This window comes from Cynocephalus volans, chromosome 9, assembly GCF_027409185.1.
Source record: "Cynocephalus volans isolate mCynVol1 chromosome 9, mCynVol1.pri, whole genome shotgun sequence".
NCBI classification, from domain to species: domain Eukaryota; kingdom Metazoa; phylum Chordata; class Mammalia; order Dermoptera; family Cynocephalidae; genus Cynocephalus; species Cynocephalus volans.
The window spans coordinates 113,734,264-114,022,621 of NC_084468.1; the positions used below are offsets into that span (position 1 = coordinate 113,734,264).

At 36.7% G+C, this 288,358-nt stretch overlaps 1 pseudogene; it reads left to right on the forward strand.

Annotated features, from left to right (window-relative positions):
• Nucleotides 1-105,370: 105,370 nt before the first annotated feature.
• On the forward strand, nt 105,371-106,214 carry LOC134386598 (large ribosomal subunit protein eL6-like; annotated as a pseudogene).
• The last annotated feature ends 182,144 nt before the right edge of the window (nt 106,215-288,358 follow it).

Below are 288,358 nucleotides of genomic sequence, written 5' to 3' on the forward strand. Positions count from 1 at the left end.
TCAGATCTTTTCCAATTTTTGGGGAAAGCTGTCCAGCAACTTGACAGTGTTCTTACTTAGCTAGCTATTGCTTTCTGGCCAGTATATGTGCAGCGTGATATCAACCTCTCCACAACAGATGGCTTTATATGTTCATAGAAGTGTCAAAGCTGTAACTTAGTGGATGTTGGTGGGTTGATGATAGCTGGTGATCTCAGAAATCTCTCTTTAGCATCACTTAGATTCATCCCTTTTAAACTTTTCTGAAGGCTTCTTAAGTATTCCCCCTTGTTAATTTCCTTCAATGATACTTTAGTTCAAATGCCAATGAAACAAATTTCAAGGGCAGAACTGTCACCAGGGCAGAGGGCATCAAAATTTAGAGGAACCTCAAACTTAAAACAATGTGTGAGAAAAGATGGCTACATTTACATGTTTACAGCACATGCACTCCTTTAGTTTACAGGAACAACCAAGCTTAATACCTACTTATCAGGAATGCTTAGTTAAAACAGGAGGCTACCAGCTGGCTCAGCATTGTTAATAACACCCTTGTAAGAGCTGCATCACGAATTACAAAGTTGAGGGCAAAATTTAAGGCTTCAGGTGACAAAATTAAAACAAGACATTTAAAAATTTTTAACTTTTTTTAAAAAAGAAAAAAATTAGTACAAAATTACAAAATGGAAATGCTCTTTTTTGTTATAGGCTGATTGTTACTAAGTTGTACAGAATTTACTGTAACTTGACTTGCCATAAATAAACCCAAGTTGTCTAAAAATGTTGTGCCCCTTGGGGCCCACCCAGGGACCCAGGGTATGGAGTCAGGGACTGGACCACCCTCCCACAACCAGGCACAACATGCCAGCACCTCGGAGCCCACCCAGGGACATGGGACATGGAGAAGGGGACTGGACCTCTCCCCTACAACCAGGCACACCAAGCCAGTGCCTCGGGGCCTGTCCACGGTCCTGGGGCATAGAGAAGGGGACCTGACCACCTTCCCACAACCAGGCACACCATGCCAGCACCTTGGGGCCTGCCAAGGGACCCGAGGCAAGGAGAACGGGAATGGACCTCTCTCCCACAACCAGGCATACTGAGCCAGTGCTTCAGGTATGTGAGGCATGGAGAAGGGGACTGGCCCTCTCTCCCACAACCAGGCACACCGTGCCAGCATCTTGGGCCCTGCCCAGGAATCCAGGGCATGGAGAAGGGGACCGGACTACCCTCCCACAACCAGGCACACCGCGCCAGCGCCTTAGGGCCCACCCAGGGACCTGGGGTATGGAGTCGGGGACCAGACCACCCTCCCACAACCAGGCACACTGAGCCAGCGCCTTGGGGCCCACCCAAGGACCTGAGGCAAGAAGAAGGGGACTGGACCTCTGTCCCACAACCAGGGACACCGTGCCAGAACCTCAGGGCCTGTCCGGCCCAGAGGCATGTAGAAGGGTTTGGACCCTCCTCCCATACCAGGCACAAAACGCCAGCACCTTGGGGCCCACTTGGGTACCTGAGGCATGGAGAAGGGGACTGGACCCTCCTCCCACAACCAGGCACACTGTGCCAGTACCTTGGGGCCCGCCCAGGGACCCGGGACATGGAGAAGGAGACTGGACCCCTCTCCCACAACCAGGCACATGGCGCCAGCACCTTGGGGCCTGTCCAGGGACCAGAGGCATGGAGAAGGGGATCAAACACACCCCACAACCAGGCATACTGCCAGTGCCAAGGAGCATGCCCAAAACAGCACCTCCACGTGGGTGGCCCACCACAGCCACCACAGTAACCATGGCTGCTGCAAAAATGGCTAGATGCCACAACCACCCTGCAGATGGTCCGCCAACCACTGGAGTGCATTCACACAAGAAGAGTCACCAGCAGAGACAAAGAAAAGAAGAGGATGTCTCTTTCCACAAAACCCATTTCAGAGTGACAGAAAAAGCATCTGTTCTATGATAATATTCGGGGACCTGAGCACATCTCTCAGCATTGGACAGATCATCTAGGCAACAGGCTAACAGAGTAACCATTATTCTTTCAGAAGGAGAGAAGAAATCTAGGGCAATTAGAGAGGGGAGGGGGAGGCCATGGGGGAAGGGGAGAGATTGGACAAGGGGCCTAAAGAATAATTACGATTTGTAACAATATACATGCTAGTAATATTGATTTAATCAACATATCTCAACGTTCAACCCCCAAAATATGTACAATCAATTTTGATTCAATAAATAAAATAAATAAAAAATAAAAATAAAAATGTTGTGCCATGGGGTCTTGGAAGTTTTTTCTTTTTCTTCTTCTGGGTGCTATGATGATCTGTTTTGACCCAAATTGTACGCCGATGATACTAGCCTGTCTCTAGGGTTAGCATCTTGGGTTTGTGGGGTTTTTTTCTTTTTTTTGATGGCCTCAGGTAACCATTTTCATACCACAGAAAGGGAGAAAGGGTGGTGTCTATTTTCACTTCAAAGTGATTCTCCAATTTTGATTTTCGTAGATTTCAATCTGAGAAGATTGCAGAGTTTTCGAAGTACTCCCCTGACCCTCAGGAAATCTGGGGAGCCTGCATGAACTGGGTCTTTTTAGACCACTCCTTGGAATTATTAGAAGAAATCCCACTATCTTTTCTCTTTAGGAGTTGACTAGACCAGGAGAAAATAAATAGATTTTTCCAGTTCACTTTGGACACCAGGTTTATCGAATTGATTTAAGTTCATTGTCATGTTCCTTAAAATGATTCTCAGCTTGCCTCATGGGTATGTACAAAACATCGCCTGGCCAAAGCAGCCTGTGGGTTTTAATTTACATGTGGACCCCAGTCACCTTCTCTGAGCCCCTGCCCATCCCATGTAAGTAGAACTTGCCCTCTCAACGTTTTCCAGGCTATTTCAGAGATTCCCTAAATGGGTGCTTCACACATGTGCACAAACACATCCGATATGCTCCTCTATTTCCAGGTCATGAGGCCTCTGATGGCTAAGAGTACTCACTTTCTGTGTCAAGGGTGCTGTCTTTGGATGGTGCCAGAGTGGTCCCAGAGCTCCAGTCCTCACAGGTGCAGAGGTGAGGAGAGTTTTGTTCTTTCCAGCTCTATGCTATATTTGGTCACCTAAGTCCTAAGGCAGCTCTATTTGTGCCAAAATTTAGATGTTATTTAGACCTTTTGAGTGCTTTTTACATATTATTTTTTGGTTTCACAAAAGCTTTCACAAATGCTACATCAGCATGAGTCCCCCAGCCCCTCACCAAGCCTCTCATGCAATTCATCTGTAAGTCATGGACCTCACCTTACAGATGAGGGAGAATTTTCAACACCATCTGTATCTTCTAAGACAACCTCATCTTTCCTTAAGTGATCCATCTTATCCCACAAACAAACCTATTTTTAAAAAATTCTCTTCCATGCTAATCCCAGTTAATATTTTCTCTGTGGAATCATAGTAACTTATATATCTCAAGTCCTGAATAGGTGCTTTGCTTTATATTTTGCATGATTAAAAGGCTTTGTAAGGTGACTAGTTTTTCTAAGAATTTCTTGCTTGAAAGGTGAATTCAAACTTCTTGCAAAACAGAGAACTGCTTGAACCTTTGGTTTGCAGTTTTACTGGGTTCAACCTTCCCTATCAGAGACACAAAGACCTTAGAGGCTGCATTTAAGTCACAGCTTGAGCTCTCAGAAATCTGTGCTTTCCCATTTTCAGCAGTTTCTGTAGGAAAGTTGCATCTCCGAAGCCTGTAACCAAGGAATGGGATCTCAGTTTAGTAAGCCAGGTATTTTTTATCTTTCTCTCTCTCTCTCTGTGTGTCTATTTTTTCCAGGTAAGTCAGGGACAGTGTAAGCTCTAGGGCAAGTTCTAATGATTGTATATTTAAGTAGCACAAAAAGAGAATAGGCTATACATACTGGTTACTCACATTATACAAACAGACTCAGAATCCAAATCTACACTCCTGGGGTATTTTGTTTCACCTTTGAAACCCAGGTGCAGTGTGTGGCCTTGGATGGCACTGGTTCCTTTCATTCATTCATTCAGTTGCTGAACACATTTATTGTACTATATACCAGGCACTTGAGGGTACAGCAAAGAGCAAAATAGACAAAAATCCCTGTCTTAGTGGAGTTAGCAGAGACAGAGAATAAGCAGGATAAGTCAGTGCACTCACTGTATATAGCATGTTATGTAATGGCAAGGGTTAAGAAGAAAAATAAAGCAGAGATGGAATTTGTAGTGCTGTGGTGGGGGTGGGTTACAATTTTAAATGGGTAATCAAAGAGGGTGGTACCTGAGCAAAGATCTGAAAAAGGTGAATCATGAAACCATGTGAGAGAAGAAGCATCCAGAAAGAGGCACAGCAAGGTGAAGGCTCTGAAGTAGGTTTGTAGGAGAGGTCAGTGTGTCCTGTGTTGGATGAGTATGTGGTACGTCAGTGGGATAGGAGAGCAGGGAGTTGACTATGGGGTGAGGTGTGGAAGGCTTCCTCTGGGACTCCAGCGTTTACTGTGAGTGAGGTGGAAAGCAACTGGAAGAATGGACTTGCATTTCCTGAGATAGGGGAGACTTCAGGAAAAGCAGATGTGGGCTGGGGGGTGGTGAGCACGAACTTGGATTTGATTAAGTTTGAGGTGCTTCTTAGACCTCCAAGCAGAGCTGCCAAATAGGAAGTTACATACACAAGACTGGAGTTTAGAGCAGAGACCTGGGCTAGAGACATGAGTGGGAGTTGTGGGTGCAAATGGTCTTCATAGTCATGAGGTTTGATCAGACTCACAGGTGAAGCAAAAAAAGCCCACCGGGAGTTGGTATTGATGAATTTCAGTGAGACCAGCAGCATGGTTGGGTTTCACTCTCCAGCCCTATTCACCAGCTGATATATGGCCCAGAGTAGAGTTGGAGTTTTCCAGGACAGTATGACAAAACAAGAGGGGGAAAGTTAGTAGAGAGTGTGCAAGGAAGAAACTGTAATGAGGGATCATGGAATTTATCTGGTACGAAGGGTAAGGTGTATATAAAGGGATGAGTTCAAGGAAGATTGGTAGGATCAATGGATTATATGTCTTGGTGGGGTAGAAGAATTGTAGGAGTTCAGGTTCTCAAAGGAATGCACTTAAAATATAGGAGGGAGAGATAGTTATCAGGGTGCTTCAAGAGAAACTATGAAAGAGTTGGAGTTATTTGTAATGATGGAGTTTATGTCTACTCTTTGATGATGGGCTTTGACCCATTTCAACTGTTACAAAATCAAGTTTAGTGGGTCAAGGTCAGCATTATAAAAATGAAATAGGATGGAATGGAAAATATTAGAACGTATTTCAAGTAATAAGGACAAGTATTGCTTTTTAAATCTGTTTCAATTATATATATTCATATAAACCATGTATATACCGAAGCATATTTGTACTGGGTCATAACATAAAGTACATTTCTTAATTTAGAACAAGGCCAAAGAGTTTGAAAAACACTGTAGGGTTTGTTCCCGGGAGTGACTTGCTGAGGATCAGATTATTGGGGGAGTGTTTGTGTGTCTTGAGTAGTCTAGAAAAAAGCCCAGCCAATTCCTGAGCCATCATAGCCTCTCGTGTGAAGTGAAATTAATACCCCAGCATCCCCAAGTCACATAATGACACATGTATGAGGAACTTTGTTACATTTGCAGGTCTTCATCAAAACTAAAACTAAATACCTTTAAAGCTTTTGTGTTCTTTCTCTGCCCTTTAAAAATTAAATAAAAAGCTACAATTTTTATTGACCTTTATGTATCCAATGAATATACATATAGTTGGTTTTAACTGATTTCCTTCAGGCCAAAGCAAAATTTACCCAATTGTGTTTTTATTTTTATGGCCAAGGTAGCATTATTTATAAAACATATGAGCTTTTATGGGTTATCAATAAAGTATTCACAGACACCTCAACTACATGTCAAAATTTAATGATGTATTAAAAACAATATACCTCCCCTAAATGGGTAGCTCTTACTTAAATAGATTATGGTCCAAAAATCCAGTTTCATAAAAATTATTTTACATTTAAAACTGTGTCTCTATTAAGAGTGTTGTAATTTGATGGTTGGCTTTTAAAGCAAGTGTATGGAATCTAGCGCACATGAACTCTGAGTAAAATGTACATTGCCCGGATCCCCAAGCCCTCGTGATTACTTCTGAGTCCCTTTGGCCCCCGGGAAGTGGGGAGTGGTTGTTGCTGGGGTTGAGTTTAGGACAGGCGAAGCCCCTGATTGGTGGGTAGGCGTATTGATTTCCTAGGGCTGCCTTAGCACAGAACTACAAAGTATGATGATTTAAAACAATAGAAATTTATTCTCTCACAGTTCTGGAAACTAGAAGTCCAAAATCAAAGTGTCAGCAGGGCCATGCTTCCTCTGAGACTCTGGGTAGAATCCTTCCTTGTCTCTTCCTAGCTTCTGGTGGTGGCTGTCAATCCTTGGCATTCCTTGGCTTGCAGCTGCTTCGCTCTCATTTCTGCCTCTGTCATCACATGGATTTATTCCCAATGTGCCTCTGTCTTATAAGTACACTAGTCATATTGGATTAAGGGCTATTTTACTACAGTACAATCTAATCTTAACTAATTACATCTGCAATGTCTCTATTCCTAAATAAGGTCACATTATGAGGTACTGAGGGTTAGGACCTCAACATATCTTTTTGGGGAACACAGTTCAACACATAACAGTAAACATCTAGAAGGCTGCAGAAGGGCTCCAGCTGGCAGAAACCTGTTGGAGGATTGGAGGCTGCAGTGGCTGGTGTGTTATCAGCAGGACCTAAAGAGGCACTAAGCAGTTTGGATGTGGGGATAGGGATAGCTTATAAGTTAACTAAGTCATGGATGCTTCTATTTTACATGTCACAGTTACACTGGGTGGACAAGTAACATAATTTTATATTTAAAGGAATCATCTTTATAATCTATGAAATTTTTATTTGAACTGTGTCCTAAAAGCTTTCGTTCCTCCTCTGAGGGCCTAACAATATTCACTATCTGAGTGAATTGCAACGTTAGGAAAAGAAGAGGACAGCTTCAGCGAAGAATTAGGCAAAAATTAAGGTGTATTATGTAACAAGCAGGGGACTATCAAATGAAGTGAGTCAAATTCAGCTCTCAGCACATTTTTTTTTTTTCCATTGGACTAGAAGATATGAGTGGCTGAGAACAGGGGTGAGCTTCAAAACTAATCGCTTTTTCTATAAATGCTCTTTTCTTCCCAAGCTCACTTCAATGCAGATGTGCCTACTTCATAAGTGAATTTTAAGGACCAATTTATAATTTGTGTCCATTCTGTGGCTGTTATGCTAGTATTAGTCAACAGCAAGTTTTGGGACCAGAAGGTATCACAGTTTATATGGTTCAGACAGAGAAGTGTGAGGATTAACATTAAGGCAGCTTTTATTCTTCATAGATTTTTTAGAGAAATATTCTTTAATTTCTCTAAATAAAAGAACCCCTGATATCCCAGTTTATTTCTATCTCACCCTTTAACAGGTGCAATATTAAATAGAATTAAAATCAGGAGTAATATCACATGTTTACATCACATTGCAAGTTTTTAACAAGCTTTTAAGAAAAGTCAAACATGCTCAGGGAAAAAATTAAAACAGTAAAAAAGATATAAACAGAAAAGTCCATCTCCTTCTCACTCCAGCAGCACATATTCTTGTTTTATCTTCATAAGAAATATGGAAAGCTGTTTTTTTTCTAAGTGTAGCCTTCATTTATGAAGCTGCCCCTCCTGGTTCCTAGTCAGTATGACTGCTGTGATGAATAGCCTTCCCGGGAGAAGAAAATGGTTTGCTGATCCCTTTGGTGGCAAGATCAAGAGTCTAAAAGATGGTGGTCAGGGTGAGGAGTGGGATCTAAGGGCCTGGGAGAAACCACCAAGCCATGACCTCATCACCTGGGTCATCTGCATGTTGTACCCAGACACTCAGGAGGAACCACATTTACAAAAATACACAGAAATTGAATCAGAATAGGAAAATTATCTAGGACAGGAGATTTATTTCATAATTAGAACAAAAGGAAGAATGGGCCCAAAAGATTGTCTTGGTTTGGATGAGAATTTAAATAGCCTGTGATACAGACAGACCTTATGAAATACCACCTGTGCGCGTCAGTCTTCCTGAGAAAGCTACCAACACCAAGGAAGGGTCAAACCTGCTTAAGAAATCCTAAATGATACAAATTTTTCCTATACACCCCCCATAATCCAGTTTCTGCTTTAAAACCCTGAAACCTGCTAGGAATTTTTTTGCTCTTGCAGTGTGGACCCCAATGAAAAGGTGTTATAAAGGGTTATTGCAACCAGGTCTATGAAAGTCCTGTAGATTGAGAGGGAAGAAAATGCAAGTAGACATTATAAAAGATTACTTTCTGTGCTGCTAATGATCACTTTTGGTTTCAGTTTTCCTGAATGTTCAGAAAGAAAGAGAGCTCACAGGAAAGGAATTTATTGCAAAAGAATAATTGCCCAGTACATTACACAGCACAGTAGGGTTATAATGAGCATGAGAAAGTGCAATATCTAACCGACCCTTAGAGTTACAGCAATAGTTTGATTCAACTTCCTTACACAGAATGCTGAGCTACCAGATAGTTTTGCCCAAAGGATTAGACTGCAATTGTTTTGAAAGTTTCTTGGGGGAAATGCAATTAATGACAAGATTAAAGCCAAAACAACTGAAATGTGATGAGATGAGCCCCTATTCTCTTGTTCTTTCTACATAATGTAAGAAAGTAGCAAGAAAACGATCACATTATAAATAAATGAATTAAATAAAGCTCCAAAACATAAGTTAGAATTTAACTATGCCATTAAAAACTAATTTGCAAGCCATCATTACTAGATAATAAAGACCCATTGCAAAATGTACAGCAATATCTGTGAACATGTGAAAAGAGAAAGTAATAAATCTCATTGAGCAGATGCATTTCTGTTACATTAGCAGATAAAGATGCTGAATGGATGTTTCAGTATATAATGAAAACTAGCAAGTAATGGAACAATTGGTCTGCTTATTTATTTATTTATTTTATCATAAATGGTTTTATAGTTCAAGGAAGGCCCCGGAGAAAGTTAGAGAATCACACATGGTATATGGATTTGGTGCAATAAAACCTGCTCTCAAAGCAAGACAAAGAAAAAGCATTTAAATATTTTGTTTTTCAATGTATGAAATATACTGTAATCTGCTTCATTCAAGTGCAAACAATATCTACTTTTAACTAATTGAAACTCTGATGGCAAATGAAGTCTTTTCCCTACAGTACATCTTATTAAATTGTGCTAGAAATAGCTAGGTATACATAAAGAATTCAAGAGATGTGAATAAAAGATTTGTTTAGTTCTGGGGTGACTATTTTAAAACTTACTAAGAAAATACCATTAACATTTCCTTATCTGATTAGAATAAGACACAAATGAGTTTCAGGGAACTCATTTTATTGAAAACGAGTTTCAAATGTATGCTGTCTAATAAAAGAGCTAATGATAAGCATTTTTTTCCTTACCTGTACTGTTACTGCTGGTAGAGCAGAGTCTGAGCTGCAGGTAGGTACAGTACCCTCTTAACTGACAGCCATCATTAAGTGCTGCCAGCAGATGGCAGTATAACCCCACTTTTCTAGTGTGGCTTATGCCAAGATATAAAATTATTATAACAATTTTTATGGCATTACAGCATTAATATAAGATAGAGATGAAAACTTATGCATTCCCCCTGGTTGTGTCATTCCCTTGGTGGCCGTGCAGTGCCTCTGTATAGTGATCCGACTTTGGCATATCCACGTAATAATGTTCCTGTATAGATTTTCACAAAAGGTCACATGCTACATTATTGTAGGAATGGCTTTATTAAATTGCCTGGTGATTTGATGGAGTTGGACATGCTCATTCATGTTTTACATTCCGTCATGAAATCTTAATGTTAAAAAGGGTTAACACTTAGCGTAAATGCCATCTCATCTACGCAGCATTCTCTAAATTACTCCACTGGGCTAAATTCTATTCAGTGCTGCTTTTCCCCCTTTACACATCTAGAGACCAGTACTTACTGCTTTACTTTGAGATTTCCTGTTTTTAGATCTGCTGTCTCACTAGACTATAAGCTTCTCAAGGGCAGTTGTTACATTTCAGTTCTTGAATCCTTGGCACTCCTCCCAGTGTCACTTTGCAGGCACTCAAAAGGACTTGTTGAACTAACTTAAGTCCTGTCTGAAGGCTCACAGAAAATATGTTTTTATATATTGTTCCATTTTACAGAGCAGCTAAGTGTTGTATTTAAGAACAAGCCAGGAATTCTTGCCTTACAGAATGAAGCCAAAGACTCCTGACTTTAATTTTGCTGAGCATACAAACAAGAAACTTTACTGACTGTAGCAATTAATAGAAAATGATATATTGAGTTGCATTGCCCAACTCTGAGATGGAACCACTTTCTAACACAGCAACTTTCTTACAGTTCATTACCAAGAATGAAAAATTTTAAATCTAATAAAATGGCAGGGGAGACAGAATGTCAATACTAAGGTGAAATGAACCTTTAAATGCAGAATTATCAATAAATGTATTATTGATTTTGGGAGAGTAGTCATAGATACAGTCATTTATTTGTGAAACCACTTACTTTTTGTAAACGATTTATAGCAAAAGAAGTGAGGAAAGACTATATTTCATTTCAAAATTCTGGATACAAAGAGATGGAATAATTATCCAAATGACCCTTATGTGGACTATATTTCCTTTATTTATATCCCTTTTAACACTGTAGCATTCTTTATTATATTATGTAGTAAATGACACTTTAAAATTTCTAAGTTAAAAGATGCCATCCAGAAGCTATTATTAATATGAAAGCATTTACTGAGCCCCTGGGACTTCAGGTGGAGAACATTTCTTCCACAACTCAAGTGTACTTGTCTTTACAGCTAGATTTACAGGGTTCACATGGCAAAGAGGAATGTCAGTGCTGTGTTTCTCTCATTTCTCATTGCAATAGCATCTTGCTAGTACCACTTCCAAGACCCTGCTGTCTTCAAACAAAATGGATTCTTCCTGGCAGAGGATTTTCCTGTCAGCACAACGCTAGGGAACACAGTGTGGATTACAGGGCTCTGGGTACCCTGTGCCCTGGTGGTGGTTGAGATCAGTTATTACTTAGGCAGTGCATTCATTCGCACACTCCTAGGTTTTAGCCTTGGCAGGTCTTCTTCTTTTGCTGTAATTCATTTAAATGTAATTCATAATAGGATAGGAGAGAGGCTGCTGAATATGAAACACAGACCATCCTTCTGCACTTGAAAAGTGCTGTGCAATTTATTCTTAGTGATTTGGATTAACACAGACCCAATGAACAGTTAAAGCTTTGCAAAACTCCATTTTACAGAGAGGAAAATGGAGGTACCAAAGGGGTTTTATATGCCAGTGATCTGCTTTTGGTAGAAATGAGGAAGATGATTACCTATCTCTCTTTGTTTGTTTCCTAAGGATCAAATGAAAAATGAAAATAAAAAAGTATTTGAATATGAACATGAGTGTTTATAATTGTTATTATCAATTGTGAGTACAGGCTTTGGGAGCATATAAGGCAAATTCCATGTCATAGGTTTCATGATTTGAGGAACAGCGATTCTGGTCAGTTGCAACTCATGTCATTATGACACCGGTGGGACGGTATTCTCTGATTCCTCTCCCTTTTACAGAAAAAAAAAAAAAAAACTAGATCATACCTCAATAAAAACCAAAGAGATAGGACAGTATTCACAGGTCCTCTTCCACTGCAGCCGATCATCTGTGTTCAGATGATAGTGGGTGGCCTGAGGGGAGGGGTTAGGTATACTATGTTGGAAATAATTTTCTCTTGTTCTGGTGTTCTTAGTGGCAAAGGCCACCATCAGCAGGGAGTGAATGTTAATCCAGAGGCTCCTGCTTATTTTTTTTGCCACATTAATTTACACTAAAGAAGCCAACTTGGCATTCATTTATTTCTAATAGGGGCATTCTGCATTCAGGTGGTGGTATTTAGCAGCAGGTTCGGCTATTTCTTCATCCTGGTGGTACATTGGTATTGCTCCTCACAGAGTTAAATTGTAGTAGGGAAACACGAAAAGAAAGCTCAAAGATGCTGTCTTGTATGGAACATAATGCACAGTTATAACAAACAGAGCTTGATAAAATACCAGCAGCAGGGAGCACAGTTATTTATTGCTTCAAGGGAAAATCAAGCAAAATAGCTACAAATTGTCTAAAGTACATTTCCCCCATCTTTCTTGAGATTCAGTCTCCTTGGCTATGAAACAGAAAAGACCTTTGTTATTTCCTAAGCCAAGATTAGCCTTCCTTGGTGTGCAGTGCTGCCTTGGCTTCATGTGAAGGAACGAGCTTACCAGAGAGCAAGTACTTTAGGGCCATTACAAAACACGTGCAAAAAGCCACGTGTGCACCTCCTGGTGGGTATATGTTAGGGAGCTGTGGCTCAAGAACAAGCTCATAACAGTGTCATCTCACTTCTTGCTTTCCACTGTGCCTTGGGGCCTCAGCCAGCATGCCTGGGATGCCCTCTCTTATTTCATAGACAATATTAAAGAGTTAGATGAGTTGAGCATCAATTTAAAAGGAAAAACCTTTGGGAGAAATGCCAAAGGAGAACCTGTGTGTCCTCAAACCCTGCACTGGACTTCCGCCACTTCTGATCCACACTGTATCATTATATCATTATACAAGACAGGGAAAGTCTTGCAGTCAGGGACAAACACCTGGTAGAGAGCTATAAACTCCACAGGTCTTCTAAAAACACTCACTGCCTCACCGACACGTCAGACTTCAAAGGTCTCTAGTACCTAAAAGGTCTCTAGTACTTCTGTTATGCTGTAGGTGTGGCCATGTTGTCATGAGAGTATTTGGAGATGGTTGCATTCAATGACTGCAGCACATGACCATGGCTTGTCATTGAAATATGTTTGGTACTGTGTTCTACAATCTTTCCTCTGTTCTTCTCAAAAGAGTAAAAGGTCAATTAGAGTATAATTATCAAAAACAGAAAATAAAGGGAAACCCATTTAATGATAGGAACTGGCAATACATGGAGATGAGCAAAATAATTGAATCTAAAATCTATATGTCTACAGGCTGCTGGGGATAATATTAGTAAACATAGTATACTGTTAATATTCCACGTTTGCAATTAATCCTCAAATAAATGTTAAGAGGGAAAAAAGCAAAGAGCCAGAAGTACTACTCCAAGTCCAATTTAGAGATCAGCTGCTGTAAGATATACCGGGTTAGAACCATCAGACCTGGGCAAGAAGTGTGGACAGATCATTGAAGAGCATATACTGTGATTTAACAAAGCCGGTTATGCAAAATACTGGTTTGTTTAGCTTTCTTAAATGGAGACAGGATAACATATTTTGCAGAAATGAATGAGTAAGAATGTAGTGATAATCCTTATCAAAACACTGAGAATGACTGCCTAAAATAACACAGCTAGTAATTGACAGAGGAGTTAAGGCAAATGCAGAAATTGGGTATTACTCAGCTAAAACAAGTTTTGATGTTTCTGAACAAAATTGTTTCACACGAATTAACTGGTTGGATATCTTATCAATCCGGATAACTTCCATGCTTTGATATCAGTTAGTAATACCGTATCTTTTTATGGTATTGTTATCTTTTGATTCTAGATTATTGATGTGCACTTGGTTAATAGAATCCATTCAGTTATTACATAAACCACTCACAGACTATTATTTCATTAATTCCATGAAGATTTGAACATATTTTGGGGCTGCTAGCATTACAAAAATGTTTAGGACTTGCTCTCTGTTCTCAAAGAGTTTACAGCCTAGTAGAGATACACAAAAGAAACTTATAAATAACGATTACTTCAAAGTGATGCGTACCTAGTGCAGAAAGTTAGATCTAGTAGTCTGAGCAGTTCCATTAAGAACTGGAAACCATAGACTGTATCTTCAGACATATACCAGTGGTTTATTTTGGCAGGTTGCGTACCTTTTCTGAGGCAAATTTCTTATTTTTAAATGTATTTTACAATATTTTAGTGAGTATCAAGTGACATACAGAAAAAAGCTTTGTAATGCACTTTGTTAAATTCTGAACTACAATTAGGATACAGATGTGGGTGATATTGCACCTGGCTGAGAGACTTCACCAAGGGAAGAGGTAATATTTAATCAGAAATCTTGACTAGATAGTTGACTTTCCAAAGCTCAAGGTAGGGTGGGGACATTTCAGCCTAAAGGAGCAAAGATACCCAAAGTAGGAACAAATGAGATTTCTTTTTAAATTGTAGTTAAATATAAATAACATAAAATTTACCATTTTAACTATTTTAAGTGTACAGTTCAGTGGCATTAAAACATTCAATTTGTTTTGTGACCGACCATTACCACTATACATCTGCAGAACTTTTTTCATCTTGCAAACTGAAATGCTGTATCCATTAAACAAGAGCTCCCTCTTTCCTCTCCTCCCAGGCCTGGCAACCACTGTTCTACTTTCTGTCTCTATGAATTTGACTCTTCTAGGTACCTCCTATAAGTAGAATCATACATCATCTTTTCTTTTGTGACTGACTTATTTCACTTAGCATAATGTTTTCGAGATTCATCCATGTGTAGCATGTCAGAGTTTCTTTCCTTTTTAAGGTAGAATGATATTCCATCTGTTTATTCATTCATCTGGCAATGGATACTTGATTCCAACTTTTGGATATTACAAATAATGCTACTATGATCATGGATGTACAAATATCTGTTCACATCCCTGATTTAAATTCTTTAGGATATATACCCAAAAGTGGAATTGCTGGATCATATTTTTAAATTTTTGAGGAGCTGCCATATTGTTCCCATAGCAGCTGCACCATTTTACACCTCCACCAGCAGTGTAAAAGGGTTCCCATTACTCTACATCTTCCCCTACACTTGTTATTTTCTGTTTTTAGTTTTGATAATATTCATCCTAATGGGTGTGAAGTAATATCTCATTGTGGTTTTGATTTGCATTTCCCTATTGATTAGTTGTGCTGAGCGTATTTTCATGTGCTTAGTAGGCATTTGTATTTCTTCTTTGGAGTAATTTTTATTCAAGTTCTTTGCCTATTTTTTAATTGGGTTTTTTATTGTTGTTGTTGTTTTGTAGGAGTTCTTTATATAGTCTGGATAATAGTCCCTTATTAGATATATGATTTGCAAATATTTTTGCCCATTTTGTGGGTTGTCTTTTCACTATGTTATTAGTGTCCTTTGATGCACAAAAGTTTTTAATTTTGATGTAGTCCAATTTATCCATTTTTTCTTTTGTTGCATGTGTTTTTGGTGTCATACCTAAAAAATCATTGCCACATCCATTGTCATAATGCTTTTCCTCTATGTTTTCTTCTAAGAGTTTTATAGTTTTAGCTCTTAGATTTGATCCATTTCTGAGTTATTTTTTGTGTATGTTATAAAGTAATGGTACAACTTGATTCTTTTGCGTGTGGATATCCAGTTTTCCAAATGCCATTTGTTGAAAAGACTGTTCATTCCCTAACAAATGAGAAAATGTTTGAAGAATGGAACACGCATAGAGTAATTATGGACCTAGGCAGACAGCAAGCTGACAAGTTCATGTGCGGTCATACCCTGGGCTAAATGTTGGGCTCAGGAGTTTGGACTTAATTTAGGAGAGACCAAAGTATTATTGATTAGTAGGGAGAGAGTACAAAGTGTAAGTGAGTCTGGAAGCAAGAGAGAATATACTAGAGATGTTTTCTTTTATCTTTATTAACTACTATCATATCTAGTACAGAAACTCTTAAAAATATTTTTTGCTGATAGATACTTTCACATTTTTATGATCTATAAAATACTGTTAATGAATTTTATACTTTGGATTATTTTTCTCATCAAAAATGTGATTGCTCATAATTTAGAACTTGGAAATACAGAGTGATATGAAGAAAAAAAAAACCCAATCATCATTTATTCCACAATCCAGATGTTACTGCTGCTAATATTGGCTGCCTGTAAGTCTGATTTTATAAACATGTGTTTTACAAAACTAGGAATAATATTGAATGTGAAGTTTTCCTCCCTTAATTTTCTTCACTTGACATTCTGTGAGCACATTTCCTTGTCATTTTAAACAGTATTAAAGTGTGTTTAGGTAATAGGTATTGCAAAGGGTGACAGGAGAACTGGTTTTAATTTTGGCGACAGCACAAACTTGCTCTATAACCTTTATCAAAATGCTCAGCCAATCACGACCTAACTTTCAGTGCCTACGAATTGGATAATACTTGCTACCTATTCCCTGGGGGTGTGATGAAGAACAAGGAGGTAATGCCTGGAAATTGCTTTGCCTTCCCTATAAGAAAGATGCTGTGCACGTACAGGTTATTACATCATGCTGGGCCCCTGCCGAGCCAACAGAAGAGCCAGGCCAGAACCACCTTCTTGCCTCCCCACCATCAGCCCCTGCATCCTCTCTCTGTGGGCTTGTTGGTCTGCTTTCTATGCAGAGGGCTTATCACATAAGCACACAGCTGCATTGTGCTTCTGTAGCTACAAAAAAATATTTATGGCTTAGAAATCAGTAGTTCTCCATGATTTGATTAGTGTGTTATGAACACACAGACAATGTCACAATCATCCAGTAGCATCTCAGTGTTCCAACTTTATCAGTTCCTCCAGTTATATTTATCATTGTTCTTTAAATCAGAAGAGGCTGCTGCTGCTGCTCCTGCTGACAGTGTTTCTATCGGTGCCAATAAGTGTGACTTTGTGACTTACTGTCCTTGTTAGGCTCCCTAACTGTGTCATTTGTCTGCTCATTTACAGGGCCAGAATCTGTTTGCATATCTTCCTTTTGCTGCAAAATGAAATGGACAAGATGATCATTATATCCCTTTCTTCTGACTACAGAGTTCCAGAATTATCTGTTACATTTGCCTAACAAACTATGCTTATAATAATATCCCTCTTAAGTATTTATATAGTGGATCTCTTTGGGGAAGTTGACTACATTATTCTTTTTCTTTTTTTGCTGGCTGCTACAGGACTACATTATTCATTTTGTGAGATCAGGGTTTTCATCTTTTTTCCACTCTGAATCCATCGTTTTCCAAAAATGGTAACTGAATGGTTTCTCTGTAGTCTTTGTGAAAATAGAATGCAGTAGAAAGAACAATTCTCTTCCAGTAGCCTCTTACATTGAGTGCTTGCAGTTTACAGTGTCTTTACAATAATTTTTGTCATTCTTAAAACAGCCTGTGGTGTGGCAATCACATATGTGTATTTTAAAGATGGGCTGCATAGGCTTTGAAGTACCTAAGACCTGCCTATGAAAATCGCTAGAAGTTAACCCAGGTCTCCTAACCCAAACCCAGTTCTCTATCCACTGCAGAGAGAGAGAGAAGAGGAAAATGATTTTCCAAGGAGAGCAATAAGAAATACAAAATCAAAATAAGAATTTAGGATTGCTGTATTTTAAACCAGCACTCTGTCTTTCCTCTAGTTTCTGTGATGTTAGTCTGTAGAGACTCAACTTTTTTGGTTTATGTATTGTACAGCCTCTGAAACAGCACTCTGGGCAGTTACTAAAGGTTTGAGGTCTTATTTTGTTCTGCAGATCAAACAGTGAATTGTTTGTTTTTGCCACAGAGACCTTTGAAAATCTTATACTTGTGGACAAAGCCTTGAGCATCTAGAGAAATATACCCAAGTATCAAGAATATTTGAAAGAGCATTTCTAAATTGCAGTCTTTATTCTATTATGCTTCATCTGTGAATTCTGAAAAATGCATTCCCGGCCTGGTTTTATTAATCCTACCAGCTCTACTGCGAGGAAAGGAGCACACGGTTTGTCTCCATTTTACAGAAGTACAGACTGAGGGATGGGCTTTGTTGAGAGAAGCTTTTAGGCTTTCAGACTGACAGTATCTGATAATGAGAGCATGGTGCTCTTGTGTCCTTCTGCTCAGTGTTGTTTTCAATTCACTTTCTCATTTGGAGAGGGCATTTTCATCCTTAACAACAGTTTCAAGTTTCATTTGCACCACCGGACCTGTAAATTCTTTTGTTCTGTAGAAAGCCTGGTCAGGGTGACATCTGTCTCTTTTTTGGGGGAGAATAATCTAATAGATAAGAAGACCTGCACAAAAATGAATCATTTTCTCTGCTTTTAACTCTACTTAGTTTGTCAGAGGCTGAACTCTTAGATTTAGATTTTAAAGGACTGGCAATAATATCTATGATCATGCCATTTAAAATTGTAATACAATACTCAATTTATTTTTATCTCCTAGTGCTGCCCATAAACACATAAATATAGATAAACTAATCTTAGAAAATTAATTGGAAAACAGAAAATATATTTACTGAGTTTTTTTTAAGCTATGCCCAAGGAAACTAAGAATGACTCTCCATTCTCCATGTGTGAAGCTGCAGGTATTTAGCATTACAAACTTGTTTTTGCTGACCATTGTGCTATGGAATGTGTTTTTTTTGTCTTTTTTTTTTTTTTTTAATAAAGGTGCAGGGCAGCTTAATAGGAGCTGTGATGTGTTTGATGACTCAGCTGGCAGAGAGGTCCTATGTGACAGTTCTGTGCCTTGTTCAATACATGCATTGCAAATGGATGAAGGAATGAATGAATGAGCGTGTACGTAAACTGAGTTTCACAAAGAAAGCTAATAGAAAGAAACTGAACGTTAGAGGGTAATTCATGCAATGCATGTTAGGAGATCAACAGAGACGGCCACCAAGAGTATGTTAACTGACCTAAAGAAAGTCAGGTGGGAAAAGCTACAAACTTGGAGGTGATGTTTAAAAATAAATTTTCAGTGAAGAAAAATAATCTAGAGAAATGGAAAAGGGATTGAGCTTAGCAGTCTAGGCACAACTCTTGTAGAGTCATTTATTAAATGAACAAATATGTATTGATTGTCTATTCTGTGCCAGGCACAGTGCTAGGGATTGGGGCCACAAAGGTCACTTTAGTCATGACCTCTGTCCTTAAGCTCAATTCAAATGGGACACACGGACTTAAAACCAAATTATACCAATGTAATATGATTACTGAGATAGTAGAAGTATCTATAAGATTTATCAAAATACATAGAAACAGAGTGACTGATCTTGCTTGGCAGAGTCAGAGAAGGTTTTACAGAGAAAGGAACAGTAAAGTTTTTTGTGTTTTTTTTTTTTTTTTTTACCCTAACAACTCTGCTATTCCCACTTATGAACAAGACAGTTGAAGCCCCCAGGAGCCAAATAAGGTGTCCAAGATTACCCAGCTAATGATTGCATCAAACCCAGTTCTGTTTGGCTCCAATATGTCACACAGAGTCTCAAGGGATCAGGAGGGACTCATCAGGCAGATAAGGAGCAGAAAGAGGAAAATCTAGGCATTGGAAACAGCACCTCCACCTGAGGGAGGCATTCAAGAGCATGGTATATTGAGAGACTAACGAGCAGCTTCTTGTATTAGAAGGCAGGGGCTCTATCGTGTACATGATTGTCTGAAAACACTGTAGTCAGTAAAAGGATTTTAAAGTTACTTCCAGCCTTGAAGTTTTATAATAGTTAAGAAATTATCATTGGCCTTGGGGGCTTGTTAAATCCTTCATTAACTTGCCAAATATTATTGAACACCTACTATTTGCCAGGAAATATTTTAGGTGCTGGTGATACAGCAGTAAGCAACATAGATAAAAATCCCTGCCCGTATAAAGCTCACATATAGAGGGAAATTAGATGCCAAACCAACCAACCAACTAAGCATCTAACCAAGCAGACAAGAAACAATATTAGACAGTGATAATTACCATGAAGCCAAAAAGCAGAGTAAGAGTATTAAAAAGGATAATGTGGATTACATGTGAAAATCAAGTAAGACCTCTAAAATAAGTTGGTGTTTGACCAACATTATTTAGTAGAGGAGCTCAGACATGTGTATAAACAACCTCAGAATGAGACAGCATATGATAAATACTGCGAAAAGACCACAATAAAATTTAAAGAAAGAAGTGAGTCTTTGAGTACTGCTCACATGCTAGGCAATGCTCACAATATTCCTAAAAGGTATTATATGTTCCAACTTTACAGATTAAAAAACTGTGAATTAAAGAGTTTGAGTAAGTTTCCCAATGGCAGACAACCTGGATTCAAATTCAGATTTGTCTGAATCCGTAGTCTGTGCTCTGCCCATTTGAAGAACTGTCAAAGCCATCTTTTCCTGATGGGAAAGCAGGAAACTTAAAGGAAGATTTTTTTGATAGAGGGTGTGGAATTGGGTTTCAAAGGATGGGTGGGATTTTGATATGGAACAAAGAGAAAAATGAATAAAAATGTAACACTCAAAGTGAAAGTAAGCAGAAGGAAAAAACTCAGGGTTTGCTAAGAGCAATTTGGTTGAAGTCCAGGCTGAGAGTGGGTCTACAGGAAGAGAGAAGGCTAGAAATGGGAACAGACTGTGCAGGATCTGGAGAGCTCTGCAGAGCCGTCTGTCCTTCCTTTAGTAGGTAATGCGGAGCCACAGAAGGTGTTTCCCAAGGGAGAGCTGCTCATTTGTAGGATGGAGGAAACCCTTTGGTGAGCTCTTAGAGTTCTCTACTTCTGTGATTATTTTACCAGATTCAACAGACTGAGTAGTTTATTGTCAGTGAGCATTATCCACACTTGCTCACTTCAAGATGACGTCTAGCATTAACCTGATGCACTGTTACATCTGGGAAAGGTACTCGGACATAGCATTGCATGAAAAACTTCAGATGTGCCAATTCTCAATTGATTCCTTCAGAAAATGGCATTGTCCCAGATGCCACATCGCTAGATGAATGTAGAGCTTTGGATGAACTCCATCTGGCTGAACCAACCCTCAACCAATTGACAAGATGCTGACAGGATGAGGAGGTGGAGGCTAGAAGTGTTGGCATTACAGCAAGCAGTCAGGGAGATGTTATTCAGGAGAGAAGAAAGAGCACAACTAAATTCACCTTTGCTCTCAGTTGGAGAGCAGATTACATTCTTTACAGCAAAGTGATGACTCAAGCCACCTGCCGTGGAGGGAAAATAGACTGGGGCCGGCTCTTTAAGAAAGAGCTCCATGGTGTCATGAGAAAGGATACATGCCAACGTGGTGCCATTCAGGGTCAGACTCCTAGAGTGTCCTTCAGGCAGCATTTTGGTGGCCTATTGTGTAAGCTTCCCTTTTTGTGCTTTCTGTCTATATGTTTCCCCCTGTGTATTGTCCGTCCCAATCCCTGTGTATCAAGCTGCTATATGCCAAAGGCTACAGTCAAAATGTGTTTGAAAATCATCTTTCTGTTGTATTTTTCATTCAGAGACATGGTTTTAAAATAAATTGAAATGCAAGAGTCCAGTGTATGAATAGGCTTTGGAGAGAGGTCTGTCAAGTCTTAAAACTGTTTGCAAATTTTCATATTTATATGCATTTTCAAGGGAGTAGTCACGAAAATTCAAAGGTTTCTGTTACCTAGCCAGGGTCAAACCTCTTTACTTCTTTTGAAATTGGTCTCGCTCCCTCCCTCCCTTCCATCCTTCCTCTCCTCTTCCCAGCAAAAGCAGAAAGATATGAAACATCTAAGTAATGATATAGGACTCCTGAAAGGCTGAAGACCCAATGTTTGCTTTCCCTCTAATTAGAATAAAATGTTTCTCCTGACACTGGAAAGGAAGAGTGGAACTGCGCCTCCCTTTTTTCCTCTGATGTGTGTTATTTTTTTATCTAGTAGGTTGTTCACTTATTAAACACTTCACACTTGAGTCCCCTTAGCAAAGCCCCTATACACACGTTAAAAGAAGCTTTAGATAACAGTTTCTGTTAGAACTGCTTCAATCATACTTTTCTTAAAGGGCTATTGTCTATTAAACAGAATAAAGTGTTTTCAACAAAAATGTAAATAAAATTTTTTGAATAGAAGTTTTCACTTTTTAATTGATAAAGAATATGTGTGGTTTTAGATACCTAAGTACTTGAAGAATTACTACTGCAAGGTGACTTTTATAATGGAACAGTTCTGAAGAAACAGCTCTTCAAACAAGAGTGACTTCAAGAGGCATGTGCATCTGCCTGTCAGTCAATCTCTAGACATCAGTATCAGAGGTTGTGTGGCATAAAATCATCCATCCTTTTCCTCCTGCTCCTGTTAATTTAATATTTCTTTCAACACCTTTAACCATTCTTTAATTATTAAAATTACACTCAGTGGAAATAAGAACATTCAAGGCCATCTACTTCTCATTTGAGATATTTTGATCCTGTTTTCAGCCTTTGTTTATAAATACAAATTTGATAAAGGTTGAAATCATCTTCTCTATTACGCTTTCTGTCAGTGGAAATACTTTCCAAGGCACTGCATGTTAAATGAATCCATGGTAGCAATTTTGTCATTCTGAAGAGTTAATCTTCTAGCTTGCCTGACTCAATACCCAAACTTTTTTACAGTTTATTTTATTCCTGTCAGGAATGGATGCATAATATCCCCCAATACTACCAATATCTTCTCTCATTTGGCCTTTCACACGAAATTATATTGCATGTTACAAGAGTTCCATTCCCAAATATTTGAAAAAGTAAAAGATAGCTTCATTATGAACTTCTGGGGAAAACAATTTGATAACTAAGGCCCATAGAAGGTTTATTATTCTTATGTATTTAACTTTAGATTAATTTATTTAGACCTTTTCAAAACTAAATGGTGCAAGGCACTTATCAGTCCATAATTCTAACCTGTCCAAATCATTGTTAGTTTTATTGTTTTCCTACCTTGTATCGACTGAATTCCTCCACTTTGTACCATCAGTACATTTCATCACCTTACTGTATTTCCTTCTTTTAGGTCAGCAAAGTAACCAAAATCAATACTAATGCTGATCCTTATGGCATGTCACAAGTCACTTTCCTCCATTTGGCACTGCTGCTGCTCAACAAATACCTTTGGCTTCAGTATCCCATCCAGGTCATTATCCACTTCAGCAACTTGTTCCTTATAATTCACAGTGTGCCTTCCCATGCTGTACTTCTCTTTAAGGAGAGCAGGCTTCCTATTACAGAGACAAGACTCATGTCAAGAATCAGAGATCCTTTTCAAACTGGATGTAAGTAACTTGGAGAAAGCACTGGTCATAGCATGTTACTTCTCAAGGAAAAAAGAGAGAGAGAGAGGAAAAAAAAAAAAGAAACAAAAAAACCCCCAAACCTCAATTGTGCTTAAATGGGAGGGTCAATAACTATTGGATAAAATTCAGGAATGGTAGACAGATGACTTAGATACTAGACTAGTCCCAGATTTACCTTGGCTGCTGGGTGATCTATGGAAGACAATTAAGCATTTTATTTGTTTGACTTTGTCTTTAAACTGGAATCCTCATTACTACTAGTGAATGCATTAGAGTGCTGTACAGTATCAACACAATAATATTGTGTTGAGAACATCAGCTGTAAAGAGAGGAATTTAATGCATACCATCAGAAAGTGAGAAAGAAGAGCTGCATTCCTGTCTTCGAAAAGGGATTTCACAGATTTTTATCATAAAATATTACCAGATCTAAGATCCTGGAAAAGCCTGACCATCTAATTTAGATGCAGAAAGATCAAAATAACAATTCTGAAGATAAATCAAGAGCTCAATCAATTCTCTTGAAGGTCATAATTAATGAACAGAAATTTTAAAGAAGTTATATTATATTACTTAGGGTAAAAATCTAAGAGTTTCTTACATGTCACTGTTAATATTGTGGATTTTCAACATGAGGAATATACTCTGTTCTCTAGATTTTATGATTTTTAAATTTAGTTTAGTTTCTTGTGATTTTTTGAGTGTGGTTTATAATATTACAATCTGGCACACTTGATTTACTATAATGAACAATGTCCATAGTGCTGAATTATATAATGTCTATAAACCACCACTTTGCTCTGAATTCATCAAAATCAAATGGTTGAATGACTAATTACTTCTGTATTTAGAAAAATCACAGTGGCTGCTTCAAATTCAGCCTGAAATAATTTAGCTGGTAGATAATTTTGCAGCATGTGTACACTATTGGCTGAGTCAAATTCTTAGGTTAATTCTGATGGGAAAAAGGGGGCCTCAGATGAATCCCGAAGGCAGTGAATTAGAAACACAAGCGAAACAAATGACTGAGGGATCAGAGGAGAGTAAAGAAGGAAGAAAGGTAATATTTATGCAACTTGTAGGCATATTGCTCTGTGTTTCTTCCCTTTGATTAGATGGGCCAGAATAGGGTCTGTCTACCTATAATCATTTTAGCTGTTGTTTTAATGAATGTCAAATTACTACAGTCTCCTAAGATTTCAGTTAGGAAGACCTTCTGATGAGTCTTTTACTTGTTTCCTTTCAATGAAGCAGGAATTATAATAAAGAAATTAAATCATTCTTCGTAGACATCAGGAATAGAGTCCCAAAAGCTTTTATGACTTGGCAACAGTGTTAACTGAGTTTCAGATGTGTGTTTAATATTTTGAGAGATTGTTTTTTCAATATAAAAATAAGATTATGAAATAACTATGTTCTTAGAGTGTACATGAATCCTCAAATCTTTGTATTACTCAATAGTTTAAGACACACTCCTATAGAAATACCCAGGTGCAATAATACTTTTGTTTACAATTAAGAAAGATACGTCATTTTCATATAAAAAATATTTGTTGAGTGTCGATTATGTGCCAGAGATTGTGGTCAGTGCCAAGTATGTAATTACATAGGGCAGATATACTTGCTTTTATAAAGCCTGTATTATAATGGGAGATACAGAAATATAAACAGACAATTACATAACAGTATGACAAAAGCTGTGATAAGGGAATTAGGTATAAGGGTCAATGGGTGTACCAGTTAATAGCTGCAGACTCCATATCTCCTAAATTCCAAATAAGTAATCATTCTAGATGACTATTTTTGGATTGGTACTATCCCTTTTTAGTCTGACAAAGAGAAAGACCATACTTTAAATTATAACACAGATAAGACTCACATGACAGTTAAAATGTTCTTTCCTGAAACATTGTTGGTAAAACTTAAGTAAAATTGAAGTCTTTTAAAACAGAAATTTCAAGGACACAGTGGGTGAAAATGTTGCCTTTTTGCTCAGTCACAAATTGCATTTTAATTAACTACTAAATAATAATATTAAATGTGTGATTTACTATTATAATTCACAGGGACTCCTTTCCCCAAGACTGCTGAGAACAGAAAGAAGGTACTTTCCCTTGCAAGATGGAAAATGCTTTTATTTTATTTTATTTATTTATTTATTTTAATTTATTTTTTCTTTTATCAATATCAATATAGATAATTTTTGTGTCCCTTTACTGAGTCCTCCCTCCCCCCTCTCTCTCTTCCCTCTCACCCATCAACATCATATGTGTTCGCTTGTCTTAACAAGTTAAGGAATTGTGATCATTGTGTCTTCTTTCCAGCCCCCCATTTGTTTGTGTATTTATTTATTTATCTTTAACTCCCACAAATAAGTAAGAACATGTGGTATTTCTCTTTCTGTGCCTGACATATTTCACTTAATATAATTTTTTCTAAGTCTATCCATGTTGCTGTGAATGGTAGTATTTTCTTCTTTTTTATAGCAGAATAGTATTTGATTCTGTAAATATACCACACTTTCCATATCCATTCATCTGATGATGGACATTTGGGCTGGTTCCAACTCTTGGCTATTGTAAATAGTGCTGCAATAAACATTGGAGAACCGGTATCCCTTCGACATGATGATTTCCATTCCTCTGGGTATATTCCCAGCAGTGGGATAGCTGGGTCATATGGTAGATCTATGTGTAATTATTTAAGGAACCTCCAAACCATTTTCCATAGAGGCTGCACCATTTTGCAGTCCCACCAATAGTGTAGGAGGGTTCTTTTTTCTCCACAACCTTGCCAGCATTTATTATTCTCAGTCTTTTGAACATTAGCCATCCTAACTGGAGTGAGATGGTATCTCAGTGTGGTTTTGATTTGCATTTTGTGAATGCTGAGTGATGTCGAGCATTTTTTTCATATGTCTGTTGGCCATTTGTATAACTTCCTTTGAGAAATGCCTATTCAGCTCCTTTGTCCATTTTTTAATTGGGTTACTTTTATTTTTGCTGTAAAGTCGTTTCAGTTTCTTGTATATTCTGGGTATTAATCATTTTTCAGATGTATATTTCGCAAATATTTTCTCCCACTATGTTGGTTTTCTTTTCACTCTGTTAATTGTTTCTTTTTCTGTGCAGAAGCTTTTTAGTTTGATATAATCCCATTTGTTTATTTTTCCTTTGGTTGCCTGTGCTTTTGGGGTCATATTCATGAAGTCTGTACCCACTCCTTCTTCCTGGAGTGTTTCCCCTATGTTTTGCTTAAGGAGTTTTATTGTTTCAGGGTGTATATTTAATTCTTTAATCCATTTTGAGTTGATTTTCGTACATGGTGAGAGGTATGGCTCTAGTTTCATTCTTCTGCATATGGATATCCAGTTTTCCCAGCACCATTTGCTGAAGAGGCAGTCTCTTTCCCATTGTGCAGACTTGGTGCCTTTGTCAAAGATCAGATGGCTGTAGATGTATGGGTTGATTTCTGGGTTCTCTCTTCTATTCCATTGATCCATGTGTCTTTTTTTTGTGTGTGCCAGTACCATGCTGTTTTGGTTATTATAGCTTTGTAGTATAGTTTAAAGTCAGGTAGTATTTTGCCTCCAGCTTTATTATTATTTATTTATTTTTGCTCATAATTGCTTTTGCTATTCATGGTCTTTTGTTATTCCATATAAATATTGTGATAGTTTTTCCATTTCAGAGGAAAATGTTATTGGAATTTTGATGGGGATTGCATTGAATTTGTAGATAACTTTGGGTAATATGGACATTTTCACAATGTTAATTCTTCCAATCCAAGAGCATGGGATATCTTTCCATCTTCTTGTGTTCTCTTTAATTTCTCTCAACAGTTGTTTGTAGTTCTCATTGTAGAGATTTTTCACATCTTGGTTAACTTATTCCTAAGCATTTTATTTTTTGGTAGCTATTGTAAATGGGCAAGCTTTCTTGATTTCTTTTTCTGCATGTTCACTGTTGGAGTATAGAAATGCTACTGATTTTTGTGTGTTGATTTTGTATACTGCAACTTTGCTGAAATCATTTATCAACTGAAAAAGGTTTTTTAGTAGAGGCTTTAGGCTGTTCAATAGATAGGATTGTATCATCTACAAACAGGGACAGTTTGACTTCATCTTTTCCAATCTGGATGCCCTTTATTTCCTTCTCTTCTCTGATTGCTCTGGCTAGTACTTCCAACACTATGTTGAATAGGAGTGGTGAAAGTGGGCATCCTTTTCTTGTTCCTGTTCTTACGGGAAAAGCTTTTAGCTTTTCCCCTTTTGGGATGATATTGGCAGTGGGCTTATCATATATGGCTTTAATTACATTGAGATACTTTCCATCTATACCTAAGTTGTAGAGTCTTTATCATGAATGAACGTTGAATTTTGTCAAATGCTTTCTCAGCATCTATAGAGATGATCATATGGTTTTTGTCTTGCTTTTATTGATGTGGTGTGTCACATTTTTTGATTTGTGTATGTTGAACCAACCTTGCATCCCTGGGATGAATCCCACTTGATCATGGAGTATAATTTTGTGTATGTGTTGCTGTATTCTGTTAGCTAGTATTTTATTGAGGATTTTTGCATCTATATTCATAAAGGATATTGGCCTGTAGTTTTCTTTCTTTTTTTTTTTTTTTTTTGTATCTTTGTCTGGTTTTGGTATCAGGGTGATGTTTGCTTCATAGAATAAGTTCAGGAGAATGGCCTCTGTTTCAATCTTTTGGAATAGTTTGTAGAGAATTGGAATCAATCCCTCTTTGAAGGTTTGATAGAATTTTGCAGTGAATCCATCTGGCCCTGGGCTTTTCTTTGTTGGAAGCCTTCTGATAACAGCTTCAATCTCTTTTATTGTGTAAAACGCTTTTAAAAGGCACAGTTTTTTTCTATGTGGACTACATTCTATTTCTAAATTACATCTATATTCTACATTAAACAATTGTATGTTCAATGCAATTAATTACATATCATAATAATTTCTGTCGTCTTCTTGTACCTGGCCTAAATATTAATAGAAACATGAACTCCCTTATTTTCTTAGCATCTTACCTTGTATAAGCTCTGTAAGGATAATAATCCTCCTAATTTTTTAAAAAATAGCTCTAGTTATAATTTTCAGAAATTTCTAGGGTGTTTTAATTTAGTATATATTAAACATCTTCACAGGTTCACTTAGGTGAATGCCAAAAATTTTTTTAAAAAGGAATTACTTTATGCTATAAGACAAATCATTCTGTAAGGGGGAGATGTTGTAAAGTTCCAGAAGGGAAATAGGTACAATGGTTCTCCATCCAGATGTCAAAAGAAAACTCTCATGTAATCTCGTGAGTGTCAAAGTAATTTTGCATAATTACACAGGTACTCATACCAACTCTTGTGTACCTGTCAGCAGCTCAGAAGCATTTTGCTAGCAGAGAACTACTTTTTATGGGTTCCCTCACACACTTGTCCAAACCAAGTCCATACTTTTGTTAGAAGAAAGAGTGAGTGAAGGTGAACTCCATGCATCAAATGAATAAGTAAATTAGTGGCAATGCAGTATGATAATTAGAATCATTTCCCTGTGTGTTTAGTCAAGCTGATGGTGGCTACTATGACATATGCCTCTAGATGGCAGCGGCACTCTTTCATTCTGAGACTGTTTCCTTTTTTTTTTTTAACCCTTCTTCATTTTCTTAAATCTTCTCTCACTCTCCTGGATAGTTCTCAGCTCTGCTGTGCAATGATTTAAACAACACTTTGATGCTGTAGGATGTTGGTGTTCACAAATCAGGTCTATCCTTTTCTTTTTTCTAAAAAGATAATATACTGCTTTTTCAAAGTCAATTAACACTTAGGGCAAATGAAATGAGGAAAGCAAAAGGTCACTTTCTAAAGGGTTGCCTTGAAACCTTTTTGTATTATTCAGGTGTCATCCAGGAATTGCAAATCACTGGGAAAAGAAAGGAAATAATAATTAGTTCATTTTGTTTCTTGATAATTCCCCAATAACATGACTTAATCTTGCTTTTCTGCTGTATTTCCTAGCTATGCCCATGGTGTGCTCAGAGTGCTGGTTGGCAATTTCTATGTCTTGTAGTCATGAAGGCAATTTGGATGTTTTGGGGACAATTTATGCATTAGGAGAATACTGATGGAGAGAATCACTGAACTTTCTGGACTGCGATAAGGTTGAAAATGCTTTATAAAAGAATTGTTTGGACAGTGGCATAAGATAGGGAGGAGCAAGGAACTTCCTTTGGAAGGTGATAGAAAGAATAATAAAAATTATAGAACTGTTATAGAACTATCTTTTACAAAATAATCAGCATCAATTCCAATTCCAAAACAATGCTAAGTGAACTGAAGTTCATGAGTTAATAAAATAAGGACGCATAAGAATGGAGCTGCTCCATGTTTTGACTTCATATGCACTTTGAAATCATTGCTTGAGTATTTAGCTAGTTTGCCAGATGAATGTCTCAGGATAGAACAGCACAAGGTTTTAATAACTTACTTGAATTCCATTTAGAAAACAAACCTGGATACTAAAACCAAAAACAAAACAAACACAAAAAACAATAAGCAGGTCTTAAAAAAAATAGCCAAACACTTTGCAAATGAGATTATTAACAAATTGCCTTTTGAATTTACTGCTGGCTGTGTGCCGGTTTGGACAGGCTGAGTCAAAGCCGTGCATGCTCATGCCTCTTGCATCGTGCCTCACGGTTAAGATTGCTGTCACAGTTCTTTTCTATCTTTTTATTTTAATACAGAAAGACCTTCACTCGGTTTAATAACCTTTTCCTTCTTGAATAAGGAGTTTCTGTTTGCAATCACATGAATAGAAAAAGACCTGCTCCAGAAACTCTGGGAGATTATTGCATGCCTAGCTACAAAAATAAGGTTTTGAAAGCGCAGAAGGGATGGAATAACTACATAATGAGCAAATTCTTGTGCGGTAAATTATTATTGGAGAGTTTTGAACTGGTCTTTGAAAAAAAGAAATAATAATAATTACAATCCTGCAAATACTGTTGCCTGGTGGGAGACAACAGTGGCTTTGCTGGAAATACTGCTGAGAGCCTGTACTTTGTTGTCTTCCCACGTTGCAGCCTGAAACAGTATGAACCCGGGAAAAGACCCACACTCACGCAGTGGACAATGTCTCCTTGCTTTGATTCTGCGTACATTTCCCACCATAAAGGGATGGACATAATAGCATGTTCCTTTTCACCTATATGGGTCAGAGTAAGGTTTGAGGCTTCAGGTAAATTATGAACTGGCAGAAGGGATGATTCAAACTATGATGTTTCATGATTAGAAGCGTGTCTGTTGAAGCGTGGGTGTCATCCAGACCTCTACAGGTCAGAACTGTCGTTTGAATAATTGAAATTAATGAAGGAGCAAAGGAGAGGTGAGTTCAAGCCTGTATTCACAGGTTGGAGTCCTGCATTCTGGCTCTAATAGTCCCCGTAGATTCTTTTGCTTCACTAAGCCTTGGACTTTGACCTTCTCCACCACTTCTTTTCCTATTTAATAGGACCATCTTTGCCAGTTCTCTAAACCATAATAATGATCCATATCTCCCTTTGTGTTCAGCTGAAGATTTTAATGGCATTTTGGAGAGAATTTTGCAAGTCAGGTCTGGTAAGAGCAGTTAGGAAGGTCTGGTGGATGGGGAGCAGTGGTAGTAGGGGGGGAACGATTTTTCTACCATCACCTGAAACTCTCGGCCATGGAAGTAGTGGCTGCTCTGAGGGCAGCAGCTGACTGTGCTTTTGACCTGTCCCAGGTCTGACCACTCTGTCTCTCTCTCTCTCTTTGCTGTCATGAAGAAATTCTGTGTCTGTCTTTCACTCAGCTCCCACGTCAGAACATTCACTACATGTGACACAAGATTGTCACCAGAATCAGCCTGGGCCTCCCCTTGTCAAAAGGACCATCAGCACCTGACCGCCCTCTTCCCGAGCGACTCAGGCTCTCTGGCAGGTGTTACAAGCTCAAATTGAGTTTTGTGGCAGATGCTCCCGGAACCTCACAGACAGTGCTGCACGCCTGGATCGAAGGGAACAATGAGACTGCCCGTCACGGTCCTGTGCCACGGCCCCTCCTCCCGAGGGAGAACGTGGCTGCAGGTAAAGAAAAGTTGTTTTATCTAACATGAGAAAATATATTTTCTTCTTGCTTGTTTACCCAGTGTTCACCATTTAAAAGTAATACAGCATCTTCATTAAGGGGTAAACTTACAAGAATTACTCCTACTTGCGTTTTTCTCTAGGTGCCAACACACCTCAGCAAGCTTTCAGACAGTAGTCACCTAGCAACAATATTTTCATACATTAAATGATTTCAAATGCTCACATTTCTGTCCGTGAGAGCTGTGTGTTTCACCTTTCCTCTCCCTCTTATAGCTCAAGGAAAGAGCAAACAAGAAAGATAAAATACAATCAGTTTAATCACAAAATATCAGTTTTAAACTATGGCTTTTAAATGTATAAATGTTTTCTATAGTAGTTTTCTAATCCATTGGCAGCTTGTTATTTCAGTGGCCATGCATTACTTGGGATTAGGTTCCATTGCAAGTGATAGAAACACACACAAAATACAGTGTATTTAATGAAAAGGCAGTCCTGAGCTGGTATGGCAGCCAGGCTCAATGGGGATCCTGGGTCATCCATCCCCACCCACCTGCCATCCTCAACATGCAGTGTCTATTTCTTTGTCTGAGACGGCTGTAAGAGGTCCAGATTTTGTGTCCTCATTTCACGTATCAGGAAGAAGAAAAGAGAAGTAAAAAGACATGCTCCCTAACTTTAAGGTGACTTCCCAGGAGTCTCACTAATTGTTTCCACCTATATTCTCATCAGCCAGAACTTAGTCATAGGGCCACATTTAAGATCGGTGCAGTCTTCATTTTGTGCCTTCGTGTGGCCAACTAATATTCAGGGTTTGCATCACTGAGGGGGAAGAGGAGGAAGGATATTGGAGATTACCTAACAGTCTCTGATACAGTTCAAATATTAAAATTTAGATAAGCTACATAGTTTATATTTCATCACTCACTCTTTTTCTTCCAGAAGAAGAAATGCTTTCTTTTCTTCTTTTGAGAGCAACAGATGACATAGAGATGAAAATGTAAGCATGATCTGAGTTGCAATTGTTAGCAGGTTTTGAAAACATCTTAGAGGATTATACAGAGCCTTAAAGCACATAAACAGTATTGGAAGATGATTGTGCTATTTGTCTCCTGAGGAATTTGGAGTAAGGCCCATCTTGGTGCCCATCCAAAGGCATTTTTATTAAATGGTATAATAAAAGAATTTCCTGTGAGCTGTGTCTCACAGCACGGAAGAAAGGCCGAGGAGTACTAGTCATTAAAAGAGAACGTGTCTGAACTGAGAAATGTCTGCTAAAAAACATTTGGTATTTATGTAAATGTTGGTGACTTTTGATAATACACTTGAGCTTAAAGATAATGAGGATTTGAAGCTTACCTACAGAATGCAGCTTTCAGGCCTTTATCAGCTGCCTGTTTCCTGAGTCAGCATGATCACCCCCTAATTGATTGAATACTTTTTGTTGGTTAGATCAACACAATTAAAACATATGTAGTATACACATGCCTGTTCCTCACCTCAGACATGCTGATTTATTGAGCTGGGGTGGGTCCAGACAGAGATGTTTTTTAGAAGTTCCACAGAAAATTCTAGTGCTCAGCAAGGCTTGGGAATGAGTGGCTTAGATGCTTCCGAATCAGACTCGATGAGTCATGCAACAGTCTCTTAGGGAGACTCATCAAACTAAATATTAATGCCATGAATATCTTTCTAATGTTTCAAAGATGGCTCAGTCCATACATTAAATAATTTATCATTTTATATTTTTGAAGACTCAGTACTAGTTAAAAGCAAAGGCTTGGAGCCCCATCTGGGTGTCCAAAACTCAGTTCTACCTATTAATAGATGTGTGATTGGGACCAGTCACTTAACCTTTATATGGTTTTTGTCTCCTTACCTGAAAAATGAGAGCAAAGCAATATCTGTCTTCAGTGTTTATGTGATGATTAAATGAATTATTTACATAAAATGCTTGGTAAACTGACTGACATAACCCCAGAGCTCATAAAAATAATTTTTTATTATTCCACAATTATATTTTTATAGTATGTCTTTAAGATTGACAAGATAGAAATCATTAGCGTACCTTCATAAATGAAATGATTATAGGTAAGCTGAAGACCTTACTCTGGGTAATTTGATTAATCGTATTTGTTGAGTCTGTCCTGTGTGAAAAGCTTAATTCCTTAAGCCCCAGAGAGAACATAAAATGTGTATGTACTATCCAGTGCAGTTAGGATGGCAGGTCGTGTGTAGAGAAGAGACAAAATAGAAATATCAGGCAGTATATTTGTAGCAAGGATTGCATACTGACCACCAAATCTATTTTCTCTCTGTTTCATTATGGAGTATAATGGTATATTTCTAAATTTCTCTTGCAGTTATTGTGGTTAGATGACTTAATTCTTGCAACTGAGAGGTGAATAGAAATGACATGTGTCACTTGTGGGTCTGGAACTTAATTAGGTATACCATCCCATTTCTACTGGAGGTAACCTGCATGTGACAGAGTCCCAACTTTGACCATGTAGAAAATAATCTCCTAAGAAATGGTGGAGCAAAAAAACGGGAGAATTCTGTATCTGAATGACAGTCCTGATGTGAGGTGTCTTAGGTGGTTGTGCAAGAGATAGAACTTTGTTCTTTAAGTTGCCAAATTGTTGAGTTTCTTTGGTATGAATGCATAGCTTCGCCCCAGTGGATACTATTTACTGAGCCCCCAATTAGTAGCATATTCTACAGACAATGATTCTGTAGAATGGTGGTGCTCAAAGCGAGGTTCCTAGAGCAGTAACATCAGCAGCATCTGTGAGTTTGATATAAATGCAAAACTCAGGACCCACCCAAGACCTTCTGAATTAGAAACTTGAAGGTGGGACTCAATAGTTAATGTTTTAAGAAACTCTCCAAGTTATTCTGAAGCAGACAAAATTTGAAAACCACTGTTATGAGGGTTGGGGAGGTTAGGAGGCTTAGGAGAGTTAATGGAAGAGGCTGGTAGTGCTTTAAGAGAATGGACCCTGGAAATAGAACGTCTGGGTTTGTATACTGGCTCTACTTACTTACTCACTTACTTTCTAGATGACCTTGGGGAAATAAGCTTCTCTATTCCTCAGCTTCTTTATCTGTAGAATGGGGATAATAATTATACAACAATCATAGTCATGAGGATTAAATGAGTCAATATACATAGTGCATTCAAAACAGTGCCTGGCATATATTGTGTTAACTATAATCACTATTTAAGTGATAAAGTTGTGTTGAAGAGTGAGAAATTGATTTGCACAAATGTAGGTGTAGAGGTGGGTCACATAACTTATATGTGGTAATAATGTGTCTAACACTTATTAAATAATGAACACGTATTTATTGAGCATTAGCTCTATGCAAGGCACTATGGTAGGTGCTGAGGTAAGTAAAGAGGAAAACAATATTGATCAGCTATGAAGTGCTTTAAACATGGGTTTTTTTTTTACCCCTAACTTCAGCCTAGACTTCACTGTATTGAAATGATCTACTATCCATAATTCTAGGCAATTTCTAGTCGATTTCAAAATGTAGTTCTCAATTATTCCCATATTCATCAAAAGACACACCAGGGGGCTAGAGTTACAAAGCACAAAGGCATTTAACTGCTTGTCTATCTGATTTTTAATATTCTACAAAAGCTATTTTTTTATCAGAAAATCTTGGCTTTTACATCAAGTGACGATTTGACATTAATGCATATACCTCTCCAGAAGTAATCAAAGAACTGAGGTTTCCTATCAAAGCACCTGATTGCACTTCAAACTTTATTTTTCTTTGGTATGGCATGAACTGAGAATACTTCCTATGATTTAGGAACGATTATGCACTTCTATATTCCACCCTACTCTATATATAGTAAGTTGTAAGTCAGGCTTACAAGCATGGTAAATTAATCACAGAAGAGAAATTCCAAGGTTTGGTGTGAAGCACTGTTCATCACTGCAGCTGGGAGGACATATATTTCAACAGTAAGAAGGCCTTGCTAGTTTATTTTAGACTGAAGCATTAGCAAATGAATATAGAAAAGACCATAGGATTTCATTTCCTAGGCAAAATTTAGTTAAATATTAGAAACTTTGCTCTGTTCTGATATTGCCTTCAGAACCAGGAGATACTGTTTTCCTATGGGATTCATGCTTTTTCTTATTAGAGCTCAACATCTGTTCCTCTGTGGTTGAAAGAAAATGTGGCTAATGAATTTAAAAAAAAGAAAAAAGAAAACTCAAATCAACAACAACTTCAAAACCTCAGCAATTTGAATGTAGGCCTCTGTGACTTGACATCCTTAGAATGTATATTATGAAATAGGATAAGAGGAAAAAAAGGTCTAGGTTGACTATCAGAAAAGAAAAATCAGAAGAGCAACAAATATTGGAAGAAAATAAAAATTTCCTGTGTAGTAGAGGACACATTTTGAATCAGACTAAACAGAACATAGAAGAATATACTGCCAAGCAATACCCTTGACTACTAGAAAAACGAATATGTGTACTATGACCGAAAAAGACTTTTTTCATTTTTAATATGTGGATTTCTAATTCTTTAGAACTAAAAATCTATCTAGTTTGAGATGCATATAACTAGTTTGAGAAAAATTTTGGTACTTACTATAAGAATTTACTGTTTCTGTTTTCTTCTTTATGTGATTGAAAATTATACTCAAAAAATCAGATGTATTTTTTAATCCTTTTCTTTTTCTTCTTCTCTAAGCGTACTTGAACCACGATGCATATAGTACTTTGTTATTTGTAAAACAGAATATGAAATGACGACTAAATGTTTGTCTTTGTGGAGAAGAGACTTCTCTCAACCTGATAATGTTATGGCGTCTTCCTAGAAAAAAACATTATTATAAAGGATGACAAAAGCATCAATTAATTATCTAACTACATGTGGGGATACACGAGACACCGAGCAGACAGATTGACACAGTTACAGCTAATCTGTCCTCTTGGCAAACGTAGGTAACTGAAAGCTTATCCTTTTTTTTATTTTCTGAGGGATAAAATACTCAGGTAAAATTTACTAAAGTTTGGTAGGAAGCACATTTGCCTCTGTGCTGATTTGTTCTGATTTATAGCTTTGAGGAATAATAGTGCAACCTCCTGAGTTTGGTTAACACTGGCTTTGCTTTTCAATTAATTTAGGATTTCAGGCACAGTGTCATTCTAGTGTAACAACACAGTGTTACCAATCAAAACAATCTCATCCTGATCCCTGTTAGTTTGTGAAGTTGAGAACACAGAGGATTGTGATTTACATCTTTGTACATTCTCAGCAAGACTTGAAGATCCATCAGATGTTGCCTGTGCTAACCAGCTCAGGTTGGTGACCTTCTGTTTACTGCTGCTCATAGCTCAGTTCTCACCAAAATGGGGGGATTCACTCAGGGATCCTGTGCTCAGTCTGGTTTCTGCTTCTTGAATGGCTTTCTTTGTTGCCTGTTGAAATTCTAACCCTCTCTCAAGTCTGTACCAAAAGCCACCTTCTCCACGAAGCCTTTCTTGGTCCAAGCTTCTGCCTTCTCTCATTGTTTACATCCTTCTTATTGTCCTTGTCATAGTCTGCTTTTTGTATTTACTTGAGGCTTCCTATTCTCCCCAGCAGATTTTACTTGAGGTAGAGACTGGGTCTTACTCATATATCCTGTGGCATCCAGAACAGTGCTGTACATGGAGTGTGTGTCTGACGTTAAACCCGTCTTTAAATTACAGTGAGTACAAGCTTTATTTCAGGCACTGGGTGGGCATAATGAGAGACTATAAATTACTACCCTCAAAAAATTATCAGTTTGGGTAGTTAAGACTTGTGTAAAGACAACTATTCTATGAAGGAGAATTTAAGAGAATTCAAATGAGAGATAATATACACCATAGGTATCCACAGAATAGAAAAATTATTGTTTGTGGTGGGGTAAGTTGTGGGGTAGATAATGAGTGTCAAAGAAAACTTTAAGGAGACCACGAAGCTAGATCATGAAGGATGCTAGGGACAAAGATAGGAATTGATAGGGATGCCAAAATTCCATATAGAAAATATCCAAGTAGCAAAAGATCAAGCCGGATGACCATGTGTATCCCAAAGCTCCTACAGGATCGGGGATAAGCTTATAAAGGCCCTTAATGCCAGTCAGAAATTGTTGCAAAATAGCATTTCAGGAAGAGTGATGTAGTTTTTCTTTGTAGGAGGGAGGTGAGGGGGGCTGGTGAGGTAAGAGAGGTGATGCTGGTTATGCTAACATGCCACCTGTGTGGTGCAGTCCTTCTAACACCATACAGGGCAGTTCTCCATGTGAGGAATAGCAATTATTTGCCTTTATGCAGTAGGATTGTTCACAAAGGAGTCATTGCTGTATAAAAAGCTTAAACACAAAAATTCCTTTAAAAAGAGTGAGCACTTCTGGCGAGTACAAAATTATCTCTCTAACTTTTACAAAATTCTTTCAGAAGCAAAACTAGAGAGTAATGCAAGGCAAATCTGTATCCAGTTATGGTACAGCACCAACATGTTTCTGGTTTATAAGGAGGAGTATTCTGAACAGAAGCTCTTGTACTATTTCATTTAGATTTTAAGTCTTCCTCAGAGTCCTAACCTTTGATCATCTCAAAAGTGAATATTCTAAGCTGCATGGAGATAGACAGGATAAAGTGTATAAACTCAAAGGAAAAAAAAAACTTAGTTTTTTTTTTAAAGCTACAATGACTTCTTAACTTCCTTGAGATATATGCTATTCACAAAGCCCACTCAGCCATCTGTTTTGCTTGATTTCAAACCATTTTCATCTTTTTCAGAGATACAGATGCAAATAATGTACTTGTATGTGTATATATGTGTGTATGTGTGCTTGAGGGAGGGTGCATGCATGTGCACACACAGACACACACACAGACACACACACACACACACACACACACAGTTTAGGTTGTATTATCCGTATCAAGTTTTGGAAACTTCTTTACTTGGGGCTGTTAGGGGCTGTAGTAGCCAGCTATTTAGCAGTAATATTTGCTTTAAAGTTATTACTATTTTTGAAACACAGAAACTTTTTCAAATCTTTTCTTCTTTTTTAACAGCAAAAAGTAGCTTCAGTGATTAAAAAAACTTTCACATTCAGTGCCACTTAATTGTCCCTTTCATGGTAGCAGGATTATTTAGTTTTAATTTTCGTATGGTATTTGGGAGTTTTCAGGAGATACTATTCTAAGATTTCTTGTTAAGAATTATGATATTTGTGCCCAAATATGTATTAAGAGAGTGTTATGGTTTGAATTGTATCCCCCCAAAAGACACATTGAAGTTCTAATTCCTCTAGCACTTAAAATGTGACCCCGCTTGGAAACAGCATCTTTGTAGATGTAATCAAGGTAAGATGTGATCATTAAAGTAGGCAGTAATACATTATGACTGGTGGGTTATAAGAAGAGAGGAGACACAGATAGAGACACACAGGGAAAAGACAGTCATGTGAACACACAGGGAGAATGCTGTGTGAAATCAGAGGCAGAGATTGGAGTGATGTCTCTGCAATTCAAAGACCATTAAGGACTGCCAGTGGACACTAGAAGAACAGATTCTTCCCTAGATCCTTCAGAGAGATCATGGCTTTGCTGACACCTCAATTGTGAACTTTTTTCTCCAGAATTGAGAAAATAGACTTTTGTTGTTTTAGAGTACCACGTTTGTAGTACTTTGTTTATGGCAGCCCTAGGAACTTATTACAGAGAGTGATGCACTTCAGCTATGAAAGTTGGTGAATCCAAGAATGCCACAGTGCATAGTGATTTTACATACAACAACTGAGAAGAGTATAAATAACCCTTCTCCTCTAGGGACCATTATACTACTGATTCTTTTTGCCATGGTCTAAAGTCTAAAGGAGAATTCTCAAACAAATAACAATACTAGCTAACGTTTATTAAGCACTTAGTAAGTGACGGGTCCTGTTCTAAACCCTTTGTACAAGGGGACTTCAAACAGTTCATGTAAAAATGGAATTAAAAGATAAAAACGAAAAAACATAAACTTTATTTCTCACCATAAGGTCCATCAAGTTCAAGACATTTTTGTAAGCAATAAAATCAGCCATTGAATCCATCCCTAAAGAACTGAGAGTCCTGGGAATGTAACCATGTCAGTAAAGTCTTTTTTGCATTATTAACTGAAGAAAACTGGTGTCCTTTAAAGACTTTTTAAGATTAGGAAACAAAAAGAAGTTAGAGGAGCCAAACCAGGACTGTAAGGTGGATGCCTGATGTTTTTCCATCAAAATTCTCACAAGATTGCCCTTGTTAGATGAGAGGAATGAGCAGGAGCATTGTCGTGGTAGAGAAGAACTCTCTGGTGACGCTTTCCCAGGAGTTTTAATGCTAAAGCTTTGGCTAACTTTCTCCAAATACTCTCATAATAAACAGGTGTTGTTATTCTTTGGTCCTCCAGAAAGTCAACAAGAAAAATGGCTTGAGCACCCAAGAAACTGTTGCCATGACGTTTGCTCTTGACCAGTCTGCTTTTGCTTTGACTTGACCACTTCCACCTCCTGGTATCTATGCTTTGATTGTGCCATGTTTCATCTCCTGTTACAGTTCTTCAAAGAAATGCTTCAGGATCTTGATCTCGCTTGTTAAAAATTTCCATTGAGAGCCTGCTCTTGTCTGCAGCTGATCTGGGTACAACATTAAGCAGAGAGTTTGCTCAACTTTAATTTTTCATTCAGAGTTGTGTTCCGATTGAGAAATCAATGGTATTGGCTATTGTTCTGCTGTTAATTGTCGGTCCTCTTCAGTTAGGACATGAGCAAGATGAATTTTTTCCTAGAAAATTGATGTGGATGGTTTGCCACTGCTAGCTTCATTTTCAACATCATTTTGTTCTTCTTTAAAACAAGTGATCCATTTGCAAACTGCTTTGTTCTTTTTTTAAAACAAGTGATCCATTTGATTTCTTTGGGACATTGTCCTCATAAACTTTTTGTAAAGCACCAGTAATTTCACAGTTCTTCCACCCAAGCTTCACCATAAATTTTATGTTTGTTCTTGCTTCAGTTTTAGCAGAATTCATGTTAGGGGCTCTTTTCAAACTGATGTATTATCCTTGTTAGTGCCTCAAACTAGATCCTGTTGAGACATGTTATAACAAATTAGTATGAGTTTATTTTGGTGCAAAAACTTTGAAATCCATGCATAGTTTTTTTCATAATATGCATTTCCCATGAACTTTTTGAAGACCTCTCATATATATCATCTGGTTTAATCCTAAAACTACCTGTGTGAGGAAGATACTATCATTATGCCCTTTTGCAGGTGAGGAAATTGAAGCACAGAGAAGTTAAATAACTTGCCTGAAGTTATAGATCTGGGAGAACTGTGGTTTGAGCTCATACAGTTTGGCTCCAGAGCCTGTCCTCCTAACAATTGTTTGCTTCCTTTTTACTCCTTCAAGAATTCCATTTTATTATGCTTTTTTGGAGGAGTAGAAATAAATGAATGTGGATAGAGTCTCATCGTAACTGAATTGCGTGCTCATATATGCTATCTGCAGTGGATTTAATACTGGAGAAGAGGGTCTGGGGAGGCCGGATAGCTGGCTTCAACACACCCTGTCCTCTAGCAGGTTCCTGACTCCACCACAGGAAAGAAGTCAAGAGCAGAGTCACAGTAGTAAGTGAAAGCACATTTAATGTAGCAAAGTAAGGAACACAGACTTCAGAGAGGAAAGTGTGTCCTAGCTTCAGAGACTGAGCAGGGCCTCCACCAAGTTTAGTGCAAAAGTAAGAAATACATACTTAGAATTCAGTACAAAGTATAGGCTGGCTCAAAAGAGTGAGAAGCTGCCCGTTACAAGTAAGTTTAACACAAACGTAAAGTATACACAACTCGTCAGTGAAGTGCAGGTTGGCTGAGGAAAAATGGGCAACAACCCTGCCTCCTGCTGGGATTCTACTTCTATAGTTCCTCTGTCTAATACATATTCATGCCATCTAATGAATATTCAACTAAGGGAGTGGTCCCCAGTTATGTAACATAGTCTTGCACATACTCAGTTGGTCTCATTTTAGGGTATGTGCATTGGCCAAATTCTATCACATGCACTGAACATATTCAAGAATATTCTGTGCTTTTTGGCACCTCCGGTGGAAGGTCACTCAAAGGATCAACTCCTTTCTACTGAGCATGCTCAGTCACTGAGACCATACAGGCCTGTATAAATTCCTTTTACTGAGCATGCTCAGCTACTAGAGTTCTATAACTCCTTTCTACCGAGCATATGCAGCCACTGGATTTGCATTAAGTCCTCCCCTTCTGGTCTCAGTCCCCCTGTGTTGGTACTGAAAATAAGCAACAGTAACTCCTCCTCTAGGAGACAGCCCAGAGGAGGGGCCTGAGACCTTGGAGAGTGGCTTAAAACCCAGAGGTGTGCCCTGAAACCCAAACTCAGGGAAACTGAGCACCTTATATTTCAGATTGAATGACCCCCAAAGTCCTTTAGGCTTAATCCCACTGTAACTGTTGAGGGTGAGAAATCCTATTATGGAAATTGAAAGGTGGGACCTTGAAGAGGTGATTAGATTATGAGGAACCTGCCATAGCAAATTGTTTCATGGTGGTCTTGGGCATGGTTCTAAAGGCTTTAAAAGGAGAGCACATGAAGAGCTATCTCTCTCTCTCTTTGCTCCACCATTTTGGCCATGGGAGACTCCTGGGTCACTGTTGCCAAAACCAAGGCCTTCACCAGATATGTTCCCTGGACTTTAGACCTCTCAGCCCCCAAAACTGTAAGCAACAAATTTCATTTTCTTTATAAATCACCCAGTTTCAGATATTTATGTTATAAACAACAGAAATAGACTAGTACACTATCCTATTTTATTACTTAATTCTCATAACAACTTTCAACTTTTCAGGTAGATATTATTCGTGTAGCTTACAGACAAAGAAACTGAAGCCAAGTAGACAAAGAATCTTGCCCTGCAGTTTATTAAGCAGTGCCAGGATGTGGACATGAAACTAATAAATGGCATTTGTTCAATGCTTAGTATATTCTAGGTGCTTTATATACATTTTCTCTTTGATCTTTACAATGATCTTGTAGGCTAGGTGTCTTCGAGAGTCATAAAAGTGAGGTAACAGAAATGAAAAGAAAATCTTGAGTGGGTTTTATCCTATGGAATGCAGGCTAGCTCTGGATTAACACCTGCCTGTGGGATGAGTAGAATATAGATGTACCCACCACGCTGATCTTGCCTTAGTTAAGAGAGAGAGTGAAAAATAGGACACTGATTTAGAGTCAGGCTGTCTGCATGTATGGGTGGGAAGCTGGCTGAAGGCAAGAAAAATGCTTCACTGGGAAGGAAACATCACATATGAGGTTGAAATATTTTCTGGCTGTGGAGAAGATGGTTCCCATTGACACATCTGGAGCTGAATGTTTGATATTGAGGTAGAGGCCATTGGTTTTTGTGTGAGTCCCTTCACAGTCTAGGTCAGATTGTGCATTGTTTGAGCCAGGTGGGACCTGCACATGCACAGCTCCTGTGAAGTCTAGTCAACATCTGTGACTATAGAATTTCCTAAGAGTCTGAGTCAGATTGGCTTCTGCCTGTTTCAGTTATCTTAGGACTCCTAAGTGTATGGCTGTTGAAAGAGGTTCCTGTTGTAAAGACAGGTACAACTCAGATTTTCCAGATGCTGATCTGAAATTTAGAGAGGTTCAGTGTCTTGTCCAAGGTTAAATAGTAAATAAATGTCAGAGGTAGGATTTGAAGTTAGGTGTACTGACTATTAAAACATATATATCAGAGTATAGTGTAGCAACATGCTCTTTTGCTTGTAGAATTTTTCACCTTTCTTGTTTGTACAGTTTTTATTTTGGTAGTTCCTTCTGTTATTCAAACCTTATATGAAGCTATTCCATTGATCTTGTGTAATGAAAAACAGCATCAAATGTTGGCCAGTCTGTATTTAGGAACTACCTTCGGTAATCTTAGCTCTTGATCTGACATTAAAAGTCAAAGATTTCCCCCTTCTACTCTTATGCCAATTGCTCCTTAAATTACTGCAGAATTTTTGTAAACATTCTCCAGACCTCAGCTTTCTTTTCTTCACATAAAATTATCAGGAAAAAAAATATTAAAACAGAGATCAGATCACAAAAGCCTGTAGTAGCTCACATTGTTGATAGCAAGTGTTCCTGGCTTTGGTGCCATGAACATCAGACTCAGATTTGGAGGATTTTAAACATCCAGGTACTCATGTTTTGCCGTGGATAGATAGATAAAATCTCCTTCCCCACAAAAAATCCCAGCATCAAAGGGTATATTTGAAAATCAAAATCTATATCCCGGCATCAAATTCATTCCCAGGCCTCAGGAACAACTTTTAAATGGTGCATCTTTTGTTCCATTTTAGGCTGGATCTGTAATGCTGGATAATGGCTTTCACAAGAAAAAGTTCATGGGTGAATCTGACTCACACCACAGGTTACCAATCACTGATTAGAGAATGAAGAGCAAACTCATTGGGCTGACATTCAAGGTTCTTCATAATCTTATTCTTTAACAACATTTTTCTGTGGATCTGATATTCCAGGGTTAGGCATTTTCAAGATCCCAGTGTCTTTTCTCACATTGTTATCTCAGACAGGTATGTCCTAACCCCCTTTCTCTGCCTATTATTATTACTCATGTACTCACTTCAAATGCAATTCCTCTATGCAAGTGTCATCTAATCTATTTCCTATTGGTTTTTCTTTGTCAATTTTCCTTGATACTTCTACAGCACCAATTTTATTCTACTTGGAACTATTCAATGGCATTACACGCCATGCTCATTTAAACTTACTAGAATCCAACTGCAGATCTTCAGAAGAGAGAAAAAGAGAAAAAGCAAGAGACGGTAAGTAGAAATCAGTTGTTTCTGCAGTTGGAAACATTTCTCCTGGAAACATACTCAATTTTCACATTACTTGCTGACTTTAAACCTCACTTTCTCAGCAAGATACTAGTCTCAGTTAAACAGTTGTTTGCATGTATAAGTGCAATCTTCTTCTTTGACTCATATTTGACTACTTGCACATAATATACCACAATGCTTTCTAAGCTTAGCTGTACCATGTCTTTGGGTAGAATGATACATATTCTGGTTATCCTAGTACAGCCCCTTTTTATACCTACTGTCCTAGCATCCTGTTCAGTTAGTGCCTCCTTTCACTCTCAAAAGTGTCCTGGTTTAGATGACATGCTATATGATCCCCCTCCTCTGGGGTGACTTTCTTAATCTCTTTACACTTCAGGTTTTTTACCTGTAAAATGTGAAAAATTATATCTACTTAGAAGCTGTTTCTAAAGCATGAAAAGAAGAATTTTGCACATAGTAAATGTCTAGTAAGTGTTAGCCTTTTTATTTTTTGTCACATGGTGGAGTGTGTGTCTAGAACCTCTGTACCAATATTCAGGGCTGTGGCAGTCAGTACTCCTTCCTCATAGTATTTACTTTTAACTCTCAGAAAATTGTTGTGATATACTAATTTTGTTAGAATAAGACATTGATTGCTACATGTCAAAAATTGTCATTATATACTCACATATATAGAGAGACATACATACATGTCTCTGTCTCTCTTTAATCTATCTACAGATGCATAGACATACTTACAAGCATAAATTTATAAGGTATTGGTGTGAATGCCCCCTGCCCACTTATATAAGGTGCTCTCATGTACTACAAAACATGTGTAATGTTCAAATAACCCAAAGAATAGGGATAATGAGGTGTATTAGTCAGGGCTCCCCAGAGAGATAGAATCAATAGGATATGTTATAAATATATGAGAGGGATTTATTAGGGGAATTAGCTCACGTGATTTTGAAGAAAAGTCCCATGATAGGCCGTCTGTAAACTGGATGCTGGTAGCGTGGCTCAGTCTAAGTCCAAAGGCCTCAAAACCAGGGAAGCTGATGGTGTGCTTGGTGTAAGTCCTGGGACCCAAAAGCTGAAGAGTCTTGAGCTCTGATGTCCATGGACAGGAGAGAAGAGTGTAGCTCAGCTCCAGTGAATAGAGAGAGTCACTTTTTTCCTCTGTCTTTTGTTCTCTCCGGACCCCTAGCAGATTGGATGGTTGTCACCCACATTGAGGGTGGGTTTTTCCCACCCAGTCCACTCAGACTCTCATACTAATCTCTGATGGAAACACCCTCATGGACACATCCAAAAAGGTAGATTTACCAGGTTTCTCAGCATTCCTTCATCTAACCAAGTTGACACCTAGAATTAACCTTCCCAAGTCCACCCCTTGTCAACTTGGTGTCCATACTATCTCCTTAAGTCACACTTAATTTTCAAATGGTACAATAACATAATAGTTTTGCCTAACATGATACACTATCTTGAGTACAACCGGAAATGCATTAATCCCTTTCCAAGAAGAAAAGGTAAAGTCGTTAGATGATGATATTTACCCTTCTCCCAATATCCCATAACTTAAAATTGCAAATACTATGAGGTAAGGTTAACAATATTTAAATGTTGGTATAAAGTCAGTAAGTCTCATGTTACCTGATAAAGAATGAGAGGAACAAAAACAAAGATAATCGTGTAATATGTGTGCAGTATACATACATAGGGACATATTCTCAACAGGGAGAACAATTGGAATCCTTGTTTCTGTAACTGGTATTTATAACTGACTTCTTCCACTGCCCATTCTGTATTCCCTTTGCCTTCAGTGAGCACCGCAGCTGGTCATGGTTCTTTACCTGGTAGAGTGACCCAAACCTTCACCCCTGAAGAGTCTGGGTCATTTGTACTCTTACCTGGATTGGGTTGCTGTAATTTTTCCATTGACCTTAATCATAGGGCATGTTAGTACTAAGAGAAGTCCTAAGGGATCTCCTGTATTCCAGATATAATCTTCCTCACCTCCATTGTGAAGCAGTAGTCACACTTCCCCTCGGTAGTCTGGGTCAGTCACCCCAGCCAACATTGTAACTCCTTTCTTAGCCTGCTGATTCAGAGGCATGAGGAGCCCAAAGTGGCCAAGTGACAGCCTTAACTTCCAGTTTAATGGGATCGTTTTTGTGTTTCTTGATGGAAGCATTCCTTCCTCTGGGACCAAGGCCTCTAGACCAGCAGAGCATAAAGTTGTGGAAGCAAAAATTTTGCTAATGGGTCCCTAGGAGTAATGGTGAGTGGTGCCACTTCCATTTCCACCCCTTGATTCCTGGACCCATGAATCCTGGCTATGGGAGAAACAGTACCATATATTGGACACTGATTTAGAGCATATATAGCCTTCTGGAGAACTTTGCCTCAGCCTTGCAAAGTATTGTCACCTAGCTGTCACTGTAACTGTGACTTCAAAAGGCCATTCCACCATTCTATCAGACCAGCTGCTTAAGGATGATAGGGAAAATCATAACACCAGTGAATTCCATGAGCATGAGCCCATTGCCGCACTTCTTTAGCTGTGAAGTGAGTTCCTTGGTCAGAAGCAATGCTGTGTATAATGCCATGATGGTGCATAAGGCATTCTGTGAGTCCACGGATGGTAGTTTTGGCAGAACCATTTTGTGCTGGGAAGGCAAATCTATATCCAGAGTAAGTGTCTATTCCTGTAAGGACAAAACACTGCCCCTTCCATGATGGAAGCAGTCCAGTGTAATCAACCTCCCACCAGGTGGCTGGCTGATCACCCCGGGGTATGGTGCCATATCAGGGGCTAAGTGTTGGTATCTGCTACTGGCAGATTGAGCACTCAGTGGCTGCCATAGCCAGATTGGCCTTGGTGAATGGAAGTCCATGTTGCTGAGCCCATGTGTAACCTCCATCCCTGTCACCACAGACACTTTGCTCACGAACCTACTGGGCGATGACAAGGGTGGCTGGAGACAGAGGCTGACTAGTATCCACAGAACCGGTCATCCTGTCCACCTGATTATTAAAGCCCTCCTATGCTGAGGTCACCTTTTGATGGGCATTCACATGGGAAACAAATACCTTCATGTCCTTTGCCCACTCAGAGAGATCTGTCCACATACCTCTTCCCCAATTTCTTTCTCACCAATTTTCCAATCATGTTCCTTCCATGTCCCTGACCATTTGGCCAAACCATTAGATACAACCCATGAACTGGCATATAATCACACATCTAGCCATTTCTTCTTCCAAGCAAAGTGCATAACCAGGTGCACTGCCCAAACCTCAGCCCATTGAGAAGACTTCCCCTTACTACTGTCCTTCAGGGATGTCCCAGAAAAAGGGTGTAATGCCACAGCTGTCCATTTTTGGGTGGTGCCTGCATATCATGCAGAATCATCTGTAAACTAGGCTCTAGCCTTGTTTTCCTCTGTCACCTGATCATAGGGAGCTCCCCATGATGCCACAGGTGCAGGCTGGGGAAGAGAAGGCAGTTTAGCAGAAGTAGGAACCATGGGCATTTGGGCCACTTCTTCATGTAACTTACTTGTGCCTTCAGGATCTGCTCGGGTCTGATCACATAGGATTAACCTTCATATGAGGTATAATCAATCTTTTATGCCTTTATGAGCTCAGCTTTTGTATTAGTCCATTTTATGTTGCTATAGCAGAATACCTGAGACTGGGTAATTTATAAAGAACAGAGGTTTATTTGGCTTACAATTCTGGGACAGCTGTATCTGGTGCAGCCATCAGGCTGCTTCTACTCATGGCGGAAAATGGCAGCCAGCAGCAGGTACTAGCAGATCACATGGCGAGAGGAAGCAAGAGAGAGAGAGAGGAGGTGCTAGGGTCTTTTAAACAACCAGCTCTTGGGGGAACTAATAGAGTGAGATCTCACTAGACCTCTCTCCCACAGGGAGAGTATTAATCCATTCATGAGGGATCTGCCCCCATAACGCAAACAGCTCCCAACATGGCAACATTGGGGATCAGATTTCCATGTGAGTTTTGGTGGGAAAACACATCCAAACTCTGTAAGCTTTCAAAAGTTTTTAAAAATTTAAAGAATTGAAGAAATCAGAAATTGAAATTACTTATACCTAATGAAATACTAACTAGTTCTTGGGCTTAATAAGATTGCAGTTGCAAAGCACATTTTAGGAATATCTTGTAAATAACACAAGGCAGATAAAAAGGCAATGATTAGTTAGGTAAAAAATACATTAACGTAAAAGTTCATATGAAATATATAGATTTCTAAGTGGTTGAGAATCTCATCTGTAAGAAATGATACTCACTTAAATAAATAACCACCAAGATCGGTACAACAGCCTTTGCTATATAAACCTTGCTCGACATACCTTCAGAGTTGAGGTAGAAACCATCTAGAATGCAGTCTCATTCCTAAGCCTCTAAGAAGCATGTCATTACTCTTTCCGCTTTGAGAGAGGAGTCTGTCAATCAAGCAGGCTTATTTTGCAGGTCCTGGAGGGGAGGAATAACACATTAAGTTTTACTCTCTTATTCTTGGTAACACTTTCTCTCAAGTGCCCATTAACCAGCACACTCAGTAACTCGGGCTGAATTATGATGAAAGCTCTTGTAGAAGTCCATGCAACTGTGTCAACCAGTCACTGCCATGTGTTTTCAAGAATGACAATCTGATCAGAGCCCAACATAAGTGAAGAGCTGCCAGTGCCCCTGTCCGGGAACCAGAAGGATCCTAGTGAAGGATGAGAGGACATTCCTTTGTTCTCTGGTTCTCTCACATCACATCAACTGTTCTACCTTAAGAAGTCAGTGGGTTACACCTTATTTCTTCTTTTTATAGTGACATATGTGACACTTCATCCTCGGATTCGGATCTTAATTTTTCAATTCCTTTTTTCTTGTCATGATAAAAAATTCTGAGAAATATATAGTGTTAGCTTCCTTTCCGATTCATCATTTCAATATTTTCATCTGCTGCAACTGTTTAATTAGGAGAGGCTCCTTTTGGTAGGCTCCTTTTGTATAACTTTAATGAAACTGAAGAGCATGAAATGTGGTTTCCCTGCTTTTAAATGAAGCTACTTTTATAGAAAGAAGATGAGAAATGGAGAAATTGTTGAAGTCACAGTGCATGAAATTAAGGGAGCCCAAACTGTATTGCAATAGTGCTTTTTTTTCTTCTTAAGTTGATGTTTTTGGAGCACCAGGGTTGTGGTTGCTAACAAACAGGGCTGATGCTGTTTTCCCTTTTATTTATTTTTTTAAGTTTATAGCCTCTGACAGACATACTCTTGAGGATTAAATTTGTTGCTGTTTAGGAAAGTTGTATGAAACAAACTATGTGTGATGGGGGCTATTTTCAAAGAACACAGAAGCAAATTAACAATGGCATCTAGTTATGAGATAAAACCTGAAATTGTGCTGAATGTTATGTAAAGCAGAATTCAATGTGTAGAACTGAAACAATATAATTATAGAAAATTTCAAGGGACTTATGCTATAATCATAAGCCATATACTAGGATGCTCCACCAAACCAATAAGGTGTTAGTTGTGTGGTTATCATCAAATTTTCTATCATACTATTCTTCCTCTTTGACTATAAAGAGAAGAGATGAAGCAGCAATTTTCTCTTACATTTCATCACTGCAGCAACCACGTTGGAAATTCAAGTATCACATTCAGGTGGTCTACATTGCCTCTCTATACAATTTAGAATAACTTGACAGTCGGCACAATTGTTTTTTTTTTTTTTTTTTGCCAGTCTTGGAACAGGCTTTAAGTGCCAGTTAAAAATTATGAAAATATTGAGTGAGATTTTTCTGCTTAGAATAGGTGATTAGCACTCTAAGTTTAGAACAAAGAGTCGTTAAGTACCCCCAAATTTAAGAAGAGAACTTCCAAGAGCCAACAACAATTGGGGCCAGAAAACTCCACCAGGGATTGTTAGCTCATGAACCCCAACTTTTACTCCGACACCCTCCCACTCCCCATCCCAGACTATATGAAGGAGAACTGAGGAGGCAAGGAGAGAAGGAGATGCCTCATGGGCTTGTGTGTCATGCTGCAAATTTTCCCTCCTCTCCTCATGGGAGGCTGGGAACTTGTCAGCTTCTACCTCATCCATCTTGTACTATAGGGGAGCCAAGAGCTGAGGAGTTTGGGGTTTGTGGAGCCAGATGTAGCTTCCTTTTTTTCAGAGAACTGAGACGTGGGAAGACTCCCCAGGGCCTCCTGATAAACTCTGAAAAGCAATGCCAGGAAGAGTCAGCACTTGGACTTCTGGCATTCACAGGCATAGAGGGCCATTCTAGGTTAGCCAGGAAAGCTTTGGTACCTACAAGGAGGAGGCTACAGTCACAAACAGTTAGTCAAGAGAACTTTGCCTCTCCTTTCTCTCTTGCCTCCCTTGTACTCCACCCCAAAGAAGTTAAGTCTTGAAAAGGGACAGGGATGAATGAGTTTCCTGCTCCCCCTCTACGTAAAGATTCTGAGTAAGAGTGAGAGAGCCGACCCTGCCTTGCTGTCCACACCCAAACCTCTGCAGTCACAGACCTGGCTTGGCTGGGAGGGGGCTGAGGCAAAGATGAGATTTGCACGGGATATAAGAGCAATTTTAAACTGGAGAGTGTTCTAATGATTGAGAGTAAACTGCAATGCAAGAGACATGCTAAAATCTTGGATAAAACAAAGTTGAGAACAGTGATTGGAGGAAAAAGTAGTCTACATAAAAAAGTTAGTTAAATCAGTTTCTATTTGGTTCTTTGGATCATGTTTGATCTTTTTTTGTAATTTTCTTTTGAATTTAGGATAAAACCACTGAGGCAATTCCTCTTGGAATTACTAAAATTAAGCAAATAAAAACAAATGCTGACTTTTTGTCATAACCCAAAACCTCTGGCATTTCTTATATTTAATGACTTTAAAAATATATTCCAAGACAAGCAATTTTTGGAAAAAGGAAACAGCAACAACAACATAAGCTTCCACAAAATCCAACAACATTGTTCTACCTTCTCTGTTTTTATATATCATTTCAAACAGTGCAAAACCAAGTCGTGTTATAGTTATCCTTCTAGAATGATTAATTTTCTGTTTTAATCTCTGGCTGATGAATTTTCTATCCTTATGCCTCTGTCCCAGGTTGGGATTTTCAAGAAACAGACACTGAGGTTTTTTGGAGAGGGTTCGCTGGATCGACACTTGGGAGGCAGTGGAGGAAATAGGATTGAGTACATGGAGAAGTCGAACTGTGATGCAGTCATAGCAAAAACTGGAGTGGTGCTTTAAAGTTGTCTTGAATGGGAGCCAGGGGGCTGGGCCTTTGTTACTCTTCACATACACTGATCTCAGATGCAGGATGGCCTTCGGAAAGGGGCACAAACTGACTCAGCTGAGAGCTTTAGGGATCAATACGCCTAATACATTGGTGTGCTGGTAAACCAGGGTGGGGGTGGGGGGCAAAAAAAACCTCAACAAACCTCACTTGTAGTGTTTGCTGATTTCTGTGGTGTAAATAGTCCCGTCATGGCCCATTTCAAATTACTCTCATGATGTCACTGAACAATAGTTACGACGAGTTGCTAACAACTGACTCTCGCAAGGTCGCAAGAGTTGGCCCCAACATGTCACTGATCCAGTTCTGGGGTGGGGGTCTTATGCACCAGGGCGTCCACCACACTGACGTCTTTTTATACAAAGAAATACATTTAAAACTTAAAAATTGTTCAGCTACATTGGACGTATAATAAATAGTTGCAAGTTTTAATTTAGTGAAATTAAATCACCCAGAGTGAGAAAGTCATTTATATTCTGTGATATCCCAACAGCCTATTCTGATTTGGCAGCCTCAGGCTCTGAACCAACAACAACATCTGCTGACAATTTATTCTCTATTATCTTCTACCTACTACTTAACCTACTGGCTCAAACAATTCTATGTTCAGTGATCCCTATCCACCTGTAAGTTGCAGTGTTCACTTGTAAAAATTTAAATGTAGCTTTAGAAATTTTTTCATACTCTGATTGGAATATCTTTATAAAGTTTTCAAATGTATAATAATATCATTTACTCCAAACCACCCCTGCCTTCAGTCAATTTATTTCCCTATGATTTCAGCCTCATTGGCTTTCTGAAGGCTTAGAAAAGACAAACAATATAAAAGACTCTTGAAAACAAAATGGAGAAGTGCTAAAAAATGGTGTAAGCTATTGATTGTTTGCTTTTATGCAACTGATAGAGATTGCTGATCTCAGGTAACATTCACTTTTCTCACCAATTTGCCAGGGTTGGCCTATCTTCTCTTTGAGACTTCCTTGTCCACTGTAGAACTGAATGTAGTAGTACAACTTCTCCCATTCTTGTCTCTAATCTAAGAAAAGACTATGTGCTTGGAATGTAGGAGATGCACATTCAATAAACACATATTGTTTTGTTAAATGAGATTTCATTACTGTAGCAACAAAGGAAGGCAGTCAGAGCCCAGAAATAAGGCACAAAAGGAATTTTCAAAACAATAAGGCATTTTTGTACTCTTTATAAGAATAGTTATCTATAGTCATTATTTTGTGTAAAATAGATCTCGGTTTGATTTTTTACCATTTAATTTCTTAGTTTGTCTTCTGTGAATTGGTTTCCTTTAGTTCTGGGAATGGCTCCCTGGAATTGTCCTACCTTAGACAAGAAAGTACTGTAGTCCCTAAGCAGCAAAGGAAATGTGAATGATATATTAGTTATGGCAAAGGTAAGCTGTTGTAACAAAGTGAACCAGAAATAAAATGCTTTGAATAAGATAGAGTTGACTCTTAATGTAACACTTCAGCCAGTCCAAGCTGGTGATAGGGGGCTGCTATGCTTCATAAAGGACTGTCTTGAGGGACCCATATTCTATCTTGTTCCACTATATTCTCCATCCTCTAGAGTGCTGTCCCAATTGATGAGGCTGAAGCTGGGACCTGGGATGCTGAGATGGCTGTATTTCAGTCCACGAGAAAGAGAGAGGTCCAGAGCAAGAGACTTCTTTTTAACAAATGGAGTTGCAAATGCAAACTTTACTTCTATTCACATTCCACCGGAAGCTGGAAAATGGTTTTTTTTTTCCTACCTGGATGGCCATAAAAGTATGTAAGGGCAGATTCTGGGGCAACTAGAGGTCTGCCACTCTGGCCTCCTAAATATCACGTTCTTGCATGCCAAGAAAGACACGGAAGACAAGGCCCCATCTGCAACTGCGTCAGATGAAGCTTAGGAATTCTTCAACAGGTCTAGATGAAGTTCTTCATGATCTGGTGACTATAAAACAACAGACTATAACACTAAAATAGAACTGTGACTAAAAACTCCCATTCATAAAGGGAAAGAATTGGAAACACACAGTCCTTAGTTACTGCCAAGACTTCCTGCTCTAGTGGTGGAGCACGCTCTGTGGTTAGCCCATTTGACCACCCCTGTTTCTGCTTTCTGGGGTAGTTTCCTTGTGCATTTACCTCCGTGGACCGCAGCTTTATCCATTGTAAGACCCCCACTTCTCAGTTTTTCTCTATTGGAAGTGGTTGAAAAGTACAGTTTCTGTAGTCTGCTTCTGGCCGAAGCAGGCCCGAGGCCTAGAGTGTTGTCAGATTTGTGATTTTTAGGTAATGGAAGTACAATTTCCTGAAAAAACTTAAGCCTTCAATCTATTTGCTTCTGGTCATTCCTATTGATATGATAGATAACTTCACATAAAGATTTTTTTTCTAGACATAGTCCTATACCTGCTGATCCACTTTATTTAATTGGCGTGTCAGCCCAGTCCATCCCCCATTTCCTTAGTTATGTACTGCTATTCTTGGGTATAGAACCAATTGTATTTCCCATCCTGTGAGGCTCCAAATTTCTGGATTCTCAGGTGATTTAGATTTCTGACTGTAGGCAAGGAGTGTCTTATTTAGCAGATTCATAGCTCTTTCTACATCTGCTATCAAACTGGTAAATTCTTGCCTGAGTTGATCTCTTTCTTATGTATCTTATTAAAAGTGGTAAGGAACAATAATCCCTAAATTTCTGGTTGTCTTCCACCACTTCCTCTAGAGCTGTAGGCTTCCTGGGCATGCAGTCTGTTTTCTGAGTCTCAAAGGTGAGAGTTTTACCGAATGCTTTAGCACAGCATAGCAAGGGGTACAGAAGTTCAGCACTATCTATTTCTTTATGGCCTACCACCTCATTTTTAAACCAATTTAGAAACATATTTTAGGTTTTGTTACATATTATCTTGCTTCCAGGTACTCATTTCTGTATTATTATTATTATAATGTATTAATATTATTATAATGTATTATTATTATTATTACTCTGTATTATTGCTAATTTCTTGGTTAAACCAAGGTAGAGGTTATATTGCTATAACAAAGGGATCCCAAAGTACAGTAACTCATAATAAGTACTAGTCTGGCTGGTCCCTGCTCTGGGGCCAGTTTTGATATACAAGGTCATCGACGGACCTAGATCTCTTCCATTTTGTCGTTTCATCAACCTCTACAAATGCCTGTGATTATGGAAATGAGGGAGAATGGATTTGGGGAAACCAACTAGTAGTCTATCACAAATCATTAGCAAGTAGAACCAAAACGTTTCAAATAAGGTTAATATCTTAGAAATCATTACATTATGCCATCAATCTCATTGTCTTCCTGTGTCACAAATAATAAGTATCTTAAGCCATTCTCCACAAATGCTTCTTTGGGAATCATGAAATCAACCATTATTTCTCAAGTAGAGTCTGTCTAGCCCTTGTAGGGAACATTTAGACATGTGTGGAAATGTTTTTGGTGTTTGAATTGTCTACTTTCATGGTCCAAATGTTTGTGTCCCCCAAAATCTATATGTTGAAACCCAACCACCAATGTAGTGGTGTTAGGAGGTGGGGCCTGTGGGAGGTGATTAGGTCACAAGTGGGGACCTCTCATGGATGGAATTAGTGCCCTTATAAAAGAGGCCCCCGAGAGCTGCTTTCCTCCTTTCACCATGTGAAGACACAGTGAAAATGTGTCTCTGTGAAACAGAAAGAGGCCCCTCACCAGACACCAAATATGCTGGGACCTTGACCTTAGACTTCCCAGCCTCCTGAACTGTGAGAAATAAGTTTCTGTTGTTTATAAACTACCCAATTTATGGTATTTAGTTATAGCAGCCCCAACAGACTAAGACATCTCAGGGGATACTACTAGCATTAAATACCCAAGAGGCCTCAATTTAAGGTGAAGGAAATTTCCTCACAGTTAAGCACTGTCCCACCCAAAATATGCGAAAAACTAAATTTCTTAATCCATGTTTCTAATTTTCAGGTTGTTAGTGTCAGATGTGAGACTAGAATGCAGATTTTCTGACTGTCTCTTGAGCTCACTTTCTAAAGTCCAATCCCCAAAGGACAATCTTAATGGTAATTATACTTTTCTTTTTTTTAAAACCGTGCTCTTGGTTCCCACCTGTTTTATAGCAGTGGCATTTACCTGCATAATTCTGTCTTTCCCTACCATATTTGAAAAGTGAAAAATCTGTTAAAAATAGAATGACAGTTGTAGGGGAAGGAAATAAAAATCCAAATACAGTATCTCTACATGTATATATAAATAGGGATACAAACGGATAAATATAGACTATGACTATAAAGCACTAAGACTTTATTTTGGTTGCAAGGTTTGTGGAGTCAATCTTACGGCTTTATACATGCTCGTGTATATGTGGGTGCTGTGTTCTCCCTATTCAAATGAAAAATGTTCAGGAGTGAAGTGTGGAGGCGTTGGATAGGAGCGACTGAGCCCACAGTCAGTGTCGGAGCCTGTGGACTGAATGTCACAACAGAGGCATGGGAGGCTGGCTGGTTAGCTCAGTTGGTTAGAGAATGGTGCTGGTAACACCGAGATCCAGGGTTCAATCCCTGTATACTGGCCAGTCACCCAAAAAACCAAAACCAAAACAAAACGAAACAAGAATAGAGTCTTGATGTCTAGGGGACTGGGGCCAAGAAACCAAAGGAAGGAGAAGAAAGGAAGAGACCCCAAGTTAGGAAGCCCAGAGGTACCAATGCAGAACCAAACCAGCAACAGGTTTTCATCGAGATAGGTGGTGAGGGAACAAACTGGGATTTGACATCGTAACATTGTTATCAGAATGTTACAGGGAACTCAGAAGAGCTCCAGAACCTGACAGTTGTAGACTCTAAAAAGAGCAAGCAAGCTGTCCTGTTACACTGAGAGGCACCAGAAAAGGAGGTCTCAACACTGAGTAACAGTGCAGCCTGGGCGTAACTTATCTGTTTCCTGCTGTAAGCCAAATACTAGCAATGAGAAAACAACGTAGAAACAAAACATAGCAATGTCAGTAGCAATAACAAATACCAAGAACAGGATTCCCATGAGACCTGGAAGGGTGAATGAAATAAGGCAATGGTAAATATGTTGTCTTGACTGGAAGCACAAAAGTTAGATACAAGAGCAAATTGTGACATATTTATGCTAACCTGTTGAGTATGCAAAAGAATATATTGTGATTACAAGCCCAACAATACCACTGAGGGGGGACCATGTACCATTTGGCTTAGTATTTATGTATCCTTCCCTTTCATGTATTGTTTAAACAGTGAAAAAGAAAAAAAAAAAACCTGTTAAAAATAGGGGTGGCAGTTTTTGGAGAAGCAAATATAAAACTAAGTACATTATGTACATATGCATAAATAGGAGTATAAACACAGAAATATCGAAGAAGACAGTAAGAAGACTGTGTACTGAAGGCAGGATCTGCACTGGGAGTGGATACGAAGATGCACCCTTTTCTGTAGGTCCCTGAGCTGTTTATTTTTACATGGGCTTTGTGCAGAGGGTTGAGAATGTGTGAACTTAGTGTAACAGGACAGCTTGCTTGCTCTTTTTAGAGTCTATAACTGTCAGGTTCTGGAGCTCCTCTGAATTCCCTATAATGTTCTGATTTCAAATGGCTTAGTATATAATTAAAAGAAGTGTAACTTACTATTTGCTCCTTAAAAACCTATCCCATCTTTAATGCTGTACATTGCTTCTTACTGGCATTTTCAAATCTGGTACCAGGAAAGGTCACCTGTACAAACTTTGCCTATTCCTTTTCTCAAAACTCTAGCATGATTAGACTATTTCTAACTTCTGTCTTTTCTCTGTGTATGATCTTTTTTATCCCCAGGCACACAGAATTTTACTTTATTGTGTAAGGACTGCTTCAGTTTAACAACTACTTAGTGGGTGTATTTGAAAGATGAGCTGGCCAGCTGCTCACCAGCCCACATACCAAACTTCTCTTCAGTTTGTATTGTCTAGTTCAGAGTTCAAGTGTTTAGAACAGGATGAGGTGGGAGATAGATAATGGATATTGCAAGATCATGATTCTTCCTTCCTCCTGTTTCTGAAATTTCTTTTTACTACAAACTACAGAGCCACCATAGGCTCATGGCAGCCAGAGTGGCAGTGGTATGTCACTAAATTCATAACTGACATCATTCTTGAGTGTTCTATGACACAACTGCTTAGGTCATCCAGGTCTTTCTCTACCTTCCTCTGGAGGGATTCCAGCCTTCACTGTGGCAAGTGATACCTGGGGCTGCTGAGAATCAAGAGCGAGAATCTTGGAAAGTTAGGGCTTTAAAGGACCTTAGGGACGACCTCAGTCTGCTTCACCTCCCCTTCTGCAGAGTGGGAGATGGAATCTTGTGAAACACTAGCTAGGTAAGATAATGGAGGTAGAGTTAGTCCTGGAACCTAGGACTCCTTCTGGTCTATTTCCAATAGGCCATGCGTATTTCCTTGCCATTGGCAGGAGACTGCACAGGGTATACAAGTCTTTGTTCTATAAAAAGACACTTCTCAAGGTGCTTTATTCTTCATGTTCTATGTAATAACAATGTCGCTGGCAGCAATTTCTGCCACCACATGGTTAGCAAACAGAAGAATGAAGAATCCCCAATTCTTCCTTTTCCTTTTTGTTTCATGACTTTTCTCCAAGGAAGACCTGAATAGAATCTAAGAAGAGGAGGGATGTTTGACGCCCCCTTTTTGCCCTGCGTAATTTTTATATTAGGAAAAAAAAATTGTATCCTTGTTCCAATTTTCTAAGCACATAGTGTATTCCTCTGCCCTGATTGGAATTCTCCTTTTCTTGTCTTAGTATTCTCTCCGATCTAATCTTGAAGTGCAAAGTGCTGTGTGACTGCCTTGGCTAACACCTGGAGGAGCTACATGCCACTGTCACCGTAGTCGTGGAAATCATTCCTCACAGATGGCTGTGTCCTCTTCTCTTTGTGACAGTGTCTCAGCTAAGGTGTTTACACGTGTGTATTTCCTGGTGGGTGCTTGGGCCTGTGACTGCCATATGAGGTAAACAGCAGCATCTGCATTGACATCTTCTGGTTGATAAGCACCTGAATGGCATTTGTTAGGGATTTGTGGGGAACGCAGAGGTCCGGGTATGCAGCCACGGTATGACATGCTCTTTACTAGTCCATTTGTTTGTGCTTCTTTTTTTCATTCAATGGATATTTAGTGAATTCCTACTTTGTGCTCGGTGCTGGGGTTACTGAACCGAATGAGGTGCAATCCCTGCTCTCCAGGGGCAGGTTGTCTGATGTGGGTGTGGTTGGGGTTGGGGAACACAGTGAAGTGCCTGTGGTACATGTAAGTCAATCTGAGGTTTGTAGCTCAGCAGAGATATTAGACTAGATATTAGAGATACAGACTTGTTAGTCATCAGCACATTTTTTTTTAGTAGCTGAAATTGTGCAAATAGGTGTAGTATCCAGGAAGAGAGGCAAAAAGTAAATAAATAAATAATTGGCATAAATTAGTTTCCCGGAGTCAAATGCCAGCTCTACCACTCATGTAACTCTGTTAAAGTTCTCTCACCTTTCCAGGCTTGGTTTCCTTATCTATAAAATGGGAATATTCATAGTAACTACCTTATGAAGGGTGTAAAGTCCTTAATCAAGTGCTTGGCACATTGTAAATACCAATCAATATTGGATATTATTAATATTATTAAATTGACAGTCTAAAGTGGGAGCTGAAAAGAGGATTGCAGATGAGGGATATTTAGCATTTCAGAGAGAAGCAGAGGGAGAGGATGGTAGGAAGGTTGGGGTAAACCACGAGCAAGAGGCAACTTAGAACTGGGGAAGGGAATGCATTTCAGAAGTTAGTGGTCAACAATGTCAAATACTACCATGAGCCCAAGAAACAGTAGGTTTGACAAACAGTCTAATGCTTTCAAAGAGCAAATACATTGGATTGTGGAAATAGATAGCAGACCCTAGTGAATTTAAAAGCAAATGGAAGATGAGATGATACAGACATGGAGTGCAGAATACAGTTTTAATAAAGTTGACTATAAAAATAGAGCCTCAGTATCTAGAGGAGGTTTTGAAGAAGAGAGAGCACTTTTGTAAAGATGGGAGGAAAATGACATGTTTATAAACTAAAAGGAAAGAAAAAAATATGCAGGATGCTGAGATCCAGACTAAAACTCAGTGTTGATCTCTTTCCCATGGCAGACAACGTGTGTTTAGTCCTGAGAGTCAAGGTCATAGGAGAAAAGAGGAAGAGAACTATAGCTGGTTCCTATGCATTGTGCAAAATGCTTTCCCTTCAGTTGTTTATTGAATCTTCATGAAGACCTGGCAAGAAAGTTGCCCATTAATAATTCGTATTATCCATCCCAAGAAACTAAGACTGAAAGGGAGTAGATAATTCAGCTACAGTCACAAATAAAAGTTGGGCTTTAACCAAGCTCCTCTGCTTTCGAAGCTTATATTGTATCTGCTGAGCTACTCAGTGGTTTCATTTACATGAAAGACTTTTCGAGAGTGTGTATTTATGATGATGGATGGTTGTAGAGGACAGTATCAGCACTCTGCCTGCATGCCCTTGGGTTCTGTCACCATTTTTTCTGCACACTGGATCTCATTGCTTTCTTTCCCTACAGCAGTACCTTTACCTCTTGATTGGAAGGCTGCATTCAGACTGCAAGAGGCTTTCTTGTCCATAGGGAGAGTGGGAAATGCCTGGAGAATTAGGTTCTCTACTGCAGCTCCATACTCCTAGCCCTCAACTGATGCTCGATGGATGATGCAGTATGATACCCAACTCTCTGGTTCATGATATAAAAACTCTGAGTTGTGTCTTATACTGTCATCAGATTTCCTCCAAGGAATTGAGCATTTTGCTTGATATCACATCTTTGCTTGGCTTCTGTATTGGTTTTCTATTGTTGCTGCAACAAATTATCACAATATTAGTGTATTAGCCCATTTCTGTTGCTTATAACAGAATACCTGAAACTGAGTAATTTATAGAGAAATGAAATTTATTTCTTACAGTTTCAGTGGCTGAGAAGCCCAAAGTCTGGGAATCACATCTGGAGAGGGTTTTCTTCTAGGTGGGATCTCCCTACAGGGTCCCATGGTGAACAGGACATCACATGGCAAGAGCAAGGCTGGAGTAAGAGAGCTAAACATCTCACTTACTCTCCTAATAAAGCCATCAGAACCACACTCATTACTCCATGAATGGATCAGTCTATTCACAAGGGCACAGTCCTCACAATCTAATCACCTCTCAAAGGCCCCACATTGCAAATACCGTAATTGGATTTCCCACCTTGTAACACTGTTATGTTGGAGATCAAGTTTCCAATACATGAACCTTTGTGGGACACATTTGATGCATGGCAGTTAGTGACTTTAAAGTAACAAAAATTTATATTATTTATTATTTTGTAGTTTTGCAGTTCAGAAACCTTGTATGGTCTAGCTGGCTAAAAGGCAATAGCAAGGATATGTTCCTTTATGTAGGCTCAAGGGGAAAACCTTTCTCCTCACTTGTTCGGGTGCTGGCAGAATTCAGTTCCCCATGGTTGAGGTCCTATTTCCTTGCTGGCTGTCATCTGGGCCTCACCGTTAGCTACTAGAGGCCTCTCTCTAGTCCTTCCACATAACATCTGATCTCTAAGAGCCAGCACAGATCGTCAGAACTTTCTCATGCTGCTGTCTCTCCAACTTACTCTTCTGTTTTCCTCTTTCTCATTTAAGGACTTGTGATAAAACTGGGCCTATCAGTATAAACCAGGATAATTATTCTATCTTATGGTCACCTGATTGGCAGCCATAATTCCATCTGCAATCTTAATTCCTTTTTGCCAGGTAAGGCAACATATTCATAGGCTCTGGGTATTAGAGGTGGACATACATGCTTCTGTCACCTCTCCATTTTGGGAAGGGGGACATTATTCTGCCAACCAAAGCCTCCTCTCCTTGTGGTCCCACTTCCTCTACTGGGATTTCTTGGAAACACTTCCTAATAAATCACTTTCATAAGGATCTTTGTCTCAGGGTCTGTTTTGGGGGAATTCAACCTAAGACAATGATGAATGCTCTGAATTAAAGAATTGTTTTGGTTAGTGAATTGGGAATGGCTGGTGGGTAACTTAGGCCAACATATCAAGTACAGTCAGACAACAACCACTACTGTGCCTGAGTACATATTTCCTGGGCTCATCGGCCTTTTGACAACCAAACAAGAAGAATGGGAGAGGTCTTGCTAATGAGATTCTCTCGGCTCACCTGAAATCCTCTGCACATCACCAGCATCGCACCCTTGGCCACCTTGCCTACCAGCGTGTCTCTGTGTGCAGCATTTCTAAACGCAAGCATGCGATTCTGTACAACTGTCAGGGGTGGCTGTTTGCTAGTGCTGCACAGATACCAGCCACGGCTGGGCTAGCCCTGCTGCTTTGTGGTGAGGCATAAAAAATGAGAATACCACCCACTTCAGGGTCAATATGCAAAATAGGAAAGAGAAAAATGGGAGCTTGACAGCTTGTCATGATGATTATTAGCTATTTCCCAGAGTCCTGTGGGCTCTGATCATCATGTATACCTTTAGCCAGTCAGAGTTCTGTAACAGCTCTTCTCACACTCCTCATGCTATGCAAAGCTTGGTCTGTGTCTTCCTGCACTAGATTCCTTGTTCTCTAGGTACACAGATGCTCCGGTTATACACACTGCAGCAGGGTCCCCAGTAATGGAGGTACATATATTTAAGCCTAGGACATTGTCTGATGTGTTAGCCAGGTAGATCGCAGGCTCTGCCAGGAGATAAAGATGGGACGGGGCTCAAATAGAGCATGCCCTGATAAGCAGAGCTGACATCTGGTCCTTGAAATCCCACTTCAGAAACCATTAGTTGGAAGGCTGCGACCAAAGGAGGCCTCTCTGTTAATGGTCTTGCTACATGCCCCAAGCTTACTCTTTCTTTGCCTTCACTCCCTGTCTTTGACCAAACCAAAAGCTCCAATTTATACTTCCACTTGGCTTTACAACATAATCCTCACTACCTGAAATGTACACCTACATTCCAGACTCCCCATGACAGCTAAGTTCATAATGCCACCCATGAAAAGGCTTTTATGATCTTGAATTTTATACTTCTCAACATTTTTTACCACTACTTTCAAAATATACATTCTTAATATCCCAACAAAGGGAAGCAGATTAAAAAGAGAAATACCGTAAAATAATTTGGCAAAGACCTAATAAAAGATGCAGTCAATCAAGTGAGTGACAGTAGCAGTTTCTTTTAACATCAAATCTAATGGTTTCTTTTTCTAGTATGAAAGTGCTCCATTAACAGTGTGAGTCTTTTATTTAGGTAATTCACACGAGTGGTTGCCAGATGTAGTTTATTTTCAGGAGGGCACACTTATAGTAGCAGCACACTGAGCCCGAGACAGAGTTATCTCCATCTGATGTACTCTCTAATGACCTTTCAGAGTGAAAATAGCAGTGAAATCCTAAAACCGAAATCCTCAAAATCAGATCCAAGCAGCACTTCACATTTAAAATGATGGTTGGATGTCAGGGCCGGTCTACAAAGAAGTGTGGAGTGATTCTCTGCTGCACGATCTCTCCTCAACAGGCAGCCTGGCCTTGCCAGGGCCTCCCCTGCATGGCTGCAGCTACCACTCCATCAGCCAGGCCTGCCTCAGACTTCACATTGGTTCTGACTTTCTCACTTCAGTCAAAACTCACCTGTTCTCAGCCATCTTTTCCTCAAATGCTTCTTTTCTCCTAGGTACTCCAATCAACTCATGTTCACTAATATATTCACTGTGTACAATGATTGATACATTTGCACTCTGAGGATCCATGAAGTAATGGACACCTTCTGAAAGGGATGCCTTTAATGCAGAGCAGTGGCTAAAGTAGTGTCAAGTTGAGAGGGAAATACATGGGCTTGTTCTCAAAGAGGCTTGGGCTATGATTTAGACTTATTACGCATTAACTAGTGACTTTGAATACGTTATCTATTGCCTAGGACACTCGTGTCCCATTTTGATGAAAGTGTAGATAATAATGCTTAAATTATATTTCTTCATTCAAAAACATATATTGAAAAAATGCTATTTTTAATGATAAAGTGAGAAGAGTAGATTAAAATACCTAATACAATGTCTGTCTGAAAGTAATTTTCCTAAAAAGTTATTAAAAAATAGTGAAAATTTCTAGGAAGATAGTTTTTTTTACTATGTGTAACTTTTGTTCTCCTTCAATTCATATCTTAATCTAGCTGCTTATTCTATTGACCAAAGTGGAGCTAGCTTTGGTTGACATATATCTAAAGTGCTTCAGAAGATTTGAAGACATTGAGATCGGATTTTAGTGAAATGCAATAAGCAATCCTATCTCAAGAAAAGTCTACCTGTTCTTGAGAAGATAGACAAGTGTCTTAAATTAAAAATGACTTCTTATGAATAGATATATTGATGGCTTCTTAGGTTAATAACCTAGGGTATACAATGATTTCAGGAGAGAAACTCTGTCTTAAGATTAAGGCAAGTAGTGTTTAAGTCTTGGGTGTGTTATTTAATAGTTACATGCTCTAAGAAAAATCATTTAAGCTTTCCATCTTAATTTTTGTGTTTATAAAGTGTTTGTATGTAGCAGGTTTTCTCTAAGATTGTTTTCAGGTAAAGAATTCTTGCAAACTGTGTTCTGATAATGTCTTATTGTAGGAGCTGCCATTGCATGAGCCAGATTTGGGTCAAGGCTGGATAACCCTCAAAAGCACTTCAGCTTCCTTCCACATTTTATTTGGCCGACATTTCTCACTTTTTTTCTTCTCTCACCTTCTTTTACTCTCTATTAGCTCTCTTGTGTTGGACAGGTCAGGCTATTAAATAGAATTTACTTAATACAGGGCTTGCTGTAGAATTGCATCCTTAAAGGATTCAATAAACTGTTTTGTTAGTATAATGACAAAGAGAGAACTAATTCAGACAAATGAGTGGGAAGCACTACAAAAATGAATATAGAAGGGTTTCTAAAATAATTAACAATTCTTGTGTGAGGACAAAATATTACTGTGCTGAAGGGAAGAAGGAAGAAAAGCAGAGCATAACCTTGGTGCTTGTCTAATGGAGCATGAAAAGAGTAGGGGCTACTATTTACTGGGTTTCCACCATGTAGAAGGTATTTTGTTAAGTGCCTTGCTAAATAACCTTAAGAAGATACTTTTGCTAACCTGATACAGATGAGCAAACTGAGGACCATAACATTGAATTTTACTATACCGAATTACAGCACTAGGAATTGGCAGAGTCAGCATATGGATTCAAGACTTTAGCTCCAAAGCCAGCTGTTTCCCACTTAATTCATTCTAATGGATTTCAATGACTTGAAAATATGAATTTGGACAAAAATGAAGTACGAAGCCTACATGGTAGTCTCTTGAATATGACAGACAGGCATTGAACGTATCAAAGGGAAGTGAAGTTGAGTTACACTGTGAAGGACGTTTTTTTCTATTATTATTCGTGTCTTTTTTTCTTTTTTGTTTTTGATTGGGAGGGGGAGCTTGCTTTATTTGCTGCTTAGATTAAAGTATTGGGAAACATGCAATATTTTACCCTAGCAATCATAGACTTGCTGAGGTTAGGTAGCCATGGAAAGCATGGAAAAACATAAAGTTAAAAAGCATTTTAAAGTGGGAAAAAATGTGTGTGTGCTTGTGTATGTGTTCAAGTGTTACTTGGATGACTCACTGAGGAGATAGGTTAATGCATTCACTGAATTTTTTAGTTGTTTAAAGAATAATCTACTCTCTTGCCTTATGCCAGACTAAAAGGGCTTCTCAAACAGTCATATAAAAAATAAACTACGATATACCAAACTGTGTTGTCCTTGAACCTCTCTTCATACACTTGTTTAAAATTAATATATTTGACTAGAATAACCCACCTATCTGTGTTACCCAGTGGCTTAGAGCTATATGTAATACATATTAATAAACTGGGAGAATGTGGTTCCTGCCACACTCATTTTGTTTTCGTCCTTCTGATGGTGTTCCTGCTGTCAGAGGCTTCTTCTCAGATAATGAAAGGCAGCACAGGACATGCACACTCATTCCTTCCTCCCTTCAATTCTCTGTCCTGTCATCTCTGAGCAACAGAACGTTCCATTAGTGTTCATTTTAATAAGCCAATTTCTTTGGGTTTATAAGTGACAACTTTTAAATTAGTGGGGATCCATGCCAGTTTTTCAAAGAGGGGCCATCAACATGTTACTTGAGAGAGTAACTCTCACAATTAGGTTTTAATTAGTAAGTTCATGACTAATTTTAAGAGAATGCAGCAGGGCACTTTCTCTCACTCTCCCTATTTTGGTAATATCTGGTTATAATAAAAAAATATGTTTTATCAAAATGCTCCTAGATAATGCCAATAATGTCAACAAGACAGTAAGACAGAGATAATCTCTTTAGTACTTAAACATAGATTTCCTCTCTCATTATAATTCCACCTCATGTGTATGTCCTGCTTCTGTGACTCAATAGATACTTATCCAGAAGACTTTGCAAAGCTATTTATAAATTTATTTTTTCCTACTCCAGTTTAATAGTTTAGAATTGTTCAGAAAGACAAATAAAGCTTGATACTAAGTTTGGGCAAAAGTTGCAGGGGCGGGTAACTCAGAAGGTTCATTGAATGAAGAATTTCCATTTATAACTGGGGACTCAATAAGAGGATAAGTCATATGAAGGCTGTTTGCTGGGTTCCTGCTTACCGTCTAAGTTCTTCCTGGAGATTCGAGGGTGAGAAGTGGGAGTGCTGAGGTTTGCTTTTGTTCTCTCCAGTCCATGTAGCATTTTGGCCTCCCAGCTGCTTGTGAAGCCTCTGACTGTCAACTTCGTTTCTATCGTTCCATGCTATTGCTAGTGGACTCTCCAGATCTCATTGTCCATAGCCCCACATCATGTTCAGAATGCTTTGGAATGAGATTCTCAGATTAAGCTGTGGGGATGGTGTATATCAATTACAATCCTCCTTTTGAAAGCTCAAATACAACTGGTGAGGGCAGGCCAGCTGCTGTAACAAATAGAGCAAGAATCTAAAAGTTCAAAACAAGTTTATTTCTCTCACATGTAACAGTCCAGGAAGATGTTCTCAATTGCATGCTTCTTTCAGAATCATCCCGTAACACCAACTTTAATGTATAACTGAGTTATGAGAGATAAGCTATGCTAAAAGAAAAACAACCAAAAAACCCCTTTTCCAGTTTAATGCCATACATATGAGGGTACTTCAGAAAGTTTGTGGAAAAATGGAATGGAAAGATAGTGTGAATCTTTCCATGAACTTTTTGAAGACCTCTTGCACCCTCTTTTTGAAAAAGTCCACAGAGCACTTTGATGTAAGATGTTTACAGAAATTTGAAGTGAATTGTTGTGTTGTGTATTTAGAAAAAAATTGAAGCCTTGATTTGACTTGTAGCCTGTTATTATGAGCTGCTATGAAACAATAGTAGAAGACGGTAGAGCCTGGTATCAGCTCTCAGAATGGGAACTTTAGAATTGGAAGGGGCTAGGTTATCAGTCTGTTTCTGTTGCTTATAACAAAATACCTGGAACTGGGTAATTTATAAGAAACAAAATTTATTGCTTATGGTTTCTGAGGCTAGGAAGTTCAAAGTCCAGGGAACACATCTGGTGAGGGTCTTGGTGGTGGCGACAGTGACATGGGTCTCACATGGCAGAAATGGTGGAGCAGAGATAAACTAACATCTCATGTTCTCTTCTTCTAAAACCCTCAGAATCACACCCCTGACCACCATTATCAGCCCATTCATTAGGACATGGTCCTTAGAATCTAATCACCTCTTCAAGGCCCCACCTTTCAACTACCATAATAGGTTTTCCCACCCTCTTAGCAGTCACAGCAGGGATCAAGCTTCTAACACATAATACTTGGGGGACACAATTCAATCCGTATCAGACTCTGTGGATCTTCTAGTTTTGGAGGAGATGACCATGAAGTGAGTGCAACTGAAATCCATGTTTGTGGCTGATATTAAAGAATCATTCTTACATGAGGCTGTGGTTAAATTTACTATTGGTTTTTAATTCCCACTTTCTTGCTTGATGTATAATCACTGTTACTGAAACTTTTGAAAATGAGTGAAAAAGCACATGTGTATTGGGATTTAGCCAGATGAGTGATGTTCTTACGCCTCTGTGTCACGGAGATGGCCAGCTGTTGAAGAGCTTTTGTCAATGAAATTATTTCCTGTTGAGACGTCAGTCTTCTGGGATCTGCTGTGGCCCTTCCTGGATGTGTAACTTAGAGAGAGTAGAAAGGTGATATACAGTGTCAGAAAAGAAAGCCAGAACAGGATTTCAACTCCATACAAACAACCTCTTCATTTGACAGAGCCGGTCAGTCTTCACTGCAAACTCTCTAAGTCAAACTCTACTGAAATCTGCCTTGCATTATTTGCAGCTTGCTTATGGTTAATTATTTTGCTTTCCAGACCTATGTTGTTGAAATATCAAATGCATATTTGTAAGTAATGCTATCAATTGTTTTTTCTCTCACAACTGCCAATATTCTCTCCCATGATGAGAAGCCACATCTTGTTATTCTTAAGGAAGGCTATCATTTTCTCCAAAGAGAAACTGAGTGTTATTGCAGAACCTAACTAAAAACATTGGCAGGAAAAATGTAAAGTAAAAAACACCACATCTCCTATCCTGGGCTTTCACATGGCTCTCACAGAGCTACTGAATTCCTGCTGGAACTGATCTATTTTATCGGTAAAATAGGTGAAAAATGTATCCGAGCAAGATAAACTCTGAACTTTTCCTGGGTTAAAAAAGCAATAAGCAGATACAAGTAAGACTTTTATTTGAAGGGACAGAGACACATGAGATAATATCCAGTGACAAAGCTGGAGATGTACTTCACTTCCAATGAGGGTTGAATGCCAATGTCAGACCTGTCGTGAAAACACTTAATACTGTCATCTATATAAAGAGAGTTTATGTTTACAAGGCAGTTTGGCAAACTGAATCTTTTCCCTCTATAGCTCTATTATACCCAAGATCTCTGTGGCAGTAGATAATTCTATTCAACAAATATTTATTGAACAACTATTATGAGCAAATCAGTATATAAGATTCTCCAGGGTTTAAAAAAACAAAGAAGATATAAATCATGGTATCAAGTAATTATAAACTTGATAAGAATAAGACAGGTAAGCAAATAATAATATAATAAGTCAGAATATGATATGTCACTAGACTGGATACAAACATATACTGATGGACATTGAAAGGGATTAGTAAACATATTTTACGTAGTTGAATTAAAGGCTATATTTTATGTTCTTTATAACACTAAATATTCAGCATAGACAATATATTTTGTAAGCTTTTAAGTCACTGAAGTTGTATCCCTTGGATGTTCATTAACAACAGTTACACCAAGAAATCACTGGAAAACAAAAGCATCTCATGGAAGCAGTTGAATTTTCCCTGGTAAAGAATGCCTTGGCCATTTATTTCCCACACATAGTGGATCCTTGGATAAATTCCTTAAGAAGATTACAGTGGACTGAATTCCACATGCAAATCTGGAGTCAAATTAGAATTCTCAAGTCCTTTGAAACAGTGATATCCTCAGGACTTGGTGGGTCTTGAAGTGGCAAGAGTTGGGTGAGGGCATTTGCACTTCAGCACTAGCCTGACTGGTGTGTGACGATCCTAAAATAGTCTTTGCTGTGCTTTTGGAGGCATGGATACTTGGGTTACTTCCATTTTTCCAATTGTTCTAGCAGCTTCTCTCCATGTAATTTGTATTGTTCATTCTTCTGAATGAATCCCTAAAGTTCTATTGGAAATACATATCTTGGTGGTGTGGGGGGTGAGGTAGAATTGGGGGCTGGGCTTATGAGATACCTGTAAGAGATCAGTGAAAACTCTCATGCTTTAGCTTTAAGGCTGTATTTTATTTGAGTGCAAGGACTGGACTTTATATCATACTGACATTTCCAACAGCATAACTCAATAGATATTAATGTTGACTCAAAATATTAAAGGTAGGAGTACTTCTGCTCTGGGTATCCAGTCTGAGGAATGTCCACACTTTGTTCCAGTTTTTAATCTAACTTTTTATTTATATTTTATCTTATATATTTTTTCTGCCCAAACAGAGAGCAGATGTTATGCCTTAGAAGGAATCTCTGTATTTCATTGGACAAACTTTGGAATACACGTAAGTCTATTTTCCTCACACACTAAGTCTTACCAAGCTAGTGAGAGATGGAGGCAGCACAATGGTATAGCATGGCCTTGAGTTCAAATTACAGAACCCAAACCTTAAAATATTAAAATACATTTGAGGCTGAATCAGGCTGTGCTTATAACTTGCTAATAAATCAAATTTTCTACTCACTGCTCTGATTTTAAGAACTAGCATTTGGAAACTAGAGGCACAAAAGAATGGGCTTGGAATGAATTTTAAGGACTGATCTAGTTCATTTCTCTGCCATTGGCAGATTTTGTCTAAACTCTTCTTTAGTGGGGAGACTCTCTCCTTTAAAATACTTGCTGGAAAGGGAATTCTAGCATCCCCTATAATGTTATTATGATCCATGGAAACAACTTGTTTCTTTCAAAAATAAATAGTTTTCTCAGCTATTTTGTTTCTGGCAATGCCCATTGCAGGAATAATAAATTCCAGTGTAAGTGCCACTTTTTTTTTTTAAGGTTTTAGTATAATATATTAGATGGAGAAAAATATGTATTCAATGGTAGAGAAAAAAGTTTTTTCTTCCAGATCAAGGCTAATTCTAATAATGAAATAGAAAGTCCATTACTAATTCCTGTGCATTAAAGCTCACTTCCTCTCGAGTGAACCTGAAGGATGTTCTTGCATATCAATGTTGTACCAAAGGCTTTCATTATCTCAGTGGTTTTGTTTATTCCAATATTTTCCCCACATGTAATTTCTTCATGTATAAACTAAATAGATGCAAATACATGTCTTTTAAGTCTATAAATCTTTCTTTAATGAAGGTGCCCTTCAGTGCAATGGGATTAGGGATGGGTTTGCTTTCATTAATGTTTTTTATTTCACTTTTGATCAGAGTTGGCAAAGCACAGATCAAATAGAAACCAAATTTCTCCTTTTTGATATTATTCAAGATTCTTTTTCTTCCTTGTGCTCCTGATAACTGAGTGTTCTCAGCACAGCAAGACTTAGTCCTCTATGGGGAAAAGGTTAGAATCATCCCGTGTTGGTGACCCCTGGAAAACTACCTGAGTTAAAGAAAAGAATTGTTATTTGGTTAGTTGGTTGTATACTTTAAGCCATTAACCACATGAGTATGGCAATGTCCTATGACTGAAATAACTCACCCTTGTCAAAAAAATGTAGCTTTTTTTTCTAGCCGTGAAATTAACTGTCGATTCATACACAGTCCCAGATCAAAACTGGTGGTGCACCAGATGCACTGGTGCATGAGAATGGAAGTAATTGTTTGTGGTTTTCATGAGAAGATTGCCAGTTTGCAGCATTTAAATGGCACACAAACTGCTTTTTACATCTCTAATTGTAGCTCTGTTGTTTTCAGGGAGGGTTGAATTGACATTGACAAACATAGACTTAGAAAGAATACAAAGACATGAAAACAGCACTAAATTTGCCCCCAAAATGATTCAGTGAATAATGCTGCAATGTTCTATTTATTCCTTGATATGCCAAAATTTCCTTTTTTCCCATAAGAAGTGATGCTGACTTTGGTAAGTTAGTGAGAAATAGTAACTGCAGAGAGGTTAAGTAAATCAAGCACATGACTTGTGTGAATTACTGTATGCCTACTTTTATTTCTTTTTTTTTTTTTAGAAACACTTGAATTTAATGTAATCTTTTGCCCATTTTTTCTTCTTTAACTTACAATTTTCCATTTACCTTCAGCATTTAATTGACCTGTACCAGCTTTTTCTCATTCAAATCTTGCTATGATAACATGCTAGCTTTGGGGAAAAGTAGAAACAGGATCCTATTAATAATATTTTACTCATCACTTTTTGCTTTAATCTTTGACTCCTCTGTGAAATAAGGCCACTAACCTCTCAGTCCTAAAGCACGAACAACTAGCTTATCAGAGAAAACAATAGAACAAAGAGGTAATTCAGATTTTGAGTTTGTAAAGCCAACTGAATATGCAGTATTAATTCTAGTGTACAAACAACTGCAGAAAAAAAAAATTGCCAAATCCACAATTCAGTATTGGTCCCTTTTGAAAAATACTTTTGATTCTTAAAGAGTCATACTGAGTTGAAAATACAGTTATAAAGGTAAACAATAGCTTGGCAAGAGGGAATTCAAGGTTCATATGTTAGGGAAAAGAGCTGTGTTAAAAGCAGAAAACAAATGAAAAAAAAAAAAAGAAAGAAATCCCTTCTACATTTAGGCAATGTTGTAAGGAAAACTGCCCACATTTTGCTTGGCACAGCATTTTGAAGGTTCACACAGTGAGAATAATTAGCACAAGCCATTTGTGTCTACGCTTCCAGAAGAGCAGGGCCCCATGCACACTTGCAGAGAACTGTTCTGGGGGAAGAGTCGTCGTTTCCCTTTGAAACGCTAAGGAAAGCCAGGAGCCCTTTGTCTCACTGTTCACAAGCTCTGGAAGATGTAGCGATGTAGAACGCAGACACAGCAAGCTAATGTGATGCTTCTCTGAGGTGTGCTACTTACTGCTTTTCTTTTCTTTGTACCTTGATCTGGAGTGTGGCCTGCAGGACCCCAGCCCACCGATAGATTGACTTCTTTGCCCAGCTTCATTCCTGCTTTTCATTTCTTTGTTGCTCTTACTTAACCACAGTCTTCAAATAATTAAAGGGATGTCATGTGAAATACAGAGTAGGCTTAATTTGTATAGGACCAAAGAATGGAAATAGTAGGACAGCAAGCTTGAGCTTAATACAAGAGAAACCTTTCTTATGCTTGAACAATTTAGAATTGGAATATGCTGCCTTGGGAAATGTGAGCCTTCCAACGATACAGGTGCATAAACTGGTGGGCAGGCCAAATGTCAGATGGGTTTTACAGGAAGTTGAGTGGGAGAGCAGACTACATGACCTATTGTGTTTCTAGACCTTCCTATACTTACTTTCCTTTGTTTTATTTTAATGTCTCTTCTCAGCTTTTGCTTCCTTGGCTTTGGGTCAGCTACCATTCCTGGCTCTCTAAGAGCTGTGGGGTGCTGCTGGGCTGTCTGCTGGTGGAGGTGGCAACTTAGAATTTCCCCACAAGTTGCATCCTCTTTGTCATCACCATCCCTCTTTTTCATGTGTGATGCCAGCAGACTGGCCACCAAGGATTTGGTAATGCATCTGAAGAAATTTATACCAATATCCCCAGAAACCAAGATTTTCTTTTACTTTTTGGAAACACATCTACTTGACTGCCAGCCCCACATACGGTTTAGATTAAATTAGAAGGAACTGTAAATTACAGCATTTTAATTTAATCTGGAGATGGATCCTCTAATCCATTATTATAACTTACCTAAAAACTTACTCTCCCTATCCCCAACAGCAGGGTTTTTCAAGGCAGATTGTTTCTCAAACACAGCGATAATTCTGTTAACCCCTGACTGATAGGTAAGTGACCTCAATTTATTTTCTAGTAGATTTTCCCGTAGCCTGTGTGCTTTCTTGTTATTATTTGGCTTCTATTTTTATGTGAAAGATTTGGGTTGAGTCACCTGAACTTTCTTGTTCTGGTCTTCTTGTGGCTATTGGCATGTGTGACAAGAGAATATTTTTTAATATTAATATGTGTGTTTTTCTTTCTCCCCTTTTCCTTTCAAGACCTTTCCTCCAGTCAATTACAGATATCTACTTTGCCTCTGGGGAGATGTAGGATTGTTTTATGGGACTGGAAATAGTAAGAGGCGATCAGTGTTCTTCTTCTTCTTCTTTTTTTTTTTTTTTTTTAAGCTTCCCAAACAGGCTTTTGAGAATCAAAGGGAGAAAGCCTGAAGGTAGCAGGGCAAAAAGTTTATATCATAGCAATAGAATTGGAGCAATAGAAAGAACCATTCTATCTTACTTCTGCTCCTAGGGTGACCTAGAAGAATAGGTATGTAGGGGACAGGAGGAGGGATTATTGGGTATGACCTGAGAGGAATTCTGCAGTGGGCGATGAAAGGATCTTGGAAGCTTTTTGGAGAGGAGCAGGACAGCTCAGAAGACTGTCTAGTGTCACTGGTGGGCATCCTGCAAGGTATGGGGAAGCTGAGGCAATGCCTGCTGGTCAGCTACTGCCTGGTAAGAGAAAATTATGTACTTTGCAGGTGGAGCAGTCAGGTTAGTTATAAGTACCATTGTCTATAGACTTTCCATCAGTAGCTGCATGTCCCTGATGGTTTAGCCAACAAAAGCATATTCACCTAGGCCCAAGACATTACTGAATCCCATGTAAATTGTCTCATGTGGACACTCATCCTCTCTATAGTCTGAGACACTTGTGTGCCCCCACTTACCAAATCGGAAGTGAAATGTCTTAATATCCAGATTAGAGATGGCTTGATGGAGAGGAAGCCCTAGCACAAGTACCTGATGAGACTGTGGTGCTGTAAAAACCGTGTTCATTGCACATTTATTTATAGAATGTTTAGATGAGATTAGTATTTACATCTTTGGCTACTGATTGTAAATCTGGGAGAAGGATCACTGAATTTAGCCACATTAGTACTGTAGTATCAACAATTAAGTTAGTCAGCTGTAGACAGAGAACCATGGCATCTTTGCCATTGTGTCTGTTCTTTCAAAAATGTATGCTATTATATACAGTTTTACTTTGCTATTCATGTGTATTAACCACATCATTTTCAGAGTAACCAATTTCTATATAATGACAAGTGCCTAATATAAGTAAACAAAATAATACTTGATATTTTAAGGAAAACAGATACTAACTTATTCTGGGGAAGAAATAATAAAGTGAAGTATAGATATTTTCATTGGAATGGTTTTATCCAACAAATAGAGAATTTTAACCATAGTGACTGTATTGGTTATCTATTATTACATAACAAATTACCAAAAACTTAGTGGCTTAAAACAATAATTAATCACTTATTATCTCTCACAGTTTTTGTGGGACAGGAATTCAAATAGTGTTTAACAGGCATGGCTTGTCTCTGCTCCATGATATCTAGGGCCTCTGGTGGAAGACTCAAAAGTTGGAGGTTAAATTTTATTAGGGATATTTGCTAAGAGAGCAGATTTTAGGTGCTATTACCCCATACACACAAAGGGAAACCATTTGAAATGATGGGTCTGTTAATTTGCTTGACTATGATAATCATTTCACTATGTGTAAGTGCATCAAAACAACATGTGGCATACCTTAAATTTATGCAATTAAAGAAAAGTTGGGGTTGGAATTACCCTAAGGTGAATTTACCCTCCTGTCTGGTGGTAGATGCTGACTATTGCAGGGGGCCTAAATGCAGCTGTTGGCTGGAACACCCATGTGTGACTTCCCCAGTGGCCTGGGCTTCCTCACAACATGGCAGTTGGCTTACAAGGGCTAGCACCCTCATATAGAGAAAATGACTGATATATAAAGGCAGAAGTCATATTGACTTTTATGAACTAGCCTTTGAAATCAAGCAGCGTCACTTCTGCTGAATTCTACTAGTTAAAGCAGTTTAAAAGATTCACTCAGATTCAAGGGAAAGGCACATAGATCCCATCTCAAGATGGAGCAATGTCAGTGTTACATTGTTAAGGCATATGGAATGGGATATATATTGGTACAAATTTCTGTGAAAAATATTATCTGCCACAGTGGACTGGTATATTCAGAGCACAATAGGTCAAAAGAGGACATGGTGACTTCTAACAGGGCACAATTTCCAAAGACAGACAACCAAGAACTAAAAACTGTTCAATGTTTTATAATAAACTTCTTGGCAATTTTGGGTAAAGTATCATACTCCTGAAATAGAGAGACTTTCATCAAAATTGACTTTTAATTTCATAGATATGTAATTAGTTTGTCTTGGAATGTAATAGAAATATTGTACATTGTCATGATTTATATCTACCAATTTTATCTCAACATCCTTTGTCCTATTTTTCTACTTTTCCTACTTTTCTTATTTAAAATAATACTTTTTGATATCTGAGATGTGAGGATATAGTCAAACTTTTGAATAAAATTTTTAGGCTATAAAGTGAAATTCATATTTTATATATTTCATTTTAATGTCTATATGATGAATGCATACATTATTAAGCAGTAATATATTGAAATTTTCTAAATAGAAGAAAAGTAACTATTCCCATTTTGCTTTTTTTTTTTCTGTATTAGTTTGCTTTAGGCTGTGACTCCCCATAATGGTTTAGCCAGTGTGGATACCTATTATCTCACTAACAAGAATTCAAGTAACAGGACGTCTTGGGCATAAATAAATAGGTCAGGGATCTGGCTCTTCTTCTCTGAGAATCTCTTAGCTCTGCTTCCCCAGTGTGCTGGCTTAAGCTCAGTCCAGTAGCAGGATGGCTGCAGCAGTTCTACGTGTCACATCTACAGACAACAATTAGAAGAGCCAAGAGATGATTTCTTCTGCTGTTTCCTTCTTAGGAATGAGAAAACTTTTTCTGAGAGATTTCTCTCCCTCATATCTCTTTGTTTAGAATTGGTTCAAATGCCCACCTCAAACAACTACTGGCAAAAGAAGAGGACCATCTTGATAAGTTCTATACATGAAGATTGAATTCTGGGTGCTGGGATAGGGTTAAGTTTTCTAAATCAGGAGTCTGTAAGCTATAGCCTTTGGATCAAATCCCCCTGTACCTGTTTTCATAAAAAAGTTTTATTGGGTCACAGCCGTACCCATTCATTTATATATTGTCCATGGTCCCTTTTGCATTGCAGAGTTGAGTAGTTGCAACAGAGATCATCTCTCCTGCAAAGCTGAAATATTTACTACTTTACCTTTAAACTTCCTACTTAATTTTCCAAAAAGTACCTTAGGCCAATTTCCACAAACCACCCAGATATTATTGCATTTCTGTGTTGACATTTATGCTGTTATTTATATTAGTCATTCTGTAAGTTATTAAGGTTATGTAGCTGTATATGATTTTAGAGCTTTGCTCTGGATCCTGGGATATAACCTGTCATCACAGATTAAGATTGTACCTTTTCCCTTTACTTTGTGGAGTAACCACCTACTGACTTATTCTGTTAGTAACCAAATGCTGGACATAGACATATTCCCCCTCCCCTAGGAAACTACCCCTGGCCAAGGTAGTTACCCAAGGAAAGGCATGAATCTTTTAAGACAAATGGAAGACTGGAGGAAGCAGAGACCTTTAGTAGATTAGCATGCTGGTGTTAAAGCACTCTGGCGCCAGGAGAGTAGTGAGTAGATTGACTTATCTATTTAGACAGACCTCCTGTGTGCTCTGAGGGTCTATGCGTAAACATGCAAAAGATGTACACCACTACTTTGATCTGCTCACCATATAACTATTGTATGTACCTTGTGGCCATGCGGATATCCAGCTAGACAGCCACCGTCAGCAACTCCCATAAGTCTAATAAACCGATGTTCCTACCTATTGAACTGGGTGAGTTCTTTGGAATAGGCAAACACTATGTGAGTGCCCTCTCAGATTTAGTGCTGCCGTGATACAAACCACATCATATTTTCTACTCAGTATCTACTTGGCTAAAAATTACAGAATGAATTAACTGGAAAAAAAAAAAACTTTATGGAGAACCCATTCTATTTAAATATTAATGTGGTTCTTATTTCTGTCTGCAGGTCAATTTCAGCCTAAGCAGAGACCCATGCAGATGAGTAATAACTATTTCCCATGAAAGTCCAGGGTGGCTGAGGACACCCAGAGTCCACTATTGAGGTGAATAGGTGGAGGGGCATCAGTTCAGGCATGCGTTCCAATTCAGAGTTTTTAGAACAGAGGGCATGAAACCTACTTCTACTCAGTATGAACTGGTTATAAGCAACCTAGACGATCTGCTTCTTAGGTAATATTGCCTTTAACACATTGATCTAAAAAAAGTTTAACTATGAGAAAAATATTAGCTGAAGGCTGTTGGAAGATATGCAGTCTACCTATATATACATTTCCCTAGAATCTAGATATTTAACATTGCAACTTTCACTGAAACTTAATTATCTGAGAACTATATGCTTGGAACATATTATTTTGACTCAGAGTTGTTGTTATCAAAAAATTCTTTGGTGTTATGCCATCATTTTGTACTGAGGAATACTGTAAAAAATAGCCATGTGCAAATCCCCATTGCACAAATTGTAGAGATGTTGTCCAAGATAATGTCAGCTCTGCCACTCTGGGAACTGTGTGAGTTTCAGTGGCAAGAAAGCTGTACCTCTCCTGAGTACCTGGGTTGTTTTTAACTTATGGTTGATGAGAATATTTTCAGTATCAGATTTTCAAATATAATTTTATGTGGACTTCAAGTAAAACATATCAGAGCATCAGAAAACCTCTGGGTGAAACGGGTAGCAGCTGGAGGTAAACACTACACCTGTCCTCGGAGCTCTGAGACATTTTTGGGGGAAAGCTCAGCCTCTGCTGAGCTAGACTGGAATCCAGCCACAAACCTCTTGCATTCCCACGTGGCTCCACTCACCAAGAAGCCCAGAGTCAAATTTGCAGTCCCGCTTTAAATCGTTTAACTTACTTTGCTTGACCTAATGATTCGGCTCTCACTTTACTTTTCTCTGAATTCTTTATCTTTAACAACCAGATTAACCAAGTTCTATGTGTAAAAACAAAATTTTTATTTTTATAAAGTGCTTTAAATTCTTTTTTAGAAAGAGTGAGGTATCACTTGATAATTATGAACATTTCTAGGATTGTGACGAAGAGTTTCTAGAATTGTGACCAAGGATCTATAATAAGCTCATTATATAATTGTTTTATGCTGCAAAATAAGCCCTCTGTCATATTCTTCCTGTGGTGTTCTAACCACAGTAAACACACAGATTAGCACCTATATTTTAAAAGCGTTGGCCTCGCTATCACCTGAAGGCACAGATGATAAAAAGTGAGAATTGTAGGTTGAGGCTTCACCTTACAAAAGTTGCTCCTATTTCTTGCATGGGATTATTTTTTTCTCTTGAGATTCAAAAATTGTATTCAATCAAGCTTCCTTCGTGCTCCCAAAGCTAGCTGAAATCCTTAGCTGGTAACGTGTTCCTTTTTTGCCTCTGTTGGCTTTTATCACAGCAGAGTGGCAGTCCTTTCAAGGGGCTTTCTCGCAAACTCTCTGGGATTTTGCTCCTGCTCTTATAAAGACTCTCGACTTTTGTGAAAGCATTCAGAACCTGTACCATGCAAACCACCAGGCGCACAGTCTTTGACACTCTTCTATGTGGCATTTCTATAATGCTTATGTCTGTGAAAACACAGGTCTCTTTGGAATCAGCTTGAAAATATGAAATACTTTAAAAGTCTTTTTTTTTAGAAAAGTGGTATGCAGATATCTTAGCAAATGCAGCTGTCTCTGTGTAGTCAGTCATGGAAGTTTAGATAAGGTGCCCTCAAGTGACAGTTGGAGTGGAAATAGGATGTGTGTGGGGGCGGGTGCTACCTCACTGGTGTCCTTTCCTCCTATGAGACTTTCTCCTCTCTGTGTATAACCAGGCATTCCAGTGGGTCCAGGAATAGTTTCCATGTTCTGCTAACATTACGTCCCCTTCTGCTTTTAGTTTCAGTGGCTTAGACATTTCTGAATGTGTAAATGAAATAATGAAAATAGGCTTTTCATTCTTAGATCTGATATTTTCTCTAATTGAACAGCTGTATTCAAAGAGTGATGGTTAATAGATAGATTGAACCTGGGCAGACAGATAATATGAAGGATAATAGAATCCTGGTCACTTTCATTTCAACACACTCCCAGAATAGCAACACTAACTGAATAAAAAATAGTGCTTTGGCAGGGACAGTGATAAGCCAGGAAGTGTCGAAAGGACAAGGACCAGGATGGGGAAAATATTAGAGAAAAATGCCATATGAGAAAAAGGTGAAGGAACTAACCACTTTTACCCAGAGAAGAGAAAAACAGGTATATGTGGGGTATGTGGTGTGTGTCTGTACATGTGTGTGTATGGGTATGCAGAGGCAATGGAGAGAGAAATTCGAGGACAATCATTTGGGAGAAGAAGAAAAGACATTAAATGCAAACTATTTGTGGCTTAAAGCCTTCAATATATAAAAGAAATTTTCTTTAGCAATTAGTTGATAGCAAATAGAACATTCTTACTGAGAAAGGCATAATTTTCCGTCACCGAATTTGCAGTCACTGATGGTTTTCCAATAATCGTTAGACACTTCTTAGGGGTGCTATGAAGGCATCTCCCTACAGGTTGGTTTAGAGAACTTGAACTAAAAGTCTCTCTAACTCTGAGCTATCATAATTCTCTAATTTTAGTTCAGACTGACATTTTTGTTCCTGATTTCATCTGTCTACAGTTATGTAGGTTCCAAAATAGGCATGACTGTGATACTGTCTTCCTAGTGTGTTCTTAGATGTTGCTATGGAATTATGACTGTTCTTCGACTTCTTGGTGATCAGAGGGTTTTGAGGCAGCTGGAAGTTTCTTTCTTTCAGCAAAGAAAAGCTGAGCATTGCCTGCTGTGGCACCTTTTTCAAGATGGTGGGTTATAGTGTTCTTCCTGTGCCTAATTCTTGCATGAGCCAATTTCTTCTCACTAAGAATGTTCTGGCAGCTTCTTTGGTGTTCTATAGAGGAGTCACTGCTTCCCTAAGCATCTAAGGTACATCTACTGGAATGGTTTAGAAAGTAGAGAGAATAGGATCCAATAAATTCTAAATGTGAATATTATTTTCAATTGCTTAAAAGGTTGGAAATTTTCTTCTCTTTTACTTTATCAAGACACACATTGCTGCCACTTTCCATGTTTCTTAAGAAATACATGCTTAAAGATATGCTCCAGGCAAATGTATGCTCTTTATTATGTAAGACATGCAACCCCATGTATCAGTTAAGATCCAAGATGACCCACTCAAATTAGGATCGTTCAAGGAAGGGTTGATAAAGATACTGTCTGCAGATATGGGAGGGTGTAAGGAAAGTACGAGGGGTAGTGTGGCACGCAGGGACTGGCACAGTGGACCTCTCACCATCTCTAGGCCTGACGGAAGGAGGGAGAACTAGCACCGGGATCACGTCCAGAAAGGTGTCGTGTTTTGACTCTAGGTTGTAGCTTAGAGCCAGTCTGGGGCAACCCAGCAGAGAACCAGGAGGGCAAATACTCTGACTCCATGATGCGATCTGATCTCTCTCTCTCTTCCCTCCTGCCAGGCTCTCCATTTCATATATTGTAGCTTCTGAAGCCACAAGTGGAGTTTGCACCTAACGATAGCTTTTCCGCTTCTTTCATAGGATAGTGCTCAACAGTCTCCCTTGGACATAGTCCCTATGCTCAGGCTCCTAGAGAAGAGGAGACCCTGGAGAAGGGTAAAGCGTGGATCTGAAGGGACGACTGGCAGATTTCTGGCACCCAATATACCTACTTTGGCAATGGGTGGAATTTTGGAGAGACCTCGAGTGCACCTTTTATTCTACCCTCTGAATGCCTCGAGGACACTATTTTGGACCTCTTTCTTCCTGGGTCCTTTGCTTTAAATGCCATCCAAGATAGTATCACATGACTAACAGGAAGGGAAAAAACTGGGAGGAAGAAAACAATTTTGTTCCTTATCTATCTGTCACCGAAAAGTCCTCTCTCCAGCATAGTGGCCCTGAGCACCTTTTACTTCCTTCCTGGCCTGAGATGTGCCAGTGTCACTTTTCATGAGGTAAAGTAGAAGGCTTCCCCTGAGTTCTTCCCTTGAATTGGGAATGAAGAATGGCAGGGGGCAGACCCACAGGCATCCTGAAATTCTCAGGGAAACTTACTATCCTGAAATTGCACTTAGAAAATAGGCCTGAAAACCTTACGAGAGCGTGTACACCTACTTCTGCTGATTTTAAGGTTACATCGCCTCTTGTGGAAGTGGAAGGTTAGCCCATTAGATCTTTTCTTCCTGTTGTATTCTCATTAGGGCATAAACATTTTAACGAGGTGTTGGCTAACATCGCTACCTCTGGTTGACATCATAGCCTGTGTTTGACATTTGCTTCTTTCTTACCTATTGCTGAGTGAGAAATCAGAATGTTCAATTGTGTAAACTCGGGGCAAGAATTTGGTCTGTAATGTCACATAAAATGCCATGCTGAAAGTCGTATCAGGATTTCCAAATAGATGTCCTTAGCGTATTTTGTGTAGGTGAGAGAAACCATGACTGATTTGAAAAGCTTGATGAGAGTTGTTTAGTAAACAAAAATAAAGGTAGTAGGCTGGAAAAGGTATTGGATAAAAGCACAGAACAGATGGCATGGAGCATGAAAGCACCGCTCTCTTCTCATTTTCTGTTAACCTTACTCAGTACAAGGAGAAAAGTAATGCTCTATGGCTGGCACTGATATTCTCTTGGTCTTCTTAGAATTAGATGAGGTAGTAATAATTCGTGTGCATTAATGTGTATATTATTAGTACAAAATTGGAAGTTGAGAGATATTGTAGGTTGCAACATGATACAGAAAATATAATCATGCTTGATTTAATATTTTTAAAAAGATTTAAATAGTTCTCTGACAAATTATTTTTCTGCTTGTTAACCTAGATCTGGGGTTAGCAAACTTTTCATATAAAGGGCCAGAAAATAAATATTTTAGGCTTTGCAGGGCAGATGGTCTGTCACAACTACTCAACTCTGTCATTGTAGTCTAAAAGTTGCCATACACAGCAAATAAAGGAATGGGCACGATTGTGTTCCATTTAAGCTTTATTTACAAAGCCAGGCATGTGCTGGACTCAGCTTGCATGCTGTAATTTCTGAACCCTTGACCTAGACCTAAACATTTTTTTGTTTGCTATTTCTGAAATTGTATATACTAATGACCTTGGCAAAATTGGGCAATATACAGAAATTGAAACAGTCTTCACTCAGTTTTAGAGGTAATCAATATGTTGGGTATTAAAAAAAATTTGGATTCTCACTGGGTCATTTTAAACTCTTAGGTACAACATGGTTTTACATATTTTATTAAATTAGAGTTGTGAGGAATTTAACAAGAATTTAGAAGTATTAGGAGATCATCACACCCCTAGCAGTGACCAGCAGGAGAGAAGGACACCCAGATGGGTACTGCCACATTTGACAGATATCCTGGGACATCTGATGTTTCAAAGAAAAATATGCTCTCTCTGAGTAATGCATCAGCCATTCCATACAGAGAGGCATGCATATTGAAATGGATCCATCAAAGGACCAAGAAGCTGTACTAAATATGAGTAAGGAGATAATTTCCCTCTGATCTGAGAAGTTTAGATGTAGTCAATCATGAATTGAAAACCAGCTGTGATTTTTCTTCAGTTAGTGAATCTTTTTTTTCCTTTGTCAATGCCATTCAACTAAAGACCACTGGGAATACACTTATATTTGAACAAGTTTTGTTTACTAATTGTAGTGGGAAAGACCACACATCATGGAGACTGATCAAGAAACAACCTTAAAACTCTCCTTAGTTTGATTAAACTTAAGGCAGATTTCTGGCATCCAGTCAAGGTGGCAGAATAGATGGTCCCCACTGTCACTCTCTCCCACAAGTCAATCAATTTACAACTATTAAAAAGCAACGACAGCCAAGTTGGGGCCACTAGAGCTAAGGGGAAAAGGAGGAGAGACCTATGGAGTTAATGAAAGTGGGAGAAGCCACGATGAGAGATAGAAAGAACTACTCCAACTGTTTTGAGCCCTGGGCCACTTCAAGGCTGGAGTTGGTGAGCACACAGAGCAGGAGCTGGCAAAAGGTGCAGCTGTGCCCTTCGGATGAAGTTGCTTGGAGGCGGCAGGGGAGAAGAGGGCCCCAGGCCAGCAAGACCACTAATAGGGTTCCTGTGGACCCACATAGCAGCAAGGAGCCACAACAACTGAAAAAAAGGAACCACTCAGAGGCCAGTGAGTCATCACAATGGACCAGTGCACAGCCCACCCCATGGGAAACGTCTGGAGTAAGGGCGGTGGGGGAGACGGGCCCACCATGAGAACACTGGGGCACAGCATGGACAGCTGATCTGTCCCCCAATCAGCACAGGACCACTCAGAAGAGACTGGTTAGGAATGTAAAACTACAGGGGGTACAGTTTGCTGAAAAGACTCAGGCCCAGACCAGAGTTTCTACATAACCCAGGTGTATCAGATCTCATGATATCCGAAGTACCTATAAAGTCAACCATTAAAACCTGAGCTGCACAAAAAGCCTTCCCCAGGAAATCAGCAGCAAAGCAGCAATTTAGCTCAACCACAGAGCTCAAGTGCTGGTTCCCACAGGAAGTTCCCCTGTTTTAGAAGTAAGCAAAGGACAACAAATTAGTTCCAGTGCAGAATTTAAGTGCTGGGAACAGCAAATAATCCCACAAAGAACTGGAAGAAAAAACAAAGTACTCTTAACCAGAGACAAAGTTTGATATTATCTTGTAAAGGTCTCACAACACCAAAGGACACCTATAAGACCTAGAAGGACTGGAAGTCCCCTGGGCTACCAAGCCAGGGAGGAAGAAGGGCTGGGGGCATTAGCCATGCCCCCTGACACCTGCAACCAGCACAGCAATGACCCACTGAGCTGCCACAGGAAGTGCCTGGACTCTTCTGAGCCAGGGTGGTGGGGGGCAAAGGGCCATGGCCATGCCCCCCTGACACTTGCAACCAGTGCAGGAAGTGCCACAGGCTCTCCTGAGTTGGGGCAGTGGGGGCCAATGGCCTCAGCCATGGCCCCCCACCCGCAACCAGCCCAGCGATGACCACTAAGCCACCACAGGGAGCACCCCAGGCTCCCAAGCTGGAGTGGTGGGGGTGCGAGGGCTTTGGCCACAGCCCCCTTACATCTGTACCCAGCCCAACATTGACCAAGACACCACTGGAAGCCCCCTGGTCACCCCTGCAGGAATGAGGCGGGTACCACAGGCCTCAATCCTGCCCTCTTCTCCTTCCTCCTTCTCCCACCGTATTTCCTTCCACCCCACCCCTTCCCCCCAACTGCTCCACAACATCATAAAATGGAAAAAAATAATGTTATTAAATAAATAAACTTAAAAAAAGAGACAGATTTCTTCCTTACTCTAGGATGAATTACAAAGGATTTTAAAGAATTATAAATTCTTTCTCTATCCCTTTGAGAAGTAAATCTCTCAGCATCTTGCCAGCTTTACTATCTAGAAATGTTTTTCAAGAACCTGGGAGACATCCCTTTGAATTGTATTCATTAGGAAAGAGAGAACCCCTTATTTCCTAGAGTCTGTGGGAGGTAGAAGTCTAAATTGAATAAGTGCCAACTGGAAAATACAGATGTCCTAATCACATTGACCAACCTCCTCCAATGTCCTTTAGTTCTTCTCCACTAGCTCAGGCTAGCACTTAAAAACTCTCCTGACTTTTGTTTCAGCAGATTGAGCTCAATCTCTCTTTGATGTGCAATGTTTTGCATAAAGTCTTCCTTGCCTGTTTTATTCCATCTGGTACAATTTTTCTTTGACAGGAATTATGGGTCATCTCATTAATAGGGAGTTAGGACTTACAGGATTTGAGCTTCTGTTGGGTAATTTTAAGGAAGGTCTAAGGAAGTTGAAGCTTATTCTGTCCAAAATCAGGGAAATTCTATGACTCTCTCAGTAAATCTTATTTATAGGGAGGGCAGACTAGGGTGAGGACAAAGCTGTAACTGGTAAATAAGTAGAAGTTGTTCACTTAATGAGAGAGGGGATGTTTTGTGTTTTGTAGGTTGCACAGAGAAGTTTTTATTTCACTTTGTCATGGTCTTAGAGTGATCTTGTCTGATGTTGATGTTCTGTGAAACCATTTATGTCCAACAGGAGAAGAACATGGCCTGACTGTGAATATCAGACCAGCTTGTAATAACATTGAGGCCTGGCTGTGAGGTCAGACCAGCTCCCAGGTGTCAGGGGCTGCTTTTTTTCTTCTCACTTTGTTACACAAGAATGAAACTATTGATGCTGCAAATATAAGCTTTTTAAGGCTTAGGACAAAATAATGGCCTGAGTATTCATATTTTCAGAACATCAGAAGGGTCCATTCAAACATATATATATACAGATACGTACAAGGATATTTTAAAAAGTTTGTGAAAGGATATAATTGAATGATAATACAAATCGTTTTATGAACTTTTTGAAGATCCCTCATATATTCTGTCTCTCTCATTCTCATAATAACAGTAGTGTGTGATTAACTATGATCTTGATGAACTAGGAACAAGCTTTATCTTAGGTAGTGGTATGAATAAAAGGCTCAAGAAATTCCAGGATCAGGGCTATTTTATGTATGCTCACCTCATATACTCATGATCAATCAGTGTTCTTTGAGGTTATCTAGGAAGTTAAGGATTCATTTTATCTTATAATGAAGGTCCTATAATAAATAAATATTCCATAATTGCATTGATTTTGCTGAGTTGAACAATCACTCTTATGAACAGGGTCACTGCTGGACATGAGATGAAGCTCTCCCTGGTTGAATAATATGGCAGAAACTGAGACTGTCAGCTGGCCACATTGAACCTGCAAGGCCTGTTCTTGGTTGGTTGAAGTGAGAATTCATCTGGCTGATTTCTGCAGGCTCACTTTGATCTTGGTAGAATATTGTTCTTAGTCCACTGGATCTTCAGTCCATTGTGCAAAAAACAGTATATTCATTTATTCATTCACTTTTGCATCCAAAAAATTACTGAATACCTCGTGTAGAGCAGAAACTGTCCTAGACACTGGATAAACATTAGATAATAAAACAGACTCTCATGGGTTTTAGCATTCATGGAGAGACAGACAATAAACAAACAAATCAATGAATAATGCAACAAGTACTGTGAATGAAAACAACAGAGTTATATTGAAAACAATTACAGGAAAAGAGGCGTATAGACTCAGTCCTCTCTGAGGAACTAAATTTAAACTGAGACCTTAAAGTTAAGAAAGAATTAGTCATGCAAAGATTGAAATGAGAAACAAATTCCTTTCTTTCACTTTCCTTCATAGTTGACCCATCAGCATAGATTTAATTAATAGCTTTATACCATTGTTTGGCGTTATTTATACAACGTTTGCTTGCTTGGCCTGGTCTTCAGTCCTCATTAAGTTTTGTTCTTTTATGTTACATTTACGCTTACATTTTTATTAACATAGTTACTGTTTCAGCTTGACTCATTATGTGTCACAAATAGATGTTACCTTTAAGTGGTAGAGGCAAGATACTTAAGCTATCTTATTTTTGGAATTCAGATTTTCTATTGTGTAAAGGATGGTTTTCTTTTTATCAGAGTTTCTGACAGTGAGAAATACTAGCTTGTATATGTAGGTTAGAAATATAGGTTAAGATCCAACAGTTTATCACATTTTTATATACGTCAATACAGCCCGGAAAAGCATGAAACCATGGTTCTTGGTCAGTTTAAATCTGTTATTTCCAACATCCTGTTGACAAGTTTAGGAGCTATCTATTGAAAGAGGAGAGAGAATCTTCCTTTCCCTTCCTCATTACTTCCTCTGAGTCCTTTTCTCTTCGGTATTACAGTCTCTGTAACCATGACCAACTTTCATTTCCCTCTGATTCTAAATCTTGATATCAGTTAGGATTCTCCATCTCCTTCACTTTGCACATCCAAAGAGGCACAGAATTTGTTCACTCGATCTGTTTTTGCTCTCTTCTTGCTAGGTTGATGTTTTTCTGTCTTGAGTACCTATTGTTCTAGGTCGGTGCTGTCCAATATGATAGTCATTAGCCACGTGTGGCTATTTAAATTTAAATTCAATAAAATTCAATAAAATGAGAAATTCAGTTCCTTGGTGGCACTTAGCTACATTTTAAGCATGTAAAAGCAACATGCAGCTGGTGGCTACCATATTGGGCACAGCAGATACAGAACGTTTCTTTCATCACAGAAAGTTCAGCTGGACTGTGCTGCCCCGGACTGTGGCAACATTCTCCCTGCCTCTGAAACTGTGCAGATTCTCAAGCAAAGCCAATGCCATCTTATCCTATTTCTTGTTGCCAAAATTAATCTTTTCAAAGGGCTGGTCTAGTTGATCAAAAATCTACAATGGGTTTCTCATTAACTTTAGACTTAAATTTAAACTGCTGGACCTGATATTCATAATGCTCTAAGATCTAATCCTGTTTTCCACTCATCCATTTAACAAATTTTTTTTTAAATGATGAGACTCAGTTCTGGCAAAGGGAACAGTGAGACTGTCTCTCTCCCATGCTGCTGATAAGTTGGCATCTTTCTAGAAATAAATATGGCAAATATAGCAAGATACTTAAAATGACACTTCACTAATTTCACTAATTTTACATTTACTTCAGTAATTTCATTTCTGGTAATCTCATCTTTAAAAACTAGCTAGAGATGTGGGCAAAGATAAGGACTAAAAAGTATTAAATCACAGCTTAATAATTGGGAAAAATTGGAAACATGTAAACGCTGAACGTTAGGGGAATGCCTAAGTCTGTATCTATATCAGTGAGCCTCAGCTTCGTGATATTGATACCACAAAAAATTTATTGCCTTATTTTCTACCAATCTACTTGTTTTTCCATTACTTCTTACTCCAGACACATAGAACACTTTACACTGATGCTCATGTTTTTGTATAAGCTATTTTGTCTGAGAAATTTTTTCTCATTCTGGACCACCAAATGTTTACTGATGCCTTAAAACCAGCTCAGATTTCGTCTCCTTCATGAATTCTTCTTGGACTTTCCCCACCAGCATTGATATTCTTTATACCCCAATGGCACTGGTACTCCTATAGCACATATTATATTATATTTGAAATTCTTGCTTATGTATTTATGTCTCCTACCCACAAAATATAAATTCTCAAAGAGGGGAATAATGTTTTTTTTTCTTAATTATTGTTTTGGCTTTAGTATTTGACACAGTACCTGGCCCATTTTTAATGCTAGATAATATTCTTGAGTAAATGAACACAAGAAGAAAACAAATGCAACTGTCATCATTAATGTCTGGCATGTTCAATGAGCACCATAAGTTTTTAATTTATTTTTTTAAAATAATAGAGCTGGGGAAATCAATTTGGGAAAAGGGGAGATAACCATAGAAATGAACTGGAGGAATGTCAAAGGTTTAATTTTGTATTATTGTTAATGTTAATCCTCTTCAGGCTGTGCAAACTTTGTTCAGTTAAGCAAATACTTCAGAAGACAAAGATTTTATATTTCCTGGGAAATTCACAGTTGCAAGTGCCTGTGGGTTTTCAGTGTCCTTAGGAACCTTAGCAAATAACTAACAGATTTGCATTTTCCTTCCACCTAGAGCGAAAGGTCTCTAGGTCCCTTATTGAACAATGACATTAAATAAATACTTATAAAACAGGCACAGAGTTGGTAGAAGGGATTTGGGTTGATCTTTGATTTTGGAATAGACTATTCACAGATACTGTAGCCTAGTAAAGAGAATAGAATGAAAATTACATTTATAATTATATTTGTACTCACTCTGTATGCACTGTTAACATAAGGTTTTAAAAATCACGACTTTTATGTGTCAGGCAGGTTAGGTCATTTTGAAACAAATATTCAGCTCAAAGTGGAGCAAACATATATAGTGAGGAGAAAAAAAGGATCCTGATATGTTACCAATGGTACCTTAAAAAAATCACATTAAAAATATTCATGCACAGTATTTTACCACCAAATCACCCAATTTTATAGCATATGTTTAGGGGACAGGAACACTGAATTCATCAAATTTATCTAATTTTGGATGCTCTATAAATAAATAATGAAAGAAAGTTGACAAATCCAAATCTCTTCTCCACATATTTATTTATATAAACTTGTATTTTCAATCATTTACAAAATAATTTATATGGAGAAATGCTCTGCAGGGATTTTTGTCATCAATCCTTGTCAGAGCAGTTTGACTTTAGCCGAATTCATGAATTTTGTTTTACATATAGTAAAAACGGAGATGAGAATATGGTGATTTCCTAAAAGTGACAAAGATGCTGAGAAGTATAGTGGAAAACAAATTCTCGATTTCCACTTGAAAAGAGGAGATTTGAATATCAGTGTTATTGGAAGCCAGGAGGAGTATCAATGAGAAGTGTGCAGAGAAGGGAGCTGGTATGGTCTGTGGTCCTGGGATGATGTGGAAATATGAGCAGAGTTGAACGAAAGGCTGTTCTGACTTGTTTTCTGGTCTTGACTCCATGGAACAGATATTTACTTACCAATTTCTCATTTTTAATGTCATTAATTATTAATAATTTTAAGTGTATATTTTTTGTGATAAAATGTAAGTGGGCAATTTCTTATTTATTTTATTCCTTAAAATAGGTTACTCAGTCTTGGAGTGTCAAAGCCATTCTGTTTCTTTTCCCAAATAACTGGCAACTACTCACACACGGTGGCAGCAAAATCTGATGGATGAAGTAAAACTTTTGACTGGATTCTTAAAAGGCCGGTTAAGAAGAAGCTCCAGACTCTAAAAGGAGGGAGTAAGAATGTCACAGCAGGTCACAACAGAGCCCTTGTCCCAATTACACAAGAAGTGGAAGAGCAGGAAGCCTTTGAGATTCCCTCCAAATGGGAGCGAGCTGGCCCAGTGGGTCGTTCCACTAGAGAATGCATCCACAAGGCTGCAAAAAACTGCTCCAGAGTTTGCCCTGAATAAATTCAATAATTGTACTCACGGGAGCGTGTTTTCTCCCATAAGCATAGTGATTCTCTGAGGGAGACCATTGGGCTCTTTGAAGAGTTCTTAGAGCATTTTAAAATTTTCTAGTGAATTTCTGTTGTGTAGTCTTGGCCCACTTTAGAAAATAATACAATACATTTTTGCCCCTAAATTCATTTGATTTTCATTACATTTTCTTGGCCTGGATACCTGGCACTAGGTGACAATTTACCTCAGCAAGAGTCCTCTATTTCCTTTTCTGCCTCGCTTCTTTGGAAAGGGGTAAAATCACTTTGCTGACAAAGTAATTTCCAAAACTTGTCTAAACTGCTTTCACTGATGCAACTAGGTTATTCTCTTTTCTAAAAATACCCCCCAATTCTGCTGTTAGTATTAAATTCTTTCTTTTCTCTGTAATCCTCATCTAGTCTGCATAGTTTCTATTATCTGCATTATCTCCTGACGATCTGTTTGTTTTCTTTCATCCTGAAACAGACCTCTTCTTTTTTGGTCCCTTTATCTGGTCTTTTAAACTTAAACAAATGTCCTTGCTATTTATATGAGGCGGCTTCAGAAAGTTCAAGGACAGATACATATTATCTTTTAATTGTATTTTTCCACAAACTTTTTGAAGTACCTTCATATATCTAAAATGAGTGATTTTTTCAGTCTTTATAGCTAGAAACCAACTCCCCCCAAATCTAGCTTCATTAAAGCAGATGAAGGCCTTCATTCAATCAACTGTGCCTCACCACCCTGATCAATTTCTCTATATGACTCTACTTAGCTCCAGGAAACATTTTCACTCAGGTTTGTTCAACTTCTTTTTTTTCTTTTTCTTTTTGTTTTCTTTCTTTCTTTTTCTTTTTTTTTTTAATTTGGAAAGAAAAATAAGGTAAGAAGTTTTCAGTTTTGAATATAAGCTTAGTACCATACCTATAATAGTGGAAGAGAAGGGCAGGACATTATTACATGTTCTTATGCTGCCAGGTTGTGCACACACTGGGAATTCAGACAAATGATCCTTTAATTCAGCGTTAACCAGGGTAGGGGAAGCAGGGTCTATGTAGGAGCTCTGGAATGACTCCTCCATTTTTTAAAATACCCCCCAGTTCCTTAGAGTATAAGAGCTCTTCAATCTCAGCTCTGAGGGCTTCCCACATGGCTTTTCAGAGTGGGTTGGAAACATTTTACCTACTATAACTTTTTTTCTGTTTTTTTCTTCTTTCTTTATGGGCATTTAGTTATTTTAATCACTGTTCTATTTTCTGGTCTTCTGTGGAACCAGTTGTCCTTGACTCCAATGTAGCTTATTCCTCTATAGATGAGCCCAGGGGCATGGGAAACCAAGCTTGGACCATACTGATGGGTCCTCTCAAAGGCAAACAAAACATTCACACTGTGATGCTGACTGCTTCCCAGGAGAATGCCATGCATGAATTAAACAAGGGCTCTGTCTCTTTCTTGTCATTACTAATTGACCAGTTTTGCCACCTTAGCTCTGCTTTTGATATGTGCTGAGCTTCATAAAGGGAGATGAAAGGAAAAAAAAAAAAAAGAAACCCATTGATAACCTTTTTCTCCTGTAGAGATACCTTTTGAGCCCTTGAATGTGGGATATAGCTGTTTTCCTGTTAAAGAGTAGAGAAGCCTGCTGAATTAATTGGGTTGTTACGGATAAATTTAAGGAGTATATGATGTCACTTCCCTTTTCAAAACCCTCTGTTGGCTTCCTGTCACACAGATAATGAAATTCAGTCTTCACCACAATTATAAGACCAAATGCAGTCGTGTCCCTGACTTCCTCGCCAGTGTCGTTTCTAATCGCATGTCCTTGAACCCTCTTCTCTGGCTCTATTAGCCCAACTGCTATTCCTTGAATATATTAAATGTGATCCTGTCATGAGTCTTTGTACTTGCTGTTCACTCTGCTTGGAACACTTTTCTCCCACATGTTGACTTCACATCTTTAGTCAGCTGTCACCTCCAAAGACAGGCATTCCTGACCACTCTGTTTAAGATAACACTCCCATACAGCTTTTCTTTTTTTCATAGAACTTATCATTAGTGAGATTATATTACATAATCTACTGGAGCAGGGTCTCTGTTCGATTCACACTGCTATGTTCCCAAACACCTAGAGCAATGCCTGCCTCATAGAAATCCTTTAATAAATATTAATTAATTTAGTTTTTATTAATGGGTCACTGTATTGGCTACTACTGTGTTCCATAAATGGGCTGTGGTTGTAGTTGGTATTGCTTCAGAAGCACTGCCCTTGGTCCTGACAGTGATGATGAAATGATGAATTGAATACCTACTTAGGATGTTAAGAGCAGATTTTACTAGAGCATGGTTCTTATGGCCCAAGATAGTGGGGGCTATTAAGGCAAAATAAGACACATCGCTTAATTCATTCAGGAAATACTGTCAAGCTGACATCTTCAGTCTGTTATGACCTGTGATCCATTGAAATTAGTTTGCATTGATATTTTGTCTTTAATAACAAGTTTATCTGAAACATGGGCAACATATTGTAATGACAGATTTTTTTTCCTCTTCCAGTCAGGAATGAGTAATTCCTGAAATGAATAATTCTCTATGTAGTGTCACAGGAAAAAAAAAAAAAAATGTTTGTTTTTGGTTTGGGGGCTCCCTTGACCTAGAGACAGATTTAAGAGTCAGTTACCATAAAAAGTGTTCTAATTATTGAGGATCAAAAAGTTTAAGAAAAACCACTGCATATCATATTCAATAGATACATAACCAGAAAAATTTCGTAAAGTTTATTTAAAAATTGACAGAAATGTCTCTTAGAAAACAACCTAGTAAAGCTGATACATGGGTTTCCTAGTCCATGCACACGACTTCCCTTTTCATCATGTTTAGGAGAGAGGTCTAGATGCCCATTAACATCTACTTTGTGGCAAAGAAAAAAGAAGGCAGGCAGGGATGGCTGCTAAAAACAACATTCCCAAATAGAAAAAGTTCTCACATTCAGTGTTAGTGCTAGGAACTGCAGACTGAAGATTTCTTTCACAAGACTGACCTCCTTTTGGTATATTTCCTCTGCATTATTATGCTGAGTCCCTGCCTGCCCTTTTCTTTTTTTCTTGACCTGAGTTGCAGTACCACAGGTGCTTCCTGGCACCACAGCCATGCTCTTGCAAGAGTAGTGAGTAGAAAGAAAAGGCCATCTTACTCCACAAAATTTCCTGTGAATTTAACCATATCAAAACTTCTTTTGGAATTTTGATCCAAAGTTTCTTTAGTTAAACACAAATTACAATACTATAACCAACTTGAAAGGAAACATTGTAACTCATATACCTTTCCTTTGTAAGACATTTCTTCTTTGACCATGAACTTCATCTCAATAACAGTATTAAACTGCCACATGTAGGTTTCAATTAGATCTCAATTTTGACTAATAAGTATGGCTTTTTATGTATTTAGTAAAAAAAAAAAAAATCCCTCTTTCTGTCAATTACAATCCTCTCTGAATCCCAGCAGGTCTAACATTGTTTTGGTCTTTTCCCCTTCCACTGCAACTGTAATCCATATTCTTAAGGTTAGGAACACAAAAGCCTGCAACCAGCTTATTAGTGGATTTGGTCATTAAGCTCAAATTATACATTAATTTTACCTTAATTACTTGAGCTAAATTAAAAAAAAAAAAAGCCTGCCTCTACTTCTGCTGCCTTAAAGGTTATTGAATTCAATCATATTGAGATAATAGTTTTAAATTAACATTTATGTTGAACTTTGCAGATATGCAGTTTTTAAATTATTGAAACTAGTTATTCAAATCATATAAATGGCACCCCAACCAGATCTTCTTGCCTTCAGCTTTCCTTTTCTGTCATTCATTCATTATGTTGTCACCAAAGTTGTTTCTCTAAGTCACAGTTAGGGTGATGTGTCTTCCTGCTTGGAAACTGGTTATGACTCCGTCTAACCTACAGAATTAATTTGAAGCCCCCTTGCTTGGTGTTCAAGGCTATTTTTAATCTGAAATCAATCTGCCTTTCTAATGTCATCGTGGACATACACTCAGCTGCTCCCACACCTACCTTTCACACACTGACCTTAACAAACAAGCTGTAATTTTCTAGTCATGCACATCCTTTATGTTTCTACACTTGAGCTCATGCTTTTTGCTCTGTCTGATATGAGCTTCTTCCCCTTCCTCGTTTGGTTGCATCCAACTTAAGCAATATGTTACCTTCTCTCTGCAGCCTATTCTGACCCTCCACTCCTCTCCTTACCACAGGAAAAAATTGTCATTGTCTCCTCCAGTATTCAGTGTACATAAAGAGAAGAGTGCTACTAGAAAGTAAAAGTAAATTTCTTCCCCCTGTACTGACTACCAGTTAAGTCACTGATGCATATTATTCTAGGATATCCTATTTATTTTAAAGACAAACCTTCATCAAATGATTTTGCATAAAATCTGTTCTCTGTTATGTTTTAGACCACGTAAGAATAAGCATGGTTCCTGTTGGCTGGGCTATTAGTCCAGTAAATCAGTCAGTCTTACACAGAGACCAGGATGCCTACTGATTCCAAAAGAGGAAAGTCACACAGAATACTTGGGGCCCATTGCTAGATTGGGTCTGGCTGTCCTGAGTTCCTTGGAAAAGGACCCTCGCACTAGCCCTCATCTCACAGATGCATTCTCATAAGCCCATCTGCCAGTGTGATGTGTGCTATGATAGAGAAAACATCAAGATTCAGTGGGATGGTTTTAGAGGCTTAGGGAAAGCTTCCAGAAGGATCATTACCTCGGGACTTAAAGTAAGAGTAAACATTAGGAGTTAGACAGTGAAAATGTTTGGCAAAAGGAGGGAGAAAGTCTCAGTGAGATGAGGAGGCCTATAGAGAGACCTGGAGGTAAAAGACACCAGAGAAGCAAAGTAATCCATGTGACTGGAGCACTGGGTATGTCAGTGGGTGTGCACACGCATATGGGTGCTGTACCTGTGTAGTGGTGGTTTCCTGTGGGGAGAGAACACCAGAAAAGCAGAGGCCAAATGTTCTATGGACGTTTAATTCAATAGTCAAGTACTTTTTATAAAAATAGGTTTTAAAACATTCATGTTTTTCTTAGTGGCTTGTTTTTAGAGTTTTATCAAGCAATGAACATTTAATGGGTGCCTACTATGTGCAAAGTACATTTTTAAGTGCTGTGGGAAACAAAAAGAGTTTTAAGATCTTAGTATGAGAGAGATAATTCCTGCATACAAATAACTATAATACAAGGTAGAAAGTGATAAGTGCCATATGAAAGATAAAAATAAAATGCTAGGAAGCTCAGAGAAGGGAGAATTCACACATTTATGTGTGGCTGACCTATTTTTACTAACACTATGATAATCTTAGCTATGCATCTCATCTCAAACATGGTGATGTTAATTTTGCAACTACTTTGACCTTCTATAGGGGACAGTCCTTAGAAAAACATCCTATTTATAATACAAACTCCGTCCAACTGCTCAGCATCTGCAGGCTGACTGCTAGAATGGAATTAAGCCTGCGTGTTTCAGTGGGTTTAATTGTAATGAGTGGGGGGTGATAGAAATGGAGGCTTACCATTAATCAAACTTGAAAACTGTGCCGTTAAATGTGAGCCATTTAATTGCTGGGAATGGGCAAGGGGAAACAAGAGAAAATCAGAAGGTATTATTAATGTGCAGACAGAAGGCTTCTAATCTGAGTACAGTTGCTAATGCTCTGCCCATGAAGGAAAAAGTTTAATTTGTGAAAAGACATCCTTTTTTCACTATAAGACACCTTCTAAGCACCCTTTCTGAGCAGATACCACCAAACTAGAGGGACTTGACCCCATCAATAGATGAAGCACGCAGCCAGTGGTGATCAGTCTGTGCTTTCCCAGGCACCTGCAGGCTCTGCTCCACTAGCTGGTGAGCCTAAATTCTCCAGGCCTGGTAATTAAATGTCCTAATGCATCAGATGAAGAGATTAGCATTAGTTCTTCTGTTCTGAGTCCAGCTTTGTGTTCATTGAGCTGTGATCATTTTTTTCTAAACCCTGTTGATCTCTCCTGGCCTCTAAAGACTGAAGTTCACATCCTTCCATCTTTGAACAGATAGTGCTATCCTGTCAGCAGAAATAATTATTATTTTCCATCCCCCTGAAATAATAATGGTCAGAGCGAACATCCTGTACTTAATCTGATCCCTTGAGCAAATATTTCTGAAAGGCAAATATAGGAAATGCAACATAGCGGAAAAGCTCCAGTCTCAGGGTGGGACTCGCGATTCATTTGCTTAGTAATTATGTCACTAGGGCAGATTGGCATTCCTCTTTGAGTCTCCGTTTAATCATCTGTGAAATGGATTGTTGTGGGATTAAATGTGAAATATAAACATAAGGCTTAAAATGCTGTACAAGATAAGGTATTATTTGTTGAAGACAAACAGCTCTCTGGCATTGAGAAATGCTTTTGTATTTTTTCCAATCTTACACATATGGGCATTTATCATAGTCATTTAATTTACAGATCAAAGTGAAGGTTCTATTCTTCTGGACATGCAGTTAGAGATAATTCCATAGAGTGGAGATGGGTGTTATTTTATCTACCTTTTTAGGGGTATATATGTGTATATATATATATATATATATATATATATATATATATATATATATATATATATATATGCAAGGTCACTAAAACAGTGATCATCTTGGTAAATTCAGTCAGATGAAAATTAACCTTATATTTCTTTTATAAATGGTATATTATTTCACCAACTTCAGTTTCATACATTTTTGAAGAACATGAGCATTCAAGTGAAAGAACATTTCAGAAAAAAGAAGAAGGCACAGATAGCAATTGCAACCAAACTTTCCTTGTGCTGACAGCAGCCAACTCATTTATTAAGTCAATGTAGTCAAGTAACACAGCAACATCACACTTGATTGAAATCTTGGCCAAGTCTGACAGATGTTCCCTACTCATTGTCAATCTCAAGTATATTTTAATGAGTTTCAAGTGGCTGGAGCTCCCCTCTGCAGATGCTACTGTTGCAGAGATTATAAAGAGATTCTTCAGGGCAATGGGTTTTATATTTAATAAGTGGTGCATGGTAGGTAACGCGTAGAAACCGTCACTGGAAATGCAATCACAGCTCTGGAAACAGCCGCTCTCAGTCTGTAGTTGACGAGCCTCCTTCAAATCAGTTAAATTCAGAATAATGCCCCAAAGCTAGTCTGTGTGTATAACATCTCCAATCTTAAAAGTTGATACGAGTATTTCAAGAGCTTAATCTTTTTGGAGATTTAAGAAGATTTCCACTTTAGGAGAGTCATTAGAAACATTTTCAAAATTGCTTTGGTATTTTTTACTATTGTTCCTTAATAAATAAATAAAATTGCAATATCTAAGGATGAGAGAGAGAGAGAGAGAGAGAAGCTTACAAAGTAATTCCTGTTTGTATGTAGTTCAAGTAAAGTTTAGTATAAGGTTTTACATTTTTTTTTTAAAACAGTTTTCAGAAAGATAGTTTGACATTTCTACTGGTTTATAGATCTGCTTTTTACTTTAAAAATTATTACTTGTGTAGAGAAAAACCATGAGGATAATATTTCCTTTGGTCAATTTCTACCTCAAAACAAATAGTTTATATATTTTGTATACTATGCCATAAAAATGAATATTGCTTAGCTGCTGTAGTGTGTTAGTTTTTTTCCACACCAGGATAAGTCTACTTCTTATTACTAGCTTATCTCTCCAGTTTAAATATAATAGTTTGTTTCTTTGTTTTTTCTTTATATATCAGATATAAATCTTTTAATGATCTAAAGTATTTTTACATAGTGGTCTGAGTTGAATGACAATTTCTAAAAACTTGTTTTGGTCTTATGATGCAGAAATTATCTAAGAGCAGAGAAGTTTCTGAGAAAGGAGACAAACCACAATATAAATCAGAAGTTCTGATTTCATTTATCTGACACTTTGTCTAAAGTAAATGAAACTTGCAAAAATTAGAGTGCTTTGTCAGACTTTGGATATTTACAGCTTTTCATACTTCATGCTTGATTTAAAAACCAAAGCCTGTCAGAAAGCCATATGGCAAGTAAGGACATCTCGGTTACATTAATATTTAGCTACTGTGAGGTAGACAAAGTTTACCTGCTTCTGAGGAGGGGTGAGGTGGAGTAGAAAACACATGCCCTGAATGTCTAGTGGGGAGGGATGAAGGTGAGAGTTTCTGTGCTAAGATTATTTCTCTAACAATTATTGATTTGTTATTATCTGTTAGGTCTCCATAGCTCTATGCTTTTCAAGTCTCCAGAGCCTGGCTGCTTTCATGCAGCAATTAGTTTGTGCCAGAGAGAAAATGAGTAGTGAGAGAAATCTCTGGTTTGAAATGTGTGTGACCAACAGTGCAATCTGAAAGAGCTGCTTGTTAGTTAGAAATTAGTTATGGGTTAGCCCCGGGGTAGATGAGTGGTAACTTTAGATTATTCATTCTTCTCTTTCTTTGGGTGGCTTTGCCCTTCTCTTAGCCATGGCATGCCTTCTGGGAATTGTTAATGGCATTGCCAAAAGTACACAACATTTAAATGGAACACCAACAGAGAGAAATGAATTATTTGTAGCTTGAAAAGGCAATCAATAAGGTGGGTATGGAGGCTGGGAGGGGGTCTTCCTTCTCTCCCGAAGAGAAGGGCAGTAAGGGGTGAGGTTGCTCATTGTAGGTTGATGACAGAGTGCAAAGATGGTGGGTTGATTGAAGGTGTGTAAATAGACCACAGAATCTATTAATCTAGGAGAGCATATTTGTGTGTGTTCATTCTGATGTAAAGCTGAAAGGTGGCTTAGATCAACTGCAATATTTAAAGTTATTGTTTACAAAAGCAGCATTCCAGTGTCCTTGGCATTCTTATGAATTGTGGGCAGGATACATGGGCTAAAAAAATTCAATCTCTGAAAAAATGCAGGTTTGAAACTGTAAAAAGCCACTAACTGCCTTCGCTGATTACATAGCAGGCTCTTTAGACCGCCAGTCTCTCGGCAGGCATCCCCGCCTCACGTTTTCCATTTATTTTTGCTGAAATTCTACCATGGATTTTAACCTGAAAGAAAAAATAAACATACAGGCATTTGTTTAAGAAGAATCTGGGACCTCTCTGATACTCCGTGTGAGCTGAGGAACACCGGTGTGGCAGTTTATTGTCTGCCACCAGCTGTAAGCACTTCAGCTGGAGAGCACTTTATATTCTTTAAAGCAGTAATTGGTAACTATATTTTCTGTCTGTAATCAATAGCTTTTATATTCAACGTAATATTTCTTTTTGTTTAGAAATATTACGTTGAATATAAAAGCTATTGATTGCAGAGAGCAAACATCTTTTCCACGTGCCACTCCACATGACTGAATAATACCAAAATTCTATAGAGCTACTGATGGAACAAATGCTTCTGTCATTAATTGGTTTTCCAACCTTTGAGGGCCAAGAAAAAAAGAAAATTTCTTTACCCAGATCTCCAATGAAACCATGACTTATGTATAAAAATAATGCCGTGTGATATAAACCAGAAAATATGATTTGAGGCTTTTTTCCTAGTAGTGATTAGTTTTACATAGATGTGTGTGTGTGTGTATGTATATACACACACACATATGTAACACATACACATATGTAACACATACACATATGTACTGATCCATATTGTCTTCCCTGATATTCCCCATGGCTGATATGTATGTGTGTGTGTGTGTGTGTATATATATAATGTGTGTGTATGTGTGTGTGTGTATATATGCGTGTGTGTGTATGCATATGTATGTATGTATATATATACATGTAAGTATACACACATGTGCATATTGGTCTTCACTGAACCACACCCTTCCCTGGTCTTCTCCACGACTGAGATGTATTGAACTTCCTTGTTTTATTTATATCTATACCTGCATATCATCTCATCTTGTTGTATATGTATATATAAAGCACACACACACACGTATATGTACATGTATACATACATTTGTGCCGATTTATAATTCCTCATCACCTGGTGTCTCACATAACTAATGGTAAGTGTTTCCAAAGTAGCTGATTCTGGTCGGCAACATGGCCTCTGAGCTGAGTTCAAATTTTTCTCTATAATAGCAAACTTGTTTACATTATGGTGTTTATTTTTTAGTTTAGTATCACTGGCCTATAAATACAGTTCTGCAAGTTGTGCCCTGCATAGGGCACCTCGATGTGTTAGTAAGGCTTCCTTCCTCCTTGAGGAAAGAACACTCTCTTAAAATCTATGTGAAGATGCCATCTACTGCCCAATCCCTGATGGAGATATGACAGCCTTTTTCCAATTTGCACAACATTGTTGTATGAGCCAGCCATGACCTTGTTTGCACCATGCATGACCTATGAATTTAGCTGGTGGTTTAGGTATGAATTAGCATTGTTATAATTAATATAAGAAAAGGTAATCTGTGGGCAATCAAAAATAAGACAAAATGTATGTGTTCAAACTGAGAAGAATACTGCAAAGATATGAAACTTTGTAAAATGTAGCAAAATCAGAATGTGTAATTCAAGCCTTACCAAGGAGAAATTGAGTAATGAAGAATCTTTGAATTAGAAATTTAAGATATAATGCAGACAGTCTTACATCAGAGACCTCATCAAAATAATTACCAGCTTATAAATAATAAAAGAAATCATTATAGAAACTTGCTCCTTCAGATTTACTACTTTGGAAGGATATTCTGAAACACCAATATGTGGGAGTCGGGTAGATTATAATGGCAATTTCCCCTTCTACAAGTAGGTCATAGCTAGGTTAACAGCACATTCTTTTAAATGGCTCTATAGCAACAATATTTTAATCTCTGGTATTTAGTCTTAATATACAAAATGGTATTAATATAAATCTGTATATAATATTACATTTGTATATAATTAATATACAACACTTAAATAGATAACCTCAATTTTGTACTGTGCTTTACATATATAGTATGGAACTAAATGAAGGTCCTCATAAATTGCTAATAGTAGGTGATAAACCAACAATCTTGAAAATTTCCCTATAAATAGGATATTCATTTCAGTACCCACAGTCTCAGAGGCAGGTTCAGTGGAGTCACTAGGGACCAGACAAGAAGAGACATCAAATAGTGTCCCAGCACTGAAAGCAGCTCCCTCTATCAAGGGCTACAGAGAAGAGAAGACAGCTCTCTGAATTTACTTGGCACAGGAATAGAAGAATTCAAGCTCCAAAAGAGACCACCTGCTACCCTTTATAGGTGCTAAGAAATACCAAAATTAAAGTACAAGAAAGATGATACTCTAAATAGGAAAGGAAAAAGAATGGTAATGAACTTTCAGAAGAGACAAGTAGACTGCACTGGTTGCTATTAAAAATATACATCCCCAGGCAGAGAAACATTTGCCTACATTGTACAGGGATGCTATAATGCTCTAGGGTAAAGCTTTTAACTTATAATGAGGCATTGTGAAAAATACTCATTTTTGTGCATGTGTCTGTGGATCTGTGGATTCACTCATAAAGCAAGCACTGCTTTTTGGGGTGTGTGTGTGTATTGGGGAGAAATTCATTTCTTTCATAGTCTTTCCTTCCCTAGGAGAAGGCATAAGGAGAGTTATTTGTTGTCTGAACGACTGGTTTATACAGTATTAAATCCAGGAGTTCATTATTTTGGGGACAGACTCACATTTCCAGGCAAGACCAGTATTCACCTTAGTGTATTCTGTCCTTTTCCTGGCAGAATCATCCTGTAGAGATCTCCAAATAGCAATTCCCTCAAGTCATAGTACCAGGGAGTATCTTATTCACAGTAGAGAGGAACTGTTTTTTATAAGCCATGCTCTGAGCTATAAGATTCAAATGTAAATCTCAACTTTCCTAGCACTCAGGGACAGTACTGAGAAGTTTGTTGATGTTAAGTGGAAGCACCAGGCAGAAAGTTTGTATTAAAATTTTTTTTTCAAATGTTACATTTGAAAAAGGTTTGTTTTACATAGTTTAAGACACATCTATTCATGGATCCAAGACAAATACATATATATAATAAACCATAAATTACCCTACTTCAATGTAATAACCCTAAGAATATTATTTGGGACTGCAAAACAGAAAAAAATTAATAAGCAAATTAATTAATAAACCAGTTGAAACCATGACAATTTATAATTCCTGGTGCAGACATAATTTGGCATGGATGTTTTGATCACAGAAAACTTATCACAACATTATTACAAATAATACCACACATACAAATACATGTACATATAGACATGGTGTCTTTTACATTTCTGGAATTTTTAGGTTTTATACTTCTTAATTTAATCCAAAAGATATTGTTGTTGATTAGAATATGCAAAAAGCTTTTTAAGGGCTTTAGAGGCTTAATTTAATCCATATGGCCAGTGTTAGGTAAAAGGAGAATAGGATGCTTCAAAAGCAAATGCCACTTTGACTTGGATAAATATATTCCTTCTAGGGCTTAAACCTGAAAGCTTTCTTAGTTGCAATACACTATGTATAATAACCTGGATTGTTACATCTGAGGATGAAACATACTTAACATATTAGGTGTGCCTCAAATGAAGACTCCACTCTTTCTTTTCTGCTCTGGAGAAAATAATGCTCTAAGTAACCAGGCTAAATAATTTCACATGCTATAGACTGACTTATAATGTTTCTCATACCATGACTCTTGTCTAAAGCTAGTGACCTGCTTTACATCTGAATATATGTAGTCAACTTAAATGTAGTGATGTTAGAAATGAGGATTAATGGTTTTTACAAGCACAGTTGAGGGAACATTCCATCTAAATGCTGAAAACTCTTGTTTAATATATGAAAATGAAACAGCCCAAAAATATTTTTTATGTGTTCTAGACTTCATCCTGCAGCCTTTCATAAAAAAGGTGCGATGACAGACAGCAGATGGATTTATCTTTTTACTTAGCTGCAAAACTACAAATCAGTTTTGTATAAACAGATCTCTCAGCCAAATATAGCTTGACAGTAATTCTATAAGATTCATCAAGTCAAGGAAAGTGATTATGTCTGATGACACGAAATAATGTAAAAGCAGGATACATCACATGATTTCAATATATTAAGCTAGATAATCCATTAAATGTAACCTTTTTAAAATAAAAATACTTTTGCTATTACCAGTGATTTTAATATTAATTTACTTTTTAGAATGATAAATACTTCTTACACCTTTCACATTTTTACCCAGAATAATCTGAGAGAATTACTGAAACAATTTTCAGGTTGCAAATGAAAATGCATGTTTTAAAATTTTTAGAAACATCAGAGGTCAGGGTAAGACTTTAAAAATATTTTTATTTCACTTATTAGACTAACATGCATACATTGAAACTGCATACAGGATTTAAGTAATTACATTTTTCATAAGATAAACAAGATGTGATGTGCATAAAACACTCAGTCAATTATAGTTTAAACCTTCTTTTATTTCTCTGCAATATTTGGAGGCAGACTCAAACCAACTCCAGAACAGTGATGGAAGAGATTCTGTACATTAAGGAAAGGCTCTCAGGCTGCACTTAATTCTAATATAATAACATCTGGCCAACTTTCTAAGATGAAATTTTCAATAAATACTGGCAACTAACACAATTCATTCTAGTTTCTCCTGATAAAGAATGTGGGCAAAAATGTCTCTGGCTCTAAAAAAGCTTTCACTTCATTATGAGACTGGATCAATCACCATCAGCAGAAGATACTCGTTGGGCTACTTCTTTTGCAGCCTTTAAGCACTTTGTTATCAGGGCCTGTTGAGACACTAAAAAATTGTTTTTATTAGGCAGGCATTATTGCTAGACTCCTCTAAGCCAAATGCATTTTTAAGTGTACTTCTTTAGTAAAGGGATGGAACAATCAGTCTGAACTGAGACTGGTGTGAGATCATCTGCTTATCCCTGTAAAAGCAATGCCATTTAGATGGCATTTTATTTGTACTTCTGCACAAAAAGAAATGATAACATATATTTTTCCAAAGCGGAAAAAGGGAAGTCAAGTTACTGAATGATCAGTATACATTTGAGACAAGTAGGGAAGTTAACTCTCATGTCCAGAGCCTCTCTCCTTAACCTCCTTTCTTGCAAGGAAAATTTAAATGCTGCTATAAGCTGAGGTTGTAGTATAAAGCTAAAATTCAAAGTTGTATTTACCTGCTTCATTGCTTCATGTGTCTTCATTGATTTTGTGCCTGCATTTTTGAGACAAGAACATAATTTGATAAAATGAAAACCTTCCTGAAGTAAAGCTTTTGTGATATTGAAATGAGTTTTAATAACTATCTCACCAAAGACAATCTGATGCATAAGCATTATTTTGCATTTTACACTTGTGGTTTCTGAATATTCTACAATATATTGTAGCAGATTCTTCTGGACAAGCTGTGTTAAAATTTTTACGGCTTTCCTCTCTTCTGAGTCTTCTAAAAAAAAAAAAATGCAGAATCTCATGTTACCCAAAGTGTTAACTAATCCTTCAGTCAGATTCCCTTTATTTTCAAAGAAAAATTCAAAAGATTGCTTTCCATTTCATAGGTAGTTTATCTGAATATGCCTAAAGAAAGCATATAAATTAGGATATATGAGTGTGTACAAGGGTTCTCCTATGTTAAAGAAGTGTGAATTATTACAAATGAAAGGTTATTTGAGAACAAATAAGCATGTTGCAGTGATTGAGAATGACAATTAAGGAATTCCAAAGTAGAACTTGTGAACCACTCCAAATATCCAAGGTGGAATTTTGTTCTACCACATCTCTGCCAGCAAAATAAGAGAGGCGATTTATCATTAATTGTCAAGTTACTTAGTATTTCACATCTGCTAAGGCATAAAAGCATTATTGGATAGGCTTATCATTTTAAACCTTCTTTAAACTGCTTGGCTAGAAAATAAGGTTGGAAAACTTCTTGAAAATAGACAATTCTTGAGTTATTTTTCCCATCCTGCAACATGGCAGGTAAAAAAGCTGAGAAGCCAGATACTAAGTAGAAAAATTCTGAAACTCAGGGGGCTAATGCTGTGGCAAGGTTAAAAAGGCTGACCTCAAGGCTAAAGAGCCCAAGAAGCCGAAGCCCTTCTGCAGCTGAAACCCTGTCCTTGTCAGAGGAATTGGCAGATATTCTCCATATGCTAAGTATTCCAGAAAAACGAAAAACAAGAGGAAATAGTGACTAAATCCAAGATGGAAAAGAAAAAGGAGAGGTTCTTGCTACTGTCACAAAACCAGTTGGTGGTGACAAGAATGGTGGTTCTGGGTGGTTAAAATTTGCAAAATGCCTGGATATTATCCCAATAAAGATGGTCTTGAAAGCTGTTGAGCCATGGTGAAAAATCCTTCTTGTGAGAAGACTGCAAGCTAGCAGTGCTCCCAGACCATTTTGATCCTCCCCACTGGGTGCTACAGAAGCAAGAGGGTGGTTTTCTTGAAGCAGCTGAGCAGTGGCTTGCTACTTGTAACTGACCACTGGTCCTAAATTGATTCCTTTGCACAGAACACACCAGAAATTTGTCACTGCCACTTCCACCAAAATTAACAGCAGCAATACAAAAATCCCAAAATATCTGACTTATGCTGACTGTAAGAAGCAGCAGCTGTGGGAGTCCAGACACCAGAAACGTGAGATCTTAGCCATAGAGAGAGAGAAATATGAGATTACAGAGAAGTGAAAACGTTGATCAGAAAGCTGTGGACTCACAAATTTTACCCAAAATCAAAGCTATTCCTCAGCTCTAGGTCTACCTGAGAATGTTTGCTCTGATGAATGGAATTTATCCTCACAAATTGGTGTTCTAAATTTCTTACTAAGAAATAACTGATATATATATAAAGTAATCCTTAACTCTCCCAATCTACTATATTAATGTTGTATAGGAATTCTATCAGAAAATACATTTTGATGAATTTATGAGCTTTTCCTAAAAGGAAAAGAATTTTGTTTCCATGTTTGATATGAATAAATACCAATTTTGTTGTCATCTCTATCAGTTCCTGTGCAAAATTAATTGACATAACTAATGAAACACTTCTGAAGTTTTGTTAAATGGCTAAAGAGGAGAAAAATGTAGGTCAGGGAACTTACATATGAGGATACTTCAAAAGTTCATGGAAAAGTGGAATTAAAAGATAAAACAAAATTTCCCATGAACTTTTTAAAGACCCCTTGTATTTGTATTAGTTAAGGTAATATCAGTTGCTATAAAGTGTGAACACTAAAGTGTCTTAATGGCTCGAAAATTTAGGAGTAGTTCCAGGTTGAAGTGCTTTGCTCCCCACAGCCATTCACTAATCCAGCTGACAGGCTCTGCCATCTTCAGCTTGGAGATTTGAAGGTTGCCCTGGGTATTAACACCCAGCACACAGAAGGGAAAAGACCGTGGATGGTGTTAATGGTCCAGGCCCAGAAGTGGTGCATTTTACTTCCACTCATATTTTGTTGACTAGAACATAGTCACATGGCCACAGCCAGTTGTAAGTGAGGAAATGTAGTCTAGATGTGTATCCAGAAAGAAGAGGTGAACAGCCATCTAGTCTCAGCAACAGTACTGCACAGTATTCATAAGAAAGTGGGAAAACAAAATAAAACTTTATTCATTTGCATGTTACAGAAATTGTCACAAAACTAGGTCATGAGATGGAATTATCTCAGGATAAAATTTCTGGAATTGAGATAAGAAGGCGAAATTTGGTGTCAATTAAAATTTGATTAAGCAAATCTGAATTTAGTGATTGGCCACAAGCTCTCTTCGCCTCTTTCTCCTGTCTTTTTATTTCTCCATTCTGCATCTCTGGAAAATTGTAAATTATATCACAAGCGATAAACACTTTCTACTGTGATTCAGCCAGTATTTAGGTATCTTCAGCAATGGTATTAAAACATTTATTTATACTTACATATTAATATAAAGAGCCTTATTGAAATTGAAATATTATGCAGAATCTTAGTTTGTAAGGCATGTGAAATTGGGCCTGTTTTGGTTGAAGTTGTCATAGGGACCCAGGGTCTCATCCATTCAGCCTGCTCTAATCCCATCTTCCACCCCATGTCAGACATTAGAACTTCTCTAAGAGACTGAGTGAGAATGGCTCTTTTATTTTAATATCACTAAGGGTCATATGTTAACAGCCAGTTTTTGTGTGCTTTCTTCAGATTTTAGCTGTGTCTCAAAGTTCTCCAGCCTATTTGGGTCATTCTTTTGCGTAATGTTTAAATAAATATGATTCAATCCTTTATCCACCTCAACTTCATCTATGATTTCTTAGTTAATATTTCTAAAGAATCTCAGACAGAATCCATTTCTTACAATCATCTCTTATTCCGATTTGTTCAATCTGATAATTTCTCCACTGATTTTTTTCATTTATAGTCTTTTCCATTTCTCTCTCTCTGTTTTCAGTTGATGCAAAGGAGCAATATAGCTCCTATGCCATAATTTTCATCTGGAAATTCACAAAAGACAATTGTGTGACTAGGCTGTCACTGAAGGTGAGGGTTCATTCTGGAAGGGGGTTGCATATTTCATCAGAGCACAACAGAGAGACAGTTTATTCTGAACATTAGCTCTCCCTATCCTTAAATCCTTAAATGTGGCCAAACCACCTCCAGGAACTTGTGACTGCTGGTTTTGTCCTCACATCACAGCCTCCTGCCACTTTGCTGGGCCTTCTCCCATACTCCACGTATCCCCTCTGCTTTTCCAAGTTCCAAGGACAGATATCAACCTCTCATGATAGAGCACTTGTAGAAACTCAAGTGTTTTCTTTATTTTACAGTTTTCTTTGTCACAGTCTGTTCTGGTCATGCCAAAGAAACTAACTGTACATGTATAAAATAGCCTATCAAGGCTATCATTCATTAAAGAACACATTTCCTTACTTAAAGGATTTTTCCACCTGCTTTTAACGTAACACTCTTCTCCCCTCTCTCTCACCTCCCTCCTCCCAACCTGAGGCTTGCACAAAAACAAGCTTATAGATGTGGGTTCTTCCATTTTAGGACTCATGATTAAAGAAAGATACCTTGGAGTGAACACACAGTGGGAACTGTATACAGAGACAAAGAAATTATACAGAGAAATTAAGACGATAATGTCCATATCTGGATCTCAATAGAGACAATAATTATGTATGGGTATTATCCTCTACACCATGATACCTCCTGTCTCTACTTTCTATTCTGTATATTATCTCTTAGGTTCCTCACTTTTTTTGCATTATTGTGCTGTTTGAATAAATAGTGCGTTGTGGTAAACAGAAGGGTGGCAGCTCCTCAAATATGTTAAGAAGGAAACTTGACCAGACTGTTTTTTTAAAAAAAATACTTCCTGATATATAACACTTAGGATTTTTATGATCTCACCACATTCACATTTCTTACTCTGTTATCACTCTCTGGGCTCTCCATCTGATTTCCATAATGTATGTTCGTATTTCACATGTTTGTTACAACAGATTGCTAAGTTAACTTATCATGACTTTTCTGCATTTATATTTTCTCTCTACTTAAAATTTTAAGAGACGCCAAGGCAAATTTGACAGTTACCTAATAAAGCTGAAATTCTGTCTACAATTGAAGTACCCTGGGACCCTGATTGCCTTTGGCTTTATGAATGCACACTGTATGCTGGTGTTGCATTGATCAGAATGAGTCTGCCTGCAGTGAGCCCTGGACATGCTCTGGGCCATGAAACTTAAGGGGAGAGAGGGATGGTGTAATCATTGTGAGAGCAGCTTAGATACTATCGATCGATGCTTATGACACCAACAATGAACCTCTCTCTAGAGGGACATACTGCACTTGTGAAGTCAAGCAAGTATAAGTGTGATGGGGTGGAACTTCAATTTTTCTCCAAGTAAAGAAACTAGTCCAGAGGTCACAGCTGAAGAATGATGAACTGCTCCATTCTGTGGAGTGTCTGTAAAGACAGACTAATATTTGTAAAACCTACTGATAATTTCAATCCCCTTTCATTCTAAATATACACCTTTTCTTTGGGCTATTAGTAAAAGGAAACTAATTAAAAAGAAATCTGCTTGCTACAATCATATATTGGGAACAATTGCACTCAAAAATCCTTCTTAAAAGTGGAATACTGATGGCTGATGGATTTGGGGTAGAAGGAACCTTTAGAGGTTACCGGTGCAGGCTTGCCCATAGTGTTTGAATGAGTGCTAGTGGTCATTTCAATCCATGCATGGGACAACTCAGTGAGGAGGAACTTACCTTCTTGTAGGACAGCTACATTTTCATTTACTTGGAAATTGTGCTGGACTGAAATTTGTCTTCCTATTACTTTTAGTTTTAGTCTTAGTGGTGACATTGGGAGCTACCCTGCAGTACATTCTAATCTTTCTTCTGAAGTCTTTCAAATATTTGAACACAGCTTTTATGTTCCTCTTATGCCTTCACTTTTCCAGTCCTTGTTAATTCTAATATTTCTCAAATTATATAATTTGTAGACCCTTTGTTATTTTTCTTGATATCCTCTGGACAACTCCAGCATGTCAATATTTTTTTAAAAATGTGGAGCCCAGGACAACAAAATGCAGTGTTCCGGGCTTGGAGGTAAAAACTTACAATACAGTAGGAGTATTACTTATCCTTTTATTGATATTGGTATTTATCTACAACCCAAGGTAATATGAGCTATTTTAGAAGCTACATTTCATTGTTATCTTATTATGGACATTTTTTTTTAAAAGGCCACTTTTATGTTAGGTCTCTCCCACTCTGAAATCATACAGCTGATTTTTAACCATTATTCAGTTTTATATTTATCCCCATTAAGTTACACATTATTAGCTAAAATCCACTCTTCTAACCTAACAAGAGTTTTTTTTCAACTATTGTCAATAAATGGATCTATATTTTAAATTAGAGTCACTTATACATTTACTAAAAATGTCTATCCATTTAGTAAAAATGCCTTATGAGACAATTAGATCACTGATAAAAATTAGAACAGGGGAGGGTGGAAATCTCAACTAGCCTTCTACCATGAGGCTGGTATCAATATATTAATTTACTACTTAGCTATAGTTCAAACAGCTATGAATCCTCTGAATTCTGCTATCTTTCAGCCTCTAAATCTCCTAAGGAATCATGAGAAAATGGACCATATTTCTTTCTGAAATTCATATTTATTCTGTTTAGGTTATTCTTCTTCATTAATGTAGGAAGTCTATTGCAAAGGAAATGAAATTGGCATTGTTTGCTCTCAGTGGAGCCATTGTAACTGCTAGTAGTTGCCGTTTCATCTGAAACAATGCCCAAAAAACATGCATTAAAAATTTATTCTCAAATTTTGCCAGAGATGAATATAAAGTTATGAGAACATTTGGAGAAGGTTGGATGTACATAAAGAAGTACACGAGAAGTTGGATGTACATAAAGGACTCAATTGTGATTCTCGCTGGTAGGAGTAAATTAACGTGTATTTTATTTCAGTAAGCTTGGTTCTGGAAGGAGGCCTGACCCTGGTGGATTCATTGGTGGGTTCACCTATGAGGGGTAGGAGTATAACAAAAGGCAGAGCAGGAGATGGAGGCAAAGGCTGATAGAGCATAGCATGCTGCAATTTCCAGGATCCACTTTCTCTGAAGATTGGGGAGATTTTTGACTATTTTCAATTTTTCTGAGCCTTAACCTATTGTCTTGGTATCTATCAATGGCCATTCCCAATGGCACATGGATGTTCTTTTATTACTCTTCCATGCATTTCATCCGTGCTTGGAGACTTAAAGGTAATTTAAAGAAATTTGGTTTAGTCTTATCATTTACTTGCTTCCTTTGTTCTCCAGTCCCTTTGTAACCAAGTCTGTTCTATCATTTGCAATATGAAGATCAGTCTCTTTATTAAAGAAGTGAAAGTAAAAGAGAAATAGAAAAGCTTTGCTTTTTCTCTGTCTCCTATCCTATAACTCAAACTCTGAGCCTGTGCCTTTCTTTTTCCCAAGCACTTAAATTAAGTGAATGTTCATTGTATGCTAATTCTGTGCCAGGTATGGAGCTAAGTGTTTTATTTACATTATTTCATTCAATCCTCAAAAAGCCAGTGGAGAAGTACTGTTACCCTCCTTTTGTAAATGCACAAACAATAAATCAGAGAAATTAGGTAAATTTTCCAAGGCCCACAGCTGAAGAAGCAGCAAAGCCAAGCTTAGGATCACGTGTGTCTGTTGTGAGATTGTATTTTCCTAAGCAATGTACTTTGTAAAGCCAGTTTAGAATCTTTAGCACTTTACTTCAAAGCCTCAGCACAGGGCTTTTGCTACCCTAATTATATTCTTCCCCCCACTCCCCACAGGTTTGTGATGATAATGTGTTTTGTCTGTTTTTGGCTATAAGATTTTCCTTTCATTTTTTATACAGACCCTTAAAAAATCCAAGTTCATTGTGTTTATCTACAACAAATACAGCTACATTGGTTTCTTTTAAAAATTCTGTGTTCCTTCATTTAGTTTGTATTTTCAGGATTTTTTTTTTTTTAAACAGCTCATTCTACTTGAGCCACATAGCTAAACTTTATAAATTGGTATCATTTACGAATGGGTTTAGGTCACCAAAGTAAATCTGTACCCAGCTGGAGCAAGTCCCCATCGGTCTTCTGTACTGCTTTCATCAAACGAATGTGGCATGGGAGTAGAGGCCACGCGAAAGGCATCAAGTAACCAATGTAGGGCCTGTGACCAATTGCCCCGAAGATTACAGACTGCATTTATTGTAATCACATAAAAAATGACACACATCTACATACACTTGTTACTCAGGATCAGCTATTTCAATGTATTGTTAAGGTAGTGTCTGCAGGGGTGAGGCTAGTGTAGTGAAATGATAATTATCTGGCTAATTGTGACCCCTGATAGTATCAGTTAGGAGAGAATAATTGACGTGTGATGGATTGTACTTTATTTTAGATTAAAGTTTTGTTTTGGTCATCGCCAGATTATGGCTTAAGACCTCATTTTCTAGCTTTCTAGTCACTTTGTCTAGGCAGAATTTAGGTTCCCTAAGAATCTAACCATTTGAAAAAAATTAAATTTTGTAAACTAAAAAAATCACATTTGCCATTTTTTAAAAGATACCATGACTCTCAAAATTAAAATGTCTTCATTTTTATGTAAATTTCCTAATGGGAGAACACAGCTTTGCAGATGTAATCAATAAATACATTAACTTGCTACTCTAATTTCTCTGTATTTAAAGGTAAAATTTTGATGCCTCCCCTTTTTAAATGGACTCAGTAGTTAGTTATTAGATGTCAATGTATAATTTCCCAATTTTTCTATGATCTTGGGAAGCCCATATATCTAGAGGTAACTTCTCAAGCACTGAAACATGTCTAACATTTTAATTCCTTCATATTCAAGTGTCCGCTATATATATAAGATATAATTTAAGACACAGAAACAGGACTGCAAGTGAAGCTCCTGCTTAGGATAGGCACGTAACCATCTGGCTCTAAGCTGTGAAACAGGGATAGTAATACTACTTAAGTCACATAGTTGTGGTGAGGAGTAAATGAGAACTTCTCTACAGATGGTAAAATTATAAAGACATTAGTTATCTAAAATTTGGCCTTGGACTCTGGGCACACCTGATTGCCACTACTGTCCCATGAAACATGTGCTGTGTCTGTCTCACAGCCCACATCCAGTTTCTGCAAATCCCTTGCTCCAATGTAATTCAGTAGAGAGCATCATTTTCACAGTCAGGTATAGCAAGTCAGCCACTAAGGAGATCCTCATTGAAAGAGTACGTCTCCTATGTAAATCAGCACATCTTGCTCATTAACACAGCGTAGGATAATCAGGCCACAGAGCCAAGAGCCTGTTGGAAGAGGTCCAGACTGCTCCAAATCCAGATAGATGGAAACAGATTGGGATATGTCTGGAAATCAGAGTCTGCCTACTAAACACTACTTGCTTTCCCTGCAGTTGCTGATTAGGAATAAAATAAATGCTAAATGCACCTCCCTTACCCCCCCGAACTCTAAGATGAAGTCAGACAGAATCATCTTTCCTTGCTTTATAAAGATCATAGGAGCACTCCCGAATAACCAGTGCTGCATGTAATTTATTTTGTCTTACCCTCTGTTCTTCTGAATGACACCACTTGGCAGGAGGTTTTGCCACTTTCAGACGGTTCAGGGCCTGAGTGGGTAGCAGGCTGCCTCAGTGGAGATTTATCATGTAGAATAATTCATTGAGCCATATGTTCCAATGAATATATACAGAACATTGTAAATACATCCTCTGAATTTCTCATTTGCTACCAGAGGGAATCCATCCTTCACATTTTCCAGCAGAGCACTTGACTGCAGATGTTAGAAAATATTTTGCTTTAAGTTTTGTTCTGACTGTTCCCTCTGGTATGATTTACCTGGTTTTTATTTTCTTCTAAAGTCTAAGTTCTGTGTGAATATTTCATTAGAAATCCCATAAACACCCTTGGGTATTCTTGGACTGATAATTTCCACCAGAAAAATCTCCCCTGGCAATTGTCTGTTGTAACAGAATGACAGTGTCTCGTAGGCCACCTGTTTAGGCACTTTTTCCCATATGATGCAGGAAAGGGTTTGATTGTAAACCTGAGTTCAAGCAGCATGACAATACGCTCTCCTAATTGTTTGAGATCTGTGATACAGACTCAGTCCTGTTCAGATAGTCCAGTCCAGGTGCCTCTTCTGTTTCCCCATTCCAGGATAAGCCTATGGTTGTTCCCTCTGAATGACATTAATGTCATTGCTTTAGGTAGACCTCCACTCAGTGTCAGCTGAGGTCAACCTCAGTGTCTAAATTTTGATTAGTGACTAGGAGAAGAGGCAGTTCATCCTGGAGTACAAGTACTTTTAAATGAGTTTGTCCTTGATAGGGTTGGGAATTTTGGAGTTAGCATTAATAAAACAGCCTGGAAGTGGGAAGAAATAGAGGGAAGGGGTGTTATAGGAAGGACCAAGAAATAATTGTATCTGCCACTGTAATTTGTAGAGGATCCTGAAGATAGTTTGTTAGGTACTGAAAATAATTTCCTTCTGCCTTTATCATGGGTGTTAAAGTTAGTTACCAAAGCATGAATTTGGAATGTTGAGACTATTTTGAGACTTAAAAATGGAAAACTATCCTTATTAGTTGGTTGTCTCCTAGTGCAAGTTAGTCTAATCTCCTCCACCTCTTCAACCTGCTAAATTGATGAAACCCCATTTCCCATTCAGCATGGAAGAGGCTAAATGGAGAAAGATAAAGGAAGATGAAAAATATGAGGGTAAACTACTAATGGATACCATGGAGAAAAAAAGCCAGTTATCTTGTTTTTCATTTTTATTATGGAATTTCAGAGATCTCTTGAAACCTACCAACCTTCTTCAGATGACAAGAACTGCCCCTGTTTTGGAGGAGATTGGATTCATATTCTAAACAAGGTGAAGGGAAACAATGGAAGTGAAGTGTAAACTGGTTGTGGTCAAAGAGATGTAATTTATGTAATTTATGTATTTGAATATTCAAACCTCATTTCCACCTGTCAGCATGTAGTGAAAACTGAACAACAGAGCTGGGAACTAAATTTCTTTCAAGTAGATATCAGTGATAATTTTCTAATGTAGTTAATAAAACATACCTTTCAATTTTTTTACTTTTCCTGCTTCCTTCAATTGTCTAATAAAGGAGCATTCCCTCCCATTCATATGTCCCCTGCAGTGATCTGTTAATAATCCAGGGGAAAAAACTGCTTGCCATTGGTTTACTATAATTGTGTGAAAGAAGCTGGTGACAGCAGACACAGCTGCTACCAAAAAAAGACAGTTTGTTGGCAGCCTGACAGCTGTTGACTGTTTGAGTGTTTAAGTACCAAGGCCCTGAACGCCCTGCAGTAATCCTATAGAAATACTGGAAACTCTCCAAGTTTGAGACATCAAGGATGAGACTGTCATCCTGCTTGTGCCTTCTTTTATCAAATGTAGTTTTATCTTATCAAGTTAATGTCATTTCTGAGGCAGAAAACAGGAATAAAAAAGGATGTGCCTTCCAGATAACCAAATTCAAAATGGCACCTGGCTGTCTAGTACCATGACTGCCCATGAAGTTAAGTTGCACTTAATGACACAAGATCAGGAACTCAGAATTTGTTATAATTTCACTGCAACTATCATTCAAACCAGTTGTAAATGTACTTTCATCCCTATCTTGAAAAGGCCCAATAGAAACTATGGCAAAACTTGTTTTACCTTAGAATTTCACAAATCTTCAGTAGAGAAATGTTATATCATTAAACATGGAAATTTATAATTTGCCAAATTATGAGAAAAATAAGAAAAGATGAGATTTTGCTTTAGAGTTTGAGACCTAAGATTAAGGAATTGATGGATAATGTCTATAGCTTTGCCTATACTTACACAGAAATAATATATATGCATTTCTGTAATGTGAGTCTGGTTTATCAATTATTTATCACTAGATTAGGAGTAAATCCTTTAGCTAGGAGTTGCTAGAATAATATTTTTGTCTTATTCTGCATCATCCTTTACTTTATTGCTCCATCCAAAGCTGAACCAGTCTTTTCCATGTTATGCCGGTCTCTTTCTCATATAGCAGAGTACACACTAATTGAAAATAATTTTTAGTTTATTTGCATGCAATTGGTTAATGTTCAGTCACTAGCACACATCAACTTCCACTGCACCAGCTATTTCTGTCTATTTGTTACTACACATAATTGCACAATACTGGAGTGAATTCTTTATGTACTCTTAAAAATGCATGTAAAAGCCTCCAGAAAACAATGTTTTCTAAAACTGCAAGGGGAGGAATTCTTTTTTTTTTTTTTTTCAGTATACTTGATGTTAGGAGAAAATGAGAATAAGTTCTGATTAGATTTCTACCTTGGAGACTTTATTACTCAAAAGACTAGTGTTTCTGATTATTTCCCACAAACCTACCTCTCAATGTGGGACTTGGAGTTAAGAGAGGTTTGCATCTTCAGGTTTTGATGAATAATTTAATCTCTGTTGCATGTATATGGTATATGCAGTGCCATATCAAGCACTGTTGGGTAACCCAAGAGTCAGTTATCAAAGCATTAATAAGATTTAAAGAGGGTGAAGTGTTAAAAATAGAATTTTTTTTAAAGCCCATGAAATCTTTCCAGTAAAAGCTCATATGAGGAGAGTGTGGGAGATGATGGTTAAATAGTGATCAATCCATCTTGGCTAGAGTATGTGCCTTTGACAGGGATGTAAAAAGGAAAAGATAGGATGCTGGATGGGTTTCTGTCATGAGGTCTAGATTTTGGACTTTATTTAGTGAGTTGAGGGACCTTCAGAGCTATGCTTAAGAAGATTCATTTGGTAGTGATGAAAGCAATGGATTTGAACAGGAGAGGGACTCCATCCAGCCTATCCTGGCTCCCAGAAGAAGAGACGAGATTTAGAGGTCTCTGTAAATTAGGAAATAGTAAGAGTCTAGGATAGTGTGATGACAGTAGCAATAGAAAGTGGATAAATGTAAAAGAAAATAGGCAGGCCTTATTGAAAAGGTTTCACTATTTCCCCATATCTACACAGTTTCTAGCATCAGTGACAGAGACTTTAAATATAAACCTGAATTTTTCCAGCTGTGCTCTTGTGGTGGTGTTATTTCCAATAATAGGCAAAAGAACAGTGTGAAGATCTAAGGAGAGAGGGAAATAAATTGGGCTTTAAAATGCATTGTGTTGGAAATTCCAAGGAGAACATTTAGGTGTGAATCTTCAGCAGGTGGCAGGAAATGTTTGTTTAGGGCTTTGGAGAGAGAACAGAGTTGGAGACATAGAATTGGGAGTGGAAGGTGTAGGAATGAATGGGATTTTCAGGGAAGAAACAACATTGCTGAACATATGAGCTATTCATCAGCTGTGATGGTCATTTAAAGGGCATACTGTACAGGGTTAGTTCACCTTGGTCGGTCAATGCCTCATTAGGTAATGGATTAGTGAGTCAGCACACAAACGGTGTGAAAAGGATAAGGGAACATTTGGCATCTTTTATTGATGGAACCAAATATGTTGGTTTAAAAGACCTCACCAAATTATTAAAGTTTCCTTGTAATTTATTTTTTGTTTGATTGTTTGATTGTTTATATATTTGGTTTAAAATGAAGACAATTCTGCCTGAACTGGTATTTAGGCAGTGTTTTTGTTTCCACATGAATCACGTGGCTGTATATAACCTCCTCAAAATGTTTATTTTCCACCATCACATAGATCAGGATTATATTTAACTGCTATACTTGACGAATTAGAATTTTTTTCTTTTAATTTTTTTACGAGTGTAAATAAAACTTGCAAATTTAAAAAGAAACATATATGATTGAGAATTTAACTGCCTAATATTCATTCTGATAATTCAAATCAAAAGCATGAGATACATTAAAATATAGAAACTTTCAGGTTCTCATAAGTCAATGTGTGCTTCCAAAATGATTTGCATTATTTTTAATTGTAAGACCTTACTGAGTCTTGACTTAAGGGGATGAATCTGATAATCCATGTTTCCTCATAGCAGGGGAGACAGACAGGTGCAAGACACAACTTTTTTAACAACTGATTTTACTCAGTGTCAAAGCCAAATTCTGTCTAAACCTTTCTAGTTAAATGGCAGGCATTAAATATAAACAGACTAGCATTTCTGTATTGAGTCACTAAACTAAATTAAGATGTGAGGCTTCATAAAATAGTAAAAACAAAACAAACCAAACAAACAAAAACCCTTCCTCATTCCAAAACTTTACTTGTATCATTTTTGACACTATATAAAAATCTCCAAGCTTTGCGAAATTAATGATTTGGCTCATTTTCTTCCCCTAGCAAGTGCCTTTGTGATGAACATTTGTGTTCTGTGCTGAATAGAAACCAAACACAAAGTTGATGCATAGCACTCTTACATAAGAGTTATGCTTCTGCAGTGCCACTGTCGGGTGTCTGTTCTTGTCTGTTGGCATATGCTTAGCAACCCGCTTATATTTAGGTGGTAGTTGTATGAAACATCTTCAAGGAAAGTTTTGATTGCTACTAAGAGGAAGAAATGGCAATTGTGTCAGTGCCGATCTCTTCAAAGACTCAGAATTGAAGTTAAATGCTGTAAGGTATGAAAGGTTTTGACATATTGATGCTAACCACTGTGTTACTAATACTGTATCTCCTGGCCTGGTTGATTTACACCACATCCTTATGTTTTTCTTTACAGCTTTTCATTCTAAGCTATGGTGTAACTGGTAAGTTGCTTTTTCAAAGACTTATAGCACAATACCATGCTCTCCACATATAAATCAATCTGTGATTGTACACAAAGGTTATCAGGAGTTTCACAAATAGGATCTCGTAAGAAAAGCCCTATTTTGAGAGAGATTACAGGCAGGAAACTCACTAAATACTAGCAATAACTGTGTCTTATTTTTTACTATAATATCTGTAACTAAAAGCATTCAAACATGATAAAAATAATTATTCAGGGAAATTAAGAATAGTATCATTCATCTAAACATAGTTTAATGTGATTAGTTTTTTATTACATTTTAAATCTGGATTATTTTGCTATATCTCTTCATACATAGATGAAAAAAGGAATAATGACCTTATAAATTAGAAAATGTCTATGCTATATTTTCTTTCTTCATTACTTTTGTACGGGAGGGAAAAGACATGTTTATGTCTTCAGAAATAATTTAGGATTTAATATAATGCATACAGACATTTACAATATTTATAATGAAAACATTTTCATTTTCTGCACTCTTGCTTGAAAGAGACTAAGTAGAAAATACAATATTACACATTTAGGAACTTGGCTAATAATATATTTACTCATGCCACATTATTGGCCTGCCAATATTTAAAATAATGCTATGCTCGACCATTTTTAAATTACTAATGTCTATAGTAAAATAGAAATGATAAGAATTTACTATCTTTTATATAATACAGTATTATCAATTTTTCAAATTTACTCTCATATTAATAGCACCATGGTTAATTTCAAAATAAGTTAAATCTTGGGCCGAGCCCGTGGCGCACTCGGGAGAGTGTGGCGCTGGGAGCACGGCAACGCTCCCGCCGCGGGTTCGGATCCTATATAGGACTGGCTGGTGCACTCACTGGCTGAGTGCCCGTCACGAAAAAACGACAAAAAAAAAAAAAAAAGTTAAATCTTAACATATATAATGTAATCAACATAATCAGTTTGTAGCAAAAAAAGTTTGTACTTTACATTTTCTCACTTGCTATTTAAACTTAAAACTCACTTTGGCCACTGCTTAGTTCACCTGAAAGGAGAGCATGAGACATGAAGTGGAGCCTAGCACGCAGGTAGTTTATTTAAGGAATGCCTCCAGGGAGCAAGAGGAAGGGACAAGAGGAGTGAAACAGTGAAGTGGGACCAAAACAAGGATGTATAATGGACTTGGCCCAAAGAGAAGCGACATTGCTCTTATCTCATAGGACTTTCTGAGGGGCCTGTGACATGTGTCTCAGAACTCTCTGTCCAGAGGATCAAAGTGGAAGGCATTTATCAATTGGTTCTCAGTCCCCATTAGTCAAGAGTGAGTTCATGGACAGAGGTTAATTCCCTTGCATTTCTGGATTGGACATGTGCTGAGTGCCAATAGGTTCCCATAGACCAAAAAGCCCTGGGGCATGAAGCAACAGGTGCATGGTATACTAGGAGGGTACTGTCAGGTTGCACTGGCAGGGAGCTGCTCAAAACCTGCTCTGAACTGACCCCTAAGACGGAGTCTAGAGTAAGAGGTACAGCTGATAGGATTTAAGTGGTGTATAAGAGGTGTTTGATAAGGCTGCTTAGATCCTATAATTGATACTGACTTTATAGCCTCTTGAGTTGCATACATAAAAATCTAGTGAAGATGAACAAGTAAACCATTTTACTATATTCTTGTATTTTCTATGTTGCTTCCTCCTTTAAAGTGGATGATTTCTGCTCCTGACCCTCCTCTTCTTTTGTTTATGGCACTGGTCTAGCTATAAATATGGGTGACATCATGGTCTCTCTCCTCTCCTTTAGCCACTATATTTAATTATTCACCAAATTTTGAAGATTTAGAGGAGGAAGGTGATAAGTCCCGAGAAAGATCTACACAGTGCTACAAGGCACCCAGACCTACCGGTAGTCTGTGCCTAGCAGAAACCTGGTAGACTTCCAGGGCGAGGCGGTGCCGAGCAGGGTCTTGAAGGCCCGGCTGATAGACGAGGGTTGCAGAAGACAATTCCCAGCCCAGCCCAGTGCGCACAGAGCGGAAAGATGTCCGGCTAGGGAGGCGGAGACTCGACAGAAAACACACTCCCTGCAGGGCCGCCACTGCGAGATCCAGCAGCTCAGCCCAGTGTGCAAAGAGTGGGGAGACCTCCGGCTAGGGAGGCAGAGACTCGACAGAAACCACACACCCGGTGGGGCTGCCACTGCGTGATCCAGCAGCCCGGGCCAGAGCGCACGGAACAGGGAGAAGTCCTGCATGGGAAGTGGAAGCTCAGCAGAGACCACACACCCTGCTGTACCGCCCCGTGATCCAGCAGCCCAGCAGAGTCCAAGCTGACCAGAGAGGTGGCTCCCCGGAGAGGCCCAAGACCCGAGGCAACCACACACACAAGGCACTAGAGGCCAACTGAGCAGTCATGGAGGTAGCCATACCACATTGGCAACCACAGCAACATCTTAGTTAGTCAATAGTCTCAAACCGGTAGACTGTGAAACCCCCTGCCACAATGAATAAACCTCAAAAAAAAGATACCAGAAATACAAAAAATCAAGAAAGCACACCACCAAAAGTTAATAAATCTCAAACTCTAGATCCTATAGAACAAGAAGCCCTTGAAATGACTGACAAGGAATTTCGAGTGATAATTCTAAAGAAACTGAATGAGATACAAGAAAACTCAGCTAGATATCATGATGAAATGAGGAAAAGTATACAGGATCTGAAAGAGGAAATGTACAAGGAAATCAGTGTCCTAAAAAAAAATGTAGCAGAACTTGCTGAACTGAAGAAGTTATTCAGCGAAATGAAAAACACAACGGAGAGTTTAACCAGCAGGCTTGTCGAAGTTGAAGAGAGAACCTCTGAACTTGAAGATGGCCTGTTTGAAATAACACAAGCAGACAAAAAAAAAAAAAAGAAAAAAAAAGAAAAAAGAATCAAAGGCATTGAAGAAAATCTGAGAGAGATATCAGACAATCTTAAGTGCTCAAATATCCGAGTCATGGGTATTCCAGAAGGGGAGGAAAACAGAGATTGCATTGAAAACATATTCAACAAAATAGTGGCAGAAAACTTCCCAGGTATAGGAAAAGTCTCAGATCTTCAGATCCAGGAAGCTCAACGATCTCCAAACGTATTCAAGCCAAAAAGGCCTTCTTCAAGACATGTTATAGTCAAATTGGCAAAACTCAGAGACAAAGAGAGAATCTTAAAAGCTGCAAGAGAGAAGCGTCAAATCACCTGTAAGGGAGCCCCAATCAGGCTAACATCAGACTTTTCATAGCAAACCCTAAAAGCTAGAAAGGAATGGGATGATATATTCAAAATACTAAAAGACAAAGATTGCCAGCCAAGAATACTCTACCTTGCAAGGCTATCCTTCCGAAATGAAGGGCAAATAGTATATTTCTCAGACAAACAAAAACTGCGGGAGTTCACTACCACATGACCACCCTTACAAGAAATCTTCAAGGGAGTACTGGGTTTGGTTCCTGAAAAATAACTACCACTAGCATAAAAACCCAAGAAAAATCAAAACACACTAGTATAATAAAAATGGCATACATGAAGAGAAAACAAACAAACAAAAACACTATCTACAACCTAAGGAACCAACAAACACAGAAAACAAACAGTAAATCAGAAAGCAAGGAACAAAAGATACCTAAGACAACCAAACAACCAATAAAATGCTAGAAATAAATCAACACCTTTCAATAACAACTCTTAATGTAAAAGGCTTAAATTCCCCAATCAAAAGACACAGACTGGCTGACTGGATTAAAAAGGAGGACCCAACTATATGCTGCCTACAAGAGACCCACCTCACCCATAAAGATTCACATAGACTAAGAGCGAAAGGATGGAAAAAGATTTACCGTGCAAACAGAAAAGAAAAACGAGCTGGAGTAGCTATTCTTATATCAGACAAAATAGACTTTAAACTAAAAACCATAAAAAGAGACAATGAGGGACACTACTTAATGATAAAAGGACTGATGCATCAAGAAGACATGGCAATCATAAATATATATGCACCCAATGTTGGAGCAGCCAGATTTATAAAACAAACTCTATTAGACCTAAAGAAGGAAATAGACACTAATGCCGTAATAGCAGGGGACCTGAACACCCCACTGTCAATATTGGACAGATCATCTAGGCAAAGAATCAGTAGAGAAACACAAGATCTAAACAAGACTGTAGACCAATTGGAATTGGCAGATATCTACAGAACATTCCATCCAACATCCTCAGAATATTCATTCTTCTCATCAGCACATGGATCATTCTCCAGGATAGATCACATATTAGGTCACAAATCAAGTCTCAATAAATTCAAAAAAATTTGAATTATCTCATGTATTTTCTCAGACCACAATGGATTAAAACTAGAAAATAATAACAAACGAAACTCTGGAAACTATACAAACACATGGAAATTAAACAGCATTCTACTTAATGACATATGGGTCCAAGAAGAAATCAAGCAGGAAATCAAAAAATTTATTGAAACTAATGAAAATAATGATACATCATACCAAAACCTGTGGGATACTGTAAAAGCAGTATTAAGGGGGAAATTTATTGCATTAAATGCTCACCTCAGAAGAATGGAAAGATGGCAAGTGAACAACCTAACACTTCATCTTAAAGAACTAGAAAAAACAAGAACAATCCAAACCTAAAGTTAGCAGATGGAAAGAAATCATTAAGATCAGAGCAGAACTTAATGAAATTGAAAACCAAAAAACAATACAAAAGATCAATGAATCAAAAAGTTGTTTTTTTTTTTTTTTTTTTTTGTTGTTTTGTCGTGACCGGCACTCAGCCGGTGAGTGCAGCGGTCAGTCCTATATAGGATCCAAACCCGCAGCGGGAGCGTCGCCGAGCTGCCAGCGCAGCACTCTACCAAGTGCGCCACAGGCTCGGCCCAAAAAGTTGGTTTTTTGAAAAGATAAATAAAATTGACAAACCATTAGCATGGCTAACAAAAAAAAAGAAGAGAGAAGATTCAAATAACAAAAATTAGAAATGAAAAAGGTGATATTACAACTGATTCATCTGAAATACAAGGAATCATTTGAGACTACTATAAACAACTATAAGCCAACAAATTTGAAAATCTGGAGGAAATGGATAAATTTCTGGACACACACAAGCTCCCAAAACTGAACCGTGAAGACGTAGAAAACTTGAACAGACCAATAACAATAAAGGAGATTGAAGCTGTTATCAGAAAGCTCCCAACAAAGAAAAGCCCAGGACCGGATGGATTCACAGCAGACTTTTACCAAACATTCAAAGAGGAATTGACACCGATTCTTTACAAACTATTCCAAAAGATTGAAACAGACGCACATCTCCCAAACTCATTCTATGAAGCAAACATCATCCTGATACCAAAACCAGGTAAAGATATAACCAAAAAAGAAAACTACAGGCCAATATCCTTGATGAATATAGATGCAAAAATCCTCACTAAAATACTAGCAAACAGAATACAGCAACACATACGTAAAATTATTCACCACAATCAAGTGGGATTCATCCCAGGGATGCAAGGTTGGTTCAACATACGCAAATCAATAAATGTGATACACCATATTAATAAACTCAAACACAAGGACCATATGATCATCTCTATAGATGCTGAAAAAGCATTTGATAAAGTTCAGCACTCATTCATGACAAAGACCCTCTATAAGTTAGGTATACAGGGAAAGTATCTCAACATAATTAAAGCCATATATGCCAAACTCACTGCCAATATCATCCTGAATGGGAAAAAGCTGAAAGTTTTTCCTTTAAGAACAGGAACTAGACAAGGATGACCACTCTTACCACTCCTATTCAACATAGTGTTGGAAGTACTAGCCAGAGCAATCAGAGAAGAGAAGGAAATAAAGGGCATCCAGATTGGAAAAGATGAAGTCAAACTGTCCCTGTTTGCAGATGACATGATCCTATATATCGAACAGCCTAAAACCTCTACAAAAAAACTGTTGGAATTGATAAATGATTTCAGCACAGTAGCAGGATACAAAATCAACACACAAAAATCAGTAGCATTTCTTTTCTCCAAAAGTGAACATGCAGAACGAGAAATCAAGAAAGCCTGCCCATTTACAATAGCCACCAAAAAAATAAAATACTTAGGAATTGAGTTAACCAAGGATGTAAAAAATCTCTATAATGAGAACTACAAACCACTGCTGAGAGAAATTAGAGAGGATACAAGAAGATGGAAAGATGTCCCATGCTCTTGGATTGGAAGAATCAACATAGTGAAAATGTCCATACTACCCAAAGTGATATACAAATTCAATGCAATCCCCATCAAAATTCCAAAGACATTTTTCTCAGAAACGGAAATAACTATCCAGACATTTATATGGAATAATAAAAGACCATGCATAGCCAAAGCAATGCTGAGCAAAAAAAATAAAGCTGGAGGCATAACACTACCTGACTTTAACCTATACTACAAAGCTATAATAACCAAAACAGTATGGTACTGGCATAAAAACAGACACACTGACCAATGGAATAGAATAGAGAATCCAGAAATCAACCCACACACTTACTGCCATCTGATCTTTGACAAAGGCACCAAGCCTATTCACTGGGGAAGGGACTGCCTCTTCAGCAAGTGGTGCTGGGATAACTGGATATCCATATGCAGGAGAATGAAACTAGACCAATACCTCTCACCATATACTGAAATCAACTCAAAATGGATTAAGGATTTAAATATACACCCTGAAACAATAAAACTTCTTAAAGAAAACATAGGAGAAACACTTCAGGAAATAGGACTGGACACAGACTTCATGAATACGATCCCAAAAGCACGGGCAACCAAAGGAAAAATAAACAAATGGGATTATATCAAACTGAAAAGCTTCTGCACAGCAAAAGAAACAATTAAAAGAGTTAAAAGACAACCAACAGAGTGGGAGAAAATATTTGCAAAATATACATCTGACAGAGGATTAATATCCAGAATATATAAGGAACTCAAACAACTTTACAAGAAAAAAACAAGCAACCCAATTAAAAAATGGGCAAAAGAGCTAAGTAGGCATTTCTCTAAGGAAGATATACAAATGGCCAACAGACATATGAAAAAATGCTCAACATCACTCAGCATCCGGGAAATGCAAATCAAAACCACACTGAGATACCCTATAACCCCAGTTAGGATGGCTAAAATCCAAAAGACTCTTAACGATAAATGCTGGCAAGGTTGCGGAGAAAAAGGGACTCTCATACATTGTTGGTGGGACTGCAAAATGGTGCAGCCTCTATGGAAAATGGTATAGAGGTTCCTCAAACAACTGCAGATAGATCTACCATATGACCCAGCTATCCCACTGCTGGGAATATACCCAGAGGAATGGAAATCATTAAGTTGAAGGTATACCTGTTCCCCAATGTTCATCGCAGCACTCTTTACAATAGCCAAGAGTTGGAACCAGCCCAAATGTCCATCATCAGATGAGTGGATATGGAAAATGTGGTACATCTACACAATGGAATGCTACTCAGCTATAAAAACGAATGAAATACTGCCATTTGCAATAACATGGATGGACTTTGAGAGAATTATATTAAGTGAAACGAGTCAGGCACCGAAAGAGAAATACCACATGTTCTCACTTATTGGTGGGAGCTAAAAATTAATATATAAATTCACACACACACACACACACACACACACACACACACACACACACACACACACACACACACACACACACACACACTAACCGGGGGGGGGGGGAGAAGATATAACAACTACAATTACTTGAAGTTGATACGACAAGCAAACAGAAAGGACATTGTTGGGGGGGAGGGAGGAGAGGGAGGAGGGAGGGAATTTTTGGTAAGGGGCAACAATAATCAACCACAATGTATATCGACAAAATAAAAATTTAAAAAAATAAATAAAAAATAAATAAAAAATTTTTTAACAAAAGACGTTTTAAAGTGCAAAATATTACCCATATATACTCTCTCCTGGCTATCTCTATTAATATAGCTGTCATTAGTGGCTGATTATTTGGGGCATCTTTCTTCTTTGTCTATGATGGTCTTGGGCAATTAGCCATATAAAATCATTCATACTCTTAGCAAGCCGCAAGGGCTCACCATGATTAGTGGGGGAAGTAAAATCTATCATGCGATTTAATTGAACAATATGATTATTAGATGTGAAGCAATCTGTTAGGTTATGGGGAACCAGTAGTGTTAAAGAAGGGGAGTAAAGCAAAGGGCATGGAAGATGATTCTTATGATAGCATTTTAAGAAATTTGTAAAGGCATGAATTTCTTAATGATTCTCTCCTCCAATGAAACCAGGGGCCATATATTTCTTATATGGGAAGTTTTCTTTTCAGTATATTGATTGCCAAACATTCAAACAGATGGTAAATGACTTTTGAATACTAAGACATTGAAAGTGTGTGAGGAGACCAACATGCACATTATAGTATCTACCAATTGCATTTTGAAGCAAATCAGATGGAAATATATGTAATATTCTTAAATATTATTTTGTGTATATTATTGGGTATAAAAACAGTATTCATTTCAAAGGGTTAGTCTGAAATGTTTATTAAATGATTAAATCAGTTAATATACACAAAATACCTAGAACAGTATTTAGCACATTGTATTTACTTAATAAATGTTTATTATTGGTATCATTATCCTTATTGTTATATAATTTTTTTCCTATTGTAGCTACATATTTAAGATTTTTCCAAGTTTTATTTCATTGTTCAAGAACAGATATTTAAAAGCTAGCCATATGAATCTTGAAAAGACTTTCCTCTTTTTCCTTCAAAAATGTAGCTGTTGTCTAAAGTAGTCCTTTACTTTGTGTGTGTCTGTATGTGTGCTATGTGTGTGTGTTTGTGTGTGTGTGTGTGTGTGTGTGTGTGTGGTGTTTAGAGAACTACAAACTATTTAATAAACAAAACTACAAAGAAATTGTTTCTACTTTCTATTATTTCAGGACCCAGAATTGCTATCTACAGGAAGTGCCCAGTCTGCTGTGGTTACCCTAATGACCAAATTATAAAATAAAATTCTTAAATGAGGGACATAGAGATTCTTTTTTTCTTCTGCATCCTTTTTTTAATTGAAATATTGCTCACCTAAGTTATGAAGTATTCTCTTTGTATTTTCTAATTTGTTGAGATAATTATTTTTTGATTAAACATAATGCTGGTTGAAACAAATAGATCTGTTTCCAAATAGCATTAACACTTTGTAGGGAAAAGCATGGTAGTTGCAGTAAAAAGATAAGAGGAAACTGCCAAACTTGTTGTCTGGGCAGTTGTTTTCCTGAAGAAGACTGAGAACCTACCTTTCAATAGGGACATGTCTCAAGTCATTCATTCTATTTAAGGTGAGTTGCTTTCGGTTTCCTCTGGCTAGAAGATACAGAAGGAGAGGGGTTGTAATCACAGTGTGCTCCTCAGTAACCCTTTCGTGGTCTTCTCATTGGCACAAGAACCTAATGCAATGAGGATGTCAATCAGTGCACGTCTTTGACCCAAAATTTTCCTTTGAAAATCAAATAACAGTAAACACCTCTGTCTAGCAAGCGTTTTTTACTTACCAGCAGGCTGCAAAAGGTGATCACCAAGAGTTTTGTAAATGAAAAGCCTTGTGCCCTTAATGCATCCAAGCAGGGGACAATTCTGAAGGGGAATTTAGCAGAAACCATACCAAACATCACAAAAGATTGTAAGATGCCACACAGGTAGGTCCTTGGAACATAATGTGTCACTCACCACTGACTGTATCACCTCCTGTGTGTCCATTCAACCCATGAACCCAAACAAACGAATTTGTGTTTCACTAAGAGAAAGAGATTTCTGTTTTCTTCTTTCCCAATTTATACATCAGTAAAAAATGAGTACTTCCTAAGAGAAAAATATGAAATAAAATTGTTTGTCATTAGTACATTTCTGATAATGACACTAATTTTCATTACGTTAAGGTAAATAAAAATAAGTAAGTTAGATAAGACTTTCAATAAAATTTGGAGCAGTTCAAGGCAGTGTGGGCCTCACAGTGGTGACTGCAGAGTCTTCATATTGGTCCCATTACTGTTAACAGGATTCGTGAGTGTAATTCCATACAAAGTATTTTGACAATTTACCCCATGGAGTTTTACACACTGTGAAAACAAGAGGTCATTGGTAAAACCGAATTGAGAAATAAAAGTTAACATGAAGAAATCTATATTTTGATAGGGAAGCAACCTGGAGACAAAATAATATTCTGGGCTGCAGAAATATGGATGACCAAATGGATTGTTGATTGCTTAAATATCCTGAGCTTGGTCATTATCAGGCAGTGTTTGATATTGCCCACCAGAGTGAGGGTTAAGCCCCATAAAAGAAAAAATAAACAAAGAATAACATAGAATGCTGTTTTGGACATGCAGGAAGAATTAAGAACTAGATTAACAGAACTTAGTGGAACTAGTCTTGCTAGTTCTATTAAGATTTAAAATGAGAGTTATAACCAAAATGAATTTTTAATAAAAATTTATTAAAAACCAAAAAAGAAAGAAAAGAAGATAGCAAAAAGAAAATCACTCCAAATTTTAATTTTAGTTTTTTTTTAGATTTCTCATTAGGTACTTGAAGCCTTAAAAAAATCTTCCAACTATAGTATTATCTATATTTAATTTTAAAACACTTTAATTCAAATACTGAACTCTTCCTTTTTGTAAGTTATCAAATGTTTTCTTTGTATTTCTTTTATTCCATTTAATTAAAGGGACTGTACATCTCCCGAGTTTATGGATTATTTCTGATAAAAATAATCTGTACTTGGTTGAATAGTGTCACCCCAAAATTCATGTTCACCTGGAATATGTGAACATGATCTGTAAATGTGAATTTGGAAATAGGGTTTTTGCAGTTGTAAACGAATTAGGATGAGCTTGTAGTGGATTAAGGTGGGTCCTAAATTCTATATGACTAGTGTTCTAGTAAGAAAAGAGAAATATGGATACAGAGACACAGACACTCTGGAGGAGAATGCCACATGAAGACAGAGGCTGATAACAGTGATGCATCTATAAGACAAAGAACTCTAAGAATTGCTGGCAATGAAACAGGTTCTCTTTTAGAGCCTCCTGAAAGGAATCAACCCTGCCAACACTTGATTTTGGACTCCTAGCCTTCAGAACTGTGAGAGAATAAAGTTCTGTTGTGTTAAGCAACCCAGGTTGTGGTACAGTTGCCCCTTGAACAGTATGGGGATTAGGGGTTTGACTCTACCCCAAGGTCAAAAATTCATGTAAAACTTTTGACTTCCACAAAACTTAACTACTTAAATATTACTTCACTATTACTTATGTCATGAGTGTCATGGGCACTCATGACACATCTAACTAAAAAGTTTCCAATGTATTTATTGAAAACATCTGCATGTAAGGGCAGTTCAAACCCATGACATTCAAGGGTTTGCTGTACTTGTTATGGGAGCGCTACAAAACTAATACATAATAATAGCTTGCAGTTTAGTGGGGGCAGTTTCAGCTTTTGATCTTCTTTTTCTTGAAAAATTTCAGTCTAAATTTTGCCTGCTGACATGCTCTGCTTTAGTCCTTTTAGTTGGATTTGCAATATAATTCTTACTCTGAAATTAGAAAGAAAAATCAATACTACTTCCTTAAGGACCATTATGAGAGTAGATAGCGAAACGCACACTTTAAAATAAGCTAGAGATTGAGAAGAAAAATACAAAGAGAAGTATAGTCCATGCAACCTTGGAATCAGGCTTGGAAGGGAAGAGATGCTTTTGTGAAGCTACCGCACACCCCATTCCTGCTTCCAGGACCTTCCTCTGCCCCTCAGTCTTCAGCACTAATGTAAATGTTATCACCATTTTACCAACTGAGACCAATGAACCCTTTTTATTCTTTACATTTTAAGTTCATGTAACAAATATGGAAGTAAGAATAAAGATATAGTGAAAACAACTTTGTTAAAAATTTTAATAACTATTTAAACAAAGCAAATCCAAATTTATGTTCCACATTTTTTTGCTTTTGAAGGTGTATCAGTCTAAAATGAATGTAGTCCTCTAAGTGAAACTAAATGCTTATCATTGTCATGTCTGTACCTGGAACACATCCGTCTTGTAAATATTGATTTCAGATTTCAAATACATCTCTAGTAGATCCTAGTTTATCATTATAATTGTTTCTTCTTGCACCAAAATACATTACTGATGAACCTTTTAAAATTTTGACAGCTTATAATTTTTGTTGAGGATAGCCAACTTTGTTGTACTCTAATTACAGAACATTTTTTATTTTTAGATTTATAAACACCAACTATAATGATCAATCCAATTTTATTTTCATTTTACATTACTTTTCTATACAAATATGCCTTCAGCATTTGTCCACTTATGAACCATAGATCTCAAAAGATGAAAGGATATTGTCACATGTTTTTTCAGCAAAGCAGGATGGTCCAAGTTTTTGTCCAAAAATATTACATGATGACTAAGTGGAAGAGAATACTATAAATGATTAAGTGGATAAGAGTCTAGAGTGCTGCTGTTTGTCACTTTGCATCCATCTTCTGATTCATCTAATAATTGTGAATCATCATCCTCTGTCAATTTTCTTCTTTTTGCCAGTATGGGGAGAAAATGACATTTCTGCATTCTCAGCTGTGTTAATGAAAGCTAAAAAGCAGTCTACAAAGATTGCATCTCCAGTCTTCTTTTACCTTTTTGAAAAAAGTTAATGATGTAAGACTTTGGTCCACTCAGTATGAAAACTGAAGGATGATGCAATTGTGATGATTTATTTCACTGTTGAATTATCCTTTTAGGATGATTTCATTTTTCTGTTTTCTTATTATCTAATCTTTCTTAGCATTGATGGGAATAACCAATGATAATTGATGAAACTATTCCTAGAATGATAAAGTAGCAAATTGTTTCAAGATAAAAAGTATCTTAGATTTATACAAAGTTTTAACAGACTCATATTATAGTTGTAAGATAGAATGGATTTTATTCCATTAAAAAATAAGTAAATTTTATATTTGTTTTTTGCTAGACCTTTAATAAAAAATAACAGAATAAATGTCATGAAATATAAATCCTTACAAATAGAACTTCTCATTAAAGAACCTAAGAAAGCAAGATTGGGTCCAACGGATCTGATGGCACACCAGCGGTTAAGTGAGTGAGGATGAAAGGTCATTAGATACATGTTTCAATAGATAGTGACATAAAGGTTACATTTCTTTATCTCAGTAATGTTGACTTAGATATTTCAGACAAATAAAAAGGATCCTTCAGAGTATGTTCTTATACCATCATGTACTTCTCCTTAGTAGCACCAATCACAGTTATAATTAATTATTTGGCTAATGCCTATATATTCGACCAGTCTGCAAACTTTATGAGGGCAGGAACTTTATCATGGGTTCACACTGCTATTCTCAACCACCTAGCACAGAATCTATGTGGAGTATACTAACATTTATAAAGCAAATGTATTTCACAGGGCCTAGTTTCCAAAGCCCTGTAGTTTCAGGTATAACCTAACTTTTTAAAATTACATATAGAAATGTTAAGCTTGCAGAAGACAGGAAGTTTTCCGCAGGCTAAAGTCTCTGATGTAGATAAAAAATTGTAATACAGCAAAATTGCATGCTCAAGGACAGACATCCTTGGTGCAGGTTAACCTAAAGTTACTTTATTGTTATGTAAAAATACTGAGGAAACTGCTGTAGGAAAACACAGTATTTGCTAAGAACAACCTTTTGTTGGTGGATTGACTTAACCTTTTGCAAATTGCATTATGGGACATCACTTTGTTATTTCACTGATGTTACCAGCCTCTATTATTAAACTATACTTAGCCATAACTCCACCTATGTTTCTTTTTTGTAACTTTCTGGCCTGGAGAATAAATAACTGAGACAGAACCCCAGTTCAGTGTTAATTTCCCAAGGAGGGATGCCTCTCTCTTGAAGGTTCTGGGAAGTTAACCCATTTAGGGTGTCTCACTGCTCAGAAGAAATAGGCTTTGAGTAATCCTTTGCATCTCTGTCACCCAGGAGAGAGAGGTGACAAATCCGTGTGAGGACAAAGAGAGTGCAACAAACGTAACTCATAGAAATTCCTCAGGAAGTAATATTTGTGAATGAAAGGAAAAATTGTACAGGCCATTTTACTAACCTACCTGAACAAGAGGTCATAGGGTCACTCTATGGTTAGCACCTTCAGGAAAGGGAATCTTATTTTTTTTTTTTTCAAGATGATCCTTTGCATTTCAGGGAGCTTAGACTGTTATAAATTTAGGCAGCATATCTTTGGAGTACTGGATCCAGAATACTGGGCTTAAATGCTGTCTATGCCCCTAACTAGTGTGACTTTGGGCAAGTTATGTAACTTCTACATGCCTCAGCCTCCTCAGTTTTGAATTGGAGATGTATTAGTACATTCTCATAGGATCATTATAAGGATTAAGTGACTTATAATACTTAAGGTCTGACACACAGTAGGCCTTATATAAGCATTTGATGCTATTGTTCTTATTGTGCTTATCAAGATAATTATTACTATACTGAGGAGAAATCTGACAACCTATTACTTCTCATCATTGATTCTCTTTCTATTCCTGAAGTTTTCCAAAACCAACGTCTCCCACATGACAGTCACCCAGTTACATAAAGTTGGCTAATTCTTCTCTCCTTAAAGCTAAATATCCTCGTTGCTTTAGTATTTCTCTAACTTTTTTTCTCTCTCCTCATTACTTCGTCACCTGAGTCTGACTCCTTGATGATAATTTGTGTGGCTTCTCAAAAATCCAGTGTCTAACATTAAATGCAATACCCCAGGGATGGTCTGAAAGCCTAGGAGAGGGCCATTGCTTCGTTTGATCTGAACTTTTTTTGTCCATCACCAAAGCTTGGGATTACATTATCTATTTTAGCAGACACAGCCTATTGTTGAATTATACCACACTAAAGTTACAACTATATAAATTCCTTTTGTTTCCCTCCTGCGTGGTTTCTAAGAATCCAAGCTCCTATAGTTGTTATTTTAAGCAGATTGTTTTACAGCTAATAATAAAAATTATGTATGTTTAGTGCTTAAAATTTTGTTTTTTTCACCTACATCATCCTTTTTAATATCAGAACAAACTTTTGTGGTAGAAGTTTTCATAATTTCTATTTTATAGATGAAACACTTGGGATAAAGAAAGGTCAAGTAAATTTCTCAAGATAACACAACGAAGCAGTGGCAGAAATGGTGCTATTAATCTTTTTTTTATCCTATGACCTATTTTCTTTTATAAATAGGTATTATTATATGTAAATATAATAGTTATTATTGTAATTCTATAAATAGTTATTATTATAATAGCTATTATTACAATTCATATGATTAGATTTGGCCTTTGGCTAGATTCACTACTCCTTTCAACATTATCCAAATATTTGATCCACTTGACATCAATGTCCTCATCTTACATATTACTTAAACATTGAACTAGTTAGTGTAGGGTTAATGAGAATTGTCTAGTGGATATCCTTTTAACAATATCTCTTTCTAAGGGGGCATTTGCTCACTAACTCCTAGCCTTAGTAATTGCCATTGAAGAAGCGAACTTTCTTCCCTGGTTCTATTTCCCCATCTTGCCCACAGGGATATTTTGTAGAACTTTGTTAAATATATATTGAAATCCAGATTCACTGTGTTAAGAGTTTCTCTGACCTTAGAGAATAGCAACTTTGCTAAGAAATAAAATATAAAAGAAGCAAAATTTGTTTTCACTGAATCTAAGTCAGCTTCTTATAATTAAATGTTACATTTTTAGCCCCCCAAAATATTTTTTAATGATCATCTCAAGAATCATTTCTAGTATTAACCTTAAACTCATAAATTTATAATGTGCAAATCATCTCCTTCCTTTTTTTACAATCTAAACTAATTTTGTTCATCTCTAGTCAGCTAGCTCCTCTTTCATTCTCTGACTATTCAAATCTTTAAGGGTTTCATGTAAATAACTTCTAAATATCAAGAAATCAGCCAGACCAGAAGCTATAGACTCATTTAGATCTGTGACTTAAAATCTTTTGGACAATGCTTTTTGAAAATTATTTCCACTCAGATTATTCTGTCTGCTACAGGAAATATAATATAAAATGAACATTTCTGTAACAAAAACTTGAGTGTCTAATTTGTGTTAGGGATTGTCTGTATTTAAACAAATAAGACTGGTTCTTCATCTCTAGGAGTTCCCAATGTATAAAAGTATAGCCTAATATTTGCCTAGCACTTTGTTTCGTACCACACATTTTAACATATACTTTCTCAATTGTACTTTCTGTCATTTTTTTTCATCGTTTCCTTCTTTTGGCATTACTTCTTTTATTTTTTCATATTCAGAACATAGCTTAAATCTGCCTTTTTCCTTAGAATTTCCCTTAAACCTAAGCTCATTTTGTTATAGTCTACATTAGGTTTTTATTGCTGCTATAACAAATTATCATAAACTTCATGGCCTAGAGTAACACAGTTTATCTTATATTCTGTAGTTTAGAAGTCCAACATGGACCTCACTGGGCTTAGATCCAGGTATAGGCAGGCCTGCTTCTTTTTGGCTATTCTAGGGGGTGAATCCTTGTATTTTCCAGCTTCATGAGGCTGCCCACATCTCTTGCCTCCCTTACTCCATCTTTAAAGCCAACAAGGGCAGGCTGAGCACTATGCACACCACATCTCCTTGACCCTTCTTTGTCGTGTGTAACTGTGACTACAGCCAGGAAAGTTTCTCTGCTTTTAAGGATTAATGTGATTAGATTAGGTCTACCTTAATAATGCAGATAATAGCCCCATCTCCTCTTAATCACATCTGTCAAGTTCCTTTTGCCATGTAAAGTTAACACTGTGGACATCTTGGAAGCAGTTATTCTGTCTACTGCATAATCTAACTGGCAGGTCTGCATTTCTGTCTCTGTTATGCCTTATTTCATTTTGTATATCATTTAAATATCTGATCATATTAAAGAGCAACGTGTGAAGATTTAGTGGTTTTTTAAGGAACTTCAACTTTTCTTTGTGAGTTAATATGTTCTTACTTAATTGAAATCTTGTTTTCCAGACCTCTTCAACTTCTTGGAGATAACTTTTTATTTCGAATCTCAGGCCATAGTGCTAATATTGTTGAACTATTCATTGTTTCACTTACAATTCTCAGAAATTTATAGCGATAATATTTCCCCCTTTTTCTCACACCTGAACACAGTCAGCCCTGGGAAATGATTTTTCATGGGTTAACTTAGATTGCATTTAAACTAATTTGGAATGTACAAGTAGTACATGTAAATGTAATTTGGAATGTACAATTGCGTGAATGAATACTTTTGTGTGCAGATATGTGGAGTGGTAATATATATAGTGGTAAGAAATGTGCGTAGGATAGAGACAGTGTTTGGATTTTTCTCTTTGAATGTGGTGAAAGCTTGCGAATAGACATTATGACACGTGGTCAGCTTGTTAACAGTTCTCATATTGGCCTCAATTGGTTCTCTACTTACTAAAGGAAGTTGTGTTACAGATGTCTTTTTCTCTGTGGACCCAAAATGTTATGTTCACCCTTTTTCTGCATTAAATTCAATGTCCCAAATATGATGTGCACCGTTATTTTACACATGCGTGCACGCACACACACACACATCACCAAATCTCATATCTCAGAGAAATTTTTTTACGGAGTTCATTTCTGTTTCACCCATCTCTCTATTCTCATTTTCTGTACCACCTTATCATACACCTAAAATTAGCTAGGATCTTTTTATTTATTCACATCACATTTTTTGCAAGGTAGATAAAAGAAATTACTCTCAAGTGATGGGATTTTTACTTGCTGTGTTTTAGCATAAAACACACTTTTCTCCCCACAAAAACTAGTTTTATAAACATTTGCAAAGCAGGCTGCATAAAGGAAATTGCTGACACAACTTAACTGCATCTATAATCGTACAAATGATATGACTGCATGGGGAGAGCAAAGAAGATAGAAGCAAAAATTGGGCTATATTTTCAACTAAAGTCTCAGTATGAAAAAATAGACTAATGCCATTTAGTTATAGTTTGAACTGTTTAGAATATTTCCACTTTGTAGACACTTGGCCAGAGTGCTCTAAACAGAGATTTGTTCCTTTGGGATTTTAATCTATCTCAAAAACCTGAAAAGCAGATATAGTCAGGGCGAAACAACATGTTTGCTAATGTGTTTAAGGGGAAGAGACATTTTGGAAAGGAAAAGATTTTTCCTTGACTCTAAAATTCGAATATATGGTTATTTGATTATATGATATTTGAATATATCACATAGTGCCTGGCTATGTGGTTAAGCATATGACTGAACCACTTCTGGGTGCTCTTGACACATAGTAGTAACTTAAGTTTCTTGCTGTGTCCCACTCTGCCACCCAGTAGAACCAGAAATAGATGCCAAATGTCTGCCTCTTTTAAAACAGTCTGAGTTTTCTGGGGATGTTTCAAATTCTTCTGGATCTTAAGTACTATATTAAAATGTCCTTTGAAACAGAAGTGTGTGGCTTTTAAAATGTGTTTCTTAGAGTCATAATTAAAAATAAAGCTAAAAAATAAGAAATTTCAATTTGAAGTGACAATATATTTGTAAAAAGCCAAGAACACTTTTATTAAAGTTATTTTTCTAAACTGAGAGTTAACAGGGGTTATGCCTTCTAAAAACCTCTTGACATGATTTTAATTCTTGAGCTTTGCTAATTGCAAACTCATAGAAACACAGTATTAATTAAAAAAAATTTTTTTTGGCAGGAGTGTTTGATTTACACCATTCTTGTTTTGCCTAGTTTGTGGCTAGATAATCCTTTAGAGAAAATTTTGAACTATTTGAACAAGCCTACTTTGAGATCATGTATAAACAATGTATTTATGTGTGATTATATCGTCTGCACTATTTTCTGTTCCTGTGTTCTTTATTTTTTCCAGAGGATTATAGCAGATTTTTAGACTTTATGAGAAAGGTCAGGTTATTCTCTAATACCATTAGGACACATGCTTGTAGAAAGCTCATTGTTATACTGTATTAGATGGCTGAATTTATGTACTCAAAACTCAAGTTTACTTTGAGACAGTCATGGCTGAAGTAATGGAGGCATTACTTAAACTGTGAAGAGTAAAATCTCTTGACCCACAGAAGAAATAAAAGTCAAAGTGCTCCATTAATTCTGTTTGCTCAGCTTCCACTTTGGTGCTATTCACACAGCTCACATTTCCCCCCCACTGTCCCTCAGCCACACTGGAAGCTCCTCAGGACAGGCATTGTATATGAGCAGGAGAACATCTGTCACCCGAAACACAGAACCTCGGACACCATGAGGGACTCCTTCATTGTTTTTCTATGAATGAATGAATGAATAAATGAATGAATTTTTAGTCATTTCAATTAGTAAGTTACATTTTTTTTTCTTGGCTAAGCACAGGTAACATACCATAATGTGCGCAAAGTAGTACAGGTATATTCACAATCCGTTTGTGTATGTGTGTGTGGAAGTAAAGCACTAACACTGAGAAAGATGGTAGTACTGTAAAAATATAATAGAAATACTATTTACATGTGATATAATAAATGTATATTATAGAGTCGGGTAAAGAAATACTTACTTAGGTTATAATTTTCTAAGAAATTAGGAAATGAAGACAATTTTGTATATACCAGTGAAGGTTTTTTTCTTTTGAAAATGGCACTTGAATATTTTTAGCAATTAGAGAAAAATCAGTCTTTGAGGACCTATTGAGTCATTGGGAGTTACAACTAAGAAATCAATACCAATTAACTCCAAGACATGGTTCTGGTGATTCCATTGTAGTAAAGATGCTCAGGAAAAAAAACCACCCTCAATTGGTTGAGGGGCTGATATTCCACTAACATATCTACATCTTGGAATATCTGTCTTCGATTTAGTCTAACTTAGTCTATTTGTGCTAATTCTAGTTTAGTGATTTTGGATGAGCTTTATACTTCCTAGAAGTAAGTCTTTTTTACATAAGGAAAGAGCAGTTTATCTTATAAATTTTAATTTAAATTTTTAAAAGGATAGAGATAGTCATTGCTAATATTAAAAATTCAGTAGGACTGACTGCTGTTGTGGAAAAAGGAAGCGCATGATTGACAATAAATCTAGCAAATCTTATTGGCAATTATCTAACAACTCCATGGTATCCTCAATAGCATGCACCATTCTTAAAACATAGCTTGTTATTGTATTTCATGTTAATACTTGTCTGTCTCCTCTACTAAACAATGAACTCTTTGAAGGCAGAGTCCTCTTTATCTCTGCATCACTAGCACTAAACAGAGTGCCGAACACAGTGTCTGATTGATTGAAAGGATACATGAGGTAAGACAGGGCAAGGATATAGCTCCTGTTGACAAATTGCTTAAAATTAAGCTGAACTTTTGTCTAACACAGTAATCTGATTATCTGATTATTGATGCTAGTTGGTATGCAGAGCTGACAATGATCAATGTTGAACTTTGCAATATAATTTAGACCCCTTCAGGTCATTTTAAGGTGAGGTCCACCAAAATTAAGGAGTTCTTAGCCTGGAGTAGTTCAGACAAACCATTAATCATTGACCAATGATTCTTGGTTACTTCCATGTAATTAAATTTGAGGGGTTTTGCCAAGTAACCTGGCATGTGCTCTTGTTCTTTCATCTTAATCAATATCATAGTAAATTCCACTCCATAGATCATAGCTTAAGTCTACTTGCTTTTGTGCAAGTAAAAATTCTCTAAATACTGTGGTTAGCCCAATGTTTATAACATAGTCATTGACATCCAGTGAAATAATAACAAAGATATCTCAGCCATTTATCACCTGATTTTTTTAGTAGATACCCTAGTCTTATTTAGTTTTTGGTAAAGGACAACCTGGACTCCATGTATTTCTTTCTGAAAACAAATATTCTTGAAGAAGTGGGTCTAGGGGGACTCCTATCATTAAAACTTTTAAGAGAAATGACCAAAAATGAGGGCATTGTAATGCAACGCTGGTTATTCATCTGTGGCCTCTCAGCATCATCCTGTCATTCTTTTCTCTGTACTTATTAGCATGGCTCGGATTTCGAATATGTATTTTCCAGGTTTCCTTGCCAGCTGGCCAGGTGCTATGTTCTATCAATGGGGGATATTGTTAGGAAATCAGAAGGCTAGAAGTTGGGAAAGCTTCTTGCTTTGGGCTACAAAAGTGTGGCAGTTTTGGGCAGTTCCTGGGATTTTCTAGGAGTTTCTGTAGTAGCAGAAGAGGTGAGATGATCATGGGCTCCAGTAGCCTGGATAGAAAAAGTACCTTTTCAGCAGTTCCCACAACGGACCGGGTGGCACATATTTATTTGATGGATCTGGAACTGGCTGCAACAGCATTTCAAAGTGGAGTAACAGGGTAAGGCTAGTGAGTTCTGGCCTAGAAGTGTTTGCAGGCTCTGATTTCACCTCTCTCTCTCTGTTTTTGTCCTTCCAATCCTTCCAAAATAATGGATTCCCTATATTAACTTCCCTCTGTTTGATATACCTAGAGTGAATTAATGTTTTCTTGAGCAGACACTGTTCCTTTAGTTTTCCATTTATTAGACAAAAGATCACCAAATACCAATGTATACAAATGTGTACAAAGACATATGTATAAGCTAAATTATTATGTTTGTTTCTGAGAATGAATCACCAAACATGCTATTGAGTGAATCATACATATTGTAAAAGCAAAACCCAGATGCAATTGTAGTAATTCTTGGTTCTCACAGTGATCATATCTAACTTTTGTCACTGGATTGTGAGTTTTGAGGGATGGAACTGTATCTTATTTATTTTTGTACTCCCAGAAATTAACTTAGTGGCACAGCAATGTTCTTTTCCCTTTCTAACCCATTCTCAGATTGTAGCCAGTGCTGTGTGTAAAGAGTAAATCTACTCATGTCACTTTCCTACTTAAAATTATTCAAAATCTCCTCACTGCTTTTAGGATAGAATCCAAGATTTTTAGTGTGGCTTATCAAGATCTTTAAATTTTGAGCAGTTTTTCCTTTTCAACTTCATCTCTTGCCTCTTGATCAGAGTCTTCAACTTTTTGTCCCACCTGAACTCAATAACTTGCAGTCCTGCCAAAGCCCCATACTGTGTCCCTCTTTTGAGTGTTGTCATATAGATGCCCTTTAAAACTGAACACTATCTTCTACTCTCATGTTATACTTGTTTCCAAGATAACTCCTATTTATGCTTCAGTTTTCAGCTTTATCACTTTTTTCCTTCTTACTTTCTCAAGTCTTCCTTTCTGGCTTAGAAATCTCTCTACATGTTCCCAATGTCCTCTTCACTACCTTTATTATAGCACTTAAAATACTGTGTTAGAATTGCCTGTTTAATTGCTTTGCAGCATGTTCAATAGGACTTTTTATGCAGGGATATCATCTAAATTTCTACAGCTAAAGAAAATAGGTACATTTGCATTCTAAAGATGCCAAAAGTCTGTTTCCAAACTTATGCTTTCCAAATGTTCCTGTGTTCCTCACCATTATTCCCACAACCCCCTAGCCAACCCATATAAAAAGGAGTCTAGACATTCCAGAGGAACTGGTTGAAACAGAAAAGTCCATGAGAGGTAATATGACATAGACCAAAAGGAAGTGCTTTAGGATTTTATCACACATTTGAGAGTTAGGAAAAAGGGCAGTCTTTCTCTCTTCAAGTTAGTTTATGTGTTAACTTGCCTGGGCCATAGTGCCCAGATATGTGGCCAAACATTATTCTAGATGTTTCTGAGAGCGTGTTTTCAGATGAAATCAAAATTTAAATTGGTGGACTTTGAGTAAGCAGATTGCCCTCCACAATGTGGGTGGGTCCTATCCAATCTGTGAAGGCCTGAATAAAACAAAAGACTAACTTCCCCCAAGCAAAATTGAATTATGCTAGCAGAAGGCCTTCAGGCTGGAGCTGCATCATTGGGTCTCCTGGGTCTTCAGCCTGCTGGTCCACCCTGCATATTTTGTACTTGCAAGCCTCCAGAATTGGTTTCATTTCTCTGGAGAATCCTGACTGACATAGAGGGGTATGAAGATATTGAATGTATCTGTAAGCATGAATGACTGACATTTCATTCATCGTCTAAATATCTGCTGAGTTTCACTTGTAAGCTTACCCTAAAAGCAACAGAGTGGAGCACAGTGAGGGAGTTCTTGGGAGAGGATGTCACGTGGTTTCTGGAAATTTAGGCCATTGATGAACAAAAGGCTAATAACTACTATTTCCTGAAGCATTTTGAAGGCAGGATGTTGGCTGGAACAACCTGCTCTGGCAAGGGGAGGAAATAGGGTGTAAGTGTGGCAGTGTGGAGTCCTGCCATGTAGTTAACAAGGATGCATGAGGTTTCTATGACCATGTAGATGCTGTGAAGAAGAGCCATGCTTAAGAGCTCCCTTTTCAAGAAAGTATACTGATGGGATAAGGGGATCCAAGCAGTAAGAGATGATGTGATGTACTATCAGGGCACAACCCTTCCTGAAGTCACTCAAGGTCTACACTTGTGCAATTCAAAATGCCCACCACACTGGATGATTGCCACAGAAGGGGAGATTACAGCAGTGTCACATAAAACACTTTTTTTCTCTTATTACTTTCACAACTGACAGATCCAGAAACTTCATGAAAGAAGGAAGAAGAAAGTATCCTCCATCCCTATAATAGGTCTCTAAGTTAAGGTGAGTCTTGTCACAGTTGTAGAATGGGGGAAAACTGTTTTGCTTTGGACATTGTAAGGTTAGATAACTGTGAAGTTAGGAAACACAGTCAACACAGAGCACTCTCACTTCTGACACCAACTTCAAATTCAGTCGTTTCTCAAAACCACTCTCAAGTTCAAGGATTTGTTGCAAAGACTCAAAACATTCACTGAAAGCTGTTACAGTCACAGTCACAGTTTATTCCAGCTAAAGAATACAGATGAGAATCAGCCAGGAGAACAACTGCATAAAGAAGAAAAGTATCAAAAGCAAAGCTTCCCTTTTTCCCTCCCCATGGAGTCATGGATAACATTACTTACACACAAAGTATTGCCAGCAGGCAAACTCACCTGAGTTTTGTTGTTCAGAGTTTTAATTGGGGGCTCCATAGTTGATTGACCAGAGTCTCCAGCCCCTCTGGAGGTAGAATGAATAGTGTGTAGCTCAAAGCCCCAATCATAAATCACATTGTTAGACTGTCTGGTGATCAAAGCCCCCCAGTTAACCAAAGACACACTTCCTTGAGGTCACCATCCAGATGAAGCAATGGCCAGACCTCTCTTTGAGTGAGGTTAAATTCTTTGTTACACAGATATGAATTTTAATTAGGACTTTCTGGCCACTGAAAGGTATTAGAAAATGATATATCTACCTGAGAATTCTTGGGGGAACTGTAGGGAGAGAGCATAGATAGAACAGGTTTGAATGAAGGCATTCCTTGAAAACAGTTTTGACATCTATTGCATTTAGACTTAGTAAGCCAGTTACAGATGTATGTCTTCCCAACTAGATGTGAGCTCTGTGATAACAGTGATGCTGTCTTTCTTGTCTCCACAACCCTGCACAGAGACTAGTACTAATAGGGTCTGAAGAAATATTTATCTCATGAATGCATGAAGACTTATTACAAGGCACTAAGCATAGTGCCATTACAGAGCTATATTGGTGTGACAGATGTAATTCTGATGATTGTGATAGACTCATAAAAAGTCAAAGCCTCAGTGATAAGTCAACCATGTCAGACTAAATAGAACAGAGGAAGAGGAATCTGGTATTCCATTAGGGCCTTGATTTGAAGCGACCCATTAGCCTTTTGGAGATAGCAAAAATTTCTAGGAGTTACTGTCGAGAGAGAACAACTACTTGTAAGTCTCCAATGTAGTCTTTGTATCTTCCTTTTGTTTTCAATAATTCATGACCAAAGCCAAGCAATTTATGACCCCCAAGTTAATGACATGGGGTTCAGGTCCCCAAAACTTCACAAGATGGTAATGATGCTCTAGAAGAATCCTTTCAGCATGGCTGTAACCCAGTATATGGGTTGGGTGTGGCATAACAAATACATTTCAAAAGTATATAAAGAGTTCATCATTTGTTTTAACAGTGACATATATGATGACAGATTGTGAAGTTTGAACAAAGAAGATATTTTATGACTAAGATTCATGAACCATGCCTTTTATTTTAAATAAATCTTTGATTTTAGACTAGTTTTAAATTTATAAAAAAGTTGTGAAGATTTTATGAGGAGTTCCTATATACCCCACACCCAATTTTTCTTATTATTAACTTCTTAGATTAGTATGGCACATTTGTCACAATTAATGAACCTATACTGATACATTAATATTAGTTAAAGTTCATATTTGATTCATAGTTTCTCAGTTTTTACCTAATGTTCGTTTTCAGTTCCAGGACACCACATTTAATAATTATGTCTCTTTAGGTTCCTCTTGGTTATGACAGTTTTTGAGATTTTCCTTTTTTATTTTTTTAATGGCTTTACAGTTCTGAAGAGTATGATCCAGTTATTTTTTAGAATGTTCCTCAACTGGTATTTGTCTGATGTTTTCTCATAATTAAATTGGGGATATGCATTTTTGGGAGGAAGACTACAGAGGTGAAGAGCTATTTTTATCACATTGAATTAGGAGTACCTGCCCTCAGCATGACTTATCACTGTTGAACTGACCTTGAACACCTGGCTGAGGTAGTGCTTGTCAGGTTTTTTCACTGTAAAGTTATTTAGTCTCCTTCTCCCACTATCCATGCTGTACTTTGTACATTTTGGAAGAGTGTCACTATGGAGAGTATGTTCCACCTCTTTGAGGGTGGAATATCTACATAAATTATTGTTTGTTTGTTTTTGGCTTTTTTCAAGTGTTTTCAACTATCTCTTTTTTTAGATGCTTTTCACTTTTTGAGTCACTTGAGTAGTATTTTTTTTCCTAAGTAAAAGATTTTGTTTTTATAGCATTTTTAGGTTTACAGAGAAATTGAACAGAAAGTACAGATATTTTCCATACTCTCCCTGTACCCCCATACACAATTTCTTCAATTATTAACACATTATATTAGTGTGGTACATTTGTTACAATTACAAATCAATGTTGATATATTATTATTAACAGTTTTTCATGAGAGCTTTCTCTTTGGGTTGTACAGTTCTATGAGTTTTGCCAACTGCAAAATGTCACGTATTCACCATTACAGTATCATACAGAGCAGTTTCACTACCTTAAAAATCTTCTGTGCTCCACCTGTTCATTCTTCCCTCCTCATTTCCTCCTCCCCTGAAACCCCAACAACCACTGATTTTTTTTCCCATTACCTCAAACATGTATTATTCCTTTGTGTTGGGAATGTTCAAAATTCTCTCTTCTTGCTAACTGAAATTATATAGTAAATGACTGTTAATTATTCATACGTGGAAGCTAAGAAAGTTGGTCACGTAGAAGTAGAGAGCAGAATGGTGGTTACCAGAGGCTGGAAAGAGTAGGGGGAGGAGAAACGGTGAAAACTTGGTTAACAGATACAAAAGTACAGCTGGCAGTATGAATCATATCCAGTTTTCAATAGCACAGTAGAGTGACTTTAAGTACATAAATTATTTTTGATTTTTCTGATTCTTCTGAATAGGAAATTCATCTATTTCTCCCTATTTATTTATTTATTATTCAGTCACTTACAAATATCAGTGATGAAAGTTCGAGACACTTTTGTACACAATGATACCAGCCATTTAGTTCATCCCTCAAGAACTGGGGGTCCTGGGAATTTAACCATGTCAAAGCAGTCTTTTTCACATTATTAACTGAAAAAAGGGGTGCTCTTTAATGATTTTTTTAAGATTAGGAAGCAAAAAGAAGTCAGAAGAAGCCAAACCAGGACTCTAAGGTGGATACATAAAGACCTTCCATTGAAACTGTCACAAAATCGCCCTTGTTTGATGAGAGGAATGAGCAGGAGCCTTGCTGTGATGGGTACACTGTCACTGATGAAGCTTTCCCAGGCGTTCTTCTGCTAAAGCATTGGCTAACTTTCTCCAAACATTCTTGTAATAACCACATGTTGTTCTTTGGTCCTCCAGAAAGTCAACAAGCAAAATACCTTGAGCATCCAAGAAAAACTTACCATGACCTCTGCTCTTGACTGGTCCACTTTTGCTTTGATTGGACCACTTCCAACTCTTGGTAGCCATGGCTTTGATTGTGCTTTGTCTTCAGGATTGTACTGGTAAAGCCATGTTTCATCTCCTGTTGCAATTCTTCCAAGAAATGCTTCAGCATCTTGATCCCACTTGTTAAAAATATCCATTGAAATCTCTGCTCTTTTCTGCAGGTAATCTCAGAGTAGCAGTTTTAATATCCGTTGAGAAGAAAGTTTGCTCAACTTCAATTTTTCATTCAGAATTGTCTGAGATGAACCACTGTTAATGGTGTTGGCTATTGTTTCTGCTCTTAATCATCAGTCCTCTTCAATAAGAGCACAGACAAGATGAATTTTTTTTCTTGCAGATTGAAGTGGATGGTCTGCCACTGCTGGCTTCATCTTCAACATTGTTTTGTTCTTTCTTAAAACAATTTATGCATTTGTAAACTGCTGGTTTCTTTGGGGCATGGTCCTCATAAACATTTTGTCAAGTATCAGTGATCTCACCATTCTTCCACCCATACTTGACCATAATTTTTTTCTATTTAATCTTGCTTCAGTTTTAACAGAATTCATGTTGCTCTGATGAGGGCTGTTTTCAAACTAACATCTTATCTGTCCTGGTGCCTCAAACTAGGTCCTGTTCAGACATATTATAACAAATTAGTATGAGTTTATTCAGTGTGAAAATTTTTGAATACATGTGGAGTTTTTTATAGTGTACATTTTCCATGACCTTTTTGAAGCCTCCATCATATACTCATGAGTATTTGTATTACACTTTAAGTTATAACCCAATATAACTTTATTTATAAAGTTGCTAAAATTGTTCCAGCTTTGGCCATTGAGAACTTGTTCAGTTGCCTCTGTGTTGTTTTGACATATCTCCATCACTGTGGCTTTTTGTTGAACACTTCCTTAATTTCTGTTACTACCAGAAGTTTCAGATTAATCTTATATACTTCCTGCCTCAGCCCTGGAATTAGCCATTTCTTTAAGGAGCCTTGATTCCTTTTATTAGAAAATGGTTTTAGAAACCAAGATGTTTGTCTGATGTGTGCTTATTGCTTTTGGAGTATCATTTCTTCTAAGCCTTCTCACCTGGCAGAGCAAGGAAATATATGTGTGTCTACCAACCTCTGATTATACAAATATCAACAAATATTTATGTATCCATCTGTATCTACATTAGGCTAACCATGAGTACATAATGTCTCCAACTCTAATCCTTTACATGGATCATTCAAACCTCCTATTGCTTGTTGTAATCTTCTTCTCCAACAGTGAGAAACATGACTCGCACTGGAAAGTGGTTTCAAAACTGTTAACCCAAACTCCCCTGGAAAACTACTTTATCAACAGACCACAGTGCTCAGGAACAATTCCTTTTGCCTTTAGTCTGACAGTCTTCAAAGTTACATACATCAGCATCTCTTTTCTCCATCTTTTTCACTGAGGTTATTTTATACACTTGTAATAGGATTAGATTCTTTTGTCATAGTCCATCTTGGACTAGCACAAACTCCAAAGTGATCTTGGCTTAAATTGCATACATTAAGGTTCACACTTTGTGCTGTAAATTTCTATGAGTTTTGACAAATGCACAGTGTCACATATCCACCATTACAACATCATACAGAATAGTTTTACTGCCCACAGAAATCTCATATGTTTCACTTATTCATCCCTCCCCCCGCAAATCCAGTTCTGTTTACCATTTCTAGTTTTTCTTTTTCCAGATTGTCATATAAATGCAATCACACAGTATGTAGCCTTTTCAGAGTAAAATCACACAGTATGTAGCTTCTTTTACCTAGCAATATATATTTAAAAGTATAGTCAGCCCTTTATATACAGAAGTTCCGCATCAGTGTATTCAACCAAATAGATAAAAAATATTTGGAAAAATAATTGTGTCTGTGCTAAACACATACAGGCTTTTTTGTTTTCTTGTTATTATTCCGTACACAATATAGTATAACAACTATTTATATGGGTTTACATTGTATTAGGTTTTATAGGTAATGTAGATTTCATTTAAAGTATACAGAAGACAGTGCATAATTTATACGGAAATAATATGCCATTTTATATCAGGGACTTGAGCATCCACAAATTTTGGTATCCACGGGAGGTCCAGAGAGGTCCAGGAACCAATACCCCATGGATATTGAGGGATGACTGTACTCCCTTTTAATATTTTTATTCCACAAAATGTAAGCCCATGAAATTTTTCATCTGTATTTAAGAAGAAGTTCTATGTTGGGAGATATAAACCAGAAAAAAGAAATGGGAAGCACTGTGAAATTCAGCCTGTGATGGATATCTTCATTTTGCCCTTGAAAATCTACTTTCTGCCTCTCTCCCCTGCTTTTCAGTCCTGGAAGACTGACTTGCGTGGAGTTCATGATGGGCTCCTTTGCCCTTTGATCTTGAGTAAACTAGGTCAATGAGCAGTCCTGCAGAAAATAAGAAAGAAGGAGGAGAGTGGGGCCATGCATTTGCTATCATAGCTCCCTTCCGGCATGGGTCCTGGTGACATGACTTAAAGGTGATAGTTCTTAGTGTTGTCCGCTCTGCACAATTTCTCATTCTGATTTCTGGTAATCCTTCTATCCCCTTCCTCCTGGGAACTAATGATGGTAACAAGATAATGGAACTGCACTCTCCCTTCTGGTTTTCTGAAACCATGACAACACTTTTGTAAACAAATCTTTTATTAAATTTCTTTTGAATATCCTACTTTGAGTGTACCATATCTTTCCTGTTGGGATTCTAACTAATATATAGCCTGATCCTGACCTTTGTTTCTTGAACACTCAGATTTCACTTTATGAAACAGATGCCTCCTGAAAAATATAGGAAGATAACTTGTTTCACACCCAATATCTATTCATGCACTCTGCACCCTCCTCTCTACACTCAGAGACCCAGGATCAGGATTAACTCCTCTTAAGGCTGTTAATTTAAGGTGGAGGCTAGAATACTCGTCTCATTCTCAGGTTTGTCCTTGTAGCACCTTATTTAATGTTAGTTACTAGTTGCTTTTTGTCCTTTCCTCATCTTTGTTTTCTAATGAGCAGAAGTTCCTTTGTGCATGAGGCAAACTATGACAGCCTGAGTGCTGTGGATGGTTCAGGTTCTTGTCTAGTTAATTGCTTTGAATTATAAAGGTCTTTTTATGGATTAAAAGTAAAGTAGAGTATCTGGCTTGATTTCCTCTGCCTTAAGATTCGACACACCTGTCTCTCTGGGCAGGGAAGGCAAACCCATAACCAAAATTTATATGATTCCAATAAAGTCAACTCAGTGTCTGCTCCCAAGTAGGAGAGGTTCAATGAAATCTACCAGCTGAGAGGTGATTCACTATTCTCTTCCCCAAATGGTGACGTATCAAGGGCTCAGGCTATTCTCTCCTGTTGAAAGGTTGGGCAGTGGCAACTTCCAGACACGATTTTGTGAAAATAAAGCAAAAATAAATAAATAAATAAATAAATAAATAAATAAATAAATAAATAAATAAATAAATAAATAAAGCTTGCATTTCTTGCATCACGATCCCTCTGCCCATTGGTTATTACTCAAGCACTACAGTGGCTGAAGAGTTACCATGGGAGAGGCTATCACGTTCACTTTGTTAAGGAGAGCTTCCTTTATGGTGGATGTTTTCTAGACAGAATTAATATTAGATACAAAGATCTGCATGTTTTGTGCTCATTTCCGTTATACACATCATCCCTAAAATTCTTTTCCCATGATTTTCAGCCTTATTTTTCAATCCCATACTTAATAATCAAAGCCATTCGTCACTACGCAGGATTCAGTGTACTCATATTAATAACTCTGGCTATTTTTCTTTCTCCGCTTGAAATGAATGTCTGACTTGCAGCTGTTCACAGGGAGGATTTTTATTTACTCCACAGACTCTACATAGCATCCTCATATACCAAGAATACCTCTAGTACCACTGGGCTCACTAGCATGTATGTCCTCAATCAAGGCAGCCTGCTCAGGCTGCAGAGACCTTAATTACTGTGGACCCCACCTTTTTTTTAGCATTCAAATTCACTATCTAAATAGTGGGGGCAACAATCCCTCCAACGTCCAAAGTAATACTGCCTCCAAAACCCAAAGATGCTTACACAGCACTATGCCTTTTTCTAAGTGATGGGAAGTTTGACATGTATTAACTTATTTTTTACATAAGATGTAATATACTAACATGCTACAGACCACTGAAAGTCTAAAAATTTAACTGGTTGGTAGACTCCTGAAGGTTTGAGGGGTTGATTTTCTGCCTTTATATGTCATATATAAGGCATGCATATGGCATGGGCACAATGCTATGGGCATATTGTGTCAATATAGTGAGCATAATTTGTAGAATTAAAAGACAAAGTTCCTCCAGACTATATTATGACAAGAATAGAAGAGGTAACATAGCCCTGAGCCATTTCTATGAAAGTGTCCTACTATTGTTGCCATGTAAAGGTACATTTATTCCAATCTTCCCTGGTGCTGTGCATCAGGAACAAGACATTTATATCACTGTATTAAATGTCAGATATCTTATTGATATGCTCCATTAAAGATGCATATCTGGCACAGAAGTTATGATTGTGGCTACTAACTAGTTAAACATATAATGCATAGTCCGCCATTATCTACCATGATCCATCTTTTTCTTTGTAGGAGCCGGTTCTATGATGGGGGCCATCGCTCTGTTTCCTCAAGACTTTGGTGATGACACTAACTTCTTTAACGACTTTCTGTATGAGTTATTGTTTCCAATTTGCCACATTGTTAATTGGAGGTTGTTTTCAGGGGTTTCTATTAGATTTCTTCCTACTACAATGCTGCTGCTCTACAAACAGAAATACAAAAACCAATGTGTGGCTTCTGCTTGCTTTTAAGTATACTTGTCTCAAGTATGTATTCACTGACTGGGAAATAACTTCACAGTGTGTTTATGTGTCCATTGTGCTTGCTCTACATAAGTCATATCGTGCAAAACCCCATTATCCCCCTGGTCTTCATAAGCTCCTACTCTAGTTTAAAGACAATGTTGGCATATTGGATCTCCCGGTATTAGTGTCACCTCAGACCTTGTAGCATTTCGAAATTCTGCCTTCTTCAGTGCATTGTTATCATATCAAATGGAAGGATCAGAGGAATATACTTCCAACTGGTTGAGAGACTGCAATTTTCAGTTGTGATGGTTGATATGAGCCTTGTGATCACCAGCTTTTGATATTATTCCCATATAGATTGAGCAATACTGTAATAAGCTGTCAGTCTATCTTTCCCCTGGAGCACCATGATGTATTAGCTGCTACCACAGATGACTCAGATCAAGATAATGCTGTCACTCTAGCCTTAACTACGGTTTGGTAATTAGTCCACATTGCTTCAAATGGTTAAGTGCTGCCCCACTGTCTTTTAGGAATCTTATCATTCTCACTAATTTTAAGGGGCCTATTTCCATGTCAGTGTTCCCTGCTTAACATCTGCCTGCAGAGGACAGCTACAATCAAAGACGCCAATGCTTCTCTCCCCTGTGAATTCCTTACTGCCTTAGTAAAGGAAGTGTCTTATGGGGTAGATTTCAGATCTTACACTTATATCCATTCTGACAGTCCTCCTCCCTGTGCCTTCTGACCCTTTCTCCACAACTACATTAAAGAAGTTCTAGAATCCTCACCTTGTGTCAGTAGGATATTTTCCTTTTAAAATTATTTTTTAAAAAATTATTTTTACAGTAGAATACCTTCAAGTCCAGACATGGGGAAGCCATCTCAAAAGACTATTAGGATCCACTCCAAGGGTCCAGGCAAGAGAGGCCCTTCTCTTTTCGTAAGTGGAAAGGGGCTGCTTCTGTAGGCCAGGAGAGTTTGGAGATTTGGGGTTCAAGATTCTCAAAATCCTTCAGGTAATAAGGTCCCATTATTTTGCTTCAGAGCTCATAATTTGACACAGGAGACCTTTGAGAATATACATTTTATCTCCTTCACAGCTCTGCCACTCTCATAATTAGCTCCCAAGTGTGTCCTGAAGCTACAGAAGATGAGGATTATTCTGAAGTTTCATAGACACCTATTAGCTTTTATTGTATCCCTTTCACTGGCAACTAGCTGTCATTTTCTTTTAGCCAGACCTCCAATACAGTAAGGAGCAGATTCCCTATGACACAATTCTTTTAATTATTGTTGCTCTCATATCAATCAAGTGCAGCTTTATTAATTGTGATGCTGCTCATTCTAGTGGAATTATTCACTTATTACTAGAAATAGGGTCTCTAAGACTATCTTATGACAGGGTGGTTATTCAGTTCTAAAATCCATTCTTGAGGATACTCTTTCGATACTAAGATTTCTAGGACTGCTCCTGGTACGATTTTTTCGATTTTTTTTTTTTAGTCTACATTCTCTATAAAATAGCCAGAGGCAAAGCTTCATAGTAATAGTCAGTCAGTTCTGGCTGCTGTAACAAATTACCATAAACTGGGTGGCTTACAAACAGCAAAGTTATTTCTCACTAGTCTAGAGGCTAGAAGTTCAAGGTCAGGGTGCCAGCATGGTCGGGATCTGCTGAGTGCTCTCTTCCAGCTTGCAGACTGCCATCCTCTTGTATTCTCCCATGGCGGAAAGAGTGTGACCTAGCCTCTGGGGTCCCATTTATAAGTCTCTAATCCTATTTGTAAAGACTCCACCCTTATAGCATAATTACCTCCCAAAGGCTGCATTGAATGTCCCCCCAAACTCATTGAAACTTAATCCGCACTGTGACAGAGTTAAGAGTGGGAAATCCTACTACGGTAATTGAAAGGTGGGGCCTTTAAGAGGTGATTGGATTGTGAGGACTGTGCCCTGGTGAATGGATTGATTCATTCATGAAGTAATGAGTGTGGTTCTGATGGCTTTAAAAGGAGAGTGACTGAGGAGGTTGGTCTCTCTTGCTTAAGCCATCCACCACGTGACACTCTGCTTTGCTGGGAAGAGTCACTGTCCACCAACAAGGTTATCATCAGATGTGTTGCCTGGACTTTGGACATCCCAGCTTCTGAAACTGTAAGCAGTAAATATTGTTTCTTTACAGACAACCCAGTTTCAGGTATTTCTTTTATAAGCAACAGAAATGGACTAAGTCCATGGCATAAACTTTGTTTCTTAGATTTTAGATTTTTTTTTTCCAGGGAAATAAGAATGAGGGGGAAAAGCAGCAAAGCAAGGAAAAAGAAAAATAAAAAAATCAAAAATCAAATACCAGCTAGGGTGTTACTGAGCTGATCACGTTTTACAAGAAAACAGTACACAGTCAGTTGCTTGCTCACACACAATGTCTCTGGAGTGATAGTATGGTACTAGTGTAATTTTCAGAAGGGTAGGAAGGCTGAAAACTTCATCCACTGGCTCTTTTTCATCTTTTATCTCTCAGTGGTCCGAGTTTACCTTGTGGTGTATCAATTCTCTTGCATTTCTAAATTATATTTCCCATGCCCTTTGAGAAGCCAAAGAAATTTAATGTTCTGTACTATGGCACTTCAATTGAATCCAGAAGTGACAAGAGTAAGTAAATCCTCCTTGATCCATTCAAACTGGACCTGGCAGTGTAGCTGCTCTGCTTCCTGTCAATGGGGGCGTGATGCAGGCTAGATCAGATTACCCATATCTATGTCTCCTAATGTGGTGGTAGTTAGGGCTTTCCATTGAGCAAGTATCAGAGGTTATAGATTGCAGGTAGGGCTGAAGAAATATTTGGAGGTGCATAAATTAGATCTCATATAATACTAAAATATAAAACTATTGCGAAAATAAATCAATTCAAAACTATAGTAACAAGAAATTAATTTTGTTTCCTTTCCATCTCTTTCAATGATAAGACTGCTATATGTTGGGAAAATATAGGAAAATGGTCAGGGCCCCGCAGATGTTCATAATCTTGCCAAGCATTTGCTGTGAATAGGTTGTGTATGGGCTGAGTTAGTGCACCTGCACAGCACTGTGATTTGGCTGGCATTTTTCTGCCTCAGGCATCCACTGCACGTGGCAATGGCTTTCCAACCTGTGGCTTCCAAAGACCTGTTTGCCAGTTACCTAGCTCAGAGACCTGTGTGTAAAGGGTCTGATGACCCAGCCTGGCATATGAAGGGTTTGTAACCCAGTCTGAAATGGGTTCAAGGGGTCTGTGAGCTCCAGACCCAGCCCTAGCTTGACAATTGGCCCAATTGGTGCAGGATTACTGGCAGGTAAAAGAGCCCGACAACTGGGGTGGTCGAGTAGGTTTACAATTGGCGTCACGAACAGGATTAGTAGCTTTGCAATTGGTGTCATGGACAGGATTCTGACATTAGCCTTGCCAGAGTGCCACAATTGGCCCAGTCGGCAGGATTATGGGCCGGTAAAAGACCACGACAACTGGTGTAGTCGTGTAGCTTTACTATTGGCTATGTCAATGGGTTCTGACATTAGGGGAGCACCACACTATATAATAACATTAACAATTTATTGTGTACTGGTTGTGTGCTAGGTATTATGCTAAGCCCTTTACACATATTATTTCATTTCATTTTTGCAAAACTGTAAGAGAGACATTGCAATTATATCATTTTTATATAGAATGAAATTAAGACTTTGAGGAATGAAAAAACTTGCCCAAGGCTGCAGAGCCAGGAAGCAACATAGCAAGAGGAAATTCCAACTGAGCTAGTGGCACTCCAGGTAGTATATGCAGAGATGTGAGGAGTGCACAGTGATTTTTATCATTCTTATTTATCTTTTGCGCTATTCATCTTTGTCTTGGCATAAGAACCTACCTAGAAAGACTTAAGGGAACTTACAGTAAGTTAAATGAGAATAGCAATATTACCTGTGTGATAGGGTTGTGATAATTAAATAAATTAACCCAAGAAAAGAACCTAGTTTACTTCTGATACATAGTAAAAGCTCAATACCAGTTAGTTATTACTACTACTGTTATTGTCACTATTATTACTATTAAGGTTGGCCACTCTTTTTGCAAAAATTCTAACCATAATATATTGAATGGAAGATCACGGAGAGCCATTCAAAAAGACAAATGCTTCTTGCACTCAGTGATTGATAAACATATATTACAGGTGTTCCAGTCCTAATAAGGGACATCATCCTGACTTGCCTGTTACCTCCCTGATTACTCCTAACTTTCCTCTATTTTTTCCCAGCTGGTGAAACTTCTTGACTCTGTTTTACAGAATCCTGCCCTGGCCTTGAGCTTTGCCTCTATTCCCATTTTAGTACTTGTTTTTTGGATTCTTACTACTTAAATGAACTTGGGACTCAATCCTGATCCATTTGGTCCATCAGAAAATAACCCTATTTTGTACTGGTTCTGGCCTCAGCCTTCTTCTCTTGTGATTTTTTCCCATTTCTGTACTTATGGATTGTTCTTTTTCTCTATAATCCTGTATTAGCAGAGACAGTGTCACTTAGTTCCCAATGCAATTACTGTGCACCTATATTTTGACCAGGAGTTTCTAGACTCTGAGCAATGTGCTAGGAAATTCAGACGCCCTCTTATTTTGCCAACTAATTAAATCAGTTTTAGAAAAAGGAAATGTAGTTATTGTAAGGAATCTTGACTTTAGAATTACACAGGCCCTGCTTAATGATCTCTGCATGCACAGAAATTTATCTAGGAACAGAGACTTTGGGCTCCCAGTAGTGTGGTCAAGTTTAACATATAAAAACACTAGACTCTCAATTAACTTTGAATTTTATATACATTTTTTAAAGTACAAATTATGTCTCAATTATTGCTTGAGACATACTTATACTAAGGAATTATTTTTTATATAAAATTCAATTAAACTGGAGTGCCATATTTTATCCGGCAATCTCACCATAGAATGGCACCTCCTGTCACATTTATCACCAGAGACAACCATTTAGATCTGTGTTACTTGATGGCATTTGAGAAATAGCCATTCCTCCTATAACTTATTCTTATCCCGATCTTGACTTTCTATCTCTTTGGGGTGAAACTGTCCTAGGGTGACCTTATATCTTATTTTGTGTGGGACAGTCTCATTTTATTTCTGTTGTCTGGACATAATTGCTAACAATCCTCTTTCACTTTCAGAGGTGTCTCAGTTTGGATGATAAATTATATGGTCACCGATGCCTCATTCCATTCTTGATTTCCTCCTCACCCTGTTAGTAAGTAAATTTTCAGCTTCTTTCTCTGAAAGCCAAGCTAATCTCCAGGAGGTGTCACCATTTTCACTAACCCTTGTTTCATGTGCACAAGAACTGGGTCACACGATGCTCTTAAACTAACACACACACACACACACACACACACACACACACACACACACACACACACACACACACACACACACACACACACACACACACACACACACACACACTCTGCTCCTAAACAGCCATGATTAGTAGCTTTATGTAGTTGTTACCATGTATAGAGGGAAAGGGAGAACTGAGCAATATTTGTTAAATTCAGTAAACATTAAGTGATTAACACAGATAGCTCAGGTGAAAACAATGCAAATGCCATTTGTTTGGAAGTATTTAAATAATTTACACTTTAAAAATATGACACATAGGAACCATTGATAAACCTACATTTTTAGAGTGTGCAGAAGTAAAATAATTTTCTTCACATTGCCTCAGGTCACTATTTCAATTTCACAGTGTCTACCAAACACTATTCTTGTATCAAACAATAAAATATTCAGTCAAAGAATACAGTTGCAACTTTTCTTCCTGTGAAATGTCAAATAACTTGAATGATTGATTTTCCCCTTGATGTATCCATTTGTGTTATATTCAGGTGTATGTATGTTTGAGGGGGGTCTTATAGACATAGGCTTTACATGCACAGCCATTACAATATGGAATTAATTGCTGAATCAAAATAATCCTTATCCTTTCCTTTGTAAGGATCACATAAATACAGTCGGGGACCTCAGCAACAAAATAAAAGTCTCTAAAATAAAGAGGGACAAATGGTGTTATTACTTAGACTGATTTTCCTTTTTTTTACATGTATTAATTTCACATAAGCCAAAATATGAAGAGTGTTCAAAACAAAAGAACAAAAAGCATTTCTTAGTAAGAATTAATATTCTAAGAATATTTATTTCTAAATGTCTGTACCTTAAAAATTAAAAAGTTGTTTAGAACTTACTAGAGAAAAACACATATGTCATTTTATTTCCTTTATGTTAACTCATCCAAGTTAAATAAATCCAATGCATTATTAAATCTTAGCAACCATAATTGGATTTTATTTTTAGATAGTAAGATAATAGCTGTCTTATGAAATTTAAAACAAAGGATTTTTTTGAAAGCTTAATATGAAATACTGCTGCTAATTTTTTCAGTATTGTAATGATCTTCAAGGAACATTGTGAATGTTTTAGCATGATATCACTCATTTGTGGAATCTAAAAAGAAAAAAGTGGTTCTCATAGAAGTAGAGAGTAGAATAATGGTTACCAGAGGCTGGGGGGTGGGGATAGGTAAAGTAGCGACTACTGGGTAAAAAACTATGCTGCCCACCCTGAGTGAATCGTGCAGTATATGCATGTATTGAAATAACATACTGTACCTCACAAATATGTACAAATAAATGTTAAAATACTAAAAAAAATGATGTAGATATTGTGAGGAGAAAAATGGAAACAAAAATAAAAAAGTGTGTCATAATTACTTCTTTAGTGTAGAGAGGCATTAGCAAGAAAATTTCAGATGAACACGGAATGATCTTATGAGGAGCAAACATTTTAATGACCATCACTGAACGCTGTCCTGTCCCAAACCAAAGCCTGTGTTAGATTCTATAAGTTCAATTTGAAAGAAGATAGCTGCAAAATGAATTTGCTGGTTTAGTATAAAATAAGGATGTGTGAAAATGTTTCCTTGCAAATTTGCTTTTGATAAGCAGAATATAGCAAGCATATTTTACTAAAGAAAAATGTATAACAGTTCAAGTAACATAAGCAGAAATACAATTCTATTAGTCACTTTTCTTACATCAAATAAAATATTTATTCCAAATGAATTGTCTAAATCAGGGGTTGGCAAACTAAGCCTGCAGGCCAAATCTGACAGCCACCTGTTTTTGTAAATAAAGTTTTATTAAAAAATAACCTTATTCATTCATTTAGGTATTGTCGAAGGTTGTGTCTGTGGTGCGGTGGCAACTGAGAAGTAGTAACAGAGACTGTATAGCCCACAAAGCCCTAAATATTTACTATATAGTTCTTTACAGAAAATATCAGTTTCTAATCTAGATCACTGGCTACTTTATTCAGTCCTCTAGATATAGTCCTTTCACCAACAGATGTTATAGCTGAGTCATGAAAGTATTAATTCCTATGAAATTTTATGACATTATAAGATTTTATTTATCTCGATTTATCTATGTATGAATTTGTAAAATGCTTATTAAGGACCTGCAGTGTTCACCTTACAAGATACAATGAATCTGGAGGCTCAAACAATCTGGTTCCTGACTTTAAGATCTCCTCAGATACTAGGTTAGACTGTCATGTAGACAGATCATTGCAATATATGTGTTTATCAAATGTTTCATAGCAAGTAAAAATTATCAGGTCTTGGTGCATACACATGTACATTGTGGTGAAAAATAGATAGGCTTCTTCTTGTCACGAAATTTATAAAACAGATAAGTGGAAAAGGGAGGAAGAAATAGTTACAAGTTGTGACAAATACTATAAAAGAAGTGAGCAGATTTTAATGATGGAGATTAATGCAAAAGGGTGATTCTGCACAACACAACTAGGAAGAACCTCATTGAAATGGTGTTTAAATTATCTATTGCTACATACAAGCTATCCTATGGCTTAGTAGCCTAAAATAACTACAATTATTTATTTTGTTCGTAAGGCTACAATTTTGGCAGGGCTTGGCAAGGATTCTATCTGCTCCAAGTGGTATCACCTAGAATAGCTCTATGGGCTGGAGAATCCTCCTATGTGTTGGCTCACTAATACACGTGGGCAAGTTGGTGTGGTGGTCAGCTAAGAGCTTGGCCATTGTTGTAGCCTGGGCATTGGTTCCTCTCCAGGTGGGCTTCTTCAGGCTGCTTGGATTTCCTCACAGCGTGGTAGCTGGGTTCCAGGAGGGAGCGATCCACGACTACTAGGCAGAAACTGTACTGTTTTTTATGACCCAGCCTCAAAAGTTGCATAGCATTACACTGTAGTAACGAGCCCATACAGATTCAAGGCGAGAGAGCATACACCTCACCTCTTGATGGGAAGAATATGAAAATCCTATTGTAAGAAGATAATGTTATTAGAATATAGTACTGTGGCCATCTATGTCAAGTACGTTTTGCTCAAAAAGTAACAAATTGTACTATTATAATAAGGCCTGAAGGATGAGAAGTGAGCCATACTAATAATAGGAAGAAGATTATTCTAGACAGAGATAACAGCAAATGTAAAAACACTGCAGCAAGAGACTGACTTGTTTGAGAAACTTAGACAAGACTAATGTAGTCAGCAAGGTGAAGATGACCAGCTTCAAGTTTACAGAGCTCGGAGGTATTTGTTTACACTGAGAACTTCAAGGAAAGGCAAGGCTTTTGAGTGTTACTTTTTTAGGTATTGTAGGAAGCTTTTGAAAAGTTGAAACAGACAGGAATATAATTTACTTTATATTTCTGAAGATCACCCTGACTGTAATGTGGGGAATGGCTAGGAAGCACTCAAAGGCAGGAGCAGAGAGACCAACCAGAAGGCTATTGCAGTAATCCTAGTGAGACCTGATTTTTGTCTTGAAACGGGGTCGCTGTGGAAGTGAAGACAGAGAAAATGATTGGATTAGAGAAATATTTTTAAGGTAGAATTTGTAGGTTCCATTAAGTGATTGGATAAGGGAGTGAAATGTAGAGAATGCAGAAGAACCAAGAATGACTTCCAGATGTCTGAATAAGCAACTAAATGGATGCTGGTATCATGTATGTAGAAGGGGAGCCCTAGAGGAGGAACACATATCTGGGGGAATATAACTAGGAATTCACTTCTGGACATGGTGAGTTGAGATATCTCTGATGTTGCCAGCAGAGTTGCTGTTTGGCTTGAAGATATATACCTGGAAGTCATGAGCATATACATGGTCTTTCATGCTGTGGGGACTTATGAGCTCACCTAGGGAGAGAGTATAGAGACAGGAGAATGAGAGACAAATTCTGAGGAGGACAGTATGTGGATGCTGCTAGGCAAGAAATGGATAAAGAAGAGAGGTCAGGGAGGTTTGGGGGTACCCTAGAGTGTGGTGAGAAGACAAAAGAGAGAAGCCAAGAGGTTGAAGGTTGTCAAGATCCAGAAGACCTTCTGGGAAGTCTTGTAAGATTATGATACCATCTGTGAATCCTCTGGATTCAGCAGTTTGGAGATACTGATGATACCATCGATACCAGAGCTGGTGGAGATAGATGTTCAGTTGGAAGCCAGATCGGAGGGGGTGGAGTATGGATCTGAAGACAGGAGGAGGGTAGTGTGCATGTATAAACGTGACAGGTGCTGTTGTGGCTGTGCAGTGGAAACACGGGGAAGGTGACAATTCACCGAGGGCCGCACAGGAGGGGAGGTGGCAGGACTGCTCCATATAAGTAAAATGGTCTAGCTTACTGCTTCATCCTCTGAAAGCTATTGAATTAAAACATTTTTATGAGGCATTCTGAAATTTGTCACACATCTCCCTGCTTTCTAACAAAGAGGAAAATGGCACTTTTGTTTACAAGAGGCCCCTCTTTCTTTGACATGTTTGGGGCTTAAGAGTTGAGGAAGGACACCTAACTCTTATTCTAAATGGCTTCAGAAGCCTGTGCTTTAGGTTTCTTGTGTGTGAGATCATGTGTACGTTTGTGTGTGTGTGTGTGTGAGAGAGAGAAACAGAGAGAGAGAGAGAGAAGCAAACTAGGATTCAAATTTAGGTTTGTCAGCTTCCAAAACCATGCCATTTTCACTGTGCTAGTCCGTCTTTCTAACTAGTAATTAGATTCATTCATTCAGTGAATATTTTTGATCACCTTCTAAAATAACCAAACATTCATGACAACTAACCTCTGTAAAAATGCTTAACTTATGTGAGCAGGTAATGTATTAAGTACTTTACATGTATTATCTTATTTAGGTCTCACAACAATCATATGAGATCCCATTTTACAGGAGGGGCACTTGAAACCTGGAATGTTTATATAAATGCTTAGAGGTTTCACATCCAGGGAGTGGCGGAATCAGGTTTCCAATCAAGCAGTCTGGCTCCAGGGCTCTTTAACTCTACTCTAGGATACTAGATTTAGACAGGCAGAGAGAAAAGAAAACGTGGAAAGAAAGTTTTCATTTCTGGAGTTTACTGAGCTGGGAAGAGGTAAGCCAAGAGGCTGCAGGGGGAGGCAACTGCCACTTCATCACTGGCCCTTTAAGCTCTATTCAGGGGTCTGGATTTTTATTCAAGCAATGGCAGTGTCTTGATGGGTTCTGGGCAGTGGGTGATGGAATGAGATTTGCTTCTAATCTATAGTTGGCATCAAGCATAAAAAGCGAGCAGGCTCTATAGACATAAAAAGTGCATGCTTTATAACAGCCATCACAGACATAGAGGATTTTCTCACCCTCATCTTGGTTCTCAGACTCTCTCATTGCACAGTCTTGGCTAAAATGATAATTATGATTCTAACAATACCAAGTAATGCTACCAACTACAAAGCAGTTAATAATAATAATCAGAAACGTGAAGGAAGAAAAGTAAAAGAAATATTCACACAAAGTTGACTGAAGTCATATTTTGCAAAAACTTAAAAAAAAAATCTTATTAGGCTCTAAATAAATGTTTTATGAATGTGTTTAAATGCAATTTCTTTGGTGAAACCTTCCTAAATCCCCATTCAGCATTAGTTGCTATATCTTCTATTTTCCCATAACAATCTATTTGACCTCTACTTAACCAGTTATTATTCTGTGATGTCATTTATCCGTTTATGTATATACCAGTTTGTTTCAATTTGGTTCAGCAAAGATTTACGAAGCACTTTTAGTGCCCTATGCTAAGCATCCCCACATCATACCCTAAGTGACTTAGAGGGCTATAATAAATGTTGAATTATTGTAAAGAATAGACTCAAAATCTTTGAAATTTGTTATCTAGCAAGATCCATTTAGAATATATATGAGGAAACTAAACTCTTTTTTATCCTCACTTGATGCAAACGTTTTTTGTACTTAATGCAGTATTTTAACTATCTTTTATTTATTGGTCAAATATTGAATAATTCCAGAGGCAAGGTTCATAGACAAAATATAGTTATAAATAAATGCATACTTTAAAAGGGCAAACATTTCTTGACCTTTAAAATGGCAAATCCCTGAATTTTGAAAAGGAAAACATGTTTTTACATTATATTTTATAAGCTGGATATAGTCTTTCAGTTAACTGATTGCCAAATAAGCTCTTCTGCCATCACAAAACTGGTAAGAAATAAAAATATGCCTGTAGTGTTAATTGTCTTCTATTGGAGGTTGTAATTTTATCTCGGACTGTAGGCCAAGTGGAAGTTATGACTACCTGATGATAATAGTTTTTAAAAAGGTGCTTTCTGCTTACACAGTTAAATTGAAGCATATTGAGTCTTTAGCTACAAGTTTTGAAATTTCTTTTCAAATGCAGGCTTAGACATTATTTATGGATATAAATAATCTGAGTATAAGAATATTTTAATAGGGCAATAATTATTACAGAATAAATAGGATGGATTACTGACCAATCTGCTGGTAGATCATAAGAGTGATTCATCTGATGTGAAAAGAAAATTAATCCTGAAGACAGAGAATCAGTGTGAGATGTTGTAGAGTAATTATGCCATTGCTACGTTTATTCAGAAACAATTCTGCAAAGTACATAAGAATCATCTTCTGAGGAGTGGAACTTGTTTCAGATCATGGGTGGGGGCGTTTTTGTTATAGAAAGAATCCTTGAGATTGAAACTTTGAACTCTAATGTAATCAACATGGTTTTAACATGAATATTAATATTTAATATTGTATATTTTATTAGAAACAACTTAAAATTGCAATATTTTCTTCATGCCACCTTTTCACAGTGAGTAAATTTTACTGGTAACTAAAGAGTAACCTTTAAATTCCCCAAGTTTATAAATTTTTAACAATTTTGATGGAAATAGTTTTAAATTAAAATAATTTGCTTTTTAAATTTTTAAGTAGGGGCCAATGAATACAACAACATTTAGAAATGATTTGGGAACATTGTCGTGGTCCTTCATTATTATGATGATAGTAACATTATGATAATTATGATACTATAGTACTCGGCTTTTTTGTCTCTTCATTTGCTAACATACCATGGGTTGTCCGTATTCCCTTCTAACATTATGTCTTCCTCTAGGAGAATCTCAATACTTTTCTACTTTAATCTCATAAAGCCTCTAAAGTCTAGATATTAGAGAAGCAAGAGTGTGAGAATTTTATCTTATAAGAAAAGTCATTGCTTTGGAGGAGATAAGGATTCCACTATTGCACACCAATGCATAAAAGGCTCTTTTGTGACCCTGGAATTTGTGACACTATCTTGATGTTTCTAGATTCCTTTCACCACTATATTCCAGAGATTTGAGATTTCTGGAAGTCCATTTTCTGCATAATCAGGGTATTATTAGTTAATAATTTGGTAGTGAAAATTACTGTTAGAAGTGTCCTACATGTCTTCTAATTTAAAAGGCAAGTTATGCTTGTGGCTTTAAGAGACTTTAAATTTTTTACTTTAACATTTCTAAGATATTGATTAGATGCTTGAAAAAGTCTAGAAAAAAGAATACAGGTTTGGCAAATTGCTATGTGCAGCTTCATGAGCAATGAACAAAAACATAGGCATTTTCACCCATCTTTGGGCAGATGGTAAATGGCAACAGCAGAGATTTCAAATATAGATGTAGCACATATATATTGCAAACAGCTGTAATAGCTAAAATACATGCCAGAAGACTTAATCATTTTGGATTTTTTTTTCCAAAACATGCTAGCATTCAAAAATAGACTTCTCTTTTCTACAATTGCTATAGAATTCTTTGAAATAGGCAAGTGCATCTATGATATAAGAACTTTGCTGTGTGCTGATTAGGCTGTCTTTTCAAGGCTCCTTGACAACTGGTTGATTAGCAAAATTCTCATTAGTTATGATTTGGTGTGCATAACTCATGACCAATTGTGACTTCTTGTTTTTGCTACAGAGTTGGCTGAATCAACAGTTTTGTTATGTGTAGGCCTTGCCAATACCAAATATGTTGTTGAAAACTGAAAAGCTGAATTAACTGCACATTTCACATTTGTATATCTGTCTTTAGGTAAGAAGGACAGCTAAGATTTTAGGAATATATCTTTTATTTTTCACTGATAGTGTTCTTATATTATAATTTGAGATTTTTAAAAAATTCTGAATATGCATCTTTTGAGAGGGTTCTTGAATGCTTGAAAAGAAGGAAGTAGCTGAGAGTTTTCCAGCAGAGATGGGAAAAAGTAATCTATATTACTTTAGAAATTCAGAGGGGGGGAAAAAAAACCTGGCAACAAATGAAGTCACCACTAAAGTTCTTAGACTCCAGATACTGTTAGCTTTTATGGAGTCTTACCAGTAACTTAGTTATAATAAGAGGGGGATTTCCAGTAGATAACTGATATTTACTTGGCAGCAGAGTGGAGAGCATGAGAGAGGGGCCCATGGATCCGGGTTAGTCCTTACTGACACGTCTGAACCTGTGTGAATTTCAGTATGTATCCTCATCAGTGAATGTTAGATGATGCTAATATTGCCTGCTTTAGAAAGGATTAAAGGAGAGAATGGGTGTTAAATAAACTTTGTAAACTCCAGTGTGATATTTAGACGCTCGCTTGTGTGGTACTTGAAGGATATGAGCCACCGTCACTTCGCATTTTTCACCATTTGCTGACATTTCAAGCAGATAAAAACTCTGGCTAGAAATTGATGATGTCCCCATTTCTTCTTGTTGCAAATTCTCATTCTACTCACTCCACGGTGATTGCTTTTTTATCTGCACTATTCTTTTCTATTTTACATTCCCTCCTCATACCCCATGTGTTACATGATAGTACTGTCTTTATCCTCTCAACAACCTCAAGACTTCAGAAAAACCTATCATAGGTCTTTATCATAAAGAAGGTAGGAACTCATTTTAGAGTGGATATAAAAATAAAGGGTCAAACGTTACTAAGAATACATTCTGGGCGTTCTAAATCTGGCTTCTGGAGGCCTATAATCCATGTATCCTACTAATATAAATTAAGTTTTATGAGTTAATAATTACTTTAACAACACAGCTTTATTGTGTTTATTGTGTAGTATCATCTTAGACCCACAGATTACTTAATAATTCAAGAAGACAGATCTAAAGGGAAATTGTGCTGAAAAAAGGGGAAATCATTAAATACACTGGAATTTTAAATACAGAATTGTTTCTCCCATAATGAAGTGTGTTCTTAAAAATTACTATGATATAGAATTTTATGCAATGAAAAAAATAGCATTAGGGTGGAATCCAAATTCTATATAGGCTTCTAAGAAATAGGCTTAATAAAAGCAAAAAATCCTATCACACTTGTAAGCAGCTTAGATTCCAAATAAATATAATACATATTACAGTAAATAGGTAATATTGCAATTTATTTAGAAAACAGATATTAAGTTTGCTTGGCATAAATAAATGTGGTAAAATGTGGCATTTGGAGTATCTTGAAGAACTAGAAGGAAGGTCATCATTATTATTAAGGCAAAAATTATATTGGCACAGATGGCTGTTGCTTGTGCCTGCAAGTGAGGCTGGCTGCCAGGTAGTGCCTTTCTGTGGCAGCATTATGGCCAGAATTCTTAATCCTCTGCGAGCACGTCTCTGGATCCCTTAGAGCTGATGATAACTGTGTTGCATTTATCTCTTGCTTCAATTATTCTCCCATACTTATCTTTGATGCTGCACACTGTGGATTCCCTCAGTCCTGTTCCTCTGGAGCTGTCATGTGCTCTGTCATTTCTTTCAAGAGGTTTTATTATTTTAACTTCTCCTTAGTATCTAAGGCTTTCTGATGTTTATCATATTTGAATTGCTTTATTTAATACTTTTAATAGGAAAAGTACATAAACCATAAACTCAGGAGTATAGTATAGCAAATATCTATAGGGCAATACGTGTGGGCAAACAGATTAAGAACGAAGACGAGGTATATGAATGTTTGGTGTATTCTTCTGTGGTCACTGTGTTCAACTGGATAGTGTGCTTCTTTTTCACCCAGTGTTACTTGGAGCAGAAAGTGTAGCCACCTTGTGAAAAATCATGAGCTAACAAAGCTTTCTGTTTTGCCATTTTTCACCTTATTTATCCTCAGTGTATTGACAAATTTAACCATTACAAATAAGAATTAAAACAGAAGGAATAACAGTACCATTTTCTAAAGCATCAGGTTTCCCTAAGCGACTGAGATTGGTTATGTAGGAAGTCCATGTATCATTTAAGAAATTGGACTAAAATATTTTAGTTGATCATTCATTTATCAACAACCTTTTCTTCCTGCAGAAGATGAGATAAAAATCCTCTCTGGGTATGATGGGGAAACAGGGCACTTATGTAAGAGGAGTGTTCTAAAAGAAGATCTGTGCTCTGATTCTTCCACTCTTCCTGACAAACTCTTGAGAAAAGTGGAAGAGATGACCCCAACTATATCTTTGGATCCAAAAGTAGTAATGAATTTATGGTCCAATTTACATTTAGAATCCTGGAATCACTATGGTAAGAAAGCAAGATGGTAAAGTTGTCTGAAGGTAACTCAGCCAGTCCCACCAAATCCTATGAGTCCTAATAATCATGGAATTACACCTGGATGTGCATATGCTCCAGGGGAGATGCAAGGGCAGGAGAGGCAGCAGACCTGAAGTGAATGCAGGCGATGGGATCTTAGTGGTGGATGGCAGATGGGACCTTAAGGCTGGGGAATTGACTGTGATGCTGATATCTCAGTGGATGCCGATTTGGAGGAGGTGACAACAGCTGAGATCAGATGAGATAATGTTTATATTTCAGTGGGTGTCATGCAGACAGACAATGACAGAGGATGAACTGCCTACCTATATTGTCATTTATTCATTCAAAAAACATTTACTGAGTGCCTATTGTATTTTGGGCACTGTTCTAGGTACTTTCAGAAAGTGTCTGGATATACATAAGCATTTAGATGTCATCCTAGAGAGAAAGAATAAAATTTCTATTGTTCTTATAAAATTTCTGTTGCCATATATTACATATATTTATTTTATATTTTATATATAAATATATATAAATATATTTACATATATTTATATTTATATCTGTATCACTTCCACTAGAATATGTGCTTCAAGAGAGTAGGGAATTTTAACCATTCCCAGTGCTTATAACAAAATTAGCACATAGCAGGTACCCAACTGAAACAGATGACTCAGGAATAATGAGACTATAGAAATAGAGATATGAATTATAGAAAAATAAAAATTCTTTTTTGTGTATCTGCACTGATGGCTAAAATTACCTTCTGCTGTAGAGCAAAATGATACCATTAAGCCATAAAACCATCTCTCTGTAGCTGAAGTAAGTCAGGGTCAGTGAATGAAGGCAGATTTTTTTTCTATTTCTGTGTTCACCTAGTGTTGGGAAACAGTGCATTCCTTTCACTTCATGAAGAAATAGTAATCATAATAATGATGATAATAACAATCTTCATTATCTTTCCAAAATCAACTAAACATTTATCTTATACATACAGAAATCTGTGGAATAATAGGTTTGGTGGTAGAAGTGGGAAGACCCTGTGTGTGTGTGTGTGTGTGTGTGTGTGTGTGTGTGTGTGTAATAGTTCAGTAAGGGAGGACCACAACTGGGGTGTGTGAGGTCTTGACACTGTTGTCTAGGCCTCTGCTGCCCATTTCAATTGCTGCTAGTCACATGTGGCTATTGAGTACGTTACAGGTGTCTAGTCCAAATGGAATATGCCCTAAGTGTAAAATAAAATCTGGATTTCAAAGACTTAGCACAAAAATTTAAATATCTCATTAATAATTTTAAAAGTATTGATTATATGTTGAAGTGATAATATTTCGGATATATTCATTTAAATAAAATATATTAACATTATTTTCATTTGTTATTTTCTATTTATGACTATTAGAAAATTGACGACTTTGTGTATATATTTCATTACATATCTCTTAGACATTGAAGAATGCTGTTCTAAGCCACTATTCTTAGACATGTTCTCTAGGCCTATTGCTACTTCATGGACAAGAATATATTGCTGTCACATGTGCTGATGCTATTTCTCCAATAACTTCCTACCTCCAGTTTGATTTTCTCTTACACTGGGGAATAAAAAACTTATGTGGACATATCATTTAATTATCCCAGATAAGCTCTAATTGCTTCAGGAGTCAACTATCCCTAAATTATAGGTAAAAGAAAAGTTATTTGAATGACTGGCTCCATTTTATAGATAGAAATTATATGGGATTCTTTACTCTTTAAATTGCTTATCTTCACTCTGGTAGATGTGGATTCTCTGTTATTATACAAAGTTACTAGTGAACATAAAATTCGTAATGAAGTCACCAAAAGAAAGGTGCTTGATTTTTCCTTGGGCATTATTTACAAATAAAACTTCTATTTCAGAGGGAATTATGCATGGGTTGGGTATATTATGATTAATGTAGAAGATATTTACTTCCACATGGTTTCCAAAGGCAACAGTAGGCAATTGGGCGGAGAGGTATAAAGATAGAACTTTAGATACCACAGGAAGTATAATTCCAGACCTTTATAAAAGAAGAACCTCCCTAATCATTGCAGGCAGGGCAGAAACTTAACATCTTGAATGGCTGAGCAGCTCTGTGTCTGATGCTGTCTATCCAGAGTTAGTTAAAAGGATAATTTTAAAAATTACATGGCTAGCATGGGCATTTAAAAATCCTATTTAGGAAAAAGGATTTATGTCCACCCAGGTCACCTAGACAGGCAGACTGTACTAATTAAATCACTTGGATAATTACTATAATTTCCACATCTTTGAATTTATGTAGTGAAAGTTGTATAATAAGAAAAGAATATTTGAAGGATCATCTGATCTAACATGGCCATTTTGGCAAAGATGAAAACTAAAGAGGTGAGGCTCAATGTTGCACAATGATTTAATGTAAACCCAGATTAAAACTAGGTTTTCTGGTCCTTAGGTGTTGCCTCGGTGGAATCTGAAGGCAGGAAGAAAGTTCTAAATATCTTTAATAATCTCCACTTCTTCAAGGACCAAGACATGTTAGAAAGATCAGTTTCTTGTTCATTCCTATTTTTCTCATTGGCTATCAGTATGATTGATACCTACAATTAGAAACATTCCTGAGAGAGGCTTCCGGTCAAGATGGCAGAATAGATGGTCACCAGTGTCACTCTCTTACACAAATCAACCAATTTACAACTATTAAAAAGCAACGACAGCCAAGCTGGGGCCACTAGAGCTCAGGGGAAGAGGAAAAGAGACCTATGTAGTGCATGAAGGCAGGAGAAGCCAGGATGAGAGAAAGAAAGAACCCTTCTGACCATTTTGAGCCCCAGTTGCTTCCAGCCTGGAGCTGCTGAGCACACAGAGCAGGAACCAGCAAAAGCCACTGTTGTGCCATTTGTCTGAAGTTGCTTGGGGGAGGCAGGGGAGAAGAGGGTCTTGGTGGCACTCAGGCCAGCAAGACCACTGACCGGGTTCCCATGGGCCCACATAGGAGCAAGGAGCCAGAGCAACTGAAAAAAGGAGCCACTCAGAGGCCAGCAGTTCATCACAAGTGACTGGCACATGGCCAGTCCCATAGGAAGTGTTTGGAGAATGGGCAGTGGGGGAGATGGGCCCACCGGGGGAACATTGGGGCACAGCAAAGACAGCTGATCTGCCCCCCAATCAGCACAGGACCACTCAGTGGAGACTGGTCAGGCCTATAGAACTACAGGGGGTGCAGTTTGCTGAAAAAACTCAGGCCCAGATCAGAGTTTCCACACAACCCAGGTGTACTGAACCTCACAAGACCCGAAAGTACATACAAGGTCGACCATTAAAATCTGAGCTGCACAAAAAGCCTTCCCCAGAGAATCAGCAGCAAAGCAACAATTTACTCAACCACAGGGCCCAAGTGCTGATCCCCACAGGAAGTTTCCCCAGTTTAGAAGTGAGCAAAGGACAACAAATTAGTTCCAGTGCAGAGTTTGAGTGGTGGGAACAGCAAATAATCCAACACAGACTGAAAGGAAAAACGAAATACCCACAGATCAGAGACAAAGTTTGATATTAACTAGTAAAGGTCTCACATCACCAAATAATGTCTATAAAACCTAGAAGGACCAGAAGCCCCCTGGACTCCTAAGCCAGGAAGTAGAGAGGGCTGTGAGCCTCAGCCATGACCCCCAACATCTGCAACCAGCCCAGCAATGACCACCAATCTGCCACAGGAAGTGCCTTGGGCTCCTGAGCCTGGGCACTGGGGGGCCAAGAGCCTCAGCCACACACTCTTGACATCTGCATCCAGCCCAGCAATGACAAAGCCACTCCTGGAAGCCCCCTTGCCTCCCCTTCAGGAGTGAGGGGAGTGCCACAGGCCTCAACCACACCCCCCTCCTTCTTCCTTCTCCTGCTCTATTTTCTTCCCCCTTCCTCTCTCCCCCTCCCCTGAACTGCTCTGCAACAACATCTTAGAATGTAAAAAAAATTAATAATGTTAATAAATAAATAAACCAAAAAAGAAAAAACAGAAAGGGGGGGGGGAAAGAAACATTCCTGAGAATTTTAAAATTTGTATTTTGCAGGCAGCAGTGTTTCTAATTATTCATTGTACCTCTCATATAGCTCATGGCTCCATTATAAAAAGTATGGGAATCAAGTTGGTGACACATGGATGTGATAATGCCTGTTTTTCAATGTCTATGACAAAATTGCAAACCCGACTGAATTTTGAATTCTGGATTTCCTTACAGTCCTGTATTCATTTGGCTGACTTATTTTTCTTCTTAACCAATGAACACTTCCTCTGTAATAGAGATTGTCTTCATATTGCATCATGAATAATTTCTGGTTTTCCTTTAGTATACACATTTCTTTAAATGGAGAAGGTAAAATATCTGTGGCTAAAAAGTTTAGGACGTGTGATAACTTTGTAGTCATGTAAAATTTAAGCGCTTTATGCCTCTCCAAATGTGTTTATTCTAATAAATGGAGAAATGAGCCAAATAAAAGTAGTACTTTGTTTTTAATTAAAAAAAAAAGTTTATTCACAGAGGCTGACACCTACATGGCACAGAGAGGTCTGGGGAGTAAGCTTACTGTTTTCTCATCATTAAAATAGCTGCTAATGGCTGTTATTATTACAAAATCCAATTTTGGGCTTTTTTTACTTCTAATCTGATTCTGATGTATTCTGACTTTTAGTATTTTCTCATAGGACATTCCTTATGATTTGGTTTTCTACATGGCTTCATATTTTTCCTTCTACTTTTTCCTTTCCTGCTCCTGGAAGTCATTGTATTTGTTGTCATTGCACTGATATTAGAAGAGGAAAGTAGTAGATTCTTTTGAATTTTCCCTAACTATTGCTCCTAGAATCAAATAATTTATATTTAGTTCTATTTACCAAATATTCTGTCTGCTACGTGTAAGACACTGTGTTTAGTTATGTGAAGGTATGAATGTGAAGGATGCCTTCAAGAGCTACAGATTTATGGTAGAAATAACAAAATACGCGTTTTCCTTGCAGAGCCTGAAAAATTATAACTCTTGTATTTGTATTCCTTTTTGCAGATATTCAAGCAATTCTCTTATAATCCAAAGTGAATTGTATTTTGACTTTAAAAATATATTTTTGTACATTAATACTAAAAATTTATTATTCACATACACATTCTCCCATCCCACTTTTAAAGTTTAAATTAGTAAAGAATACTGATCCCTCCAATAACTTACACAGATAAACCATGGCAGCTAAATGTTTGTCATATGCTTTATAAAATAAGTAAAAATGAATGAAAGAAAGCATGGAACTTTAAGCCATCACGTTAAAATGTGTTATTTATATTAAAAAGTTGCATGAAAATACTATTCCTGAACATACTATTCAGGAATTATTCAATACTTTAATCCCAGAAGTAATTTTCTCTTTTTAAATATGAGAAGACATTTTAATTTGCAACCAGGCCTGAACATGTTTTTTGTTTTTTTGGTTTTTTAAAACCACCACTATTCCCTGCAGCTAAAAGATGGAATAAGGGAAGATGAATTCTTATGATGCTCTTCCTGAAGTGAAAGTTGCACTGAGGCAGCTTAATGTGGAGTTTTTAATCTCCATCCTGAATTTTCACTTTACCCCTGTTAAGTAAAACTATAATGGTATAAAGTTACTGATATTCAAGAATTAAAATGAGTTTTCTAGTTTTGCTTCCTAAATATTTTATCATTTATGTTTATGTCTATATCTGATATTTATCTAATATATGTTTTAATAAATGTTAGTGTTTAGATGAAATACTACATAACTTGTATAAATTAAATTCTTTGTTAGGGTTATGTCTATAAATATAGGAAGGAATGAATAATGAAGACATTTAAATAGATATTTCAATAAAAAGTTTTTTAATAGTACAGTTATAAATAGTACAGTTATGAATAGTAATAACCATAGTACCTATTTATAGATTATAGCTCATGTTGACTACTCAGGAAGTCTAGTGAATCTACGATTCATCCCTGTGGGGAATATGTTTTAGTTCAGACTTCAATTAGGCAGTTTTGTTCTGGACCTAGGATATAATATTTCCCTATTTTATATCCAGGTGAAAATGAGTAACAAGCATTTCATTGTGGAAAGTGGGCAGAAAATCCAGAATGTTCAACCCAGACTTGGAAAGGTACAGTCCACACATAGTTGATGAGACACCACTCACTGGTCACAAGGAGCAGTTAGTTTGAGAGCAGAAAGAAGAAAACCAAGTCTCCTTAGAGATACAATTGATAAAACCGCAGAACTTAAAGTGAAATACAAGCAATTACGTTTTGAAGGACTTTTTAAAGTAATAAATTCTCTGACCCAAGAAAATGACATATTAGTGTAGATAAAGGTGGGACAAAAAGATAGTGAGACACCAAACAAAATCAAAATATCTAAGTAAAAGAATCAAGACCAAACGGGAACAAAGACTATTCTTTAGTTGAACTAAAAAGTTTCATTGGGTCTCTGTGAATAGAGATAGGGTATTTATTTTACAACCCCATATTCATTTATATTTAGTTTTACGTAATTATGCTAAAGTCAAGTGTATAGCAAACAATACGTAGTTTTTATTTAATAAAAGGGTTTCAATTACTCCTATATCTCCATATAATGAAACAGCCCTCTACATTTGAACTGGGCCCAAATGACTACAGCAATTTCCAAGTGACAGCCAGTTAGGTCTTAGTTACTGAGGTAACTTACAGCTTTTAGCACTGAATCCCATTTATTACTTTCTTCTAACCTTTATGGAGCCAAATGAAATATTTCACACAGAAGCCTTAAAGCAAATCCATTTATTGGATGACAGCAATCAAAACAGAAAAGGACAGACACCCCTTCTGGGGCCCAGAGATATGGCACCTCAGAATGGAGAAGCACCTCTCTGTTTGATACGAGGAAACAGCCAACAATTGGAATGACCTGTTTCTGACAAGTTGTGGTTGTATGAGCAGCTTGGGTTTTCAATGTACTTTCCCAAGATAAAGTATGTGAGAGTAGAAAAAGGTCTCATTTTAGTACGAAGGCAACCTCGCCTGCTTTGTTTTCTGTGGTTAGTGTCAGTCAAGCTGCTTAGCTCCTCACCCAGGCCCAGTGTATAGAACGGAGTCAAGTGCCAAATTGGCCACTTTGTTTGTGCACCCTGATATAAAACTCTCTGGCTGTGTCCCTTTGGATTCTGTTTTTGCTTTATGCTTGTCTGATGAATTTCCGTGACCTTTTTCATGTTGGCCTAATGAGGACACTTGCATTTTCTCCACTCCCCTTTACCCCTAACACCATTTTACCCAGACAGGACTTCTTGACTCTTATTATATCCAGGTAAAAACCCTGAATTGCCTTTGTTTCCTTCTAATCCGTTCATCTAATAGGAGGCAGGCCAAAACTTGCAACATTTGCTTGATGTTTTACCAACAAAATAATTTGTTTTTCCAGCTAGACATTTCATGCATGACATAGAGATTTCAAAAGTCACAAAAATGTGTACACTGAGAAACATGCCTTTTTCCTATTCCCATAAAACAGTTTCCCATATTTTCTCTACAAGGGCAGATTCTGTTATCGACTGATATAACTGATTGACATGACACCAGCTTCATGTGTAATTTTCTAGAGATGGTTTATACCTGCCTTTCTTTCTTTCTTCCTTCCTTCCTTTCTTCCTTTCATCTATCGTAGCATTCGCTACATGCTGGTCTGCAAGTTCCTTTTATTTAACTTAACATTATGTCTTGGAAGTTTTCTTTGTTTATAAAGTGGCCTCATTCTTTTAATGGACACATGAAAAGACTTTCTTGTATAGATATGCTTTAAATCATTTATCCAATTTATTATTGATCCTTATTTATGTCCTGCCAATATTTTGCATTAAAAACAACATGGCAATAAATACTCTTGTCCATGTGTCTTGTAGCTTTTGTACTCCAAGCTATAAAATGAGAAAGTCCATATATTTACACTAACTTCTATCTCCTTTTCTCTCCTCCTTTCAGCTTTTGTTATTTATGCCATTTCCCACTGCTGGATTTATGGCATTCACATTCTTTACTGTAATAATAATCTGTACATTTGCTCTAGTCTTCGTCTTGCATTTAGATGAACTCCCTACTCATTCTCAGTCCTTTGGCTGTTGTTTCTCCACACACCCTCAGTTGGCTGAAGTTGCTCCTTTAATAGTTTCTTCAAGAAGGCGTCTTGGGAACTGTATTCGTTGAGGTTTGTACATTTGGTGTTGTTTATTAGTATCTTTATACTTGAATAGCAGTGTGCATGGTAATTAAATTCTTGGATCACACTGTCGATGTCCTTAATTGCTCCACTGGATTTCAGCATTGAATGTTGCCACAGAGAAGGAAGTCTGATGCCAGTCTTATTTTTTTCTCATTGAAGTGACTTGATGCCCAAAGAGTTCTTTCTTTATTTTTGATATCCATCAAGTGTATAAACCTTAACATTATTCTTCAGCATTTATTTGTTTGTTTTTGATAGGACAGGGTGTACTGTCAGCACTGGTAATTTTAAATTTCTTTTCCTTTGAGGAAAGTTTCTGAAATTTATTTTTGTATATTTGTTCTATTTATCATTAAATTTTTTTTTCTTTGGGGACTCTGTTTTTACAAATATTGTGTATCTTTTGCTTTTCCCCACATGTCATTTTTTTATTACTCTTTTTATTCTTTTATTAATCTTTTACCTTCCATGTCTTTTTCTGTTCAATTTGCACAACTGTTTAATATCCTTCCTGCTGCTCCTAAGTGGCCTTTATTTCTCTGATAAGCCTAGTTTTTCTTCTACCTCTTTTCTAAGTTCTACTGGCTTATATATTTTTCTCTTTAGTTGCCTTGTTATTCATTTACTGAATCAAAAATATATGTAAAACTCTTACTGTGTTACTAAGGCCCTTTTCTAGGGGCTAGTTACATAGGAGTGAAAAAGGAGACAAAAATTACTTTTTTAGAGTTTACATTATCCTTGGTTTTTGTATCACTGCTGCAATCCTCCTTTTTATTGTATACTCTACATCAATATACATATGTAATTTAAAATAAAAGTATGCTTAATATTTTCTTTATTTCAGTAATATAGTTCTAGCACATTCTTTTTTTTCACAATATTTTAGCATTTACTTGTATGTATTTGTGGGGTGTAGTATGTTGTTTCAATATATGCATATACTGTACAATGATTCACTTAGGGTAGATAGTGTAGTTTTGTACCATTATTCCATCACTTTTCATTCTCTCCCTCCCACTCCCCACCTGGCATCTGGTAATCATTATTTTACTCTCTATTTCTATGAGAACCACTGTTTTATTTTAGATTCTACATGTGAGTGAGATCATGCAGTATTTGTCTTTCTGTGCCTGACTTACTTCACTTAACATGATGGCTTCCGGTTCCATCCATGTTGCTGCAAATGATAGGATTTCTTTTCTTTCTTTCTTTTTTTTTTAATATATAGCTGAGTAGTATTCCATTGTTCCTACCCATTCATCCATTGATGTTCATTTAGGTTAAGTCCATCTCTTGACTATTGTGAATAGTCAACAGACTATTGTGTTGCGATGAACATGGGAGTGCAGGTGTCCTTTTGGTATATCTATTTCATTTCCCTTGGGTAAATACACTGTACTGGGGCAACTGGGTCATAGGGTGGATCTATTTTTTGTTCTGTGTGGAAACTCCATACTGTTTTTCACAGCGGCTGTACCGATTTACACTCCCACCAGCAACGTAGGAGAGTTCCTTTTTCTCTGCATCCTGAACAGTAATTGTCGTTTTTTTGTCTTGTTGATTACAGCCATTCTTACTGGGGTGAGATGATATCTTATTGTGGTTTTAATTTGCATTTCCCTGATGATTAGTGATGTTAAGCATTTTTTCATATACCTGTTGGCCATTTGTATGTCTTCTTTTGAGAAATGTTGGTTCAGGCCCTTTGCCCATTTTTTAATTGTGTCATTTGTTTTATGCTGTTGAGTTCTTTAAGTTTCTTATGTATTCTGGATATTAGCCCCTGTCTGATGCGTAGTTTGCAAACACTTTCTCTCATTCTGTAGGTTGTCTCTTGTGTAGAAGTGTTTACTTCTCTGAATTTCTACAAAATTCTTCCAGTATTTTAACCTTATTTATGCAATTTATTATTTTGAGTACAATTTTTCTGCTATTTGTTTTTTTGTTTGTTTGTTTTTCTCCCCCCACCCCCTTTTTTTTCTTTTTGGTGGTACAATCTTATACAGATGTCCATTATGGGTCCATAGGTCCTTTTATTGCTTATTTTTTAATGCTTGAATAAAATTAATTCTTTTTATATGCTTTGGATTGAGTGTCCCCCCAAAACTTGACCCCCCCATTGTGACAGTGTTAAGAGGGTAGGAAATCCTATTATGGTAATTGAAAGGTGGAGTCTTGAAGAGGTGATTAGATTGTAGGACCATGCCATAGTCAATGCATTAATAATGGTGGTCATGGGTGTTTTGTGGAGGACTTTCACATTTTCTTACAAATCACCCAGTTCCACATATTTTGTTATAAGCAACAGAAGCATACAATATCAATTATTTACACACTTTAAAAAAATTTTATCTTTTTTTTTTCTGGTGAAGGAGAGATCAGATTCATGTTCTAGTCCAGGGTCAGCAAATTGTAACTAGTAGCTCTAATATAGCCCCTGGCCTTTTTGTGTGCAGCCTGTGAACTAAGAACAGATTTTACATCTTAAAGGACGATGATGAAGACAAAGACAGCAAAGAAGAAGAAGAACATAGCTATGGAGACTCTATATGGCCCAGAAAGCCCAAAATGTTTACTATCTGGTTTTTCACAGAAAAGATTTGCCCTTCTCTGTTTCATACTAACAAAAATTCTCCTTATAAAACAAAATAATTTGTTAATGAATTTTTTGCCTTTATTTATCGTAGGAAATTGAGATTAGCACAGCAAAGTGCCTCCCATCAATCTTTCTTCTATAGCTGGCCTCAGAAACAAGGGTGTGTACCCTTCAAGTAAGGGTGTGTGTGTGTGTGTGTGTGAGAGAGAGAGAGAGAGAGAGAGAGAGAGAGAGAGAGAGAGAGAGAGAGAGTGAGAGATTTATCATTCGTCTCTTTATTCTCTACTTCTTGAGACAATGCCAAACTTGGTTAAGGAAATACCTTGCTACCAGCACATGTATCATTTTCATTTGTGCAAATGAGAGATTATTGATTTTTCTCACAAGTTTATGTCATTTCCTTTGGAGGATAGTATTTTGATGCCTTTCTCTTAAATCTGCAGCCATGGGTTCATTCTCACAAATTCTTGTTACACTTTAAAAAAAATTTTTATTGTTACTTTTTTTTTTAGATTTTACTCATATATTGTGATTTGACTTACAGATGTTATTTACTTTCTTTAAAGGTGGACATTGGATTTCTATTTCTTGCTCTGTTTGTTGTATTTGTATGATTTCTCAAAGGAGAAGAGCAAAACACCTACATGAGTTCCCTATTTTAAAACAAAATTTTAATTTTTTTATAGACATGACTATATCTTTGTCTTGAAATATGTTGCCCTGAAACTTTCAGGAATAAAGATAGTGAAATAAAATAGTAAAGATGATAGAAATGGGATTTGTTATTACTATGCATGAACAGTAGATTCTTATCAGACTGCCTCCCTCATAGATATCTGACAAGCACACAGTGCTACTGTGATTGCACACAATGGAAAACCCATCAGGGCCCTGCGTGGTTGGCTAATTAAACTTCACATCATGATTTAAGCAACTTTTAGGATAATTTAAGAAATATGCGAAGGACTTGAATATTCTAAAGATCAGGAATAGAGACTTGTCCGGTAAGTCAGCAAACCATCAATGCCTACTTTATAGAAGGCATTATGCTAGGTGTGAGTTTATTCTTATACTTAGCATCAAGCAGACCGTTTACATTAAACTTGACCAGAGCCAAGAGGAAATGGTTTCAACCAGAGATGTAATACATGTAAAATGAATCAGTTAAAGTGAGAATTAAAAAAAAAACATCCATGTAGAGAAAAATTGGCTTTCTGAAGTAATGAAGACCATGGGAGTAAATAAGATAGTGAAGCTCTCATGACCATTAACTTTTCTTCTAAGGATCTTGACATGTGGAGAGAAAAATTAGGATAGATAGATGAGTTCATTTGAAAGTATAAGTGAAAAAAAGAAAGATTAAGTTCATATTGGAAGTTTGTTTTAGTTGTTCTTCACACATATTAACCTACACAGTGAAGTTAAAATCTTTTAAATTTCAGATTGTGGGTCTTATTTGAAATCATCCTGGCTTAGCTTAATTTTCAACATTTTGCAGTTGCAATGTGTTTCCAGTATAATTAAAAAGTAAATTCGTTCTGTGTTCTCTCTCCCCCTCTCATTTTCACCAAGGACGTGAATTCTTAAAAAATTTGCATAGTAACATTTACGTTCTTTTCTGCTCCATGAAGGAATATAATTAAAATGGTGAAAGGCATTGTACTGATGGTTTATAATGCACTAACTTATAGTAGTGTATTAGCATTCTGATTAAAATAAAGTATCTAATGGAACTGGAGAAAGATTTCCCTCTTACCCTTCTCATTATATGTGTGGCGAGTCTGAGGTTCAAGCAATGTTGCAGCGGAGGCGATCATAAGTGAATGCTGCTTAGGAAGCTATTCAACGGGCGTTTTTAAGCAGCTGTTCCCAAGCTTCATTAAGACTCATTATGAGTTGTCATGTAATGGAGAACTTAGATTTTTTGATGATCTCTGCATACTAGTATAGATAAAAGTATGTCTTAAGGCAGAACTAAAAAGAACAGAAGTTGGTACATATTAAAAATAGATTACTAAAATATCCTAGTTAGCTGGCACAGACCTTAAAAGCTCAGTACAATCATTCAGATTTAAAGGGAAAGATAAAAAAGTGACTAAACTCACTGAGCTTTTAATACATCAACAGTTATATTTTAAGAAAAAAATCTCTATTCTTTTATATGAAAGGTACCTGGGGGTCCCAGAGATTGATTTGCACCCTTCATGATGGGAATTCAGAGAGCTGGCATGGTCATGCTTGAGAAAGGCATCCTGATGGCTTTTCTAATTGTTACCTGCCTTCAAGAGCAGGTAGAGGCACATATTCCTCTATGCATCACACTCCAGACACCTTCCTCACATCACAAAAGTGAAAGGCTGTTTTTATACTTTGTCAAAGCATGAGGGTTATTGATACAGCTAATTTTGTATCAACAGGGACCTCCAGAGTTAATATTTACATAGAATGGACCTTGGGAGTGGGAGATGTGTTTGAGGGAGGCAGTGTTAGAATTGGTTTGAAGTTTTAGAGCTATTTTTACAGAGCAAACAAACTGTTTTTTTTTTCCCTAGATTGTCAATAAAAGTAGTGAAGATTTATGAGAGATTTATTTAGTATTATTTATACTTTATGAAAGATAAGAAAATGCCAAGTATCCATATCAAATATTATCATTGCTATTAATAGGAGCTGTATTATGGGGCTGATGGAAATTAACGATCGTGACTTTAGCACCCCCAAACACTCCTCCACAGGGAGAGCTGCCACTCACCCATCAAATGTAGCACTTCCTAACAACAAGCCCAGTGACCAGGAGCAGTCTTGTGACCACCTTCAAATCTAGATCTCCATGTCTCAGTGTCATCCACAGCCCTCATCCCCAAACTCAGTCACATTCATCCAGAGCTTTGTATCCCTTAGAAAAATTGGGAAAATGCCAAGCAAGTGGTTTTCCTCCTGCATAGTGATTTTCTTCTGTGAAGAGGAGACAATATGTAGCAGGTACATGGTACATTTGCCTGTAGGAAGCAGAAGAGCAGCTCGCCATGAAGTTCAAAACTGCTCAGAGAAAGCATCCCTTCACTACAGAGATCCAGATGTGACAGTGGTATAGGAAGAGTGCTCTGGGAGCTGACAAATACAATCCATGTAGCCACATATCCTGCAGAACACTGAGCATGAGGGGCACCATCTAACAAAAATCGCAAAGGAAGAGTAAGAAAAAAAACAAAAACAAAAAAACAAATACATGCTTATAGAAATGTAGGAAAAGTGTAATGTTTCCTTTACTCAAGATTAATGTAAAAGGGAGAGAGTTGGTGTTAGATGGGGAAGAGAGTAGCTCTGGTAAAAGAGCAAGTTGAATAAAACAGGAGTGTGTCAGGTGAAAAGAACATTTTCCTCTGGTATTAGAATTTTCCAGAGAAACAAAACCAATAAAATCTGTCTACCTATCTAGATATAAATATAGATATAGACATAGAGATATATAGGAAGAGATTTATGATGAGGGATTGGCTTACATGATTATGGAGCTAACTCCCTGTAATTTCAGTCTGCACCTGGGCTTGAGAACCAGGGCCACTGATGTTGATGTCTGAAGGCAAAAGAAGATGGATGTCTGAGCTCAAGAAGAGAGGGCAAATTCACCCTCGCTCACCTTTCGTTCCATTTGGGCCCTCAATGGATCGGATGATGACCACTTACATTGGTGAGGGGGGATCTTCTTTACTCAGTTCACTGATTCAAATGCCAGTCTCACAAACACACCCAGAAATAATGCTTTACTGCTATCTAGGCATCCCTTAGTTCAGTCACGATGACACATAAAATTTGCCATTACAGCTCTGCTCTTGAAATATACCCAGATTGTCACCACTTTGTTTCTAAAAACTTTTTTTCTCAAGGTAACGAATTAATGTTGTTGGTTAATTGTTGCAAAGCAGATTGTTGAATGGCTTCATATTTGATAGTCTTTAAACCAACATCCTGATTTTACCAGTGGTTTGCTAACAATTTGCAGGCACAAGGAGAATTAATTACCATTGGTTGCCTATTTAATGTACTGGGGAGTAATCTAGGTAGGATATGAGCATCCTATTCTAATTGCTCTTAAGAGTGTTCAAAGATTAACTGAAGTGGCAGGTGACAATATTACTGTTTAGGATGACCTACCTAATCCCAGTGTAGCAAATCCAATGTTCTCCCTCACAACAGCCTTTCTCCTGTCTACCCTCTCATCACCGCAGAACTTTGGATAGTATCTGCAGTTTCAAAAGATGCTTTCATACCTATTATTTCACAAGCCTGTGAGGAAAATAGGGCCAGAATTACAATCCCCATTTTATAGATGAGGAGACAGGTCAAAGAGGCTACTGAATTGGACAGGCCATGTAGCTAGTTAGTGGCTGACCTGGGACTTCAACACAGGTGTTCTGAAATCTAATCTTGAGAGCATGTCCTCTCCGTGAAAACACATGGTCACACACCTAATTATAGACGAAGGGAGTCCTAGGGAAGAGATGAACTATTTTGCTCAGTCCATTTTCTAGGATTCCTGGGAAGATTTTGAGGTCAAGCCTGGATTGATAGTGATTAATTCCTGCTAATAAAGCTGACTTATTTCAGAAGTTCCTGTAGCCTTTATTTGTTTTGCTTTTTTGCAGTTGTGGTTTAAAATTATTTCTATTTGAAAGAAATTGACTGTTAAATATCCCATGCTCTTAACAGTAATGCAAAGTCTACATAGCTAGCTCAATATGTGAAAAGATGACAGGCAATTTAACTTTGCCATGCAGACTGTAGTTCTGCCTTGTAATGGATAGTACTACCTTAGTTTTATGCTGCATTTCCCAGTGTTCCTAAGGATTTAACAAACTGCACGGCTATGTGAATGACCTGTTCTCCCCATGAAAGATGGCAAGCATGCTGTGATGACAATACCATGCAATCAGTTTTCAGAAAAAATCCTCTCTGTTCCCCATGCAGCTACTAAAATAGAAAGGGCTTTGCTAAAGTAAAACAGAACTCAGATGCTAAAAGGTCATGCTCTTCCATTATACATTTTTGCAAGCATCGTCCCTAAAGGTTATCATACAGGATTTTTGCTTCTTTAAATACATATCAGTTGAAATGGCTCATCTTTCTTATGTATCATGCCTGTATTTCGCTGATGAAAGAGAGAAATAATTTTGCCATGCCGTTTCATGCAACCGTTCTTTCTCCACATGACAAGCTCTTTCATTTCCCATGTAACTTGAACTTCTATTTTGATAATACTTGAGGTCAGAAGGAAATGGGATTCAGATAAAATCATTTAAATGTTGTCAGAGACGATTCACTGAAAGAGCATTTGTTTCCTCTTTGTATTATTTGACTCAGTATCAAAGTTCCAATTTGTTCTCTGTGTTTTCTCTTCAATTTAGTGTATTCTCAGTAATGCATAGTGGATGAGTTTCAAATAGGAGTACCACAGAGTATGGCAGGAACCACAGAATTTAATAGGAGTGAATTTAGGGTCTTAGGTTCATGAAACTGACCAGCTTTTCCCAAGGTGTGTTCATTAGAACATTAACGTTATAGTATGAAGAGGGTGGGCAGGAGGAAGGATATTTGGGAATTGCTATTTGCACGCCTTCCTTTAGAATTCATAAGGCACATTAGCATATCAATGGCCCTAAGAATTCTTAAGGTAGATAATTTTGTTCAACTTTGTTCAATCACAGATATTTCAATGAACTTCTATTATAGGCCAAGCATTCAAGTTGCATAGAAGTTGCAATTTAGTTAGAAGTCTAAGCTGAAAGTACTACAAAGATATAAAAAAATTGTAAAAATCCTTGTCCTTATGGAACTTGCATTACATTGGAGGACACAGACAATATACAAATAAATAAGTAAAATGAATAGTATGTCAGTTGGTGCAAAGGGCTGTAGAGCTAAATAAAGGGGTGAAGAAATGGGGGGTGGGGATGGGAAAGTTGAATATTTATTTGACCACAGAATCTGCACTGTACACACTTATTAAGGTCTTGTGGAACTAGGGTTCAGCAGAAAATATTTTGGGTTCCACTGAGTTGGACTCTTAGTCAGGAGCCTTGGTTAGTTCACATTCCAGATTCATACTTTGTGTTTCTTTACAGAAGATGGTTTATTTTTAAAGTACCCTCCATCCCAACTGCATTTTTCCAAATTTGACTAACAATACCTGCAATAGATAAGCTAGTGCTTATATAATACTTCACAATTTTTAAACGAGTTTTGTCCTTGGAGGGAATGAAATAGATAACTAAAATTCAGATTAATAACCACTAGATGTCGGTGTTATCATTGGGTAACAGAAATGATCTTAAATCTCTTTAGCAGGCTTGGTTGACCTAGATAATTCACAGCATAAATAGATATTAAAAAATATCTCCCTAGTCTATTAAAATATAACTATGTAACTTTCACAAACACTTCCTAGATGATAAAGACAAATATAAATATATTTGGAATAAGATTTAAAGAAACATAAGAATGTAGGCTTATTTACCAATTAATCAAGTGAAACATTTTATCGAAATATGTTATCTGTGATATTTCCTCAGTGTTAGTTAATATATTCAAGAAACTGCTAATGAGCAACTATTATGTGTTAGGTACTCTCCTAGGCACCCAGAAAGGTAAAATTAATAAGCTACTGTACCTTAGAACAAAGGTAGTTCATAATACAATGTGATAAGGGTAGTAAGTTTTTAGAGACACAGATGACAAACACATAATGCAGAGGCAGGAGGAGGGAGGTGGAAAAGTGGCATAATCAGCTTCACAGGCAGTTCAGATGCTACAGGGAGGACTGAGTTGCAGAACAAGTCTGGAGGCATAAAGAACTTAGGACACTTTTGCAATAGTACAGGCAAGAGGTAAAGAGGTTGGCAAATATTTAGACCAACTTACTTCACAGAGAAATTAGAAGCCATCAGGCATCAACTCTTTCAATTCCACTATAACATCTGTAAATATATGTGCTCATTGATCAATTTTTTTTCTCTCTCTTTTTACTATGGCACATAGGTAGCTCTTTTTTTATGCAAGGCTAATGTGTCCACCTGTCCTTTAGACCTTATACCCTTTCTCTTGTCAAGGGCCTTGTGGCATTGAGTATTCTGAAATTTCAGTATTTTCCTCTTTCATAGGTTTCTTCCAATCAGAATTTACATATGCTCTATTATTTTTAATCTTAAAAAAGAAGAAACCATCCTCCTAATCCACCAACAGAGAACCTCCAGTATTGCCACAAAACTCTTACAATTGCCACCTTCAAGGAATCAATGGCACTTGCCACTCATTCACTTCTCAACTGGCAGCAATATGCCTCTGTTCACACAAACTGTTCCCACCAATGGTTACCCAAAACATTCATATTCCAAAATCCAATGTGCACTTCGTTCTTCACCTTGTTTGATGGTCTCATAGCATCTGCCGCTGGTGAATATTTCCTGCTATTTGAAATACCATCTACCCACACATTGTATTTTCCTAGTTTTCTTTCTAATTATCACCACTGTTTATCAGGCATTTCATTGCCTTCTCTGCCTCTCCCTTTTTCTCAGTGATTTGGTTTAGGTCCTTCCTTGTTCTCACTCTCTGCACTTTCCGCAGCTAATACTTAACTCTCTTATGGCTAGCTATTTTTATCTATATGCCGAAGATGCTGAGGTCTTTGCCTTCAGCTCAGTTCTCCCTTGCTTTTTTTCTTAGAATCTTCAGATCGGGTATATTAAACATTAACACATCATTTTTCTCTTAAAACTTGCTTCTTCACCAATGCTCAAACCAGAAAGTTTGGAAACATTCTCGATTTTTCCTTCTACTTTTGTGACTCCATCCAGTAAATTCACTTACACTTAAACTTATTTGTTGACTACCTATTATATGCCAAGTGCTCAGGATATGGTAGTGAACAAAAAAGGCAGATTTCTGAGCTCATGAGCTTAAAGTTGAGTTGGAGAAGCAGACAAAAAAGACAGTAAGTTGGGCCTGCCCCATGGCTCACTCGGGAGAGTGCGGCGCTGGTAGCTGCAAGGCTTGGGTTCAGATCCTATATAGGGATGGCCGGTGCACTCACTGGTTGAGCGTGGTGCAGACAACACTGTGGCGAGGGTTGCAATCCCCTTACCAGTCAAAAAGAAAGACAATAAGTTATACATCATAAATCATGATAGATATTTTGAAAGGTACACTGTGAACAAGAGTACTGGGGACATAACATTAGACAAGGTGTTCAGGGAAGTGCTACTTCAACTGAGACTTTGAGCATAGTATTACATCAGTTATGTGAAAGGTGGGCAGAGTGGTTCACACAGAGGGAACAATGTATGCAAAGGCATTGAGATGGGAAAGAATTTGCCAGAAGGCCAATAAAAAAACTGAAGTCTGTTTGCATCTCTCACTGCTTAAAATCCTAAATTCTTAATGTGGCTCATTAAGCTCTTCAGGACATTGTCCCTGACTCTTCCCAGCCCCACTTCTTTTTCTGGCCCTTCAATCTTTTTATCCTTCTTGCACTGGATCTCCTTTGGCTTCTCCAATGTTGGAAGCTCTCCCTAACTTCTGACCCTACCACAAGCTGGAGAAAATCTCATCGCACTCGCTCCCTCACCTGGCTAGCTGAGACTCATTCTTCAGGTCATGCAGGAAGGCCTTACTTGGCCAGCAGCTCCATCCTCACCTCCTGGTAAGAGAGAGTCTCACGTAAGCCCCTGTGCTTCTCGTTCATGGATAACTGGCTTTACTCTTGTTTAGTGTTAATCTTACATGCTAGACTATAGGCTTGATGAAGACAGAGACCTTGTCTGTATATGTATATGTTAACTCTTTACCTATGGTGACTGCTGTATTTCTACCATATTGTAAGCACCTAGTAAGAATTTGGGTGAGCAAATGAGTAAAATGAATGAATTCCTGGATATTGAAAGAGAGGCGGACATCCAGGGTGATGATCAGCTAATCCTCGGGTGACCACCCACCCATGTTGATGGACAGGTTTATGTGGAAAGGATACTGAAATCAGTTTGGGAAATTCAAATTTAAGTTAAGAAGTCACAGTCTTTATCTGAATTATTTCATTAAAACAAAACAGAAGAAAACAAAACAAAAAACAAAAGAAAAACCTTCTTTTGCTCTTCCTTCAACCCCTATCTCATTTCTACTGCTCCCCTTGACAGAAAAACTCCTCCAAATAGCTGCCTATAGTTTTTCCCACTTCTGCTTGTTCTATTAACCCATTTTAATGGACTTTTATCCCTACCATGTAACAGGAACTACTCTTATCAACTTCTCTAATAACTTACTTGTTGCAAATTCAATAGTTCAAATTCAATCATACTCAGGAGCATTGATATCGTTCATCATTTCTTCTTTCCAGAAACACTTTTTTCTTTGTTCTTTTTCTTAGTTCTCCTCACACCTCACTGCTCGTCACATTTTTGCTGGATTAAGCTCAATTTTACAAACATCAAATATTGGGGAGGCCCAGGGCTCAGTCTTCATCTCTTCCCTATCTCTGTGTTTTTATCCAATCTTAGGGCTTTACAAAGCATCTATGTCCGAGGGAGATCCAATTGTATGTCTAGCCCTGATCTCAATCCTGAGCCCTAGACTTTTCTATTCAATTTTCAACTTAATATCTGCCCTTAGATGCTATTTAGACATCTCACATCCAATATGTCAAAAACTGAACTTCTGAATTTCCTCTCAGAACCTGCTCTAACAGAAGTCCTTCTCATCCGGATAAATGCAATTTATTCTACCAGTCGCTTAATCCAAACATCCCGAAGTCATTCTTCACTCCTCTCTTGCTCTCACACCGCACATCCCTTCTATTGAGATCCTAAATGCTCTGATTTTGAAATATGTCTGGAACTCAGCTCCCCCTCACCATTTGGCAAAGTAATCAAACTGGTCCCCAAATTCCATCCTTGTCCCATATAGCCTGTTTCTAGAAGCATGGCAGCCAGAGTATTTTTTTTATAGAAGTTTCCAGTTCATGTTACTACTGTTTTCAAAATTCTCCAATGGCTTCCCATTTCTATCTGTCCTTACCATCACCTTAATGACCCTACACGATCTTTCCTCAGCCTTCAGTTCTGACTTTATTTCATTGTTTTCTCTCTTGGCAAACTGTCCTCCAAACACCCTGCATTCTTTGCTATTCCTTTAATACATCAGAACAGTTCCTACTTTAAACCCTTTGCATTGTCCACTTTTTGGCCTGGGACATTTTTCTCCAGATGTTAACATGGCTTACTTCTTCCTTTAAGTCTCTGTTCCAATGTTACTTTATCTAAGAGTCCTTCCATCAACACCTCATCAGAAATAGCACAGCAAAGGAAACAATCAACAGAGTGGAAAGACAATCTACAGAATGGGAGAAAATATTTGCAAACTATACATCCAACAAGGGATTAATATCCAGAATATACAAAGAACTTAAACAACTACTCAGTAAAAAAACCAAATAATCCAATTAAAAAATGGGCAAAGGAGATTAATAGACACTTTTCGAAGGAAGACTTACAAATGGTCAACAGGTACATGGAAAAATGCTCAGCATTACTAGTCATCAGAGAAATGCAAACCAAAACCACACTGAGATATCATCTCACCCCAGTTAGACTGGCCATCATTAAAAAGACCAAGTATAACAAATGCTGGTGAGGATATGGAGAAAGAGGAACTCCTACACTGTTGGTGGGTCTGTAAATTAGGCACAACCATTATGGAAAATAGTACAGATATTTGTCAAACAACTACAGATAGAGCTACCATATGATCCAGCAATCCCATTACTGGGTATGTATTCAAAGGAATGGAAATCATCATATCGAAGGGATACCTGCACTCCCATGTTCATGCAGCTGTATTTACAGTAGCCAAAATATGGAAACAACCTAAGTATCCATTGATGGATGACTGGATAAAAAAAAAGTGGTACATATACATAATGGAATAAGACTCAGCCATAAAAAAGAATAAAATTCTTCCATTTGCAGCACCATGGATGAGTCTGGAGAAAATTATGTTAAGTGAAATAAGCCCGACAAACAAACAGAAATACTGCAGGTTTTCACTCATAACTGCCTTCTAGGATGGAGGGAAGGAAGGGAGGGAAGGAGGAAAGAAGAAAAGAAGGAAGAAAAGAAAGAAAAGAAAGACCACAGCAATATGCTGAACTTTCAGAAGGAGAGAACAAATAAAGAATACCAGAGAAGGGAGGGAGGGGACTTGGAAGTGATAGGTTGGGCAAAAAGCAAAAAGAAATATGATTTGTAAGAATGAATATGCTAATAATAAATAAAAATTTAAAATAAAAAGAAAAAAAATAGAATCTTTCATCACTCTGTGTCCCACCAACCTTAACCTCATAGCACTTATCACTTAACACATTATATACTTCGTTCTTTATTTTAGATAGTAGGCACATAAATGAATTCAATCAGAACTCTAAGTAAAACTCGTACTTATGGTCCAAATTCAAAAGACCTATTTTGTTTCCTTCTATTTGACTCAAATGAGGCAAAAAAAACTGGAAGCTTTTTCATAATATGTGTACTGCTTTTCAGATGGCACGTTGCCTCCTAAGGACAATTGATTATATTATATAGCATGATGTGGTTCTTCCTTTTGCTGAAAATTTAGACTCTTTTTTTCTCATGTCTGTTCTCATGCTTTTCCCCTAGATTACTCTGATTATTCATGCGTATTTAACCTGATGAGCTCATTTCTCTTATTCTTTTAGCTCAGGGCTTTTGTGAAGTTTACTTTGCACAAAGAAGGAGCAGTGACACCGTCAGTACCTTAGTTCTCTAAGCCAGTCTGATTCTTACAGAAAAATTCTAAAAGAGTTTACCTCATAACATTTTCAAAACAACACAACATAGCAAAAATAATTTGTAAAGCTTTACACAGCAATTTCCCAACACCCCTCAACACCATGTGCCAGCTGGTGCTCTCAGGGTGAATGGCTGGGTAATGGCTCAGTTCCCAGGGAGAAGGAAATGAATATCTAAGCAAGTTTTTTGTTTTGTTTCTACGTGCAATTAAATTCCCTTTAGGCAGACACTTTGTTTTCTTCAAGGCCATTTTCCCTGGGCCTAGGATGGTGTCTTACATTTTGTAGGTATGTAAAAAATTAATACACATTGAATTAAATGAGTGAATAAATAAATAAAAATAAGCAAAAGGAGTTCACATAAATAGAGAAGCAACATAGTTTTCTGGAAGGAGCCTTTGATATGGTGTGAGGAGACCTGGGGTTAAACCTCGATCAGATAAGTATGTCACAGCCTCCATTCGTTCACTAGTAAATGGGGATCATGATACTTCATAGGACTCTCTTGAGGATGAAGTGCAATAACACGAGCTATGTAGTGCATATGGATACTAGGTAAAAGTGAAGTGTTCTTATCAGCCCCCACAGCAGCACCCCCTTTTCTTCCTTTTTGGGTCATTACACTGATTAGGCTCTTTCTAGATAAGTAATCTTGGGCAAATCACACCTTTTTGTCACCAAGTTCCTTTCTTTATTATTAAGGATTATAATACCTGAACATTTCTTTGAAAATCAAATGAGACTGTGCACGGTAAAAAAAATCTTAAGTTTAATAAACATTCTGAAGCTTATACATTATTATCGTTTGTTAAAATTGCTACATTTCCATTGTCTATAAAGAGCCGGATGAAATAGTATGTGATGGTCCCACTCTATTCAATATCCTTCAGATTCAAAATAAAATTAACTTAATTTGACAAATTTCCAAACTTTTCCCATCTTTGTAAATTGCTCTTTCTTATCCTCTCAACAATCCATGTCTAAGGAGGAGCAACTCTGATCTGGGTTAAGATTAAAAAAAAAAATTTAAAAAAGCCTTCAAGAATACTTAATTATGTAACGATTTTAAAACTAGAACATTTAATGGGAATAATCATGGGATTAAAAATGGACCTGAATGGGAGTAATTATTTTCTTGGATCATTTCTTCTTTGGTTACTACATGGTTTCATGTCCTCAGCACTACTGACCTTTTGGGCTGGATAATTCTTTATTGGGGATAGTAGCTGTCTTTTGCATTGCAAAGATGTGTAGCTGCATCCCTGGTGGAAGGACAACCAGAAACATCTTCAGATATTACCAAATATCACCTATATGGGTTGGGAGAGAGGGATAAATAGCTTCCAATTGATAATACTGAGTTATTAGAAGCATAGGATAGATAAAAGACAGTTTTGCAATTAAAAGGTTTTCTTCTGGTCCTTAAAAGATCAAGTTGATTTAGGCCAGGTCCCTGGGAAATATAAGGAGAGGACTGTTCTGATATTGAGTTATTCTCTCTCACTTCCTCTTGCTTAGTAGTAATAAATTCAATCTTGATTTAGGGTAGGGTGACTTTGGTTCGAGTTTCCTGAAACTGGTGTGTTTTACTGCTGGTATTATGGTGTAATTATTAATAATGCTCCCTTTTGTTCTAAAAACTTATTAATTAGATAATAAGTTATATGGTCACCTTAGCCTGTGTGGGGACCACTATTTGACATGCTAGAATTCACTGGAAAAACATACAAAGTCCACTCTTCCCAGTTTGGAGCTCATGTTACAGTGAGGAGGAAGAAAATAAAAAAATGTCTTGCATAATGCTAGTTAGTTACAAATGTCATTAAGAAATGCAAAACAAGGAGCTAGGGAGTGACAGGAGTAAGCTAAAATAATCCTTTAAACAATATAGTTGGGAAGACCTCCTCCAACAGGGCCAGGTGGATAGGGACCAAATGGTGTGTGGGAACTGATCATACTTCTCATGGCTTTCTCTAATCTAGATTGAGAAAAAATGTCAGCTTGGTTTTATTTTCATATTATTCATATAAATCTTCTAGGCAAATCTAGGTTTTGTGTGGCCTGAAGATTATAAAAGGGTGAGGAGGGGCTATGAAAAAATGAATATGCAATTATGAACAACAATTGGGTACGATTAGTTGGAAAGAGACTGTGCAAGTGAGAGGCTCCAAAACTCAACCTTCATGAGCTTCATGATAAATCCATTTCAGGCTAGAGATCATTAAGAGACTGGGGACAGAAGCTGTGGCTGGAAACAAAGTGAGAAGTTTCTTGAGGAACTGGTGTCTCCTCCAGCAACCAGTGAGTGTGGTGAGACTTGGACAGAGAGTGGGGTGTCCCGAGATATCACTAACAACTCAGGTCACACATTTTCACATAAAATTGAGTATTTATAACTTACTGTGTGGTTTGCTTTTACTAGCCCTTCTCCTCAACAATTACTAAAGCATTTTATTATGGGCCAGCAATTGGATGTCACTTTGTGAGACAGTCCACCAAGGAAGCTTTGAGGAATAGGTGGTTTTAAAAGTGCCATTAATGTTTCTAATGATAGTTGACAGGTAATTAGCCTGAAAAATATTCTAACCAATTGGCTTGAGCAATTAAGACTGTCCTGTAAAAGTAAAGGATGCCTTATTTGATAAGAAAAGTGTAGATTCCATGCAGTTTATTCCATTAAATGAACTGCTCCATTGTAAGCAGATTCAGAAGCTCTTTGTTCTTTCTCTCAAACCCCATAGCTTCAAATCGTGGTCCTATTTGAAATCTGTCAGCTGAGGTTTTAACCATAACACCAGTCTTATCTTTTCAAAAGGATTGGATCAAAGTGGCTTAGTTTTCAGCTGAGTTTAACAGGGAAAATGGCCTGTGGCTGTCACTCTGTAATGAGAACTTTCCCAAGTGGCCAGCACTAAAAAAATACAGTGATGTTTTGACTTTGCATTTGCTGTCATCAGCCTTTTCAGTCTCTGAATATATATATATATATATATGTAAGTATGTATGTATACGTGTGTGTGTATGTACACAAAAATCACAGCTCTTTAGAGGAGTGATGTGAGTGTTAGTAATGTAATTCACTGTTTCACCTATGAAAAGAGCTTAATGAGAACTAAATAGTTCTTCAAAATAGTTTAAAATCAAGGATAGTGGGTTATGTTATATAGCCTTAAACATCAAACCCTGCTCCAAAGAAGCAATGCACCATGGAAATAGTTTGCTTATGTTCATGACAAGCTCTGCCACTAGATGTTAAATTGGGAAAGAACAAATCAAGTTTAGGTATTTGCACATAGTTTGAAGAATGGGATTTTCATATGAACTCTAAATATTTCAGCTACTAAACCAAAACTGCAGTCTTATATTTTAAAAATATTATCGATAAGAATAAAAATATTAGTAGTTTTGAGTTTTTTCTTAATGGGAGGAAAGATTTAATATGCAAGGGATGTGAGAATGTTTTTGCTTGACTTTTTTCTATCCAAAAAATTAGAGAAGCTGAGTTTTTATTTTTACTTGGTAGATTATTTTACTCTGATATTTCAGTTTGCATAAGTTTTCCTCTATCTTTGAATACATTAACATGTAACTTTTAGAAATATCTTGTACTAGTGCAAGTATTGGTTTCATCATTTTGCATCTGAGTGAGAAATGGATTTGAAAATTTAATGGGCTTACAATAGTCACTCGTAGGAGTGTCAATCATTCTGCCTAGATGGGAAAAAACCACTTGGGATTTTCTTGCAAAAATTTTTAAACAAATTATTTGCAAAGCCTATATATATATATATGTAAAATTTATATATATAATTTATATGTATAAATTTATGAGCAGAAATTACTTTTATGTTGATTGTTTCACAATTCTTCAGAGAACTACGATATCGTATAATGGTGCCAGGTATAGAATTGCATTTGTATCTATAATTTGACATACATTTTTCCTAAAGTAAAAAATCTGAATATAATTTTACCAATTTAGTAGTTAGATTGAATTTTGAGGTTTTTCAGTATGATTAAGATTACTAGGTGGTTTAGATATGAAAACTTATTTTATAAAATTAGATTTATTGCATAATAAAGTATTGTTATTATAAAGGCAGAAATATTAGAAGACAAAATATTCAAAATAAGAGCTTCAATTAAACAAATTACTTCTTACATATAAAATGTTTGCAGTACAGACTATGAGTTCCTTCTCTTTATCTATTGTTCTTTTTCCCTATGTATCAGAATTCCAGACTTCAAGTGGACACAAACATTTAGCTAAAAAGGACTAAATTTTCCAGAGTCCCTCAAAGTTGGGTATGACTAAGTTCCAGCCAATGAGGTGTAAAGGAAGTGTTATATGGTGCTTCTGGATGGTTTTCTTAAAAAGTAGTCATGCCTTTCTTCTGCCCTTTGACCAACTCATTCTCTGGCATATGGATGTGATGGCTGGAGTTCTAGCAGCCATCTGGGTTGATAAGCCTGACGGCCATGTTCCAGAAATGGCAAAGAAGTGAGCTTGAAGGGGCTGCGATGTCTATAGAGTTTATGAAACTGCTTTACTAACCCCAAACATCTGGAATTTTTTTTTGTGAGAAAGAAATAAACTGCTACTTTGTTTGAACCACTATTTTATATTATTTTTGTCTTATATTGCCCAATTCCATTCCAACTGATACACAATACAGTTATTTAAATAGTATGTTAAAATAATATTTCATGTCATGGGAAAATAAATTAATTTATTAATAAATAAGCAAACAAATAAATAAAACAAACAGCTGACAGTTTTTATGATTTTTACTTTCTTCTTTATACTCTTCTGTATTTTAAAATTTTTCTAAAATGAATAGGTAACATTACGAAGAGCATCTTTGCCTGTAAAATTTACATATGTTGTTGTTCATGTCTTTATAAAAAATCAGTTGACTAATTTGACTAATTTGACAGAAAAAAAATTTGAAATATTTTTTTAGATATTGGCAAATCAATCTCTACAGTGGTTTTTTTAATCACATTTGCCCTGAAGCCAGTAACATAAAAAGAATTCTTATTTCTTTGCTTTGTAACATGACACAGAGTATTACCCTTAAACATTAAAAGTGACTATGTATTAGGTAATATGTTATCTCACTTTTGTTTTCATTGAAAATTTTGTTTTTTTTTCTTATACAAATTATTGGTTGAACAGTTAATAATTTTAATTGGGTGTGTGAAAGAAATGGAGCAATCAGAATGATTCTAAGGTTTGTGGCTTGAGCAACTGGAAGTACAGAATTTGCTCTGATGGGGAAGACTAAGGGTGGAGGGGATCTTCCAAACTAAGCTTTGTAAAGGTTTCCAAAATTTAGTCTTGGGTATGAGATTAAGTATGAGATGACTGTTAGAAATCTAAGTGGAGTTGTTGCATGGGAAATTAGATATATAAATCTAGAATTCAGGAGAGAGGCTTGAGCCAAAGATATAAATCTGGGAGTCAGTCATTTACTCATAATGAGACTGAAAATCATGAGTTGAATGAGCTCATCCTCTCAATGAACATATAAATAGAAGAGATAAGAAAAAGTGAAATGGGAGAAAAATCAAGAGACTGTGGTATCTGGAGGTCATGTGAAAGATTTGTATGAGGAAGGAAAGCATGATAAATCATGTCGAATGTTGATGACAGGACACATAAAATGAACACAGAGAATTGGCAGACATATTTAGTATGTTGAGGTCATCCAGCACCTTACTGAATGTGGTTTGGCAAGAGTAGGGGCTAAAGCCTGAGAGAAGCGTTTTAAGAGAAAGTTGGAGGAACAGAAACGTGAGGAGAGTGAATGAATATGGACTACTTTTTAAATGAAGTTTTGCTGTAAAGGAGAGGAGAAAAATGGGGAATAGTTGGAAGAGAAAGTGAGGTTAAGAGAAGATTTTGCTTTATTTTGTTCCAATATGGGAAATTTAACAACATGCTTTAATGCTGGTAGCAGTGATCTAGGAAAGACAGAAAAATCAATGATGCAAAAGGTAGGGGAGAAGGGCTGGGGCTATGTCCTTGGCAGAGATGTGATAAAGCACATATGTGGAGAGATTGGCTGTAAAAAGGAGAACTGAGAGTTCACTGATAGAAACAGGCAGAAAGGCAGGTGAAATGGGGGCAGATACTGGCAGATGGGGAGATGCATGTTAGTAGAAGCTCCTTAATGATTACTTCAGTTTCATTCAGTGATTTGGGAAGCGAGGTTATCAGCTGAGACTGAGGGTGAGCAAGGAGGTGTTTGAGGTTTGAGGAAACAGGGTCAGTGGGAGATATTAGCTTATGATAGTGGAGAGTGAATGGACCAGGGAAACATGGTATGGATGACAAGCAGCCTTAAGGGCCCACCTGAGGTTTGTGGTCATGAATTTAAAGTGGAGCCGGTCAGCATGGCTGTGTATTTTTCTCCAGTCACTTACAGCAGCTTGTGTGTGAGCATGAAGTAGGATGAAAATTGGATTTAACCTGGGTTGCAGTTTAGCCAAAGGAGTATGAACAAGAAATAACCAAGACAATTTTGTGAGAATGCCAAAAAATGATTATAGTGAATCTCTGTGGAATTTAAACAGGGTAAGGAGAGAAGGGGGCATATTCAGTGGGTGAGATTAAAAGAATCGATGTATTGGAAATCCCAGTTGGATAGAAAGAGTTTAGGAGTTGTGATAATAAAGGCAATGAACTGGAAAGACAGGGGGTGGTTATTTATCTCAGGTATAACCACAGGAGTAGCTAAGATAGGGTGGAAGACAAGTGCATTGGAAGAGCTCAAGGAACTGCTTGATTTTTGCATGTAAACTCATAAACTTTTAATTTTAAAATTAGAAACTTCCTTAGTATGGCATATGAATTGCAGAGGTATCGTTGTGAAATTATGCTAGCATCTGTTTAGGAAAAGGAATGTTATCCAGGTATTTTTTTCCAGAAATAAGAACTGAAAATTGACACCACTCTAATTAATTCTGGTGTTAGTATGATATTTTATATTGCTGAAACATATGAAATTGTCAACATTCAACTATCTTTAACTGACGTAAATGGCTATTCCATGTGGTTGAACCTAATTTATGTATGTGTATTCTCACAGTTATATACATGCATCAGGATAGCAAAATTGCTCAAACAAAAGTGAGAATGAATAGGTTTGAGACTATGTTTGTTGAAATAAGCTTCCTGAGAAAGACACCTTATGAGTTTCTCTTTAAGAGACCTTAAGAGTTTCTCTTTAGGAAAAAAATTAAAGCAGAGCAGGTAGATAAGGAATGACTTTCATTTTGTACCTTTATAGTCTTCCTTTCTGGGCTTATTCTCAGCAGACTCATTATCAGAAGCTAGATGTCATTGATATTTTTAATATTTTGGTTATAAAAATAATACACAAACATATTTATTTTCAAAAGGTGCAGACAATATAAAAATTTAAGCAATAGAATATATATTACCTACTCCTTCTCTTTCCCAAACTTCAACTGCGTTCCCCAGAGGTAACCTGTGCAAAATGCTTTTATTTTCCTTTCTTTGCATCGGTCTGTGTCTACCTGTACATATAAATACATCTCTCCCCCTTCTTCTCTTTTCCTTCCTCTTTCCACATAAATGGGAAAATAATATGGGCATATTTTTCAACTTAAATTTTTCATTTTGTGACATATGTTATAGATCTTTCTATGCCAACACATGTGCGGCTATTTCATTTTAAATGGCTACATTGTATTCAATAGTATTAATATACGATAATTTATTCAATCACTTCTTTTAGGTTATTAGTTTTAGGTTATTGGAAGCAAATGATGATGATAATAATAATCATACCATATTAGTTCATTTTCTATTGCTAATAATAGAATACCTGAAGGTGGGTAATCTATAAAGAAATGAAATTTATTTCTTACAGTTTGGAGTCTGGAAAGCCCAAGACCCAGAACACATGTGGTGAGGGCCTTTTTCTTGGTGGGAACTCTAAAGAGTACTGTGGTGACCAGGGTATCACATAGTGAGAAGACATGAGGTATGTAATGTACTTGTAAAGCCATCAATGCCCCTCCTGTTAAAACTCACTAACCCATTAACTCTTTATTCCATGAATGGACTAATATATTCATGAGAACAGGGGCCTCATGATCCAATCACCTATTAAAGGTCCCACCTTTCAGATATCTTAGTCAGATTCTCCATCCTCTTAACACTATTACAGTAAGGATCAAGCTTCAGTTAGTTTTGGGGGGTCATTTAATCTATAGCACCTACTTTCTAAGGATAGTGTAAGAATTAAAAAATTAATATACGTAAAACACGTATGAGAGCACCTGGCATACAGCAAGCTCTCAAATCAACATTTGACAATACCAATCTTTTTTTTATTTTTCAAATCTGATGGATAAAAATAATGAAAAATTGCTCTTTTATTTGTTTTCCGTAATTGATAAAGATCTTGACGACCAATCCATATGTCTATCTTCCATTTTATTTTATTTTATCTAGCTGCCATTTTATATCCTTTACAATTAATCCCTATTGGTTTGAGGACTCAAATATTCCGCATATAATTCTTTGAGTATTAAATACAAAATACATTGAAACATTTTATCTCAATTAATCATTCAGTTTTGTAATTTTTAAACAATACCTATAGTAAACACTTTCGGTTTCTGACATTATACCTCTTGGTCCAAATCTGTTTTCGACTGTAGTCATGGTGGGCAGTGTCCCACCTCAAACATACCACATATCTCTCAGGACCTTGTCTAAAGACATGGAGCTTGCTCAGCCAGTTTGTAATTGCAGCCCAGAAAAAGATAAAAAAGAGTGATAATGCCGCCAAGGGCAACCCTCAACCAGCGGTTGAGAGGAGCCAGAGGATAAATGAACCAGACTATCTTCCTTTCTTTAGACAATTCCAGGAGGCTTTATGTATCTTCTCAGCAATTGACCCTAGAAACAGACTGTGAAGATGAGATATCAGAATTAGATCAGGCAGATAGCAACAATTAGCACACTGCATTTGCTAAGTGGGATGAAAATCCTACAGGATAGTGGTGGTGGTGAGATGGTGCTCTTGATAAATAGAGTGATGATATGGCAATTTCAAAAACTCTTACTCGTGGCTTATTGAGATGAGTTACAAGGGGGAAGTCAAAGGATTGGGTTGTGCATTATCACCAGCAACTGAATGAGATAGGGACAGGAGCAGTAGTGAAGAATGTGGATTTGCTGTCTTTTGTTAACTGCCTTAGAATTCTGAGGGAAAGAAAAGAGAATGATGAACTCTCCTCTCTAAACGGACCTTGATCTTCTGTATCCAGAGAGAAAACTAGACAGGACTTAATTCTGTCTTTTTTTCTTTTGAGATTTTATTATTTATTGATTGATTTTAACTTCTCAATATACGCTGTAGTTGATTTTCATGCCCCTTTACCCTTTCCTCTTCTCCTCTCCCTCTGTCTCCTCCCCCAACTACATCATATCTGTTCACTTGTCTTAAGAAGTTCAAGGAATTGTTGTGATTGTTGTGCCTTCTTCCCCCTCCATTTGTTTGTGTGCTCTTTTATTTATTTATTTTTAGCTCCCACAAATAAGTGAGAATATGTGGCATTTCTCTTTCTGTGCCTGGCTTGTTTCTCTTAATATAATTTTCTCTAAGTCCATCCATGTTGTTGTGAATGGTAGTATTTCATTCTTTTTTATAGCAGAGTAGAATTCCGTTGTGTACGTATACTATATTTTCTGTATCCACTCATCTAATGGTAGACGTTTGGGCTGGTTCCAAGTTTTGGCTATTGTAAACAGTGCTGCAATAAACATGGGACTACAGTTATCCCTTCAGCATGATGATTTCCATTCCTCTGGATATATTCCCAGCTGTGGGATAGCTGGGTCATATGGTAGATCTATCTGTAATTGTTTGAGGAACCTCCATACCATTTTCCATAAAGGCTGCACCATTTTGCAGCCCCACCAACAGTGTAGGAGGGTTCCTTTTTCTCTGCAACCTCTCCAGCACTTATCATTCTCAGTCTTTTGGATATTAGCCATCCTAACTGGAGTGAGATGGTATCTCAAAGTGGTCTTGATTTGCATTTCCTGAATGCTGAGTGAAGTTGAGCATTTTTCCATGTGTCTATTGGCTATTTGTATATCTTCCTTTGAGAAATGCCTATTCAGCTCCTTTGCCCATTTTTTAATTGGGTTACTTGTTGTTTTGCTGTAAAGTTGTTTCAGTTCCTTTAATATTCTGCATATTAATCCTTTGTCAGATGTATATTTTGCAAATATTTTCTCCTACTCTGTTGGTTGTCTTTTAACTCTGTTAATTGTTTCTTTTGCTGTGCAGAAGCTTTTTAGTTTGATATAATCCCATTTGTTTATTTTCAGTTTGGTTGCCTGTGCTTTTGGGGTCCTATTCATGAAATCTACACCCACTCCTACTTCCTAGAATGTTTCCCCTATATTTTCTTTAAGGAGTTTTATTGTCTCAGGATGTATATTTAATTCTTTAATCCATTTTCAGTTGATTTTGGTATATGGTGAGAGGTACAGGTCTAGTTTCATTCTCCTACATATGAACATCTAGTTTCTCCTGCACCATTTGTTGAAGAGGCAGTCTCTTCCCCAGTGTGTAGACTTGTTGCCTCTGTCAAAGATCAGATGGCTGTAGGTGTATGGGTTGATTTCTGGGTTATCTATTATATTCCATTGATCTGTATGTCTGTTTTTATGCCAGTACTGTGCTATTTTGGTTATTATAGGTTTGTAATATACTTTAAAGTTAGGTAGTGTTATGCCCCGAGCTTTATTTTTTTTGCTCAGGATTGCTTTGGCTATGCACGGTCTTCATCCCAGGGGTGCAAGGTTGGTTCAACATATGCAAATCAATAAATGTGATACACCACATCAATAAAAGCAAAGACAAAAACCATATGATTATGTCTATAGATGCTGAAAAAGCATTTGACAAAATTCAACATTCTTTCTTGATAAAGACTCTCTACTAGTTAGGTATATATGGAAAGTATCTCAACACAATTAAAGATGTATATGATAAGCCCTCTGCCAATATCATCCAGAACAGGAACTAGACAAGGATGCCCACTCTTACCACTCCTATTTAACATAGTGTTGGAAGTACTAGCCAGAGCAATTGGAGAAGAGAAAGAAGTAAAGGGCATCCCGATCGGAAAAGATGAAGTCAAACTGTTCCAGTTTGCAGATGATATGATCCTATCTATTGGACACCAGGACACAAAATCAAAACACAAAAATCAGTAGCATTTCTCTACTCTAACAGTGAACATGCAGAAAAAGAAATCAAGAAAGCTAGCCCATTTACAGTAGCCACCAAAAAGATAAAATACTTAGGAATAAAGTTAACCAAGGATGTGAAAAATCTCTATGAAGAGAACTACAGACACTGTTGAGAGAAATTAAAGAGGGCACAAGAAGATGGAAATATCCTATGCTCTTGGATCAGAAGAAGTAACATTGTGTAAATGTCCATATTACCTAAAGTTATCTACAGATTCAATGCAATCCCCATCCAAATTCCAATGACATTTTTCTCAGAAATGGAAAAAACTATACAGACATTTATATGGAATAACAAAAGACCACACATAGCCAGAGCAATCCTGAGGGGGAAAAAAAAAAAGTGGGAGCATAACACTATATAGAGCTATAATAATGAAAACAGCATGGTATTGGCATAAAAACAGACATACAGATCAATGGAATAGAATAGAGAACCCAGAAATCAACCCATACACCTACAGTCATCTGATCTTTGGCAAAGGCAGCAAGTCTACACACTGGGGAAGACACAGCCTTCCATTTCTGGGCTCTTGATATAGTACATTTTTGAGCAGACCAGCTATCTTCTTTATGTTGGATTATTCTAGAGAAACTTTTCCAGCACTGTTGGGACAGTGACTCATTCTTACTAAAATTTGCTTGCTCTACCAGTGGTATAGAACACTACACAGATGATACCACTACCTGAGTGAGAGTTTAGGGAATGTCAGATTTATTGATGAGAGATTCATCAAAACAAATCTTTAGATATGACTATGAGATTCATTCATCAAGCAGCAAATCTGATAGAACTTTGAAACAGCCTATTTAAATCACAGCTGTGGCTGCTTGGGGATGATGTCTCATAAAGTTTGACTGCTGTCTTCCAGGATGCATTATATAATTTGATGAAACTTTGACTGCATGATGGCACATCTTCAGTAGTCATAGTACATGTGTTCAAAGACCAAGGGGTGGAAGTAGGATTGACCCTTCTCAATATGACTTCAATGACCCACTCTAGGAACTTGTGCGTTTTGTCCCCACAAGTCTAGATGGGTTAGAGCTTCTGGTTCCCGTATTTGTATCAGGGGAAGTAAGGATTCTACCTTAACTGAAGTTGTGATTATCAATGGGCAATTGATAATTCCCTTTGTCAGGGCCTGACAAGAATCTTGGGGTATAAGCCTGAGAACTCTAGAACTGGTAATAAAGGAAGAGAAAATAATGACTTTTCACTCAGCTGTAGCTCTGGGTACTGTAGCTTAGTCCACTAAACCTTCTGTATCAAGTGTTTATTAAAGACTGTGGCTGGCCGCCAATTTGAAAAGTGAGTGTCAGAGTGGATTTAATGAGGTACACTAATGGATAAGAGTGGGGCAAAAGGTGGACTATAGTTGATGCTTCAGTTTGTGAAGTCATACCATTGGCCCACATCTGATTTGAGCTGAAATATGTTGAGGGTTCTGCACAAGCTCAGACTCACATTGACATAGTACTACCTTAAGTGCTAGCTCTGCTTTTCTCTGCTTTTTTTCTGAAGTCATGAAGACTCACTGAGTCATTGTGCAGGTGAAGCCCAGAAGAGTGGCCCCACTCTCCTACCCTTCTCATGAGAAATTCAGGGAGGCATTCTGTGAAGTTGAGACCACATCAGCCTCAAAAAATTCAATATTCGTATATTCACTTTCTTCATTTTATCTCTCTTCCTCATTCCTGTTCTCCGTGATGGCTTCCAAAATAAATTACCTGCCCTGAAATTCAGCACATGAACATTGTCTTAGGCTTTCTTTCCAATTAATTCAAACTAAAACAGTATCATTTGAAATACTGAAGTTCAAAGAATTTTTGTGTGCTCAGAACTATTATTCCTTCCCTTTGTGGTTTCTTTGTGCTGTGTTTTGTTCATGACGTCTTAACCCACTTCAGGGTTATGAAGATATTTGCCTATATATCCTTTTATTACTTTTATAGTTTATTGTCTGACCATTGCACATTTATTTTTGTGGATTTTATGAAATATGAGTTTAACGTTATTCTTTAATAGCTGTACAGCTAACTATCACCATTTTTTTTGGCATAGTTTCTTTCCTTACAAATTGAGTTTGAATGTCTGTTTATCATGTATACAATTACTACATAAATGTCATTATGGCTTATTGATGCATATTTATATCACTGTGCTCACATCACAATATTTTAATTACTTATAGTGTATTTTGATATTTGATAGGACAAGTTCTGCTTTTAGTGTCTTATTTATCTATTTTTTTCATGGTTGCTTTGACTATTTTTGTACACATTCAGTGCAATATAAACTTGAATCAGCTTTTCAAATTTGTTTAAAATTCTTTTGGGGTTTTTGATTGAGATCACATTAAATGTATAAATTGGTTTTTGAAAATATAAAATCTTTTTTGAACTTAAGCATTTAGAAATTAATCTAGCCAGGGTTTCTTTTGACTCAGTAAAGTTTTACCTACTTATTTTCTCACTTTACCTACTTATATTTCTTGTAAGATTTTTGTGTATTTTATAGTTTTTTTTATGGTTTATAGTTTGTGAATGGGTTCTTTTCTGTTGTAGTTCCTAGTTGTAGGAAACGTGGTATATAAGAAAGGTATTGCTTTTGAGAGTTGATACTATATCAGGACATATTATGGAACTCTCTTATTAGCTTTATTATACTTCTTTGTTCACATAGTTGGATTTTTAGGACTATAATTATATCATGTGTAAATGATAAAAATTATTTCCTTATTGTCTATTATTTTCATGCATAGGGGAGTAGACATGAGTCTTTAATAAGTCATTTTTCTCATTCACTTTTTTCATTTCCATATATCAACCAAGCAACTTTTTAGTCCAAATGGAGATAAATCCTGTGCTTAGTAAGACTGAAAACCACAGCTAATATATAAAAATAGAATTCCCGAACCAGAAAATCAAGTTGGGGAAGAGCCAGGAGTCAGAGAATGACTGGAATCAGGTCCCAAGACACTTAGCCAGAATCAGCAAGGGTCAAAATCAAGGAACAGAAAACTCAAGTCAGGATTTAGGAATGCTGAAAATACTCTTATTCTGTGACAGAGTGTTTAGTTTGAAAGGCAGACATAAGATGATCGGAGACTGGAATATATCAGCTGGAAATCATAACAGTGGGAAGTTATAAGGAAGAGAGGGCAAAAGCCCGACTGAAGCTTCCAGACTGCTCATTACCTTAATGGTATTCTGGGGAATACCTGTATTAATCCATTTCTGTTTTTTATAACAAATTACTTGGAACTTGGTACTTTGTAAGAAAAAAATATATTGCTTACAATTTCAGAGGCTGGGAAGTTCAAAGTCCATGGAACACATCTGGTGAGGGTTTTGGTGGTGGCAACAGTGACCCAGGAGTCTCACATGGCAGAAAATGGCAGAGCAGAGAGACTAACCTGTCATGTGCTCTTCTTTATAAAGCCCTCAGAAACATGCCTATGACTGTCACTTTTAATCTATTCACTAGGCATGATCCTCAGAATCTAATCACCTATTCAAGGCTCCACCTTTCAATTATCATAATAGGATTTCCCACCATCAACAGTTACAATGGGGATTTAAACTTCTAATATATGAATTCTGGGGACATAATTCAATCAATCCACAGCAATTTTTTGCCCTAGTCATCCTAGGGGCTATAAGCAAACTGTGGACGGAAGTTTTTGTTTTTCCCTTTCCATAGCTACAAAGAGTGTGCACAGAAAGTTTACCCAGCATTGCTGTTTAATGGCTAAGCCTTAGATATATAATTGGTTGTTAATAATAAGTAAAGTAGAAACTATCTATACTAACTTCTCATCACTGCTAATTATCATTTTGAGTAAAAAGGTGAAGTAATTTTTGACCCCATCTCCCAAAGATATGGATTTTTTTTGAGAAGTAAAGTAATATAAGTACTAATCAACTTTGTTTCTCTCATATCAGGTAACATCTATCAACTCTCACATCTAAATGTAACTTAAGAGCCTGCTTAATAAAATGCTTAAAATAGTACTATTACTATGTATTAATAATATAATTTAGAAGATTTTTTTACATCAACAATCCTCATATTTAGGTTTATTTATTATAAGCATAGAGATAGACAGGGGCAAGCCATATTAATTGGACAGAAGAAAACATTTCTAGGCCTGTATAAAATAAGAGGAATAAAGTAGTATCAACCAGACTAACGAAAGTAACATAAATGAGTATAAATAAAAGTGTGAAATAATGAGTGTATTTTCTGTCATGGCAGTATAGTCAAGGAGACTCTGGGAAAAATGCTATCTGATCCATTAAATATGAAACGAGAGAATAGTTTCAGTCACCGTTGATGGAATAAGAAATACATTGGGTAAAGCTAGCTGCAGAGAAAATTTCAAAGCGGGAACTGATGAATAGAGAGGGTGATCAATGAAAAACTATTGTATCAAGCAGGTAGTTTACTCATCTATAATAGAGTGAGACTCATAAAAATTTGTATTCAGTATTAACATGAGCACAGCCTTAATGGAAATAGAAAATAGTGCGGAGACTAATGAGAATCACACACAGATAGATGAAGGCTCACATTTTGTTTTATTAGAAAGATAAGTTGTAAATGAAATATTAATAAAAATCAAAGGGCATGAATGAAAAGTATTGATATTGTAGAATGGTATAAGCCCAATTTAATGAGAACAAAATTCTTGAGAAAAGTTTATGACATTCACACATTAAACACTGATTCATCATCATTATCTCTGGTATGATAAGCCTCGCCATAAACAATTACGGTTCATGCATTACTTTAAAGCTTCAGGAAAAAAGATTTTATTTATATATCAAGTATGTAAAGCATATCAGTATGTAACTGATAGCACTAAAAGAAAATGTAGGGTCATTCTAACAGATAAGTCAAGTTCTAACATTGATCGTTAATACATTGCTTTCTTTGATCTATTCAAGAAAATCTGTAGACAATGCACTCGAGGGTAGAGAAAAATTCATTCTTTTATCAGGAAGCATTAAAATATTTAGTGCTTTAAGGTTAGAGCCAGGGCCAAAATTAATGAACAATTTTCAAGTTTAACAGTTGTAACAAAGATTCAAATTTCTTTTTAGAAGATAGAATTGAAATGATCAACACTTATGAATAATTAACTTTTATACAACACAATAGTTTCCAGAACTCTCACATGTGGGAAATAAATGTTTCCAATGCTGACAAAGTGAAATATACACAATTGGTCATGCATTGCAATTCATTTCTCTGAGAATTTGTCTGCAGAGAAGATGGTAAAGTCTTCTTCTCTGTCAACTGCATTATATAGCTATGGGAGCTTGGTTATAATCAGTGTAGAAATGATAAGGTTTTCTTGTTTGTTTTGTTTTTCTAGGTTTTTACTTTTCTCGAAGTTCTATCAGCACTGAAGATTTTATAGATTGAAATGAAAACTGAGGGTCAATGCTCCCAGGGCTTTATTAAGCACATGTTTTCTGCTGGCCACTTAGCTACTATCAGTGAAAGAATGAAAGGGTGTTTGGTCCTCTGGAAGTGGGCCACCATCCTGCAGTGTGGAATTTCAAGAGGTAAACTACATTCTCAAGTGTCCCATCTTCTCTCAGCTAATTGCCCCACAGTTAGTCTTTATCTTGTCAGACAAATTTTTAACTTTCATGTTCAGTACTTAGAAGTATGTAAGGGATTTTATGACAACAACAAAAGGAATAGGAAAATAAGCCCAAAATTGAAGGGCAAATATTATACAACAAAATGTTACCAACTTTTCTGAAAATTTTAGCTGCATTCTACCAAAACTATCTATGACAGTGAAAATGCAATTCTTTCTTCTTTGAAGTATGGGAATACCTAATAAGTGAAGGAATTACAAATCAATGGCAGAACCAGTTTTAGAAATAAGTCATTTATTCAGATGCTCTGCATATAAGCAGAAAAAATATAATGAAAAATAGTCTATTCATCCATAACTCTATAGTTACATTCCTAAGAAGCTACATGTTATCAAAAGTTGTTACAAATTTTTTAATGAGAAAAAAGGATTAGGAGCTAAGGACTTTCAGATTGAAAATACAATTATTTTGCTTTAAAGAAGTAAGGTGTATTTTGTGGCTTTAAGTATATTTTGTTGTGACAGGTTACAAATAGCATTCTAATTGACCAGTACTGATCAAAAAAGTAACTTAAACACTACTAAGAAAATCCCAAAAAGATCTTTAATATGGTCTTTGCTCAAAAGTAATGGGCTTTTTATCTCACACCAATTAAGATGGCTACTATCAAAAAAAGCAGAAAAAAGTAAGTGTTGATGAGGATGTAGAGAAGGTGGAACTCTTGGGCACTGTTGGTGGGAAGGCAAAATGGTGCCACCACTGTGGAAAATAGTGTGGCAGCTCCTAAAAAAAAAAAAAAAATAGAATTACCATATGATGCAACAATTTTATTTCTGGATATATACCCCTAAAGAATTGGAAGCAGGAACTCAAACAGGTACTTGTATACCTATATTCACAACAACATTATTCACAATAGCCAAAAGGTGGAAAGAAACAACCAAATGTTTATGCTGGATAAGTTGATAAGCAAAGTGTGGTGTATACATACAAACAGGAATCAGCCTTAAAAAGAAGGGAATTCTGACACATGGTAAAACATGAATGAGCCTTGAAGATGTTATTCTAAGTAAAATAAACCAATCACAGAAGGACAAATACTTCATGATTTCACTTATATGAGGTAACTAAAGTAGTCAACTTAGAAGAGACAGAAAGTAGAGTAGTGGTTTCTAGGGTTTAAGGGAAGAGGAAATGGGAAGTTGTTTAATGAATATAGAGTTTCAGTTTTGCAAGAGGAAAAGGTCTGAAGGTGGATTGTGGTGATGGTAACACAACAGTGTGAATGTACTTCCCATTTTTCTCCTCTAGTAATTACAGTTCTTTAATCTCCTTTTAACAGTTCAACTCATTTTCATTATTTTCTTTTATAGCTCCTACATATGAGCAAGAGCATGTGGTAGTTGTCTTTCTGTGCCTGGCTAATTTCACTTAACATAAGTTTCTCCAAGCTCATCCATGTTGCTGTGAATGGCAGAATTTCATTCTTTTTATGGCTGAGTAGTATTCCATTGCATATACAATTTTTTTCTTTTTCCAAGCATTCATCTATGGACATTCAGTTTGGTTCCATACCTTGGTTATTGTGAATAGAGCTGCGATAAACATGCAGGTGTCTTTTTGACACGATGATTTTGATTTCTTTAGGTGTATATCCAGTAGTGAGATTGCTGGATTGTATGATAGTTCTACCTATCATACAAATCTACCTATCATACAAATCTACCTATTTCACAAAGCTCCATACTGTTTTCCAAAATGGCTGCACTAATTTACAATCCCACCAACAGTGTATAAGTGTTCCTCTTTCTCTGCATCCTTACCAGCATTTGTTATTTTGCATCTTTTTAATAAAAGCCAGTCTAACTGGGGTGAAATGATATCTTTATGTGGTTTTGATGTACATTTCCCTGATGATTAGTGATGGTGAGCATTTTTTCATGTACCTTTTGGCCACTTGTATGTCTTCTTTTGAGAAATGTTTATTCAGCTCCCTTCGCCATTTTTAATTGGTTATTTGGTTTTTCACTATTGAGTTGCTTGAGTTCCTTGTATATTCTGGATATTAGTGTCTTGTTGGATACATAGTTTGCAAATATTTTCTCTAATTCTGTAGGTTGTCTCTTCACTCTGTTGATTGTTTTCTTTACTGTTCAGAAACATTTTAGTTTGCTAAAATCCCATCTGTTTATTTTTGCTATTGTTGCCTGTGCTTTTGAGGTCTTATTCATAAAATCTTTGCCCAGTCCTATGTCCCAGAGCATTTCCCCTGTGTTTTCTTCTAGAAAATTTTTAGTTTTACATTTAAGTTTTAAACTATTTTCAGTTGATTTTTGTATAAGGTGAGAGATAGGGGTCTAGTTTCATTCTTCTACACATGGATATCCAGTTTTCCCAGCACCATTTATTGAAGAGGCAGTCCTTTCCCCAATGTATATTTCTAGCAGCTTTGTTAAAGAACCAGTTGGTTGCAAGTATGTGGGTTTACTTCTCAGTTTTTTACTCTGTTCCATTGGTCCAAGTGTTTGTTTTTATGCCAGTACCATGCTATTTTGGTTACTATAGCTTTGTAGTATATTTTGAAATCAGGTACTGTAATGCCTCCTGCTTTATTCTTTTTGCTCAGGATTTCTTTGGCTATTTGTGGTCTTTTGTTGTTCCATACGAATGTTAGGATTGCTTGCTTTTTCTATTTCTGTGAAGAATGTCATTGATATTTTGATAGGACTTGTGTTGAATCTGTAAATCACTTTGGGTAGTATGGTCATTTTCAGAACATTAATTCTTCCAATCCATGAGCATGGATGTCTTTCCATTTTTTTGTCCTCTTTAATTTTTCTCATCAGTGTTTTGTAGTTTTTGTGGTAGAGATCTTCCACATCCTTGGTTAAATTTATTTGCAGGTATTTTATTTTTTTTGTAGCTATTTTAAATGAGTTTGCTTTCTTGATTTCTTTCTCTGCTAGTTTGTTGTTAGTATATAGAAATGCTACTGATGCTTGTATATTTATTTTATTTCCTGCTATATTACTGAATTTGTTTATCAGCTCTAAGAGTTTTTTGGTGGAGTCTTTAGGTTTTTATATTTGTAAGATCACGTCATCTGCAAACAGGGACAATTTGACACCCTCTTTTCTAATTTGGATGCCCTTTATTCATTTCTCTTGCATAATTGTTCTCACTAGAATTTCTAGTATTATGTTAAATAGGAGTGGTGAGAGTGGGCATCCTTGTCTTGGTACTGCTTAGAGGAAAAGTTTTCAACTTTTCCCTGTTCAGGATGATGTTAGCTGTATGTTTGTCATATATGGCTTTTATTGTGTTGAGATACGTTTCTTCTATACCTTATTTGTTAACAGTTTTAAATCATGAAGGATGTTGAATTTTATCAAATGATTTTTCTGCATCTATTGAGATGGTCATATGGTTTTTTCCTTCATTTTGTTGATTTTGGTGTACTATAAAAATGTTACAGGAAAAATAGTTTGGTACAGTAATTTTTGTATTTGGGGTTTGTTTCAATGATATTTAAAATGCTAATATGACAATATTTTGGTATGTAAATAGCCACTTTGTAACCAAGTACTCCACTCTTACTATAATCCTAGCATTTGCTTTCATGTTTATGATTACACTGGGGCCCTGTGGTTACCTGAAGTGATAGCAATTTTCATATATTAGAAGGCACATTGGCTGCTGCTAAGTTGACATATCCTAAAATCAGGCAAAATGCTAATATTCCACATCTACTACTGTATTCATGTGGAATTATTTTGAACAGTTATTTTAAAATCTTATATTTTTGCACAGTAATTTACAGTTGGCAGTTATTTTCTTATACTATGGCTTGATTTTTAAGGTATTCAGTCAATTCAGACTTCAATTTGATACCACAAAAACAGTGTGACTGAACAAAATAATTTTAACAGACTAATGAGAAAAGAAGAGAGGCAAATTTGACCTAAGAATGAGGCATTTGAGCCAGTAGGAAAGTCCAAAGAACACTACAAATAATTTTATAACTGGTTTTATATTAGTTTCAATAGTAAAGAACTGTGAAAGAATAACTAAAGAAGTATTAGTTATGTTGAAGTCAAAAGACCTGTGCTTTAGTATTTAGCTCCATATTTGTATTGTCTAAATTCTGGCTCTTTGGGTATCAACTTGTATAATGGTTCATTAGCTGTAAGTGAAATAGTACATGGCCAATGAAGAATTTTTAAAATCATATTTTAAAATATTTTTCAGAAATTTATTTTGGTGTACCTTCTCAGATTGGTCAATCATGATATTGGGTTCATATATAAAAGAAGCTCATTATTTAGTTTTAGCAAAACAATCTTGTTCAAAATATTAAGTTAGTACTATTAATTTGAATTTTATTAAATGAATAATTTTGTGTTTGACTTCCATATTTATACCTATGAGCTATGAGCAAAAGAAATTTATTGTTGGCTTTATGTTTATATTTATTTAGGAAATATTATAATAAAAATAAGTTAATTTTGGTAACGTGCCAGAATTTTTACATTTGAAGGATGCATGCTCACTGGGGAAGGGACTGCCTCTTCAGCAAGTGGTGCTGGGATAACTGGATATCGTTATGCAGGAGAATGAAACTAGATCCATACCTCTCACCATATACTAAAATCAACTCAAAATGGATTAAGGATTTAAATATACACCCTGAGACAATAAAACTTCTTAAAGAAAACATAGGGGAAACACTTCAGGAAATAGGACTGGGCACAGACTTCATGAATACGACCCCAAAAGCACGGGCAACCAAAGGAAAAATAAACAAATGGGATTATATCAAACTAAAAAGCTTCTGCACAGCAAAAGAAACAATTAAAAGAGTTAAAAGACAACCAACAGAGTGGGAGAAAATATTTGCAAAATATACATCTGACAAAGGATTAATATCCAGAATATATAAGGAACTCAAACAACTTTACAAGAAGAAAACAAGCAACCCAATTAAAAAATGGGCAAAAGAGCTAAGTAGGCATTTCTCTAAGGAAGATATCCAAATGGCCAACAGACATATGAAAAAATGCTCAACATCACTCAGCATCCGGGAAATGCAAATCAAAACCACATTGAGATACCATCTAACCCCAGTTAGGATGGCTAAAATCCAAAAGACTATGAACGATAAATGCTGGCGAGGCTGCGGAGAAAAAGGAACTCTCATACATTGTTGGTGGGACTGCAAAATGGTGCAGCCTCTATGGAAAATGGTATGGAGGTTCCTTAAACAATTGCAAATAGATCTACCATACGACCCAGCCATCCCACTGTTGGGAATATACCCAGAGGAATGGAAATCATCAAGTCGAAGGTATACCTGTTCCCCAATGTTCATCGCAGCACTCTTTACAATAGCCAAGAGTTGGAACCAGCCCAAATGCCCATCATCAGATGAGTGGATACGGAAAATGTGGTACATCTACACAATGGAATACTACTCAGCTATAAAAACGAATGAAATACTGCCATTTGCAACAACATGGATGGACCTCGAGAGAATTATATTAAGTGAAACAAGTCAGGCACAGAAAGAGAAATACCACATGTTCTCACTTATTGGTGGGAGCTAACAATTAATATATAAATTCACACACACACATACACACATACACACTCAAACGGGGGGGGGTAAGAAGATATAACAACCACAATTATTTGAAGTTGATACAACAAACAAACAGAAAGGACATGGTTGGGGGGGAGGGGGGGAGGGAGAAGGGAGGGAGGTTTTGGTGATGGGGAGCATTAATCAGCTACAATGTATATCGACAAAATAAAATTTAAAAAAAAAAAAAAAAAAAAAGGATGCATGCATTTGTACACGAACTAGAATACAATGGAATGTTCTAATGATTAAAGCTTAATGTTAGGGAATTCCATTACTGTGTCTTTTGTGTTTTTGTAATGTAAATTTACTTTGTTTTTGGGAACCACACTGAATAGATTCATCTAGAGTTAAGTTTAGATTTTTAGAAGAAAGACTGAGGAAGTTATAAAAATATGAATATAGCATACATAGAAAAGACTACTAGAATCTCAGCCAATCAATATATGATTTAAAGGTTCATCTATGGTAGAAGGCATAGGGTATTTGATAAAGTACCCTATGCTACTTCTTTGAGCTAAGAAGTAGCATGCGAAAAGAACCAATAGTACATTCCTTTTTTTTTCATTTTTTATTTAAATTATTTGGAAAAAGGTTTTCCCAATGTATTAACCATTTTAAAAGCCTTGGAATGGGCTTAAATAGTTTGAACAGATCCAGATTGTGAAAAAGGTCTTCAGTTTTTGCAGCCAAAAATAAAAAATTGAGGCTAAGGGGTAAAGGACAATATGGTTTAGACTTTAAATGGAAAGGAACAAAGACAAAGAGAAAATGATCTGGCATTATATACTCACATCAATGGCAGTAATTAAGTTTTGCAGTATCATTAGATATGATAACAATAATTTGTAGCCTCTCATGGTGTTTCACATGCTAGGCACGCAGAACCACATGATAGCAGGACCCTTAATATTTCTCATTGTTACTTTTTTTCTGAGGGAAAAATGGCATTCAGTTGTCATGAATTGGGGAGATACACAACACAAATTTGGATTTTTATCACCAAAGGAAGAAAGATGGAGTGTTTTATGCCTTTTAACCATCTGCAAAATATATGGCAGCAGTGAAACACTAACAAGATATTGAGGTGAGTATTTCTAAGGGTATAGTGTTTAAATATAAAAAAGTTAATTTGGCATTATATTAAATATTGAGTTAATGTTACCACCAGCCTAACAACTGAACTATAACATATTATACCATAGTGTTAAATCGAACCAAGGATATTTCAGGTTTTGATTGTGGGAAATCAGTAATTAATCAGTCCAAATTTTCTAATGCTGTGGTTAGTGTAGAGTAAAACACTTAAGTGGATACTTTGGAAATGCAGTCTACATGGTAGGAAATGAAGAATGTCTTCAATAGTTAAATATTACATTTAAATCAATATAATAGTCAGCCCTAACAGATAACTATGTTCATTTTCTCTCTTGAATATTAAATTAAAGATCTAATTTTTATTTAGTTTTCAAGGCACTTTAAAAATAATAACTAAAAATAATTAAATTAGATTTTTTGCTTGAATTAGAGCTCTGACTCTTCAAATGCCCAAGATGATTAGAGTGAATAAGCAATTCCTATATCAAATATCGCTTCCAAATGCAAATGTCTGGTATAGTGAGATTCTTTAGCATAGTGCTATGAGATTTTGCAAACGTATTATATACAAGTTTTTCAGAAATTGCTTTAATTGATTAACGAATCTCAAAGGACATGAAATAAGGGTGCAGTGTTGTATGTTTAAATATATTGTAAAAATTATAAAAGGTGATGTAGTTAATTTTATCTTCCTTAACAGATAACTAGGGTATAAACCACCTTGGATTATGATCAGGTGAAATTTTTGTTTATCCTATAAAATGGTTTTTGTTGTCTGGATATACTTTTAATTCAAGAAATCTTATGTTGATGTTTAATCCAGAAAGCTGGTATAAAGGCAAAAGAACTGCTCTTGACCTGTGGTCAGCACTGCTGGGTCCTACAGAGGTGGTGTCTTGGATGACAGGAGAGAGGGTCCCCGAGTTTCTGTGGAAGTGTTTGTTTAGGGCCAAACCAGCCTTTAAGAGACCAGAAATGGTTTCAGTCTCCAAATAATGCTTAAGAGCCTTGGCGCTCAGCTCTGCTTACCGAAAAATCAGCTGCAGGGGGGCAGTGAGTGCCAGGTGGGGAAGGGCCACCTCTCTGAAGCTCTGGAGATTCTCCAGCTCCCTGCAGTGCTCTGCAGAGCGGAGGGAGTGGCCTTGTCAAGGCCCTGATGCATTCTTATAATAATAATATAAACATTATTTTAGCCAAATTTCAAGATTACTCTCTACCTCCATTGATAATTTCTCTAAAAAACTTGTAATTAAGTGCCACAAAACTCCCTTTTTCCCAGTTGCTAACTGAGCTGACAATTAGTCTCTTCTTTCAAAATAAAGCTTTAATTTTACAGGACTTAGTCAGAAGTAGGTTTAGTATATATATTAGAGGCTTGTAAATTTGGAATGTAATCCAAAGAGCAGTACGTGTACCTGCTAAATAAGAAGATAGACTTGAAATACAGGACACAAATCTAGCAATACACTTATATGTGTCTGATTGGGACTTTCAGAATTTGAAAAATAAAATCCTTCCTCCTCAAATGGCTTTTGCTTTGCTCAACAGGCATATTCCACTACCACTCCTGATGCTATGAGGTCTGATGCATTTCAGCTCATTTGTGATATATTGGAGACTAAATATACAAGGTGAATGTCCACCTTGTATCTTGTCTTGCCCCCTTTTAATATATGGTCATTAAACTGTACTTGCTTGGGGGGAACCAGTGTAGAACTGGGGGTGTTGATATTAATCTGGATTCCAATGACAGCTATTGTGATGGAGAGACTAAATGGAAATATTTGAGGGGAGATTCAGCAAGATTTGAAGACTGTTTTGGATGTGGGAGGCAAGGTAGACACAAGTGTTCGGTGCTGGGGAAGAATGATGCCCTTTAGTGAGACCGAGGACACAGATGAGGAGCTTAGGGGTTGGGGGCAATGGGAGGAGGAAAAGGACCTCACATTCAGCCTGTTGGGTTTGAGGTTCTTCTGCTACGTCCAATGGAGATTTCATGTGCAGTCTGGTGTACAGGCTTGGAATTTCAGAAAGGGGTCTTGGCCAGAGGAATAGATTTGGCTTTCAAGGGTCTAGCAAAGAACTGAGATACTAAATTTGGGAGAAGTTGACCAGATACAGTGTGTAGCTGTGGGGTGAGGGGAAGTCCCTAGAACATCGCCACTAAAAGAATGGATAGAGAAGTAAGTAGAGCACCACAAAAGAACTGAGGAGAAATGACCTGAGAGGTTGGCTGTCCACTGACTGCAAGGGAATGTTGTCCAAACTCAAAGCCCTTCACAGTGCACCTCAGCCTAACTTTATTTCTGGGTTTATTTCTGGAAAATGTTTTCCATCCAGTCTTCATTCCAGTAATATAAACTCTTTGTTTTTTTTCTTTCACATGCCATGTACTTTAATTCCTCTGGAGACTTGCCTAGGATACTTTTCTTCTTGTTTCCTACTAGTAAAATCAGAATTAATTGTAAATTTTTTTTTTATTATGAAGCTCATGGTGCATGGTCTGCAAGAGGAATATCGTAATATTCAATTTTAAATATTTGAAAGTGAATTTTCAGAATATCTGATAATGACCACTTATTATGTGTGATAATACATAATAAGTTGTCAATTCTTGATAGCGTGTGAACCTTCTGAGGGCCAAGGCCTTTTCAGTATCTTCGATTGTAATGTAGGGATAACAATATCTACCTCATGGGGTTGTTATGATTATCAAAAAGGGCAGTATGGGTAAGCATTTAGCACAGTCTTAGCATGTATCATGGACTCAAAATATGGTAATGATGATGATGATTATGATGATGATGATTTTTTAATCTCAGGACTTCAAAAATTCTCAAAAGAAGTATGTGTTTGAATAGAGGAAATTTCAAATATAATTGGTATGTGGGATCAATTACATTATTCCATTCACTATCAGAAAACACAATGGAGTTTCCATATTATCTGGATACTTGAGGCATTAGCATTCTTTGAGGCTTTTGGTTACCTAATCAAAGATGTACTTTTTCTCCACTGACTTTCCCAAGTTGTTAAGGTTTTGTATTTTTCAGGTAATTTCTTCTTCTATAAAATCTAGCAACAGGATTAAAATGATTGATATTAAAATAATACAGGTTAAGACCTAGATGCACTCAAAAAACCTGTTTTGCTATCTGAGATTGTCTTCCAAGGATGTGAAAAGGAGGCCATTTAAATGTGTCTATAACATTATTTTACTTATAACATAGCAGCTTATATTATTTTTAGATTTTTGTACATAATAAAAAATTCATATTTGATAAATGTGAAAAAAATAAAAAGGAAAACTAGTTTAAGAAGCTCCAAAGTATTTCAAGAAATCTAGACTGTGTTTGTGTAATGTTTTTTAAGTATGTATTTTTCTCCATTTATTGGTGAGGTCGCTCACTATTACTCAGGCTATAAGAATCAGCACATATAGTCACGGTGCATTGATTCTTCATTAGGTTACTATTATAAGATGGTGTGCTTGCAGTGCTGATTATTTAATTTGAAAAATTATGTTTTCATAGCATGCAAAGCAATTTAACAAAACAACAAAAAACTTTTCAAAAAATTTGCCACCAATTTAAATTCCAAATATTTCTTGAAAAAATCTCTGTTGGACCAAATTTTTATTGGATATGAAAACTGGTAAACCTGCCTCTATAGCTGGAATGTTAAAATTAGAAAAAATTGAAGCCAGTTTGCCTTGATGACTTTGAAGGGATAAATCTGATAAAAGCCTTTTAGCAAAGCGGAATATTCTTTGATAAACAGCATCTAGCTTGTAAAGTTTTATAATTACTGATGGAAATTAGGAGGAAAAGAAGCTCAGACTTTGTTCTAGTTCTGTGGTCTGCAGACCCTCCCAGAATAGGTTTCTTATGAAAACTTATATTTGCCACCGTGAATCCGCCATCATAGCATCTGAACACAAGCCTCAGGCACTTTGTTGTTAACTAAACTAAAAGTGCTGCTGTAATTCCAACTGTAATCACCAGAATATGGAGCAAAATTAACTGCAGCTGATTCAAGATGAACTGTAAGAAAAAGCAATTTATGCAAAAGAAGATGCCTGCTGCGGTTTAGCATGTGAGCATGTTCTCACATATGAGGAGCCTAGCCCTAGTCTCACCGAAAGAAAACTGAATGAAGTTCTGAAATCTGACTTTATCAACCACGTCCCTGTGCAACATAAACCAACCAGCCAGACTTAGAAGCCAGCTTAATAGATAATTATATGCTTTGTTTATTTTTTTCCATCACAAACAGTATGCATTATTCCAGAAAGGAAGAGAGGAAGATGGGTTCTCACTTATTATGCTGATGGACTTTTTATACCTGTGAATAAATTTTGCCTAGCAAACACTTGTCATACATTTGGCAAACGTATGACATTTGGAAGGATCCTCCTATTTATTCGGTATCTTAATGCCCCTCTGTTTTCTCACTCCATTCACTACACACACAAATACACACACACAGAGTAACAGTAACTTCCAAGCTTAAAAATGAATGTAGGGATTGGTAGACATCTTAGTCCATTTGGGCTGCTATAACAAAATACCATAGACTGGCTAGCTTATAAACAGACATTTATTCCTCACATTCTGGATGTTGGGAAGTCCAGGATCCAGGAGCCAGCAGATTTGATGTCTAGTGAGGGCTCATTCTCTGGCTTCCAGATGGCACCTTTTCACTGCATCCTCACATAGTAGAAGAGGCAAAGCAGCTCTCTGGGATCTCTTTTATAAGGGCACTAATCCCATTCATGAGGATTCTACCCTCATGACACCCAAAGGTCTTCTCCCAAAGGTCCCATCTTTTAATACCATTACCTTGGTGATTAGGTTTTAACAGATGAATTTTGAAGAACGCAAACATTTAAACCATAGCAGGAAGAAAAGGGTATACTCAAGGGATTATAAGTATTGCTATTCTGGAAGTTCTTGAAACTCCTGACATTGCTTAGAAGAGCACAGATAAGAGGATGTGACTATAGAATGGAAGAGCACTGGTGGTGAGCCTCAAAAATCATCTTAAAAGCTGTGGCAGTTTTGAGATCCTCTCTGTGATCTTTCCATAGTCTGTGGGGTTCACTCGGATTCTTCTTAGAACTCAAATGAGATTGAGCAACTTGGCCCAAGTGCCTCTGTTTTCCGATGAATGAAGCATGAACTGGTGACAATCCAGAAAATACTGAGAAACTCTAAGGAGTAAAAAGTTTCTTTCACTAGGTGATTTATTAAAAAAAAAAAAAAAAAAAAAGAATCAAATATGACTTCATGCCTTCCTGTTTAAAATCCTTCATTGGCTTCAAAGTGCTCTTTAAATACAGCACAAACTCTTTCTTAAATCCTACAAAGCCAAACCCTTGCCCTGGTGACCACCCTCATCTATCTGCTTTTTCATCTACCTGTGGATTTCCTCTTTACAGATTATCTTTTAGTCACAAGGATCTTGTACTACCCAGCTTGGGCTGCCATAACCAAACACTATAGACCAGATGGTTTAAAAACATAAACTTATTTTTTCATAGTTCTGGAGGCTGGAAGTCTGAGATCAGGGTGCCAGCATGGTCAGGTTCCAGTGAAGGCTCTCTTCCTAGCATGCAGATGGTTACCTTGGGTCTGTATCCTCACATAGTAAAGAGAAAGAGAAAAATCTCTCCCTCTTCTTATAAGGCCACCAGCCTATCAAATTAGGGCTCCACCTTTATGACTTCATTTAACTTTAATTATCTCCTAATCACCCTGTCTCCAGATACTGTCATAATGGGAGTTAAGGCATCAACATATGAATTTTGGAGGGACACAAATAAGTTCATAGCATTCTGTCCCTGGCCCTCCAAACTTCATGTCCTTATTGCATGCAAAGTAATTCATTCCATTCCAACAGCCCCAGAAGTCTTAACTTATTTCATCATCAACTCTAAAGTCAAAAGTTCAGATCTAAATATCATCTAAACCAGATATGGGTGAGCTTAGAAGTAAATTTTTTCCTGAGGCCAAAAAAATTCCTCTCCAGCTATGAACCTATGAAATCACACAAGTTATATGTTTCCATAATACAATGACAAGACAGGCATTTCCATTCCAAAGGAAGAAATCAAAAAGAAAAATTCAAAAAGAAAAGATGACAGGTTCTGTTAGAATCTATTCCATTAGATCTATCTCAAGGTTTAAGAATAATCCTCTTTGGTTTGATGCTGTGTCCTCCAGGCCCACTGGGCTGTCACTCCCTAGACTGTGGGATGGCCCCATTCCTTCGTCTGTCTATGAGGCTCTAACCCTGAGGCACTAGGTGGGTCATCGTGGCCTTCCAAAACAGGAGACCTGGCTTTACTCTTTGAAATAAATGAGAAAACAGCCTTTCTCCCTGAGCCAGTGGGGAGTAGCAGGTCTGATGATCTCTGAATCACCTTCAGGGTCATTATTGTCTTTACTTGGAAAATAGTGCACATTTGGAGCCAAATAGCTCAATGGTCTGGTCCTGTAGATTTCTAGATGTTTGACAGCCTTTCTTCATTCTCTCCCATTTTCTCTGTCCCTCTTAATTCAAACTGGAAGTGTGTCTGGTTTCACACACCCTTAGAGTTCTCTTCTAAACTAGCTTTCTCTCTCTCTCTCTTTTTTTTTTTTTGCAATGTTGATAGGCTGAAAATTTTCCAAATCTTCAAGTTCTGCTTCCTTTTTGCTTATCAATTTCTTCTTCAAGTTGTTTCACCCATTTTGCCTTTTATTATAAGCGGTTAGCAGGAACCAAGCCACTCCTTCACTTTGCTTAGAAATCTCCTCAGCTCGACAAAATAAAATTAAAAAAAAAAAAAAAAAATTGGTTCCTAGATATGATGTAGTTGTGAGTAGTAGAGAGGGAGGGAGGAAAGAGGAATGGGCAAAGAGACACAAAAATCAACTACAATGTATACTGAGAAGTTAAAATAAAAAATAAAATAAAAAAAAAAAAAAGAAATCTCCTCAGCTAAATATCTAACTTCATTGCTCACAAGTTCTAGCCTCCACAAACAATAGAACACAGTTCACTCAAACACTACAATACAATTCTTTGACACTTTGCAACATGATTGCTCTTTTTCCAGTTACCAAGAAAATATTTCTCATTTCCATCTGAAACCTCACTAGAATCTCCCTTAATGTTCATATTTCTAGCATGAACCTCAAAACTCTTCTAACCTATACCTGTTACCCAGTTCTAAAGCCTCTTCCAAATGTTTACATATTTGTCACATCATCATCCCACTTCTTGATATCAAAATCTATATTCATCAGCTCAGACTACCATAACAAAATATCAGGGGTGGGGGGAGAGAGAGAGAGAGAGAGAGAGAGAGAGAGAGAGAGAGAGATCTTCCTTTTCCTATAAGACTACAGTGGTCTTAACAGGTTAGTGCCCTACTCCTATGACTTCATTTAAACTTAGTTACCTACTAAACACCCTATCTCCTAACAGAGTTTATGGCTTCATCATGTGAATTTTGGGGAAGACACAACTCAGTACATTGCAGACCTCTTCAAATTCCTCACTTTGGGACCTCGGATTCTGCACTTTCCTCTGCCTGGAACACTGTTTTTCTAGTGTTTTGCATAGCTGACTCCTCATTGTTCTAGTTTTAGATGTTTCTTTTCTCCTCTGATAATTCCTCCCTGACCCCTTCAGTCCCAGGGAAATTATCGTCTACCTGGTAGTCATTCTCTATGATCTCAGTACATGTGTTTTCTTCAGAGCACTTGCCATGATTGGGATTTGTTTCCTGTTTGCTTTGTCTTTAGTTTTCTCTTTCCCCTATTATTCCAAGCATACAATATGCTTGGAATAGTGCTTGGCACATAATTGGCTTCAATAAATTTTTATTGTGTTTATCAAAAAATGATTAATAAGACTTAAGTACATATTTTGCATCCCAGTCATGTGTGAGTAATCTTTTAGCAGAAGCTGTTGAATTCCAAGTCTCCAGGGGCTAATGGTCTTTCTTTGAGGATGAGTCACCTTTAGAAGAAAGTGAAAATATGTGATAGGTACCAAAGAGTGGAACGGTGCCTAGACCCCTTTGGATTTAGGTTAGCCTAACTACTGCAGAGAGCACCTACATGTAGCTAGCCTTCTCTTTTAAGCAAACAATTGCATCAGTAAAATTTAGTTTGCAGCTCAAGAAAATTAAGACAGCTGCCTAAGGTAATTAACTTAGTAACAGGAGATAGTCTGCTGATAATATAACATAGAGATAATGTTTATCCTTGTTTTTAAATATTTGTAATTGACAAGAATAATAGTATATATTTACTGTGTAGAACATGTTGTTTTGAAATGTGCATACATTGCGAATTGGCTAAATCAAGCTAATTAACACATGAATCACCTCAAATACTTATTTTTTATAGTGAGAACATTTAAAATCTACTTTCTTAACAATATTCAAGAATACAATATATTGTGATTAACCACTAACCACATTGTACCATCAGTCTCTTATTCCTCCTATCTAATTGAAATTTTGTATTCTTTGACTGGCATCTCCCCAGCCCCTGGTAATAACCATTCTACTTCCTACTTTTATGAGCTCAAATTTTTAAACAAAATTTTAAATTATTTTTATTTTTGATTGATATGTAGGGTTATTAGTATATTTACCACCTCAAACATTTATCATTTCTTTGTGGTGGGAACATTCAAAGTCTTTACTTCTAGCTATTTTGAGGTATATGTTACCTTATTGTTGACCATAGTCATCTTACTGTGCAATAGAACACTGGAACTTATTCTTCATTTCTAATTGTAACTTCGTATCCATTGAGTAATCTGTCCCCTTCTGCCCTTATCTCTCCAGTCTCTGGTAACCATTATTTTATTCACTACTTTTAAGAGATCAACTTTTTTAGATTCCACATATGAGTGAGATCACGTGGTATTTATCTTTCTGTTCTTGGTTATTTTACTTAGATAATGTACTCTAAGTTTATCCACATTGTGTCAAATGACAGGATTTCCTTCTCTTTTAAGGCTGAATAGTATTCCATTGAGAATATATACCACATTTTCTTTATTCATTCATTCACTGATGGAAATTAGGTTGATCCCGTACCTTGGCTGTTGTGAATTATCCTGTAATAGACACGACAGTGCAGATGTTTGTTTGACATACAGATTCATTTCTTTTGGATATATACCAAGTGGTGGGATTGCTGGGTTATATGGTAACTCTATTTTTAATTTTTTGAGGAACTTCCATACTGTTTTCCATAATGGCTGTACTAATTTACATACCAACCAATAGTGTGGAAGGGTTTCTCTTTCTGCACATCCTTTCTGTGTTAGTCCATTTCTGTTGCTTATAATAAAATACTTGGAAATGGGTGATTTCTAAAGAAAAAATATTTCTTACAGTATCTGAGGCTGCGAAGTCCAAAGTCCAGGCAACACAGCTGGCGAGAGCCTTGAGAGTGTCAACAGTGACAGCAGAAGGTCACATTACAAAAATGGTGGAGCAGAGAGAGGAAAACTCTTTATGTGCTTTCCTTTTAAAGCTCTCAGAACCATGCCCTTGCCCACCATTTTTAGTCCATTCACTACAGCACGGTCGTACAATCTAAGCACCTCTTCAAGGCCCCACCTTTCAATTTCCATAAAAAGATTTCCCACCCTTAACAGTTACAGTGGGGATTTAGTCTTGTGGGGACCTTCTACCCAAAGCACTTTCCAACACTTATCTTCTACCTTTTTGATAATAGCCATTTTAACAGGTGTGATGTGATATCTTATTGTGGTTTAAATTTGCATTTTATGATGAATAGTGATGTTGAGCAGTTTTGCATATACCTTTGGCTAATTTTATTTTATTTTATTTATTTTTTTGTTTTGTTTTGTTTTTTGACCGGTAAGGGGATAGCAACCCTTGGCACAATGTGGTCTGCACCATGCTCAGCCAGTGAGCGCACTGGCCTTCCCTATACAGGATCTGAACCCATGGCCTAGGCGCTACCAGCACCGCAATCTCCTGAGTAAGCCACGAGGCCAGGCCCCATTGGCCAATTTTATGTCTTTTCTTGAGAAATGTCTATTCAGATCATTTGCCCATTTTATAATCATTTTATAAACAAATAACCTGTATAAAGGTTATTTGTTTTTTTACTATTGAGCTGTTGATTTCCTTATATATTTTGCATATTTACTCCTTATAGCTGTATGGTTTGCAAATATTTTATCTCATTCCATAGGTTGTCTCTTTATTTTGTTGATTATTTTCTTGGTCATATGGAAGCTTTTTAGTTTGATGCAATTCTATTTGTCTAGTTTTGCTTTCATTACCTGCACTTTTGGGGTCATATCCTAAAAAATCATTGCCACAACCAATGTCATGGAGGTTTTCCCATATGTTTTCTTCTAGTAGTTTTACAGTTTCAGGTCGTATGTTTAAGTTTTGAATCTATTTTGAGTGGATTTTTTTATATGGGGTGAGATAAAGGTCTGATTTAATTCTTCTGCATGTGGATACCTAGTTTTCCCCATACCATTTATTGAAGAGACTATTCTTTTTAAATCATATGTTCTTGGTGCCTTTATCAAAAATCAATCAAATATAAATGTGTGGATTTATTTCTGCATTTTCGATTCTTTAATTGGTCTATGTGTCTCTTTTTATGCTAGTACCATGTCGTTTAAATTGCCATTCTATAAGGTTTAATTACCATATGATAATTTTGTAGTATATTTTGAAGTGAGATAGTGTGATTCCTACAGCTTTTTTTTTTTTTTCTCTTTGTCCCAAGATTTCTTTGGCATTTATGGTTGTTTATTTATTTATTTATTTATTTTTAGGTTCCTTTGAATTTTAGAATTTTTTTTTCTGTGAAGAACATCATTGAAATTTTGATAGGAATTGCCAGTTATTCATCTTAATTCTTAATTTGATATATCAAAATTGCTAACTAAAGAGTCTTTATCCATTAAGATGTTTTCAATTTTAAGTGACAGAAAATCCAACAAATAGTGTCTTAAATTATAAAGGTTTTTATTATTTGCATAATAAGAAATGCAGAAGCAGGAATTCTCAAGGCTAGCCTCACAGTGCAATAACATAATCCTGAACAAACTCTTGTGCCTTTCTGTTTCAGCTCCTTCAATGTACTGGCTTTTTATTGGCATGTTTGGTTCTAAGATAGTTGGCACAGCTCCTGGGATCACATCTGTGTTTAAAGAAAGAAGAAAGAGATAATGACAAAAATTTACCTCTTACATTTCTCCTTCAGATGAATAAAAAGTCTTCCCCCAAAACTTCCCAGATTTTTATTTATGTTTTATTATGTTTCACTGACTAAGCTGGGTCACATGGCCTCATTTACTACAAAGAAACCTGATAAAAAGAACAAAAAATATGAACAAAATGGGATTTATATTGATAAGCTTAAACAAATAATGATTTAACCTCTGGGGAATGTGAGAGGACTACCTCCCCCATGGCAATAATCTCTTTGCCCACTATTGTTCACAAAATTTGGATTCTGTTGAGAAGAAAGAAGGAAAGAAATAATGAAGAGTCTTCTTTATCTGCTAAAAATCCTATCACTTAATAGGTTAAGAAAAAAAAAAAAAAAACAGTAGCAATTATCAGAAGCAAAAGAAAGCATCACTTTAAAATATTGATGAACACAGCCCCCACTGACAGACAGCAGGAGTGCAGGGACCTCAGGTAGTGAGGGCAGTCCCCTCCAACAGGTGGCAGGAATGTGGGAGCCAAGGATAGCCCCAGCTGACAGATGGCAAGAGTGCAGGACACTGTTGAGGGGCCACCACAGCAGCAGCAAGTGCAACTGCAGCAGCCACTTCCATTGTGCAGGCAGCCCACCAACTACTCAACTGCATTGACAAAAGAAGGGTCATCAGTGGAGCCCAGGAGAATAAGTCAGTGAGCACAGACACATGACCCAGTGGCCCTACCCACAGGGAGAATTATGCTGACCCCTGTGGTAGCACAGCTGGGGTGGGAGGTAAGTGCACAGCTCATGCAACTGCCTTGATATAGGGTAAGACACAAAGAGAACTCCTGGAGAGCACAGAAACCCAAGATAGCTAAATAGAGTAAGGAAGAAAATTCCTAGCCACCACCAATCCATCCTCCAACCAGGGGAAACAAAGACCCAGGAAGAGCCCCTTGCTGTAGGAAAGAGGAAAGAGAAACCCCTCCCAGGGTGACCCACTCAAACTAAGGAGCTCCAGTATACCCCAGTGCACACATTAGGGTAACAGGATGCTAATGAGGGTGCCAACAAACCCACCCAGGGTCACTTATCCCAGACAAAGAGTGACAGGGAACCCAGGCACTTCCCCCAAGATTGTAAGAGCTTGCCGACATCCTAACATAGTGTCACTAATCTCAGAAAGGAATCAATAGGTGCCCCAGGGCCTAGGCCCAGAGGCACTCACATGCAACTCTGACACTGAATATGGCTGAAGTGCCCATATGGAGACCACACTACTGCATCTACCCAGAACCAATAAAACACCCGACTCAATGGACAACATAAAACACATCTACAAGAGGAGGTTTCTCCCTCAAAGCCCACTCCAGAGTAACAGAACAAGCAACTCCTCTACAAGATGACTAGACATCAATGTAGAGATACTGGGAATATGGAAAAAACAAACAAACAAACAAACAAAAAAACAAAAAAACCAAGAAAATATGACACCACCAAAGGAATACAATAATTCTCAAGTACTGGACCCCATGCTACAGGAATCCCTTAAAATGATTGAAAAGGAATTCTGAGCAACAACCTTAAGGAAATGCAGTGAAATACAAGAAGACTCAGTTAGATGACATAATAAAATGAGGAAAACTATCCATGATACGAAGGTGGAAATTTCCAGAGATAAATACCTTAAAAAAGAATGTAGCAGAACTGCTGGAACTGCAAGATTCACTCAACAAAACATAAAACAACTGAGAGCTTGAACAGCATACTAGAGCAAGCAGAATGGATTTTCTGATGAAGAGACAGTCTTTTTGAAATAACCTAGATGGACAACAACCAAGAAAAAAGAATTTAAAGAAATGAAAAAAATCTAAGGGAGAGAGCAGACAAATATCCAAAACATGGGTGTTCCAGAAAGGGAAAAGAAAGGAAAAGGCATTCAAAAGATATTCAATGAAATAATGGTGGAAAACTTCCCAAGTGTAGAAAAACACATGGACCTTCAGATCCAAGAGGCTCAAGATCCCCAAACAGATTTAATTCAAAAAGGTCCTCTCTGTGACACATTATAATCAAACTGACAAAACTCAAGACAAAGAGTGAATTCTTAAAGCAGCATGAGAAAAGTGTCAAGTAATCTATAAAGGAGTACCCGTCAGACTAACAGCAGACTTCTCTATAGAAACTCTACAGGCCAGAAGAGAATGTGACGATATATTCAAAATAATAAAAGAAAACAAAAACAAAAACAAAAACCCAGCCAGCCAAGAATACTATACTCAGCAAGGCTATCCTTCAGAAATGAAGGAGAAATAATGTATTTCCCATACAAACAAAAACTATGGGAGTTCACCAAAACATGATCAGCCCTACAAGAAATCCTCAAGGAAGTCCTGCATCTGGAATCCAAACAACAATCATCACCTAAAACACACAAGAAAGAACAAAACCCACTGCTTGGACAAAAATGCAAATGAGAAAGGGAAAGAAACTATATCTTACCACCTGAAAACACAAACACACCAAAGAAAAACAATAAAATAGGAAGATAGGAACAAAAGATACTTAAAACATCCAAATGAAAATTGATGAAATTCCAGGGGTAAGACAATACCTTTCAATAACAGCTCTAAATATAAATGGATAAACTTCTCCACTCAAAAGACACAGACTGACTGATTGGATTAAAGCTAGATCCACCTATATGCTGCCTGCAAGAGACTCATCTCACCTGTAAAGACACACACAGACTAATAATGAAGGGATGGAAAAAAAAATATCATGCAAATGGAAACCAAAAATGAGCAGAAGTAGCTATTCTTATATCAGAAAAAATAGACTTTAAACCAAAAACCATAAAAAGAGATATAGAAGGCCATTATATAATGATAAAGGGATATATCTATCAAGGAGACATAACAATCATAAATATAAATGCACCCACCACTGGAGATATATAAAGCAAACACCTAAAGAGATAGACCATAATACAATAATAGTTGGGGACCAGAACACCTTCTCTCAGCACTGGACAGATCATCTAGGCAATAAATCAGCATAGAAATGCAGGATTTAAACTGCACTTTAGACCAATCGGACTTGGCAGATATCTACAGTACATTTCATCTAACAACTACAGAATATACATTCTTCTCATCAGCACATGCAACACTCCCAAGGGTACATATTAGGTTACAAAACAAGTTTAAACAAATAAAAAAACCAAACAAACCTGAAATCATTTCAAATATCTTTTCAACCGCAACAGACTAACACTAGAAATCAATACCTAGTGAAACTCTGGAAACGATACACACACAGGGAAATTAAACAATATGCTCCTGAATGATATACAGGTCCAAGAAGAAATTAAATGGGAAATCAAAAAATTTCTTAAAACTAATGAAAATAAAGACACATCATACTGATACCTGTGGATACTGCTAAAGCAGTTCTAAGAGGGAAATTTATTGCAATAAATGCTTACATCAAAAGAATATCAAGATTTCAAATAAATATCCCAATACTATGCTTCAAAGAACTAGAAAAACAAGAACGATCTAATGCCAAAATTTGTAGTCAGAAGGAAATAAGATCAGAGCAGAACTGAATGAGAGACCCAAAAAGTGATACAAAAGATCAATAAAACAAAAAGTTGGTTTTTTTTGAAGATAAAATAGACAAACAGTTAGCTAAGCCAACTACAAAAAGAGGAGAGAAGACCCAAGTAACAAAAATCAGAAATGAAAAAGGAGACATAGCAAATAATATGTCAGAAATACAATCATTAGAAATTATTATAAACAACTATATGCCAATAAAATTGAAAACCTGGAGGAAATGAATAAATTTGTGAACACATACAAACTACCAATACTAAACCAAAGAGACATAGAAAACCTGAACAGATCAATGATAAGCAATGAGATTGACGCAGTAATCAACAGTCTCCCAACAGAGAAAAGCCCAGGACTAGATGGCTTTACTGCTGAATTCTGCCAAACTTTTAAAGAGAAATTAATACCAACTATCTTCAAACTATTCCAAAAAATTGAAATGGAGTTTATTTGCTGAATTCATTCTATGAGGTCAATATTACCCTAATACCGAAACCAGACAAAGATATAACAAAAGAAGAAAACTACAGGCTAATATCTCTAATGAAAATAGATGCAAAAATCCTCAGCAAAATATTAGCAAACAGAATACAGTGACATATCAAAAAAAAAAAAAAAATACACCATGATCACCTGGGATTCATCCCAGGGATACAGGGATTATTCAACATGTGTGGGTCAATAGGCCAATAAATGTGATAAATTACATCATCAAAATCAAGGGCAAAAACCATATGATTATCTCACTAGACATGGAAAAGCATTTGACAAAATTTATCATGTCTCCATGATAAAGACTCTCAGCAAATTAGGTGTAGAAGAAAAGTATCTTAAGACAATAAAAGCCATATATGACTAACCACTTCTGGTATTTTCATGAACATAAGGATGCCCACTATTACCACTCTTATTTGACATAATATTGGAAGGACTAGCCAGCACAATCAGGCAAGAAAAAGAAATAAAAGGCATCCAGATTGGAAAATACGAAGTCAAACTGTTCCTATCCCCAGATGACTTTATCCTATACATAGAAAACCTAAAGACTCTACCAAAAAACACTTAGAACTGTTAAACAATTTCAGTAAAATTACAGAATACAAAATCAACATGAAAAAATCATTGTGTTTTTATACTCCAGTAACGTACTAGCAGAAAAATAAATCAAGAAAGCAAGCCCATTTACAATAGTCTCTAAAAAAATAAAATACCTAGGAATCAATTTAACCCATGATGTGAAAGATTGCCACAATGAGAACTACAATACACTGCTCAAAGAAATGAAAGAGGACACAAAATGATGGAAAGATATTCCCTGTTCTTGGATTGGAAAAACTAACACTATAGAAATGTCAGTACTACCCAAAGCAGTTTACAGATTCAATTCAATCCCCATCAAAATACCAATGACATTCTTCACAGAAATAAAAAAAGAATCCTAAAATTAATATGGAACAACAAAACACCCCAAATAGCCAAAGCAATCTTGAGCAAAACAAACAAACAAACAAACAAATAAATAAAAATAAAGCCAGAGGCATTATACTACCTGACTTCAAATTACACTACAAAGCTGTAGTAACCAAAACAGCCTGGTACTGGCATAAAAACAGACAATCAGACCAATGGAACAGAATAGGGAACCCAGAAATAAACCCACATACTTACAGCCAACTGATCTTTGACAATGGCACCAAGAACATACATTGGAGAAAAAACTTCCTCTTCAATAAATGGTGCTTGGAAAACTGGACATCCATATGTAGAAGAACGAAACTAGACCCATACCTCTCACCATATGTCAAAATTAACTCAAAATGAATTAAAGACTTAAATGTAAGTCCTGGAGCTATAAAACTAATATGACCCCAAAAGCACAGGCAACCAAAGGAAAAATAAACAAATGGGATTATATCAAACTAAAAAGCTTCTGCACAGCAAAAGAAACAATTAACAGAGTTAAAAGACAACCAACAGAGTGGGAGAAAATATTTGCAAAATATACATCTGACAAAGGATTAATATCTGGAATATACAAGGAACTCAAACAACTTTACAAGAAAAAAACAAGCAGCCCAATTAAAAAATGGGCAAAAGAGCTAAATAGGCATTTCTCTAAGGAAGATATACAAATGGCCAACAGACATATGAAAAAACGCTCAACATCACTCAGCATCCAGGAAATGCAAATCAAAACCACACTGAGATACCATCTCACCCCAGTTAGGATGGCTAAAATCCAAAAGACTCTGAACAATAAATGCTGGCGAGGTTGCGGAGAAAAAGGAACTCTCATACATTGTTGGTGGGACTGCAAAATGGTGCAGCCTCTATGGAAAATGGTATGGAGGTTCCTCAAACAATTGCAGATAGATCTACTATATGACCCAGCTATCCCACTGCTGGGAATATACCCAGAGGAATGGAAATCATCAAGTTGAAGGTATACCTGTTTCCCAATGTTCATCGCAGCACTCTTTACAATAGCCAAGAGTTGGAACCAGCCCAAATGTCCATCATCGGATGAATGGATACGGAAAATGTGGTACATCTACACAATGGAATACTACTCAGCTATAAAAACGAATGAAATACTGCCATTTGCAAGAACATGGATGGACCTTGAGAGAATTATATTAAGTGAAACAAGTCAGGCACAGAAAGAGAAATACCACATGTTCTCACTTACTGGTGGGAGCTAAAAATAAATAAATAAATTTCACACACACTCAAAAAAAAAAAAAAAAAAAACACCTGGGGGGGCGGGGAAGAAGACATAACAACTACAATTCCTTGAAGTTGATACGACAAGCAAACAGAAAGGACATTGTTGTGTGGGAGGGGGGAGAGGGAGAAGGGAGGGAGGTTTTGGTAATGGGCCACAATAATCAACCACATTGTATATCAACAAAATAAAATTCAAAAAAAAAAAAAAGATAAAAAAAAAAACATAGGGAAACATTTCAGGATGTAGGATTGGGCAAAGACTTAATGAATAAGACCCCAAAAGCACAAACCACAACAGATAAAATTTTTAAAAAATGGGATATATCAAACTATAAAGCTTCTGCACAGGAAAAGAAACAATTAACAGAGTGCAAAGACAACTTACAAAATGGGAGAAAATAATTGCAAACTATGCATCCATATTAATGGATTAATATCCATTAATTAACGAGGGATTAATATCCAGAATATACAAGGAATTCAAACAACTTAGCAGTAAAAAAGCAAGTAACCTGATTCAAAAATGGACAAAGGAATTGAACAGGCATTTCTCAAAGGAAGATACACAAATGGCTAACAGACACATGAAAAAATGCTCAATATCACTTACCATCTGGGAAATGTAAATCAAAAGCACATTGAGATATCATCTCACCAACGTTAGACTGGCTATTATAAAAAACACAGCAAATAAATGCTGATGATGATTTGGAGAAAGAAGAACTTTCCTACACTGTTGGTGCGACAGTACATTAGTGTAGCCATTATGGAAAACAATACAGAGTTTTCTCCAACAACTAAAGATAGAAGTGCCCTACGATCCAGCAATCTCATTGCTGGGTATACACCTCCAAAGGAATAGAAATCATCATGTCAAAGGAACCTGCAATCCCATTTTATTAGTTGGTTGTGTGTTGCTATAACAGAATACCCGAGACTGGGTAATTTATAAAGAAAAGAAGTTTATTTGGCTTGCGATTCTGGGACAGCTGCATCAGGCAAGGGTCTCAGGCTGCTTCTACTCGTGGCGGAAAGTGGCAGGCAGCCGGCAGGTGCAAGCAGAACACATGGCGAGAGGAAAGAAGAGAGAGAGGGGAGGTGCCAGGGTCTTTTATACAAACAGCTTTTGCAGGACCTGGTAGAGCTAGGTCTCTCTCAGGACCCCCACCCCCCAGAAAGAGCATCAATCCATTTGTGAGGGATCCACCCCCAAGACTCAAACAGCTTCCAGCACTGCCACATTGGGGATCATGTCATTTATTGGGGCCAAATAATTAACATGAGTTTTGGTGGGGACAACACATTTAAACTATATCACCCATGTTAACTGCAGCTCTATTTACAATAGCCAGAAGTTGGAACCAATCTAAATTTCCATCAACAAACAACTGAATAAGGAAAATGTGATATATAAACACAATGGCATACTACTCCACCATAAAAAAGAATGAAATTCTGCCATTCGCAGCAACACGGATGATTTTAGGGAAAATTATAAGTGACATGAGTCAGGCACAGAAATAGAAATACTGCATGTCTTCAGTCATAAGTGGGAGCTAAAAAATAAGTAAATTTAAAAAGAAAGAAAGAAAGAAAGATATATAATGACAATAATTTGTTGAACTTTCAAAAGTAGAGAAGAGACCTGAGGCCACTAGAGGTGCAAAAGGGGAGGTGGAGGGGGGTTTAGTGAGAAATTGGTAAAGGAGGACAAAAGATGACTGACTACATTGTATAATGTTGAGTATAGTAATTATTCTGATTTGAGCATCACATATTGCACACAGGTGCAATATTCAGTGCTGTCTCCCACAGATATGTACAATCAATTATGTTTCATAAAAAAAAGAAAAGTAACTATTAATAAATGGCAACTATATAAGGTTTTAGTAAGGGGTGGTGGAGATGCTTTGAGGCTCATATCTTTACCTTGGCTTATATCACAGGTATTATGATAAATTTTATATCTCCAAATTGGCTGGGCCATGGTGCCCAGATATTTGTTGCAACATTGTTCTGGATGTTTATGAAGGTGTTTTTTAAATATGAGATCAACATTTAAATTGGTAGACTTTGTGCACATTACCCTCTATAATGTGGCTGGGTCTCATCCAATCAGCTGGAGTCCTTAATTGTACCAGGATTGACCTTCCCTGAGTAAGAAGGACATTTGCTGGCAAATGGCCTTTGGGCTTAACTACAGCTCTTTCCCGGGTCTCCAGCATGCTGTCCTACTCTGCAGGTTTTGGACTTGTACCTCCACTATTGCATGAGCCGATTCCTTAAAATAAATCTTTCTCTTATCTATCCATCTGTCTATCTATATATCTATCTTCTGTTCTATTTCTCAGGGAAACCCTGACTAATACAATAAGCTTCTCAGAATATTAACTGTTTGAGAATGTACCTAGGGGCATTCTTGGTACGTTTTATAGAATGATTGTTTAAAGCTTTCTAAATGCAGTAGTTGGCCAGATTTTAGGTCTGATGCAGAATATTTAGCATAATTTATTTGTCTCTATTATCAGTTTGTTGTTTGTATAGTATTTAGCACAAAGGTAATGGCTAGTAAACTTATGCAAGAATTTTGTAGAACAGCTGGACATGAGAGGGCAGAGTAGTCTAGTGGTATATAACCAGAGAGATAATAAACTTTTATTTTTTGGCAGAATTCCATTCACAGAAACTTTTTTAGGCAGTTTCTAAATGTCAGACTTAAACTAGCACATGTGAAAAGTGGAAGAGAATAGCCTATTGAATTTAAATAGGAGAAAATGTTAATTTTTTATGTGTTTAAGGGAACTTTGAAGTATTTGAACAAGCACAATTGGCCTCAACTGTATAGTTCAGACAATAAAGGAAATAACTGCTTTCTGTGCATAAAACTGATAAAATGTGCAATAGCAATTTTATGAAATAATATTTTTCTTTCAACTAAGTGATATATAGGAAAATATAGAGAATTCGGAAAGGTAGAAAGTAGGGTGGGAATCACTTTTAAAACATGATGACTATTAATATTTTGGTGTATTTTCCTTCAACGTTTTGTTATATGCCTTTTCTTAATGTTTGGTTTTTACGTAATTGTGTAACACTGTGATACACAAAATACTTAGTATTAATCATTTTTTCTTTTTATATAAAATATGTATATGTTGAAAATTTATGAAAGTGTGGTCAAATTGTCCAAGGAAAGGAGCTAACTTTCCTGGAGTTCAAAGGAAAAGAATGTAAAAATTAAAAAAAAAAATCTGTTATTCCTGTTTTAAAAAAAAATGATTCATAGTTAACGTTGTATAGACAGACATTTTGGGGGACTGACAATTGAGTACGAAATTCTAGCAAGACTGGGTGGCCAAATAATTAAAAGATATGTTGTATTTATTTTAAACATTAAATGAGTATAGAATGCGTTTTATATTACATGTAGTCACTGTTTGCAAAGAGTTCAGAGTTTTGGCTAAGAATTTTCAGACAAAGCCATATCACTTGACTAATTAGGGCATAAGAATGTTAGCTATAATAACTCAGTGGTTTTCCAAATGCTGTTCGTAGGCTGTTGGGGGCTCCCTATGACCCCTTTAGGGAGAAGGAGAGAGCAAAACTATTTTCTTAGTAATAGTAAAATTATATTTATCCTTTTTTTTTTATGTTGACAATTGCATTGATGATGCACTAGCAATGGGGTGTGAACTTCTGGCTCCTTAGCATAAATCAAGGCAATGGCAGCAAATTGTACCATTAATCACTGAACTCTTTATTGCCGTTCACTTAAAGTAACACAAAACGTCTGTTTCACTTAAGAATGTCCTTGATGATATGGTAAAAATTATTAATTTTATTTAATATCAACTCCTGAGTACACTTTTTTAGAAAGTTTAACTATGTTAAACACATATAACATGAAATTAACCATCTTAACCATTTTTAGATGTACAGATCAGTGGCAGTAGTTACATTCACATTGTGCTACTGTCACCACAATCTACCTTCAGAACTCTTTTCATCTTGCAAAACTAAAGCTCTATGCCCATTAAGTAACAACTCCCTGTTTTACCCTCCCCCAGCCCCTGGCAATCACCGTTCCATTTTCTATCTCTATAAATCTGACTACTCTTGGTACCTCATAAGTGGAATCGTGTAATATTTGTTCTTTTGCAAGTGACTTATTTCACTTAGCGTAATATCCTCAAGGTTTATCCATGTTTGTACATATGTCAAAATTTCCTGTTTTTTTAAGTCTGAATAATCCTCCATTGTATGTGTATATCACATTTTGTTCGTCCATTCATCAATGAATGAACATTTGGATTGCTCCCATCTTTTGGCTATTGCAAACAATTCTGCTATAAAAATGGATATGCAAATATCTCTTCAAGTCCCTCATTTCAATTTTTTGTGGTGTATACCCAGAAGTGAGATTGTTGCATCACATGACAATTCTACTTTTAATTTTTTGAGGAACAGTCAACTGTTTTCTGTAGTGGTTAAACCATAAGTATACTTACATACCCAGCAATAATTATGCACATGCACAAGAGTTCCAACTTCTCCATATGCTCACCAATGCTTTTGCTCCTTCCTTCCTTCCTTCCTTCCTTCCTTCCTTCCAACTGTAGCCCTTCTAATGGCTATGCGGTGGTATTTTATTTTTGGTTTAATATGCATTTCCCTAATGACTAGTGATGTTAAGCATCTTTTCATGTATTAATTGGTTATTTGTATATTTTCTTTGGAGAACTGTCTATTCAAGTCCTTTGCCCATTTTGTAATCTAATTTTTGTTGTTGCTGAGTTTTAGGAGTTCTTTATATATTCTGGATAATAATTGCTTAAAAGACATATAATTTGCAAATGTTTTCTCCCATTCTGTGGGTTGACTTTTTACTACACTGTTTGTATCCTTTGATGCATAAAAATTTTCAATTTTGATGTAGTTCAATTTATCTATTTTTTCTTTTGTTGTCTGTGCTTTTAGTGTCATACCTGAGAAATCCTTGCTTAATCTAATGTCATGAAGTTTTCTCCCTATGTTTTCTTTTAGAGTTTTATAGTTTTAGCTCATATATTTAGGGTTTGAGGTATTTTGAGTTAATTTTTGTATATGATGTAAGGTAAGAATTCAACTTTATTCTTTTGCATGTATATTTGAGTATATGTTTTTACCCTATGAATAAATACCCTGTGAATAAAGTAGAAAGTATACTTAAATCATTTTAACTCTATTTTGAAATATGATGGTTGTCTTTACACTTGTGTGATTGTCTAAGTTCAATCTGAACTAACCACATTTTTATGGAATACGGTTTTTATTTGAAAGAATGACTAACAGGAAAACTTTTATTATTCAGATGTAGGTGTTGGCAGAGGTTTTATCAAAAATCAGTGAAGTGATTTTATCACTTAAATATACACCACCAAGGCAACAATTTCTTTTCAGTAATAAAATTCAAACTTTCAAGTGAAAATAAGAATTTTTTGAAAATTTAAGTATCTGTTATACATGAGTGTGACAGCTTTCCAGCTTGACTTTTCTGATGAGATTACTGATGCTATTAAAAAAATGTAGTTTTTTTAAATATTGTATGATGAAATGTGTCAACATTTGGAAGATTTCCTTAACTCAATAAAGTTAAGTTAAATTAATTTCTCAAGGACTAACAAATGGTGTTACAAAATCATACATGAATAAAAAATCTATTTAAATTGCAGTTTAGAACAATGGATTTTAATGTAGCAATATACAAAAGTTCAGTGATGGGTTTTAGATTTCAAGTTGCAATTATTCATTAAGAACTATCGCTTGTGAGTTTTGGTGTAGCACAAAAGAAGGGTATCTGTAATGATCTGAAAAGGCTATCAAATATTCCTTCCATTTCCAATTGACTAAGTATATGATGGAAATCAAGCTTCCCATAGATTGTCAATTGGAAATGGAAGGAATATTTGACAGCCTTTTCAGATCATTACAGATACCACAATAACATATTGAAACAGGTTGAATACAGAAACAGATATGAGAATTCAGCCATCTTATATTAAGCAAGACATCAAATAGCTTTGAGAAAATGAAAATAATGCCAATTGGTTGTCATTGTCTTCATGCCCTCTCAGCAGACAGTGCTAGGAAATATGTACATTTATATAACGCTCTTACATATAAATATTCAAACAATATACATCTATAGTATTTCTGTATGTATCTGCATACATGCGTAGTATAAAATAATGAGTTTATACCAATACGTCCTTGGGGTTCCTTCTAGTCTTTTCTATTTCCATGTTTATAAATAGCTTCTAAGCTAGTGAGAACCTTGACTCCCTTTTTCCTCAACACTTTTACATATTTGCTCAGTGTAACCTATCTCTCAACCATACTGGCTATGTCCTCTCTGTGACCTTGTCTAACATACCCGCCAAACTACCTTCAGGCAGTTCCCAAATTCTCACCATCATGTATCTTTGGCCTTTGGCCCTATCAGCTGCACACTCTGCAGTACAATACCTTTAATTGGGAAGAAGTGTTAAAAATGACCTAGTGTATATCCATATATTTTGAAATAGAAGGAATACTAAGATAAATTTTGGATAATAAAATGGTTGCATTTTATATTATTCAGTTAATGATATAGAAACAGGAATCAACTTGCAAAATAAAAAATTAAGTTCAGTGGAAAAATGGAAAGTTTTGTAGGGTAAGAAACATTTTAACAGTCTATAGATCTGAATTTGACACACCTTAGAACAATTGCAACTTTAGGTTAGGCAAAGAGTTCTTAAATATCGTAGCAAAAGCATCACAATATTATGGCAATGATTGTTTAAGTCTCTAAATTTACTAAAAGTCATTGAATTGTCCTCTTAACCAGTGGAATTTTATAGTATGTCTACAATACCTTGATAAAGCTGTTAAAAATTTTAGTCCATTTCAAAAAAATTCAGACTTAGTATGATTAAAAACCTTCCTTAGAGATTTTAAGAGCTTTAACAAATCATCAGAAATTTAAAAAATCCCATTCACCACTGGAAGTAGTTTAATATGGAGGATACATATCTTACAGAGCAATTGAGCCAGCTTCCTTTGATTTATTCTCCTAAAAACTTGTTGGGATGTAGATGCATTAATCATGCTCGCATCTACTGAGTGCTTACTATGCACCTGGCTCTGAATTAGGTGCTGGGGGTTCAGCAATTAAAGAGACAGCTAAGTTCAGTGGACCTCTCTCAAAGAGTTTTCCCTCTGGTCAAGGAAACAGGCAATACCAAGCAAAGAAATAGAGTTTCAGATAGTTACAAGTGTGATGAAACAAAACAAGGGAATGTGATAGAAAATGGAAACATTAAATAGGGGATTAGGGAAACAATTTTAAAGTGATGACTTTGGCCTGGGACCTCAGTTTTGAGGAGCCAGCCTAATGAATATTGGGGGTACTGTGAGTGGGTGGGTGTTCTCAGCAAAGGCATGAAAATAAGCAGTAAGAATGAGGCAGAAAAGAGTGTGTTGGGTATATCAGCTAGGAATACCTAGTCTACAGTCACAGAAAACTTGACTAAGTAGCTTAATCAAACCTAGGTTGACTTTCTGACGTGACAAAATGTTTGGAGTATACGGTTTTTAGCAATAAATCAGTGGCTCAATATTATCAGGACCATATTTTTGTGATTCTCTTGAGCACTGGGGTCCTGGAGCCAGCCTGTAAGAGCCAGTAGTTAAATTTCCAGGAATTTGTGAGCTGATCACGAAACACAGCCATTCTTAAAAATTCAGTTACATGAACTAACAAGTTGTGTTAAAAGCAAAGATAATTAATACTGAAAACTGATCGCTTACTAATTATTTTTCCACATTTTACTATGATCTATGCCCTTGAGGTTATTTCTATCTATTGGAATGGCATGGTAGAAATATTATATAATAGTGTGCTCACTGCACATCTGTTTCTGACTTGATGCTGACTGATGCCGCATTGATGGCTTTAAAGAGACCATGGTAGTGGCCCTTACACCAAAAAAAAAAAAAAAAAAAAAAAAAAAAAAATCAGCGAATGCTGCATATAATGGCTCTCCCTTCCCCCAAATAAAACTAGTTGTTAAATATTTAATAGCACATGATTGCTCTTGAAGCTTTTTCTTTAAGGTAGCAAAATGTGTACTTACATAAGGCCAAAGGAAGGGTGATGGCTAGGGGGTGAGGATGGAATGAGAGAGAAATGGAGGTAAAGGCAACTCCTAAATTAGAAAAGCAAAAGCAAAAGTGTCACAGGACAATTCTGGCTGGATGACACTAGGGTGAAAGAGGCTGGGAGTGTTGGTTGACTAGGCCATTCAGGAGCTGACCCAATTTTTATGAATGCAGGGGACCCTGTGACTGGAACACTGGGAATAAAAAATTGATGGTAGAAGGTTGGGGATGGAGAGCTAAGACAAACATGATCAGAGTGTAGATGCTATTTTGTAACCTGACTTTCCACTTAATATATGATGGATATCTTTTTACTTTATTAAGTATTTTCCTACAACACAATTTATGAAGCTTCAGAGTATTCCATTATTGAGTTCTTTCTCTAAAGAGAATTCATGTAATGACTTAGATTATCCTAATATTATTTAGTTTTCAGAGTTTACCCTTCATGGTCAACAACCCAGGCCATGATTACTTGTATTTCATGGGAAAAATAAAGGGACAGGAGATAATCCGTTTAAAAGTAGAAATTGGAAGTATTGGCAGAAGAAAATTTGCTATTTTCAGTTTTGATTATAGTATTGCATTTGGAAGTATAAAGAAAAAGTAAGAAAATAAAAGACAAATATGACACCTTAGGCTTAAGCTTCTACATAAAAATAAGAGAAAAATAATATTCATATGTCAGGGGATACAGGTTACAAGCTGAAGCATTCAAATCTCTTTACACAATAAAATCTACTGCACAAAAGGAATTCATGGCATTTTACTTATTTATATTGAAATAACTTTAGAAACTCCAGCTTTGGTAAAAATTTAGCAACTAAATGCCCAACTGAATTAATTGAACTTCCCTGGGAAAGAGAAGTCAAGTTGTTGCTTTTATTTTTCTAAACTTGTTGCTATTAAATTACAGTAGTCACTTAAAGCCCATGAAAACATTAGCTGTGGCACTAAAGTTCCCTAGGCTGCCCAATTCCTGGTGAACTATCTATAAGGAAAAGTCTTGATTTAGTTACATTTAAAAGTTGAAGACCTCAACAATTTTAGAGCTTTTAGTTTCTGAAGAAGAATAAAAATATAGAAAGGTTTTAACATGGAAAATATGAGGTCTTTTTGTTTCAGAATACATTATTTTTCTTTTGCTATAAGATTCATTTAAGAATAAATGCTGTCAAACCTGTCTGGGGAGCAAAGATAATTTCTAGCCTAAAAGAAGACTTATCTTTAAATGCAAACCAAGGGAATAATGGGGTATCGAAAATAAAGATGAAGGGAAATTTTGCTAATCTCTATTGAGGAAGAGTGCAATTTAAATTAAGGAATCACGTTTTTCCCTCTTTTCAATGAGATGTCAAAAGAGGGCAGGTTCTTTCTATCAGACAAGAAATGTACTGACATAAAGATTTTTCTCCCCTGTTGTCACCAACAAGTAGCCTGAAATAAATACTCCATTTTAAAAAGAAATTTGACTGATAGCTACTGTTCGCCTTTCGGATTATCATTTCATTTTTATTTCCTATAGTTCAGCATTCTCTTTCAGAAAGCTACAATTGTGGTCAGAAAGGGAAACTTAAAGTGGAATCAAATAGTAAAAGAATGATAAAGAAAGTTCTGTGTATATCATTTCAAATGCCAGAATTACAGACGATGTGTTACCCTTTGACATGCTATTCTGTTCTTGCACCTCTTTGAAAGTCAGGAATTCCAAGAATAATGAAAGTGTAAAAAGCAAAGATATTGTTTCCTCTTTCCATCTACCTCATTGTACTCCAGAGAACATGAAAAACTCCAGAAACTGCTGCCTTTTTGAAAAACATCTTGATATTTCTCTTAAAAGCAAAAGATTGGCTGCATTTTTATATTAGTTCCCCAAATAATTTGTTGAATGCTTAAAATGTGTCAGCTAATGGTATTTTCTTGTTTAATCTTCACAACAACCTTATAATGTAGTAATATTATCTTCTTTTTACAGATGAAAAAATTGGAGCTAGGAGAGATTTAGTAATGCTGCCCAGCCAGTAAGAAGTGGAATTGCAGAAGAGCCCAATCTTGCAGTCATTACAATTTATCATTTCCCAACACAAAACGTAAAAGCAAAATAATAGTAAAAAGATAGCTATACTACAATAAATAGAATGTACTTTACCCCTCACCATCTGAACCCTTCATTCATAACTTAATATGACAAGAAGGAGGTGGGGATGGGTGGAGCCAGGTATCCATGCCATGGATTTGTGTGTTCTTACCAGTGGGTGGTAGAGTAGAGAAGTTGTAAAACTGATGTAGGGAAGAAAGTTAGGAGGAAAACCAAGAAAAATATTGGACTGCATGGATTTTAATGGCCATAGCCATGTTGAAAATTACCTACAGATAATTTTCAAAATGCCTATATCTTGGAGGAAGCAATGACTATGAGTAGGTATTAACTATGGATGCTGGTATCTGAAATTCTCTAAACCATTCATCACTTATTTCTAGATTCTAAAAATCATAGAATCCTTCTGATAAGAAATGAAACGAGACCAGCTAGTTTAGATTCCCTATCACATCAGAGGTTGTGTATGTTGAACTGGTCTAATCAGAGTAAAAAAAATAACCTGCATTTGAAGGGAACTTGCAGACCAGAATATATTCATGAAAATACTCCTTGAATTAATTCTATGACACGCCAGAGACCAGACAGTTTTCAGACTGAGACAAATGGACTATAAAGACAAACTGAGGCAGGGTGACTTGAGGAAATGGATATAGATCATAGAAGGTGAATTGAAAGTTCTGCCCTGACTCTGGAGATCTTTGTGAAAGTAGATGGTGCAATTTCTTGGGAAGCATCCTCTGGCTGTGAATTGATTGGGCTTTTGATAGCATATTCCACTATAAAGTACTGCCATCTACTTCTTTATGTATGCCTTTCTTCACATAAACTAAAAGTTTTTTTTTCTAATCTAAGCAGTAAAAAGATAGGTTACTTATATTTACCATGGAAACCTGTTAGAACTGGGAATATATAAATATATAATCAGGTAACAACGAAACCAGAAAAACAAGACCAAGAGCTGAAAAACGTATTTTTATTATTTATTAATTAGCTGGTTGATAGCAGATATCAGGCATTTAAAAGGAGTAGTGGAGTTTTCCAAGGGAAAGTGATGAAGAAAGAACTATGAGAATTTTACAGAAAGAAATGGGATATCAGTCATTCTAACCTAAACAGTAACTTGCCCACACTTGAGTACATGTAGTTAGTAAGACAGAAGTTCAATGAGATGATTTCCCCCATCAGATCGGTTTTGGTGTCCTGTGCCACATGAAATCAAGAGGTGGAGAAGTAACTGTTTCATGAAATAAGACCATTTAGAAAAAAAAAAAAACAAACTTAAATTTCAACCAAAATAATAAAAAGCAGTGCTTTTTGTTAATCATGGTGAAAACTCTTACTTTTTAAACTATAAATGCTATACTTCTAGTAATTCTACAATATCCTATTTTTCTACCTTTTGCAAAGTCTCCAGAAAAATTCTGAAATTGTTTAATGCATCTCACTAATTTGAATGTAGTCACAAACTATAAACTTCTATAGGAAAAATTAAAATAGGGAAATATAAAGTAGCAATAGTTTTATTTTAGGCAAAAATTTAAAAAAATACAAATCTTATAATTTAAAATATTTTTAAAAATCATAATATCAAAGCCAGCATTTTTTTTATTGACAAATAATTGATTAAACATATTTGTGGGGTACAGAGTTGAATATCAATATGTATGTGCCATGTGTAATGATCAGATCCTCCCTCCCTCCCTCCCTTCCTCTCTCTCTCTCTCTCTCTCTCTCTCTCTCTCCCAGGCCTGTTTCACTTAACATAATTTTCTCCAAGTTATCCATGGCTGAGTAGTATTCCGTTGTATATATACCAGATTTTCCTATCCATTCTTCCACTGATGGACATTTAGGATGATTCCATGTCTTGGCTATTGTAAATAGAGCTGCAATGAACTTCGGAGTGCAGGTAACCCTTCGATATGATGATTTCCATTCCTTTGGGTATATACCCAGTACTGGGATTGCTGGATCATATGGTAGTTCTATCTGTAGTTGTTTGAGAAACCTTCATACTGTTTTGCATAATGGCTGCTCTGATTTACAGTCTCACCAACAGTGTATAAAGGATTCTCTTTCTCTGCATCATTGCCAGCATTTGTAATTCTCTGTCTTTTTGATAATAGCCAGTCTAAATAGGCATGAAATAATATCTCAATGTGGTTTTGATTTACATTTCCCTGATGGTTAGTGTTGTTAAGCATTTTTTCATATACTTGTTGGCCATTTGTATATCTTACTTTGAAAAATCTCTATTCAGCTCCTTTGCCTATTTTTTAATTGGATTATTTGATTTTTTAATATCAAGTTGTTTGAGTTTCTTGTATATTCTGGATTTTAATCCTTTGTCAGATGTATCATTTGCAAATATTTTTTTCCCATTCTGTAGGCTGTCTTTTCACTCTGTTGATTGTTTCCTTTGCTATGCAGAAGCTTTTTAGTTTAATATAATTCCATTTGTGTATTTTTCTTTTGTTGTTTGCACTTTTGAAGTCTTGTTCATAAAGTCTTTGCACAGTCCTACATTGTGAAGTGTTTCCCCTATGTTTTATTTTGGGAGTTTTATGGTTTAAGGTCTTACATTTAAGTCTTTAATCCATTTTGAGTTGATTTGGGTGTATGGTGAGAGGTACAAGCCTAATTTCTTTCTTTTACATATGGATATCTAGTTTTTCCAGCACCTCTTATTGAAGAGGCAGTCTTTTCCCCAATACATGTCCTTGGTACCTTTGTCAAGATCAGTTGGCTGTAAGTATGTGGGTTGATTTCTGAGTTCTCTATCCTGTTCCATTGGTCTACATGTCTGTTTTTATGCAAGTACCATGCCGTTTGGTTACTATAGTTTTGTACTATAATTTGAATTCGGGTATCATTATGCCTCTGGCTTTATTTTTTTGCTCAGGACTGCTTTTGCTATTGGGGGTCTTTTGTTATTCCATATGAATGTTAAGATTGTTTTATCTATTTCTGTGAAGGCAGTCCTTGGTATTTTCATGGGAATCACATTGAATCTGCAGATGGTTTTGGGTAGTATGGACATTTTCACAATGTTAATTCTTCCAATCCATGAACGTGGAATGTCTTTCCATATTTTGGTGTCCTCTTTAATTTCTTTCAGCAGTGTTTCATATTTCTCACTTTAGAGATCTTTCACCTCCTTGTTTAAATTTATTCTTAGGTATTTTATTCTTTCGGTAGCTATTGTAAACGGGCTTATTTTCTTGATTTCTTTTTCTGCTTGTTTGTTGTTGGTATATAAAAACAGTACCAATTTTTTTGTGTTGATTTTGTAACCTGCAACCTAATTTGTTTATCAGCTCTGGAGGTTTTTTGTTAGAGTTTGTAGGTTTTTCTATATATAGGATCATGTCATATGCAAACAGGCACAATTTGACTTTGTCTTTTCAATTTACATGTCCTTTATTTCTTTCTCTTGCCTAATTGCTATAGCTAATACTTCCAATACTATGTTGCATAGGAGTGGTGATAGTGGGCATCTTTATCTTGTTCCTATTCTTAAAGGAAAAGCTTTTAGCTTTTACTCATTCAGGATGATGTTGGTGGTAGGTCTGTCACATATGGTTGTTATTGGGTTGAGATGCATTCCTTCTATACCTAATTTCTTGTGACTCTTTATCATGAAGGGATATTGAAGTTTGTCAAATCCTTTTTCTGCATCTATTGAGATTATCATATAATTTTTGTCTTCAATTTTGTTGATGTGGTGCATCACATTTATTGATTTGAATATGTTGAACCACCCTTGCATCACTAGGATAAATCCCCCTTTATTGTGGTGTATAATCTTTTTGATGTACTGTTGTATTCTCTCTGTTAATATTGTGCTGAAGATTTTGCATCTATGTTTATTAAAGATATGGGCCTGTAGCTTTTTTTTCTTGTTGTATTTTGATTTCTTGCTTAATTTCTTCTTTGACCCATTGGTCCTTCAAGAGAATGTTGTTTAATTTCCATGTGCTTTTTTAGTTTCCAAAGATTTGTTTGTTGCTAATTTCTAATATTATTCCATTGTGGTCTGAAAATATACTGGGTATGATTTCAATCTTTTTAAATTTGTTGAGACTTAATATGTGGCCTAACATGTGGTTTGTCCTGGAGAATGATCTGTGTGCTGGTGAAAAGAATGTATATTCTGCCATTGTTGGATGAAATGTTCTTTATATGTCTGTCAAATCCATTTGGTCTTAAGTGCTGTTTATATCAAATATCCAACATTTATCTGCTAATTCTTTGTCTAGATGATCTGTCCAATGCTGAGAGTGGCATGTTAAATTCCCCAACTATTATTGTGTTGGGTTCTTCCTCTCCCCTTAGATCCAATAACAGTTACTTTATATATGTGGGTGCTTCGTTGTTGGGTACATATATATTTATGATTGTTATCTCCTCTTGCTGCATTGATTCTGTTATCATTATATAAAGTCTTTATTTTTCTCTTTTTATAGTTGTTGGTTTGCAGTCTATTTTATCTGATATAAGTAAAGCAATTCCTGCTTGTTTTGGTTTCCATTTGCATGGACTGTCTTTTTCCATCCCTTCACTATTAGTTTATGTGTGTCTTTATTGGTGAAGTGAGTTTCTTGCAAGTAGCATGTAGTTGGGTCTAGTTTTTTAATCCATTCAGCCATCTATATCTTTTAAATGGGGAATTTAATCCATTTACATTCAGTGTTGTTATTGAAAGGTATTGCCTTATCCTGCTACTTTATTAATTTCTTTATGGTTGTTTTATATTTGTTTTGTTCTTTTCTTTCCCTTTTATTGCTTATCTTTGCTGTTGGGTGTTTTTTTTTATAGTGATAAGATACTTTTTCTCTCTCTCATTTGTATATCTGTTCTACTAGCAGTTTTTATTCTTTTTCATGTATTATGATGATATATATCACTCTTTTGATTCTAGGTATAGGATTCCCTTGAGGATTTGTTGAAAGGCTGGACTTGTGGTGGTAAATTCCCACAGTTTTTGTTTGTCTGGGAAAGGTACTATTTCTCCTCCATTTCTGAAGGAAAGCTTTGCTGGATATAGTATTCTTGGTTGGCAGTTTTTTTCTTTTAGCACTTTGAATATATCATCCTGCTCTGTCCTGGCCTGTAGGGTTTCTGTTGAGAAGTCTGCTTTTACCCTGATGGGGATTCTCTTACAGGTGATTTGACACTTTTTTCTTGCTGTTTTTAGAATTTTTTCTCTGTCTTTGATTTTTGACAAGTTTGACTATAAGGTGTCTTGGGGAAGTCCTTTTCAGGTTGAATCCTTTTGGGGACCTTTGAGCATCTTAGATCTGTAAGACCATGTCTCTCCTAATACTTGCAAAGTTTTCAGCTATTAGTTCATTAAATAGGCTTTCAATGCCTTTTCCATTTTCTTTCGCTTCTGGTACACCCATAATGTGGATGTTTGTATGCTTGAGGTTATCAGAAAGGTCTTGCATGTTTTCTTCAGTTTTCAAAGTTCTTTTTTTCCTTTTTCTTTTTTTGCCCAACTGTGTTAACTCAAAAACCTTGCCTTCTAGTTCAGACATTCATTCTTCTGCTTGTTCTAGCCTGCTGATTTTGCTCTTGGTTGTAATTTTATTTTGTTGAATGAGTTCTTTAGTTTCAGAATTTCTGCCTTTTTAAAAAAAATTTTATTGTGTCTGTCTCTTTGCTGAATTTCTCATACCTGTCCTGGATTTTCATTATGACTTAATCGTGATTTCTATCTATTTTTTTTTTTTTTTTATCCGTCATGTTGGGTACCTTAGTATTACTATTTGGGATCCCTCTTCAGATGATTCATTGATTTTCTGTTTTGGGGGTCTGATATCGGATAATTGCCGTCTTCTTTTGGGAGAGTCATGTTTTCCTATTTTTTTCATGCTTCTTTTATCTCTACATTGATGTCTGGGCATCTGGTAGTGTAGTCACCACTTTTAATTTTAGGAGTGATTTTTGAGTAGAAGATTCTTTCCTGTCAAAGTTCTATATTGACAGGTGAGTTGTGTATTTTAAGTCTGGATCTGGGTTAGTGTGATAGCACAGGCTTCATGTGACTTCCTCAATTGTATTAATCTAGGAGTTTTATGTGGGTGCCTTTGTGGCCTATGTGGTAGGGCCCTTGGCAGTTTCTTATTGGGGTGGGTTTCTTGTTAGGGTGGGTGATTTTCTGTCACTCAGTGAGCAGGTATCCACTGGTGCAGCAGGTTCTGGTGCCTCTATAGAGGGCAACTGACTCATCTGTTGGACCCAGAGCAAGTGTGCATGGATGCCTTAGGACTCACAGGATCTCTGGAAGGATGCTGTGGGGAGGAAAAGCTGCTACCCAGCCAGCTGTTGGCTTGGGAGTAGGTGTACACAGGTGCTGCAGGGCCTGGTGGCTCTGCACATTGCTGCCTGATCAGCTGTTTAGCCTGGCACAATCCAGCAAGGGTGCAGCTGAGCCCAGCAGCTCTGTAGAGGCCTGCCTTGGAGCATCAAAGCCCCTGCCTGGTATACTGTTAGCCTGGGAGCAGGTAAACACTGATATAACAGTTCCTGGCAGCTCTGTAGAGGGCTACTGGATCAAAGGTTGAGCCTGTAGAAAACCTGCAAGGAAGAAGCAGGTCTCAAGGGCTCTGTGGAGGGCTGTGGGAGGAAGAGGGGCCACTACCAGTCTGGCTGTTGACATGGGCACCCGTGGACTCAGCAGGTCTGCAGGTTGTGCAGGATGGGTGCTTACGGATGTGAGGAATAACCACTTACTGACAATTATCTTTCCCAGCTGGTCCGCTTGCCCACCTAGTGGGGAGGGCAGAGAGTGTCACATAGGCTGAGATTCTGGGGTATAGGTCCCTCTCTCTGGCCCAGCCTCCAAGCAGCTGGGATTGTAGTCCTGCTGGCACTCATGCAAATGTGTGGAGGGTTGTGGGGGAGGTGGGATTAATGTCAGGCTGGTTGTGAGCCAATGTGGGCACCTGTGGATTCACTGGGTCCATGGGCTATGCAGGGCAGGCCATGAATGTAGGGAAAGTCACACTTTGGCAGCTTTTCTGCTCAGTTGATGTGCCTGCTCACCTGGGGGCTGGGGTGGGGGTGAGGGGCAGCATGAGGAGGTGGTGCTGCATGGGTCCAGACACTGTCTGTCCTAGGCTATAGGCAGCTTGAGCTTTGTTACCACCAGCACGCATGTGGGCATGGCAGAATGTAGGCAGGGCCTCCAAAGGGAGCCCATCTCTCCAGGTCCAGGCCAGGGCACACTCCATCCATGAGTTTGACTTCAAGATGGTGTTGCATTGTTGCCACTCAGGGAAGGAGGGGTTTCCTCTTCCTGGGTTTCCACTATGAGACTGTGCAGCTACACTAACTCCTAGCTACTCTCCAACTGTGCCTGCATCCTGAAAATACTGGAAATCTCTCTTGTGGACGGGATCACTGACATTTGTGGCAGCAATGGAAATAACTGGGGTCTTATCCAGCTTACCATTTTTTCATCTGATTTTAGGCTGGTAGCTGCAGCAGGGTGGAGGCTGGATGCCCTGCTCTGCTCTCTATGGTGCCATTTCCATATTCTGTACTCCACAAGGATCTTGTCACTCTCCTGGTGCTCTGCAGCATATTTCCTCAGTCTTTACAGTCAAAATATATTTGTTTGTCTGTTTTTGGGTCTCTTTTGCGGTGGGGAGATGTCAGGCCTTAAAAACTAACGCCACCTTAAGTGACATTACAAGCGGCACCATTATGGGCCCACAAGGGCATATTAATGTGGCAGCCTAAGACGGCGCCGGGAGGAAGTAGGGTGGGGGTGTCTGCAGGAACCTTGCCTTAGCCCTTATTGGCCAAATACACGCTTCCACACTCGTGAACACTGCGTGATTGCAATAGCTAGGCACTGAGACAGGATGCATGCTCTTGTAACCTTTAAGCTGACTGGAGGATGTAAAAACCTCGCTTCCCCATTTGCCTTTAAAAGCAAGCGTTTGTGTGATAATAAACGGAACTGCTCGAAAGAACCCCCGCCGCGTCTGAGTGTCATTTAACGGGCTGGTTGGGGCCAGCGGCTGTGCTCACCTCTCTTCACGGCTCTCTTCCCCGTCTCCTTCCAATGGGGACTGGAGGGAAAGAGGAATCTAGGCAATTCACTCACCCACCAAAAGGGACACCTAGGGAAAGACTGATAACGAGGCATTTTTTCTAGGGCTGTTTGGGTCGGCCGGCCGCAGACCCGACAGGGAGAATAGTGCCAGACTTCTCTAGTTAGCCATACTGGGAAAAAAAGAAGCTGACATTTTTACTGAATTGTGAACTATGTCTATTTTCTTGCCACATGGCAGAAATACTTTTACACTGTGTTTATGTTTGTCAACATGTCTTTGAGTGTCTTCTAACTATTGTGCCATTTTTAAAGCAAAACCATTATAATTTGAAAGCATTTAAAAAAATATTATAGAGCAAAGTTATCAAAAGTCAGTAAATAATGGTATTAACCTAAGTGCTGACATTGATTGCTTAATCAATCTTTGGGAAGGTAACTGGGTCCAGCATAGTTGAATTATATTAACTATAATTCATTCCAGGCTTAGGCTTGCACCTTTCTCTCTTGAAATACATGGTAAAGTGAAAGAGAGTAGATTTCTCTCTTTGTTAAAACGGGAAAATGTGAAAATGCTATTGGGTGAACAATAAGTAGTGCCTGTTGGAAAAAGCATGAGCAAAAGAAAGAAGAAAAGTTTGTTGCTATTGGGGTTTTGGAGATATTGCCTTAATAACACTAAAATTTATATTTTCCTCTCTTGTACACACACACACACACACACACACACACACGAAGTTTATGTATGTTTTAAATATTCACAAAAAGCAATTTTTGGTATTCTTTAAGTAGGTACGTGTCCTTCATTCTTTTCAAATGTATTTAGATTAGCAAGTTTAATATTTAATATTTAAAGGTGAATTAGCTGAACAAAGTCTGCTTTCTCAAGGGTGTAGGAACTCTCATCCTTTAATTTTGATGTGACTTTCTCCCAACTCCAAATATCTGCATGAAGATTTCATTCTATACTCCAGTGTTTACTACAGAGGATTGGAAAGTAGAGTCATAAGAGTCTTGACACTGAAGACATTAACTGTTAGGATTTTTTTTCAACTTTATCCCTACTTTTCCTGAGACTGAATATAAAAATAAAAATACTGCATTTTAGGAAAATATCTGACTTTTCTTCTGCATTCACCTGTTCTGATAAGACCTCACTGGATGCATTTCACTCCAATGCACTGTTAAAATAGTGTCAATTTTATTTCATGCTTCATATACCTGACTTTATTTTATAGGGGAGTTTTTCTCTAGAATGGTTGAACTACTCTTTGGAGCCATACAGGGTAAAATTCCAGACCCATGCTGTCCTATGTGCTTGTGCCCGCATTAGAGACAATCATGCTGAGCCATAATTTCCACTCACATTGTTTGCCTGATGACATGCAGGTTTACTTTTTCATCTTAATGGACCTGGGGGAGGGGGGAAGAGAATCGATTTTTGGTTTGATGAGGTGCCTAGCTGACAATTAGGCCTGGATTTTTAAAATGTCCTGAAGCTAAATTCAGAAGAAATGGAGTTGATTTTTGGTAGGTCCCTGCTGCCTTTTGAATGGCGCTTTATCTGCTGCTATTGGTTTTGATAGGACTATTATATAACCTGTTATTATTAAGTTCTATAACCTTGGGATGTCTGTGATTGCGAACTTTCTTTTGATAACTGGTTCAGTTGCTTTTTACTACTTTGGTTCTGGAGCAGACTCAGAATAATGCTATCCACAAAATTTTGCTCTATCAATTTGTGCTAATTGCTTGCAATTAAAATTTATTTGGATGTGGAAGAAGGTTGTACATTCCTAAATGTCCAGTGAAGGCCATTTATTAATGATTAAAATGTTACAGGATGTCAGGAGCAAACAAGAAGATGATGAATACTTCCTCTCCTGGTAACATTTTCTTCACCTTCCTGTCCTATCATATAGATTAATGTGTTGTTTTGGGAAAGGGCTGAAATTGGATAATAGAAAGGCTGAACTGAAGAGAAAAGAGTTTCTTGGAACCCATGTGTCTTCATAAAAAATGCTGAGTTTTGAAACATGCTGAAGTATAGCATTGTCTGTTTTGCAGGTGGTTCATAGGCTGCAAGAGGACATTAAAATCTCCAAGGTTATTACAATCCAGATTGGTCTTTGCTTTCATTTAAGTTATTTTAGCATCACAACTACATGACATGCAATGGTAACAGAGGAGTCAAAAGATATAGAACATGTAATTGAAATAATAACCAAGTAAGCTGCAAATTAAAGCAAAGAATATAAATATTATACCTACAATTCCTCTTGCCTTGTTTGTAAAGGGTTTGGAATACGTGGGAAATGAGAAAGGCCTTAATATGTGAGTTGATAGCCAGACAAAATTTGCTACAACTGAGTTATGGAGTGACTAGGACCTTGAAAAGTTGGCAACATGTGGAATAATGGAAAGATATTCTGAATTAAATGGAGATAGTCTAGTGATAATAACAACAAATGAAAGAACAAAGAAGACAAAAGCTGGGCTGGGTGAACATTGAGGGGAAAATATGGCTTCTATCTTGTGCTTCAAAGTTTTCTATGAACAAACGAAATAAATGTTCAGGGCTAAAACATAAAAGGCTGAAAAGGATGGGTGGCAAAAATGATAGATACCTATTATTTTAGAAAGCATGAGAAGTAAATACTATTTCAACCAGAGTTAGACATTTTGAGGAAGGTGGGAGAATCAACCAGGGTTAGGACATTTTGATGGAGGAAGGAGAATCATGCTAAAGGCAAGAACTTTCTTTAAGAGAAATCTGTTTGCATAAGACACGTTATTGAGGTGTTAATCTAACATTGTATGTTGTGTATCAGTTTGTTGGAATGCCTTTAGCTACAAGTACTATGAAAGTCAATTTAAACCGACTTAAAATAAGGAAATTTATTGCCTCGCAAAATTGGTAGTCCAATGTTAAGTCTTCCTAAATGTCCTAATTATTGACATAACTCAGTTTTCTCTCTTAGACGTTCTTTGATCTTTAAGAGGTAGCAAGACAGATTTAGTTAATCTGGCTTTATATTCCTACATACAAAAGCCGCTGAGTGCCGGTCACGAAAAGGACAAAAAAAAAAAAAAAAAAAAAAAAGCCCATAGGAAGAACAGCTAGCTGTTCCTTCTTGCGATCAAGGCATGGTTTCTATGAAGAAACTCCTTTCGGGTCACATCGGATACAACTTCATAACATAAATGGCCAAAATGGGTGCAGAATGGGATTAACATGAGATAAGGTCTTCCCTAGGGCTGAGTTCCCTGAGCTCACATGTGAAAGACAATAAATAACAAATTTACAGTAATTTGTGTGTTAGATTCTGCTGTGGTAACAAAGAACCCTAAAATCTCAGGATCTTAAAGCTTAAAGCAAATGCTTATTTCTCACTTGCCAGCTCCACATCACTGGAATCCTCACTCTGGGAGCCAGATTAAAGCAACGTCTTCTGTCTGGAAGGGTGCTGGTCTGTAGTGAAATACACTGACTTTTTTCTTTCTTTTTTTCTTTTTAAATAAAGTCTATTTAGGCATAAACTACATGAAATAAAATCCATTCATTTAAAATGTTAAATGAAATTAATTTTGATCAGTGTTTGCATTAATGAAATGACTGCCATGTTCCAGACATAGAACATTTCCATCAAACCCTCTTGATGCTTTAAAATCTATCACTCCCTCCTCTCTCTGTCCCAGGCAACGAACTTAACTGCTTTTTGTTACTATAGATTGATTTGTACTTTCTAGAATTTTATATGAATGGTATCACAGAATTTTGAAGTTCACTCATACTGTTGCATGTATCAGCAATTTGTTCCTTTTTAGGCTTAGCAGTATTCCATTATATTAATATAACACATTTTGTTCATTCATCTCTGGGTAATTTCCTGTTTTTATCTAGTTTGAATAAAACTGTTATGAACATTCATGTACTAGCCTTCGTATTGGAATATGTTTTCTCTTGAGTAAATACCTATTAGTAGAATGGTTGCGTCATATGATAGATATTTGTTTAATTTGGAAGAAACTACCAGTTTTCCAAAGTGACATTACAATTTTACAGTCTCACTATGAGTGAATGAGAGTTTAGTTTTTCCACATCTTTGCCAATACTTCACATTGTCAGTCTTTTGAAGCGTAACCATTCTAGTATATGTCTAGTGCCAGTTACTGTGATTTTAATTTGCATTTCTGTAATGACTAATGATTCTGAGCATCTTATGTGCTTATTGGCCATTCATATTTCTTTTAATGTGAAGCATCTGTTCAAACTTATTACTCACTTTCCCATTTTTTTAACTTAGTGTTTTATGCTATGATCACAATTCATATGTGGTTTAATTCTTTTAAATATATTGAGACTTGTTTTATGGCCTAGCTATCTTGTTGAACATGCCAAGTATACCTGAAGGGAATCTGTATTCTGCAGTTTTTAGCTGTAACATTATAAAATGCTATATACATAAAGCTTTTACAGATATGTCATGGATATTAGTAGGGTTGATCAGATCTAGATGATCTTTCAATTGTTGAGAAAATGGCATTAAAATCTCTTACTCTAATTATAAATATGCATATTTTCCTTTTAATCCCATCAAATTATGCTTCACGTATTATGAAACTTTGTTATCAGGTACATACACATTTATTATTATAATGTCTTCCTAATTAATTGATACTTTCATCATTGTGAATGCTTTTATTTATCTTTTGTAATACATAACACCTTGTCTTATCTATTTTGTTTGATATTAATAAATCAGTATAAGACTGACTGCTTATACTTACTTTTTGCACAGTATATATTTTTCTTTAGTTTACTTTAAATTTATCTATATCTTTATTTTTGAAGTGTGTCTTTTATAGAAAGCAAATAATTGGGATTCACTTTTTTCCTCCAGTCTGACAACCATTGTCTTTAATGGAAGAATTAATCCCATAACATTTAATGTAGCTATTGATATGATTGATTTAAATCTACTGTTTTAATTCTTAGCTATTTGTTCTTTGTTTTTTGTTCTTGTTATTCTTTTTCTAACCTTTATTATTTAAATACATTTTAGAATTTTATTAAATTTTCTATTACATTTTTAGATATATTTCTTTACAATTTTTAGTGATAGCTTTAAGAACTGCAGCATATATTCTTAGCATTTTATAGTGTAGTTTGAGTTAATATTTTAACACATTACATAATGTAGAAAACTTGTGACCACAAAGATCTATTTACACCTCCATGCTCACTGTTCTTTATGGTGTTAAATGATACTACATGGTCATGTATTACTAATCCCCTAATACAGTATTATGATTTTCTTAAAAAACTTATAATACCTAAAGTAATTAAGAGTAAAACATAGCTTTATATTTAGCCAGATGTTTATTATTTCTGATGCTTCTCATTTCTTCTTGATGATCCAAATTTCCCTCTGATATCATTTTTCTTTAGATTGAAGAGCATCCCATAGCACTTTTTTTTTTTTTGGTGCAGTTTTGTTAGTGATAAATTCTCTCAGTTTTATTTTACTTTAAAATATCTTTATTTGCCTTTCATGTTTTAAGGAGATTTTTGATGGATACAGAATTCGGGAGTATAAGATCTTTTCATTCATCAGTTTAAAGACGTTTTTCCACTATTTTCTGGGTTCCATAGTTTTTGATGAAAAGTCCACAGTAATTAAAATCATTGTTCTCCTGTATATAACCTGTTGATTTTCTCTGACTGCTTTAAATATTTTCTTCTTATATTTTGTTGTCAGAAGTTTGAATATGATGACCCTAGGTGTGGTATTCTTTGTATGTAATTGGTTTGGTGTTCAGTGAGCTTCTTGAATAGACAAATTCATGTTTTTCATCAAATATGGGAGGTTTTCATCATTATATAAATATATTTTTTATTCTCATTTTTTCTCTCCTTTCTGTGACTTCAGTTACATGCATGTCACACTTTGTAAATATTGTCCCACAAATTCCTGAAACTCTTTAAATTCTACTTTTTCTTTATTTTCTTTCAAGTGGATATTTTCTAATAATCTATCTTTATGTTAAAGTTCTTTTTCCTCTGTTATCTCTATTCAGATCTTAAATTCATCCATTAATCTTTTTTCTTTTAATATTAGATCCTGTATTTTTTCTGTTATAAAATTTGGTTCATTATTATATTTTCTGTTTGTCTGCTGAGATTTCTTATCTTGTTATTTATTATAGCTGCATAATTATTTACCCTATTGGGTGTGGTGGTCATAGTTATAATAGCTGCTTTAAAGAGTCTAATGATTTCAACTTTTGGGTCATGTCCAGGTCAGTCTTTGTTGGCTTTCTTTTTCTTTAAGAATGGGTCACTTTTTTTTTTGATCTTCATAATTTAAATAACTTTTTGTTTTCTTAATATGGAAATTGTTGTGATGTAGATTACTCTGGATTCTGTTATATTGCTCCAAAAATGCTGATGTTTTTTTTATGGGAGGATGTTTCCTGATTTCAATCAGAAAATTCTTTCTTGCTTTTGATTATTTGAAGCTTAGCTCTTAGTCTCTTATTTTAGATTTAAATATAAGCTGATTCCAGTCTGTGCTGATTATTCATGGTTGAAAGATTACATGAAGACTTGGAAAGTGTTTATTTATAGAACCCAGAGTTTCTCTTATTTTTCACTTTTTCCTTCTCTTCATTTATCTTTCACTTTCCGTTGGTATGGTTGCTGTAGTCTCTGGTCTCTGGATTTTCAGGCCAGAATGCCTGTGAGTTTTTCTTCAGAATTTTAGCTTCCTTTCCTTGTGCCATGACTGTAATATGCCCCCCAGGGTAATGCCATAAAAATAAACTACCTGGTGATAGTTCTGTTAAGTTTTGAGTCTCCTAAAATTCATGTGTCTTTATTATTATTATTATTATTTTCCAGGGCTTTTAGTTTTTTTTCTTTAAGCATTTTGTCTAGAGTTTATAGTTGTTTATATGGGAAAGTAAGCCTGTCAAGGGCTTACTCCACCACATCAGAATAAAGAAATCCACTCTGGCTTAAAGTTTCTGCTTGAAAGTGACACAGTGTTTTCTACTCACATTTATTTGGCCAAATCAAGACACGTGGCCAAATATATCTTCAAGATGGCAGGGATTGTAATTTTGTAATGTGTGCAGTAGATTCGATGGTCTAAATATTTTTAAATAGTCTTTAAGGCTATCACATCTCAGAATTATGAAAAGGAGATATGAACACTCAAATATTATTCCAGAGATTCATTTCATGACATGTCCTACAAAATAGTAGATGAACTGGTGTTAAGATAAATTAGGAAAAGATTAGATATGGTGGTCAAGGATATTTTAATCCTTATATGTAAAGTTTCAATTTTATATAAATAGAACATACATATCCATGCACTATTTGTGTAAATAAGATCATACATTTTTTGAAGGAATGAATTTGAGTACCTCAAAGCAGGATCAAAAGGCAAATGGCTGGTAGCAAAAATATACTTTTTTCTTGTTACATACTAACATGTTTTAGATTGTGTGGTTAATAGTATCTTCTTACTCTTTAGGCTACTAGTTCAAGATATATTTAATAAACAAAAGAAAAACACTATTGAAATGATTATGGTAATTACAATTAATAAATTTTAACTGCAGTAGACATTCTTAAGACCTTTATTTAGAAGATACTCTCCAGAGAATTTAGCTAAGATAAACTTTAAATGTAATTTAGAAGTTTTTAGTTTAATTAAGTATAAAGGCCAAAGTTCAATTATCTTGTCATTATTAAATAACTTATTTGGATTTCTAAAGAATAATATAAATATTATTTAGTAATTTATGAACTACATAGCCTAATATATTTATCTCCTAATAAGATATTATAAGCAAAATGACTAATTAGAAATATATGCTGTTATCAGATAAGATCAATCTAGTTCATTAGTCTCGTATGTAGCTCACTAATATAGCTCTTTATCAAGTAGGAAAAAAGTAGTAAGTTTACCACATACCAGGTTTGGCCATACTAAATCAAACGCAACTTATTCTTTTTTATAAAATTATATTGATTTTTTACAATTTCTACATATGTTTTTCATTAAAATGCTAATGATCCTTATTTTACCTAAAAGAAAAATTGTCAGTTCAAATATATAAATTTTGTCTGTATAGTTTCTCAACTTAAACATGTGTGCTAGCTCAATAATTCCAAATGAAAAGTTGATTTCATAAATTAATCTCAGGCTGCATTTTTTCTGAACTGAGGCTTTTAAATTTTGCCAGTGGTATGGTGTGACATAAAATCTCATTATTTATTTATGTTTTATTACTAGTCTGTGGAATTATATATTTTTTACAACTTTATTGGTAAATGAGGTTTTATGAATTATCCAGTCTTACCTCTTGTCCACTTCTTTATTGAGTTTGTTTCTTGCTTAATGTTGGTAGGGATTCTTTGTGTATCCTGGGTATTAACCATTTGTTGGGTATCTCTATTGGTATTATTCTCCTCCACTGTGGCTTGTCATTTTTCTTTATTTATGCTCTTTGATGGGAAGATTTTATCATTTTACTGTAGTAAATTTAATTAAGCATATTTTTCCTTCATAAATTGTTTTTAAGTGCCTTAGTAATGAAATTTATTAAGATTTTCTTCTATAACTTTTCCTAAATTTCTAAAAGTTTTTACCATTTTTTGTGGTTAATACATGAAGAATTTATTCTTTGTGGTCTTTGAGAAAGAGATCTATCATTTTTCTATTTGGATAATCAATTGTCTAAGCAACATTTATTGAATATGTATATTTTTACTTGCCCTTTGACTTGGGATACCACCTTAGCTATTGTGGAATATACTATAAAGCATATGTACTTCACAGGGCCTGGTTTTCCAAAGTCTTGCAGTTTCAAATATTGACTTTGCAAGGACAGGAAATTTTCCTCAGGCTATAAGTCTCTGTTGCAAGATAAGAATTTGGACACAGCAGGTTGCTTGCTCAAAGACAGACTAGTTACTGATTGTTATGTAAAGATACTGAGAAATTGCTGTTAAGAAGGAATGTTTGCTAAGATAAAGCTTGTGTTGATAAGACCACTTAATTGTCGACTGGAATGTCATCTGGCTTGTTTCACTGAAAGTTACCAGCCTATACTGTTAAACTATAACCCCACCTTTGTTCTCTTCCCGGAACTTCCTGGTCTGGAAAATAAATGCAGAAGAGAACCCGAATTCAGTGTTAATTTTCCCAAGGAAGAGATGCCTCTTGCTGGAGGGTCCCGGGAAAGTTAACCACTTTGGGGCCTCTCACTGCTCAGAAGAGATGGGCTTTGAGTAATCCTTTGCATCTCCGTCACCCAGGGGAAGTGGGGTGACAAATCCATAGGGGGTAAAGCAACGCAAAGCAACAAGCTATACTAAGTTTTCATATATCATTCATATGTGTTTGGCTATATTATTTTCTTTTTTTAATTATCAGAAATAATTTTGATGGGAAATGTACCTCCTAGTATTTATACTCATGTGTTATACTCTCCCCTTGAATATGAGATATATTTAATGACTTCTACTGAATAAAATGCAGCAGAAGTTATTAGGTTATAAAAAGACACTGGCTTCTGCCTTGGGCACTCTCTCCTACTCTCTTTCAGATCTTTCACACAAGGAGAAATAATCTGCATGTTGTGTGCAGCTTTATAGCTCTCTCTCCTTGGCTAGAACCTAATGTCTCCTGCCAATACCCACTGAGTACCTGAGGTCTGTGGACAGCCTCCATGTATGAACTTGGAAGCTAGATTATCCTCCAATTGAGCCTTGAGATAACTTCAGCTCCAACCAGTATCTTAATTGCAGCCATTTAGAGACCCTGAGTCTGAGACACCCAGATAAGACATATTTAAATTCCTGAGCCCCCCTCCCCCAAAAAACCCTTGTGAGATTATAGATGTTTGGTGTTTTAAGATGCCAAATTTTGGGGAAAATGGTTACCCAGCTTATATAACTATTACAACTCCCATCTTACATTATTTACAGCTACAACCATGTCATTCAAAGTGTAGTTCATGGGCCAGAAGCAGCTAAGAATTTGTTAGAAATGTAGAATCTCAGACCCCTCTAAGGACTTACTGAATCAGAGTCAGCATTTTAACAAATTCTCCAGATGCTTTGTGGACAAATTAAAATAGGGATGTTATCTAGAAAAAATTTTTCTTTCCACCAGAGGTAGGGAACAGTTATCCCAAAATGTATTGCTAATAAATAACAGACAGGACTACTGATGATGAACAAAGTTTCTCAAAATAAAGATTAGGATAGGGCAAAAATACACTACAGAAATAATTTCCTAAAAGGATCATACTCTCAGATCATTAAGTAGTAGCTACATGGAATTTGATCTTTGAATGCAAAGAAGAAACAAGGATAAAATCATTGGTTTATTTTCATAAGAAGTAAACTTTGACAGTATAAATAATAGAGACGCAAAAGCAAATAGGAAAGTTTTTGATGATGTAGAGAACTGTTTTCTCAGGGATTTGAAAAACTCCATTTGTTTATCTTAGAGATTTGAAAAACAAATAAGGAGTGAAACAGGTCATGGTAACATGGATACATGCAAAGTGGATGAGTTCTTTTCTGGGATATATTTATATTTGTAAATGCCAGGTGTTTGCCACAAGTTGGATAGATGTTGATTCTTGATATAAGTTTGAGTCCCTATTTGACCATTTTGTTATGACAGCCAATGTTTTCAGTATGTTGTATCCCATTTATGACATGAACTCCAAACCCTCACTCTCTAGGAAAGCTATGTCAATGTTTTCTTCTTAATAGCAGCCTAACAATTTTGAGATTATTTTAATGCTTTCCTTTTCCTAGTTCACAGAAATTGGCTACTGCGGCAATTTTTTTCTTATTAATGAATAACTTGCTTAAATAAAGGCCTTGGAAAGTTGAAGTTTAATAATTACCATCTCAATTTCTGTAATTTTGAGAAGGAATATAAATATTTTTGCACTTGTTCTTCATTTAATTTTGAGGTTCTTTAGCAAAAAATGTATGTTTTAAAATGATTTATTGAGGAAACATGTATGTCTAATAATAAGTTTGGCTAGAAAAATTAAGTTACACGATCCAAAGGACTACTAGGCCACTACTGTTGAGGAACTATTAATGATATGACAGATGCTTAAGACATTAAATGGAAAGGCGTTTTACAAATCAAAATATGTGGCACAAAGTTATTGTGAAAAATATATGAAGTTATATCTGTGTTGTGAGATCATGGATGCTTTTACACTTTTTTATGTAGTTGCTAAATGTTTTTCTTGACTTTATATTTTTTAAAGTCTTTAAAAAAATTCTATATGTCATCAGTGTTTCTACATTTTATAGTAATGTGTGAACTATGACTCTCTGTGACAAACCACAACCTTAATTTTATATATTATATTGAGGTTTTAAAATATTATTCTATTTAGTTACCAAAATGTTGCAATTTTTTCTCTAAATGGGGCTGTTTTTGCCCATTCATATCTGCTTACTTTAATATGTAGCTTTACAAATATAGAACATACTTACTGGTAAGTATGAGTTGACTATCTAAAAATTTATTGTTTGTTACGGTAGTTTTCACATAGGGAGGAAGACACCATATAACAAAACTATGAAATTAGTATACTATCACAAATGCATTCTCTTTTGTGAAATGTGGTGGGATATTAAGTAGCCATCTGGCTGCCCATTGCATTAGTAGACATTTTCCAACATGGAAGGGACAGAGATATGTCCTCACTGGATAGGCAATACTCTGGATGCAAATTTGCTGTTCTTGATTGCTATGCTTTTGCTTCTAGGATTAAGACAATAGGCTGATATTCATGAGATTAACTGGTTTTACCATATACCCATTACTGAGAAGCATCTTTCCTTGAAGCACCACTGCCTTTTATTTTCCATTGTAAGATGAGTTCCTTAGGTAGAATTCATAACCCACAGTAAAATTAATGAGATACTCCAGACTCTACCCAGGCAAAATTACTGAGGCCTCAGAGTCCTCCAGAATAAGGTAGATTATTTCATCCTATAAAGGAAACTGACTAACAGAAAAGCAAGCTGAAGATAAAGGGAACATGGGAATGGGTACTGGAGAAGAAAAGCCATAAAACCACACTGGGCTCAAATATCAGTTTTGAGCAAATAACTACATTTCTATTTGAATTGATCGCTTGCTGTGTCATATACACATTTATATTTTAAACTAATTTCACTTCCCCCCCCAGTTCTTATTTCTGGCTATTTTAGATAAAATGTATTGGTGTGAATAAATTTTAAAACTTCATTTTCAGGTGCAGGAAAATCAGGATAGGTTTGTAATAGAAGAGGCTGGATGGAGATCATTCAGAGATCCCGTGCTTGGAACTCGATGCAGAAACTGATGTGGTATTTAGGGAGAGTGCATTCTTTTTTTCTAGGGCTAATTCCATTAAGTGGAACCACTTTTTAAAAACAATTTTTATGTGGGAAAAAGGATGTTGCTGTTAGGCACCAAAAAGAATGGACTTTGTTGAATAACTTTTATTTTATTTTTTTTGCTGCTCAAAGTTCCAAACTATCTTTAGAGAATTTCCCACCTCATAGGTTTGGTTGGAGATAGTAAAAGCTTCTGACAATAAAACTCAAAAAAAAAAAGTATCTGCTGCCCTACCTTTCTTTCCAGCTGGGCACAGGCATGTAAACTAGCCTGTGCAAATCAGAGGCAGCCAATTTGAATTTTGAAGCAGATGTTACTGTACAAAAGAAAAAAACACCGTAAAAACTTAAACAGACAAACATACAAACAAATAAAAAGGGATGACTGCAGAGACTCCTTTAGGATCACAGTGGATACTGCAGCCAGCCTACAGTCTGATGTCTGCAGGGGCAGAAGTGTCAACAGAGGTCTCCAGAGTCCAGTGCTCATGGTGGTGGCAGACATGTCTTCACTAGACCATTTCTGTGCCATCTTTAGGGCATTGCTTCTCTTGCTTTTAAGCCTAATTCTTCAAATAATATTGATTAAAAATTTTTTTGAAAGTCATCTTAAACTAACAAAAACATTATAAAAATGGTATAAAATTAATTTTTCCTACACAATTTGAAGAACTGTGGTTATTTCCAAATAACCATAACACAGTCATCAAATTATGAAACTATCATTGATATACCACTACTATCTATTACTTATAAGCCCTTTAAAGTTTTACCCATTGTCCCAGTTCTTTATAGAGAAAGAATCCTATCGAGAATCACATGTTACTTTTGCTTTCCATTTCTCTTTAAATGCCTTTAATCTGGAACAATTCTTTAGTCTTTTCCTGGCTTTTCTGACTTTGATATTTTTCAATAAACTGGTTATTTTATAGAAATGATCCTTAATTTTGGCTTGTTTGAAAAATTCTTATGATTAGAATCAGGGTATGTATATTTCTCAGGATGTCATAGACATGATGCTGCATTTTTCTCATTTTACCCTATTTGGTGGCATACAATTTCAGTATGGTCTATTACTAGTGAGGATAATTTTCATCACTTAAGTAAGGCGACATCTTCTAGACATTACAAAGTTACTTTTGCTTTTTGAAATAAGCAAATACTTAAAGAGAGTGTCCTTTAGGACTTTGTGAATATCCCTTCAAACTTTCATTTTATTCATTTGTCTATTTATTTTAATATGGACATATGGATTCCTATTTTATTTGATGAATTTTGAGACTTTATTATTCATCTTGATGCTAAAGTTGTCTCTGATTTGGTCAGTGAGGGGGCCTTGTTTTAATAATGATGGGTATGATTCACTTATTATTTAAGCACTTCCTTCTTTCCTGGCATAAAAATATATTTTAGGCCTTTAGATACTCTTCCTGGTCCACACTTGGAATTAACGCTTTCCCCAATAGGTTCTTGTTTTATTTTGTGTGAATGATGTTTAGGAACCAATATTTGGGAACTAGATGTGTACATTTCTATTGTCATGTTCCTGATAAAGGGCAGAAAACTAGCTCCGATTTTCTTCATATACTAATTTTTTTTTTTTTTAGTTTTAGCTCCTTTTTAAAAATTTTTTTTTAATTTTTTAAAAATTTTATTTTGTCGATATACATTGTGGCTGATTATTGCTCCCCATCACCAAAACCTCCCTCCCTTCTCCCTCCCCCCTCCCCCCCAACAATGTCCTTTCTGTTTGCTTGTCGTATCAACTTCAAATAATTGTGGTTGTTATATCTTCTTCCCCCCCTCCCGGTTTGTGTGTGTGTGTGTGTGTGAATTTATATATTAATTTTTAGCTCCCACCAATAAGTGAGAACATTTGGTATTTCTCTTTCTGTGCCTGACTTGTTTCACTTAATATAATTCTCTCAAGTTCCATCCATGTTGTTGCAAATGGCAGTATTTCATTCGTTTTTATAGCTGAGTAGTATTCCATTGTGTAGATGTACCACATTTTCCGTATCCACTCATCTGATGATGGGCATTTGGGCTGTTTCCAACTCTTGGCTATTGTAAAGAGTGCTGCGATAAACATTGGGGAACAGGTATACCTTCGACTTGATGATTTCCATTCCTCTGGGTATATTCCCAACAGTGGGATAGCTGGGTCGTATGGTAGATCTATCTGCAATTGTTTGAGGAACCTCCATACCATTTTCCATAGAGGCTGCACCATTGTGCAGTCCCACCAACAATGTATGAGAGTTCCTTTTTCTCCGCGGCCTCGCCAGCATTTATCGTTCATAGTCTTTTGGATTTTAGCCATCCTAACTGGGGTTAGATGGTATACTAAATTTTAAAATCAATCTTAATGTATTTGATCAACATCCTACTACTATCACTACATTCCAATCCCGTGCCACAGTGAAGAATCCAACCTTCCTCACTGTCCTGGGATTCCATCATCCCATCCAGAGCTGTCCCCTTGTATAGGCATTCTCTACACTTTTTGCTTGATCGCCAAAACTGAATACTGGGACATCTTCCTGCACATAGATGCCCTCCTTACATCCTCAACATATTGGGTTGATTATGAAACTCCTCACATTGTTGCACGGACAGTATTCTCATCTCACTCATGCTTTGATACCACACATGGGTCATCCCCTGAATGGCAGCCCTCCTTACCCTGCTCATACCTTAACTCTAACACTTCCTTCACACAGATGCTCTCTTTACTGTGATCAGGTTACAAACCACATGCCAGACACTCTCCTGGGCCAGTGCTCACCCCACCCCATTTTCACATCCCATAACAGGCCCTCTCGAAGCTTCAAAGAATGGCTTTTGAACTAAAATGTTCAGGAAGGAGAAGAAAAGGAAAGAAGGGGAAGAGGTAAGAAAGAAGTGAATTAATATACTTTTAGCAAATTGCTCTTTTGCTTAATCAATTTGAGCTAATTTTTATTCTTTGCAACTAAGAAACATGACTAAAATACACTGTAAGAAAGAACTTCCTTTTGGGAATTCCTTTTGTAGAAAATCTGTGCAACTGCTGAAGAAATAAGCCAGCTATCTGAGTGATGTCAGCAAGATGGTGAAGTAGGAAACTCTTGTTTCTCCACAGAAACAATGATAGAACAATGATATCACTACCAAAATACCTTGAAGAGAAATTCAGAATCCCGCTAAGAAGTAGAAACACTCCAGAAATGCACAAACTGAAAGCATACATTTATATGGGTAATAAAAACAATTTCATGTTACCCATACCAGCCCATACCAGTTCTTTCCCCAAAACAGCTTAGCTCAGTGCTGCAAAATTTGTTTCAGCTCATGATTTCTTCCATGTGAAGTGGGTGAAGAATGATATTGGTGTGTGTGCCTGGAAGTATGGCCTCCTGGCCTCTCAGGACACCCTCTGTGGGGTTGTATTCTATCTCACCTCATTCCAAGTTTTGAATGACTGGCAAAATCTGGTCCCTTAAAGCAGCTAAGCACACACACACCATACACACAAAGGGTATAGTATCCCTTAATATCCTGCACTGCTCTGCAAAATTGGGAAACAGAGCACAACTGAGGTTCCTCTTCTATGAGGGAAGAAAGGAAACGAGAGTCTTATCCCTAGTATTTCAGAAAACTCTTCATGAAGCCAGTTTCCCCCCCATAAAGCTTGGTCCCTTGGGAGAGCTAACAACAAAGAAAAGGGGTGGTGTCCTCTTACACTTGGCACTGATCAGTGAAATAGAAAAACAAAATAAATTTAAAAAGCACATCATTATGTTTTTTTTTTTTTCTAGGAGGGAGAAAATATGAAGGGGGGACTTGTCTTCAGTTTTGCAGTATGCTTCATGAGGGCTCGTCTCTATCTTGACTCAAGTATTAACTAGTGAAGGTCTCTCCCACTCAAAACTGGTCCATAAAGACTGGGAGGGGTAGATGCTTCTTCAAATGCACAGACAACAAAGCAAATGTACAAAAAACATAAATTAAAAAAAAAAGACACAAAGAAAGAAACACATATTTAGTAGTCAACATGAAAGAAATGGAGATCTGCGGAAAGCTTGAAAAAAATCAAAAAATAATCATCTTGAAGAAGCTCAGTTAGTTAACAAGAGAAGACAGGTAGAAAATTAAACAGAATCAATAAAACTATACATGAATAAAATGAGAATATCAACAAAAAGATAAAAAATGATCAAAAGAAACAAAGAGATTCTGGAGCTGTAGAGTATAGTAACTGAACAGAAAAATTGACTACAGAAGTTCAAAGGCAGACTTGATTAAGAAAAAAAACCCAACCAACCAAACAAACAAAAAAAACCCAAAAAACAATCAGTGAACATGGAGACAAGTCAAGTGAAATTGTTTGAGGAGCAAAAAGAAAAAAAGAATAAAAAAGTATAAAAAATAATTAAGGACCTTATGAGACCCCATCAAGTGAACCAATATATGCAAGTCCCAGAGGAGAAGAGACAAGAGAAACAAAAAGCCTCTTTAAATAAATAATGGCTGAAAACTTTTCAAATCTAGAGAAGGAAATGAAGATCCAGATTCATAATGGCTAGCATATTTTATATAGGTTGAATTTAAAGAGATATACACAGAGGAAAATTACATTCAAATTATTAAAAATCAGAGACAAGGAGAATCTTGAAAGCAGCAAGAGAAAAATGACTTACATATACAAGGAAGCTCTTATAAGACTATCAGCAGATTTCTCATCAGAAACCTTGCAGAACAGGAGGGAGAGGGATGATACATTCAAAATACTTAAAAAGAAAAACTGTTAACAAAGAATACCTTTGTTGAATCAAGAATATTTTGTTATAAGCGGCAGAAGTGGACTAATACAGAAAATTGATACGAGAGAAGTGGGGTGTTGCTTTTAACAGATACTTGAAAACGTGAAAGCAGCTTTGGAACTGGATAATAGGTAAAGGCTGAAAGAATTTGAAGGAGAAGGCTAGAAAAAGCGTAGCTGCTAGTGAAAATTTAGAAGATGAGAAAACCAGGGAAAGTTTTAGAGTTTGGTTAAATGGTGGTGACCAGGATGTTTATGAAAATATGGACTGTAAAGACCATTCTAAGGAGGTCTCAGATGTAAATGAGAAGGGACTTATTGGAAACTAAGACAAAGATCACCCTTGCTATGAATTGGCAAGGAAGTTGGTTGCAATGTGTCTATGCTCTAGGACTTTGTGAAAGATTGTATTTAAGAGTTTGGAATTGGAATATTTGGTGGAAGAAATTTCTAAGCAGCAAAGCATTAAGGAAGCTGCACGACTACTTGTAGCAGTGTACGCTGAGTTATGGCAGCAAAGGCATGACATAAAGTCAGAATTTAAAAGGGAAACAGAGCGTAAACATATGGAAAACTTGCAGCCTGGCTATGTGGTAGAGAAGCAGAGAGCATTTTCAGAATTAAAATACAAAGGTACTAAGAAGATTAGCACAAAAGAAAAGGATTACCAAGAGAAGGGAAAAAGGCCCTGAGGCATTGCAGATGCCTTTGGGGCCAACCCTTCCATTTCAGGCCCAAAGGCCTAGAGAGACAAAACGGTCTTGGGGAACAGGCCTGAGGCACCCTCTATGGGCTTGCTACCTGGGGCCACCTTGGAATGCTTCTCCCCACACAAGTATCTCAGCTACTTTGGCTGCTCCAGCTGTGGCTAAATTGGCCTCAGATGTTGTTCGACTCACAGCTTTGGAAAATATAGGTTGGAAGTCTTGGCTATGTCCACGTGGTGTTAGGTCTGCAGGCTCACAGAATACTAGAGATGTGGAGGCTTGGGATCTTCCACCCCAATTTCAAAAGGTATATGGAAAAACCTGAGGGCCCAGGATGAGATCTGTTGTAGGGGCAGATTCACCACATTAAGTCCTCACTACTGATGCTGAGCAGAAATGTGGGGTCAGAGTTTCAGAATAGAAACCCCATCAGCACCATGCCTAGTGGAGCTATGAGAGCAGGACTGCCATGGAGACCCCAGAACTGTGGAACTACCATTGTGCAACGCTGCCCTGAGAGAGCTAAAGCATCACCTGAGACCAGGAAAGCCATAGAAGTAGAGCTGCCTGAGGATTTAGGGATCCAACCCCCACACCAGTGTGCAGAGGACATTGAACATGTAGTCAAGGTACATGATATGCCAGTTTTGAGATTTAACACCTGTCATGCTGAGTTTTGGACTTGTTTGAGACCTATTACACCTTTCTTTTGGCCTATTTCTCTCTTCTGGAATAGGAATATGTACCCTATGCTTGTCCCATCATTGTATCTTGGAAGTAGATAACTTGTATTGATTTCACAGATGAGACTTTGAACTTTGCACTTTTGAGCTGAAACAAGTTAAGACTTTGGGGATGAAATGAATGCATTTGTATGTGAAAAGGATATGAGTTTTGGGGGGCCAGGGGCAGAATGTACTGGATTGAATTATGTTTCCCTAAAATTCACTGAATCTTGAATTGTGTTCCCCAAGTTTTATGTGTTAGAAACTTGGCCCCCAAGGTTACTGTTAAGAGGTTGGGAAATCCTATTATGGTAATTGAAAGGTGGAGCCTTGAAGAGGTCAATAGATTGTAGACCATGCAGTAGTGAATGGATTAATAAGGGTGATCAGGGGGCGTGGTTCTGGGAGCTTTAAAAGGAGAATGAATGAGGAGGTTGGTTTCTCTGCTCTTTTTGGCTCTCTTTTCTGCCGTTTCACAGTGTGATACCCTGCATCACTGTTGCCACCACCAAGACCCTCAGCAGATATGTTTCCTGGACTTTAAATTCCTAACCTCCAAAAGTGTAAGCAATAAATTTGTTTTCTTATAAATCAAGCAGTTCCGAGTATTTGGTTATAAGCAACAAAAATGAAGTAATACAACCCTCATATTTTCTTTATGTATAATCACATTTTTTGAACAATTGTAATAACCTTTGTACATAAGACAATTTGGCAGTGGTAAAGAATACAAATCTTAGAGCCTAGAGTCTGACTGCCTGGGCTTGAATCTGTGGTCTGTTAGTAATAGCTGTGTGAACTAGGCAAGTTACTTAACGTCTCACTGTGACTTGGCTTCCTCCTCTCTAAAATAGGGATAATCATAAAATCGTAACAAAGATTAAATGGCAATGTCAGTACAGCACTCAGATGAGTGTTGAGCATATAAGTTCTCTTTTAGTATTATAGTAATAGTAATTTATTTATGTGTTTAATGTATACATCTGCTACATACATTTACTCTCCAGGTTTAAAATTATATGAATAGCAGAACTTTTAAAAGGATATACTAAATAAAGTCAATACATATGAAAGTTCTAATATTTTATTCCTGAATGCTGGGAATTCATCTCGCACTTGCTCCAGGATGAGTGGCACTTGCTGATCAGTGATGTAGAGAAGCAATAAATGGAAATACAGCAGGATGGTCACCACTAAGGGATTGTGGGAATTGAATAGAAACAGATTAAAAAGGAGGCAAGAACTCAAAGAGCCTGGACCTTTTACCCTAGCATTTCATGTCAGGACAGGAACAAATTCTCAGGCTTGGCACATTTGTGCATATAGGTAGATGTAAGAGGAGGACCTGGCAAGTAATAAGGGGTAAAGAGATTAAAAAAAAAAAAATTCCTGTTAAGGGAAACTTAACTGGCATATATGTCACCTCCCACACGGTAGGAACTGTGCCAAGTGATGTCTCACATTATTTTTTCAGACACTCACAGCAACCCTATGAGATTAGTTTACTTTTCCTATTCATATAGGTGAGTAAATTTAAGTATTTCCCCAAGATGGCACAACTCATAGAGATCTGTGCTAAAGCTTTGGTTTGAACTCAACTTTCCTAATTCGTAGTCTAATAATATTTTCATCAAATCCAACATCTCCTTTTCTATTTTCTTTGATTACACTACAGAAATCTCTTTCTCTCCCCCACAAATACACACAATTATAAGCTATGGTTTCATAATTTAATCTTCATTGAACACTTAATCGTTCTTTAAAATTTTTACTTTCCACCATTTGTAGTAAACATAATGTTGGGTATATGATAGTTTTTTAATTAATTGCTATAGATGGATTCACAGAATTTGCAGTGTCTGATTCTCTTGGTATTTACCTGAAACCGTTCAATGTCTTAACACTCAGTGCATCCAACTCTGATTTAGAAAGTATTGGCTTTTGACCTTATTTTGGGACTTTGTCCTGCCAGGAAATTATGCAATCAGACACACAGACACACAGACACACACACACACAGACACAGACACACACAGACACACACACACACACACACACACACACACACACACCTCACGATTTTGGTTGAGAAAACTTTTCAGATAAACAAGCATGCTCTTTATATACATGATTCTGTTCTGAATACTGGACAGTTAATAGCAAATAGTATTAGAAATAGGTTTAAGTTACATTTGTTTAATGTATCATCTCTCTCACAGACCCTTAAATCCTTATGGTTTCAAATGAGAGTTATTTGCTTAAGGGAAGAGCTGATCAGGTAGGGGAAAGACAAGAGAAAATACGTCCCTCTTGCATATTTTATATTATTATTCTTTTATATTCTATGATTACTGTGGTGATTATTAATTTGTCAGTCAGGTAAAGATTGTTATTCATGTTTCTCTTTTGCATGTCAAAGTGCATACTAATTTATAAGCACCAAACTACTGTAATATGTTTTTCCACCTACACAGTGTCAAGAAGATTTTATTTCTGGCCTTGAAAATGGAAAGCACAACTTTACTAATTGGTTGGATGAAACAGCAGCTCCAATACCTCAGGTATTTGGTCAATCTCTTTTCATTTCATTAAAGGTCAGGCATATGTACACACATACAAATGTGTTTTTCACCTTGGGAAAATAGATAGGTTAAAGTAATGGAGTAGTTAGAAATGTTGAATATTGACAGTCTAATAAAAGGTTACTAGTAAATATTTCATATAAACTTCAAACAATAGTCATATTTAATAGGATTTGGGTAGTGATTAATGTCTTTATAATCCATTGTATCATCTTTAATGTAATTGCACATAGAAGAAATAAGAATTTTAGATAAAAAAGCAATATGCATTTCAAGTACCTGTGTAGGCATGTGACAAATTCAATTTTGTTTCTGTTTTCTTAATTTGATTGAGTTTACTTTCATGCTAACATACAATCTTAATGTTTACCTGAGGCTATTCAATTATAACCTCACTGAATATTTGTAACTAAGAAACAACCATGGTAAAAAGTGATTACTGATTCTCAGTGTTTGTGTTGTTTTAACATTTTTATTTACCAATGTTGAAAATTACTAAAGTGACTGTGCAATGCTATATGTTGTTTTCTTTGCAGATTCAGTGCTGCATATTTCAATACATGTGTTCTTATACTAGAAATTGCAACTCCTTTATAACAGATGGTTCAGCATCTTGACTCCTATAATGACCAAATCTCACATTTCTGAGACTATGAACCTTGCTGCCTCTTCATTCAGCCCTTCTGATGTGTCTACCTAAGTATACAATGCCATACATAATGCAAGGGACAGAGACAAATTCCTTCTTCATCCCTATAGGCAATCAGTTGATACCCTGAAGCATGAAATTTTATCTGAACTTCCATATCTAATACAGTTGTTAGTGCTCACAAAATCAATCAGGCCTTTGTAAACATGCGGCTCTAGAATTGGACTTGGTAACCTCTAGTTATAAGTTACATAGACTGTCTTTGCAATGAACCACAATCTGGCATTTGAGGTGGCCATGGCTCTTTCCTAGGGCTACAAAGTGGAGTTGGGGGGAGAGAGAGAGAGGGGGAGGGCGGTTGAGTGATAATTGGGTGGGTACAAGGGGTACAAAAATAATTTCTGGTAATGGGCCAGTATGAATCTGGCCCTCATATCATGGGCAGGAGGGGTGACAATTGGCTTTGTATCTCATGAATATTCTTAATAAATAAATAAATAAATAAATAAAAAGAAACTGAGAAGTAAGAATTTCTAGATACAGTTCTATGTAAAATTTCAATAAGTCTCTGAAATTTAATTTAAGGTATCTTAGTCTTTTGGGGTTGCTATAACACAATGCCATAAACTGGATGGCTTATAATCAACACAAATTTGTTTTGCATAGTTTTGGAGACTGGGAAATCCAAAACCAAGGCACCAGCAGATTTGGTGTCTGTTGAGGGCCTGACTCCTAGATGGCTCATAGATGGCTGTCTTCTCACTGTGTCCTTTCATGGCAGGAGGGGCAAGGGATCACTCTGGGGTCCCTCTTTTAAGGGTGCTAATCCCATTGATAAGGGCTAGTGCCTTGATCTTGGACTTCACAGCCTCAAGAACTACAAGCAATAAATTTCTGTTGTTTATAAATTATCCAGTCTATGGTATTTTGTTATATATCAAGGACACTTAATTTCTCTCCCAAACCTCCACTACCACTTTTCCCTATCTTTACCACTTTCATGGCTTGGTGCTAAAAATCTCATTGAAGACATAGGAAATAACAATAAATAAAGATGGACATGATCCTTACCCTCAAGAAATTCAAATTCTATAGGGGGAACAGACAAACAAAATAAAACACAGGGAAATAAGATAGTTATAATTTACAATAATTTTATGAAGAAAAAATTAGGAAATAGAGGTAACAGTTAACTTCTATTGAGTATTATTTAAAAATGAAAAAGTCGTCTTCACTCCTAATTTTGCTTTTGGGTTTTTTTGTATGGGTGTACCTCCTGGCCTCTTTCCACCCTCCCTCATTCCTTCTCAGGAGTGACTGTTGAGTCCAGTCAGAGCATGCACAGCTCAGCTCCTTCCTTTTTTCCATCTTCTGGGAAGTGCACTTGACTGCACTGAACAGGGGCTCCTGCTGGAAGTGTTTAGAACCCAGGCCTTGCACCATGGGGAAAACCCACAGTTGTTTAACCTCTTCCTCTCATTTCTCCCTGAGATACCACCTGTCTGTGAAGAGCATGTGCTCTCAGTGGCTCTCTTCCTTCCCGTCAATTTTAATCACAGCCCTCTTGCTCTTTCAGATAACAACTGCTCCTTGTGGAGTTTGTGAAAGCTTCAGATTTGTGACTATGATCTTAAAAACATCAACATCTAGGATGGGGTTGGCAAATTTGGCCCATGGCTTAAATTTGGCCCACAGCCTGATTTTATTTTTTAAAGGTTGTATAAAAAAACATGAAGAATGATTATTTTTTGTAATGACAAATATGCCAGCTATCCTGATTTGATCATCATACATTGCACACAAATATTGTACCACACAAGTATGTATAATTATGTTTCAATTAAAAAAATTAAAATATTAAAAAAACAAACAAAACAAAACAAAGACGAATATGCAGCTGAGACTTTATGTGGCTTGCAAAGCCTAAAATATTTACCGTCTGACTGTTTACAAAGAATGTTTGCCAACTCCTGATCTAGAAGTTTGGGACAGGAATCTTGACTGATGAACTGGTAATAAAATTTTAGAAGAATAAAACAGTTAGAGATAAATTAGTCTTCTAGTAAAGCAAGGTAGGTGACTTTGAATGTAGGCGGTATTTTATTAAATACAGTCCGTGATGTTTTTTGACTTTGACAGTTTTTAGAAACTTACATTAGCTGATGTGGTCAGTTTTTATAGATATGCAGTTATGCAGTTATCTTTTAACTCTTGAAATGAGATTAAAGGAACCTTAGATTTCATAGCATTTGTTATGTTTTAAAGGTCATAGCAGTTTATAGTATTTTGTTTGTTTGTTTGCATAGAAGAATCGTTGTTTAAATAAAGGAAGAGACTTGGGTCCTCATCAAAGTTTGAGGTATCACCAAGAGGTTTGGACCTTAGTGAGTGTAGGGCTCAGAATGGCTGTGGGTAAGAAAGTGCTTTAACCAAATGTCACCGGAACATAGCTTATCTTTTGTAAAAGTATGCACCTGGGAGAAGCTAAAGGCCACAAGCATGGGCATTGTCTTGGAGGTTGAAGGCCTTAGCACAGGTGTAGTGCCCTCTGGCTCTGGCAAACAGGGATTTAGCACATGGAGATCACACTATCCTAAGCAAAAAGGTTGACCTTATCGTACATGGCTCTTTTGGGTATGGACTGCTGCAGCTTAACCTTTATGTACACTTGGGCTGTACATGGACCTCAGTGGCTGCTGGCACGCCTGTGGGGGCATTTGTAAGCAGGTACAGTTGAGGCAAAGATTCAACTTTGAGGAAAAGTGAGTCTTTCCAGATATAGCCTCTGTGACATTAGGGTCCTGAAAGTTATTGGTTGCTTTTACTGTGTTTCTCAACCAGGTCTATAGGTGGAGAGTTTAAACTGCAAAAGTGTCTAAATCCTACAAGCATGTGAAGGTCTACATTTAAATTGTTAGTTTCAGGCCTAGGTAGATGCTGTAGATTATTTGTGTTAAATTTTGTTGTTCTTCGTGACTTTTTTATCTGCCTTCAGAGCTAAGAGACATAACTGTAAAGAGATTGATTCATGTGGCTTTTCCAGTTTTCAAGAGACATGTATTCTTATGTTCGCTCTAGATTTGTTGACTACATATGAGAGAGAAACCTTCCAAAGGTGACAGATTCCACAGGTCTAAGCAATTCCATTGTGAGTGGCAATGGAAACTGCCCAGAAGCATTGGACTAGGAGGCTTGTTTCTAGGAAATTGTAGAGGTTATGCCATAAGACAGAACTCCTCCTCAATTCAGTAGTATGGTAAGTACTCTTTAAAAAGTACCTCATGGGGAAATGGAAATTAAGATGCCTGGAATACATTGGATGAGAAAGAAAGGTGCCTCAGATGAGATTCTGATGACTACTAGGTCTGCCATCATTGCAAATTGCTATACTTCATAAGAATGTTGAAATTCTGTTCTTTTTTTTTTTTTTTTTTTTTTTTTTGTCGTTTTTTCGTGACCGGCACTCAGCCAGTGAGTGCACCAGTCAGTCCTATATAGGATCCGAACCCGCGGCGGGAGCGTCGCCGCGCTGCCAGCGCAGCACTCTACCAAGTGCGCCACGGGCTCGGCCCGAAATTCTGTTCTAATTGCACCCCACCAACCCCTGCCATACATACACTTTGGAAGAGGCACTTTGAATAGATGTAGATCTCCCAAATTTGGTATCAACATTGTGCCTAAATTAACCTTTTGTGGTGATTTCTCCCATTTGAGTTTAATTCCCAGGTTATTCATGAATTCTGGGCAACTGCATTCTGGCGAGGCTGAAACCAACATATTCTCCCTTCTCTCTCTCCCCACCCTCCCTGTCTCTACCTCTGTCTACCTCTGTCTCTCTTTCTCTCCTGCTCATATAGCACTGAGCTTCTGATTGCTTTGGCAATACTAAACCTTTGGAAGAAAAGATCATATCCTTTCCGGAGTAACTGTCCTAGGACTTGGGGATTGGCTTGTTTTTTCTATTTGGTTGCCATGAAATTCCATTAACTATCAAAATATTTAAATTATAGGCTCAAGAGAGTCTCGGCTCTGAACTAATTTGACTTCTGCAGTCTTCCTCTGACAAAGATTATTTGCTTAGTTAAGCTTTAGTCAAGTTCCTGAAACTTCTCGTAGGCCCATCTTTGCACTTGTTTGTAAAATCCAGTTTCACTAAAGAACCCTACTAAGTCAGCTTAGTAAGAACCTTCCACCCTTGATATCTGATCAGGTTCCCCATCCTCTACCATTCCCCAGGTGATGTCTCATTACCTTGGTCTGGCTTCCGCAAGAATCCTGTTGGGTTGATTTAGCCAGAATCCCCACTTCTCATGTTTCTCAGCTCTTAGTAATTTTCCATCCACTGGCCCCCACCCTGATTCTTGGCTATAAATTTGCATTTGTTCATGTTGTGTTTGAAGTTCAGCCCAATCTCTCTCCCACACTACAAAGTCCCATTGCTGTGGTCCTTACACCTGTTGTGATGGTCCCAAATGAAGTCTTCCTTCCATGCTTTCAAAAGTTTAATTGAATATTTTTTTCTTTAACACCTCCATCCTCAAGGAAGCCCACCTCCACATAGGTACCAAGACCCCTCAGTGGGAGACTGAGCAGAACAAAAAATTGGGAAGCATAAATTTTGAGTTTTAAGTTTTCTAAATTTTAGGCACAAGGATAAGAGAATTTGATTTGGAATGTTTACTCTGAAAAGGTTCTCTATTTCTTTTTCTTTGTTCTGTGATAGGCTATGCTACTAACCTAATATCTCTTGATCTTCATTCACATTAACATCCCCCCTTGAATAAGCAGATTGATATGTGGAGTTCAGTGACATGTGAAACACTTCTATTTTGGAAGGAACACTTCCATTTTTGGCTTATTCAGTGGCTAAATCTTTATCAAGGTTTAGTTTTCCATTCCTTGCTCCTCTTTCCAGCTTCAGCTCTTTCTTTCTTTCTTTCTTTTTTTTTTTTTGTCCAAAAGATTTCTCTTACTTCCTGTTAAGACAGTGTGCATTAACATATGTTTTATATATTTTATACTGTGTAGTGCATCATGTTATTTTATCAATGAAAGACTGTCCAATATATTCTTCACAATTCGTTTTTTTTGAATATGCATTTAATTTTTTTAAATTTATTGAAACATAATTGATTGTATGTATCTGTGGGGTGCAGCACTGAATATGCTTACCTGTGTGCAATTTGTGATGCTCAAATCAGAATGATCAGTATATTCAACATTACACAATATAATCATTTTTTGTTTCCCTTTTCCAATTTCTCACTAATTGCCCATCTGCCTCCCCTTTTCCTATCTCTGGTGGCTTTAGTTCTGTTCTCTCCTTTTGAAAGTTCAATGAATTATTATGATCATTGTATCTTTCTTTCTCTTTAAATTTATATTTTTAAACATTTTCTCTCTGTAGACTGTCTTTTTGCTCTGTTAATTATTTCTTTTGTTATGCAGAAGCTTTTTTGTTTGATGTAATCTCATTTGTTTATTTTTTCTTTCATTGCCTGTGCTTTTGGGGTCTTATTCATAAAGTTTTTGCCCAATCCTACATCCTAAAGTGTTTCCCTTATGTTTTCTTTTAGGAATGATATAGTTTCACGTTTTATATTTAAGTCTTTAATCCATTTTGAATTGATTTTGATATATAGCAAGAGATATGGGTCTGGTTTCATTTTTCTACATATGGATGTGCAGTTTATTGAAGGGACAGTTTTTTCCCAAATGTGTGTTCTGTGGCCTTTGTCAAAGATCAGTTGGCTATAAATATGTGGGTTTATGTCTGGGTTCTCGATTCTGTTTCTTTGGTCTGCGTGTCTGTTTTTATGCCAGTACCAGGCTGTTTTGGCTACTACAGCATTGTAATACAATTTGAAGTCAGGTAGTGAAATGCCTCTGGCTTTATTTTTTTTTTGCTCATATTGCTTTGGCTATTTGGGGTCTTTTGTTGTTCCATATGAATGTAAGGACTGTTTTTTTCTATTTTTGTGAAGAATGTCATTGGTATTTTGATGGGGATTGCATTGAATCTGCAGATTGCTTTTTATAGTATGGACATTTTCACAATGTTAATTCTTCCAATCCAAGAGCATGGGATATCTTTCCATCTTTCTGTGTCCTCTTTAATTTCTTTCAGCAATGTATTGTAGTTCTCATTATAGAGATCTTTCACCTCCTTGGTTAAATTGATTCCTAGGTATTTTTTTTTTTTTTTTGTGACTCTTGTAAAGGGGCTTGCTTTCTTGATTTATTTTTCTGCTAGTTCATTATGGAGCATAAAAACTCTACTGATTTTAGCATGTTGATTTTGTATCCTGAAACTTTACTGAAAGTTTATCAGCTCTAAGAGGTTTTTTTGTAGAGTCTTTAGGTTTTTCTACATACAAGATCATGTCATTTGCAAACAAAGATGTTTTGAGTCAGTCTTTTCTAATCTGGCTGCCCTTTATTTCTTTCTCTTTTCTAATTGTTCTGGCTAGTACTTCCAATACTATGCTAAATAGGAATGTTGAGAGTGGGCATACTTGTCTTTTTCCTGTTCCTAATTCACCAGCATCAGTCAGGATGATACTAGCAGTGGGTTTGCCATATATGGCTTTTATCGGGTTGAGATACTTTCCTTCTATACCTAATTTGCTGAAAGTCTTTATCATAAAAACAGGAACAATCTAATCACCAAATTAGTAGGCAGAAAGAGGTAATTAAGGTCAGAGGAGAGCCAAATGAAATAGATATACAAAAAATGATACAAAAGATTAATGACAAAAAAGTATTTTTGGAGAATAAGAAAATCAAAAAATCATTAACTAGGCTAACTAAGAAAAAAAAGAGAGAAGACCAAAGTAACAAAAATTAGAAATGGAAAAAAAAACCCTATAACCAATAACACAGAAATATAAAGAATCATTAGAGACTATCATAAGCAACTATCTGCTAACCAAGACTAAACAAGAAGTAGAAAACCTGAAGAGACCAATAACAAGCTGATGATTTCACTGCTAAATTCTACTAAGCCTTTAAAGAAGAATTAATAACAATTCTCTTGAACCTATTCTGAAAAATTGAAATGGAGGCCATTCTTGCAAACTCATTCTGTGAGGCCAGCATCACCCTGATACCAAAAGAAGACAAAGATATAACATAAAAAGAATAACATTGGCCAATATCTCTGGTAAATAGAGACACAAAAATCCTCAATAAAATATCAGCAAAACAGAATACACCAACACATCAAAAAAAATTGTATACCATGATCAAGTGGGATTCATTCCAGAGATGCAAGGGTGGTTCAACATATGCAAGTGAACAATTGTGATACACCACACCAACAAACTCAAGGACAAAATGATTATCTCAATAGATGCAGAAAAAGCATTTGACAAAACTCAATATCCTTTCATGATAAAGTCCCCATTCTTCACAATTCTAGCAGAGAGATATTTTTTGAAACATAATTCTGAATATTTTGCCCTTCTTTTAAAAATCTCATAGTGATATCTCAGTACTCTTTAAATAAAACCCGTATTCCTTAAGAAGCTTATGTAAAAGCTGGTCTCTTGCCTACCTCTCCAAATTTAACTTTTACACATTCCCTGTAACCATGAAATTCTGGCCACCTTGGTCTTGTTTTAATCGTTTGAGCACTTGCTGGTTCCTTCTGGTAATTCAGGTCTGGGCTTACAGGGAACTATTTTGATGTCTTCTCTGAGCACAATATCTAAAGAAGTCCTCTCACTGTGTGTTTGCTTCATAGCACTTACCACAATTTGCAATTATATGTTTATGTTTGCATTTGTTTTCTTACTATCAGTCTCTTTCATTCAATTGCAAGTTTCTTGAGGGAAGAACCATGATTATTTTTATTCTTAATAATTAGCACTCTACATGTGACTTAGCACATAGAAGGTCTCAATAAATTTTATTGAAAGAATAAGTGAACATGTGGAAAAATGTAAACCTCTGGCTGATAACAAGTAATTTTCTCCAAGATTCAAACAAAAATGTAAAGAAAGAATCTTAGGACCTAGTACATCTAGGTTGAAAGTTTTTCTAAAGAGAATTGAGTAGTCTTTGAGATATCTAACAATGATAATTACCAAAAGCATGCATTTGATTTCTGTTTTACGTTGTTGCAAAACGGATTAGCATAGTTTGTGGTCCCAAAGGGACCAGTAAATGATGACTGATGAGATAGAGGAATATATAAGGTTTTAATAAAGAGTAATTTCCGTTATGCTCTTACTTGAGCATGTGTTCTAATTTTACAATGATTTTTTATTTCATCTTCCTATCTAGTTCTTCTTCTTCCTCTTTTTTTTTTTTTTAAATAATATATCTCAGCACTCTTGTCTGAGTACAAGTTCCCCGAAGACATGGAAATGCATTTAGATTCAACCAGTTTTTACATTCAAAAATGATTTCTAAAAAGGATGGAAAAGAAACATTTAAAAATAGTGGAATTACATATAGTATATAGGACTGTCCTTAGCCATATTCAGAGTTGGAGAAAAATGCTCTTTACTAAGAATTCTAATGTGTGTGAAAACCACTTAAATCAGAGCACAGCTTAGTGCATATGTTCAAAAGGAATCTATTTCCAGTCAGAATCAGAGACTTTCTTTTCTAACAATGTGCAATTACCTTTCACTTAAATGACTGCCGTTTTCAATGGTTACCATGTTGCCCAATCCTCAGAGCATTTAAATCAATTTCAAACCTCTCATAATTTCCCATGATTTAATTAAACAAAACATCCTAGCTATATCAGAAAGTTACTTTTCCCTAAATTTTCAACATATTAATACTAATGAATATTACATTTCCTTGGACACCTTTTTAGGAACTTCTTGGGTAGCAAATGAGCTGCCAGGTTTTTCTGTCATTTAGTTCTTCAGAATTGCACTATTAAATTATCACGGAACTTCTAGCTGCCCAAATATTGCCTTTCCAAAAAAAAAAAAAAAAACACCTCACATTAGTTTCATTATTTAGTAAATTATAAACATATCTTGACGGTCTTCATTTTAGATGTTTTAGTTTAGTGGTCTTCAGTTATTTGCTACTCACATACCACCACAAAGAACTGTGAAAATTATCCCTCATGTATTTTTAAAGTCAATATCCTAACATAAAATGGTTACATTCTTCTTTTAAATGTCTCCTGTGAAATCTTTCATAGAGGTTTGATACTATATTTATTTTAAAAGAATACTGAAAACAGCATAATTGTATTAAATCTTGACACGTATTCTTTAAATCTTTTAGATGTTTTATACAACATATATACAACTTCATCAGGTATGTATTTCTTAATGAAATAGATACCACTGTCTTATTGTTTTTCAAATACATATTATTTATTTCTAGAATAACCCAGGGGACAGCATTAATTCTTATGTTATCTTCAAATTTCTACATGTAAGCACTAAGAAATTTTGGTTGCATATAAATAAATGGAAATGATAAGAGTTTTTCAATAAAAATCTCATTATTTGACTCATCATTTTTATAGTGAAATCACCATGATCTGTCACCAAAAAAGTGTTCTATGATTATTTAACAACTTGGTTGGGTCTTCTTCTTCTTCTTTTTTTTTTAGTTAAAGAAAAGAGATTTGTAGAAAAATTTGTTAGAATTATTAGAGTTCTGTAATAAGACATATTAAATGACTTAATCATACCTGTTATTTTTTCACTTAGAGGCAACTTTTTAACCTGATATATTTAGAAAACAGAAATATTAATGTAAATACACATTAGCCAATGTAATATTTTGGATAAAATGCTATTATATTTCCGCATACATTAAACATACTTTTGTAAAAGACTTGGGATTTCAGATTGAGCTAATTCAATTCTGGAGAATGTCTGTCATGGAACCTAATTGGCAAAGCCAATTTGTTTTGATTTGGCCAGTCAGCCAAATCAAACTCACTTCCTGTCAGAAAAAGTTTGGTTTTAATTTTCAATTCAATAAATGTATTAATACATTTTACTGAGACAATCAACTCACTTCTGCATTTGAAGACAGTTAAAGAATGGATCCTTGAGTTTGCTTCCTAAATGAAATAAGACACGTCACCTTCAATATTTCTTGCTGATAAAAATTTCTTTGCTAGCATGAAACTCAACATTAAAAGGATTATATTTTTAGCAACAGGAAAGGGATAGGGGAGGTCAGGTCATTAAATGAAAATATTTGATGATTCACTATTCTTTAATATGGCTGAATGCAGAGCACCATAATACCATGCTTTACAAAAAAACAAGGAAAGACCATGACGGTGGGATGGAGACATCTGAAATAATGCTCCCCCCAATATATATGTATATAATTTAATTGCTAACTTCCTTTAAATCTAAATCAACATACACTCCCCTCAGGATCTTCTTTCACTTCTCTTGGCTTCTAAGCTTATAACTAGGGTTAAGTTGCAGCATAACCCAGCTGCAGACATACTGGGCCTTATACTGGGAAAAAAACTATACCACAAAGGAGGTGCAAATTGTGGCAGGCATGAACCTGCAATAATCAGGGCAGAACATGTTGGACTAGATTGTGAGAGTGCTGATCAAGTGGCCCTTAACATGTATTGGATTAGAAATAGCTTTTAATTTGAGAAAAGTCTCTTGGGATACAGGATTTAACATAGCATAAAAATTGGTAAATTGTAGCTGACCAAAATGCAAAACTTTGCTCTGTGAAAGGCCCTCTTAAGAGAAAAGACAAATTGCACACTGGGAGGAAATAGTTGCAAACCACATGTTCAATGGAGGACAAGTATCTAGTACATATATAAATTCTCAAATCTCAACAGTAAAGTCCAAACAATCTAATTAGAAAATGGGCAAAGGCATAAATAGACATGCAGTTACCATATGACCTTCAATTTTATTCCTGGGTATTTATCCCAGAGAAACGAAAATGTATGTTTGCACAAAAACTTGTACAAGAATGTGTTTAGCAGCTTTATTTGTAATGGCCAATCACTGGAATTGATTCAGATGTTCTTTAAGAGTAGTAAATAGTTGTACATACATAGTATACTCAGAAAAAAACACAAAAGATTGATCCATTGATGCATGTAAACACTTGGATGAATCTTGAGAGAATTACTCTTAGTGAAAAAAGCCAACCCTAAAAGGTCACATACTGTATTTCAATTTATGTACCATTTTGAAATGACAAAATTTTCTAAATGATTAAGAGATTTATAGCTGCTAGGGGTAAGGACAAGGGGTGTGGTGGGGTGAAGGGCAAAAGCTTTGATTCTTGTGATGATAGAACTGTTCAATACCTTGACTGTGGTGGTGGTTACAAAAACCTACACATGTGATAAAATTGTGTAGAACTACAAAGAATTTGATTAAAGTTGTATCCCCTACCTCGTACCATATAAATCTGTACAGATTAAATATTTATATGTACAAGATTTTAAAAGTAACAAAATGCAGGATAATATTTTTATAAACTTGCGTAGAGGAGAGGGAGTATTTCCTAATTAAATTATCAAGAAAAATACGAATAGAGCTGTCTATATAAATAAAGTTTTAAATTTTTCTTAGTAAACAATGTCAAAATATAAAAGGCAAGTGTTTCTGGAAGATTTATTATTTGCTATAAATATTCCAGACAAACGTTTGCTTTGTTTTGTTTTTGTTTTTGTTTTGTATTTCTGTCAAAAGTTCTCCAATATGTTACTTGGTAAGTGAAAAAAGCAAGTTGTTAAAATACCATAGTGACAATGTTGACTATGTAGAAATTAAATATTCTCTCTCTATATGTAAACACTACTAAAATATAAAAAAATTAATATGCACATATCTATTAGAAGTGGTGACTCAGGGGTGTTTCACTTTTAACAGTACATAGTTCTGTATTTGCTTTTTATTGTAAAATGTATTTATGAATTGCTTTAGTAATTAAAAAAACATTTAAAATCCAGTGTCATAAAACCATTACTGTCAGGATTACTTCACTGCTAACTTCACATTCTTCCAACCCTGATAAACTAAGGCACTGACACCTTCCACTTGTAAGTTCCATTCTGATTGGGATCTGGAACTATTTGGGGTAAGGCAGGTTTTGTTTCAGCAGTTTCCATACAGCTGTATTACATCCTATATTCTCTAAGCTTCAGGTGAGCCCTGGGAGTCTGTGTGCTTACTGAATTCCTACTTTCTGGTAAGCCTTTTTTTCATATATTTTTGCCTGTATTTTTTACTTTGTTAGCTTCTCCTTTAGCAGGTCAGTTCCCTATCAGTCTAGATCCTTACCCGTTAAGTCCAGTGCGCTGGAGCATTATTTCTGTGTGCCTTAGTGGAGCAGCATGGATGAGATTTGCTTTATCCACAGTTACTTTCATCACGGTGATGGAATTAAACTACCAGTCTCAGGTCCCATTTACTACATGGACTCCCTCTGCTTTGCTACACTTGCTTGATTAAATCTCTGAGCCAGCCCAAAAGAAACTCAGATTTGCTGGAAGTGTTTAGACATGCTGAATCTCACTGACTGCCTGGCTGTTGAGTTGGCTGCTAATTTCAAAGCTGAGGTAGCTTCTTTAGCCATGCTTCTTTCTAGTCCCAGCTTCTTCCTCTTCTTAACCACCTAAGTCCTGGCTATTGTTCATTTGCCCCTCAGTTTTGTTTTTATCCATTTCCATCTTGCTTTGTGTCCTGGGAAGCTGACCTTTATGGACTGCAATACTACTGAGAGATCAGAGAGCTGGTGAGAGAAAGTTCTCGGTATTTAGTCCCCTGCTTGTTTCTCCCTGCAATGCCAGATCTCCTTTCAAGAGGTTCTCTCCTACAGCTGCAAGTCTCTCTGGCTTCTGGTAACTGCTCCCTCCCTTTATCTCAAGCCCAGACATATTAGTGTTTCTTGTACAAAATATTTAAACTCCATGAGCTTTCCTTAATGTTGCCCATGTCTTTGTTAATAGGTTCATTATTAAAGTTTCTCCTGCCACTGTTTTGAATGTGTTGTCTGTGTCCTGCCAGACTCTAATGCAAACCATATTGCACTTGGTAAAGCTCAAGCATAAGCACGTTTGAGTTATGATGCTAAAGGCAGCAGCAACAGTAGTCCCTTGACTTTGAATTTTGAAATCTTTTTCCTGTTAAAGGCAAACTACATTCATAAAGTAAACAACACAATGGATCTTCTCTAATCACCACAATTGCTGAAATAGTAGACATGTGGTGTTTCTTCAGCCTTAATTGTTAAAGAAAAAATAGTATTTTAGTATTTATATCAAAGCAGATAAAGTGGGCTTTAAATCTAATTGCTTACATCTGAAAACCAGTGGTAACAATTTTGAACTTAGAAAACTCTAAAGTTCATGCTCAGTCTATTCAGCATCATATTTTCTTTCTAATTTCCTTTTAATTATTTTATTTCCTCCTAAGTGCCAGGCCACATTATTTTTGTGCCTCCTCTCAGACTGTAATTCCTTTCCAGGAATGCATATCATAGTTCCTTGTTCATTGTATATGTTCAATTGACTATTTGTTTACCAACCTGAATACAAGGCAAAGGAAAATAATTGGAGCTGTGGCTCCAGATAATTGATTTGGTCCTCTTTGGTAGTACACATTTATTTGGCAAATATTTACTGATCATCGATCATTTGCAAGATACTGTTTTAGGTACAAGGTTTTCATGTGGCAAAAATTTATGGTGGAATAAAGCCAAAGTAGTTTTTATAGCAAAAATCAGAATCAAAAAAGCAAAGCGTGTTATGGAAGAGTTGCCATCCCTTGCCTTTTTAGTGCATATCAAAGCACATGCTTATTATACTGCTTCTACTGAAAAATGCATTCTAAGTATTAACCAACTTTTAAGTGGATGCTTGGCTTTCATTCTGTTTAAATTGAAAACTGTTTCTCTATGACCCCTTTTAACATCTAGAAGAAGATTCTCTGAAAGCTTATAAATCTAGATTAACAATCAGAACTATAAAAAAGGTAGTTTAATTCTTGCTTTAAATCATTTTTGACATTTCTCTTTCCTTACAAATGATAAAGAAAATCAAATGCATGCTTAGAAATTAATTAAACATATTCCATTAGACCAAACAAGCTTTCCCTAAATTTCAAACCACAAAGAAATAATTACATTGAATGATATTTATCTAGAAACAAAGCAAAACCTGCACACTGGGTACAAATGCTTATTGAATTTTCCTTCTTGAAAGTTGATGAGCTTTGGTAGGTGACAGTAACTGATATGGTCTGAATGTTTGTCTCCTCCAATGCTCATGTGGAAGCTTGATGTCCAGTGTGGCAGTGTTGTGAGGTGGAACTTATGAGAGGTGATTAGATAGGGAGAACTATGCTCTCGTAAATGGTTTAACCCACTCATGGATTAATGGATTCATGGGCTAAGGGATGAGTGCATTATCATGGTAGGGATAATGGTGGCTTTATAAGGAGAGCAAGTGAGCACATGAGTGTTCATTCTTTCCCCCTTGTCATGAGATACTCTCTGCTGCCTTGGGACTCTATTGGGAGTTCTTACCAAGAAGGAGCCCCTCACCTGATGCACCCACTAAGCCATTGACTTTCCATCCTTTAAAACTGTAAAACATAAAATTACGTTTCTTTATAAATTACTGAGCTTCAGGTATTCTGTTATAAACAACAGAAAACTGACAAATACTGTAACTCTGCTATAAATGATGATGTCACTCATCATGACGTCAGGAGGAAAGTATCAGTTCCCAGAAATGTTGACCAGCTGTGCTGAAATATGTTCAGTTTATCACTCTTAATACAAAGTCTTCTTTCCAGGCTCCTTATTTTGGCAGCTGTGTCCATTTTTATGTTTAGCTGGGTAAAAGATTTCTGTTCTTGTAAGACGAGTCATTTATCAACTGCTAGTGCAGCTTTGGGCAGAAAATTTTAAATGTCATTCTTAACATGATAATAACAATGCCTTTTTATTGAGTTTTTTTTTTAAATGTTCTTTGCTTTGTTTAATTTTTTCATCTATTTTAAATTGAAGAATTGTAGGTCCTGTAATAATTTGAGATTTTTTGCATCCAGTCTATCTGCTTTCCTTCTCAAAGACTCCAGAAAACTATATGGTTTCAATAGCTTCATTTCTAGTGGAAGAATGGTAGTCATCTAATACATCCTTTCCCAGCTCTGAAACAGTTGTATTTCCAAAAGGAATGGTGCATTTGTCCACTTGCCCTGCCACATATCCAACATTTCTCATTGTAGTTTAGAAGCCTCGCCTTCCGTCCTGCTGAGGGTGTGTATGCTGCTGCTTGAAAAGCTGTCATGCTAATTTCTCTTATTTTTAAATGTAGATTTTGTTTGTTGCTATTTGTTCCACACTCAACCTTCATATAAGCTGGCTATAGTTTTTCATCCAGACTTTATTCATAGGGTTTGTCATTCTTACATTTGTGTTAGAAAATACCTCCTGTCCATACAACTAGTTGTACTGTGTGTAAGACTGTATCTCTGAAATAAGCTTTAAAACTCAGCTTCAAAAGCACCAGCCCTCTTGGGGCATTATTTACAATGAGTCAATACTTTTAGGGTTCTGCATTCACAATGTCTTTAGTGATAAATTAATGTGTGTTGATTGATTCTTAGACTGTTTGTGAACATTTTTCTTTCTATTAAGCACCTATAAACCTCAGAAAATATACTCTACAGAATGACTACTACATTTGATTTTCAGATATTTTAGTCACAAATTATAACTTCAATTTAGAAAAGAAACAACACATTTCATTTACTAGACATTAAACCTACCTGGAAACTCCTTGGAATTCTGATTGTTTTCTAAACATGTATTTTACTTCTTTTCCACTGTAAAGACTTCTGTCTATTCCCAGCATGTAGCAACTATGCAATTTGGGCAAAATTAATTCAACCCCGGTTGGTAATCCCATGCATCTTGACATAGCAATTAATTCATTGATGGTCCTGTGATTCAAGATTAAGCAGAAAAGTGCAAATTGTTTTCTGACTAGAGGGCTTCATTAAAAGATGGCCCAATTAACATGAACTTCAGCACTTGCATTCTTTAGGTATGGGAAACAAATACAATTTCCCCATATTTGGATGTGAATGAAGAAATGCCTAGTCTAGGCCCACCGTCTTGTAATCTGCATAAACTGGCTACATTGTGAATAGTGCCCCTAACAATTATGCAGTGCAAAATGAATACAACCATATCCAGAAGTCTGGATTAAGCCCCGGTTGCTGCCAGCTGCCATCTTGTGACCATGAATGAAGCCAATCTGAGGACAAAACTGACATGAGAATAGAGCTTAATTACAGAACAAGGGACTTAGGTATGTAGGCAAACAATTTAGAACTATGATATTCATGTTATTAAAGTTGATATATATCTTATTAAACCTTATTTTTTCTTCAATTTATTTGGAGAAAAGAAAAATTAAAGAATTTGAAGGGAAGCTAGATTTCAGACAAAAAATACACCACAAAAAATTTTAGTTCTTAAAACATACTTTAAAACTTAGAAAAATTATGAAAATAGTTTAGAGTCATATTTTCTTCTAATTAAATGCTTGAATTTTAGAGAGTAATACTCTAATTTGGAGGCAATTAGCATTGCTTACTTTCTTTTTGTCTTTCTACATTTTTTATTTTGAAAAAATTCATAATATTTACGTTCTTTTCTGTACCATTATTCCCTGTTTTTACGGTGTTAGTTCTACAGGTAAATGGATCCGTTGCTTTCCACCATTTCCTTTCCCATAGCTTCTCTATTCTTGACCTCTTTATTTAAGTCAACTTTAGGTTGGCTGCTTGTCATTGTTGAGTACAGTTTTTATCAAGGAGGGCTCATGGGCGTTATAGTGTCTAAGTCAATGGAGAGAATATAGGCTCCCCAATGTTATAATTAAATGGTAACTAGATATGGTCAAAGAACAAAATTTCAACAAATTGAGTTTAAAGATTGAATTGGCTTTTAAGAGTGATTCATGAATCAGGCAGCATCCTATCTGTGAAATAAGATACTTCAAAAAGTTTGTGGAAAAATGTAATTATACAATAATATGAATATTTCCATTAACTTTTGAAGTACTCTCATAGAAAGTCACTTCCCCAAGCATGGCAGAACAATAGATTTTTGTAAGGTAGCAGGAACAGAGAAACAGTATAATGAAAAAAGTGATTGGTTACCATCAAGTTACTTCAGGTTACTTTCCTTATAGGATTAAAGCAGAGGGGTCTTCCTTATTATGTTGGCTCAGGTTGACTGGATCCCTTTAGATTGGTTCCTGCGAATCTCTTTTTTTTGGAAAACTGACTGGTTTTTAAGTTCAGTTCAATTATGTGACTCCTAGCATGACAGATTCCATTCTGGTTCTGTTTGGCCTGTTGGTCCCAATGCAGGAGCTCAGGGCTCAAAACCACGGT